General features: G+C 42.7%; 3 protein-coding genes across 4 annotated transcripts; 2 read left to right on the forward strand and 1 right to left on the reverse strand.

Moving 5' to 3' along the window:
* Window positions 1-6,048: 6,048 nt before the first annotated feature.
* On the forward strand, window positions 6,049-82,360 carry LOC134401376 (cadherin-6). The gene is made up of 11 exons (XM_063130257.1): window positions 6,049-6,402; window positions 42,564-42,858; window positions 46,154-46,273; window positions 48,614-48,781; window positions 53,056-53,243; window positions 57,766-58,019; window positions 70,975-71,111; window positions 75,619-75,740; window positions 76,283-76,400; window positions 76,874-77,125; window positions 81,280-82,360. The coding sequence occupies exons 1-11, from the start codon at window positions 6,175-6,177 to the stop codon at window positions 81,768-81,770; spliced, it is 2,373 nt and encodes a 790-aa protein (XP_062986327.1). The 5' UTR covers window positions 6,049-6,174; the 3' UTR covers window positions 81,771-82,360.
* A 35,151-nt stretch (window positions 82,361-117,511) lies between these two features.
* On the reverse strand, window positions 117,512-222,890 carry DROSHA (drosha ribonuclease III). Its single transcript, XM_063130261.1, has 32 exons — window positions 222,817-222,890; window positions 219,466-220,326; window positions 217,684-217,776; window positions 216,512-216,737; window positions 214,686-214,827; window positions 213,143-213,294; window positions 210,649-210,729; window positions 207,707-207,793; window positions 207,516-207,602; window positions 202,358-202,429; window positions 196,667-196,748; window positions 192,913-192,984; window positions 189,994-190,163; window positions 184,950-185,074; window positions 182,370-182,469; window positions 179,702-179,809; window positions 175,414-175,521; window positions 171,282-171,420; window positions 170,544-170,604; window positions 167,037-167,096; window positions 161,233-161,332; window positions 153,342-153,444; window positions 144,799-144,869; window positions 144,208-144,252; window positions 140,497-140,654; window positions 138,111-138,216; window positions 133,331-133,472; window positions 129,464-129,546; window positions 127,607-127,710; window positions 124,947-125,039; window positions 123,772-123,818; window positions 117,512-117,932 (listed from the first exon to the last, which is right to left on the reverse strand). Exons 2-32 carry the CDS (start codon window positions 220,320-220,322, stop codon window positions 117,802-117,804), a joined length of 4,005 nt encoding a protein of 1,334 aa, XP_062986331.1. The 5' UTR covers window positions 220,323-220,326; window positions 222,817-222,890; the 3' UTR covers window positions 117,512-117,801.
* A 159-nt stretch (window positions 222,891-223,049) lies between these two features.
* Window positions 223,050-239,963, forward strand: C7H5orf22 (chromosome 7 C5orf22 homolog). 2 transcript variants are annotated; one of them, XM_063130258.1, is made up of 9 exons: window positions 223,052-223,523; window positions 225,173-225,318; window positions 226,902-227,051; window positions 230,762-231,230; window positions 233,820-233,882; window positions 235,130-235,251; window positions 235,838-235,904; window positions 236,787-236,926; window positions 238,641-239,963. In XM_063130258.1, exons 1-9 carry the CDS (start codon window positions 223,440-223,442, stop codon window positions 238,795-238,797), a joined length of 1,398 nt encoding a protein of 465 aa, XP_062986328.1. In that variant the 5' UTR covers window positions 223,052-223,439; the 3' UTR covers window positions 238,798-239,963. The 2 variants fall into 2 exon arrangements, with proteins under 2 accessions (XP_062986329.1, XP_062986328.1); XM_063130259.1 differs by lacking the exon at window positions 226,902-227,051 and having other exon boundaries at window positions 223,050-223,523.
* The last annotated feature ends 48,395 nt before the right edge of the window (window positions 239,964-288,358 follow it).

Below are 288,358 nucleotides of genomic sequence, written 5' to 3' on the forward strand. Positions count from 1 at the left end.
AGCTGATAGAAGGCACTCTTGGACCTCCAGCAACAGTGATGGATCTAAGAGTATTCCCAAACTATGAACCTCGTCTTTCAGAGGGAGTGCAACCCCACCTCTTCACCCCTTTCTTCCAGCAGGGAGCATCTGCTGGGTCTCACTGTCTTCCATGAATAGAAGAAGTCCTTCCATTCACAGAATGGGCTATCTGGATCCAACCCATATAGAGCACTCAAAGGCCCTATATAAATACTATTAGGGGTGTGGACTCCAATCTATCCCTGAGGGGGCCGTCAGAGGTCTGTCGGAAGTCCAATCTTGCAGAGCAGATATTGGCCATTTTCAAAACTGCAGTGCAGAGCAAAGGTCAATCAGAGCTCCAAAGGTATCTGAAGCATCCAAAGGTTTTTTAGGTTCTGAACAGTTTTTGATGGAGTAACTGAACACTTTTCCATATTAGGAATATGCTGACGGGGGAGGGAGTAGTTTTAAGATTGACATCTGTGGCTAACCAATAGCCACAGTCTTCTCTGTGTCCCCCAGTGCTTAGGGGGAGGGATTGAAAATGATATAACCCATTTTTAAATGATTTAACTCATTCCTTTGCTAGCTTGTGGAGCTGTATGAAGGAAGCAGGAGAGAAAGAGTCCAAGCTCCACTCCCCATATGCACTTCATCTTCTCTCAAGAGAGCAAAACTTTCAGAAACTAACCTCCTACAAAAATCGAAGTCCCCCATGTGTGTCAACTTGGTACTTTATACCATATGTTTAGATTATGGGAGCTAGAATGAAACTACAACCAATTTTCTTCACTTCTTGAAAAATTGACGTTGGCTGAAAGGAAGGATTTAGGAAAAAATACTCACAGTATGAAAAAAATAAAACCATTCCATGTAAATGAGTTGTCCTAGGAAGTATTGATGACTGGCAGGCAGTGAAGATCCATACAGTCTCACAAGCCAATATTAGGATATGGAAAAGAATCTTGTGCCAAAGGCTGATCTGTGTAGTGCAAGTATGGATGCAACTCAGCAGGGTGTAAAGTCAAGAGAAGAAGGGACAAGAGAGAAGTTTGCTGTTGTTAATACTAGTATCTCCTGTTTTGAAAGCAGGAGTCAAGTTTATATAAATTTTAAAAATAAAGATATTATATTTATGTTTGTTCTTGTCTGACCTCACACAGGGAGAGCACCCCCTCCATTTCACCCTATTAGAGCAAACAGTCAGGGAACATAGCAGATTTCTTTAGTAAACTGAAGATGCACAACTGTGCATCAGCAAAGTAAAGGATAAAAGGTCCTGCATGGTTTTGGATGTGTGTGTCTGTGCATATGGGGGTGATGGTTTGAGGGGGAATATTTTTTAAATTCCTAAAAATAAAGGGATGAAGGGAACTGTTTCCAACTTGGCATGGCTAAATCCCTACTTAAGAGCTACCAGGTTGCCAAGTTTCATCTCTTTATCTTTAAAAAAGACAATTTCTAAAAATAATAATTTTAAAACCTTTTTTTAAAAAAAAATCCTAAAACTCAAGGGATGAAGGGATCCACTTCAAACTTGGCATAGCTAAATTCTTACTTAAGAGATCTCACGGTGCCAAGTTTCATCTCTTTATCTTTATAAGTGACAGATCTGTAAGCATTTTGGCTTCCCATAGGCTATAATAGGGTGGTTATCCGAAAATGGAATGGTTCTCCGACAGGAAATCCAACAGGGTGGAGTGAGGAAGCTGCTCCAGAAATCGGAGCAGAGAACCGCCTCATCAAAGCGCCACTCTGATTTTAGGAGCGGAGCATACCTGCTCCTCACATCCCTTAAATACTAAATATTATCAAGGATAATTGGTGCTCATTTCCTCATGTTAAAAGAACTCTCCGCTGTGGCACCCCGGTTGTGGAATGAGCTCCCCAGAGAGGTCTGCCTGGCTCCTACACTGTACTCCTTTCGTCGCCAGCTGAAGACCTTTTTATTCACTCAGTATTTTAACACTTAATTTTAACTTAAATTTAAATTATACTGTTTTAACTCTGTATCTTAACCTTATATCAATTTTGCTGCGTGGTTTTATCCTGGTTGTGCTTTTTATATTGTATTTTGTATTTGTGTTTTTAACTTGTTGGTTGTTTTATGATGGTTTTAATTTTTGTGAACCGCCCAGAGAGCTTCGGCTATTGGGCGGTATAAAAATGTAATAATAATAATAATAATAATAATAATAATAATAAAAATAATAGAGGAAGGAGAACAGGGAAAAGGTTGGAAGCAACATGCAGAGATGCTTCATGTTGGTGAGTTTGCTTGAGGGTATTGTTGTCCCGGTCTTCCTTTTGACAAGCATAATTCAGTAGCCGCCATTGTTAAGTGCACATGTTCAGTCAATTCCATTGCTCCAGCAGATCATATGAGATTTATGGATTAATTTTATCCTCAGGCAGACTACATGCCATTTCCAACCCCCACCCAATTATAGCATTATTGTGTTTCTTTCTTTTTTTTATGAAAGTCTCATTAGTGTGAAAAAAGAGTTTAATACATTCATTCTGTATGCTTCAGAATGAGGGATAGCTTCTGCATGTCAGAATTAAAATGTGTCCTTTGCATTTCTTCCTGTTAAGCATGAATTTAACATGACAGACGATGACACGAAAAAGAGGTTAGGCCTTTATATTGTGACACGCTTCGTATTTTACATTCTTTTTCTCTTCCCCCTGCCTCCCTCTGCCCCAATCACTGTTGTCTGATAGAGCTTAGTTATGGTTTGTTTTGCATAGTTTTTGGTGGGATTCACATACTATAAGCAAACAAAACATAATTGATGAGTAGCTCAATGTATTATTAAGGTAAATTCCGATGTGATATTAAAAGAGGACTCACAGGAAATTCTTCAGCATGAGCTTGACTTAGGGTGACCATATGAAAAGGGGGACAGGGGCTCCTGTACCTTTAACAGTTGCATAGAAAAGGAAATTTCAGCAGGTGTCGTTTGTATGCATGCAGCACCTGCTGAAATGCCCTCTTCATCACAACAGTTAAAGCTGCAGGAGCCCTGCCCTCTTTTGTATCTGGTCAGTCTAGTTTAGGTCCTGCAGCTTTAACTGTTGTGATGAAGAGAGAATTTCATCAGGTGCTGCATGCATACAAATGTCACCTGCTGAAATTACCTTTTCTATGCAACTGTTAAAGGTACAGGAGCCCTTCCCTCCTTTTCATATGGTCACCCTAGGAATGAGAGGCAGATGAACATGCAGGTTGCAATGGTGAAGCGGAGGGGCAAGTCCCAGGAGCTCTTGTCAGTGAGCCCCTCCTCCAGTGTAGCCTCAGCAGGAGTCCAAACAAGCCTACTCTTGACACCAGAAAGCATTGCATGAAAAGAATTCTGTTTATCATTCACTCATCACCTTGTTTACCAACCCTTTGAAAAGCTGCAAAACCTGTCTAGCAATGGTGGGAAGGTGGTTTTGCTTTTGCGCACAGCTGGCTTCTGCTGCAAAGTTGCCAAATAATTCTGGTTTGTTTTTAAGAGCTCAACCCTGGAGAAGCATAGGTATATTTGAATGGACACAGGTGATAAGGTCACTTCCAAAATGTCCCCACCGCATTACGTGTTCCATCTGTCTTATTCCTAAGAAAAGATGCAGATTAAAGATGCATAAAAATAGACTGACGTTTGTGGACCAGACTGACCTTTTCCACCATCAGAACCATTGTATGTATAAAGCCCCAAAGAACTTGACCAGGGTACCTGTGAGAGGATCTCCCCTATCAACCTGCCTGGTCACTGAGGTCATCAGAGGGTATGGTCCTGGTGGTTCCATATGGACCTATCACCGAATTGGAGTCTATCCATAGCAGAGACTTCAGTGTGGTGGCCACCCTTTCTATAGAGCTCCATGTCACTGGAGGTCAGGCAAGCACCAACACTGTGTTGTTTCTGGCATGTCCTGAAAACGTCTTTATTCCAGAAAGCTTTCCTTAACTGACCAGCTTTTTTTTTTGGTATTCTGTTTTTAAAATTAACCATTTTAAATATGGTGTTTTATTCCTTTTATCTCTGCACCATTTTATCTTTTATTGGTCACCACTCCAGAATCTGTTTAAATGTAGAGCAGTATAAAAATGCTGAAAAATAAATAAGTAAGCATGCTAGAGACTGCAAGAATGTATGAAAGCCATTTGTAGCTCCTACATTATGTAGATCATTGTCTGTTTCAAGTCTTTCATTGTTTGGGTCAATAGTTAATGTATTTTACAGCATGTCTGTGTGTGTGTGTGTGTGTGTATGATTCCCAAATCTTTGACCAATGGTTTCCATCAATGAAATGCTGTCTTTCATTATGACACTGCATTTGATACGCAAGTATACTCCATTGAGATTTCAGATTTGGCATCCAAACACAAGTTTTCTCTGTCCTATCATTTGTGAATTAAAGGTAATTGTTAGTGATTGCTAAATTTAGTTACAGAGAGGTTAACCAAGGGCCTTGCTAGACGAGGCCTTAGTGCGCTGTGAGGCCCAGTTTCCCTGCTGTGCATCCAGACGATGCACAGGGGAATCCGGGGTCAAGGCGCACTGAAGCCGCCTTTAACGCGCCATAAGCGAAGTTGCTTATGGTGCGCCTTTTCCGCAGCCCCAGCCTGAGGCCGGGGCTGCGGAACATCTAGCAAGGTCCGTGGCTTTTTGTGGCTACTCGCTTACTTGCGAGTAGCTGGGGAAAGCCACTGACTGGGCACAGCGCTCAGCGCTGTGCCCATTGGGCTGGGGGGATCCGGGGGGGGAGATGGGGGGGAGGCCGGACCGGCAGGAGAGGGGGGAGGGCGACCCAGGGGATAGCGAGGGAGGGCGGAGGGCGACACAGGGGACGGCGAGGAAGGGCGGAGGGCGACACAGGGGACGGCGAGGGAGGGCGGAGGGCGACACAGGGGACGGCGAGGGAGGGCGGAGGGTGACACAGGGGACGGCGAGGAAGGGCGGAGGGCAACACAGGGGATGGCGAGGGAGGGCGGAGGAGGGCGGAGGGCGACACAGGGGACGGCGAGGGAGGGCGGAGGGCGACACGGGACGGCGAGGGAGGGCGGAGGGTGACATAGGGGACAGGGACAGGGAGGGAGGGCGGGGAAAGAGTGGGCAGGAGGCATGGGAGGGGATCAGGAGCGATTGGGGGGGCTTAATTAAAAGAAAACCCACCTACCTTGTCCGGAGTCTTCAGGGCGCAAGTGGCCCATTTAAAAAAAAAAAAAAATGGCCGACACTACAGAGCTTCCGCAGTCCCTGCGCATCGGCCGTCTAGGAGGCAGGGCGGCGCGCACTAAAGTTAGCGCGCTGTCACCCCGCCTCCCTGCCGGCTCATCCGGCAGGGTCTAGCAAGGCCCCAAGGCAAAATGGGATTTCCCAAGTACAGCTGACGGGAAGCAAAAGAAATGGTTCAGTCCCAGTTATGTGCTAATGAGCCATTCAAGGGAACTAAGTCAAATGGATATTTTTACTTTAAAGTCCCCAAGAAGAAGGGAGCAATGTCTGGAAAAGGGGGCTATCCCCATAAAAAAATACTAGGGGTTTCCAAGTAGTTCCCAGTGTCATCAATCAGTTCAAACAGAAAGGCAAACAACTTCCTGTGGTACATTGATTAGGACTTGCACCACCTCATCATAAATGCCTAAACCATAAATGTACAAAATTTCTGTAAAGTAGCATTTATGTCCTTTGGTCCCTAATTATTACCACAGGTTAAAATATCCAAATTGAAAACAACCATTTTATTCTTGATATAATAAATGGAATCGCCATGAGCATAGTCAAAGGAATAATCAAGTTGCTCAAATGGGTATTTTTCAAGTAAGTGAGATAAAAAGCTAAATAAATAGTGCTTATTCCTCCTACTCAAAAGAGATATTGCGTACAGTTTATGTAAAGGACTACTTGGAACATTTAAGAACTGAGAGCCTCACAGAATTCCTTTTGTGGCAATTACGGCTACCTTTCTGTCATATTTGCTATTATACTGAATGCTAAGTAGCCCTGTAAACGCTTGATAAATTGTCTTCTTCTTTTTTTCATTTCAGAGATCTGTAGAGACCTAAGCAAAGAACATTAAGGAACAAAAGCGGAATGAGACCAGCTCCAGCACAGAAAACCAGTTTGCATTAAGGTGAAGAAAGGAATCACCGCTTTGGACTTGTTTTGTACTGCCACAATGAGGACTTATCATTGCTTCTGGCTCCTCTTCTGGGCTTCTCATCCCCACCAAAGTTCTTCCACACCATTATCCAAAAGAACTAGTGGTTTTGCAGAAAGCCCAATGGTTTTGGATCTATCTAGAAGCAACAAGAAAGACTTTCATCGTTCCAAAAGAAGCTGGATGTGGAATCAATTCTTTCTCTTAGAGGAATACACAGGCTCTGACTATCAATATGTTGGCAAGGTAAGATTTTTTATTATGAGTCCCACTTATTTCTAGAGCTTTCGGAAGCCTCTCACAATGGACAAATCAACAAGGCTTGCCATGTCGTGCCAGGCCATTACAAGGGCTGCCTCTTAGCAAAGTCTCCTGATAAATAGTTTCTGTGGGAGAATTGCAAAATGTGGTCCAGCAAATAAGCAAACGGTGCAGGAAATGGCAGAAAAAGTGATCTGATTTACGTAACAACAGCCATACAAGTTTAGGGTACAATCTGCAATGAGAACTTGTTTGCCTTTAAGAAGAAAATCCAATTATTTGCATTATGACATGCCGCCATGTTGTTGAACCTGCAACACAGGAAATTAAAATGTGTCCCTTAATTTCAGGATGGGTACATTGATGTATACCATTTAAAGAAGGCATTTTAACAGAATATACTGCTCAGTGCTACGGAGATTTATTAACTTTAAAAGATTCCTCCCCTCCTCCCATAAATGAGTCAGCAAATGTATTTAAGGTGGTAATCATGAAATTGCAGGCTTGCTTGTAAATCCAGAAAATGGTGGGGTATTGCTTTGTCACAAAATGCCATAGATTGCTGGATGATTGCATATACTGACATGATTTGGGACTTGGGCCATCATGTTCTCTAGTAGGATTTTATTTTTGTTCAACTCCCTTTGCTAGGGTGACCATATGAAAAGGAGGACAGGGCTCCTGTATCGTTAACAGTCATTTGTATATATGGATAACCTGGTGAAATCCCCTCTTTATCACAACAGTTAAAGCTGCAGGAGCTATACTAGAATGACCAGATTTAAAAGACCGCAGGGCACCTGCAGCTTTAACTGTTGTGTTGAAGGGGAAATTTCACTAGGTTCCCCATATGTACAAATGACACCTGCTAAAATTTCGTTTTCAATATAACTATTAAAGATACAGGAGCTCTGTCCTCTTTTTCATATGGCCACCCTACCTTTGCTTCATTTCAAGAGCTGTTGTTTGTGAGTCTTGAAGTCCTGCAGAAATCTTGAGTAACACCTGATGTTGTGAATAGCTTATTATCCCTTCTTGCTAAACCAGGAGTGTTGAACCTCTTTCAGTCCAAGGGTCAAATTTCAGAGAAGCTCTCTGGAGCTGCTTTCCAGTGGTGGGCGGGCCCAAAGGTGAAAGGCGCATGGCCCAAAACACCAGCGTATCTTGTTACCACCAGTAACTGAGCCTCATTAGGAGAAGCATTTCAACCTGCCATAATGGGCAAAAATCACACACAAGAGGCCAAGAAACTCCAAACAATTGGTGGCTGTGGAAAGGAAATGGGACCGGTGGTGGCACAACCCTCTGGAAGACCCCAGAAGTCCAGATTGGGATCACAAGCAGGCTGGATGTAGCCCACAGACCTGAGGTTCAACACCCCCAGTGTTAGACCATGCTGTATGTGTTTCAGACAATTCCTTCATCCAAAAAGTGGTAAGAGCTAGAAAAGACCTTTGAAACTGACCCCTCTCTCTAGCTGCTTTCGCTTGTACTAGATTCACCTTAGGTGAGTACAAATCACTTCCAAGCAATGAGGCAAGCAATCTTTAGATAAAGTGGTTCTGTTTTCTTTTATGTCATGAATGACTAATCTATAGACATCAAAGTTCTATTATTACCATGGTGTAACTGGTTATACAGTTATTATTTTCAGTAAGCCATCTCATCCACTTAGAGGTGGGCTACCAACATTTTTAAGAAATAGCATTGGTGTGTATATATAGTAATTCACTACTGCTAAAACCAGGGGGAGAAACACGATTAAAAAAAAAAAATCATTCATTTATTTAGTTGCGGTCAAAGACTAGAAATACAAAATATGAAATTGAAACTGGCAAATACAAATATCCATACAAATATTAAAGAATATGCAAACATAGAATTGGGGATCAATACTTATTTCAAAGACAGTATCTATTACTATCATCTAATGTTAGAGTGAATTACAATGGAATTAATCATTTGATTCCTAATAGAATATTCCTGGGCGCAAAATTGTGCCACCTTAAGAGTGAGTTCACTGGTAGAGCCTGAGAGAAGAAGGGAGGAATAAAACTTGTAAGATCTACCTGGACATTTTGTTAAAATTGGAGCAATGTAATGGGAATGAATATCCTTATAATATAGACAATATAGTGAGAAATGTTCAACTGTTTCAGCCGTGCCCAATTAGCATGGCTAATTTGAGAGTAAGGGATTCATAAATATTTCCCTTCCAAAAGAGCTGATGGTAAAAAATTGAAATGAGCCAGAGTAAAAACTCTGCAGTATTTCAAGAGCATAAAGATAGTCTGCAGGAGCAAAGTTTGATGAAAACTAATATAAAACCTTTCCAAGTTTAAAACTATAGTAAAAAACCAGAGTACAAACCAGCAGCTGTGTAAGGATCTAGAATACCATAACAGATTTATAACAATAAGAACTGAAGAACTTAAAGTGCCTGGGAGAATAAAAAGGTCTTCAGCTGATGCTGAAAAGTCCACAATGTAGGCTTCAGGTGAGCCTCACTGGGAAGGGCATTCTAAAACTGGGCCACCACCATTGAAAAGGCCTTTTTCATAATAGCCACCTGCCTCACTTCATTTGGCAGGGCATTTGGAGGAGGGCCTCTGAGATTGATCTTAGGATCCAGGCAAGTATATATGGGAGAAGATGGTCCTTCAGGTAACCTGGCCTCAAGCTGTTTAGATCTTTGAATTTACAGGGCAAGTTACAAAAAGTGTGCTATGAAGGATGCATGCATATGCCCTCTCTGCTCTTTACAGAATGCTCGTCACCATTCTCAGACTAGCAAGGAGTACCAACATTGGCAAGCAATATGATGATATTTATCTATTTATTTTGTAAAACTAATTAACTTTGTAAGCTTACATTTCAAGGCTGATTTTCACTATTATGAAGTCACACTTTCACAAATGGCGGTCTGATCCTAAACACATATGAAACTACATACCATTTAAATCAGTGGGATTTTCTGCCATGTAAGACCCAGATATTGAATCCACACATACTTCTATTTTCTCCTGGGAGAAAAAAAAATACATGCACTGTTTCCATCCACTAAAGCTTTACCAAGAGATGGTATACTTGCATGAGTTTTTAAGACTTGTACAGTTACTATTATGCTTGTCTTGACCGCTCTGAAGATAGTGTTTGTGTGTGCAGTGATTAGCTGTGAGCCATTGGGGATCTCCCCTTGCGAACATAGATCTGCTCCCTCCATTGGAATGAATGGAAAAGCCAGTGTGGACATGTGCTCAGCATGCACATGGCAATACCCCTGTGTGGTTTTGGATTATGGTGACCATGAGATTATTGCGAAAGCCATCACAGCAGATAGCATATTGATTCTCATATCTGAGGTACGTGAACTTGATAAAAACAATAGCTTTTATTTTCGCTTGGGAGTATAATAAAGCGAACTGTAATTCTATCCGCCGATGGAAAGATCAGGGAAGTGTTGCTCAACGCAATGTAATCTACAGAATTTATATTATGTCAACTTCTGTAATGTGTCTTGGACCTTCTTGACCCCTGGATCCAAGGTCTCCCTTTATCCCCTGCCCCACTCCCAAAAACAATTGGAAGGGCCTTTTTGGACTCTGGCAGCTATAACAGGTTAATCACAGTTTACAGAACAAAGGTGGTCCCCAAATCCAACCAAAATGTCTTCTCCAATATTTTTTAGGGAGCTTGAATTACTTCTGTATTTGTTCTTTAATATTTTTAATATTTAATAGAAGTGACCACTGGATTCCCACCACCACCCACCCACCCCAATACAAAGGTATGGTGGAGAAAAGTGAAATTTAGGTGTGAATGGTGTCTTCACGCCTTTAATCTTGAATACATAGGGCCTTTACGGCCGCCATTTATGCAACTTGGGAAATATGCAATTTCCAAAGCCAACAATGGAGGCTCTGGAAATTGTGTATTTTCCAAGTTGCATAAATGGCAGCTGTGAAGGCCCCATTTATGCAAGATTAAAGGTGTGAATGCTCTGGTGGTTTAACAGGCATACGATGGAGTCGAACGCAGTAAGCCCATCTATCCCTAGTGGAAATATCTCAGATATAATAGAGAGGGGAGGTGGTGGAGGGTCCTAGGTTGGCAAGTTTTTGCTTCATATGAAACTAATAAAAGCTTTTTATTTATTTATTTATTTATTTATTTATTGCATTTTTATACCGCCCAGTAGCTGAAGCTCTCTGGGTGGTTCACAAAAATTAAAACCGTTCAAAGTATAAAACAAACTGTATAAAAGCATGATATGAAATACCATATAAACGCACAACCAGGATTAAATCAGCAGCAGTGCAGAAAAACAAATTTAAAACACAAATTTAAAACAGCAAAGTTAAAATTAAGTTTATAGACAGTTAAAATGCTGAGAGATAAGGTCTTCACCTGCCGTCTGAAAGAATGTAGTGTAGGTGCAGGAAGAGAGCCTGTCTTCAGAGAAGGCTTTTGGAGTGAGTGAAATGTAATAGGCACCACCACCATAATTGTGGAAGTACAGCATTGTGAATTCTAACAAAAAGGCAATATTCGTTCTGAGACTGTAACATTTGGAGGAAAACAATACAGAGAAAGAATGTAGTGATCACTTTGGATCCAACACCGCTTGTTCTATCTGAGCAGTCCTTACTTCAGCCTGACCTCTTAGACTCTGCGGAACAAAACATTTTCAATCTCAGGGGTGTCTTCTTGACCTGTGGTGCGCATTGTGTGATCTCTCTCTACAGGGCTTTGACTGTTTCCCTCAGTGTAGATGGTCACTGCTCATGCTTGCCAGTCAGCTGCTCAACCGTGGATGGATTTGACATGCAGATGAACAGCTGAGAAAGTCAGAGTCAAGTGATGGAAGCGCTGCTTAACTACTGCGTTCTGAAACTGTGCTCCTTACCAGATTACAACTGTGTTTACCTGAATGGCCTAGTTCACATAAAGACTACAGTTCCCATCAGCACCAGCTAGTATTGCCAATATTCAGGGATTATGGGAGTTTGAGAGCACCAGATTGCCTATCTAGAACAGTTGCAGAATGTGAAGTTAGAATTTACATATGGTTACGTTATGTTGGTCTGCATGGGAGAGGTCATATATTAAATGTTTTAGGGCTGAGGTGAAATATCATCCCTAACATGGCAGCCCTTTTCACAGCCTGCAAAGAGGGACTGCCATTTTACTAATTCCTTGTGGGGGAACTCTACAAATATGACCAAAGTTTGTCCATTGTGTCAGGCAGTGGCGGCCACACCCTGCCTTCCTGCTTAGGCTGACCGTATGAAAAGGTCCTGTATCTTTAACAGTTGTATTGAAAAGGGAATTTCAGCAGGTGTCCTTTGTATATATGGAGAACCTGGTGAAATTCCCTCTTCATCACAACAGTTAAAGCTGCAGGTGCCCTTCCCTTTTTTAAATCTGGTCACTCTAGTATAGCTCCTGCACCTTTAACTGTTGTGATGAAGAGGGAATTTCACCGGGTTCTCCAAATATACAAATGACACCTGCTGAAATTCCCTTTTCTATGCAACTGTTAAAGATACAGGAGCCCTGTCCTCCTTTTCATATGGTCACCCTATTCCTGCTCCGTATTGTAAGCTGCTGGAAAGATGGCGAATGTTACTCCATTGTTGAGGCAACGTCACCCAATTGCCTTGCAGTCTGGGAAGTGTTGGCTGACTTGCTTCTTCCATGGTTGTGACTAAGGCCAGATCTACATCTTGTGTCAAATTATTACGATCCCATCAGGGTAACACTATATCCCTCTTGCACATTTATATCTTGTAGGACACGTGTGTTACAGCGTTTTGGATAATGTGGAATAAAAGGCAGGAAATAGCAGTATGAAAGCAGTATATGTGCCCAACAGTTATCCGTGCACTTCTATACCCCTATAAAGCAGTAGTGTAGAACTAGCCTAACTGTGGAAGAAGCAAATGAAAGGTACATGGGGTGGGTGGGGAAGGTGTTTAGGGGTCATTGTTTTTTTGGTCAGCAAGGCCAACTCCATGTTTGATTTGGCCCTCGACAAAATGTACTATGGTACCCATCCACCCCCAACTAGTCAAGAGCACCCCCTAGTGGGATTGCCTGACAGTGACGGGCAGCTCTGATGAATGTCCAGGAATTGTGGGAAATTAAAATGTCAGACCCCCACTGGGATGGAATGATGGAGCAATGCAAAGTCAGAGGCATTATAGGAATTTAAATCGTAGCTCTGTGCCAACAGCAGGTATCAATAGCAGGCCGTGCTGGGACTCTGATAGCTGCCCAAGCATGCCAAGTGCAGATGCCAGCCTTGATTATTAGTGTAATACAGCACTAAAATGCATACAATTTAGATCATGATTGTTCTGTTTCGGTAAGGAATGGTTTGTTTCATGATTTCAGGTGCCAGCAGACATTCATTTTATGTCTTGTAGCCATGCTTGACGCAGCAGAGAAGAGGATTCGTTGTTGTTTTGCATTCTGCTTATCTTACATTTACACCTTGTGAACTTGTTTATCCCTCACTTTACCTCAACACGTGAGTGTGTGTGTGTGTGTGTGTGTGTGTGTGTGTGTGTGTGTGTGTGTGTATTGTTACATATCCCTACCTCCCTTGCGGTGACATGCTTACCTGGGTTTGCTTTGCTTTGCTTTGGTAACTATTCCATGATTGTTTAATTTCTTTTCAAATATAGTTGTTGAGCATAAGTGGAGGAAATCAGTTTGGAATTCCAAGCAAATTCACTTTCCCATATCAGATTCCCTGAGTGAGCTCAAAAGGTGCCTCCTCTGCCTCACAGGGTGGTTTCCCTGCCTCACTGCCCCACCATCTACTTCTCTCCTTTAGTCATTTTTATGGCTTAACATCATCCTTAACTGGGTGGGGGAAGGTATGCCATCTACGCACCCTGGTTCTGATGGGTTCCACATTCCTGGGAGGTTTCTGCTGTGTCTTTGCCATCACTTGCTCTGAAGAGACATTTCCCTGGCCATGGAGCCAATAGTAATTTGCTTAACAAAAGAGACTACTATTCACACGCATACACACACAATGTTCATTGCTTGCATCTGATGAAGTAAAACTCTTGGAACAGCCATACTATAAATCAGGAAACAAGCTACACTTCCAAGGAGAGCTTCGGCTGTGGGGCGGTATATAAATGTAATAAATAAGTAAATTAAGGACACACTAACTACAAGTGCTGTTAGCCAGAGCTGAATGCAGCACTGCTCCTGCCTTCATATCCTTTGGCCTTGCCTCTTGTTTTTCCCCTTCTCCTCCCTCATCTGCGGTGTAGTGGTTAGAGTGTTGGACTGGGAGTTGGGAGATCCAGGTTCTAGTCTCCACTTGGCCATGGAAGCTCACTGGCCGACTTTGGGCCTGTCACAGACTCTCAGCCTAAGTTACCTCACAAGGTGGTTGTTGTGAGGATAAAATGGTGAGGAGGAGGATTATGTATGCCACCTTGGGTTCCTTAAGGAGGAAAAAGGACTGAATATAAATGAAATCAATCAATCTATCAATCTTGAAAGCAGGCATGAGGTTGAGAATAGAGAAGGAAGCCCTCAAGATTCATGTACTGGCTGTGTGATTAAGAAAGCCTTTCCTCTCTCACTGGGCTGCTTGTTTCATGCTCTGCATATTTTATCTGGGTAATTGCAATTCATCTCCACAGTGGTGAGTTGCATGTGTGGTTCCTACGCCAAGATTTTAGACTTGGGGCCCAGTCCTAGGCTAAGGTGACCATATGAAAAGGAGGACGGGGCTCCTGTATCTTTAACAGTTGTATTGAAAAGGGAATTTCAGCAGGTGTCATTTGTATGCATATCACACCTGGTGAAATTTCCTCTTCATCACAACAGTTAAAGCTACAGGAACTATACTGCAGCTATACTGTGACCAGTTTTAAAAGAGGGCAGGGCACCTGCAGCTTTAACTGTTGTGATGAAGAGGAAATTTCATTAGGTTCTCCATATATACAAATAACAATTGCTGAAATTCCCTTTTCAATACAACTGTTAAAGATACAGGAGCCCTGTCCTCCTTTTCATATGGTCACCCTATCCTAGGCATGTTTGCTCAGAAATGTGCCCCATGGAATTCATAAATGTCAGCTGTCAGAATATTTATTTATTTATTTATTTATTACATTTCTATACAGCCCAATAGCCGAAGCTCTCTGGGCGGTTCACAAAAATTAAAATCATAGCAAGACAATCAACAGGTTAAAAGCACAAATACACAATACAATATAATACACAATACAATACAAATACACAATATGCAATATCACCATGCACTTTTATGATGTGCAGCTGAATGTTTGAACTGCCTCCATTGATGGGCATTTCTGTTGAGCTGGCATGTGTGATACAATAGTTTGAACTATGGAGTTCAAACTGTGATGGCTCATTCTAACAGTTTTTCCACATGAGGCATTTATCGTGCACTTGTGATTCCTCTCTCGTGGTTGCTTACGTTTTCTTTAGGTGCCGATGTGATGCTCTGCTTCTTCTTTTTTAGAGCATTTTTCTGGTTGTTTTTAGAACAGAGAAAATGAGGTATTATTTTTGAAAGCAGTGTTTCTACTTGTGTACTTGCACTACCTTTATAGCAAAGTGCCACCTAGAGGTTATGTAGCAGAAAAGCACAATCACACTTTTAGATAGAGTGATTAACAGCCTCCGGTAGAAATGTTCTAACATGCAGATAACCACTCATTGTAATGAGCGTGCATATAAGATTTTGTCCCTCAATTTGTGTCTTTGTGACGCAGAGTACAATTCTGCACTTTAAGAATTTTCCACCTATGACTTACCGTGTTAGCTTGGATATGTAGATTTTTCTTAGGATCTGCAAAAACAGAAAGCAAAGCTCTAGTTGTGCACACAGTTCTTTTTCCCTTTGGAACATTGGCCTAATTTCTAAGGTACTTCACCATTTCCAACATATTATTACAATTCATAGCTCTATCCACCTTCATGCCATAAACTACTAGTGATGTCTTTCCCAACCAGGTACTCTGGCAGACTGGGGGGTGATGGAAATTGTAGTCCAATTCATCTGTAGGACATCATGGTGTGGAAGACTGTACTGAGGAATGACTCTTAGCTGAAATACATATAATAGGATATAAGACTGAGCTGGTAGGACAGAGCAAGGAAATGTGATAGGCCCTGGAGTTATGTTTGAAGTTATTTATTTAAGTGTGAATGGCACTTGATTTTGCAAAGTGTGGAATGGACACATGGTGTATAAATGTCATTGATTCCATGGCCATGAGCACTTCACAACTGGCTGTCCATGTGTTCTTGGGTGTCAGAGTGCCTCACATCCTCATAATTGAACAATTAGCCATGAGGCATGAAAGACCAACACATTGGAAGTGGCTTAAGCATTAGAAGGAGAGGGCAGGATGCAAATGTCTCATTGATTAGAGCAGAGTCTACACAAATCAGTTTTTAATACATATACTAAACAGTGGAGCCAGCCATGACAGTGAGCTTATATAGACAATGTTTGTGCTTGGTCTCACCTAAGAGGCTATTTAGTCTATGTTGCCCAGGGCTAGCTCCAGGTTTGAGGGAGACCTCAGCAAAGTGCCCTCTGGCCCCTTCATGGGATTGGCAGGATCCAATCCCTTTGGTAAAGATCACCTTGATGGCTTTTTAATGAATAAGGTGGTGTAGAATCATAAAATCATGGAATCATAGAATTGTTGAGTTGGAAGGGACCACAAGGATTATCTAGTCCAATCCTTTGCAATGTGCAGGAAAGCCAATTAAACCATCCACGAGAGGTCAATGTATGCAAAACCTAGTTGTTCTCATTCTCACACCAATCAGATAGCTTTTTCTTGTCACTATATATTGGCACAATTACAGCCCTCTTCCAATGTCCTCTGTCATCGAAGCTTTTCTCTCTAATCCTAGTTGTTTGAAAATCAGAGGTGTTGACTTACTGTTAAAATTAAGGCACTTGGAACATGTTTAGGGACACCTTTTATTGGCTCTTGAAACTTCTGAAGAAAACGATTCAGAAAGTCTTAGGATGCAATCCTATGCATATTTAGAGAGAACAAAGTCCCACCACTCCCAATGTTCCCCAGTCAGTATGGGTAGTGGAGTGGTAGAACATGGTTCTTCCTAAACATGCATAGGATTGCGCCCTTAACTTCTGAAAACTACAATGCTGGTGCACATGCTAAGGCATGAAGGTCACATTCTACTCTTTGGAAATTATTTGGTTGGCTGTGATTACTTGCTGGCTCTAATGAAGCCACACATTGTAGTAGCAAGAACCTCCCTTTACCCAGAAAACCAAGACTGGATGGTCTTCTGTACAGTAGATTGAGTAGTTCATTAGAGAAAGGGGGCATGTGGTAGGATCTCTCTCTTGGATTGGGCTGCCCCTACAGGTGTCTTTGGGTAGTGTTGTCAGCATCAGGTTGTCACCTGTGTAGGGGAGTCCTTCAGTCCTGTGAGGTAGCATAGTGAGGCATTTGTTAGTGTGTGTTTCTAGTAGGGTGGGTGGAGATCAGAATGATAGGAGAAAGAGTAGGGATAGGGTGGAAAGGAATAGCATCTGGTTGGTTGTGGGAAATGATCAGAAGGCCTCAAGTCATGTGCCAAGTGCTTCTCCAATGAGGCTTGAAAAACATAATTGAAGAAGGGATCAGAAATTGCTCTCTCTGTGAACCATGATAAATGGAGTTTGCCTTAGAATTGGGGTCTAAGAATTCTACTGGCTTCGGGAAGGCATTTTGATAGATGTTGAAATGGTTTAGATGATTTATTTTCATTCCCAGAGACAAGTGACTTGGCTCCCTTGCTTGAGCCATATGGATTGTTTTACTGAATGGTTTGCTTAATTCAGCAGTGACCCCTTTGCATATGTCATCCTGCCTTCTGTCTGGATGATGGCATTTGTCTGGCATGAAGGAGGACGTTATGCTAGATTTGTCTGCAAGGGTTTGCTCTGTATACACACGGAGAACAATTCCAGGCCTTGTGCACTTTAATCACTTTCCACCTATGACTTACTATGTGACCCTGGGCATGTAGATTTCTCTTGGGGCCAAAAGCAGAAAAAAGGGCAGGAGGGTGGGTTTAAAGGCATGGTATGATTCTCGTGCATTTCCCATTTGCTGCTTGTGGCACAATTCTCTAATTGTGTTACCTCCATCCCTTGGGCTACCAGGACACCTTCATGTCCACACATTCACAGGAGTGTTGCGATTATCCACTGTCAAGTGCCACAGGGCATAGAACCACCCTTCTAGTTCAAAGATGCATTTTGGAAAGTGGCATCAGGTATTAAAATATATGGTTTGAGTTGGATCCAGAGTAGCATTCATTCATTCATTCCATGGTGGCTTACATGGTCCTCTCCTCTCCATTTTACCCTCACCACAACCCTGTGAGGGGTTAGGCTGAGGGTCAGTGACTGCCCCAAAGTCACCCAGTGAGTTTCATGGCCAAGTGGGAACTAGAACCCAGATTTCCAGAGTCCCATTCCAACACTCTAACCACTACACCACACTCCCTTTGGGTGGAGTTCCACTTACGTTGAAGAAAGGGTGTGGAGGCAATCTTTACAATTCCTTGTTCCCCCTGGTGTGGGGAAAACTGGTCTGGAGGGCTAGGAGACCGTCCGGAGCAGCATTGGAAGTGACACAGGGGGAATCGGTGAAGATCACCTCCCTCCCTCTTCCTCCCACAGAGAGCCCTTGAATCCCAGTTCCTCCTCTGAATGGTGCCTTCTCTGACCTGGATGTAACCCTTTGTTTCTTCAGATGCAGATTTCCTATCCCAATAAAACAGAGTCTGGCAGTGCTGGAATCACAAGCATAAAGACAAGCGACTGGTGTACACAGAGCTTGTCTCGTTAATATGGTAGCCCCCTTGTCTCGATGTGCTCAACAAGCCCACCGTTCAAAACTGCAGAACCACAGAACTATATAACTGCGAGGGGAAATAGAAACCAAAGGCACAGTTACAACATGGGGGATACTTGGCTCAGCAATACTACAAACGAGAAGGATCTTGGAATTGTTGTAGATCACAAGCTGAGTATGAGCCAACAGTGTGATATGGCTGCAAGAAAGGCCAATGCTATTTTGGGCTGCATTAATAGAAGTATAGCTTCCAAATCACATGAGGTACTGGTTCCTCTCTATTCGGCCCTGGTTAGGCCTCATCTAGAGTATTGCGTCCAGTTCTGGGCTCCACAATTCAAGAAGGACGCAGACAAGCTGGAGCGTGTTCAGAGGAGGGCAACCAGGATGATCAGGGGTCTGGAAACAAAGCCTTATGAAGAGAGACTGAAAGAACTGGGCATGTTTAGCCTGGAGAAGAGAAGATTGAGGGGAGACATGATAGCACTCTTCAAATACTTAAAAGGTTGTCACACAGAGGAGGGCCAGGATCTCTTCTTGATCCTCCCAGAGTGCAGGACACAGAATAACGGGCTCAAGTTAAAGGAAGCCAGATTCCGGCTGGACATCAGGAAAAACTTCCTGACTGTTAGAGCAGTACGACAATGGAATCAGTTGCCTGGTGAGGTTGTGGCCTCTCCCACACTAGAGGCATTCAAGAGGCAGCTGGACAACCATCTGTCAGGGATGCTTTAGGGTGGATTCCTGCATTGAGCAGGGGGTTGGACTCGATGGCCTTGTAGGCCCCTTCCAACTCTGCTATTCTATGATACTATGAAAGGTCAGGTCTCCAACCTCCTGCACTCAGACAGGATCGCCTTCTCCGTCCAAACCCGATCAGCTCATTAGTTCAGCAATGCCTGGCGCATTGAAAGGTGATAACATGTGTTTTCTCTGTGCCGGGACCCTCAGCCAATCAAACTCAAAACAAACCTGTTTGAAACAGTCATCCCCAAAAGCTACGCATTCTGGTCTTAGCATGCAGGATAATAAGTATGTGATAAAAAAAAAATATAGCATGTAATGTGCTAAAAAAAATACGTAACGGGCAATGTGGTGTTTAGGTATGTGCTAAAAAATATAGCATGTAATGCGTTTTTTAGGTATGTGCTAAAAACATACAGTCAGACTTATAATCAGTATCAGGGGGAAGCTTATACATCAGCGCGAACTGGTGTTTCTAAGATCACCCCTTTCTCTCCCACCCCCCATATAAGTGAACGACTCCCATTCACTCCTACGAGGAAAAGCAGAAATGTTGCACAAAACATGTCCCCTACCTATGACACTCTGTTGGCACTGAGAGGGGATCAGTATGGAGGAGCCGACCTACCGGACCTAGTGACAAGCATTTTGCTATAACGTAGTATTTGTCCGGGGGGGGGGGATTAGTTGCAGCAGAGCTAGGTTTAGCAACTGATTGTTTCTCTGTTCTTGGCTCCCTTTCCTCTCTCCATCTGCCCACAAACACAGACACACACACCATCTTTTTGATTCACAGGCCTCCTTGCTTATGCTTTGGCAGTGTTTAGCTTTCTTCCTAGGTGGCAAGGAACTCAGGTTCTATTATTTCTATCATTTATATTCTATTCTCCATTATTTGACTTCCCTGACCTACCCTTTGTTCTCATTCTGGAACTTATATACTCACTCGACTTCTTGTATCCCTCCCTCGCTCCCCCCCCCCAACCCGGGCCTCAGATCACTGACATTGAAGCGAGTTCACTGCACTGTCAATCCATCATAATAACAATGCGGAGGTAACTTTTGAAATGACAGGCAGCTGAAATGTTAGTGGCTATGGGGAGGGTGAGGTTGGGTGTGGGGGGAGGCTGTAAAAACAACATGAACATTTCATATTGGTCCAGTTGTAGCAAGACAATCAAATATGGAGCCTCAGAAAGAGACGAGGGACGTAGAAACAGAAGTTGCAAGATGCATCAAACTCAACTCCTCAAATTAGGTACACATCTCCTTAATATTGATCTGCTTCTTTGGGGGCCCCTAGGCAACCTAGGAGGGTTCATTAAACCAACCATCATTCGGTAACAAGCATCTTGTTACACCATCTCTCTCTCTTTCCTCTCCTCTCCTCTCCTCTCCTGTCAGGCCTTCATATAAAGTCCCTGCAAATGTAATCAGGTCTGATAGAATTCCAAGTTTACGATAACAAACAAACAAGCAAACCCCCAACCCAATCCAAAATCCTACGCCAAGAAACCTCAAATTCGGCAGATGTAATGAAATGTGTGAAATTTAATACATAGAGTTCCTATAAAGCCCCAGACTCTGTGTTTTAATAAGCCACATTTATCAAAATCAAATGCACGTTAGGTGCTATACGTTCTGCATTATTCACATTCTGAGCATTGTTTAGCTCTTTAACAACAGCTAAGGGAAAGATGTATGTCATGGGGTATTTATTATTGATCCATATTAACAAACTATTACAGCCCCCAAGGGATAAATCCATGCAATGAAGGAGAAGATTATCCCATAAGAACCAGATTTTTATTTTTATTTTTTTTAAATGAAACAGTTGAGAAGTTAGCAATCAGCTCTGATTTAACACTGGTTGCTGGCAACTACATGCATGAAACAACTACACAGCTGCCAGCATGTTACAGATGAAAATGTAGATGCTCTTGGGTGCTTGAAATATCCTTTTCCTAATATCAAAGATCACTGGCTGAGCCCAATCCACCCCCCCCCCCACCACCCCACATATATACTGCAGAAAGCGCTTCTCTGCTTGCTACCTGCTATATTCATGTCTTCTGCAATTGCCTGCTCTTTGCTGGCTTCTGAAGTAAGAAGTGTCAATAAACTGATCATAGTACTTCCCAAAATAAATAAATAAATAAATAAATAAATAAATAAATAAAATAACCCACTTTTAATAGAATTCTTAATCTCACAAATGATCTGGTTGTGCCCATTATTGAATAGCTGCAACTCCAAACACCTTTAGGGTACATGCTGCCTGGGGTATGCTGGGAGTTGTAGGACTTTTTCTGTTTAAAAATGTATAGGAGTTCAGTCTTAGTTACTGTTAAGGGAGAGGGCTGCAAAGAAATGTTGGCACTTCTTGTTTATGTGAGTACACTAGAACAGAAGGTAGATTGGGATCTAAGAACATAAGAAGAGCCCTGCTGGATCAGACCAAGGGTCCATCTAGTCCAGCATTCTGTTCACACAATGGCCAACCAGCTGCCCACAGGAAACCCAGAAGCAGAACATGATCTACTGACAGATCTCTGAGTGATTTGTAGTAGATCATCAAAGCTTTCGGACTTTGAATATTTTTGCAATAGCAAATAAAATTGCCGAAGGAGAAGCAGCAGCAGAAGCAGCAGCAGCAGCAAACCAGACTTTTTCCATGATTGCCTTTGGGCTAATCACTTACCTCTGTGCCTCAGGTGTTCTTTACTGGTAAAATAGAAGTATTAATTGGTTGCCTTTGACCAGGAGCTTTGCGTTAGAATCTCTGATCTGTAGCATATATTGGATCCTGGGGTGCAGCTGGCAATTGGGGCTCTCTGTTGAAATGCCGTTTTGCATATGGCTCCACCTTCCTGAGCCACTGCTTCGCACCTAGTTCCATTTGGTGGACCTTAGTAGTAAACAACAATAACAACAACAAAGAACTCAGTAGATCCTACGAAACTCCAGTCTGTCCAAGCCTGCACTACAGAAAAGATACACCTTCTCACCACCACATACACATACACCACATACCCTGAAGTTTAACTTTCAGAGACCTGAGATGGGGGCAAGAAAACTAAAGAACTGTAGAACATATTATGTGAATTAAACCTTTCTCTTTCTTAAGCATTCCCCCACCCCCAAACTCTCACTACAAGCAAAATAGGCAGAATGATTTGTCAGGAACATGTAACAGTAAACTGGGATGGTCTGTCATGAATTGGGCAGTTGGAGTGAATGTCAACAGAGGCCCAAGGTATTATTCCTCATATGCCTTAAAACAAAGACATATCCAGCCTGCATATGGAGCCTGGATGAGCATTGTGAATGAACACTATCTGCGTCCTAAGTGTGCACAGCACATTCATTAGGGTGTGCACCCAGGGAATTATTTTTTATTTTTAAGATCTGGATTGGAGCAGTGGGGGGAAAGTGCATATTTCCCTCCACCATGCTAATGGCAGCCACTATTAGCATGGCAGCGGGAAATACGTTCTTTCCGGAGGTTCCAAAGATATTAGGGTGTGCCTGGGCACACCCAGCACACCCTATACACAAGCCTACGTCATCTACTTTAGCCTTCTGGCAGTACAATTCTTACTATTCATCATATATATTCATAGCAAACTCAATTCTCCATGTGCTAATCTTTATATACCTAAAATGGCACCATTCATACAAAAGAGGGAAATACCAGCAACTCAGGGGAATCTCAAGATTTGCAGAAAAAAAATCTTTAGAGGGGGAAGCAAAGAGGGGGCAAGTGAGGGCAGAGCATGCCCAGTGGCCACAAAATGCTGACTGACTGTTGGGGTGGGTGGGATGGAAAACCAGGGGCTAGAGAATAGTATATCCCAGAAGAGGGCATGGCTGGTTGGCTGGAACCCTGAACAGGATCACTCTGGGCCTTGCAACATTTTGTTGTAGGTCCCGCTTGTATATTTCTGTGGAATTTCAGAACCATAACATGCTTTACATTTCAGCCACTTAACTGTCCTTAGAATGACATGGGCTTGGAAAAGTTCTCAAGTCTCATGCTTAGGGAAGTTCATTGACAACTCTCCTTGCAAAATTGATAACAGAGTTTGAGTCTTGTAATCCTTACTGGACCTGGCTTTTGGAACTCTGAATGGGTGCAGTTATTGGCAGGACTGGAGGAACGGTGATGTAAGAAGCCCTCTCCCTAGCCCTCTTGCTGCCTCATTGGGCCGACAGTGGCGAGAGTGGAATACTCAGTTTTAGGATACCTTCTGTGGTCAGGTGACCTGTGTACCTTGCTCAGTCTGCTGTCCAAGTGCTGTTGATGAGCAACTTCAAGTCCCATCTTTTCCTTCTGATGGTCCTTTATCTTTAAAAGGGGATCCAGACTGGATAGCCCTTCAAATAGAGGACACCTTGAAAATAAAGGACTGCCCTCTGTAAAAGAGGACGTATTGTCACCCTAGAATTCGATACGTTACCATTTTTGAATGTTAGGGACATTATATTTTTCAGTACTTTCCCAAATAAAAAGTTCCCAGCATGTAGTAAGCTAGCATATCTGAGGGCTAAATTAAACATTTTCCATATATGTGCTAATTGACATGTAAGGAGAACATTACATGGGGGCACATTAAAAAAAATGCCGCCACCGCTGCCACCACCACATCAGCAATAAAATGCAAAGTGTGTATTTGTTTGCATGTGGGGAGGAGCGAGGAGACAGCCGAGACGTCCTGTTAGGTTACTGTGTGCCCATGTCTGTGTGCGTGTACATTTGCCCACACACTTTCTGAGTAACTTTGCATTAGGAAGGTAATATTTCTCAGTTGCCTTGGACTTGGGTTCTGCTCGCTCGCTCTTTTCTTCCCCATGCCTCTCCTCCTTTCTTTTCCTCCATATACAAGTAACATGCATGTCTACATGATTGCCAGTATCAAGTGTTCAGCCTTCCGGTAGGTCACCTTTGTCAATAAGAAAAAGATGAGAGTTTGCTTTCAAGCACATCCGTCAGGGAGTAGTAAGATTCTGCTACCTGCTGCTGAAAGAACCTGATGTTTTATTCATCCACTTCCTAGTGAAAACATTTGTGGATTTTTAGGCCAGTGGTTGGTTTTCATTCATCCTTGAGAGTGTGTCCCACCCCCTTGAGATGACAGATGCTCACTGGGTTCAATATGCTGTGCTGTAGAGAACATGAAGATTCTCATGTATATAGGACTGTTCTCCATTGAGAGGCGCTGTGCATTCATTGGACTTCAGCAGGTGGCCCAACTTAGCTAGGCCCATCTCCATACCAGAGATTTCCAGTATTTGCTAACTTCGTGAACATACAGTATGGACGAAGGCAAAACCACAGTGAAGCAATTGGAAGAGTTCCGTCTTTACCAGACCTACCCCCAACCCTGCAAAATATCAGTTTTAAAAATGCAGATTTTGAACAACCGAAGAAACACACACACAAACACACACACACAAAAACAGGTCTAAAGAAAGGAAAAGAAAAACAATGGCAGCATTGGAATCTAAGGCTTTAGCTAGACCAGGCGAAATCCTGGGGCGAACCCTAGGATCATCCCTGTGCATCCACATGACGCACAGGGGATCCTGGGAACAGGGAGGGATGATCCCTCCCTTGCCCCGGGATCTTGCTCTCCCCTTTGGGCCCGCTATGTCCGCGGTCCCGGGCTGAGCCCAAGACCACAGAATGTGTGGCTCGTTGCCATGGAGCCGGGCTCATCGGGGGTAGGGTGGGGGGAGCGGGGAAATTAAATTATTTTTTTAAAAAAAGGACTTACCTTTGTGCACAACGGTTTGTGCGCTCCTGTTTCTTTAAAAATAATTTTAAAATGGTGGGCGCGACGCCTCTCTTCCTGAGGTCGTTGCGCCTCACGTGTAAACGGAGGAGGGATCTCGCGTTAACCACAACGCAAGTTCTTCCCTCCTCCGTCGCGGACTATAAGGTAGGTCTAGCTAAGGCCTAAGAGTGTCAATGGACACAAAAATGGGACAAGAAAATTCACGTTGTTCCGCCCATTCTGGACTCATTTTGTTTGGGAAAAGAAGAGAGCAGCACAATCTGTATTTGCACTGATAGAGCAAGAGGGTCCATTATATAACTCTGCCGATACACATAGGGATACAGTCAAGTCATTACCAAAAATATTTGGGTGGAGGTACCCCAGCCAACACTTAATTTCAGTGAAATACTCCATTATAACTGCTATCCTTTTTTGGTGGGGGGGGTGCAATGCTGGTGCAAACAACAACTAAAATAGCTTTTTTTTTTTCATGAAACGGTGCCCTCAAATGCAGCAAAAAAGCTTTCTTTTAAAGTAAGCAGTCAAATCTAACTATGCAAATAGACCTCTTATACTGTCCCCAGAAATTGGTATTCAGAAGCAGGCTGCCTCTGAGTCTTGTGGTCTGTCTTGGTGGCCACCACATCTTGAGTAAGCAAATTTCGTCATTTAACTATGTGCTGTATGAAGAAGCACTTCCTTTTGTCCTTCCTGAATCTGCCACCATTCATCTTTATTGGACGGCCCTGGGTTCTAGTATTATGAAAGAGGAAGAAAAACATAGATCTATCAGACTTTTGCTACACCATGCATAATTGTATAAACCTCAATCAAAAACTCCTTACTCACCCCTTTTTTTAAAGAGCACCACCCACCCACATCTACTCCTGAAGAATCTGACTTGTACGCCATGTAAGATGGTTCAGTTGTGATGCTAATTTTTCAATGATGGGAACATTTTTTCTGTTTCCCAAAAGAAAATGACTTGTGTGCTTTTTATGGCTTTCAAGTCTGCAGAGGTTTGGATTTTCATTCCTGATCACTGAAGTGTATACATTGGATAATAAAATAATTTTTAAACTCTCTTCTTTTACCACTCCCTCAGATATATGTAGAATACACAGCATTCATAACGCCATTGGTTTTTGTTGTTGTCATTGCTTTTTCCAATTCCTCTGGGGTGGTAAAGCATTGCCTCAGAAATTGGTACATGAATTTCAAACAGCAGGGTTCTTCATTTCTACTGTGTGGCATCTAGGGAGTGCAAACAGAGAATTGCCTTACAACATTATTTGAGGGTTGTTTAACTCTCACACAACCACTGCCACACAGGTTTGGACAATACAAAAACCATGGCAACCCCCTCCTGGAAGTTGAATATTCAGAATCGCCACTGGTACACATTGCAACCCACCATGACCATCGTGGGGTGCAAAGATTGTTCAAACCCAGTGACTTCTTAACCAACCTGAACAACCCAATGACAAACCATGGGTTCTCAAGAGAAAAATAAGCCATCCTGCATGGTTAACAAACCACCCTGTGGAAAATGTCCTGGGTTCAAACAACACACTAACTAACGGTTCAACAAACAAAACACAGTCCAACAACAACTCACACTCAGCCACTGAGTGTGGGTTAGTGTATTGTGTGTGAACCCATCTAGTGTGTGCTACCAATCTCTTGAACCTGGCTTCCTAAACCTGGTGCCCATCAGATATTTTAGACTACAACTTTAGTCAGCACCATCCAGAATGGCTAGTGGTCAGGGACTGTGGGAGATGTGTCCCAAAACTTTTGGAGGGCATTAGGTTGGGGAAGGCCATCTTAAACCATTTCTTGTAGTTAAAATAAATATGGATGGTGACTGGCTACCATGTGGAACTTATTTTCTCTAATGTTTATCAAAGTCATTTTTATGAATTCTACTTTGCCATGTTTCTCCAGAAATGGTAGCTACATATCTTGGGCCTTATTAGCTAGACCTAAGGATTATCCCAGGCAAATGGAGGGGTCGTCCGTGCTTGCTCCTGGGATCCCCTGTGTGTCATTTGGATGCACAGGGATGATCCCGGGACAATCCTGGGATATAGGCCTGGTCTAGCCATGGCCTTGCTCTTCCACCGTCTTGTTTCTCATTTTTTTCTGGAATGTACTGTAACAATTTTTTTTAGTAGCTCTGTGCTTGCTCATATAGCAGAACAGAATATTTCATTTCCTACTTACCTCCCACTCCCCCACCCCTGCCACTTTAGGCTCATCTACACCAAGCAGGATATTCCACTATGAAAGTGGTATGAGAGTGGTATATAAAAGGCAGGATCTACACTATTGTTTTATAGTGATACTGAAGTGCACTGACAACTGTTGGGGCTCACGACAGATCTACACCAAGCAGGCTGTAACACTATGAAAGTGGTATGAAAGCGGTATATGGTATGTGTCATGGGCCCCAACAGTTGTCAGTGCACTTCAATACCACTATAAAGCAGTAGTGCGGCTCCTGCCTTTTATATACCACTTTCATAGTGGAATATCCTGCTTGGTGTAGATGAGCCCAATGCTGTTTTCCTTCTTAGGAAAATTATAAATTGTGAACCCCCCAGAGAGCTTCGGGTATTGGGCGGTATAAAAATGTAATAAATAAATAAAGCAAGCAAGGGTGCCATTTCAGATTTTGGGATGCGGGAGATAAAGGGGTGTGTGACAAGGTTCTCAGCAATGGTTTTTTGGGGGAAAAAACTTGAATGTTTAAAATGTGGTCAGGAACTGTGGGAGATGTGTCCCAAAGCTTTTGGAGGGCATTAGGTTGGGGAAGGCCATCTTAAACCATTTCTTGTAGTTAAAATAAATATGGATGGTGACTGGCTACCATGTGGAACTTATTTTCTACAAGTTTAAATGGCGCACAGAATGCTGAGAATTTGCCATGCTAACTTTTTATTCCATATAATAACCATGAACATGTTATTTTAAAAAACCAACAGGTTAAAAAGGGCCAGTCCATCTTTTAAAAGCTTTTTAAAAAGTTATAGCATGCATAGCTAGTATATCAAACTATATCCTGTGCATGTTTACTTAGAAGCAGATCCCATTGTGCTAAATGAGACTGAGCCCTTAGCTAGACCTAAGGTTTATCCCAGGATCATCCCGGGGTCATCCCTGTTCATGTAAATGGAACACAGGGGATCCCGGGAGCAGGCAGCGATGACCCCAGGACGATCCCGGGATAAACCTTAGGTCTAGCTAAAGCCTGACTTGCTAGTGAATGTGTTTTAGGATTGCTTGCCAGTGAGTGTGTACAACCAACGAGTTGTGCAGAAATGTAGAATAATTGTGCACTGAGTGCCTAGATGCAGGCTTTTCATTTTTGTGGCAGGTTTTTGCCCATTTTAAAAAGAGGAATGTTCCTTAGAAATCTGAAAATACGTATGAAGTTTTGCAGACAGACTGCACGTTGGCTCTTGTTCATACCACCCTATGTTGCAAAGCCCCCTTATAGAGGGAGCTTCTGTGATGTAGTTCAAGGTGTTCACTCTTGCTGCCTGTAGCCCAGCTTCATAAATTAGAGGGAAAACATTGATTTCTGGCTAGGGAGATTAATGGAAGGAAAGTCTTGCTGGCAGCTGCATAGTCCCATTGAGAAGCCTTTATAAAAGGATATATTAATATGAAAGAAAAACTAGATGTAAGCTGGCACTAGGATTTCATTTGTGTTTTAGTCTGTAAGATTTTCTCAGTATTTTTTGTGTGTGATCCACCGGCTTGAATCACTTCCTATCCACGAAGCAGACTGCTTGCTACTACTCTATAAATCTCAGATTCAAAATGAGCTTATTACTTGGAAAAATAACGGTGCAAATGATGTCAGCATCTGCCATGTGTAAACCAGTATTTTAATCTGACAGCTAGTCACCTACCTCCTATTTAGTATTTCAAGCCGTTTGCCGTATGTTCTGTATCTTGTTAGTGGTGAATCACCAATCTGATGACTGCAGAAACAGGAAAACAGCTGCATTGCATCCTGAGCACAAATAAGCTATATATCTTGACAGGTGATATATAGGTTCATGACAATTTGAAGATGGTTGGCTGGTATGTAGACTCCCGAAACTGGCAAATCCTCTTTCAATGTTCATGACTGTGGTCCCCAATGGATGGATGGATGACACTGGATGTTGTTACTGTGCAAAATGTACTAGTTCTGATCTTCCCATGGGCATCTGGTTGGCCATTGTGGGAACAGAATGCTCGTAGGCCTTTGGTGTGATGCTCTTCTTATAGATTTATCTTCTCCACTGGAGATTGTATGTGAAATGTTCCATATATTTGAAAGGCTTTTACAAGAACAACCTCTTTTCTCCTTGCTCCATCTTAACCAGGATAATATCTTCCTTTTGTCTCAGGTTTGGTAACACTTCCCCTCTTTCCTTTCTCAAAACTTTTCTAACATCTTCCTTAGAAGCAGGCATTATTCAGATTTTCTGGGAAGGTGGCGGGTCACCATCAGCAGGATTTTTCGATGGCTAATTTTTGGAGACTTGCCTTCAAACTTGGATGGCAAGAAAATGGTACATCACTAGCACCATGCAAATGTTCCAATATTTTGAGCCAGTTTGCAGAACCTTTGAGTCACAGTGGAACATCACTTTTGAAGCCAAGTTTGATATCTGCCTATAGTGAATGGGTCCAGGCTTTGGAATAATGGAAGAGGCCAAAGAGTTCTGTGAATGGATGCATGGAGGGAACTGGTTCTGGGGAACATCAGCAGATACTTGAAACCTAGAGCAACAGGCCTTTTTATTCACTCAGTATTTTAACACTTAATTTTAACTTAAATTTAAATTTTACTGTTTTAACTCTGTATTTTAATCTTATATCAATTTTGCTGCGTGGTTTTATCCTGGTTGCGCTTTTTATACTGCATTTCGTAATTGTGCTTTTAACCTGTTGGTTGTTTTATTGTGGTTTTAGTTTTTGTGAACCGCCCAGAGAGCTTCAGCTATTGGGCGGTATAAAAATGTAATAAATAAATAAATAAATAAATAAAATTTTAAAATCAATATTAAATGAAGTTTATTTGTTCCACCATTCAGTCTCTTGTTGCATCACTATATGAAGTTTGCAGCAGCAAATATTGCAGATTCTGCCATGGGTCCAAATTACAGTTGGGCACACAGTAACTCAAAAAAATTTTTTGGAAGGTTTCAAACATCATGGCTAGTTACCCCTGGGCAGGATCTACACTACTGCTTTTAAACGGTGTATAACAGTAGTGACAACTGTTGGGGCCCAGGACACACTGCATATACAGTTTCAAACCATTTTCAAAGGGTCATATCCTGCTTGGTGTAGATCCGGCCCTGTTTTCGGTATGGGAGTCCAATATGATGTGTTTCCCCCTGGAATCTGCAAAATATAGCAAAAAGCAAACTAACAAGAAATGCACCCTCCCATGCTTTCTGAATTCATCACCCAACCACTAAATTTGGTGGATATATAATTATGTTTTAACCATCCTCACTAACCATGCACTGCAAAAGGGTTAGCGGCCTTAACCATGTCGTATGAAGAACCCCACAGAGTTTTGTTGAATGGGTATTGCTGTTATAATAATTCCCAGGATGTCAGAAAGGAATGCATCTCTCTTCTCCCATGTCCCACTCCATATCTCTCTGTACCTCCCATTAGATCTAGTTTGGTCCACAGAATTTGTCCACAAATTCTGACATCCTGGGAATTATTATAACAGCAATACCCATTCAACAAAACTCTGTGGGGCTCTTTATACGACATGGTTAAGGCTGCTAACCCTTTTGCAGTGCATGGTTAGTGAGGATGGTTAAAACATAATTATATAGCCACCATGGTTAAGAAAAATGCTGTTCAGATGACACACTAAGGCCATAGCTAGACCTAAGGTTTATCCCTGGATCATCCAGGGGTCAAACCCGCTCATCAAGGTGACACACAGGAGATCCAGTGCTCAGGCAGGGGTGAACCCTGGATGATCCCAGGATAAACCTTAGGTCTAGCCATCATCGTTAATTCAGGACTTAGCTAGACCTACGGTTTATTCTGGGATCTTCCTGGGGTCGTCCCTGCCTGCTCCCGGGATATCCTGTGTGTTATTTACATGAACTGGGATGATCCCAGGATAAACCTTAGGTCTAGCTAAGGCCTCAGTGTGCTTAACCATCATGGCTTAGCGTGTCATCTGAACAAGGCTTGTGAGTGACTGTGATATCACTGATAACATAAAACAATATTTTTTAAAAATGTGTATTTATTGCTTTTCATAATATAGCTGATTACAAATTTCCATGTATAACACTACAAAAGAAAGAAAAACAAAATAAAAAAATCAAAATAAGGATAGTGTAGCACATCTGATTAAACTCAGATACTCATTATTTCTAGAAAATACACCCAAAATAACTATGTGTATGAATATATATTAATGGCTCCTTTCCAGCACTCTATTAACTTACTGTAATTACTCTTGTGTCTCTGATACACTGCCAATTTTACGCCATAAAAATAATCAAGCAAAATGAGTTTAGCAATTATCAAATCCACATTAACAAAATGTTCCTTTTGCTGTTTTTCTTGTGAGCAAATGGAAAATAGAAGCTTTGAAGAGACATGTTTCAGGTATTCCATACGTGGATTCATTTTTCTCTAGCTTCCTAGAACGGCCTGGATCTTTGTAGGATCTCATAAAACCTTCTGGGCTTCCTTAAAACTGCAGTTCTGTCTGCTCACTTGGGGTTTTATCTGGCCTTGAACTGAATTTGAATGTGAGGCATGAGAGTTCCTCCTTAGAAGCAGGAAGGCCATGTGTGTCTATTTATCCTCCATTTAAAGAATTGTCCAGTCCTTTCTACACCTAAGGATTATTCCAGGAAAATGGAGGGCTGATCCCTGCCTGCTCCCAGGATCCCCTGTGTGTCATTTGGATGCACAGGGATGATCCTGGGACGATCCCGGGGAAAAGGCAGGTGTAGAAATGGCACAAGTCTGGTTTAAAGATAAAAGAACCATAAGAAGGGTGAACCTTGTTGAAGTTGTCCATCAACAGTGACGGTCAGCCGTCACTGTCTCTCCCATTGGGTTGAGATGTATGCTATTTCTTGAAATAACTATGGTTATTTATTACTTTGCATTGATATGTTTAGTAACATATCAAAATTATTTATAGAACTATAAATAAAACATGCCTAATTGCATGTATGCAATTTTAATGCAAATCGGCATCATCTTCTACCCTCTTGTTTGGTGACAGGCAAGTGGCTATCTTGCCTGGAAGTGAATGTGAAGTAGCATGTATGAAGAGCAACTGCTGATGAGTGCTGACCTGCCAAGCAGGGAGGATGGATAGCTATAGGGAAACTGGGAATGGAATTGCACCCTGCTCTGCTCCCTGCACACAGGGATTGTTCTCCTAGTCAATGTAGCTTTCTCAATTGATTTACAGACATGGGAAATGCAAACAGATCAATTTAAGCCTCCCTTCTGAAAGAAATAGTGTACTTCAGTGAAAGCTCATTGACAGATCTCATTGCTTGCATGTAACTAAGTTTGAAATCCTGTACACACTTAGCTGGAGGGAAGCCACATTGAACTCAGTGGGGCTTTCTTCTGAGTAGACATGCACAGAAGTCTCCAACCATGATATTGATGCTGGTAGGAGTTTTCAGGTGGTAGGGCTACCACAGGGGAATTGCACCGATAATGGTTTCCTAATGTTTCGAATAAATAAATAAATAAATGATTGCTTTTAAAGATTTCTATAACCCATTCTACACCCACCCACCACCCACCCCCAGGGCAGCTTACAAATTCCAACCTGATATGTTTATTTCCTATAATTTAGAAGCAAAATCTACAGGGGTGGAATATATGGACAGCTAAAATTATGCTCTGAAATTCATTTTTAGTGACCCCCTGCCACTTTAGCAACGCCTAAAAGTAGGTTTAGGAATACATCAATAGATTCTTGCATTTCAAAATAGTTGCCTGAGACATTTAGAGGAGAAACAAATGGGGAAATGGCTGGATAATTTTTATTTGGTAGAGAATCATTAAAAGTGAGTCAGATAATTAAACTTAACAATGGTATGTAAGTGAAATTAGTAAAAATGTGCTTAGTGCAACATAAAAAGCTTTTATTTGAAGTTCATCTTCTCACTGCCATCTCTATTGAATGAATTATTTCTCAAAGGAGTCTCCATTAAACCTAGGAAGTTAAACAAATTAATTCACTGTAAAGACTATGGTACGATATGTCATATAGTATTGTATTCTCCTGTGTGTTTTTAAATAATAATGCTAGCTCTGTGACTAAGTGGGGTTTTGAACCTGGGTCTCCGTGTCCCTAGTTGAATATTCTAACCATTCCATCAGACTTCCCTGCCAGATGTTTTAGACTAGGACTATCATCCATGACCATTAACGATGCTGCTGGGCCTGATGGGAGTTGTAGTCTAAAGAACACAGCATTGGGAAACACTTCACTACACCATACTGTCGCTATAGTATGCTCAAGTGCAGTGGTAACAGTCATGTCTTGCTCTACTACAGCTTATTTCATAGGATCCATGTGTGAGGCTATCATGATCTAAGAATGGAAATGGAAAATGTCAGTCCTAGGGAGAAATTCAAGATGGACTAAAAAGAGTTCGGATTTCTAAGACTCCAAACTGCCAAATCCCTGTGGAGCAGCCTCCCCAGGGCACGTGGAGTCCATGGACTTCTGGATTTATTTATTTATTTTTAGTTTCCTGAAATTTGCACAAATTTATTCCCAGGAAAGTATGCAAATTTCTGCTGAGACATATGCCATGCTGGGAAATATACATGGGGGAAAGTCGAATGGAATGGGGGACAATGTGGTGTAGTGGCTAAGGTGTTGGACTAGGAGTGAGGGGATCTGGGTTCTAGTCCCCACTCGGCCATGGAAACCCACTGGGTGACTTTGGGCTAGTCACGGAGTCTCAGCCCAACCCACCTCACAGGGTTGTTGTTGTGAGGATAACATGGAGGGGAGGAGGATTGTGTATGCCGCCTTGGCTTCCTTGGAGGAAAAAAAGGCGGGATATAAATGTAATAAATAAATAAATACTATCATAAATTATAGAAATTGTTGAGAACTTTCTTATGGAATTATTTGCATAAAATTCAAATCTGTGCGTGAATGGATGCTGGAACGAATGATACTGCACAATCTATGAAACACAGAAGGAACGGATTTTACCCAAACTGTACATCCCTAGTCAGCACATTAGGCAGGCTACTGAGTCAACAATAGGCACTGTTGCCTTTTTCTCCATTGGTCCTTCCAGACAGGGGCTCCTAGCAGTACCAGTCAGAAGACATTGTGCAGTTATTCTGACTCAACAGGTTTTTTGAGGTAAGAAAAAAGACAGAAGAAGCAGTGGGGAAACATGGGGGGTGTTACTAATGGAAGATGTTGTTGACTTGGTCCCTTGTAAAATTCCATGAATGAGGTAGGGCGATGGCAAAATAAAAGCCTCATTGGGAGGAGGGGCGGGGAGGGGGTAAGCAGAACAGAGCTCTAAATGTTATGCGTTAGACATAGCAGGAAGAGAAGGAGGTGGATTGCAGCATCACGACTCTGAATTAACTTTGGGTAATGCTTTGTGAGGGTTAAAATTGAGTATTGCAGCCGTTGACATTATCTCGCCAGCACCACCATGCGCCCACCCTAGATTTGCATGGCACTGGTTAAACTTTATTTCAGGAAGCCTAAAGAAGTACCTGAATAAAGACTGAACGTATTTTCATTTCGACGTTGTTTTCGTCTTTTGTTTTGGAAATACTTTGATCCTATTATTCAGTAGCGCATTTGGCATGAGGTCAAGGTGCCTAAAAGGAAAGGGTTGATTAGGCTTTGCTTGAATAGCAGCAATGACAACAACTGAGTATGTATGAAGTAGAGAGACAGAGTCAAGGACAAATGCAGAGCAAGGGATCTAAAACAACAGCATTGTTCCCTCACAGGCTAAGTTACAAACATCCTTGTCATGGGCGTTTTCTTTTCCTTCTGGGAGTTTACTGTAAATTATTTGATATTTAAAATGGAAAATATTATGGAAAATTGGGAAGTTTAATTCCCTTTGTGTCCTAATTCAGCCTATAGTTTTCCATAAGCTGGCGCCTCCAGATATGTTAGGACTACAATTTCCATCACCCTCAACAAACACAGCCAATGGAGGTGATAGGGGTTGTAGTCCACCACATCTGGTGCCAGCTGGGGATGGCTGATGGCTGTGATTTGAAAGCCAATCAGCTTTCTATATCTACATGCACATTTTTACCACACTTTCCACATACATTCATCACATTTGTATGCTACTATTCTTCTGTGGAACTTGGGGCAGTGTGTATTGGGTTATTCCACCTTATCCCCACAAACAACCCTGTAAGGCATGGGTGGGCAACTTTTGGTCCTCCAGATGTTTTGGCTTACGAAGCCCCATCAGCTCTAGCCAACATAGCCAGTGGTGGGGGATGATAGGAGTGGTGGGCCGGAACATCTGGACGGGCACAAGTTGCCCGTCCCTATAATGAGAGAGAGTCATTGGAGCTCAATTTGCTTTGCAATGGACTAGAATCAAAATTCTGGTTTCCCTGTTCACCCTGGATTATGGCTGATCAACTGTGAGAGGACATAGAGCAGTTATTGTTGAGGATTTCCCTGAAACTGGATTGTGAAGGCATAAGGCCTTTGTAGCTGTTCCAAATGAGAGACTTCAGAAGAAATTGATAACACCACCAGTTATGAGTAATTGAAGCCAGCCCAGCCCAAGACACTTTGCTACTTGAAGCAAAGGACAAGATGGTGGTTCCTTCCACTCCACTTACAGAACAAAACCAAATCAGTCTTATTCAATAGTAGTGATGGGACAGTGTCCTCCAACATACCTGGGGGCAGCAGGGTAGCACAGAGGGGAATTGCTGGAGGTCTCAGAAGGAATGGCATTGGAACATTTGCCACCTGAGGCAACTGCCTCACTCTACCTCACTAATGGTAGAGCCACCCCCACCAGAAACACATGAGAGGAATGTCACCCCCATGTGGTGAATGTGATCTCCCTCTGTTGTGTCAGGGCTTTTCCCCCACATGGGAAAGTAGGCATTTTGGTCAACATCCAACACCGCCTTGAATTTTTGCCTTCCTCATTTCATGGTTTTTCTTTTAGGGCAGACTGGAAGCTCTGGCTGTGTTGTTGGGTTCAAAGCCATTGCTTTAGCAGATGGTTGCTAGGTCACATGAGTCACTGATTCAGTCGTGAACTCTGAAATGGAAGCGACAAAGTGGCATGTGTAATTGGGTTGGCAGATTCAACAGAGGGTGGGGCTGAATGCTTTGCTTATGGTTTGTGTATTGTAGCATCAAGTAATAACATGCATGTGTGAGTGAACAACATGCATGTTATTACTTGCATGTTACCTTACACGGCTTGGGACCACAATACCTGATGGAACGCCTCTCCCGGCGTGAATATACCCGGTCACTACATTCAACATCTAAGGTCCTCCTCTGGGTGTCTACTCTGAGAGAGGCTCGGAGTGTGGCAACAAGGGACAGGGCCTTTTTGGTGGTGGCCCCCAAACTATGGAACGATCTCCCTGACAAGGCTCGCCTGGCGCCAATGCTGCTATCTTTCCAGCGCCAGGTTAAGACTTTCCTCTTTGCTAAGGGATATGGCGGCACATCTTAATCACCCACATGTTTAGTTTTTTAATGGTTTTTAAAGCTTTGTATGTATGTTCTGTGTTTTAGAATTTTAAATTTTGTATACTAGTTTTTATCTTAATTTTAGAATTTCTGTAAACCGCCCAGAGAGCCCTGGCTATGGGGGCGGTATATAAGTGTAATAAATAAATAAATAAAATAAACACAGATTCAACCAGAACTCTGGCTGTGATTAGATGTCACCTTCCCAATCCAACAAACCATGAGTCATCAGACTAGAAATGAACAAAACGATTGAGCGCTCCCCTTTGCCTTTCTTTGTCCCCGAAAGACTGAGAATTCTGTTCAGTTTTGGTACTCGATTGAAACAAGTTCCAAGGGTCAGACTAATTTATTTTAAGTGCACGATTATTATTATTTTGATTATTTTTTTGTTCAAGGTTGGTAGATCTCAGAATTCTAGTAAAAAAAACAAAGCCCACCCTTGTTCTAAGTACTCCCTACAAACCAAGACTGCAAACCACACCTTGATCCTGGTTTACAATCCTGGTTTGTAAGGAGCATTTAACACACACACACCATTGATAACCCTCCATAGCAAGCTGGAAATGCTGGGTTTTGTAGAACTTATTTCTGCCCAAACATACATAGGATTGTGCCTTTAAAGATTCAGGTTCATCAAGGGTTTTTGTAAAACTGGGGGGGTACTATTGACTCCCTGATACTTTAGTGATATTATGAAATTTGCCTGTGTGCCAGACTCACAAGAAATGAAAAGAATAGGTTTTAATCTAAGCATCTGTAAAGGAAAATAATAATTAAAGAACTGAACACCTTGCAAGGTTGCATCTTATGTGCATGGTTTTCCAGTTTTCTCACTCCAGTATGGGTAGAATTGACTCTAAAAAGTTGTGGCAATAAAGACATCAGTGTTTTGCTAGATTTAGGGGGTGGAGTGGGGGCTCATTCAAGCACCACATGGCAATTCAAACCTTCTCATGGTTGAGGAATTCCTGGAACAAGCAGTTGTGGAAAGCTTTTTTTAAAAAATTAATTAATCTTTTTATTGTGATTTTTACCAAACAAAACAAATCATGAAGGGGGGGGAGGGGGAGACAATCAACAACATGCAAAAAATATCAATGTGCCATTAAATATAGCCTTCTTTAAAAAGACAGGAAATTATGCATAAGCGTCAAGAAAAGCAAACCAATTGTCCATATATTTATCCATTTGTGAGTAGTGCCGATATATCAACTGTTCAGATGTAGATACTGTTATCCATTGAATTATGGAAGTAAGCATTTGACCTTGCAATGTTTTAATATCAGTCTTTTGGCTGTCAAAAGGGTTCAGAAAATCCATTTGCGCCGACCATAAGTTAAGCTCCAAGAAACAGGTAAATCGTTTAAGAGGACATGTACATCTTTCAGAATCAAGGAGTGCTCCAGTACAAAGTTTATCCCAAAAAGAGGAAGCTATTGGGCATTGCCAAAACATGGATAAAAGACGTCTTTGGTACATCACATCACATCTCCAACAATTATGCGAATTAGGCAAACCTTTATTAAAAAGACGTTGTGGAGTCCAATAAATCTGAAACAAGATTTTTTTCTGAATAAGGCATAGCCTAAGATCCATAGATACTTCAGATACTGACACTAAAACAACAATCCATTGATTAGGCAAACTGGGGCAGTCCAATTCTCTATTCCATTCCTGCCTCAAACCCTGAGTGTCATATTTGCTTACTAATAACATGTATTTCTATACATATTTCATAGGTCAATATGACTGATCAGCCACTATAAGTGTTTCCAATTAGAATGGAGACTTTGAAGCTGCAAAAGCAGCTGGACCAAACCTAGATTTCCACAAGTGTTGCAACTGCAAGTATTGCCATTCATCCATAGCAGGTAAATCATATTTAGCATGCAAATCAGAAAATGACAGAGACTCATTGTCTGGACCCAATAGTTGATCCAGGGTAACAAAAATCAACATTTTCTTTCCAGTTTTTAAATCTGGATTTCCCCATAAAGTCAACTGAGCATGTAATTGATGTGCTATTATACACCACACCTCTCTTACAGCCAGAATTGTGGGAGGGGATTTGTCCATTCTAGTACGCCAAGAACCTAATGTCATCCATTCGGAAAGAAGATTCCAAAATTGATCAGGATGGAAAATCTAATCGGACTGGAAAAGTACAAAATTTATTACTGGTCAACAAATAGTCCTGTTGGTATAAAGCAAGGTCTGGAAAGTCAAATCTACCTTCTTTAGTTGGAAGCTGCATCCATTTCAGTGATATACATGGTAGAGGGGAAACAGAGCACTGATTTTTTGAAAATATTTCCCAGGTATAAGTAAAGGTGTCCCACATATAACATAATCTGAGTGTGATATTAACTTTAACCCACAAATTCAACTTTAATGTTGTGGAAGGCTGAGAAAAAGGTTTATGAATTCTTTTAAATACTAGCAGGGAACAATTGACCCCAACTATCCCTGGAGGATTAAACTGGATTTTCAACACAGAAATCCTGGTAAACTGTAATTTAACAAATTAGGAACTCTTATCTAAAGTTCAGCATGCAAGCAGAGGAGGGAGTTTTTGACTTTACTCATCCCAGGGCCTCTTCCACACATAGCCTTCGGGACGCCCTGAAGGCGCCTTGGGGCATCCCGAAATCGATAATGTGTACCCTACCTTAATCGTTCCAAGAAGAGCTCGGCAGAAGCCGGCGGCGGCTTCTTCCGCCAAGCTCTCCGACCCGGGTGGGCCCAGGTGGCTCTTTCGCCGGGAAAAGGAGGCCGGCGGGTAGGTGGGCGGCAGCTGATTCCCCGGCGAAGGCGCCGGGGAAGGCAACTCTTCATCCCGTCCCCGCGAGGGGCGATGCGCGGCCTCCTCCTCCTCCTCCGCCTCTTCTTGGAACGGTTTAGGTAGGGTACACATTATCGATTTCGGGACGCCCCAAGGCGCCTTCAGGGCGTCCCGAAGGCTATGTGTGGAAGAGGCCTGATCTAACGAAGGATGGTTTTTTGGGATAGAGAATGGGATGTCTGAACTGGGCCAATATGTTTCTATTATCAAATGGAAACAAACAAAAATACAATATTTTTCAGTGAAAATAATTTGGACAAGGGTCATTAAGTCATCAATCATTGGGCTTGTTCAGACAACATGCTAAACCATGGTTAGCTGCTAACCCTTTTACAGCAAATGATTAGTGAGTGTGTTTAAACTGTGGTTATGTAGCCACCATGGTTAGGAATGGATCATGCAACATGCTAAGCCATAATGTTTAGTTCAAAATGCTTAACCACCATGGCTTAGCATGTTACCTAAACAGTGAGAGCTCAATAGCATACAAACCTGCAAGAATCAGCCCACAATTCAATTAACCTATAATAGGGTGCCTTGTACAAAAAGATAATCACACAGTGAAGAATAGGAAAGTAGGGTGTGTGTGTTTTTGAAGAGTATTTTTATGCAGACATTCTTTCTTCAGAAACTGTCACTTTCCCCCAAATGTGATGCAAAATTAAATCTTGGGAGGTTCTTGATCTTGTCACTACATCTTTGCAATAATGACAAAGACACTCTGCAGGTTTTACTTTGGCATATATTAAAAATAACTTGTTTGTTTCAACCTGCAGTGAAGCTGTATTTTTTAAGTTGAATGTGAAGATGGAGCATTTTTGTCCTTATTTAAAGCGCACACAGTGAATTACTTTGGCATTCTGTATACCTTTTCCCCAAACTGTTCAACAGCATGCATACTTCCTCCCATATAGCATTTTTGTTTGCTTTAGAGGATCTTTCATTTTCTAGAATATGGGTGAGGAAACCAGGGCTAGATCTACATTACTGATTTATAGCCGTATTGAATTGCACTGATAACTGTTGGGGTACATTACACATTCCATTCAACACTTTCATAGAGTTATTTCTCACTTTTTATTCATATTTTCCATAATACCACAACAAATGTCATTGTGTGTTCTACGAGCAACAAGGATATAGCATTACCATGATGGGATTGTAATGATTTGATACAAGGTGTAGATCTCGCCCAGGGTCATGCTATGGGTTTTGCCAACCTTCTAGCTTTGCGCGGCCATGTAGTCCTCCTTTTTGGTTTCCAAAATATAGTCACCCTAGTCTTTAGAGCAAAATGTTTTTGCATCTCATTTTGGTCAAATGGCGCCAAGGCTCAAACATGTTTAAAGGCGCAATCTTAGGCATGTTTGAACAGAAAAACATCCTACAACTTAGTAGGATTTTTTTTCTGTCTAAACATGCATAGGATACACCCATAGTTCTTAAGAATCTGTTTCCAAAGCTGGATCCATGGGTTCTGGAGGAAATCATCTAGTCTTAATAACCCAATGAACGTATTGTCAGAGAACAAGAAATGACCCCAGAGCAGAAAACCTTCTGCATCCAAAACAAGGGCCTGTATAATTTCAGTCATGCCTTTTTCATAGGAAAAACCTTCAGAACTGGGAAGAGGTGAATCAACCACCACTTGGGGGTCAATCTCTATTTTCTTAGGATAAGAAGTTGGGATTATGAAAAGCCAATCAGGGAACACAACCCCCAAAATGAGACTCCCATGTTCCAGGCTAGCAAAGGTTGATCCTCCCAGAGTGCAGGACACGGAATAATGGGCTCAAGTTACAGGAAGCCAGATTCCGGCTGGACATTAGGAAAAACTTCCTGACTGTTAGAGCAGTACGACAATGGAACCAGTTACCTAGGGAGGTTGTGGGCACTAGAGGCCTTCAAGAGGCAGCTGAACAGCCATCTGTCAGGTGTGCTTTAGGGTGGATTCCTGCATTGAGCAGGGAGTTGGACTCAATGGCCTTGTAAATCCCTTCCAACTCTACAATTCTATGATTCAAATTAAGCAGTCGTAATGTTGAACTGCTCACCCAGGGTGGAAAAAATTAATAAAGTACATCTCTGAGGCTAATATGGGAAGGAATTTAGACATCCCCCTAGAAAGTTTTAGGTTTTTTCAGGGTGCTTAATGGTAAATTTCAAGCAAAGTTCCATTCTATCTAGTTCAGCACTAGTAACTAGGCAGAATGGAAATGGGGAGGTAGGTAGACTGTTTTTGTCTAGATGACCTACATACACATTAAACTAGACATGAACTGACATTAAGTGTGTCTTTGCTCTTAACATGCTGGCTTATAAAAAAAAAGCAAATTGAATCAGTGGGGGGCAGCAATAATTCTCAGGGTCACAACAGGTGATGAGGGGAGTTTAACCTTTACACTCCATGCTTCAGTCCCAAAGAAAATCCCTCCTTTGAACCTGGTATTTGCATTAGGAAGAAATCCATCTTCCCCAGTTAGCACCAATCTGGGATTTTCTCCCAATGGAAAAACCAGCAATGGGGAACTTCCTCTTAATGCAAATGCCAGAGGAGGGATTTTCCCCAGGACCACAGCAAAGGAGAAATAGGTTAAATTCCTTCTCCATGCCTCCTGTGCTCCTGATGATTATCACTAACATGCACATCGCAAGTGCTATTTGCATTTTTAAAAAACATTGTGCTAAATGCAAAGCCGTATTTAAGGTATGCGTTTCGTTTGGCCCAAAGACAAACTGGTTGTGCTGGCTCCCAAAATGGAGATTTGCCCTTTTAAAATGGAAGGCAGTAAAATCAAGCTGGCCAAACCTTTGGCAGCCATGGCTGGTGCAGTCCAAGTTCGTGCTAAGCCCTCTTTTTACAGCAATCTCCTTTTCAAAACTAAACAAACAAACAAACAAAATGCATGCTTTGCCTTAATGAGATTTGGCTAGCTGGGAATAGCTTATGATGGGAAAGGATCTAGAGGGGATTGAGATGAACAGCACAGTAAATAAACTCGCTGGGATGTTCTAGCTAGTGAATGCTGCTTAAACATGAATCACAGTTGACAGATATTCAGCTTCAGGAATGACTTCCCAATTATTTATCCCTTTGTTTAAAATTCTTATTTTTCTCACAGCTTCACTCTGACCAGGACAAAGGAGATGGTTCACTTAAATACATCCTTTCTGGAGATGGGGCAGGAGACCTCTTCATTATCAATGAAAACACTGGAGATATACAGGCCACAAGGAGGCTAGACAGGGAAGAAAAGCCTGTTTACACTCTTCGCGCTCAAGCTGTCAACAAAAGGACTGGAGTACCGGTGGAGCCGGAGTCAGAGTTCATCATAAAGATTCACGACATCAATGACAATGAGCCACTGTTTACAAAGGACATTTACAATGCCAGTGTCCCAGAAATGTCTGATGTAGGTAAGTATCACTTCAGTGAAAAATGCAGAGATCAGATTTTACTAGCTGATCAAGAGACAATTCTAGACTCAATCCAGTGACGACTTCCTCATGTGCCAAAGTGGGCAGGAATCTATTGAGCGTGCATTCTTGACTTGCCATGAAAATATGAGAATAGAGAGCTGGTGGGTCAACACAGGTGATCATGTCCCAAATGGTAATTCTCACAGTGCACTTGAAATGATGTGGAAAGCTGGTTGTTCATAACATCCCACCCCGTGATGAGGAGGATTCTACCATGCAAGAAACAGAGGAAGGGGGACAGTACTAGTGCCTCCCACACCACCTTAGAAAAGTGCTACCGGTTACCAGCTCCCCTCATATTAACATGCAAGCCATGTTTATGTCAATGTAGAAGTCAACATCTACAAACCAATGCAGATGTCAACAAAGTGATGGATCCAGATTTAATAATATGTAGAAGAGAGTCAATGAAATCAATGAGATTTAGATTAGTCATGACTAACTTAAGTCCCATTGATTTCAATGCATCTACTCTAACTAAATCTGCATCCAATGCCAAGTATTCAGCCATTCTTTGGAGATACGCTCTTTTATGAGGATTGCTTTGCTGGATTATATGAAGGTTCATCTAGTACAGCATTGTATTTCTAATAATGACTAATCAAATGCTTCCTGAAGATCCTGAGCAACAGCAAAAAAATGATGCTAACCTGCCATGTCATTCAGATCTGGGATACTTCCACCATCTTTAGAGATGGCATGTGGTTATCTTGGCTAATAGCTATGGATAGACCTAAATTCTCCATGAATTTGGGTAATCCTTTTCAAAGCCCACTTTGACTAGTACCTATTACATTGTGTGCTATAAGAACAATCATGCTCCATAAAAAAATCCTTTGTTGTCTTAAGAAGGGGAACAACATTTGCATTAGGGGAGATTTACACATTTTTGTTGGTTTTAAACTATTCAGTAACAAGAAGGAAGAAAAGAAATGGTTGTTGGGAAGAGGCATGCTTATCAATATTCTTCTCAGACATTAACATTAGCCATATTTTTTTGCTCACTTGCATTGCAAGTTTTGTATAAACCCATGCCACCATTTCCCTTTTTCTTCCCAATATTTTCCCCACAAATGAAAGTTCAGTGGCACTTAACCTATTAGTACTACTACTACTACTACTACTACATTTATATCCTGCTTTTTCCCCTTCTGCATGGGATCCAAAGCAGCTTATGGGGTCCCCTTCCTCTCAATTTTATCCTCACAACAGCCCTGAGAGGTAGGTTAGGCTGAGAGTCAGTGACTGGCCCAAAGTCACCCAGTGAGCTTCATGGCTGGGTGTTGGTGTTGGTGGTGGTATAGAACCCAGATTGCTCAAGTGCCAATTCAACACTCTAACCACTACATCACTGGGTCTTTAAATGTGCTGATGGTGAACAGGTAAAACATCTCCTTATCTCTTAGGCAGTCCTGAGTGTGCGCAGCACTTGTACACTAGCATTGCCACTGACCAGGATATGTAGTGCTGGCAAGCCGATATCTATCTATTTAGATATAGATAGATAGATAGATAGATAGATAGATAGATAGATAGATAGACAGACAGATAGATAGATACTAGCTGCTGTCCAAATGATAAAGACCCCAAAGTGGGCTATGCATCTTCACCCAATTGGCTTCCTCTGGAAATGTAACCTTTTGTCCCCACCATAGTCCTGATTGGAATCCCCCCCCCCCATGTCTGCTATTCATAATGCAAGAAAAGTTCCCATTGGAACCAGTGGGAGCTCTCTTCCCATTGTGGATAGAAGTCATGGGGGCAGAATTCCAACTGGGACCACAGCAGGTCTCCCCCATTCATTCTGTGGTCCCTATTCAGCTGTCCCCCGGGAATTTGTGAAGGCAAAGTCAACTATGCATGGGCAAAAATCATAGCAAACTTCACATCTATAATGTAGGGGAGAATACTGGGGACAGTTGTCACCCCCATTTTTCAGGAGAAGGGATGGGAGGACAAGTGATTCTCAGACAGTTCAGGGGAGCTTGAAAATCACTTCAAAGCTTATTTTAGCTTGTTCCCATTTTTTGTTTTACACCTGTTTTGGGGGTTCCTTCAAATGGGAAATGCATGGGAATTCTGTGTGTATATTTCCAAAGTGTGCATTTCCCCACCCCCTGTTGACTAAAGTGTGAAACTGTATATTTTTGGGGAAATGCACATTTCAAAGTGTGTATTTTTAAGCAAGTTTTGAATGTGATTGCAAATTCGAGAATTTGCAAATATTTCTCCAAGACAAGTGCGCCTTGCTTGCGTTCACATTCAGGATTGACAATGGAACCAATTCCCTAGGGAGGTCGTGGGCTCTCCCACACTAGAGGCCTTCAAGATGCAGCTGGACAGTCATCTGCCAGGGATGCTTTAAGGTGGACATTGAGCTCACCCCAAAAGACCCCTGAAATGGTATCTCTGTTGGAAGCTCCAGGTTCTGAGCACATGTAGCTGGCCAGAAGCAAGCATGATCATTTAAAACAGTGGTTCCCAAAGTGGGCGGTGGGATTGCATAGGGTGGCGTTGAGAGGCAAGGGGGCAGCAGGGGGGCACTAAGAGGCAAAGGGGTGGCAGGGGGGCGCTCAAGGTGGTCTTTTCCGTACCAGGAGTTTTGGTTACAGAAGGAAATTTCTGATTGCTATCCTGCACTATGGAGAGTGGTTCAGAAGCTCCTGGTTGCATTTCCAACATCATATTTGGTGGAATGTGGTTTTAGTGTGGTCTGCCTACTTCTCTCCAAGCAAAGAAATCGACTCCAGATTACTAAATGTGGTGATTTAAGACTCATGTTAAGTGACTTTAAACCAGACATTGGGAAACTGGTATCACTTCATCAAGCCCATCCATCACATTAAGAATTTACAGAATAGTGAGGTACTCTACCCTAGTTACTAAATGAGATATCTAATATTCTTGCTAAACGACTATCAGACTTTGAAAAGATGATATCACTGGATCAAGTTCATCAATTATGTTTAATTGAATAAACTAAACAAATGTAATTGGATTTTGAATAAATATTCAATTAATTGTTACTGTTTTGAATTTTATTATTTTCTTCCATAGTGGGTTGTTGAAGACCACTGTTCTGATAATGATTTTTATAGTGTAGGGTAGGGGGCACTGGGCATGAGTCTGTGGAACCAAAGGGGTGGTTACCTGAAAAAGTTTGGGAACCACTGATTTAAAATGATGTCCTTTGGCAGAGCAGCTTATATTTTTCTACATTTTATGTTTGCAGGTACATTTGTGGTTCAAGTCACAGCGACGGATGCCGATGACCCTACGTATGGGAACAGTGCTAGAGTTGTCTACAGCATTCTCCAGGGGCAGCCATATTTCTCCGTCGAGTCTGAGTCAGGTCAGGGGACCTTAATCTGTCATTCTCTGACAACTTCTATAATTTAAAATGACGTGCTAAGTCGAGCTAGGACATATTAGGCAAATTCTTCAAGGAAATTCCATTTGACTCGGTGCAGACTTTGAGAGGCCCGATAGAGCGATACATCTGTAAATGTGACACATTATTTTAATCTTCATATCTGAACCTAATCAGCAGAACATAGCCTAGATGCAAAGCCCTGTTCCAGTCCATTTAGACAAACAAACACTGGGTATATTTAGGACACTGGCATTAAAAGCAATGCTCAGTTCAGTCATTTGGCTTTGATGGGTGAAAAGGAAAGGGATGATATCAAAGTAATTGGAATCAGGGATGGCATTTTTGCTTCTTTTATGGCTTATACAAGAAGCTGACTTGAAAATGAATTCAGTAACCCTGTATCTAACATCATGGATCGCTCATAGGATGCAATAGGTAATTTACTCCTCTGCTGCACACCCACTACTTCGCACCTGGCCCTGATTTGTGCACCTCAGGATTCTCTCAAAAAAAGCCAAGTAGATCCCACAAACCAAAGTCAGTACTCACCCATCCCCTCTGACATAGAAGGTAAGACTTTCCCAAGCCTCTTAAAGCTATGAAACCTTTGGTCTACTTCTGACTGCATTTTTGTTCTTAAGAGGGGCCGAGGGGATTCACAAACAGCTTAAAGTTTCCATCCCAGGTATAGGTTGATGCTTTCAGCCTTCTCTAAAGAGATGCCCTACAGATGTTTTAGAGTACAACTCCTATTATCCCTGACCCTGGTGGTTGGGATTGATGGGAGCTATAGTCCAAAACATCTGGAGAGCATAAGGGCTCCCTTGACAAGGAATGGGGAGAAACACTAAACCTTCTTTATTGTTGTCACCCTAAACACTAGGAAGTTAGTAGAGCACATCCTTGCATGCAGACAGTCCCAGCTAGCTCAGAATTTTGGTAGTTGCTGTTCAACACATCTGAAAGGACCCAGGTTGGGAAGGCTGGTGTGACCGAGCCTTGTGAACCTGGTTTTCATAACCTTGTGAACCTTGACACTTTGTGTCAAATCATTACAATCCCATCAGTAATGCTTTATCCCTCTTGCGTATTTTATACGTCGTAGAACACACACTGACATTTGTTGCGGTCTTTTGGATAATGTGGAATAAAAAGCAGGAAATAACATTATGAAAGCAGTGTATGGAATGTGAGATGTTCCCCAACAGTTATCAGTCCACTATTGCTGTAAGCAGCAGTGTAGACAAATGGGACCTGCAGCAAAACAGTACGGTGGAAATGGTCCACATTCAGGATTTCAGCCACTCCGTCCCATTCTTCCACCCCATTTTTCTATGTCTCCACTCCCCCCACTCCCCAGTCAGTATTCTATGGCCATTAAGCATGTACAGTCTTCATTGGGGTGTTTGGGAGCATCCCCCCACCCTTTTCGTTTAGGGTTGTTTTCTATAGATTTTTGTTCTTCTGCAAATTTGGGGGTTGATATCTCTCGCTTGTGTGTAGATGGTGCTGTTTTGGCTACATGAGCAATAGCACTGACAACGTAATCATGATAAACAGAAGGAAAGAGGAATGGGTCCCAAATGCCTGAAAAGGCACCAAATGCCTAAGGAAAGCCATTAGGAGTTCGTTATTTCTGCCGGTCACGATACGTGTGTGTGTGTGTGTGTTGCTTTTACTTCTTCCACCACTGTTTGTAATTTTAAATAAATAGAAAGAATGCTTGGGTACTTGCTAAATTGCTTTCAATTTCATTCCAAATTCATAGTAGCGTAATATCTTTATAAGGCCAACCAAAATATGCAAACTCTCAAGATCTCCTCATTAGGCAACATGTTATAAAATGCAGGTGGGGGTATAAGGGAAAAGAAGGGGAAAATATTGACTTGATGGTGATGTTGCATTGTTTTGAAGTAAGAGAATAATGCATTACCATCTAAAGAAGGGAGGTGAGGGGAATACCAAGACCATGGCCAAATCTACACCAAGCACTTTAAAAATGGTTTGAAAACGGTATAAGTAATGTGTCCTGGGCCTGAACAGTTGTCAAAACCATTGTAAACTGCTATAAGAAGTAGTGTAGATCCTGCCCATGATGCCCAGAATCTAAAATTACCTAGCTGTACCACTGAAGAATAGTATCCCGCTCAGCCTACTGCTAGATGTTTCCATCCTTAAAGAGGGCATCTGGAAGAAAGTCCTGCCCATTGATGTCAGACCCATACAGAAAGAGAGATGCTGGATTCCAGACACTGCATGTAAGTATTTCCAACAAAACATCAGTATCTTCCATTGTGTCTTTAATTCTCTCATTCACAGGCATCATCAAAACAGCTCTGCTGAACATGGATCGAGAAAACAGAGAGCAGTACCAAGTGGTCATACAAGCCAAGGACATGGGAGGACAGATGGGTGGATTATCAGGAACCACAACAGTGAACATCACTCTGATTGATGTCAATGACAACCCACCTCACTTCCCTCAGAGTATGGGAATCTTTTATCATTTGGCCTCATTTAGTAAAGGCGCTGATCAGTTCTGCAATCAAATTATGTGAACCTTACAAGCACATAGCTCAATAGCAATTTCTGACTCCTTTCTTTTCAGTAGTTAAGGAGTACCCTGTGGGTACCCTATTAGAACTATGGAAGATTTGTCGGCTATCTCTGATCCTGGGCTGAAAGATTGTTGTTTTGCTATGTACCGTGGAAACTACACACCACAACCTCAAAAGGCTCTTGCCTGTAGAAAGCTTGAACATTAGGAAGAGGATTATGCTAGGACCCCTCTCCCTGATATATTAGGGCCAGGGGGAAGGATTAAACCTCCCACCCAACCCCAATTCCCCCCTAAAATTCCACACACATTTCAGGGGGGGGGGGATAAAATGGACACCACAGAGGTCAAACCCATGGTGGAGGTGGGAGGTAAAATTTTAGTTGAGAAAATAGGTGGAGGGAAGGCTTAATCCTTTCCTCCTGTAGTGTGCTGGTCCTGATCCAGGTGAAGGCTGTACACAGTTACACTGGAGAAAAGAAAAATATCCATTTCAGCTACACTTCTGTAGCCTGGCCCTCATTTTTCCATAGTTGTTGGGGACTGTACCAACCAAGTGCTTTTCTCTCCAAGGAAAATAATTCTGGACACATAACTAATGTCACATTTTATATATTTTAAGATGTGATTGGGGATTTCTTCCAATTGAAAAATAATGCAATAATATAGGGCAAACCTTGGCCTATAGGGCAGACCTTGGCCTGTGGGTATGGCAAGAAGAAACCCCCATTGACATGAGTAGGCCGTAATGTGAGATGCAGCTCCGTGACCCAAAAAGAATTACCCATCTCTAGCCACAGGCCTCTGACATACTCCGAGACAATGACACAGAAACTCAATGACCAAACGGTCCCCCAAGACAATATCTTTGGGCCATTTGCAGCTCGTTAACAAGAAAGTCCCAGCAACATCTCTCACGCAGCCAGACAGCAGATTGGAAAAGCTCTCATTCTGGGCAGATGGTCTCTTCTTCGCTCTCTCTTTGTGGTGTAGGGGACCTGCTGGGAATGTCAGCTTTGCAGGGCCAGGTGATGTACCAATAACTCCTTAGTCCAGGTCACTGCTTGCAGAAGAGCCCCAGCTCAATCCCTGGCATCTCCAGGTAAGGCTGGGAAACTCTGGAGATCCTCTGCCAGTCAATATAGACATTGCTGAGCTAAGTGGGCTCACAGTATAACACAGCCTCCTATTGTGAAATCCATACTACTGTAGTACCTTTATTAGATCCACCAAAAGTTCACAAATGTTGTGCAAGCTTTCGAGATCACCACATCTCTTCATCAGGAAAGATGTTACAAAAAACAGGTTTGGGGCCAGGGGGCAGGCAGGGATACCTGCACAGCCCAACTGTGCTTTAGGGAATGAGCAAAAAAGTGCTACTGCAGTTTTGGGAACAGCTACTATGTGCTTAAACTGGCTTAAACACAGCAAGGGAAAATGGATACCACCCTGCTCAGGCGGGAGGACTGCAGCAGGACAGGGAGTGGAGGGATAGTTTAAATCACACACCGTGGTTTAATAGGCTTTGTATGGAGGAGCATCGTGGACTATTTAAAAAATAAGCTTCTGTGCGAATCTTATTAAACCATCATGGATTAAAGTGACAGCCGAACTCACCTACTATTTATGTACTACCTAAAGGCGAAGGAAATGCCTGATTATAGGCTACCAAAACTATGTTTTGATGAACAACTAGGCCCAAATAGCTTGAAAGAGAGATGTGAAGCATTGTCCGAGGATCACTTTTGAGACATTAAGTACTATTGATTTTGGAGGGGTCTAAAAATTGATCAAGGGTAAAGTGTTCAACAAAGACTACAATTGGGATATGGAAAGTCAAGCAAACGCCAGGTTTTCCTTGTGGTATAGGCATAGAAAAATAAATCATACTCTGCAGCAGTATTTACATGATCTTACATTTCCTTTACTAAGAAAGGCCTTCACCAAGCTGCATTTTCAAACTATCTCTACTGCTTGTTTGGAAGGCAGGTTTCTTAAAGTCCCAGGGCACCAACATTTCTATGTCTGTAGCCAGCACCTGGTGGAGAATATTCATCATTATTTGTTGTACTGCCCAGAGAGAGAGGGTTTTTTAACCCTGTTTTCTTTCTCTATCCTGAGATGTCAGATCTTGCAAAAATTTGTAGGTTTTTAGCTGACTAGAACAAATATCTTATGTACCAAGTTTCATTATTTGCAATAGCTGCTTTTAAAATTAGACAGAATTATGTGTGTGTGTGTGTGTGTACACACACACACATAACATAAGAGCCCTGATGGATCAGACCAAGGGTCCATCTAGTCCAGCACTCTGTTCACACAGTGGCCAACCAGCTGTCAACCAGGAGTCAACAAACAGTACACAAGTGCTACAGCAACCTCCCCATACATGTTCCCCAGCATACTGCCTCCAATACTGGAGGTACCATATAGCCAACCAGGACTAGTAGCCACTGAAAGCTTTCTTCTCCAGGAATGTATCCAACCCCCTTTAAAGCCATCCAAATCAGTGGCCATCATTATATCTTCAATATTGTTTGATTGATTCCCTATTGTGGATTTGTTTGGGGTTTTCTCTTTTTTTCCTCTCCTGGTTTGCTATCACCTTTGGTTTTAAGCAAATAAAGATTGAACATAGAACGGGTAAGTGCTTGCACTTACAGCAGCCTCCTCCAACTTGGGCCCTTTCTACACCATCATTTTTTGGACGGATCATCATGGGATCATCCCTGTGTGTCCAAATGATGCACAGGGGATCCGGGATCAAGGAGGGATGATCCCTCCATTTCCCTGAGATAACTGAGACCTGTTATCCCAGTATTACATGTGGTCCCGGGATGACTCCGAGGACCGCAGGCGGTGTGGGTGCCCATCCCGGCTTCTTCCCTCTTCCCTGTGAGTAGTGGGGGTCATCAAAGGGAAGGAGCCGGGACAGGGGCAGTCCAGGGCCATCAGGGTGGGTTGGGGAGCAGGGTCGGGCTTCTTCTTTTTTAACCCTATTAATTTTCGCTGGATCGCGAGTGCTCTTCAGCTTTGTCGCTTTTAAAATGAAGAGAGATTGAAACAACTGGGCATGTTTAGCCTGGAGAACAGAAGATTGAGGGGAGACATGATAGCACTCTTCAAATACTTGAAAGGTTGTCACACAGAGGAGGGCCAGTATCTCTTCTTGATCCTCCCAGAGTGCAGGACACAGAATAACGGGCTCGAGTTAAAGGAAGCCAGATTCCAGCTGGACATCAGGAAAAACGTCCTGACAGTTAGAGCAGTATGACAATGGAATCAGTTACCTAGGGAGGTTGTGGGCTCTCCCACACTAGAGGCATTCAAGAGGCAGCTGGACAACCATCTGTCAGGGATGCTTTAGGGTGGATTCCTGCATTGAGCAGGGGGTTGGACTCGATGGCCTTGTAGGCCCCTTCCAACTCTACTATTCTATGATTCTATGACTCCTGTGACATCATGAAGCCCGTTTAGATTGAGGGCGACGATCCCGGAAGCTGGTAAGTCCGGGATCGCCCCCTCTCCCTCCCTCTACACCCGTAGGTGTACAAAGGGCTTTGGTCTCTCCAGATGTTTTAGACTGCAACTCCCACCATTCCTGATCATTATCCATGCTGGCTGGGGCTGATGGGAGTCAAAACATTTAAAGGGCACCAGGTTGAGGACAGTTGCTTTATAGGCACTTATTATTATTATTATTATTATTATTATTATTATTATTATTTATATAGCACCATCAATGTACATGAAGGTCTTATTTTGTGATGTGAAACATCACAATTTATTTTTCGAAGTGAAACTTGTCGCGATCTCCTGCTGTGTGCAGGAAAAGTGGCATGATAAAAATGCCCATCGAATGGGCCATGTGATCCTTGTTTACTTCCTCTTTCTTTTCCATGAAGAAAGAGGAAGTATCGAATGACAGAAGTGGGGGTTGGGGAGAAGTGACAGTAGGGAACCATGATTTCCCCCCTGCCTGATTATGCTGTAAGTGTCCAGGAGCCAAAAAGGCCCACAGACAGCTAGACTGAAGGAGCAGCAATCTAGTCGTAACTCTAAACAGTATAGATACTGATAGAATAGGTGTAGTAAGAAAATCTGTACATGACTGGAGGGTGGGTTTTATTTTATTTTTGCAGGGGGGGGGCAAGCCCAAATAATTCTGAATGCCTGACTAAAGTGTCCATCTTTTTACTCACAGGTACCTACCAGTTCAAAATTCCAGAGTCCACACCACCTGATTCACCAGTCGGCCGGATAAAGGCCAGCGACGCCGATATAGGTCCAAATGCAGAGATGGAATACAGCATCATTGAAGGGGATGGCTCAGAAATGTTTGGTGTAATCACAGATAAGGAGACACAAGAAGGCATCGTAACAGTAAGAAAGGTGCATATTTTAAGATGCCTCATTGTCCCGCTTTGCATTGCAAACGTTATGGAATTGAACATGACAGAATGCTGGAAACACATATGTGAAAACATATTGGGATACTGTTCTTTCCATTGAATGAAATTAAGATTTCTGTTAGTGTGCATTCTCTCTCCCTCCTTCTTTCCCTGCCCCTTCTCTTCTCTCTCCTCCTCTCTTGTTCTTTTGTTGTTGTTTTTTTTTTTTTTTGAGAGCGGTAGCTTATTAGATCATAGGTGGGAATCATCTAATTATATGACACCTTTTGTTGTCGGAAAGAGTTAGGCTAATCTCATTTACAAGCAACCGATCTGGCAAGCTTGATAAGGTTACAGATATCAGCCCGCATCACTTCAAGCCAAGTCAGCGCGAAAGAGACATTGTGTAGATTTTCAAACACACACTTTTGCCTGTAGATATCAATATGACACCTGTCATGGCTTGTTCGTACAGACATGCCTCATAGGACTCAATCGCGATATCAGTTGTGGGGGATTGGTTGGTTCATGTCTGGTTCTGAAAATAACCCTTCAGCCAGGTTTCATACAACACAAGGAATAAAAATTGATTGGGGGGTGGCAGCTTTAAGGCCTTGTCATATTTCTTCTGTCCCCTCAGGTTTGCATGATGTAGTCAAATCTAATTGCAACTACCTCACCCACAGCTCCTCCATTTGCCCCCAGCAGTAGGGAGATCCAGGGGTAGCCCTTACAGGGTCTGTTTCTTTGTGAGGGGAGAGCACTGGAAGCAGTCTCTGTTTGTTGAGCATGGGGAAGAGAAACTTCACTTCATCAGAAAGCACATGCCTTCCACTTGGAACCCTTCTCCCTTCCCCCAAGGCTGCTCCGCCAATCCAACTAGTAAGGCCAATGTCTTTTTTTCCACTGACTGCATTGCAACTACCCGTTACTTCTCCAGCCCCCAGCCAAGCATGTGGGTTGTGTCAGGACTCAGCAGACCCCCTCAACGCTCACAGTGAGAAATCGTAGAAGACGGCAAAAGCCATCGAGGCAAACATAATCTTGGCTAGTTATTCTAGAAATATCAACCGACCCATCCGTGCTCGTTAAGGAGCCATCAAGTCAAACAAACGGTGGTTATCTCTTCCCTTGACACAATGCAATAACATTCCCACTGTACTGTTTCATTGAAGGTCACCCTTGATTGCTTTTGACTTCACTTAATGTCCTTGGTGCATTTCCAGTGGAGAATAACCTCTCTCTTTTTTTTTTAACCATATGGCTTCCTCACACATACACAAATGTGGCCCGTTTATCTGGTTGATGCTTTTAGGGAAAAGGAAAGACAATTCAAACTGAGCAATTTGTGTTCGCATTTGCAAGGACATGTTATTTTGTGGTAGGAACTGTGTGGGGAAGTGTTCATTTCAGAATGACGGGAATGTGGCTCTGAACCTGAACCTTTCCCTTAATACATCCTGACGTAAGTCAGGGGGTGTCTGAAATTTTCTGTTGACATCAATAATGATAAAGCCATTAACAACTTCTAAAAGGTGAAGGATTGTATGTATGTCTGTCAGCATCACATTCTCTCAGCAAGGCTCTTCTTCCTATTCTGGACATTCAAGATTTCAGTAACTGATAATATTAAGATTATGGGTATATGCACTTGCAACTACCTTCTTAGTTGAAGCCTTCATAGTAAGGTTGGGGCAAGTTACTCAAAATGGAGCTGCTTGAATATGAGAGCACTCTTGCTTGATTCAGAGCAGACCCAATTGCAGGCAAACATAGCTTTTTCCTTGAGTTGACTTTGGGCCTAACTTGCACAGAGTCACAGACATACACACACCCTCCTTATCCCCTCCAAAATAAAAACAAAAACATCTTTTCCTGAAGAAGATGGAGGGGTAGAAGATAAAGGAGAGCTCCCCTCAAAAAAAATCCTTTAAAACAAAAAAAAAAAAAGATTGTTTCTTTCCTCTCAAAACAGTACAATTAACCCATACAAAGGGCCTTTTCCTCAGGGGCAACTTGAAAAAGAAGCTTTTTCTTCATAGGGATCATGACTGAGGTGTTCTCTAAATTAGCTATTTATTTTCTGGCCGCTCATGGAAATTTCTGGGTCAATTTAATGATGCTGTAATCAAACAAGAGATCTCATGTAGTTTCCCACCCCCACCCCCACTTTATTCCATTTTAAAATACATCACAAGTAAGATGGAATAAACCCTTAATGCCATGAAATCAGCAGCGTGTAAAGCTGGCATTGCATTGTGGACCTGCTGAGGCAGAGAGGAAGGAATGGAGGGAGAAGAGGGTAAAATGCTTCCCTGCAACAAAGGGAAACAGATCTGATCCCCATGTGTCTACTCAGAAGTAAGTCCCATTGTGTTAAATGGGGCTTGCTCCCAAGTAAGTGTGATGAGGGTCATAAACTTACAGCAAAATCTTACTTTTACTCAGTCATAAGTTCTATCTTTCCTGTGGGCTGTGAGGAAACAGCCAACAAGTATCCCCCCTTCCTTTGCACACATTCCAGGGAGGGAGGGAGACGCTCCCTTGGTTCAACTGTGTCTGCCTTTTTAAGGCACCCCAGGAAACAGCAGTAGGACCTTCCCTTGCCCCTCTTTTTCCATGTAATCCAATTCATATCAATTCATGTCAATCCCACCAAAGAAAAAGGAAGCACAACAGTTCAGGATAAACAATGGGATTTTCCTTAATGTAGAGAAGTTTTATACGTTAAAAAAAAAGTGTCCCTGAGGGCCAAAACTTAAATATGTGTCTAGCAGCTATGTCTTTTTAAAATTATTTTTTACTCTAGAGTAGGCTCAGAAGGCTCAGTTCAGATCAGAAGTCTATTCCTTGGGGTAGGGAGCTTTTAAGATCCAGATTGGGGCCTTCACACCTACTCTGGAGTAAAAATAAAGAAAACATGTAGCTACTAGACCCAGATGTAAGGTAATGGCCCTCAAAAATCAATGAAGAAAAAGTTTTATTTATTTATTACATTTATTAAATGCCTTGTAAAATAAATTTCTCTAGGCATTTTGCAACCACCACCACAATACAATCTACTATTATTACTATTTTAAAAAAAAACACTAATGAACATATCAACACAGGATAAAATAAAATATCAGGTATAAGCAGTAAAACCACACTGCAGGGACTAGAATAACAAAACACAGAAACAAAAAAATATGTAAAGAAAATACTTTAAAAGTTTTTAAAATAATAATAATAATTATGGCCTGAGAGAACAGAAAAATCTTAGTCTGATGCCAGAAAGATAGCAGTGTGTATACCAGGTGAGCTCCCCTTGGGAGAGCATTCCAGAGCCACAAACGAAAAGGCCCTCTCTCTTTTTGCCTCCCTCTGGGCATCAGAACGAGGGGGCACTTCAAGAAGGACTTCTATGAATGACCCTAAAGTATGGATAGCTACATATGGCAGGAGGTGTTCCATAAAGTACTGAGGTCCCAAGCCATATAGGGCTTTATAAATCAAGGCCAGCACTTTGAATTGGGGCTGGAAACAAATTGGAAGCCAGTGCAAGCAAGAGAGGACCAGTGTAATGTGATAATGGCACCTGGTCCCACTCAGAAGGCTCTTTTAATATCTGTGAAAGCACTCCAATTTACAGTTTTTTACCGAATGTGTTTCAAGTGTGACCACTCTTCAACAGAGCCAAAATTCGTTCTCTCTCCAGAATTTGGAGTGTCTCAGGCAAGGGTCATGCTCTTCGAGAATGCTAGGGATTGAGCTAGAGGCCTTGATCCATCCAAAGCACATGCTCTTCCACCATGTTATGGGCCTTCCCACCTTGCAACTTCCCCTTGCCCCCATGTTCATGTTATCTCAGAGCAAGAAGGTTTGAAAACACATGTTTGTGACAGTCATGTGAAAATCCCCATTATAGTTCAGGATTGCACACTTCCCAGCTATTAGGAAGACCTATCCAAACATCAAAAGGTTTCATCTGAAATAAGATGCAGGAGCGTTGAGGAGGAATGTGATTGTTCATGGCTGCTGGTTTTTATGTGCTTTGTTACTGCATTCATCGGAGAGACTTCACATACATATTTGTTGTTTTGTATCCTTGTATGAGTACTAGTAGTGGGACTTCTACCAAAAAAGTTATGATATGCTCCATTAATAGCAGTGGTACTTTTGGTACACCACTCTATATTCATACCTTTAGCCAGATGAGACTGGTGCAGTCCTGGACTGCACACCAGTCAATTGAGAGTGAAATGTGAAGGGATGTTAAGAAGATGCCATTAAAACCCTCTGGAGCTTCAATCAAAACAAGCATATCCTGTGTATGTTTACTCAGACATACAGCCCACTGCATTCAGTTGGAGTTGACTCCCTAGAAAGAGTGCTAATTCTGCATACACATGCATAGGATTGTGCTGTAAATGTTTGTTTTGAATCATACAACACGGACTAGCTCAATGCCTCTTTAAATGTCAGGTCTCCTTGGATAAGCCTTCACAGTTTTCTGTTTAACATATCCCACTTTCTCTTCCTAGGCTTTGGATTTTGAGAAGAAGAGACAGTTTACTCTGAGAGTGGAAGCTAGCAATCCTCACGTGGATCCCAGATTCCTCTATCTTGGGCCTTTCAAAGACACTACGACCATCAGAATTCAGGTGGAGGATGTCGACGAACCCCCAGTGTTTAGCAAACCAGCCTATGTACTCGAAGCAAAGGAAAATGTCCAGATAAACACTGTCATAGGAAGTGTGACTGCCCGGGACCCTGACAGTGCAAGAAACCCTATAAAGTAAGCCTATAGACTATTTCAGTTGTTATTATTACCTCTGAAGTTATCGTGGTTTTAAAAATGTCAGTGACTGTTAAGAATGACATAGATGTATAGCTACATTTCTGTGTTTTATCGCTAGACCTACCCTGTGATTTAATTCTGATTCTTTTAGCTTAGAGTACCTAAAGCTTTGGCTGGATGCAATCATAATGACAACCATAAAGGGGATATTTCCAATCTATTTTTCTTTTGAAATGTAAATTTAGAAACAGCTTATTGGAGTGTAAATCAGGATCTATCAGTGAGACATTCCTTACGAACTGAAGGAAGGAAGGCAAGTTGTAAACAAGGGGTGGAATCCAGAGAGCGCTTGTCAATGGTTATGTCCCACTGAAATTAACAGGACAGAAGCAGATAGTTAACCTTGTCCAGAAGTACAAGTCCCTGTACTTTCATTTCAATGCGGATGAGCAGGACAAAGTAGACACCTTCAGAATGCAAGTCTTTTTTCTTTCTCTTGTTGCACATATTGGGTATGTCTACACCATACAGTGTAGAGGGAGGGAGGTCGGACGATCCCGGACTTATCAGCTTCCGGGATCATCCCAGGGTGTCTACATGTGGCACGTGACATCCCAGGAGGAAGGGGACGTTGCACCCACTATATATATATATATATATATATATATATATATATATATATATATTGAAAAAGAGCACAAGAGTGCTCCACCGAAAAAGTGAGTTTTATATATATATATATATATATAATCCCGCTCCCACCCCTGATGGGCACAGAACTCCTGAAGAGCTCCATGCCCCATGCCCGTTTACTCACAAGGAGCTGGGATGGTGGCCCATACCTCCCGTGGTCTCAGGATCATCCTGAGACCATGGGAAAGATCGGGATAGAAGTGTAGGGTGAGATCCCGGGGAAAGGGAGAGATCGTCCCTCCCTGCTCCCAGGATCCCCTGTGTGTCATGTGAATGCACAGGGATGTTCCCGGGCAACCCCCGGGATATCACCCCATCTAGCCATGCCCACTGTGAACCAAGCTGTACTGGTCTCGAGGCCTTCACCTGCAGTGTGGCCATGACAGGCTCGCCACTACTACTATACGCACACAAAGAGACATGCCCTTAGGCATGCCCTCCTGCAGGGGTGGGCAAGGTGGTCCTTGGCCTAATTTCATGCAGCCCTCAGCATAATTTCAAAAGTACTCTGCATGGGGTTAGTTCAGACATCTAGCAAGAACTATCTGTCCTTTCCCTTGCAGCCTGTTGGGCAGGAAAGAAGTGGGAGAGAAAAACGTTGGAGCAGAAAGAGAAAAGGCCTACCCACTTTTGGCTCTAACCCTGCCTACTGGTGTCATGATCAGGTCTGTTCCCCTTAGTGTGGGCGAAGGAATTTCAGGCTACCAATCGGAGACATTCAGATGGCTCAGAGTGGAAGGAGTGAAGGTCGAGGGCAAGTACTGCAAGTAGAAAGATGCGGGAGGAGAGAGGCAATGGTGAATACTGGAAGGGAAGGACAAGGATGGGTGCAGTAACTGATCACATAAATCCGGTGTTCGCCCAGCCAAAGGCTTGGGCAGGAAGCCAGCTATTGCAAGGGGAGGAGCAGAATGAAGACACCCCTCGTGGTGCAAAACATAGGCCATGTGAGGTAGGGTGAAGCTGTGCCTATAAAAGGCAACCCACCCGAGGCATCAGCCTCTTTAAAATTCGGCTCCCACCCTTCTTCTAGTATGGGATCAGCCAGTCGCTCCCTTTGGAGGGGAGGCTGAGTAGGAATTTTTTCCATTCTTGATGGTTTTGCCTACTTCATACTGGAACTCTTACGTGAGAGGGTAAGTAATGAGGTTGATTCGTGGCAGGAATGTGCGGGAATTGGCTATATTGGATAGGGACGGCGAGCACTCTGGCACCTTTTGGTGATTGGCATAGCTGGAGGACCTGCTCCTCGGGGGCTATGCGGCTCCCGTGCCAGGATATGGTATGCCTTTGGAGACCCTCCTATCTTCACCTACTCGCTGTCGTTATGGCAGTGGGCAAGAGTGTCATAGGGTGGTCTCCCCACACTTACAAAGTGTCACATAAGTAAGGAGCTGGATTTCCCGACCCCTTGCTTTGGAGAGTGGCTCGCCCATAAGCCAGGCAAGTGGCCTGAGAGAAGGACTTAATTCCCGCACTTTCACATGCAGATCCAGAGAGGGATGAATCTATCTAATTATTAATAAAGAGGCCCTAGTTTAATCCAAGCTCTTGTGTCCGTGTCTTTATTCTATGCTTCCGCTTCCTCTCGCAAAAACTAGCCCCTCCGGGCATGCGCCCTGGAAGTAAAGGAAGATTTGGGGAATAATGTAAATGAGTGGGGAGAAAGCAAGCAGGACCATGCTACCACTCAAACTGCCTGCCTACGGTAGAATGTGAGCCTAAAGGGCCTTTCTGGTGCAATGTCTTCTAACATCTTCCAAGAACTGTGAGGACAGATTAGGGCTGCATCGTCTTGACAGTGATTCCCTCACACACACCATCACAAGTGTAAATGCTAACTCTAACTTTCCCTCTCAGCTCGGGGGAGGATGCAATTAGACCGTTATATGTACTACTTGTCACTTACTTGTCAGGCTCCCCTGACAGTTAGAAATAAAACCTTCAGACACTTGATGTTACGTTGAAAACCCTCAATTTCCCCCCCCCACTTGACTGTAGCTTTAAAAAGAAAAAGAAAACCTAAGCACAGAGCACTGTCAGTTTGAAAGCCCTTTGATCTCCCATTAAAGAATCCTTCATAATGTCATTATGAAAATGCTTAGTGAGAAAAAAAAATATATTCACACATACATCCCTTAGTGCCCCACAAATCTTCCCGACTTGCAGTTGCATTAAACACGAGGATGCTGTATTTAAGAAAGCAATTAGGAAGAGCTCTCCAAGGAGCGGGTTTTGTAAAAAAAAAAAAAAAAAAAATCTGCCTTTGGCACAAGCAGATTGAGTGACACATACATTTGTCAATAGAGTAACATTTTAGCTGCTGATTCCCCTTGTCTGCCTGACTGCTGAATGACATTTCAGATGAATAAATGCATTCGGTTCATACAGTGGTGTACAAGTATCACAATATTAGAATTGACAGTTTCCAGTCCTGACTCCAATGAGGCTCCCTCCCGTTAAGACCCCATGGTGGCAAAGAACCTTTGACCCAAGAGTCATACAGCAGGGGTACATTTTGAAGTTCAGGCACTCCTCATGATGGTCCCCATAGCCACACTCTGAGGAATGAACAAAAATGGAGGCAGCACTGTTGATCCATATCAACAAATCAGTTCTAGCCATTTTCATCTCCACCAGGAGCAGGACTTCTGTAAAACTATTTTGCATTACAATAAAGGTAGCTCACAACAATATATTGTTGTTGAGAAAATCCATTTTCCCTGAGCTACTGTGAAGTTAGCAGCTAAGATCAAGCACACATCCTGGTGGGTGGGGTGGCAGATGATGTCGCTGTGGCTACTAATCAAAAAGTCATGGTGCTTCAGCCCTGTGAGCCCTGGTCCCACTACAACACTTTTCAAGAGGCCCTGCCCACATATCACTGCATGGCTCAAATGCAGGCCCTCTGCTTTTCCTCCTCCCACATTTGTCATATGGAAAGTCTGCATAGGAAGAGGAATACAGCACCAAAGTGGCACTGCTGTACCTCTTTGCAAAAGAGGTGCATGCTAGGCATGATGGTCCAACCGGTGCCTGAATGAACTCTTGGATACAGTGACCCTCTATGTAATGCATATGCATGGGTGCGTTCACAAGCCCAGGGACAAAACAGAACCCTGTGGGACAGCACAGTATATAAATGCCAAGGAGTCAAACAGTAGTCTCCCAAAAGCAGCTTCTGAAATTGGCCATTCATCTAGGAATGGAGCCATTGCAACTCAATGCCTCCGAATCCCAGTCCAACCAGCTTATCCAGAAGAATAGCATGATCGAGCATATTGAAAGCCACTGAGAGGTCTAGGAGAACCAACATGGTCACGTTCTGCCTGTCTTACTCCTGGCACAGGTCATCCATCTGGGCAACCAAAACAGTCTCAATTCCAAAACCAGGCTTGAACCCCAGTTCGCATCATCCAAGAGAACTTGGAGTTCTGCAGCAACCATCTACCTAGCCCAAGAAATAATTATTGGGAACTGGCTGATAATTACTAATATCTTCTGAGTAAGGCTCTATTGAGTGCCATTTTTTTGGGCACAAAAGTGGGGTATAAATCAAATAAATAAATATTGCATTAATAACTTAATATATTTCAAATTCAGAGTCCTGTCCAGCCCAACATTTTCTGTGCAGGGCACTCTCAGATAAGTGCACTTATGCCAATAGTACCAAAATAACTAGAAAAGAACAAGAAACTGGACACTACTCAATACCATCTGGTAGGATTTGTGAATGTACGGTTTGTGATGGCCCACAATGAATTCTGGGGTTTATACCACCAGTTCCTTCTTCTTTTCCACCTGTCTTTGTTATTATTGGCATGGGGTGGCATGCTTGACATTGCCCTGCACATAGAGAAAGCTTTGGAACAGACAGAACTCAGTGCCATCTTATAGAGCAGAGGAGGGCAACTGCAGGAGGGCCATTGGTGCCGCCCAGCCCCCCCCCCCCAGTGGCCTAGACCCCCTTGCAGACACAGAATGTGTGTGTGAGCATGTGTGTGTGCATGCCGCCCACCCCTGTTGTAGGGAAATCTTTGCTGGACATGTAGATATATGATTTGAAGTACAGAGTCGCATCCCTTATTCTTTCCTACGTATTTTAGCTAGTATTGGCATAGTGTGCCATGCCTGACAGCATCGTGCACAAACAGAAAGCTTTGGTCCAGATAGGACTCAATGCCATCTTGTAGAGGACACTTTTGCGGATGAATAGGTGTGTGACTGTGGGTGTTTAGAGCTTATTGGGGAGAAAACAGCACCAGTTCCTCATTCATTTCTTCCTCTTTGTGATATTATTAGTGTGGTGCACCATGCTTGGCAGTGCCCTGTGCACTGGGCCAGAGAGGACCAAATACCATCTTGTAGGGGACATTCTGCTGGACTGTTGGAGTATTGTGTTGCTCCCAGCCCCAGGTCCTTATTAATGTGTGTTGCAGAAAAATGACCCTTGGTTGAAGAGAATGTTTGTTTATCTTGAAGGGATTAAACAACCATCTTCCAGTCATGGAGATATGTGATATGGGGTAGCCCTAAGTTTCATTTCGAGAGCAGTTTCATTAAAGCATTAGACCCTTATTCAGTTTCCTGACTGAGCTCTCTTTCGACATTTCATTCACATAAGCAACTAGGAACCAACTTCAGCATTGTTATGGAAATGAACAAGTGGGCCTTTTTGACTTCCTGATGAATGTGTAATTTGAGAATCTCTTCAAAAGCATAAGCAAGGACAAGAGGACAACTACTTGCAAATAAATGCATTTCTGTTGCTGGAACTTACTGGCCTGGTGCTTGCATAGGTAGCACCCTTTTCCTTGCCCACTCTCAGTATTTATGCATAGAGCCTCCATGGCATCTACATGTTTTTATTAACCTTCCAGCTTGTCAATTTCCCAGGATTTGAAGGGAATAAAGTCCCAAAATCTGACATACATGCACCAGTAATTTCATTAAAGAAATGTAAAAATGAGTTTGATGTTGTCGACTTAATTCTTAATAGGCTATGATCCATAAGTCAAAGTCACCACCAATTCAACGTAATTAGCAGCCCTTGATCAAAAGAAAACCAGGATTATTTAAACAGAATTAAAGCAATGACAGGGTAGCCTATTAAAAGCATCCTTCTAGGTCAGGGTTAACGATATAATTAGAATATACTTTCAACTATTGTAACCTTGTCGTGTATTCTTTCTTTTTTTCCAGAGTAGGAAAAATAATATACAATTAATGTTTTGCCAAGCTGCAGTATTTCCGATTAGTGCTGTGTTAGGTTAACTGCCTCCTCTGCAAATGATCTTATGTGTAGAGTGTTTTCTGAGAAGTTACGTTCCATGAGATGGAAATGTGCCATAGAAAACAGGGGCAAATTGAATTACAATTCTAAGTTGGTTCACAAGCAAGATGAGGAATAAGCTTTCTTCTTTACTTCTCTTCAGAACTGGAATGAAGGACTGTGCCTAAGCCCCTATTGCATCTCCAGAAACTTGCCAGCCTAGCTTACATGTTATATCAGCCTCCGTCCATATGTTCTGGACAACAACTCCCAGAATTCCTGACCATTAGCCATGCTGGCAGGTGCTGATGGGAGCTGGAGTCCAAAACACCTGGAGTATACCAGGTTGGGGAAGGTTGCTGTTATGTTAGCGATGTGATCAGCAACGATATTTTTTTTAAAAAAAGAATCAATACCAGGCATAGTGGGAGGGGGGCATTTTGATCAGCAGCACTACAGCACATGGGCAGGATTAAACATTCCCTCCCCAGCTGTGATCTTAGTAAAAAAACATTCACCATCACCCATTGTCGCAATTAACTTCAGGGGGGAAATTCCCATTCTCACCAATGGGTGTTCCCTCCTCCCCACTTAATGCTAATTACTAAGATCACAGCTCGGGAGGGAAGGCTTAAATTTTTCCTCCCTGCCCACTGCAGTGCTGACCGTAATCCTCTCCCGCCATGCCTCGTATTGAATTTTTTAAAAACCAAAGTGTTGTTAATTAATTTGTTGATCTAGCATGTGGTTGTGCTCTAAGCCCAAGGCTTAACACATACATACACCTATTTTTGTCTAGACATAGATTTGTCTGATCTGTTGGTAGGGAGCAAAACTACTGTAGAGAATCCATGAGACCCTTGTCCTTGGAGAGACAAAATGGCTATCTGTTAGATTGTGAGGTCAGGGTGATTTCTGCTCCCCAACCCCTAACCCCAGCTCTGTGATAGTTGCTACCTCTAGGAGCTGTGAAGCTTCTAGAGAATTCATTCATTATCCCATCATCATCATCATCATCATCATCATCATCATCATCAATATTTATATACCATTCAATTATCTAACACAGATTCCAGAGCAGTGAACATAGGTATAAACAGTAAAAGAAAGAAAATTTAAAAAGCCAATTAAAAACATCCAATTTAAAAACAAAGAGACCAGAAAAACAGTGGCTGGTCAGTTGATAAAGCCTTCTCGAAACAGAGGCCAGATCTAGATCAAGCATAGTGTTATATCCTGCTTGGTGTAGATCTGGCCAGAGTTGTTTTCAGGAGGTGCCAGAAGCAGCCTAGTGTTGGTGCCTGTCTGACCTCCATGGGCAGAGAGTTCCATAGAGAAGGGGCCACTGCACTAAAGGCTCTTCTCCTGGGGGATTCCAGTCGGGCCACAGGTCCACGTGGTACCACCAGGGGCATGCCCTCCAATGTCCTCTACTTTTGCAGAGAAGATGGCTCCCATCAAACTTAAGATGAGAGTCTGAACACTGCTTTCCACCCACCCACTGCTAGGTATGGGCTGTGAACTGTGAGCCTGCCCTTTTTCCTCCTGTGCTTCACTTTCATCCTAACAGAGTCTATGGTCTGGCTAGGGCACTCTCTGTTCTCCACACACACACACCCTAACATGATCAAGTGCTTCCACAACAGCTAAAATGAACAGTTCTCATCAGACTGTAAATTAAGAATCAAACGTAAACAGGTTTTCTCTGTTGCTTCCAAGAACCATGTCACAGACACTGTGCTAAATCCGTGACATTTGGATTCCTGGATATTAGGCTCCTCTTTGAGAACCTTACACCACTAATCCTTGGTTCACTGAGCATCTGAAAGATGCTTGCTTAAATCTTGTTAAATAACTTGCCAACTCCAAACTAAGGCTCTAACTGCCAACTTCCAGTATGTCTGAGATATTAATTGTTGCCCCAGCTTGAGGTCCTGGGGTTTTTGTTTTTATTTTTTGCAACTCACATAATTTCCTGAGAATTTCTGCTAGCACACAGCCTTTGAAGTTGACAGATACAAACCCGAAAAGTTCCAGGGCTGATAAAAGGTAACAGGAAGAAGTTATTATGCTTTTTTGAGTGCGAGGAAAGAAATATAAAGCTAACATTTCCATGATCTTTAATTCACTTTAAACCTTTCATCGGGAAGGCTTGACTGCTGACCTTTCAACAGATGGAAATGGAAATTGTATCTGATGAAACGATCCTATGATCATGCCGTCAGATGCAACAGGACCAGTGCGACAGGACTTTCCCCCTCTCTCTTTCCCCCTGTAGCCCTCTGCGCTATCCAAAAATCTGCTGCTGAGGGTTTCCCAGTGCAATTTTTCCCCCTCCTGGTTCCGCTGCCGGAGCTGCTTCTATCAGCAGGACGACATCATTGGACCCAACCCATTGAGAACAGATGCTGAAGTGATGCTGGCTATGCGTCGCACCACTTAAAAACCTTTAGTTAGAAGGAACTCTTCACATCTGAAAACGTTTGAATGGGCTACATGCCAGACCATCACTGTGCAGTGTTTGAAGGCCAACAATCCCTTGCTCAAGCAGAGGCTACAATGCTGTGTACTCCCTACACACTTAAACATTACTCAGACTGTGTGGGAGACCTATGTAGGTAAGAGCTTTACAGTGATATTGCATGGTGCCGGCATCACACCAAAATCAGCCCTGAACCATAGAGTTGTGACTTGGGTCTACCTGCCCCAGCATTGGCATGAGAGGACAAGTCATCTCCTTGGAACAGTACAAGCACCCAAGCATTTGTGTAACAATGAGAATCACTTCTCCAGTTCTAGTTTTCCTTCCTCCTTCCTCAGTTTAGCTGTGCTGTAAAGGAGGCCTTTCAGGATGGTCCAGCCAGGGGGAGAAGTCCCCTATAGGCATAGCCTACTAGCCCCTTTCATCCCTTTCTATATCCTGCATTTTATTACCAGCCTTATTTATTTATTTATTTATTTATTTATTACATTTATATACAGCCCCATAGCTGAAGCTCTCTGGGCAGTTTACCTTGCCGAAATATTCTAAATCCTGCAACAACAAAAAGCAAATGTAACTTTTCAGTTCTGGGTAGGTGATACTCAGAATAATTTGTCTGCTCTTGGGTAAAAATTATTTAATAAAGAGTTCAGTGGATACCTTATTTATTCAGTTGGGAAATGCAATGAAAGAAAGAGCCAGAGTGAATACATCTGTTCAAGCTGTCTGACTACAGAAACACTGTGAGATGAGGGCATATCAATTTATGGGAATTTGATTCGAAGTGAAACCTCCCAATCGGGTTCTGGATTTTCAAAGTGCCGTTCATCTCAAACAAGCAAGAGGTCAGTGGAGGCTGGTGGCTCCTATGTCAGTGGGACGGTGAATCCACTTTTGGTTTTGGTCAGAACTACCTTGGAGCTCTGACTGGTTCTGGCTGAAACCCCGGAGCGGATTCACCACCCCACCACCATTGGAGTAACCAACCCCCACTGAAGGAGTTCACGTGCTGTATAGAATCATAGAGTTGGAGGGAATCTTTTAAGTCATATAGCGAAACTTATTCTAGGAAATCCAGAGCTAGAGCATCCCCAGCACAGATGGCTGTCCTCCAGCCAGGGAGAACCCACCACCCCTCTAGGGCAGGGGTAAGCAATGTGTTCCCAGACACCTTTCATGGTGCCCTACCCTTCTCACAATTTTTTTTTTAAAAAAATAACACATTTTCTCACAGGCAGCTGAAAAGTAAGAGCCTACCATTGCTGTCATCTTCATTTCCCATTAAAGCTACTGAGCTACATGACGGGGCTCAGAGACATTCTTAGGGAATGAAACAGCTGGCTTTTGTGACTAGCCAACCCACCCTTTGCAGCCATTTTGTAGTGGTGCCCACAACAGTTTCTCAAATGGCCAAATGGGCCCATGGGTCCAAAAAGTTGCCTACACCTTTTCTAGGGAATTGGTCCCATTGTCAAACTGCTGTCACCTTTAAGAAGTTTCTCCTAACATTTAACCACAATCTACTCTCCTGTAATGGGGGCGTGGGCGTGTCTATACACCCTGTATATCCTGTGGTGGCTGCACAGTGGTGCTGTATATTTTATACAACACAGCTGCCAACTCGCACCCACCACAGGCTATCCCCCTGAAACAGCACACTTAAAAAGTGTCATGACTTTTTCATTTACTCTGAGGTCACCACCATCTGACAGTGGTTAGCTCACTTCACATCAAGGCTGGGGGCTGATTGAGGCCCACGGTTGGTCAGGGGGATGTGCAGGAAGGTCAGGTAGAGGGCAGGGGGCGGAAAGCCCACGATCCCTCCTGCCATGGGGATTTGCCACTCCCACCCTGCAGCTGGGATGCCGTGGGTTTTTGAAGGAAGGAACAGCAAAGCAATGCCATCAAGATACCTCCTTAATCCAATTTAGACCTCAAGGATTTGTAGAAAACCATAAAATCTTGATTTCTGTATTACAGAGGGATCTTGATTTCTGCACTACAGAGAGATAAAAAGGGAGATAGTCCAACCATGCTTAAGTACAGATTTCCAAAATGCCAGCAAATTGAGTGGGTTTGCCCTTTAAAATGTCAAGGTACATATTTATGTGATACTTAGCATAGAAATTGTAAATCAGCCTAAGGTATTTAGGCTGTGACTTTCCCTCTTTCTCTCACCCACTTTTAAAACAATAGTATACTTGGCTATTAAGGGTAATGTTTTGACTTTGTGAGCACAATAATTCCAGGTAAAACACAATAATTCATTAATGTCATCAGTAAAAATAAATAATAAAATGCAGCATCACTTTCTTTAAAGAACCATCATTATAACTTACGTTATTGATCATCCTAAAAGATTTGCCTACACGTAGGGGAGGGGAAACTGTAGCTCCAACTCCAATCAGCCCCAGCCAGAGTGGCTAGTAGTGGGGTTGATGGGAGTTCTCCTAACGTTCAACAACATCTGAAAGGCCACAGTTTCTCTGCCCTGGACTACAGCAAAAGGTGTTGTTTACTAGGTTTTCAGAAAGCCAACAAGGATAAGCTCAGGAGGGCTGCACTACGTAACAGGTTCAACAATGGCGAACCACAAAAACAGACAGTGGCCTGAGGTGCTTCTTGAAATGAGAGCCGTCTGAGAGAGGCTTTCCCAGTAGAATTCATTGGGCCAGAGTCATTGTGGGGAATGGCACTCTTTTATCCTGGCGGCTTCGGATATATTCATACCAGAAGCAAAACATTAAAATGACGCATTCTCCTGCATTTTTTTCTTTTTTAAAATGCAAGAAAGCAGTGCTTGCTCTGTAATTTGCTGCCCGAAGCTACTGCTTTACTTTGCTTCATAGTAAGGCTGACCCTGGGGATTCAAGGCTTTATGGGTCATATAGAGACAATGGCCCATTTTCTCATTCAAGGCTCACACAGACACAGATGCCAGTTGATTTCTGTAAACTTGAGGATGGACAGCTGAACGTGTGAACCGCCTCCACATTGTGACTCAGGTGGTATGGAGATCTACCTCTGGTGTTAGATTGGTGATGGCTCATTCACATTCACACTGGTTGCCACAAAGTTACAGTCATCACATTTTATTTATTTAATGTATTTCATTTTTATACCGCCCCATCGCTGAAGCTCTCAAAAATTAAAACCATAAGGTACAGCGTAAAATATAAAATATGGAAGCTGAAACCCATAATAAAAAGCTACAATAAAAGTACAATCAAACCAAGCAGAAATGCAGAGATTTAAAATACAGATTTAAAATAGCAGAGTGAAAAGACTAGGATGGCAAAATGCTAAAATAAAAAGGTCTTCAGCTGACACCTGAACCTCTCTAGGGAGCTCATTCCACAACAGAAAAGGCCCTTCTAATCATGATTAGGGTGGCCACATGTGCAAAAAAGGAGGGCATGGATTTTCATAAAATTTGCATATGCCAATACTTTGGAAACAATTACTATGATTTCTATATCACCATAGTATAGAAGACTGTGATCAAGTCACTTGGGTGCCTGCATGCTCAGTCTGCTGTCTAGGTGATAAGAACTAGATGGATGGACAATTCCAAGGACTCCTATACTCCCTTCTTAGGGTTCTTTATATTTGAACCAGACAACCCTTCAAATAGAGGACTGTCCTCAAATAGAGGACTGTCCTTTGTAAAGCAGAGCCTCCTGTGGCGCAGAGTGGTAAGTGCAGCCGAAACTCTCCCCACTGCCTGAGTTAGATCCTAGTGGAAGCTGGTTCTCAGGCAGCCGGCTCAGGTCAACTCAGCCTTCCATCCTTCCGAGGTCAGTAAAATGAGTACCCAGCTAGCTGGGGGAAAGGTAACTGCGACTGGGGAAGGCAATGGCAAACCATCCCACTACAAAGTCTGCCAAGAAAACATCAGCGAAAGCAGGCGTCCCTCTAGGAGTCAGCAATGACTCAAGTGCTTGCACGAGAGGTTCCTTTCCTTCTTTTCCCTCTGTAAAGCAGGGCACATGCCCACCCTATATGTGATTGACATGCTTTTTTTTTCAGACTTTCCAACATACTCTTACTCAGAATATCAGGGTTGAATATGTTTTGTCTGATTGCTCCCTTAGAACAGAACTGCCTACCTCTAGTATTACCAAATGTCTATGTAACGGTGTGATATTCCAATAGGGCATATATGCATAAAATCCAATGTCCATGGACCCAGATAGCACAGTTAATTCCTGGACTTTATTTGAGAAATCAACCATGTGATCTGGCCCTAAACAAGCTGGTTTATACAAACATATGTCCAAATACAAAATCTTACCCCCACTAAGATCTGGTGACGTTGGAGACGGGGAGATTTTCAACAAAGTATATCAGGATGCTGGAATTTTGTAGTACTGCCAACACAGCAAATTCAGTTTGTTTTATTTACTGATTTTTTCCTATCTAGTCTTAGAAAACGCTATAAAAAGTTTAAAATTGTGAAATTGAACTGGCTTTCATCTCTAAATGACTTGTCTTTCTCTTTTTAGGTATTCGGTAGATCGCCATACTGATATGGACAGAATATTCAACATTGATTCTGGAAACGGTTCAATATTTACTTCCAAACCTCTCGACCGGGAAACGTTATTGTGGCACAACATTACAGTAATAGCTGCAGAGATCAGTAAGTTGTGCATGAACACCATTGCTGTGAATGCAGCCTTCCAGCTGAGACAGTCTGAAAGGAAGTCAGTCTCCATGCTTTGGTTGCTTGCTGTTATTCAAGGAAGTAAACCTGAAAAAAGTTTTTATATTCCCCCCCCCTCTCCCCCCCCCCAATGCTATGAAAAGGCAAGTTTGTGCCTCAACAGAAAGAAAATTAACCCACTACTCATTTCAGATCAAATAGACCGGAGAAATCCTCCTAGCCATTAATTAATTGGGACAGGAATTGCTGATTTGTGAAACGCTGCATAGATTGTATATATTACAAAAAGTACGTACATAATATTGGAGTCGGGGGATGAAAAATGAAGCCCGTCTTGAAAGACCATCATCTAAAAGTCACTTACTTCTGTTAATTTTATTAGGGCCAAATTTAATTAGGAAACCTGCAGCCCAGCACATCTCTCCTAAATCTATTTATACAAAAGCTATTATTGATGGGAGATGCTGGAGCCCTGGCCTCCTTTCCATATGGTCCCTAGATAGGTGTGAAATGACCCTTTGCAGTTACTAGTTTAGTTAATCAAATAACTATGCAGCTAGTGATAACTGCAGCATCTGAGCAAACGAACAAATGCATGTTAGACAGCCTTTTTTATTGTATCCCCTTTTCTATATGAGCCTGCCATAGAACACTTTTTTAAAAAATCTCCTGCTCTTAAGGGCACACCCTGGTAACAAATGTAGACCAGTTTGGGCTGCAGCCTGTGCACACTTACTTTGGAATAAATGTTATTGCATAAGCCCCATCAGTAAGACTTTCTTCCAAGGATTAATGTATGGGATTGCACAGATGGTTGTTAACTCCCTCAAATGACCAAGATTGTATGAGTCTTTCTACAGGAGACATTTGTTGTGCACGTGTGATTCCTCACTCAAGATAGTTTGCAGATGGCTTACACAACATTGTCATCTTCCAGGGCCTGTCCTGTTGTTTACAACCATTTCAGCATATATATTTTTCTAAAGAGGAATGTCTGGTATATTCCTGAATGGCGGCATGAAACCCTTGCGTATTTGTGCAATTCCGCTATACCATAGCACCACCTAGTGATTGTGTAATGGAACATATAAAAAGGCAGAAAAAGAAAACCCCTGGGGATAAAAAATGTGTGAAGGAGCCAATCTTAATCCAACAAAGAACCTGGAAGCAGAAACTTCAGTAAAGTGTGAACCACCCAGGGAGCTTCAGCTATCGGGCGTTATAAAAATGCAATAAATAAATAAAATAAAATTAAAATAAAGTGGCGGGTTAAAAGCCTCATTTAGAAATGCCCTTCAGCTATCGCATTTAAAGTTGTGTATCTAAGAACTGGTAAATTGTAGCATATATGGAACATTTAAACAGCTACATGTATTCGTGTAATACAGATACTTCTATCATTTTGTTGCATTTGACCCTGGCACTTACCACAATGACATTATTTAATGCCTTGGATGGTGTAAACATTTAGAGCGCCATCAGATGAGTGCCTTATTGCATGCTCGTTACTAGGAACTCACAGATTTTTGTGGGTCAATCTCACAACTTCGTCTGCCTCCTGCACTCCTCCCGCCCCTTCTAGCCTTCTTCGCGTGACAAAAAGCCCCCAGTAAATCTGACTTATTTTTAAAGAGGGAAGTTGCCGCTATCTCCTGCTGTGTGCACAAGCAGCAGCGGGATCAGAATGGCCCTCTAAATGGGCCACATGCAGGTTGTTTACTTCCTCTTTTGAAAGAGTATTTATTTATATATTTATTTATTGCATTTCTGTACCACCCAATAGCTGAAGAGTAAGCAATAAGGGACAAACACATGGGTGGAGAAGTGACGTTAAGGAAACGCGGTTTTCCCCCGTGTGAGGACGCTGTTAGATAGGGTCCTCTTTGCAGTTCAGTAAGAGAAACTCAATGCCAGAGCTCTGTGTACTCCATTCTGGAAACAAAACAAAAATTGCTCCCAGCCTATCTCCTTCCTAAGCACGTAAACGAGCCCTCACAAGTCTCGCCTCAGACCTACGAGCTCCGCTCAGCTCCGTGCCTTTCCCTTCCCCTCCTTTTTTTTGGTCTGTTTCCAGTCCCTCTCCTTTCGCCGATATAAATATGTGGATCTCCGCATATAGAATTTATTGTTTTGCTTGTCCCTTCTCCGTGGCGGATGTGAGAATGTGCGCAGCAGCAAGTACACTAAATATATATATATATATATATATATATATACATATATATACATACACACATCGCTGCACTGTGATGCTCGTTTACTAATTTGAATCTGCTAAAAATCGGCTTAAAATTTAATAAGAAGCATATTCCGCTGTCATATAGATGAGGGTGCAGCCTCAAGAAACAGAAAGAGAGGGGACTTGAGAGTGGGAAAAGAGCTTTTCTCCTGAGGCTCATAGCCGTGTGGTGGAGTGAGGGGTTTTATTGGGATTGTGGCTGGGGAGGAGAGGGTTAAACCTCTCTTCTCTGCTGTGGTCCCAATGAAAATGGGGTGGGTGGGGGTGGGCAGTCCTATTGCAAAGAACTGGCCTACTTTCTAAGGACATATTTAGTGTCACTTGTAGTTTGGCCTTCACTGAGGTGGTCGAAGTTTTCCTTTACCCTCCCTTTCATTTTATGTCGTTTCGAATAGCACATTTAGAGTCCTGTCAAGTTTGCTCCTCACACAAAGACAAAAGTTAAAGTAAAGCCTATACAATAATAAGCCTATGAATAAGTGGGGGGAGGGGGTGTAGCAGAGAATATCGAGAAGGAAGTAGAAGAGAGAAAATAGGAGTTTTTAATCATTTGTTAAAACAGGACAAACGAGGTCAGCATTTTCTCTAAGCATGTTAGTGTAGTCATTGTTACATTCTTATCCATGCTTCTTCCAAGATACTCAGGGCAGGGAGCATGGCTGTCTCCCTGACCCCTTCATCCTAAAAACCCTATAAGTTGGACTGGGAGTCGGGAGAGCCATGTTTTAGACCCTACTCGGCAATGGAAGCTCACTGGGCGTCTTTGGGCCAGTCACAGACTCTCAGCCCAACCTACCTCACAGGGTTGTTTTTGTGAGGATGAAAATGGAGAGGGGAATTATGTACGCCACCTTGCACTATATAAATAACTTTATAAGCAGTTACCATGTGGAGCTCTGCCATCATGTGAGGCTCCACGCCATGAAATGTGATGGCTGATCTCCATGCAAGTAAATGTTTCTATATTGTATGGGAAACAACTCACCAAAGGAAGACTGTTTCCTGGTTATCGGAATGTGTCTTCGTGACAAATGTACAACTGATGTCACATGTGGACAACTCTCATTTATTATTATTTATTACATTTGTATACCATCCCGTAGCCGAGGCTCTCTGGGCGGTTTACATAATTATTACATTTACCCCACGCACCCACCCTATGACCTACTCAAGAGCCCAAAGAAGTCAGTGACAGAATCAAAGATAGAATTCAGGCTTTCCATTGTGCAGTTCTCTTTCAGCTGAGAGCTCTCAAGTTTTGAATGATGAATTTTCTTAAGCCTGAAAGCTGTGAAAGGTGAAACAGAAACTGCACTGCAGAAAGCACTTCAAAAGCCAAGATCAAGAGAAATTTAAGAGTTCAGTCCTTGGTTTGATAGATGCTACATAAATAACTAAGAAAGGTGTGTTTACATTATGCATTGAGAAAAAGGAGCTGTCTGCTCCATATAGTAACACCATTTCCTTTCCTCCCCCCCCACCTTTTTTTTTTTTTGGAGAGGAATCAGGTGGCAATTGATTATAGCCCAAAGTTTAGGAATTTATTCATTGAAGGAAAAAGGCCTTGGTAGAAAGGGAGGGAGACGTGATAAAGATCAATGAAGTGTAAAGCTTGCATAAGTCTATGGGAAACTGGTGTTCCTGATAGCTATTACCCAACAATAGATTGTGTGAGGGAGAGACTATTGTGTGTTTCTAAGCAAGTGTCTCCTATTGACTTTTTAGTACTAATAGGAGACTGTGCGAGAGTGACAGATCAACATTTCAAATGTAAAAAATTCTATGGAGTTTTGGGCAGTCTTCTTAGATAAATTCCTGGAGGAGAACGCTATCAATGGCTACTAGTCTTGATAGCTATGTACTACCTCCAGTAGCAGAGGCTGTAAGTCTTTGCACATCAGTTGTTGGGTAAAATGGTTGGGAGGGTACTATTTTACCCATGTCCTGCTTTTGGGTTCCAGCTGTGTGAACAGAGTGCCTGGACTAGATGGGCCCTTGGTCTGATCCAGCATGGCTCTTCTTATGTTCTTATGTTGGTATGAATAAGTGGGAGAGAGAATCAGATGTGAACATTCAGATTAATGTTACTGTAGAGTTTCTACCTTCATTTTCGTGAGTGTTGCAATTCTATGTGTCTGATTATGCCTGAAAATACTTTAACTCACACAAATCATTGTACATGCTAATCGTGTTACACTCAATGTTAAAAGGCTTTCCCTGGCTGTCTCTTTTCTCTCATTGCAGACAACCCAAAGGAAAGCAGTCGTATCCCGGTGTTTATTAAAGTCCTGGATGTCAATGACAATGCCCCAGAGTTTGCCATGTTTTACGAGACCTTCGTCTGTGAAAACGCAAAGGCTGAGCAGGTCTGCAGTTTGTGCTGCTTCATAAGAACATATATATATATATATATATATATATATATATATATATATATAATTATATAATTATACTGTATTTTCTTTCAGTGACAAGCATTAGGCATCTGTGTTGTGCAGAACAACTGGTACCTTGCATTGTAGGAACTGCCAATAATGCTAAGTGAAATCCAACCATGTCTACATTGCACCATTCTGGCATTCACTTAGTAGCCGATGTGTCACTGCATTTGACAGACTTCACTGTGGCTGCTGTTTGCACTTTAGTTTGCCACCTCCATTCGTTCCTTTTCTTTTTTAAAAAAGGAGTCCTGCACTTGTTCTATATAGTGCTTCTCTTGATGCATCAGTTGCAGGTCTACATAAATGGTCTGCAGCCCGAATTTGCACTGCTCAGTCCGCTGGCACATGACTACTAACTGATTGCTCCAACATTACTTATTCTGAATAGTAAGGGATGAACAAAGTCTTGGCATCAAAGAGTCTGAATGCCACACTGATGATACCATAATCCTGTTGTCAATTTTTAGCTCATACAGACCCTAAGTGCCGTTGACAAAGACGATGCTTTTGGTGGACACAAATTTTCATTCTCATTGGCCCCTGAAGTAGCCAGCAGCTCCAATTTCACCCTTCAGGACAACCAAGGTATATTCATTTATCAGTGTTATTCTCCTTCCATCTATCTCCTTGGGTTTGGGCATTCAGAACAGTGATGCAGCTACTCTGGATCTCAGGGCCAAAGTCCAGGGGTCCCTCAAATGACCACCCAGGGAGTGGCAGGTGATGAGGGCAGCAGAAGCAAACTCTTATTTTATTCCTGTGGTCACAATGGCACTATGATCGAATTGAATTTAAAATGCAAAACTGCACATTCAGAATACTTATTCATTTCAAATCAGGATTGGCCAAAAATGTTCTTGTTATTTTTCTAATGTATCATGAATGTAAAGTGTGAGATGGCTATTGGAGGAAGGAAGAGGAATATTAGTTGTGTGTTTCACACATGGCCATATAAAGGGGACCCCCAAAAGACCATTAAGTCCAGGGTCTAAAAATACCTAACTGCACTACTGTTTCAGAAGGAACATACCCCTTATGATATTGGTGCATCTTTCCAGATAACACAGCCGGGATCTTCACAAGGAGAAGCAGATATAACAGACATGAAATGAACATGTACCTCCTACCCGTGGTAATATCGGACAACGAATATCCGATTCAGAGCAGTACAGAGACGGTGACAATTCGAGTGTGTGCCTGTGACCAGAGAGGCAAAATGCTCTCCTGTAACGCTGAAGCCCTGATCCACCCTACCGGCCTTAGCACAGGAGCTCTGGTTGCAATTCTCCTCTGCATCATTATATTGCTAGGTAAAGGACTCGCATTAATTGGTGTTTGTGGTGGGTGGGGGGAAGGGAACAGTTCCCAGCAAATGGGTGGAACATGTATGTATGTATGTACATGTGTTACACATAAATGTAATGAGCAAGATCTAATAATGGTGGTATCCATTGTCATAAGTGGAATTAACCATATAAGTTTTGCACCGATAGCCTTCACATTTTTTTGTCTGTACTATCATCAATATTTTGGGCATCAGCCAGTGGTGACAGATGCCCGGAACGTCGACAATTGTACAGACAGTACAACCACCTCAGCTCCACTCATCTGCCTCATTCACTTAGAATCAGAGCCCACTGCAAGCAACCACCCTTCCACCCATGCAAAGCGCCAACCAGCGCACAGAACCTTTGCCACATCTCCACTAAATCTGTACTGCACAAAAACAAAAACATACACTCACTAAGTGCACTAATGCAGGACCACTAAACCTCTGTATACCAGTTGCTGGGGAAGATGGATGGGAAAGTGCTATTGCCCTCATGTTCTACTTGAGGACTTTCCATAGGCAGCTAGGTGGCCAGTGTGTGAACAGCATGCTGGGCTAGACAGGCCTTGGTCTGATTCATCATGGTTTTTCTTCTGCTCTTCTGTTCCTAACATGACCACACTCTGCAGGTACACACTGACACAACTCTATACTGTCACACTTATGGTCCATATAATTCAAAGTTCACCAGCCAGGACATTGTGGGCTTGTTAACTCCTCAACCCCAGTAAAAGAGTTCCAGCTACTCGGGTGATTCATTTACACCAGCAACTGATATCCTGTTTCTAATCACGGCAGACACGTCACTGCCCAGTGAGATGAGGGGTCTCTTCTCTTTTTCTCACCCACCCTGGCAATAGCTGCTTATGCTCTGTCAGAAGATATTATTAAAGGTGCCCTAGGTTAGGAGGTCAGCTTGCTGGACTGTGCAGGAAGCTGCCGTCGCTAATGTCAAATCTGAAACTACAATTATTTGACTCCCAGGCCCAGTGTTGAAGTAGAAGAAAAGTGTAGCATACAATGGTTTTCAATTAATGGCGGCTATATCATTATCTTTTTGTTTTTTCAATCTGCTTTTAAATTTGGCATATGCAATCTCAACACTGTGAAACAAATAATAATAATAATAATAATAATAATAATAATAATAATAATAATAATAATATATTTATTTATTTATTACCCGCCTCTCCCTTTGGATTGAGGTACGGGGGCGGGTGGGGGTGGAAATGAACTACAATTTCCATTTTAATAGTAACAACAGCATATAATTTTGGGGTGGCTTCTTTTATTTGTTTGTTTCTGGTCATATGATAGATTTCACTTTCAGCCTGAGAAAGCCTAATTTGGTTTTTTTTTTTTTGCAAAGTCCCAGATAATGGCAAGAATTGCTGAGGGAAGGGAGAAAACAACTTGCACTCAGCTTTACATTTATTTTAACATTTCGTTGAGCATTAAGAGGGCTTATTTTACAAGTTCACGGTAAAAAAAAAAGCTGTGTATCAAGAACACAGTTATATTTACAGCTGAGTCACTGGGTGATTTGCATAAATCCAATCTGAATATTCATTTCTTTTAGTGAAATTTCATTTGTATTAACATTAGAGGACCAAAATAAATACATAAATAAATAATCAGCTTTGGGGTTTTGAGCTGGATGACGCCTGGCACAAACATTTAGCAAAAGACAATTTTAGGGTTCGATGGAGAGTTTGTAATGAATGCATTTTAGTGGGGTGGGGAACCCACAGTACAGTGCTTAAAGTGTTGCTTGGTCAAAAGAAGGGACTAACTCCAGGGTGAGCTCCTGAGGGTGGAGGCATCAGGGATTTGCCATGGCCCAATGATGGAGAATGGGCCTACTGCACAAACAGCATCCCCACATTCATATTGCGCTAAACATTCCAGCAGCCATGTAGAGAGTTAGGGGAGGGGCCGTAGCTCAGTGGTAAACCACCCCCTGACACCTCCAATTAAAAATATCAGATTGCAGCTGATGGGAAAGACCTCTACTAGAAAGCCATTGACCTTGTTCAGATGACATGCCAAGTGGTTAAGCAACAAGCCATAGTGGTTAAGCATTTTGAGCTAAACATTATGGCTTAGCATGTCGTGTGAATCATGGCTTAGCACATTATGTGAACCATTCCTAACTATGGTGGCTTCATAACCATGGGTTAAACATGCTCATTTGCTGCAAAATTGTTAGCAGCTTAGCTATGACTAGCATATTGTCTAAACAGGCCCAATGTCAATCAAAGTGGACAATACTTGATTGACAGATAGTCTCCACTCGTATAAGACAATTCCTAATGTTCCTTGACTTGAAATTTGCATTTTCTTCAAGGCTAAAGAGAGGGATGAGGGCAATGAAGGTACCTTGCTTCAGGACCCCCCAAAACTTGGAGCCAATATTGATGAAATCCTTAATATTTCCTGCAGTGGGAATCCAAAATTACGATCAATTTGCGGGTTGCATGTCCTCATTCTGAATATTGGAGAAATCCGAAATGGAATCAAATCAGTTCAGATTTCTATGAATGTAACCCACAGAATCTGCAGTGGACCAATTTTTCTTAAGTCACAATGATTCTGCAGACTTGTGGACCATTTTTTTTTAATTCCAGAATTTTACACAAATTTAGAAAAATAAGTAAAATTAAGAAATACCAGCCAAAAATGCGCATTTCCCCCATAGGGAAGCATGAAAATGCATATTTGTGCATTGCGGGGGAGGGGTGCATTTTCACAAGTGCAAATTTGAACAAATACAAATTTATGCAAATTCAGGAAACTGGGGGAAATCCACTTACGTCAAAGAGCGCACAATGGAACGAAAGGCACCTGACCATCTGCCAAATGCAGATGGAATGGATTTTACAAAATCTGTACAACCCCAGTCCCAATAAAAGAAAAAAAATTAGAGTTACCATTCCTGTCTGTGTTAAGATGTTTTTTGTGAAGAACTGGGATAAGGGGAACAACCAGAGGTTCAGCCTGAGAACAGAGCTAAGCATTTGATTTTATACCTGGGAATTGAAGTGTGGTGAGAATTCTTTGTTAAGAGATCCCTAGTGTTTCAAACAAAACTACACTGCCCCGGGGTTCCCAAGAAAATGGAATGGCTGTGGTCTACATGTGCCTTGAAAACATACAAAAAAGGGGCAGCATAGCTTTGAGTTGCTTTGCCAGTTGCATGTACTGCCGCCTTATTTCCATCTGCATCCTCATAAGTGCTCACCTGAGCCCCCGGGAAATGGTTGAATACTTCTTTTGAAGCAAATCCTCACTTGAAACCACTAGTTGTGTGTGACTGAAAATGGATCAGGGTTTATTTTGAGGTTGGGCAACTGGTAGCCTGGGGGTCAAATGCGGCCTCGAAAGGGTCCTGTCTGTCCCCTTCACCTCTCGTGCCCACCATTGCTCGCACCTTTCTGAAGGACTAGTGAGATGCGGAAGAGGGATGCAAGGGGCGACAGGGAAAATATTGAGAAATGTTCCTCATTTTTTCTCAAGGAAATAAAAAAGAGAAGAGAAAGCCAACTGTTCTTTTTCTCCTTCTTCCTTAAATAATACTGCTAACATGGCATTTCACCTTGAAAAAATGCTATGCGCTTTCCTTTGAGAACAAATTCCAAAGCATTTCAGGAGTTCAGCATTAGTCATTTGATGAGACTGGCTTCTTCTTTTCCTTTTTGTTTGCTTTGAAACTACATTTGTGATTTCTAAAAGAGAGTTTCCTTGCCTCACAAAGTAAAAGAAACCAAAATCTTTTTTTTTTAACTGAGGATAATAATAATAATAATAATAATAATAATAATAATAATAATAATAATAATAATAATAATAACAACAACAATTGGGCTTCATCTTCCTTGTAGCTTGAAATCCCTTTTCCTCCCAGTATTTATTATATTTATATCTCCCACAGTGATCACAGTAGGATTGGCTCCAGTATGACAATGTGGGCTTGGAGTGTGCAATTAGGCAGGACTTCCTGTAAAAGATAAGGGTCAAGCGGTACAGATTTCATCTTTGATTTGTTTTGTTCTAATTGGGTTGAAAACTAATTCCCCCCTCCCGTCTTCCCTCCCCCCCTCCACCCGCCAATGTTGCTTTATTTTTTCTTTTCAGTTACAGTGGTGCTGTTTGCAGCCCTGAGACGGCAGCGGAAGAAAGAGCCTTTGATCATTTCCAAAGAGGACATCCGAGACAACATTGTCAGTTACAACGATGAGGGTGGTGGAGAGGAAGACACCCAAGCATTTGATATTGGCACCCTGCGGAACCCCGAAGCCATAGAAGACAATAAATTGCGCCGAGACATTGTGCCGGAAACGCTTTTCATGCCGCGCCGGACTCCAGTGGTACGAGATAACACTGACGTCAGAGATTTCATTAGCCAAAGGTTAAAGGAGAACGATACGGATCCAACAGCGCCCCCTTATGACTCGTTAGCAACATATGCGTACGAAGGCAACGGCTCTGTGGCCGAATCCCTCAGCTCCTTGGAGTCAGTGACCACAGATGGAGACCAGGACTATGATTACCTCAGCGACTGGGGACCTCGGTTTAAAAAGTTGGCCGATATGTATGGCGGAGCGGACAGCGATAAAGACTCTTAATATGTTGCCTTTTTTTTTCATTTCCAAGAAACAGCATTGAAATGTGTGACATTGCTACTTCTTTCTATTTATCCACAGTTCTCTGAAAGGGTTCTCTACTCTACCAGTTCAAATTGTTTCCGTGACTGCAGTCTTTGTGGATCTAATGTCATTTCCCACCCCTACATATAATTTGAGCTTCCAAGAGGCAAATAATGAGGAAAAACAAACTTTGTTATTATTATTTTTTTTTTGTAGTGCATCCTGTTTACCTAGGCAGTTAAACAGACACAATGGCAAGGAAATTGAGGGACAACAGAAACGGAATAATAGTTTTAACTCGTTCTGCTTATCTTGTAAATTGGATTATCTTACTGTTATAGTTCACCAAATAATCTTACTGTATTTTAATTATTCAGCTCAGACGTGTTTTCTGCAGATTATGTATTGAAATACCCCCATTGTAAGGAAGTATTGTGGTTTAGCATAACTATTATCATAAAAGGAGTGGGGTATAGCTCTTTTTAAAGCCACAATCTGCCTACAAGGAACTAAGATATTTTAAACGTTCTACTGGCCATTCAAGCGCTAGTGTTAATCTTGAATTGGTCACTTCCCTCAAAGCATTAAACCATGCTAGTGGTTGACAATCAAGAGTTGGAGGGATGGAGAAGTGTTGGTGTATGTCTGTGTGTGTGCAGGATGGGTGGGGATGTCTGTAGCAATGCACGACGAATGATACAGTGTTTAAGATATTGTGTTCCTGAAAAGCATTCTACCAGGCAACAAAATATTTTGAGAAAGAGGCATACACAGAGGGTTGGATCTAGATTTGGTCATACTCCCATTTAAATCAATGGTTTACATAAGTTTCTGGTTTACATAAGTCCCATTGATTTCAATGGATATACTCTAAGTGTGACTGCATCTGGATCCAACCCATCCTATAAAGAGGGGGTCTTCCATGCTATCCAGCACTTCAGGTGGGAGTTCACATTGAGCATAAGGTGCATTGAAGATGGATTTCCATGGAGGTGTAGTCCAAGAATATGTCAAATGATACGAAGGGTCAAAAACCAAAACAAAAACACTGCTTAAGATGAAAGACAGAGCGACAAACCAAAAGAGAGGGAGTAATGACCAAGTTCTGATACCATTGGTTGGAACTCAGTTAAGTGAATAAATAGGTTGTACTAAGATTATTAGGAACAGCTTCAAACAATATGAAATACTTGAACACGTTTTTATAAAGCTCTACCAGAATGGCTTTTTGACCCTTTCATCCACCTGGTATGTATGACCAACCAGACTGACAGGGAGTCCCGTCTGACCTCCTCAGGAGCTCTCTTTTTTATTTAATGGCAGCATTTTAAATGATTTTTTTTAATATATATATATATGTTGTCCTTTTTACATTACAGTAGATGCCGCCTTATGATAATTATATAGTTTCATATGTTTTATGGCTTACGCTTTTTGATTATATAGTTAATATTAGGTTACTTGATATACATAGGCCAGAGATGTGTCTAAATTAACTGGATAAATCACCTTCCTAATGGTAAATCTGCTCTTCCAGCCCTGTAGGTTCTGGTTAAAGTCTTGGTTGTTGCCATGATACTTGGTGAAACAAACAACAATAGCGGTCTCACTTTTGTGGTTTCTAAAAGAGTTCCAATAAGGGCCAGATCTTGCATTACGGACCCCTCTGGGAAATTTGCAAGGAACCTCAGACTGCTGTAGGAACAGATCCATTGCTAGTTGTTCTCGTGGAAGTACAAAACTATTATCATAGAAAGTCAGATTAAGTCAGAGTGATCCTATGCATGTCTACTCAGAAGTAAGTCCCACTGAGTTCAAATGAGGCTTATTCCCAAGCATACATAGGATTGCAGCCTAAATGTTACTAAGAATTTAAGCCATGAATCCACTTACTTGTCACTTTGATTGCCAGAACCAGTAGTTAGATCTCTCCTATTATAACTACACATGCCAGGATGGTGATCATAAAAAGTCTGCATTTAGAACTTTCTTTAAAATAATAATAATAATAATAATAATAATAATAATAATAATAATAATAATAATAATAATTCTTTGTTTGCCAAATTTGCCATTTCTCTTCCAAAGGGCAGAAGAGCAGTTCCGATGTTACATTACTATAGTAGCATCTTAAAGCTGGGAATACAAAATAAGTTGAAAAAGGCTACCATAACTCTGGCCATAACCATGTTCAGCTGTGGTTAACGCTAACTCCATGCGGAATGCTTGCAGGCAACACTTTTAACCCTTTTGTGGTTAGGTTTTCCTTAACCACACGCTAACCCCAAAGTGGTTAGTGGAGCACCTGATTCCTCCAACTGATCCACCCTGTATCCCAGCAGCCCTAGCGCTAAGAGCCCTGGCAGTTACGACCGTCATTTTAGAGCAGGCACCAATGAAATCAGCAATTACATGCATGCATCACCGCATTTAGTGAGCAGTTGCTTTGCTTTCTGCATCGCCATGCCTGTTATAACAGTCATCACAGGGGAGGCGGAAGCCTTCCTGGACGGCTTCGCTAGCTGTGTCATCAGGCAGTGCCGCCACAGTAATCAGAACCTGAGGGGTGTAATGGTAGGGTGACCATATGAAAAGGAGGACAGGACTCCTGTATCTTTAACAGCTGTGTTGAAAAGGGAATTTCAGCAGGTGTCATTTGGATATATGGGGAACCTGGGGAAATTTCCTCTTCATCACAACAGTTAAAGCTGCAGGAGCCCTGCCCTCTTTTAAATCTGGTCACTCTAGTATAGCTCCTGCAGCTTTAACTGTTGTGATGAAGAGGGAATTTCCCCAGGTTCTCCATATATACAAATGACACCTGCAGAAATTCCCTTTTCAATACAACTGTTAAAGATACAGGAGCCCTGTCCTCCTTTTCATATGGTCACCCTAGTGTAATGGTGCTTCAATGAGGTAGGAGAAACGGTTGCTTCGTATGGGGAAATTGCAAGTGGGGATTTAAAAAGCTCTACTGTAAGCACGCTCTGCTAAGAAGAGCAAAAATCACTCCAAAAAACAAATGCGAAACACAAAACGGCAGCCGCAGTCCAGAGCAGCCATAGAGGCCACTGGCTAGAGCAGCCCCGCCTAGTTAGGCAACTCAGTACTGGAAGCTCTATGCCTTAACCCCTTAACCATGGCACCTTAACCACAGACACATGTCAGACAACACTTTTAGCCATGGTTAGTGCTGCTAACCATATTGCACAATATGGTTAGTGAGCCTAACCACAATGTGGTTAACGGGGAAGATGGTTAGGGAAAACATGTCCGACAACACCGTTAACCATGGTTAAGCATTCTGTTAACCATTTTGTGGTTAAGCAGCATGGCTTAGTGTGTTGTCTGAATGGGGCCTGTGAGTCTTTTATCATGGCAAAGAAGTCAGAAGGAAAGTGTAGGGCATTTATTTTCTAGAAGTTTCAAAACAGATCTGGTAGATCTATGTGTAACAGTAGCAGCTGATAATTCCAGCCATTCTAGTTTGATGTAGACCAACTTCCTTCAGCCTGGTGCCCTCCAGAAGTTTTGGACTATATCTCTCAGAATTCTTGATCATTAACCATGCTGCCTGGGGCTGATGGGAAATATCTGGAGGGCACCAGGTTGGAGAAGGCTGATGTAGACTCATGTCTTTGACTGAGTTCCCCGTCCCCCATTTTGTATCTGGAGATGGACAATTGCCCCTACCTCAAAGGACCGAGGGCATTTGGAGAGAAAGATTGTGTACACACTTGCTACTTTGAGATTTTCAAAGACGATAGTAGGGTAAAAGAAATGTGTGGGTACATCTCACACTATGAGAAGTGAAACCCCTCCAACGTCACTTATTGGTCTCTTTAAATACTACTGTCACTCTCCAGATCTTCAAACATAAGTACAGGAATCTCAGAACATCAGAACCAACCCACAGCCAGGTCAGTAGCTGCCTCTTACAACAAAAAAATCTTCAAGATGCAGAAGTAATTAGCTAGATTCTATTTCAGATATTTTGCACATCTTGTCATCTGTAATTTGTAGTAGGTCACTTGCACAAAATATCGTGCTACAAAAATAACTCAACCAAACTGAAAGTTTAGTGACACTTTATGAAAGGCAAAGGGCTGAAGTATCATCAGTACAGTATTTTTTAAAAATAAAAATGATTTCGGTGCTACTGTTGAAATGAAACAAACTTACTAACAGCAAATAGTGTTTATTCTTTGTTTCATTTTAAAAATATATGAAGAGGCTCATATGAAGACCAGTCCAAAAGGCTGGTTTGCCCTGAACCATGAGCAAGAGTAAATCACCGCTGAAAATGCTAAAAGGTTTTTGCATTTTTCAACTCAGAAGGCACATCCAAATTCCCATTGCCCTGCCAAGATGCTAAGTTGACCTAGACTTGGGGGGATTTGACAAGCAATTTTTATCAGTTGAGTAAGAGAGGGGTTATCTGAGTGAGGCTATGGGCCTGTTCAGACAACACGCTAAGCCATGATTCGGCCACTAACCCTTTTGCAGCAAATAGTGAGTGAGTGTGTTTAAATTGTGGTTATGTAGTCACCATGGTTGGGAATGGTTCACATGACACCATAATGTTTAGTTCAAAAATGCTTAACCACTGTGGCTTAGTGTGTCTATGTCAAGGGCTTGATACAATGTAAATACCGTTGATGCATCGGGGCTGGCAACCTATGACCTACAACTCCCATCAGCCCCAGCCCGAATAGCCAATGGTGAGGGATCATTAGAGTTATAGGCCAACACATCTGGAGGGCCAGAAGTTGCCCACCCCTAGCTTAAGATGTAAATCTGACATGATCATGCCACAAGCAGCAAGTAAGGAGCAGCCAAATAGTAAGGACTGGGCAAAATTCAGTGCAGATGCAGGCTCACAGAAATTACCAGCAACAAATCGGAGACGTTAGACAAAAGCAAGCAGGGTAGGACCCAGCCATGATTCCTGATAGCTTCTGAAGTGGAAATGTGTGGGGAAATAATGTGTGAACCTAGTGATCACCTTTCATCAACCCATTTGAAAACAGAATTCGCCTTCATTCGGTGGGGTCACCATCTTGAGTATTATATAGGCTATAGAAGCTGGCGTGCCTTAAGCCGCACCGTGCCAAATCAGCCACAGAAGCTTAAGGCATTGAGTGGATTGTATAAACAAGCGTTGATTGTACTTTTCTCCTGATATAGCAAATTCACTTGGATGGCTTAAGTTGATTTAGCTAGGATTAGCTGCGCTAATTCTGTGACACTTTGACGGCTTAAGTAGAAGGACTCTCCTACCACCCTCGAATCAGTGACACTAAGTAGCAGGCAATTCCAGCTCGAACTTTGCATTTTATTGACAAAGTGTTTTGCCTTGTCAATAAAATGACAGTAAGCCACCCACAGCTTGCGCATAAATATTATATAAACTATTTAACATACTAGCATCAAAATTAAGATGCCAAACTGAATAAAAAATGAATTATGCGATTCTCCAGAGGCTGACACGTTATGCATTAATCACCTGAAGTTTGCTGTTATCTGTGCAATTTACGAGTATGGATTTTTTCCACAAATAGGACTCTTTTGGCATCAGTTCATACTTGGTTGATATATGACTAGGGCCTTTATATTTTTATCCACAGTACATCATAAAATGCAACTAAAAGCAAAACTCAGTCTGGAAACACTCCATGTTTAAGTGCCAGGATAAAATGATAAGAAAAGAAGGGGGGAATGCAACACTCTATTATTACACTAGGTTTGTTGGAATAGTAGAAGAAAGTGTGGCTAGATGAATCGATGTTAAACTAAGTGTGTGGAAAGACTAGGGCTGTAATCCTGTTCACACTTAGGGTCAAACTACATGTTGGAGATTTTAAAATAAAGGCCATGGCTAGACAAGGCCTATATCCCGGGATTGTCCCGGGATCATCCCTGTGCAACCAAGGACACACAGGGGATCCCGACAGCAGGCAGGGACGACCCCTCCATTTGCCTGGGATAATCCTTAGGTCTAGCTAAGGCCAAAGTCTCCATTGGATGCAATGGAGGCTCCCCCTCCATTTTTAAAGCCTTGTGGTGTGGGTGTGGGTGTGTAATTCTGGGAAGCAAATGAGTTGGGGAGAAAGTTCTAATCTTCCATTGTGTACCAGTCCCAACTGAAATTGGGGGCTTGTGCACTTGGTTTTTAAATAACAGAGACGATAATAGGCTCATCTACATGCAAGACAATTAATGTAACATGCAGTTTGACCTCTCCTGGGAGTAAGCGCCACTGAACACAATGGTACTTACTTCTCTGTACACACGTGTAGGATTGTACAGACCCTCAGTGATAGCCCATGGTGAGGAAATATGAATTGCAGCCACATACGATTAGCACCTAGAATCCCTGCTCTTTTTAATGGTCGTGGCTGATCCTTGTCCTGCTAACTCGGGGGGGGGGGGGGAGAGATTGCATTAATTTGCTCAGCTGTTAGGATGAATCCACCCAAGGCATCTTCTTTTGGACTATGATCCTCAGCATCATTACTTGGAATCTTTGGGAAAGGCTTCTAAGCAAATGTGCTGAGGATTGTAGCATTTGATTTCTTTCTGAGAATATAGAAGGCCCCTTGATTATAGATACCAATGCAGTTCATTATACATACACTAAAATGGAAAAGGCGATGGGATTGTTATGTGTCCTGCACGTAAACGGATGTTCCTTATTTTGAGGGATTGGCCCACTTTCCAGATCTCATATAGCATACTTATTTCAGGGGCAGGGCAACACCGTAAGACAACTGCACAACTCATGGCACAGAGGTCTCATGAGTGCCCCCACCCAGGCTGCCCTGACCCCCCACCCCCAAATTCCTTCCCTTTTCCTTGCTGGTATCAACAGTGAAGAAAGAACATTCTGTATTAGGATTGCTGGAGTGGTGGGTAAGAGAGAAGGCTCTCCACTCCTTCCCCCACAAAATCCTCATACAGACCACTCTTTCTCCATCACTCCTGATAGTAAGGGAAAAGAGGTCTGTATTGGGATTGCTGGGATGTATATGTGCGCGCATGCAGGCCCTGGCTCCTGTGCTGGCATCATATGTAGCCCTCAGGACTGAAAACGTCTGCTCCTGCCAAAAGAGAGAGAGAATGGACCTGCAGACAGGCCCTAGTATTGAATTGTATGCAATGTGATTTTCCCATCACTTGCTAACTAATGGACTGCTGAGATCTCAAGACATGTCCTTACATTATGAGAGAGGGGAAAAACCACATATTGATTAAATGGAGCTGCTAATGATAAGCAATATGGAAATAGCCAAGCAGCGATGATGAGATCTGTGTGTAAATGAACATGGGGAAAGCAAAGACTGAAAACCATGTTTGATGCCTTCAGCTACTTGAAGGCTTTCTAACGAGGGGAATGCAGTAGCTAGCTTAATTATTAGAAGTGAATGAAGCAAGTTGTTATTTTTATGTCATTGATTTCTAGCATTCCCTGTACTGGCAGTTTAATTCAGAGACTGCGGAGACAATCTTCAATGCACCAACACTTTGCAATACTACACTGAAGGTCTCCTCCGACATTCATCATTTATCAAAAGCTCTCCTTACAGCAAAGAGGCTGAAGTCAGAGAGGCACTCTTGTTATCCATGGGTGTTTAATAAACACTCTTGGGGATGAAGAAATGTTGAGGGGGTAAACTGTAAACATACTTTTAAAAGATCTAATCTAAAAGGCTAGACACAGATGTGGCAAGTAGGGTTGCCACCTTCTTTCGTTTTTTTGTTTACTGATCAATATCTTTAACTGTTCCTGTGTCTTTAACAGCAGCTTGATCTTCCGACATTAGGAATTGATCATTTTCATCCGAGCTCAGTGAAAAGCTTCATCTGCCAACTTCTCAAAATCAAGCTTGAGAAGCAGGCCGGGTTGGTGTTTTTCTCTGGTCAGTTGGCAACCGAAATCTTTGCAGACGTGCCACTGAGTTGTGTTTTGAATTAGAATTTTGTGAACTTATACATTTTGTGCATCAAAGAGTGGTTGCAAAATGGCATTTCCCTTTCTTCCCAGATGTAGTGGATTTGACAAGTGAGGCTCAGAAGGCCCAACAGGTATTGCGAGAACCCTTTAGCCTCTCTGGGCACTTGGCCTTTGCTACAAGACTGCACTATTGATGTAAATACATCCGGATACACTTTGTATAAGCGTTTAGTTTTCTAAGACCTATTAGTTTAGTGTTTATTAAAAATGTATAGGATTATTATTAGGCATTCAGGTAAAGACATTTAAAATAAAATGTTCTTTTTAAAGAAAAAACAACGCAGCAAACATGAAATTATTTTGACTCTGACAAAACTTTTAAAAAAGAAACTATTTGATTATTTTATTTCCTGCGGAAGTTACATTCCCTCCTCCCCCTGTTTTCATGGCCTTATAATAAATGCTGTGTGCATCTTAACCATATACTATGGGGGCTATGTCAATTTGGCAAATGCCTGTTGTGATTTGCAATTTTTAAACCCTTTAAAATAAATGCCTCTCTCTCTTTTGCGGGTGGGTATTGATTTCTTTTAATTAAACGAAGAGACCCAGGCATAAATTAGGGTAGATGCCATCATTTGGCAAGACTGAGTAGCTGTTCTTTCTGTGTGGCTGTTTGCAGTTGCATTTCTTTGCTTTTTGCAGAGAGAGGGAAACATTGAAGACAGAATGGGAACACTGGCCAATTAGCATGGAGAAACGTTTGCTTTTAACACAGCTGTAACCCAGCCAGGATGGGACCCTGCTGTCCCTGCAATTTTCATGGTGTAGAACTTCTCCAGCAATGAATGCAAGGCTTAATTTGTGCCAAGTCTCATCACCGGCATCTATTTTCAATGTTAGGTCTCAACCTTGGAACATGTGAAGGGCAAGTTACAATGTCCCTGAGCATGTGCAGAAAGTATTTCCTGCCAGCAGTGCTGAATCATCCAGGATTAGGAGGAAGGTCTTCCAGATCAGGAGTGGATGTTCCCAGACAAATCCTTTGCCCTGGCAATTGCTTTTGCTATAACCTCAGCTGTGAATGGGCAGATCTGCTTCTTTTCATTCACCCCCTATCATCAGGCAGTCATTGAGCTGCTGAGATCCTTGTGAACGTTTTCGTAGTGGCCACCCATGAACCATGAGTCAATAGGCCTTTCTCCACAGAGATATCAGATAGCAAGTTAAAGCATTAGAGCTGTACTCCTATGCTCATTTAACGGTATGCTCCTTTCAACACAGAGGGACATGCTTTTGACACATAGGATTGTGCAGCAAGATGCCCTAATGCTGGAATGATTTCCTTAATTCACCCTGGCTGAGGTCTTCATCTGCCATGATGTTGATCACTTTCTACAACCTATTTGCCTGTTATATTTCTTGTTCAGTGTAATGTTTCCCCTTTCATTTATTTGAGCAGTAATTTATCTCTCACATAAACACATGCACACACATAACACACACACACACACATATATATATACACACACAAACACACAAAGTGAATTTACCTTTTTTGAAAATCAATTTTTGTAACAAGTTATTTATATGATACTACTAAATAAACTGGTTTTTTTTCTAACCCGCTTTTCAAAAAATTATTTCGACAAAAACTTGGATATCTATGCAACAAATGTTAAAACAAGATTGACATATCATTCTTGACTATTGGCCATGCTGGCCAGGGCTGATGGATGTTGTAGTCCAAAACATCTGGAGGGCCCCAGATTGGGAAAGGCTGCTATAGTTTTACCAAAAAACTCAATTGAGTGTATGGCTATCTAGCTTAAGGGGTAATGTTTGATTCTCAAGTGCACTAGATTCTCAGAGTCCCTTGTTAAGTTCTACGTAACAAGATAGATAGGTTGCAATGAACAGGATTGTTAGCCCCTTAGACCTTAAGACACTTGGGTCACCAAATGCCAGGTTAGCACCACACCCAAAGACTGCTTTCAAGGGCACACCTTTCTCCGATATGAAATAGTGATTGCGTTCAGCCCAGCGGGGAAAGTAAAAAAAAGACCTCCTTGACAATGCTGTGGGGGCAAACAAGACCTCCTCCAGGTTTGAGGGGTCTGTGAGCAAAGTGTCCTCTGGTTGGCCCCCAGTCATGGGCTCCCCTGGTACTGGTGGCCATTTTAATTTCTCACAATGCACAGGGGATTCTGCATCAGATGTACTGTGGGAAATTAAAATGTCTGCCTGCTATTGCTGCCTCCAGGAATGGGAGACCCAGATGTGCATCAATATCTGAGTCCTGTGCTGCAACTTTGTCATCTTCTCTACCTATAAAGCGGAAAGTATGTGTGTGTCACGTATGTCCTGAAATGTTTACCGACTTCCACATATGGCACTGCCTTAATGCTATTCACCCAGACAGGTCTTCATGTACATGGATCAGGAAAAAAAATCTAAAACATGAATTTTAGGGTTTAAAGTATTTTTAAAGAATTTAATAAAAAACCTAGGTTTACACCTACAATTCCCAGCATGCCTTGGGTGGAACTCCCAGCATGCCTTGGGTGTTAGGCCAGACTTACTTTGGCAGCCATTGTGATTCCTTACCTCAGTTTCAAGCAGTCAACCCAATTCCACATAAAAAGAAACCCATATAAATGGGCTGAATCCATTTGCGGTGCCTCCTCCCACCTGCTATGTGTGGTTTTAAAATCATAACTAGATAAAACAGCATGTCTTTGAGAGGCCAAACTCTGGACATGCTCAAAGGCACCCTGTCCTGATATCGGTTTTCTCATAAACTGAGGGAAGCACATGCACAGCCTTCACCCTTAAGAGGGAGGGAGAGAGGGAAGTAGGGAAGGGAAGCACTCTGTGCATGCCCAGAAACAGGCTTGACAAAGGGGGGCAAGTGCCTGGCCCAGTCCCAGCCCTTCAGTATAGGCTTCTGATGGAGCACTTCATGGGTGAGAAATTTGGGCTGAGGCAGTCCCAGCAGGACTTGGCCAGAGTTGTGCATGTCCACTGACAGCCGCTTACCTCCCCTCCTTGGCGATGCTACTCCTGGTTGCTCTGTCAAGGAGCAGCATCAGCCATGAGAGGAGGAAAATGCCTGTCAGAGGACTTGGGCACCTGAGGGCTGCCAAAGGCATGCTGGGAGGTGTAGTACTGGCATCACAATCGCTTAGTCCTAACTCGGTCCCCACTAACTGACTTTCCCCAACTGCCACTAACCCCACCTACCATTCCATTCTAGCCTCAGCTGTCAGTCATTCCTCCATTCACTCTTCTGTTTCAATAGCCTTGGGTGGGAGGGAAGATTTATCAGGCTGTGGCAGCCTTCATCTGGAAGTGGCTTGCCATCCTGAGCCTGAAAGGAGAGTGACTGGGTTGGCTGCCTCAGTTACTAGGCCCTGTCGGGAGCAGAAGAGAAGGAGGTCACAGCTCTGGGCAAAAGGCATGGTGGGAGTTGCAGTTTTGTTTTCTGTGGGGACAAGGAAAATCATGATGACAGCTTCAAGACGGCCCTGGCCAGGCATTGGTGCGGAGGGGGGGGGGACAGAGAGAGAGAGAGAGAAAAGAAACTAATTTAATTTGTTTTAAAGTTACCTCACAGACCTAGGACAGGCCTACCTTGCAGGGCTGTCATGAGGGTAAGAGAGGGGGAGGAAAATAAATTTAATTCATTTAAAGATTAACTCATAGGCCTAGCACTGGCGTGCTACTTTAAGATGGTGGATCAACTTCCCTACTATATGTTATTTAGATATCTGGGCAATGCTGGGTATATTTTGAAAACATAATTTTAGGTTTGCATTTCTTTTAGCTGGTAGAAAGGGTGTTGTGTGCCCTAGCTGCACCACTGTGTGGGTCCGAGGTGCTAATGGCAGGTCTGGTGTTAAAGCTGCTGCTCAGCCACTGTGTGGCTGCCTTTTACAAAGATGTCTAGTCCCAAGGGCTCAGCAATAAATAAGTCCTGCTGTGCTCACAAACATACTCCACCTATCATGACACTATCTAACATTTAGCTAGCCAACAATAGAACAAAGACCTCCTGAGTAAGAAATTGCACTCTTGAGTCTCCATAAATAGCTGAGACGATTTATTTATTTATTTGGTTCAGGTTCAAGAGTACATCATACATAATCAAGCTGAAACTTTGATTAGTTCAGGGCTTTCCTAGCTGTTTCCATATTTATGCATCCTAATTAACAAATGAATTAATAGTTTCCCCCCAAATGCTTTCCTAAACATTTGTTTCTTCTTGGATCACTCAACAAGACTGCTATCTCTGAGAGGGTCAATAGGTAATACGGTTCATCTCTCAAGGCACAACTCAAGGTATTTGATTTGTCGTTTGCAGGCTTCACGTTTCCCTCGCTTACTCCACACTGTCACCAGTGGAACCAACATAATGGGCTTGTGCATATGATCAAACAACCCACTGTGGCTTATTTAAGCCATGGTGGGCTGCAGCATGTGCTGGTTGCCATTTCAATATTGAAGCTTTGGCCACAGCTTGCTGTGTCATCTGAAATTGACGGGGGTAAGTTGTGTGAGGGTGAAACCCTCACACAACCCACCCCCAACCGGGGGCGGCCAGCATCATATGATGGAGTCTGCAGCCCAAAACCATCAATGAACTCTTACAAGCTGCAGCAATTGTGCTAACTCAGGGTGACTTCAGATGGGTGTTTTCTCCTGCGATATACCACCTCTTCCCATTCTGGAATCTTTTCAGGATTTAAACGGGGTCTTTACATAGCCAGTTTTTCTTTTTATGCATAACACTATATGCCGTTTTCAGGGTGGGCAGAGCCTGGCAGAATGTTATTGGTTGTCCACCCCTGAGGCATAGCCCGTCCCCTCTCTTGGCGTGAAAGGAGAAGTTCAGAAGTCTGCATCACTGGAGATGCGCAACCCCTCCATGCAAGTCAGTTATGTCCCTGGGCCTGGCTTGACGAGGGGTTTGCCCCGGGGTGGAACTCATCTATACAGTATGATGCAGCCACTATCACGGAGCCCTCCTGAGGCATTCCCCCGAAGCCCTGCTTTAAAAAGGTTGGGCACTTACCCCAGCTTTTCAAGTCGGCAAGGGGCAGACCCGTGTCTTCTGTCTATCCCCCTCCTCTGGCTTTGCACCGGAGGTGTGTCCCCAGCCGCTGGCAAACACTGATTGTGTCACCACCAGCAGTGACAGGGGGAGGGGGCAGTGCAGCAAGCCAAATGGCCTCTGGGCCGTCTATGCGCCTCCGTGGGCCCACGGAGCAGCGCAGTTAAAGAAAACTAAAACAAAAACAAAACACAAAGTGGAGCCAAGTGTGATGGCCCTGGACAGGTGAGAGGGGACGGCCAAGGAAGTCGACTGACCACTGGGCTGCCTCCACACCTCTGCGCAAAACCGTAAAAAAAACCAAAACAATGGATGGGGCATTGGCACACCTGTTACTTACAACCCCCTCCCACTCTAATTTGGCCACCTCTCCGCCTCATAGAATCATAGAATCATAGAATAGCAGAGTTGGAAGGGGCCTACAAGGCCATCGAGTCCAACCCCCTGCTCAATGCAGGAATCCACCCTAAAGCATCCCTGACAGATGGTTGTCCAGCTGCCTCTTGAATGCCTCTAGTGTGGGAGAGCCCACAACCTCCCTAGGTAGCTGATTCCACCGTCGCACTGCTCTAACAGTCAGGAAGTTTTTCCTGATGTCCAGCCGGAATCTGGCTTCCTTTAACTTGAGCCCGTTATTCCGTGTCCTGCACTCTGGGAGGATCGAGAAGAGATCCTGGCCCTCCTCTGTGTGACAACCTTTTAAGTATTTGAAGAGTGCTATCATGTCTCCCCTCCATCTTCTCTTCTCCAGGCTAAACATGCCCAGTTCTTTCAGTCTCTCTCCATAGGGCTTTGTTTCTAGACCTCTGATCATCCTGGTTGCCCTCCTCTGAACACGCTCCAGCTTGTCTGTGTCCTTCTTGAATTGTGGAGCCCAGAACTGGACGCCCTCCTCTGGGGAGAGCCAAGATCAGCCCCATCCTCCCAGGAAAGCAAGGTAAAGGGGTAAACTGAGGAAGGATGCTCCAAGCTGCAGTGACGCCCATCCGGTGGTGTGGCAGAGTGGCTCCTCCCTCCCCTCCTGTCACAACCTCCACATTCTGTCCTTCTTCCGGGGACAAGCCTTGAGGGCTTTTGGCGCCAATGTGCCGCCGTCAAGATGAGGGCCCTGTAAAAGCAACAGTAATATTTTTCTCATTTCTGAATACACTGGGAGAGGGGATTGTGTTGAAGGGGGTTACACTTCTCTCCTGTGTATGTGCACGAGGACTTAATAGAAAGGGCTAAACGTGTTCCGGGAGACACATGCAAAGCAGCCCCCGTCTCATTGTTAAGCGCTGATTCTTCGCAAATTCAGAAGCCTGCATGTTCAGAACTCTGCCTCTTCAGAGGCCCACCTCCCCCAACCCCACATACAAATCAGAATTGTCCCTGTAAGAGCGTCTTTGCAGCTATGACTAGGCTTCCCAGCCGTGCAATTTCCCTGCCATCTGAAAATGCTTGAAAAGCAACAGTAATATTTTTTCTCGTTTGAGTAGAGGAATTAAATGGAAATGGGTTGCATGTGCTCGCGTCCATTGCAACCACCATCCCCTCCCCCTTGCCCATCTGCTTGGACGTTCCTGAAATACGGAGCCGAGCAAAAGCGGAGAGGCAGAGGTGCATGAGGAGACCCTCCCAACTGATCCTCGTCAGCACTGACGTCAATGCTACACTGCCCTACACCTGCCCCCACAAAGTAGGACACAGCGCGATGGAAGGATTATATGGGGAAACACTGGCGGATTCATTGCATGGCCGCAAAAAATACCGTATTTTCCCCATAGCAAAATAACATGCGAAAAGGGTGGGGGGGGGAGAGACATAAGACAACAACTGCATGGTGACAGCATCATGTAAAGTTTGCAGGAAAACCAGTGACCAGACCATAATGATTGCATGAAAAACGCCTGTCTGAAGACGCTCTCGGTCACTGTTTCCTGTCGAATATTGTCAGCAGCTACAAGTTTCAACTGTGAAAAACCAGCCAAGGTAGGGTTACCAGTGTTTCTACTGCGGTGTCTAGCAGGAGCTCTAATTGCAGCAATTAGCAGAACACGCTACTAGCTGTAGGCCAAGCAACCATTAACGGCACAGCAGGAGGGGTTGGCTGAAAATGGTGGCAAGCCTACATTCTAATTCAGCTTTTGGGATTTGTACGTAGTTGTTGTCTCAGCTGTTGCTACTTTTCCTGATAAGAGATGATGGGCCTGTTCAGACGACACTGCAGGCTCTGTGGTTAGAGAAACCACAAGCCATGCTGGCACACGCAAGACTTTAAGTCACAGTTAGAGCCGCAAACCCTGCTGCAGACGGTCTGACTGTGGTTAGTGAGTGAGCAGGGTTTAGCAAAACGCATCGCACAAGTCACCTTAAACCCTGTGGCTTAACCAAAAGCCTTAACCAGTGGGGTTTAAGGAGTCTTCTGAACAGGTCCTATGCGTGTAGAAATACAGGAGGGGCAGAAATGCAACAGATGCCGTTTTTCCTGCCAAGAAAATACTGTGATGTGAAAAACACAAACGTTGAATGTCTGCCTGTTACTTTGGAGGAAGCTGACAGCCCTAGTTAAAAAATGTGGGTCACATCTCCACATCTCTCACACACAGGGCCAAAACAGACATTACTTTAAATATGTGCCTAGCAGCTACCTCTCTCTCTCATTTTTATTTTTACTGTAGAGTAGTTGCAGGGCCACAATCTGGATTGGGTCCCTAGCATATGAGGTAGGGGACTTTTAAGATCTCAACCAGTAACTAGTCTGTATCTGGACTAGAGTAAAAAAATATATATTATTTTTTCTTTTAAAAAATGATAGAGCTGCAGCTAAGGGTGGGCAACTCCCATCATCCTTAATGGGAACTACTGCTAGTGCAATGGGAAACTAGTGGTTACTGAAGCAATCAAAAACAAGAGGATGACCTGGAATGGTGCAGGTCAGCAGAGCTCACAGAAGGGAGCTCATTTCCAGGGTCCCTTAGGAAGCGCTACTTCTTCCTCTTCTGCTTATGGTGGTTCCACAGTATTAGATACTGCCAAAGTTATTTCTAATGATGGTGAGCCTCTACTGAATAAAATATTACCATCACCATTCCATAAATGACTTGCAGTTCTAAAATACATTATGTTTCCATGAGTTTCTTTCAGGAAGAGGCCCATGGGCTTTAGACTGTTCTTAGAAGGGTTGTTTTGAACATGGTCGATATATGTGTGTTTACGTGCGAGCATACATACACACACACTAAACATTCACATAAGAGCCATGCTGGATCAGACCAAGGGTCCATCTAGCCCAGCACTAGTCCAACTAACTGCTATCCAGGGCCCCAAAATCATGGCACTGTGCAACAGCACACTCCCACCCATGTTCCCTAGAAACTGGGGTATATAGGTTAACTGCCTGTGATACTAAAGGTAGTACATAGCCATCAGGACTAGTAGCCATTAATGGCCTTCTGCTCCAAGAATTTATTATATCCACCCCTACCATCACTACATCTTGTGGTAGTGAATTCCATTGTTTAACTTGCTTTTATCTGTCCTGAATTTCCCACCAATCAACTTCATGGGATGACCCCAGTTTCTAGTATTATGGAAGAGGGAGAAAAATGTTTCCCTATCCACGTTCTCCACACCATGAATAATTTTGTACTCCTCCATCATGTCTCCCCTTACCCTCCTCTCTCTCTCTCTCTCTCTCTCTCTCTCTCTCTCTCTCTCTCTCTGGTGTTGTGACCAGAACTGTACGGATGTAATTAAATAGTTAAAAAATATGTAATTTTCCACTAACAAAGCAAACTAAAACAACCTTGCGAGGGTGCCAGTCTAAAGTGAAGGGATGGCTGGGATGATGTCACCTTGTCTCCTTAAGCTGTTTTGTTACTCAAAGTCTCATTCGTTCTTCACTAGCTGCTTCTGTACTTGCATTGGGAGAAAGTAACAACTTGGGTGCAGAAGGGGATGACTTTAAACAGAAAATAGCCAGCATAGAAAGGCTTAAGTAGAAATTTCTCTCTTGAACATTCATGAGGGTGATTTTTTTTATTATTTAGAAAAGGAAGAAGAGAAAGTGAAGTTTCAACCTAAACAGCATTTTAGCATTGCCAAAATACCAAACCTTTTCCATACTGAATGATCAAGACACAATAGACACATTTCCCCCTTCAACTTCTATGAACTTAAAGAAAGTCAAGAATATTTGTTATTCATACCCTTCAAAGATTTTTGTTGTTGTTGTTAAAAGAAGGGGGTGAATAGAAGCTCCTCTTTATATTATAGCATAAATTCATACACAGACCTCTGCATACACAGAAAAGTAGTCATAATAAACCTAGTGGAATTGTGTGTGTGTGTGTGTTGTGTTGAAATACTCTGAACTTTAAAATATGCACACTTTCAGAGAAAGCTTATGAGAGGACCCTTCTAGCTGAAACACGGAGAAAAGAATTCCTGCCTCCGTTTCTTTTTCTTAAGAAAAAGGGGGAAAGAATGAAACAATGGCCTTGTGGAGCTCAATCTTTAAAGATTTCTGATGAGATTTATATGGCAGAAAGAGCTCTCAGAGGCAAATCAATATAACTAAGCAGAGTGCTCTGTTACAATCACAGACGCTAATCAAGAAAAACAGTTGCCTCTTCACGGGCCTGTCATTTTCTTTTACTGTTGGGCAAGGTGGCTAAGGCTTTCAACATGACATTGAAAATGATACACAAAGGGCTCATTCAGAAAACACCTTAAACCATGGCTTTAACCATGGTGAATAAGGCTTTTTGCTTTATTCATACTGGTTAAAGCTGTGGTTTAAGAAGTCTTCTGAAGACAGCCTGGCTTTCTGGCTTAACCACTGTGGTTAAAGCCATGGTTTAAGGTAGGGTGACCATATGACCGGATTTGCCCGGATTTGTCCGGGTTTTTGGTGACAAATCCGGGAGGGGGAAGGGAAATCCGGATTTTTTACAATTTTGATGGAATATGACATTATGGTAAATAGCCATAGCAGAAAAAATGGCATACCAATTTAAATTAGCTAAAGACAAAGTCAAAACATCTTGACTTTTATCAAACATGGCAGGATTTTATTCTATATACAGATCAGGGACATGCACAGTAGTATATGCCAAACCTTTCACCACATATATTTTGGTCTGTAAAGCAAATGCAAATATGAATAGAGGTTAAATTAACTTGATTTAAATTCAATGTATTTTATTTTTATTTACTTTTTTATTTTATTTTTCATTCTTTGGGTTGATTTTGTTTTGGAAAATCAATAAAATTATTTTCTTAAAAACAAAAGATCCAGACGTTGTGTATCTCTGCTGATTTGAATAAGGAGTTCAAGTAAAGCTCAGGGCAAAACTGCACTTTATGAGGAGGAGAAAACAGCCAGTAGGAGGAGGTACTTAATAGTGGCGTGCAAAGTGGGTCTTCTCCACCTCAAAATTTGAGCCAGAACTCCATTGAGGCAATTCTCTGCCCTGATTTTGGAGCAGCTCCCCTTACTCTGCCCCCTCGGATTATCTGTCAGAGAACCACCCATTTCCATTGACTGCTCTAGTCAATGGAAATTAAGCAAGTGCTTATAGCTCCCTCATTTTAAAAGATAAAGAGATTAATATTGGCACGCTGATAGCTCATGATGCGGGCTTTAGCCATGCCAAGGTTGAATCAGATAAGTTCAAGCCATAATTTTTTAGATTTTTTAAAAGAAGTTTGTGGTTTTAAAATCATTATTTTTAAAAACCGCTGTCATTTTTAAAGTTAAAGAGATGAAAATTGGCACAAAGGTACTTTTTAAGGAGGGCTTTAGACATGCCCAATTTGTATCAGATCCATTCATGCCTTGATTTTTAAAGGAATTTTTAAAGTTCCCCCCCTCAAACCATTATCCCCCTTAAACACACACGTTAATCCACCCCTGCACATTTATGGAGGGAGCTTTTATCCTTTACTCTGCTGATGCAGAGCTCTACTGCTGCTGGTGGAAGTTTCTACACCAGGCTTCTCCAACCTCATGCCCTCCAGATCTATTGGACAGAGCTCCCCCACCCCACCAAAACAGCCCAGCCAACCAACAGGAATAATAGTTTAACTGAAATAAAGAGCCTACCTGTGCCTGACTCAGGTGTAGAAGCTTTCTCACTCACAAATGCCAACCAGCCGAGCAGTAATTTCACACTGTGGAAATGTGGATGATTGACTTCTATGAGTCTGAGCAGAAATGAACTGCTCAGAGAGCTTCGGCTATTGGGCAGTATAGAAATGCAATAAATAAATAATTAATAAATGTGCTCCCTCTCTCCCCCCCCCCATGGCCAGAATCAGCAGCCAGTTAGTGTTTCCCTCTCCCCCCAAACACTGTGATTGGAGGAGAACATGGTCACAGACAGCACTGTGGCAATTCCTAATTGGTTAGACACAGATGTCAATATCAAAGCTACCTCTCACCCCGACTCAGTGTCTTTTAAATATGGAGTTAGTCAATTGACATAAACACACACACACACACACACACACAAAGAGAGAGAGAGAGAGAGAGAGAGAGAGAGAGAGAGAGAGAGAGAGAGAGAGAGCATTGACGCCTGAAAAACATATATTTCCGGAGACTTTAGAAGCTCCGATTGAGCATGTCTCCACTCTTACATTATTTGATGGGTTTGGAAGCGGCCAATCTCTGCTCTGGAAGATCAAATGCTTCACGGATGTTCACTGTTACTAGATAATTCCAGGGCGGAGTGCACACACCTAGTACTTACTCCTTCCTACACCCACCAATTCTCCACTTTTTCCCCAGCTGGGTTCTAAAAATAGAAGTAATCCTGGATGAGGGAAAAACAACTTTAGTAGGCACAGGTGCAGTTAAAGCCTCTTTTTGCTCCCTGTCAACTCTCACCTACACATGCTAGATTGGTCAAGTGAGGACCGTCGTCTGTTTGAAGGTGTCCTCTCTTTGAAGGGCTGACTTGGCCAATTCCAGTATAAGGATGATAAGAACTCCCATTAACAACACCTGAACAGCGGACTGGACAGGCCAACACACTGTTTACCTAGTCACAAACTTTCATACTATGGTGAGATTAACTTTATTTCTCTTTAAATTATTTTGTTTGTTGTTTATTCGTTCAGTCGTTTCTGACTCTTCATGACTTCATGGACCAGCCCACGCCAGAGCTGTCTGTCGGCCGTTGCCACCCTTAGCTCCCCCAAGGTCAAGTCTGTCACCTACAGAATATCATCCATCCATCTTGCCCTTGGTTGGCCCCTCTTCCTTTTGCCTTCCACTTTCCCTAGCATCAGCCTCTTCTCCAGGGTATCCTGTCTTCTCATTATGTGGCCAAAGTACTTCAGTTTTGCCTTTACTACCATTCCCATAAGTGAGCAGTCTGGCTTTATTTCCTGGAGTATGGACTGGTTTGATCTTCTTGCAGTCCAAGGCACTCTCAGAATTTTCCTCCAACACCACAGTTCAAAAGCATCTATCTTCCTTCGCTCAGCTTTCCTTATGGTCCAAAGCCTATGCAAATTGGTGTCCTCTTTTTTGCTGATGAATTCCCTTTTTTGGTGGTTATTAAGTGGCCACCTGTTGAATGTCTACCACACTTTCACTCGGCTACCATTCATTTCAACAGGAGTTCTGCGGAAGACTTTCTTGGTGGATTGTGCCCCATAAGGCCTATCCACCCAAGATTGATACAAATAACTATTTTACAACATATCTGCATCTGACGTGCAGTAAGATTCTCCTTACCTCTTAACAGCACTTGCACACATTTAGGTTACCAAATAGTTACACATCCACTGTGGCAAATCTTTGCATGGCAAATGGTCATATGGATACAGCTTCTGTTCTCTTTCCATTACAACACAAATAAAACTGGTTCTCACATAAAACCCAGACATTAACACCAAACTGACAACCAACTTACTGCAAATTCATAGACACCTGTTATTACACATCTGCTACCGACGTTTGGCTTTAAAATATATATTTAAAATGTATAAACCATCCTTCATCCACAAGGGATCCCAGAGTGGTGTACACAACATTAAATACAAACAAATCACTATGAGAACCATACAATGACATATTAAAAGACAAATTAAATGACCACTTTTCAATCAAAAAGACAAACAAAAACAATCAATTCAATTTTAAAATAAATTAAATTCAGAGAAAAATAATGATTAAATTCTCAATAAATAAATAAATTAAAATACTTGGGCAAACAAAAAAAGTTTTAATTTGGCTCTGAAAAGTAAACAAAGTTGGCAGCTATCATATCACTTTTTAGTGGGCGTTCCAAAGTTAGGGCATCAACACAAAGAAGTCCCTCTCCTTAAATGCACAGTGCATGTCTCCCACTGATAGTATTTAGAGAAAGGCCTCCTCTGAAAGACAGGATAGTAAAAATTCTTCTTAGCACTTGGTAGGATGGCACATGTAGTCAAGCTACCCCATAGGGAAAGACACCAATGTGCTTTGGGCTGTTTCTACACCTGCCTTTTTTCCTGGGATCATCCCTGTGCATGCAAATGACACACAGGGGATCCCGGGAGCAGGCAGGGATGATCCCTCCATTTTCCTGGGATAATCCTTAGGTGTAGAAAGGGCCTTGGTTATCTGTTATCTCTTCCCCAATAATCTCAAAGTCCATTCCTTGCCCCACTCGATGAACTGATAAAACAAAACTTAGCTTGCTGAATATAACAAAATCCCCTATGCCAAAAGGGCATGGAAAAAAAGGTTGAGTGGGAGAAACTAGGGTGACCAACTGTCAGGATTTGCCCAGATTTGTCCTGGTTTTTGTTCTTTCCATGGTGTCAGGGGGGATTTTCTATAATTTTCAATAATGTCCTGGAATGACACACCTTCCTCTTTAAGGCTGCCATTAGCATGGCAGGAGGGAATGACATGCTTTCTTGAGGCACATCATTCCCCCACCCCGAGCTCCAATTGAGGTCTTAAAGGGGAAAGTGGGTCATTCGTGGACATTATAGAAAAGGCCCCAATTGGAGTGGATGGTGGTGGTGCAGAATGAAATCCTTTCCCCTCCTCCACTCCAATCGGGTTCTTTAAGGTGGCAGGGGAATAATGTACTTTCTGCAGGACTCAGAAAGCTGCTTCCCCACACACACATTAGGTGTCCTCTTTTTTGGTTTCCCAAATATGGTCACCCTAGAGAAACACAACTGATTTGAAATAAGCTTAGATGTCAACATAATTGTGGAAAGCTGCCATCGTAGTCCTAGGATGCATGTTTATGCTAACATTATGCATTGATAGGAATAATGTATTACAGGAGAAAAAAATCAGAGAGCTAAAAAGTTTTGTAATATGAAAAAGGGAAGAGTCACGAGGGGTGTGATCATAGCTTGGAAACTTCTTCAAGGTAACATTATAAAGGGGAGAAGAAAACATTCAAAACCTCTGAGGAGCAAGAGAGAAGAAGCAAAGGCTTTGAAGCTAGGGAAGGAAAGGTTTAGGCTAAATGCAAGCATAAAGCTAAGAATAATTAGAGCTCTGGAACAGATTCAGAGGTAGCAGAGGCACAATGAAAGCAAATATCAACAAGTGCAGGCTCATTAGTTAGATGATAACAGGAATGATGGAATGAATAGTGCTATAAAATCCAGATGTTCTGACAAATCTATAGTGGACATACCCATAGTTGTTTTCTTCTTATCTAACCTGAGACTTTTCAGGGGAATGCAGGGTACATAAGAAGAGCTATGCTGGATCAGAGCAAAGGACTATCTAGTCCAGCATTTGAAGGAAAGGTAGGACAGTGGTTTGGACAAACTCTTGGGACACCACATTCCAGTGTTGAATGTGGGTGAATGTAAAAGGGTTGGGACCAAAGTCAAAAGGTTGGGGCCCAACATTCCCCAAACCGCACAGGCTATTTTAGTTTAAAGCTCTGGCTTCCAGAAATTCAGCCTTAGGACAACCATTTCAACCTTTTAGAATGGGGAAAGAATTGCGGAAAGGCTGGAAAACCACTAAACCATTGATGGTTGAGTAAAGGAGGTGCAGCCAGAGGAAGGGAGCAAGGTCATCTGGGAACCCCAGATTGGAACCCCAGGAGGACCAGATTTGGGCCCCAGGCCTGAGTTTTTGCATCCCTGGCATAAGCCTCTCTTTTCCAGTGGCTGTAGTCAGTTGTGGTGTCCCTACAAAGGCCGCTAGTCCCAGCCGCACACAACAACATGAAGAACGCATGTAGTGCATTTCAGTTATTGGAATTAATCATATTTTCGTAATCTTTACAGCAGCCCTGTAAGGTAGGCAAGTACTCTTATTCTCTTATTGCTGTTTGGAATGGAGGGGGAAGAGCAGCTGAGAATAATGGCTTGCCTCAGGGCACCTGATGAGCTAGTGGTGAAGGATTTGACTTCTTGGCTCACCACCACACAAACTCCTTTTAACTGTTGCACTAGACTGGCCTTTCTGAACCTGGTGCCTTCCAGATGTGTTGACACAGTGCACATGGAGGGGACACTTAGAGCTTCTCTACATGAGCAATTTATTGCATGCTCATGATTGGCCACTCACGGAAGTTTGCGGATCCTTGCGGACACTGTCAACCCACAAGATGTCTCCCGCACTTTCTCCCGGTAATCCTGTTTTTTAATAAATAAATAAATAAATGGAGAAAACGTAATATTTAATTATCCTGGGATTTCCCCAGTGTGTAAAGTCATCATAGCAGCTATAATTATGTCACTAAATGGCACTGTTTCATTTAATAGAATAACATTGCCCAAAGGGGAAGTTTTAAATTTAAAATCACGGCCCGATCCACACCAAGCAGGATATAACACTTTGAAAATGGTATATGTAATATATCCTGGGCAGGATCTACACTACTGCTTTATAACAGTTTATAACAGTTTTGACAACTGTTTTGGCCCAGGACACATTCCATTTATAGAGGTTCGTCAGATGAGAGTTTTATTGCATGCTCGCTACTATCCACTTACAGATGTCCTTAGAAGATGTGTGATAACACCGTTTTCAAACCATTTTCAAAGTGTTATATCTTGCTCCGTGTAGATCTGACCCTGGGCCCAAACAGTTGTCAAAACCATAAGCAGTAGTGTAGATCCTGCCATCGTCACCATTAGTTACCTAGGGTGACCATATGAAAAGGAGGACAGGGCTCCTGTATCTTTAACAGTTGTATTGAAAAGGGAAGTTCAGCAGGTGTCATTTGGGTATATGGAGAACCTGGTGAAATTCCCTCTTCATCACAACAGTTAAAGCTGCAGGAGCTATACTAGAGTAACCAGATTTAAAAGAGGGCAGCTTTAACTGTTGTGATGAAGAGGGAATATCACCAAGTTCTCCACATATACAAATGACACCTGCTTAACTTCCCTTTTCAATACAACTGTTAAAGATACAGGAGCCCTGTCCTCCTTTTCATATGGTCACCCTAAGTTGCCATCTAAAGAAGCCCGTAGTGAAAAAGAAAGCCTGGTAAGGATGTGTGTTTTTCCTTAAGCCTTCCTTCCCATATCACAATGCCCCTTACCCCAATTCACCCCAAATGAAGTGCCACAGGCTTTTTAAAAGCCTCCATTGCTTCATAGGGACAATTTTCAAGAGGGAGGTTGCAGCAAGTGAGGGTGAGGATTAGCCCTTCTGTCTCTCCCTATATGGCACCAATGGAGGCTTCTTCTTTTCTAAAAAGGCTAATTTCTGCATATGGGGTGTGGGGATGTGGGCAAAATGGGGAGGCTGCGTGACAGATGGGGAGGCTAACAGGTAAGAGTTTTCCCACCCTTGGTATAAATAGAGTGGTAGTCTCATATTTGTGGTAAGCACTCAGGTGGACCTTATAAGCCAGATAGTGATTAAATGTCAACCGTGGCTGTAACAATTTGAGAGCCCAACATTTCTCCTTCAATACAGGCCTCCAAAGTTAGAAAATACAAGCTCTGTATTAGCTTCTGGCACAGACTCTCCCTTGATTTCCATATATTTTGTATGCCTTTTAAACCAATATTTTCAGATACTTATTTTTATATGTAGGTAGGCTGTTTATTGAGTCTATTTATAGGATTGCCACTCCAACCAGAATTTTACTGACTTGAACAGAATTTGATCTGTCTGGAAAATTGCCAAAACAGGAGCCAGAAAAAGATTGTGTTCTGTTTCCTTCTTATTTCTCTATTTGCAATTAGATGTATTCAGGAAAAATAAAAATAAAAGATGGCTCCCTTTAGAGAAGGAATACACTGCACAAGCTCAAAGACATATTTGTCGCCCTATTCCCCCCAATAGTTTGTCTCTATTTGTATTTCATTTTGAGTACTGTGTCCAGTTCTGGAAACCATACTTTAAAAGGATAGAGACAATTTGGAACGAATTCAGAGGAGGGCAACTGAAATCATCAGGGGTATGAAGAACAAGTCCAGTGAGGAATGGGTGAAGGAACTGGGCATGTTTACCTGGAAAAGTCTGAGACGGGGACGGGGGGATGAGACATGACAGCGTTCTTCAAATCCCTGAGGAGCTATCACATAGAAGAGTTGCTCTCTGCTGACCCAGAGAGCAGGAATAGATCTCATGGGTTGAAGTTACAGTATTTATTTATTTATTACACTTATATACCGCTCCCATAGCCAGGTCTCTCTGGGCTGTTTACAGAAATTCTAAAATTGAGGTAAAAACAAGTATACAAAATTTAAAACTCTAAAACACAGAACATACACACATAAAGCATTAAAAACCGATTAAAAACTAAACATGTGGGTAATTAGGATGTGCTGCCATATGCCTGGGCAAAGAGGAAAGTCTTAAACTGGCGCCGGAAAGATAGCAACGTTGGTGCCAGGCGAGCCTCATCAGGGAGATCATTCCACAGTCTGGGGGCCACCACTGAAAAGGCCCTATCCCTTGTTGCCACACTCCAAGCCTCTCTCGGAGTAGGCACCCGGAGGTTGCATTTGATTTGAACATTAGAACAAACATCTTGATGGTAAAAGCAGTTTGACAATGGAACCCATTCCCTAGGAGGGGGGTGGTCTCTCCCTCACTGGAGATCTTCAGGTTGGATAACCCCTTTTCGGATGCTAAAGCTTCTGGATTTCCTGCATTAAGCAGGGTGTTGGACCAGATAGCCTACATGGCACCTTATAACTCATATGATTCTCAGATATACTGTCGTGTGTGTGTGTGTGTGTGTGTGCATGCACTTGTGTGTAAGCGGGCTTCCTGTCAGAAGAGAAAGGCTCTCTGTAGATGTACAGAACCATTTTGCCCTTAGTTTATTTAAAAGAGCAGCAGCAACAACAACCTTTTCAGATGCACTCATTAGTCTGCTTCCAGATTATTGCTTTCATGACAAGTGGCATTTTACCTTACAGCGTTTAGATTTTGTTTAAAGAACTAAACAAAATCACAAGCCCAAGAAATAAGACTTTAAGAAAAGTGATATATTCTTTTCTTACCTACAACTGAATGGTGTGAAGCTTTGGGTTCTAGCCCACCTTGTCAATCAAATGATAAAGGGCAGGTTGGTCAACAAAACTTATCTCTACAGACCTGAACTAGTGAAGAAAACCTCCTCAGCTTCCTAAGCAGCAAGTCCCAAAAGGCCAAAGAGCCTAGCCTTTACCACAAACCAACATATTCACTACAAAGGTCAGTGTCATTAAATACAACACACAAACCAATCACAAAAAGACAAGCTTGCCCAGGAGGCGAAGAATTCTTGTAAATGCCTGTTTGGACCTTTCCTTTCCCTCCTTCACTCCCTGGTATGTCGATGTTTTGTACCAAACAAGATGGCCAGTGAAAATATTACAACCACCTAATACGTATGCAGAGGAAGAAGAGAACAAGCAACATTTATTCCTTGCCATAAACTAAGATGTCTATAAACTGAGGTCAGTTTGAACTTTGCACACAGTCTGGACATATTGATTATAAATGTTGTGAGGTGTGGGAGCACAACATGGACTCAGAAACCCTCCAACCCAACACACAGAAACTTTAATATGTCTGTGTGCTTAAATTTGTGCTTCTCTCCTGTGGCACCCTGGCTGTGGAATGAGCTTATAAGGAGGTTCGCCTGGCATCTACACTGTATTCTTTCAGACGCCAGGGGAATACCTTTTTATTCTCTCAGCATTTTAACAGCCTATAAATTTAATTTTAACTTTGCTGTTTTGAATTTGTATTTCTGCAGTGCTGCTGATTTTATCCTGGTTGTGCTTTTATATTGTATTTTATACCATGTTTTTATACTGTTTGTTTTATGCTTTGAATGGTTGTAATTTTTGTGAACCGCCCAGGGAGCTTCAGCTATTGGGTGGTATAAAAATGCAATAAATAAAATAAATAAATTATGACACATCAGCAGGCTCTACTCACTGGATTTGTCTACTACCGCTTCTGTGCCCAGTCATGTGTTATAACCTTCATGCCAGGTCTGGATGAACCAGCCTATAATCTGCACCACAATATCAAGGCATAGATGTACAGTAGCTCAAAAGCAATCTATGATCTATGTATGTTTGCTGACTCCTGGAGCCCGCCGCACGTCCTTGCTGTGGCTGCTTGTTCACCCGTCTTCTTCATGCATGGGAGCAATAAGTACAAGGAGCAGCAGCAGCAACCTCTGCTTGCCTTGCCATGTCCTTCTGAAGGAGAGGGCAAGAAAATAAACAGTGGCCACAGAGACAAGGAGGTGGGCCCACACAAAGAGGAGAGTCCCATCGAGGGCATCATGCCAAAGGATCACCCAACACCTGGGCTTTGCCTTCACAGTGCCGTGTTGCTGCTAAAACCCATGCTTGCACTGCTGCGGGGTGGCAGCGGCTAATCCCAATGGCAGGAGGCAGTACGGGCTTTCCAGCGGCTATTTGGTTCACCCCCTGCCTTCTGCCTAGCTTCCAGCAACCAATCAAGGGTCGCCTTCACATGGCCGTGGTGACTTCACTTTGAAGAAAAAAGTCGGGTTAAGTCCCCGACTTTTTAAAAGCACAGCTTCATGTAAAACACCTGCGGTGGCTGCAAGTCACCAGGGCGTCATCTACACTATTCATTACACTGTTGTTTAAGTGCATTGTTGCGTCCTTCCTTGCTACGTTAGGAAATGCAACTTGAGCCCAGTCAACCGAAATACCTTTTCTTCTAATGTTTTACCCTAGCACACTCTTCTTTAGAACGTTCTTCATTATGCTGATACCGTCTCTGAAGTAAACCTCCTTCTTCCTGTGACTCTGAGCTTTGCTAGACCTGCCGGGATGGCAGGGAGGCGGGGCGACGCGTAGGGACGAGGGAAGCCCTGCAGCGTTTTAAAGGGGCCACGTGCACCCCAAAAGATAAGCGTTTTTTTAAAAAATTAAGCCTCTGTCCCCTCTTTCACCGCCCTCCCTCCCCCTCCCCCTCGTCGCGTTGTGCCAGCTCTCCCTCCCCTCATCTAGCAAAGCCCTCACTTGTGCGCCTCTGCCTTTGGCCGTTTGCATAGCCATTCACACATATCCCCCCCCCTCTCTCTCTCTCACACACACACAGGATCACTGGGGAGAGGCTTTAACCTCCCCACTCCAGCGATCTCAACACAGCCAAAATCACTGTTCCCAGACTGCTTGGGATCGCTGGGGGAGCAAGATTAAAGCCTCCCCAACACACAACACTCCCACTTCAGCCAAAATTGCTGTTCACAGGAAGCAAAGACCGTGGTCACGAGACATGACTTTGAAACACGGTGTTGAAAACAACGAAAGGTTGGGGCACATTGTTAGTATTAAAACGATTTTAATGGAAAGTGGAACGGTTTTAAAAGTCAGAAGAAACGTAACAACAACAGCATCACGTGACTGCTGACGTCATCTCTGCCAACTTGTTACGTTTCATCTAGACAAGTGTAGATTGTCTCTGCGTCATTCCTTCGATTCTAAGACACACTTCCCCCCCCATATAAACATCTCTAAAAATGGGCTGCGTCTAAGAATCGCGGGTGCGTTTATTATTTCTTAAAATCAGTGCTTTTTTTCCTGTTGGTGGTACTGAAATTAGTGTGCGTCTTACAATCGATGGTGTCTTAGAATTGAAGAAATGCTGTAATCAACATAGCCCCACTGTACAGCCACCACAGAGCTTAGATGTATAGAGAGCCCCCTGGACACGGATGCTAAAGGACACCTTTTAATCAAGAACTCAGTTGTGAACATTTTAGATCATCTCCACACTCTACATGGCAACCGTGTTTACTACATGTATATTTATTATTTATCTATTTATTTAATTATTAATTACATTTCTATACCGCCCAATAGCCGGAGCTCTCTGAGCGGTTCACAAAAATTAAAAACATTCAAAGTATAAAACAACAGTATAAAACCATAATATAAAATACAATATAAAAGCTCACCCAGATCAAAACAGCAGCAATGCAAAATTACAAATTTTAAACACCAAGTTAAAATTTATTTATAGACTGTTAAAATGCTGGGAGAATAAAAAGGTCTTCACCCGGCGTCTAAAGGCATATAATGTAGGTGCCAAGCGAATCAGTGTAACACTGGTGTCCCGCCAGAGTTGCAGCCCTATGTTATGGAGGCGTTGGATGAATCACATTTCACCATTATAACCAGAAATTGGGTCCACCATTTTGCAACTGAGAGCCAGCCAGCAACGAGGGAGTGGTGAAGCTGGAAGTAGCCACACTATAGGATATCGTTCCATATTCATATTGCCTAAATAATGCACCTTTTCCCTACAACTGCAATTTACATTATAACTGAATGCTATTTTGTCATTGGAAATTAGAGGCATGGTGGACCTGTTCCAGATTAGGATTGGGGGGGCAAAGACTTAAAGCTTATCTACCCCCACCCCCAGTGCTAGAGTCCTAATCTGTGTAGTAATGTGTAGTCTCACTTTGTGAGGTCACATTTCATAACTAAAGGAATGCCCTTGAAGCCTTTCATAATAAAATTTGTCTAAAAACAGCGAAGAACTGGCAGCATTCTAGCAGCAGTTGCTGCCATAGACTTTCATGGGGCAGGAAAACCTTCATATCATTTGAACTGCTGCTCAGAATTTCACCATAGCAATGAAAAGCATACCTTTCAACAAGCCAGAATATCACACACCAGTAATTTTCACCAAAATATGAAAGAAACATATGATCGGTTGAGCCGCTGCTTGGAGAAATATGTCAATTTCCAGCACTTTTTAACTTGCTATACTTAACAGCAGTTGTTATTGGATTGGTAGATGCAACGTTTCAAGTGATTAGCTTAACAGGTGTCATTTTTATAAGTAGTAGACTGTTGAGGCTTACAATGTGGAACTTAACTAACTCATCTTAACTAAAGGTGCACTCCTGTGCCTCTTTAAAATACACACACATTATGAGGACAAGACACCATTCATGCCACTACTAATTGCGGAATGGCTTTTAAAAAGGAAATAGCAGGTGTAGACGGGCCTGATCCGGATTGGACCTGTGACATGAAGGTAGAAGAGTGGCTTTCTCCATTTCACTCCTGTTGTGATCCTGATCTGGATACCTTTCTTGCACTTACTATTTTCATTGTGGGATGGGAGTGGGGAGAGAGAACTTCCATTGGCATGAACGGGAGCTTTTATTCCAATGCAAAGATTTATTGATTTTAAAAATTTATATCCCACCCTTTGGCCGGAAAGGCTCCCAGACCAGCTTACAAGATAAATTGCATGGCAGTCCCTGACCTCAGGCTTACAACTGAATAGTATACATGTGTGCTGGATCTGGACTGGGACCACAACGGGAGACAAAATGTTAAAGTCCCCCTACCCCATATGCAATATATATTTATTTATCCGTTTGGGTATTTTGTTTTATTATGCCTGGAGCCAAAAGCGTCCTCTGGATGTAACATACAGTTTATATAGGTCTGGATTTAGATTGGGATCACGGGTTACAGAGAGGCATCAATGCACAATTATCCTTAAGGGGGAAAAGATGTGACGAGTATATAAAAACAACAACCCAAACCAAGATATTTCAGTAGGAAAAACAAAGCTCCCATAGAATTACAAAATACATACAGATAACGGGGCCAATGATCACCTTAACTATGGCAGCGTGAAATTCACATGAGGGGTTGTTATTTAGCTAGTTGTGAGGACTAGCTAAATGCCTGTCATTATGATGGAGAGGTGCAAAAGACACCTAGGGAGCACACTGCATCTCTGTGCTCTTCATTTGGAAACCAGTCCACGTCCCACAGTAGTAAGTGGGAACCATTCACCTTTACAGAGAAAATAAAGGGGTTGATGGAGATAAATCTGCCCCATGCTTGTTGGGATCCATTTCTTGGGAGACATTTTTTCCAGCCCATTTATGCAGTGCCAGAGAACTTAATGGGAGCAATTGCAAACCTTATCTGCCGAGCCTGACCTAAGATTGCATTTCTTAGTCCAACAGCCAGTCCTGCCATACAGCAGAGTAAAGTGACCTGCTTTAGATGGCACCATGGTTGTGGTCATGGTGGGAAAATATGGTGCAGCAAGACCTTTGAACGCATTGGCCCCAGCAATAAGGGGAATCGTACTTTGAACTTCACTTCAGGCTGCAAAAGGTTTTGGGATAGAGCTTCTTGATTACACTAGAGAACAAGTTACTGTCTGACTATACAGACAGAACAAGCCTGGATGTGAAAACCTAGGATCCATCTTTTATATATGATCATTACATTAGGCTGTCATAAGAAATCTCCCCTCCCCCGCCCCGCAAAGTGGTAACTAGAAAAATAAGAATTTTTGAGGATATTGTCATGTGCGAGTTTATTCCATAGAGATATTTCATAAGATTATTTGATTGGGACAGTGATGGTGAGCAAGGGGACACGGTCAATGCTATTCCTCCACCTCAACAAAGGCGGAGCAAATGTATCCAAAAGCCTTTTCCCCCAACAAGATAGGAACAATGGGAAAAGCCCAAAGCGACACAATTTCCAACGCAGCACTGGATGAAAGCATCTGCAATGGCAATATGACCCAGCTCTTCAAGGACTAAAACAGAAGTCCTTTTAGCTCACTCTAATAGGATCAAAATCATGTTGGCCCTCCACCCCTTATAATTATGACAAAGTCTAGGGGTTCATGGTAACAATTGAAAATCTTTATCGCCCAAGAACAGATGGCTGATAAGGCACTTTTGGCTGACCTGTCCAATGAAGTCACAGAAACTCCTTATCTTCCAGAACTTTAATTGGCTTTCCCAGCAACTGCATAATTGGATATTGAATAACATTAGCATTTTTAATATCCACTGAACTCAAAATGGCTTTTTGCCACTTTATATTCCTATACAAACTTTGTTATGACAAGCTGAGTTATAGTTGTGGCTGACATAATCAATGAAAACTGCCTTGGAGAATTTATTTTCCTTCCCACCTGGAGCCAAGGCCTGCTAGACAGTATTCCAAAACAGGAAGCAAGGAGAGGTCACATTACTAATTCTAAAAGCCACCCTGGAGCACTAAGCCTCCCCCTCCTTCCCACAGAATCACAAGCATAATCTGTATGCGTCTTGCTCCCAGCAAACAAAAGCCAAGGATGGGATGGCAAGTTTGATGAGCAAACCAACGATCAAAGGGAGACGACACCCCGAAATTTTACCTTGCATATAAAACCCTTTTTGATATCAGCCGGCGGCGGTTTAATTAGCAGTTCAGTTGGAGGATAAAGGATAACGAGATGAATCTGTGACAAGATGGGAGAGATCTCAGTCCCTCTTGCCATCTACCACATTGTTATGGAAATTTCTCTTGTTTCAACGATAACAAAAGTCACAGCCTTACCTTGCAGCCAACCATTGTTCAAATCTTGCAAGAGAAGACATTTCCGAGAAGAAATAATGGCAAAAGCAAAAAAGCATTCAGGGCGACATCTTTCAATGAGCAGGGCGCTGGGACTAAATAAGAATGTAACCTAATTCTAGAGGAGGGATGACCAAAGTGGGACTAAATCTGAACCCCACTGAACCTTTGACTCCTCCAACTGCCAATCAAGGGGGGAAAAGGGACTGTGAAGGGAGTGCGAACGGGAATAATGGATTTGCAAGCAGGTTCTAATGCAGCTGGTACCTTGACTTTGTACAGCCTCCCCAGATGGCCTTTCAGAAAAACTAGATCTGGGTTCTAGGGATGAGTGTCAGCCTCCTTTCCCTCATCATAAGAAGCCAATGGATACTGGATTCAACTAGAGTATCCCGAAAACAAAAAAGGCTTGAGATGAAACATCCCTGTACATTTTTGCCAAATTAAAACAGCAAAAATGTACATGATAGGAAGTAGGGATGTGGACTGGATTTGGCTGAAGCCTGAGCTGAACTGGGCCCTTTTGGACTGTTTTTTTGGTATTTCCTGAGGCAAAATGGGCTTCCCTTTGAAGGGACCAGGACAGGACCCTAACTGATCAGCAGATACATAGAACCACATAGGCTATCATTTTTAAAATATTAATATGCATATAGGCAATTGAGCAAGAACCAAGGTTGAATTGTTTCATTCCATCGTTTGCAAACTATTTTCTATGGAATCTTGGACCAATAGTTACTGCAGGATTTTCTTCCAAAGCCAGCAAGCTTCACTATGAAAAAAAAAATCTTTAAACCAGTTTTCAGTCATTTTAACTTAGCTCCTGCACCTATCCTTCTAAAACTTTGTGGGTTCCTGACGCAGTCGCCTTAATGCTGTCATTTTCATATGTATAGTCCACAAGGAACATTGTGGGATAAGTGCACCCTTTTTTTGGATACTCTTGAAATGCAAAGGCTGCTTTTGAACAAATAGCCCTTGACCTATTCATCTGAAACATGGCAGACTCAGTCCCCATCAGTAGGGGCAAATACTCCTGCAAATTTTGTTCAATTCTGTCAATGGCAATTATACCATTTTTATTGTTGGTTTTGTTGCTGCTTTTATACTGTTTTAGTATTTGATGTTTTATGTGTGTGTTGTTGTTTTTTAAAAAAACTTGTGGTTTCAGTTTTTATAAACAACACCCATAATTTTATATTGAGGGGTAGTGTAAAAACCTGAGAAACAGATAAAAGACAACACATATCTGGATACTATCACTTTAGACTGCAGATATGGATTATATGAGGCTCCGTGAAAACCCATTCTACCACACAGAAAACTGGGTTGACATTTTCATCGAGCTGTCCACCACGACTCCAAGATCTCTTTCTTGGTCGGTCTCCACCAGCTCAGATCCCATCAGGTTATACTTGAAGTTTTTGCCCCAACATGCATCACCTTAGTAGTCAAGTGCTAAGTCATCTGAAGGTGACACTTTCCTCCCAAACCTATGAACTAAGTATCTAAGTATGAAGGAAGCATACCTAAGCATCATACACACCTTGCTTCTCTTCCTCTTTGCCATGTGTGTGTGTGTGTGTGTGACAGAGAGTCAAGACATACAATTGCAATAGCAATGTACTGTGTTTGCCCAGCACTATGGAAACTGATGTCCTTAGTGCTCAAACTCATAGAATCGTAGAATAGCAGAGTTGGAAGGGGCCTACAAGCCCATCGAGTCCAACCTCCTGCTCAATGCAGGAAGCCACCCTAAAGCATCCCTGACAGATGGTTGTCCAGCTGCCTCTTGAATGCCTCTAGTGTGGGAGAGCCCACAACCTCCCTAGGTAACTGATTCCATTGTCGTACTGCTCTAACAGTCAGGAAGTTTTCCTGATGTCCAGCTGGAATCTGGCTTCCTTTAACTCTTCTGAGAAGAAGCCTGAAAGAACCAGGACAAGGTCCCAAGAATAATATTCTCAGTGGAATGCCAAGTGGAAGTGGCAAACTGCACAGATGACTGAGGATAAGAACGAATAAAGTTCCGAAATGATCAGCAGATATAGGCCCCGTTCAGACAACACGCTAAACCATGCTGTTTAACCACAAAATGGTCCGTTAACCATTTTGTGGTTAAGCAACACGGTTTAGCGTGTTGTCTGAACGGGGCAAATGTTAACTATACACAGAGCCACATCGGCCATCATTTTATTGAAAAATTAACTATGCATACACCATTGTTGAATTATTTCACTGCATGGTTTGCAAACTACTTTCTTTCTATGGATTTATGTAGCCAATAACCCCACTAATCTTGGGCCAATAGTTACCTCCAGGTTTTCTGTTTCCAATACTTATCTGCAGGATGCATTTAAAAATATAGGCCCATGAACAATTTTGGCACCCAAACAGCTTAAGTTTGGGGCTATAAATTCTATGGTTTGGGCCTAATTTGTTAGCAAGAGGGCTCAAAATGGCTGGATACTCACAATATATCAACATACTAAGCTGAAGCATCTTGCAGAAAATGGCTGACAGAGGTTGCAAAGTGTAGATAACATGGATTAAACATTGCTTCCCCCCGCCAGATTTTGTTTATGGATTTTTTATTATTATTTTGGTTCATCTTTTGTGAATTTTACCCACAAATTTTCCTCATTTATCCTTGTGTCTGGTATTATATAGTACTCCACCATATCTCTATTGAGTTAAAATATTGGAGACAATCTCTCTCTTCGCCCCCCAACCAAGCACAGACTAACCCATCTTTTCCTGTCTGTAGCACAACACAGGTCGAAAACGGTGGAGGGTATTTCATGTCAACCTTATCATTTCTTCTGTTAAACAATACAATTAACACAAATCTTACATATTCTGAAATAAAACACTTTATTGTTCCACAAACGCAAGCTAAAAAAGAAAAGCACAATTCTTCGGGAACAAAATTAAAAGGAATTATTTTTAAAGCCTTATGAATAAAACTTTGTAGCTAAACATGGAATAAAACACAACCTTAAAAGAACAACAATTAAAACTGAACATGATTCAATGAGCAGACTTCATTCATTCGTTTACATGAAACTAGGCTAGGTCTCCATAGGCCATGATCAAAGTTATTAAGTAAGCAAATATGCCATTGCTTCCATGCCCTCCACTTATTTCCTTATGTCTTCCGTCTCCTCCACGTCTCTCTCTTGATGCTCTCTTTCCCACCTCATTTCTTTGAGCTCTTGTCTGTACTTCCGTTCAATGAACCGTTTCTGATGGGCCATCTGAGGGAAGTTATCTGAGACAAGAAAAACGTTTCATGTGTTAACTAAAGGCCAGCCAGTGGCACAAAGCGATGTTCCAAGTGTTACTATTTTATTACACAATATAAGGAGCACTTCATTTCATTGTTTATTACATCTGTGTCTCAATGTAGATTGAGTTATCCCTTCCAATCTCATTCTAAGACCTGCTACAACAATTTTCAACAGGTATTCGGAACATCTCAGAATGAAGACATTATGCTGATGTTGCAGTGACTTTATAGCAGAGGTGGGCAACCTTGAAAGGTCCACAGGACATTATCACCCCTCACAGTCCACAGAGTGATCTAATAAAAGATATTTAAGAAACAGATGTTTGATGGGGGAGGTGTCCGTAGCTGCTACACTGTGCCTTTTGGACACCATTATTCCCCTTAAAAAATGTTTAAATGTTTTCTGGGTTCCCCCAAATTTGGTGGGACAGTGGTGAGGATTGCACCAGGGTGTGTTGCAGGACCGTATGCAGCCCACAGACAAGCAGAAATGGTGGGACAAATATTTCAGCTTGGCGGGCAAGACACAGATATTACAAGTTGCTTACAGTTCCCATGTAGGTATATACGAAGAATGAAAGGACCAAACAAAAAGTACTATTGATTACTGAAAGACTAAGCAAAAATAATTATATTATTTGAAAAGACATATAAACCAAATTGTCAGCACCAGAAAAGTCTAACTAAAATTACTGGGCCCAGATCAACTAAACTTAGTTATCTTTTAAGTTCCACTGAAATAAACAGGGTTTATGCTAGCTGCGACTAATATTTCCTACTGATATAAACAGGACATGAGTAAGTTCAGTTACATTGATGGAAGCAGCCTGAATTTAATTGTATTTTGTTATTTTATGTAAGTTGCCTTGTGGATTCCTTCTTGGCTGAAAGGTATGTTACCTTGGGGTCAAAGGCTATTGACTGATTTCTATCAATCAGTAGAAACAGAGAGGGTCTTTGTTATTGTTGGTTTAAAGAAGCTATAATTTGGCCCTGTCTATTTATTTCTCCGCTTGAATATATTACATGAAGTACTTGTACAGCAGTTTGTGAGCCCCTACCGTGAAACACTGCAGTGAGAGTGGGAGAGAATATGGTGGAAAATCTGTGACATATCACATATCAGTGAACTATGCTAGGAAGGTCTCGGTAGCTTGAGAGGCTATCATTTTTCATCAAGGACAAGAAGAGCTCCATCTGGAGCTAATCAAGATAATTTTCCCTATTACCACCATAATAGGCATCAGAGAGAGGAGGGGAGGGGAAGCTGTGAGGCTCTTAAAAACCAATAAACCCAATCTAGAAGCCAAAGACAGTTAATATAAGCACAGCCAAAGTGGTGCAAAATAAGGTATACAAACACATCATCAACAGTGGTGATGCCAGGTGGAAGGTCACAGATGAAAGCCTTGCCTGTGTTGGATTTGGTGCCAGAAGACAAATTGCTATTTGTGATTGACTAGCTAGTGCTGATGCTGAAACAGCTGGTGTCCTTGGGAAAAATGCGGCTTTATGGCAAAGCATAGGAAGCACAGCTGATGCAAGAGGGTTAGGAGGAGCCTTGAGCGAAGGGCTCAGACCCCTTCTGAGCTCAAGGCCATCTCAATAAGTAAATAGCCCCTCCAAAACTGTGCACGAGTCCTTGCAGGGGAGAAACGACGACTGAAGAAAAGGAGACAGTGCTGAGAAGCCCTCTAAAAATCTGTCAGAAGTCTCACCTCAAAGCGTGGAAGATGTTTTCAGCAACTTAGACAGCGTTCCCCAACCTGGTGACCTTTAGATGTTTTGGCCTGCACTTCCCATCAGCCCCAATTGGCATGGCCAACAGTCGGTAGTCCAATACATCTGGAGGGGCCCACATTAGGGAATGCTGAGGCTTTGAGTGTCTCTACGCTAAGGGAAATCGTGTTGTTTATCCGGGGCTTTTCTGCCTCCTGGTTCTTTGGCGCAATTGCATTACCCGGGAGGAGAGAGGCGACAAGAGGTTTGAATTGAATTTTCCCCTTCTGTTCAGTTCCTTTGAGTTCTACTGAGACAGCAACATCTAGCGACAGAAGATCCTGCTGTTTCCCGGCTATTACCCCTTTAAAAGTGTTTCTTTTTATCTCAGGATTTCTAGAGAATTCCGCAGGTGACGTCCTGGTTGTTGACGACATCATGAAATTGACCCGAAAACTTCCCTGAGTGGCTAATTATTTAGAGGAGCCATTTATTTTCATGAACAAAGGCACTTCCGCAGAAACTATGAAAAGTACTGTTCACTGGCACTTGATGTCAAAGAGGAAGTTCCCTTGTGGAAGCTGAAGTTTAATCAACTCTCCCTAATTGTGTTTATCACTTGCACACCTTGGGCAGTCCTCACAATTTCTGGATTGTCCAATACATTGTAGACTTGCCTTAGTGGCTATTTTATTGTTTCCCTCTATGTAACTTAAATATCAGCCGAGAATCTCAGGCTTGGCTCTGAGAGTGCAGGCAGAGGAAGGAACCAAGGAGTATTTTATTTATTTATTAAAACATTTGTCTCTCGTCCTATAGCACTAGAATATGGGCCAGGGAAGTGGAGTTCGATATCAGGACTCCATATTCATATTTCGACCTAACTCAGAACAAGTACAAAAATGGGCACCTCTCAAGTGCAGATATTTGAAATGCAGATATTTTCAAAAAGAATAGCAGAAAATTATTCCTTTAAAGACAGGCCTGAAGATTACTGGCTGTTTGGCTGATGTAAGCAGATGAGCTCAACTCAGGGAGATGAAGCAAGGCAACTTCTGCCAGAGGTTTCAATGAGATGGAGAATTATCTGGGGTTGTAACATAAAGATTTAAGTTCCTGTTTGGTAGCAGCTTGTGGGTTTTGCAATCAATCCCACAAGGTGAGCACTTTGGCCCCCTTCTAACAGAGCACCGACTTTATTTTAATCACCATGCCTCGATCATGAATGTCAGTGGGATGACTCGTGTGCCTGAATTTAAGCACGGGCTTAAGTGCTTCGCTGGACCAAGGCCAGGGAGTTTGGCGCTTTACTTGACTGAGTCCTCGACACCTGGGTCTGAAATATTGCAAATGCTTCCATGGGATTACGTTTGTGCGTGTGATTTTTTTTTATATTTTAAAGGGAGAAAGCTAAACATAAAAGCAATATAGAATGAAAACTTGTCAAGTTTTAGCTGAACCTTTAAGTAGAAAGACGTATGAAACTGTTTTACCTTTGCCCTCTGCAGATGCTCAAGGGCAGCCTCCAGCGCCCACCAGAGGTGCTAGACCGCAACTCCCATCATCCCCAGCCAGCATGGCCAACAGCCATGCTGACTGGGGTGTGATGGGAGTTGTAGTATAACACATCTGAGGTTGGGGATGGCTGATCAAGGCTATATGCAGGATGAGGGGATCAGGGTTGAGTTTGCTCACTATTGCCCCGTCCCCTGCCCCTCCCCAATTGACACTGAGCCTGTCTAGGCCAGGGGCGTTGAACCTCTTTCAGCCCGAGGGCCAAATTCTATTTTTGAGAAACTCTCGGGGGCCACATTCCAATGGTGGGGCAGGGCCGAAGTAAAAAATACCAGCCCATTTTAGCTTAAAGCTCTGATTGCCTGGAACTGAGCTTAGGAGAGCCACTCCAGCCTTTCAGAATAGGGGAAAACCTGCACAAACCCAGTGACAGCACCAAATGATTGATGGTTGTGGGAAGGGGTGTGTCCCACTGGGCAGCCTTGGAGCACCGGATTGGGAGCCCAGGAGGGTTGAATTTGACCCTCGGTTCTGCACCCCTGGTGTAAGGCCTACAAGCTCAATGCATGCAGGCCTGAACCAGATCACTTGTATACAGTGGTTTTGTGGTGCTTGGATTGTTTTCCTCAGACCTACACGAGTTGGGTTCTGACCCTATAGAAATGTGGCATCCTAGATTGCATAGGGGCGTTGTGTGAGTGTGTCTGTGCATCAGGGCATACATCCAAGGGAGGAAGGAGCACGATCCCGTTACCAGGCATAGTTTTCCAATATCTGTACATATCACAGAGGGAAAGCAACTCCTTTTTCTAGATCTTTTAAAAAAATGTTCACAAAGAGCTTTGTATACAGTTTTCATATCATAGATGGTGGACATTTTCCTGTACTCATTCCATTTGGCAAAGTAAAGCAGCCTTCCCCAGTCATCAGATGTTGGTTTGCTTATAATATTTTTAACCAACCCAATAACAAATGTTCCCTGCGAAGATTATGAACAGCTTAAAGAATAAAATCCAGTGCAAATAGTTTTGCAATACAACTGTCATCATCCATGACCATTGGCCATTCTAGCTGTGGTTGATGGGAGTTGAAATCCAAAGGCTGATGTCAACCCCATCAACCTGGGGAAGGTGGAAATAAAGAATGGGATAAAGAAATTCCTGCGCCGTGTCTTGAGATTCACATAAAAAGCAAATCTACATTTCAGTTTGTCATGCTGTTTTGAGGTTTGGTTATAATCAGAGGGCAATTTTGTTTTGCTCCTAAAAAAATCATTTTCATTTCACATGGTACCACTTATTAATACTTACTTTTAACCAGGGAAATCTTGTCATTGTGGACTAATAATGTAGCGATTTAAAAACCCGCTAGGCCATTTAAAAATAAACCATGATCAAAGAAGGTTTTACAGAGTTCTAAGCCAACCTATTCCAGCAAGTGTAGAAACAGAAGCAGACGTTTGTCAACTAAATATTTTACACAGAGTCACTTCAGACATTCTGCATGGGATGAGATTGGGATTGTGTGTCTCTTCTCTTCACATCAGGGGAAAAGGTAACAAGTGAACTGGGAGATTCTATGTATAAACAGGACCTTTCTGACTCTATAAATATGGAGAGGAGGAGGATTATGTACGTCGCCTTAGGTTCCTTGGAGGAGAAAAGATGGGATATAAATGCAAATAAATAAACAAACACAGAACTTCTGACATATTCCACATTGCAGGAGTAGGGAGGCCCAGAAGTTAAATAAATGCAGGGTCTTTTGGTTCATTTCTTTTCTACCTGAGGTAGAGGAACACAGGAACCGGAGGCATGCACTTGATTACACCCTAGGCAGAATTTTGAGGTAGAGTACTGTTTGAACAGGACCACATGCCTGAATAATACAGGGACCAAGACCAATGCTGCAATCCCATACAGACTTTCTTACCTGGAAATAAGCCTATAAAATCTAGGGGGACTTACTTCCAAATAAACGTACAATGGGTTTTGCTGCAAAAGTCTAGGACCATTATGCCTTAGAGATTACTGAATGCAAAGTGGTGTGTTACAGAAGCCAGTTCTAGGTTTATTTTTTGTTTATTTTTATTTATTGCATTTGTATATCGCCCCACACCCCTAGTCGAAGCTCTCTGGGCAGTTCAAATAAGATAAAAACACTTAAAAACAATATACAAAAATTAAAAACCACAAAACATACAATATACACATATATTTAAAACCACTATAACAACTTAAAAAATCTGGGAGCCTAAAAAACAAACCCAGGCTCATTACATATTGCTAAAATACTCTAAGGGTGCAATCCTATGCATGTTTAGGCAGGGGAGAAAAATCCTACAACTCCCAGAAGCCCCCAAGTCAGCATGGGTGCACGGAGAGTGCTGGGAGTTGCAGGACTTTATTTTGTCAAACTGTGCATAGGGTTGCGCATCCTAAAAGGAATAAGAAGGGGGTGGGGTGGAGAATGTTGGTGCATTTGCCCACCTTATGGGTTCTTTTCTGTCTCTATCATACACAATGCCTGAACCCTGCTCTCCACCCCCATGAAATAATCTGCAATGGTTTCCAAGAAACCCACTTACATTTTTCCAGGGCATCCATTGCTGCACACATCTCAGCTTGTTGAATGCTGTTAAAAAAAAGGGGGGGGGGAGAAAAAAGAAGAAGTAATCATGGCAAATGTATTTATGGGGTAAACGACAGCTTCCCAGAAGCATCCACTCTGATTGCTCTGTTGAGACCAATTCTGCAGATAATCACTGGGCAGTTGTTCCCATAAAAACCCTTTGCACATACAGCCCCCTTCCAGCAGAATTGTTTTAAAACTTAGATCGATACTATTAAGCTATCCCCCCTTTCATAATTCTTTAGAGAATTATTTTAATGAAAAGATTAACACACAAGCAACCTCCCCGCGCTACCACTCCTTTACAATGCAAGAAAATGGATGGCAAGATTACAGCACACTCCCCCCCCCTAATATTTTTATTAGGAATTATTTTTTATCTTATTCTTAAAAGCAGTAAGGGCAGTGCAAGGAGATAATCAATGAAGAGTGGGAAGCCCTTTACGTCTTATTTATCATGCAGTTGGCACTTTCAGTGTACAATCTTTAGGATGCTTTGCTTGTTCATCTTCACAACAAATATATGAAGTAGATTTCCCATTGTTATTTTCCCCATGAAATGGAAAGCCAGACTGGAAGAGACTGTCCAAAGGTTACTCGAAAAGACCCTGGCTGAACTAGAATTTGAATCCAGACCTTGCACATCAAGGACTCTACTGACAGAGCTGTTGAGATTGAGCTGTTGAGATTGAATGGCTTCACATAACATGGCAACCCGGAGTATGGGTTGCGGCTGAATTGTGGGTTGTTGTTGAACCCCAAACAGGTTCAGCACCTTGGACAGCTCTTTTAGAGGTCTGGCTGGTTTTGACTGAAACTCAGAATAGAATCACAGCACCACCAAAATTGTTTATTTTAAAAAAAACTTTGTAAGCCCCCTAGGGTATGCTGTATATAGGTGGGATATAAATTGAATAAATAACAACAACAAGAACAACAACAACAACACATTGAAAATCAGCTGTGTGTGTGTGTGTGTTTATTTCCTTTGCTTCCTTGATCCCAGGAGAGGGGTACAGGTAAGCAGTAGGAATTCTATCATTCACTTTCTTTAGGTGCCCCTTTGTAACTCCAAGCTATTGTTTGGCCACCCGAGTCAAATACAGACAGATTTTCTAAAATTCGCCATACCTTGGTCCTTTACCACATCCTATCCTTTCACCTTTGAAATAAACAGCTACAGTGTACGTCCTGGCATGTGAAGGTCCAACTGTTTGCAGAGTCCTAAATCACGAGAGAAAGACACACACTTTTGAAAATGGATTTACCAAGACCTCTTAACATAAACACCACCATGTTTACAAAGATTATTGCAGGACTGCAGACGGATAGAGCTTTTATGGATTATTTTACAAGTCATTGCCAACATGTCATTGGTTTAAAAGTGAAGTATTTATGTATGCTTGCTGTAGAATTGTATGCATTCACACTTTTTGGCAAACTCGGACCTTCGGGATAGAAATAGAAGGTGCTATGAAAAATGCTGTCACTCTAAATGGCAAATACTGCAAATTGCTCCATCAGTAACAGAAAGTTACTGGATCTGTCACTAACCAGGCAGCTTTTCCATTTGATGAAGAGTTTGATATAAATCTGCAACCATTTTAAGATGAGACGCAATTTCTTAGACAAACAATAAATTTGTTCCTCCTTTCCATCCATCCCTCCTATCTATCTCCACTATTGCACTGGGGAATTAGTTCCAGTATTAGTATCGGCAACAAGATATGAAATTGCTTTAAAGCTACAGTACTAAACTCACTTCCACGGGTGTAAATGAGTACAGTCACTTATCACTGAAGTAAACGAGGCTTACTTCTGAGGGATGGTGGATAGGTTTACGTGGTTCAACTATAACTAAAGCGATAACATATGCGTAAGCCAACCAAAAAGCCCATCCCAAATTACATATCGTTTTCTATGCACACTTCATCCACCCAGACAATGGCAAGGAGAGGAAATTGAAACAAGATAATTGCTAGATAATTTGCATGTAAGGAACATATTGTTGAGCAACACTAATTTACTATTCACCTTTGCGAGTTCCCAAATTTCTGCCCCCAAGAAACAGAAACCAGGACAAGGTGATGCAGGTGAAGAGGTGGGACTACTATTTGGATAGGAACAGACTGATTATCAATGGCTGGGCTCACTAGAGGCACGCAATAGTTTAGCCCAGTTAGAGGCTAAACTATTCCGGGTTCCAGTCAGGGCTCTAAAGGAGCTGTCCACGATATGAAGCACCTTGGATAGGGCCTTTAGAGTTCTGACTGGTTCTGATTGAAACCTGGAGCGGATTCATTACACCACTGACATCGGAGTCACCAGCCCCAATGGTGAACAGTTACTGCTGATACCTAGGGGAAAAGCTGAAGTACTGTACTTGGGGGCAGTGTTGCAGGGAAGGCAAAACCCGCTTTGCACACCAACACAGGGTGTGCCAGGCCTCACTGACAAGGATCCTGCTGGAAAGGTGTCTGTTCAATGTGCCTCTGAAAATGGGTTCTTGGAAGCATAGGATCCCTTCCTCTCTACACACTAACACATTAGAGCAACAAATACATGCACCACCTGTCATATGGACGGCCATTTTGTTCTATTCCCCTTATGGTTGAGTTCAAGCATGGCGGAAACGGAGAACCGCTTTGGAAGGGGACATCTATACTGCCTTCCGCCTCTACCCCAGCCTGTGCTTGCAGCCCAGAGAGCTGAACTCCCCCCTCCTCTGCTCTCCTTTACCTGCTCTAGAACGTTCTATTGCCTGCTGCTACTTGTGACATTCTGCAAAAGGAGTGCAGAACCACTTTCAGTCCAAGGGCCAAATTTGATTTTGGTGAAGTTGTCGGGGAGAGGGGGGAATAATGTGGTATAACGGCTAGAGTGCCGAACTGCGAGTCAGGAGTGTCGGACTGGGAGTCAGGAGATCTGGGTTCTAGTCCCCACTCGGCCATGGAAACCCACTGGGTGACTGCGCCAGTCACAGACTCTCAGCCCAACCCACCTCACAGGGTTGTTGGAGAGGTGGAGGATTATGTACGCCGCCTTGGGTTCCTTGCAGGAAAAGAGGCGGGGCATAAATGTAATAAATAAAATAAAATAAATAATCCAGAAATGGGTGTGTCTGAAGGCAAAAGGGGTGGGGCCCCCCAAAATAAAAATACCCGCATCTTTTAGCTTAAACCTCTTCTTGCCTTAGGGGAGGCATTTCAACTTTTAGAATGGTGCAAACATTGTGCAAAAGCTGGGAACCAGCAAGTAATTGGTGGTTGGGAGAAGCAGGCGTGGCCTTCTGGGTAGGAGGGCCAGATTTGGGCCCGAGGTTCTATACCCCTGTTCTGCACAATGCCTCTCACATAAAAAGAGTACCTCCACCACCAATGCCAAATGATTTGGGGAATCCCCATTGCACATGCAGAAGTGCTTGGGGTGAGTTCAAGCAGAAATTTGCACCCCCTAACAGGAGGCACTGAAATTATTTTGTGTGTGAGTAAATTGCCCATATTTGTAAGGCTCAAACTAACAACGCTTTCCTGTATTTAAAGCCCTCACTTCTTCCATACGTAGCAACTCTCCAGACTACATTGGCAGTGGTTTAAACAGAGCTGGAGATCCAAATATGGAAGACTGAGCTTGGTTGGAGAAGCGCAAACTAATTTCTTCTTTAAACAAAGGGTAAAGTCATGTGGAAATAAGAGACCCCCCAAAAAGTGCCAAATGTAGAGCTGAAAGTGAGAGGCTGGCTCACAAAGCAAAGATCAGTTTACACAAGGAAGAAAAGACGGTGTCTTTACTTATACAGAGGAATGTCTGGCTCCTTCCCTTCTGTTCGGAGAGTTAAGCAGCACTGCTGGAGCTGGGACTTTGGATCATTCCAGTCCTGGTTTAAGATGAATTCCTAGGATGACAAAATATATATCTATATTTATATATAGATACAGAGAGACAAACAGCAACAGGCTTAAATCAGGGAAGGAGAGACAGGTTGGAAACAGGGGACTACTTCAGACTTAAAACAGGAATCTTGATACAAGATTGTTTTTAAAAGTTTATGAATGTAGAAGAGAAATGGAACAGAACATAAGAGCCCTGCTGGATCAGACCAAGGATCCATCTAGTCCAGCACTCTATTCACAGTGTCCAACCAGGTGTCGACCAGGGATCCACGAACAGGAGACAAGTACAACAGCACCCTCACACCCATGTCTCCAGTGATTGCTGTATATAGGCTTACTGCCTTGGATACTGGAGATAGCACCCAACCATCAGGGCTAGTAGCCATTGATAGCCCTCACCTCCAGGAATTTATCCAGCCCCTTTTAAAGCCATCCAAATTGGTGGCCATCATTACATCTTGTGGTAGTGAATTCCATAGTTTAACTATGCACTGTGTGAAGAAGTACTTCCTTTTATCTGTCCTGAATCTCCCACCCATCAGCAAAATGGGATGACTCCGGTTTCTAGTATTATGGTAGATGGAGAAAAATTCTCCACATCATGCATAATTTTGTACACCTCTGTCATGTCTCCACTTACCTTCCTTTCCCCCGCAACCATTTATTTATTTATTTATTTATTTATTTATTACATTTCTATACCGCCCACTAGCCAGAGCTCTCTGAGCGGTTCACAAAAATTAAAAACATTCAAAGTATAAAACAACAGTATAAAACCATACTATAAAATACAATATAAAAGCTCAACCAGATAAAAACAGCAGCAATGCAAAATTACAAATTTAAAACAACAAGTTAAAATTTATTTATAGACTGTTAAAATGCTGGGAGAATAAAAAGGTCTTCACATGGCGTCTAAAGACATATAATGTAGGTGCCAAGCGAACCTCCTTAGGGAGCTCATTCCACAGCCGGGGTGCCACAGCAGAGAAGGCCCTCCTCCTGGTAGCCACCTGCCTCACTTCCTTTGGCAGGGGCTCGCGGAGAAGGACCCCTGAGGATGACCTTAGGGTCCGGGCAGGTACATATGGGAGGAGGTGTTCCTTCAGATAGTCTGGCCCCAAGCCGTTTAGGGCTTTAAATGTTAATACCAGCACTTTGAAATGGGCTCGGACCTGGACTGGCAGCCAATGAAGCTGGAAAAGGACTGGCGTGATGTGGTCTCGTTGGCCAGTCCCTGTTAGTAAACGTGCTGCCCTGTTTTGTACCATTTGAAGTTTCCGGACCGTTTTCAAAGGCAGCCCCACATATACCGCATTGCAGTAATCCAAACGGGAGGTTATCAGAGCATGGATAACTGTAGCTAGGCTATCTCTGTCCAGATAAGGGCACAGTAAGCTAAACATTCCCGGTTATTGTAACCTTCTCCCACAGGGGAGTGGCTCCAGCCCCTTGATCATTTTAGTTGCTCTTCTCTGCACTCCCCCCACCCCTTTCAGTTCTACAATAACTTTTTTAAGGTGTGGTGACCAGAACTGTACTCAGTAGCCTTCCCCAATGTGGTGACCTTCAGATGTTTTGGACTGCAACACACTGGTTGGGAATTATGGGTGTTGTAGTCCAACACATCTAGAGGGCACGAGGATGGAGAAGTTATACTCATCAAAGGTCTGAAATCAGCTGGGGGTGCCATACTAAGTGCCTGCTGTATGCCAAACCCAGATTTGTTGCTGTGTAATGTGTGAAGCGGCTTACCTTCAGTCGTGGGAAAAAGCAGACGTTCATGAAGGTGTGGACATATTCTAGATCCTTATCTATGTACAGAGCAGCAATAAAGGCTGGGGGAAAAGAAATAACAAGCATCAAATATGTAAAGGGTAATGTTCTTATCCACTGGTTTTTTTTAAAAAAAAACGAGTTAACACTTCCAGAGAATCCCTATAAGCATGGTGCTCTCAAGGTCTCTCATAGCAAACTTCCCTGACTCAAGAAACGAGGCGGCTGAGCTGCCATGGTGCATATCAAGGCCGAAAAGCAAGAAAGACAGATGGCTTGGCTAGTGGCGTATTCACCATCTTGGGAATCGAGAAAGACAGAATGAAGGGGAAAGGAAGCAGGGCTGCGAGGGCCCACAGCAGGCATAGAGGGCGCCTGAAAGACAGAACGCCTCAGACAGCAAAAGGGGAAATTAAAAACAGCCACAGCAGCAGCAGCAGAGGGCTGGGCCACTGATATCTGATCTGTCAAGTAATGCAGATGGAAAGGAATTCACTCTCCGCAATCATATTTATTGGGGCCGTGCAGAGGGAGGGATGGGTCTGCCTACCACTTCTCAGCCCAATCAAGACATACATAAAAGAGGTGTGACCTTGTGCTCCTTCTAGCAACTTCCACACTGTCGCGATTCCAAGCCCTCCCACTGAGATGTGACACAATGAAGAGGCGGGTTGTGCAATCCACAGAGCTTTATTCAGTAAACAGACGTCTCTCCATACCTGAAGGGAGTGTGAAAGCCAGGAGCTACCCTCTAAGCTAAATTAGCCTAACAAAGCAAGGCAGTTGCCTATCAACTCAATGGCCAGTTTCTCTGCAGTGCTCAACAGACTTTGACTGAACACCTCTCTCAGGGCGGGTCTTGAAGGTGAAGCCACTGCTGAAACCTTGCAGACGGCCCCCACCTCCTCTCAACTCTGCTCGCTTGACCCTGCGGCAGACTCTGGGGTCTGTCAGCCCCAACAGAGACTGAGTTCCCAGGTGTGGGGAGTGGGAGAAGGAGGGTGATCTGCTGAGCCTGGACACCCTGTCCAATAAGCTCACGGGAAGATTTCTCCTGGATTCCTGAAGGGTCTTGGAGAATTTCCTCCCCCACTTCCTGGTGTACATCTGCTGCTGCGTCTTCAGCCTCTGTATCCGACTGAGGTTGCAAAACTCAGTCCCTCACACTGGGGAGAATGAGCTGATCCTGACACACACCTATGCAGGTAAGATGTGCATTTGGAGATGTGTGCTGGTAACAGTAGCACAATATGACACAGGACAATCTGATGCCAACACGGAACCCTGGGATATCTCAATAGCACATTCCACAACCCTATAGTCCCCATCTAATGTGAGGATAGTTACGGGCACCACCAGCAGGGAATGAAGACTCACCAGTTGGTCTAGCTACAGGGCTGGGGAACGTGTGGCCTTCCAGATGTTGTTGGACTGTAGCTCTCATCAGCTCTAGCCACCAAAGCCAATGGTTAGGGATGGTGGAAATTGCAGTCCAACAACATCTGGAGCATCACACATTCCCCATACCTGGTGCAGTACATGAACATTGAGAGACAGATCCTGTGTCCTGGCTGTAACCTTTCTCTGAAAATCGAATCACTGAAAATGTCAACATCTACACAAATTAATAAAGAAAAGCATTCTGAAGAGCCGGGGAGAAAGCCAGACCTTCCAATCCTGTGGTTTAGCCAGCAGACTATAACTTTGTAGAAATAAATCACAGCAAAGTATATAGTCTCAATGCTTTGGATATAAATCACCATTGTTTGTGAACAACTTCCATTTACTAAAAGGATTTGGCAAGAGACACTGGGCCTGCTCAGCTCACAAAATGTATTAAAATGCTCTGGATAGAGATTAACTTCCTTGGCCTGATATTTATTGCCACTTCACTTTGCACTGGAAGGAGAACTTTAAAAAACACACAATACCTTACAATTAACTGAAAGGCGGCTTGCACTTCACTATGTGGGTTCACATTACAGTGCCTTTGGAAACAATACCATTTATGAAATTGTAAATTGATTATATTTCAAATGAATTAAGGAAGCCTATTTTCCCCCTGCATTTCTTTAGTCACATAGGGGTATCTAAAAGTAGGTAACACCTCCCTGAATAATGTTTGCTTTCCTGCCTAAGTCATTACAATCCAGAATAGATGTAATGTTCCCAATCCCTTGAGATCAGAAGTAGGCTGCAGGTTCTCCTCCCCAATCCTTCCCCTCTTGGGTGAAAACTCATGCCTTGCCCTTCTCCAATACCTTCCCTGCTAAGGTTAAAGCTTCCATCTGCACCAGCGTTAATGCTAAACAGGACTTTCATCATAAAAAAGATTTGAAAGTTGGGTTTGATGTGAGTTTGTAAATCCTGGTTAAGAAGGAATCCTGATTAGCATTAACCAAGGTTAAAGTTGATGCAGACATAATACTTAAACATGGTTAAGAACTTCAGGAGGATTGCAGCCTCTGTTTGTGATCACGCGGGCTATCAACCATTAGCTGATCACAGAATCATAGAATAGCAGAGTTGGAAGGGGCCTACAAGGCCATCGAGTCCAACCCCCTGCTCAATGCAGGAATCTGTTGATCAACGAAATGACTAAACTTAAAGAACCACATGCAACCACAAACACACAACTCAAAACACCTTTTTGAGAAAGTGAAAGATGTGCAATAGAGTTTAAAAACAAATCTTATCATTCACTGTGAGAAGGAAGAAGAAAAGCCATTCTTTGATATTTTCTTTTTAATTTGGTAAGGAAAGAACAAAACGGACCAGAACCAAAATAGCTATAAAAAAAACTTGCTCCAAAAATAAGCAAGTATATACATCTTCTTAGATAGTGTGGCAGAGCACACAAGTGTACTGGACAGAGCTGGGCTCAAATCATCATAATATACATTTATATGGTACATTGTGTTTAATATTTGTTGTTAGCTGACCTGGGCTCTTTGTGAGGAAGGGTGGGATATAAATGAAATAAGTCAATAAATAAAATAAGAAGAAGGCTGTTGAATCAGACCACAGGCCTATTTAGGCCAGCATCCCATGCCCTGCAGTGGCTAACAAGATGCCTGTGGGAAGGCCACAAGCAGAACCTTCTCCCGCTGCTGTCCCCTAGCAACTGGTATTGAGAGGCATATTGGAAGTAATACAGAGCCATCATGATAACCAGCAGCAACTGATAGCCTTTAACCTCCATGAATTTGTCTAATCCCCCTTTAAAGCTGTCCAAGTTGGCAGAAATCACGACATGCTGAGCAAGTGAGCAACCCTTTAACTTTGTGTTGTGTGACCAAGTATTTCCTTTTGTCCCTCCCAAATCTCCCGTCGTTCAGCTTCATGGGATGACCTCAGGTTCTAGTACTGTGTCTAAGAAAGAGAGAAACCTCGCCCAATCCACTTTCTCCACACCAAGCATTATTTTATAAATCCCCACTCAGGTTCCAAGTTCAATAGTGACACTGAGCTAGTCACTCTCACTCATCTTAAACTACACCACAGGATTATGGTGAGATTAAAAACGGGGTAATACCAGAGCTCTTTGGAGGAGCTCCGTATTTATACACAAATAAATGCCAATCTAACCTTGGTACCCTAAATAACACATTCATCATGAACAAAACAAGTCGTATAAGTCATCACCTTGAACATCTTATACATCCTCAATGATACCATGAATCCATTAGATCTGGTCCTTTTTACCCAGGGATGACCACAGCAGAACTGGAGCTCATCTTTAGTTGCACGAAAGACTCTCATGCCTCGACAATCTGACTTTCGCAACTTTATTTAAAACATCAAGTCATCTCAAAGGGGAAAGACACTTATGGCGTTGTCACTCACATTCCAAAAGATCCGCTAGTGTCTTTGTCCGCAAAGCCACCGGCCGCTTGGTCTTGTCGTTCGTAATGGCAAACTCCTGCATGCCCAGTTCTTCTGCCACTTTGGCCTGCGTCCGGTTGTTGACCAGGGAGCTCCGCAGCAACTACCAACACAAGAGAGCCCTCAACCAGGTAAACATCTCTAGAATGCCCAAGAGTAATACTAGCTCTAGTCTGAGTGTGGACCCTTTCTCGCTAGCCACTGCTTGACCAAACAGAAATGAAGTAATCTTTGCTAGGTTTTGCCTGGCCCAGGTTGCTATTCATAGTAACCACTTAAAGGCTGTGGTTTTCAAACGTCTTCCCTTTCTGAGAAAGCCCCATGAATCTACCCCAGAACCCCTGCATCTTGGATTATTGGGCAAATTCTAGGGGGCACATGCATGACCTGCAGGGCACTCTCCAGTCCTATTAGGCCCTACCATCCCCCTACCTGAAGTGACCACGGACCTTGGGACACATCCTATGATCTCCTTATATATTTCGGGGTAAAGATGGAAAGCTTGGCTACTATTTGTGATTTTGTTATCGAGGTACCTTTAAAAAGCCTATGAGGCATTCTTGGAACACAGCCTGAGTTAAAATTTGGATAGTGGGAAAGACAGCAAGCAAGATTTTGATTCAGAAGCCTGGAACACTGTTGCCAGAGTGTGAATGAATATTTTTGGTAGTTAAATCAAGGAGGGGCTTCCTCGAAGATTATTACAAGCAGAAGCAGGACATCTACTCTGGCTGTTTGCTAATCTCACATGTGACCCATGCTGCATGACTCCATGCCATCACCACCTGCTCCTAAGGTGATCGGATGATTTTGAGATTGCGCATGTTATGGGTGATCTACATGATGAACAACTCTATGCCTGATTTGTAGGAAGACTCACTCAGCTCTACTGAGGTGAAGCAGCAGAATTCTTCCGCACACCCCTCTGTGTCATGCTCCTGCCAATCAAATGATTGGTTTCAAAGAGGAATAGGAAGTGAGGGCTATGTGCCGTTCTAGTCTTTGCTTAGGTCTTGCCTCCAGAATCTTGCACTTATAAGAGCAGAAGGCAGGATTACCATTCATGACTTGCTGCAATCCAAATTCAGGAAGTCAGGATAGTTGGGACGTTATAAGAGGAACCGAGGGAGGCACAGGGGAGGAAATAATGATGAATATGGAAAAGAGTAGGGAGAACAGTGACACCCCATATGGATAGCACTTGGTGCACAGGTGAGGGACTTGCTTTCCCTCTATTCTGAGACACTAGGAAGCAGGGGCCTAGGAGAGGCTTCTAGAAAGGGATGAACATCCCTTTCTAGAAAGACAGAATATCCCTAGAAAGACAGAACATCCATGCTCCCCCTCCCCTCTTTCTTTTAGATTAGCTACAGTTTAGCATGCCATCCAAATCTTAAAACTGTGGGTAATTTGAACTATGGTTAGTGGAAACAAGCCAGGTTCATAAACCACGGTTTGAAGTTAACTATGGTTAGTGGAAACAAGCTAAGATTAACCACAGTTTGTCAGGTTTGATAAACCATACTTAATAAAAAGATTCCGAACTCCTCCTTGCCATCGTTCCACAAAAGGAAGAGAAAAGGGAGCCCAAGGCTCATTCTTGCAATGCTAAAACGATGGTTTAGTATTATATCTGTAACAGTCTACAGTGGGCTCAACATTTACTCTGCATACAAAACAGAGAGAGCTACTTAAGATCAGATAAAAACTAGTAACTTGCTAATGATGGCAATGACTATGGTACTGCTTATATATAATCCTCTCCAATAATCAAAAGGATGTTGCATTCTGTTGTAGATTCATTACTCTCATTCCGGATCTTTGAATGTTATTATGGCTTTGGCCAATTTAACATAAATAGACTTGACAACATATAATCCTCTCATACTGGACGAAACAAGTTGGTCCCCAAAGTGTCCATTGCGAGAGTGCTAATTTTTTAAAATGCAGTCATCTGTGGCAACTGAGAATTAAGGACTGTGAGACTCAAGAACCGGTTGACAGGAAGAGGGAGCCAAGTGCTTTAATTAACAGCAGCAACTTTCCAAAAGAACAAGCATGTAACTTATTGTTGGGACAACTTCTGCCATGAATCAGTGACTCGGAAAGCAGAACTTAGCTGCACGTTGAAATTTGCATAGGATGCGAAGGCTGGATGAATAGCCGAGGAGGAGAAACTTCTGCAAAAGATTGAAAGATATGGGCGGTGGCTGGGAGAACACAATAATACTGTGAAATGGAAGGTAATGTGCGTATGCAACATAAAAGCTTTTCTTTTTTAAAAAAGATTCTTTCTGTTTGATTAGATGAAAGAGAGCTCAGAGAGGGGCAGCCCGGTTGATAAGAAATTTAACATATAATATTTATTCAACAGAAAATGGAACGGAGATATGCCCAAATTATACTTAATAGAAGGTGTTGGGCAAAAGCTAGCTCAAGGGCATCAAGGTAAAAAAGGAGAAATATATATATTCAGTGTTCATAACATAGTCTTTGTTAAACATTAAAACGCTCTACCTCTTCAACTACAGGTTCAAAGAGCCCACAGCTCTTTGAACCTAGAGCTCAGGTGCTGGTGGAATGAAATCGGTTAAAAAGAGCAGGGGGCTTGGGGTGGGGGGTGATGGACACCATAGGGGTGTGAGACAGTGGCTTGTAGGTCAAAGCTGGACCTCCGTCCTGCCACAGAAAACTTTGTTGTCACCTTGAAGAGAAAAGTGGTGAGAGCTGCATTATTATTATTATTATTTATTTATATAGCACCATCAGTGTACATGGTGCTGTACAGAGTAAAACAGTAAATAGCAAGACCCTGCCGCATAGGCTTACAATCTAAGGCTTTTTGCTTTATTCACTGCGGTTAAAGCCATGGTTTAAGGTGTCTTCTGAACAGGGCCAATAGGAGACAGGGCAAGAAGAGGAAGGGGCTGCCAGAGATGCGAGGAGAGACGTGAGAAATCTCAGCCGCTACTGGTGCTTACTGTCTCGGCCTCTGAAGGGAGTAGGAACGGGGATGCAGAAAGGGGAAGGGAGAGCCAGGAAGACGGGATTGTTAAATGGCCAAGGCTCGGACGACATTTGTGTTGTTAAAGGAGCGGGATCAAGGGGCAGAGAAGGAGGGAGAGAAGAGTGAAGAGACGGGAACTAACTTTGCCGAGGTGCCCCAGACCAACCTGCCTCCCCCTCCCCTCTTCCCCTCTACCTGAGAACAGATGGAAATCCACCTCTGTGGCACAGGCAGTTTCCACACCTCTGTGTGACCAGCAGAGCCTTCGGCCCTTGCGAGGAACGCTCTTCTCCTGCTGCGGGGTGTGCGTGTGCTTTCCAAAAGAAACATCCCAACAGTCCCCCTCACTTTGGTGCCCGCATCACAACAATGGCCCCGTTCAGACAACACGCCATAAACCATGCTGCTCAACCACAAAATGGCCAACGGAAGGCATTTAGGTTAATTCATTCCATTCACCATTTTGTGGTCAAGCAGCATGGTTCAGTGTGTTGTCTGAACGGGGCCACCGCTGCTTCCCGAAAGCCGTCAGTGGCCTTGAAAGCACAGCTGGCAAAGGCTTTCTCGTTTTCCATTTGGCTAATATAGGCACAGATAGGGAGGAAGAGAGTGGTAAGTGGTCTTCTAGCCTTAGGGTGGGGGATGCATGGCCCCAACGGTCATCAGCCACAGAGCCAATACTGAAGGATGTTGGGAGATGCGGTCCAATGACGTCTGGAGGGCCGCACCATCCCCAACCATGGTCTAGCGAACGCAGTCAGCCAGTATCATAATTTAGATAGATAAAAGTAGATTTCCTTGGTCCTGTTGCGTTGTAGTACAGGGGTTGGAAAAATGCAGCCCAAGCTGCCAAATGCAGCAGCGGCAGGATGGAGGGAATCGGTGGTTTTATTGCTGAAAAGGTCAAATATAGCTTTTCCTTAAGCTAAATTTGGCCCTTTTTGCATACCATCAAATCTCGTGCAGCAGCAGCAGACAGACAATTTTTCTCCCCCGGCACCCTGCGGAGTGAAACCCGGGGCAAGGGGAGAAGGCCCCAGACCCCCAGTTGCTCTAGTATAACCAAGAAACTGAGCTCAAGGCAAGGCTATTTAGCTAAGGAAGGCTTGATTCTAAAGGCCTCCCATTAAGTTCTATGGGTCAAAGTAAACATGCTGCAACGCACATACAGACACAGCTGAGTGGTCTGGGGCCACCTGATGCTGCAGCATTGCTGAAGCTCAGCAGGTGCAGACTTGATCAGCCCCTTGAATGGGAGAACACTGGAACAAGGTAAGAGCAAGGAAAAATATAATAAGTAAATATTATTTAAAAAGAAAGACAATCTGCTATTAGCTTTGAACGCCGACAACAAAAAACCCCTCAGCATTCCACATTAATGGTATCTCCCTCCCTCAATTGCTTTCACATGCCAGCAAATGAACAAGTACTACCTTTAGTTTTAAGAGGAACAAGTTAATCACGGTGGTTATTAAAGCTATTGATCTGTTTTAAAGAAGAGATGACATCAGGCTCAGACTCCATGAATCAAATATTCTCGATCGTGGCAGGATTCGCATCTTCAAATTAACAGCACATTATTAAGAGCTTGCAGTGGACTGAGGTTGCTGGTATTAATTAAGCCCAGACTAATTCACTAGCTGTTTCTACGGGGCTTTTCGTCTCCCCGCCCAACTCTCCCACATTTCTGCTTCTGGAAAGAGTGATGGATGAGGGTGGGTGGGTGGGTCTCACCGTCAGGTGACCTTCATGATGATCTGGGAAATGTATGAATAAGTACTCCGTGGCCACCAGCTGCATTATGGAATCACCCAAGAACTCCATCCTCTGATTGTGGCCCCTGAGGCAAGAAGAGGCAGACAGCAACAAAGTTACCAAACAGAAGAACAACCCTGCCTGGGTTAAAAAAAGAAAGAAGCAACGTTAAACTGGAGTTTGACATTGGTTTAGAACAGTGGTTCTCAACCTTCCTAATGCTGCAACCCTTTAATACAGTTCCTCATGTTGTGGTGACCCCCAACCATAAAGTTATTTTCGTTCTTCGCTACACGATCCATTGTCATGGGATGGTTTGCTAATGAAAATAATACATAACAATAGCTTTAATAATACAAAAGATGATACATGACATAGTTCAGTCAATACAGTTTCCTAAGATCATTGGAAATATGTGTTTTCCGATGGTCTTAGGCGACCCCTGTGAAAGGATCGTTCGACCCCCAAAGGGGTCCTGACCCACAGGTTGAGAACCGCTGGTTTAGAATATCTGTACTACCGTATATTTCTGTTGGCTTTTTAAATTGAAATGTTTGCGCACATTTGCTTTGTGATTGTTTTACAGAAGGGAGCACGCCAAAAGTTTGTCTTCACAGATTTAGCTGACATAGGAGATGGGCTCCCACACACTCCCTCATGCGTGCATTGAAATCACGTGTGAGGGAGTTGTGGGATTGCACCCACGGGCTAGCCACATATTTGACAGCCGTTTGAAAGCATCCTACTTGCGTATCACTCCACGAGAGTGAGAAGACTAGACTAATCTTTCCTCACTACTTAAGTACACTACTTAAGCACGCTAGTACTTATGAGTGGCTAGTGGGGCTGGGTTGGCAATGGGTAGACCATGCAACCCCATGTCCAATGTGAGGGGATTCGTGTGTACTCCCTAGTGTTATTCCCAAGAAACGCTGGGAATTTTAGCCCTTTGATGGAGTTTATGACCTCTATAACAGAATTCTCATAATCTCACAAAATTAAAATCCCCACGCTTTGCTGGTGGGAGCCACAGCAGTCATACTGGTTTAAAGTTTAACACTGTTAAGTAACAATGTAGGTCAGCTTCACATATGTGCTTATCACTTGATCCCTCTCAACTTGATTTTTGTCCCTGGCAGCGAATGTGTGAACTGACACCTGTGAGAAGTCCTGGATCTCAGGCTGTATGAAAGGTGATAGGAAAGTCTTGGCTGTGATATAATAGGCAGAATCCAACAGGGCGCTTACATCTCCGCTGACTCTTGCATCCTGCAGATTCTGCTGTGCAAGTGGTGGGTCCCACCGGTTCCATGGCGTAAGTGGGACCCAACATGTGCAGAACAGAGTTTTAGTGCTTCCCAGAGGAAGGCCTGAAATGAATGGAAATACTTATTTCTCGATTTCAATAGGTTGGTCGAGCTCCCTTATGCGAACTCCACAAACCTGGCCTGTTCCAGAAATGAACATTTTCACTCAGTTCCAGTTGTCTTGGAAATGCCTGGATAAACAGCTGAAGCACTGTAGTGGGTCCTTGTTTGGATGTAATGCTAACCCATAGTTTACTGTTACATGTCTGAGCCATCTCCCCCCTCTCCTCCCCTCTTCCGGAGCATCTGCTTCTGTTTTCAACTAACCACCATTCGTCACTTTGCCTGAAGTAGGAACTCTGGTTAGATTTAACTATGGTTTATCTGAACAGGCCAGGATGGTATGACCTTGGCTTAGTTTCAACTATGGTTTGAATGCAGATGGAAATTTGAAAGAGACAATTGCCACAAATACTAGTTGTGTTGAGCCCACCCCTAAAGTAATTTGATAAATTCTAGCCTAACCCACTGTGATGATGGGCATGTAGTGAAGATTGTTCTGGAAATACTGCAATGGTTTAGCCTTCTTGAGTCCCTCAGGTGGAACTACAAGGATGGGAGTTCCTTAAATTTCATGCATTACAACTGTTAACAGAAAGCCAAATACACACCTCGTACGGATACGCTTCAGTTCTCCAGCCCTATTAGGCTATCATTCAGATCCCTAAACTATTTATTCACTTTACTCTGGGCTTGATAGTAAAGGGTTATTTGGAAAATATTGTTCCCAATTTCATCTACACTTTGTGAAATCAGAGCAGGCCTTAGTCTCCTGAACTTCCTTTTCACTTCTCACCTGCACCCTCAACCACAAGCAGATGGTAATGCCAAAACTGGGAGGTCCTGCATTTACATAATCTTCCTTGGCCCTAGACACTGAAACGTCTTATGGAGGTTGGAGCATGCAAGCCTGAGGCCCATGCCTGATCTCCCTGCATGCAGAGGAACAACCCCTCAGCCTGTCTGATAGGAAAGAGGATCATTAAAAAAAATCTCACAGAGTCAGGTGGTTAAATCCCACTGTTCTCAAGGTAAAAGCCCGGGCCAGAAGTCGAACATGAGTAAAAAGGACTCCAATGGCCCCCTCAAACTCCGTCAATTTCTGAAGAACAGGAGACGTCTCAATCAGCTGTCGGTCAGTATGGGATTCTTGCAGCTGTAAATAAATATGAACAATGAAGATAGCAAGTTACCATGAACTCCAGAAGAAAGATTTATGACCCAATTTAGAAAGCTCAAGCTGGAAACAACAACAATATTGATAAGTACTTTGTACATTACTGAAGCGTTGTGAGACTAAAACACAACAAAGCAGATTTTTGTGGCTACCGTGTTGTCTGAATAAAGCCTGAATTGAGCCTGAATCCATTTTTAAGGTAGAAAGAGCGTGGCTAATTCTGAAGTTAGAAAGGTAATCTCCACTAAAACTGGAAGTTTCAAGATCACAAGGCCTTTTCACATACTTTATAAGCATATAGTGATGTCATTTAATTTAAGAGTACTTTGTCAAATGAATATTAAAAGTGACCAGATGTAAACACACAGAAGGTTTCATTTGAAAGGAGCTTGACTCACACAGAGAGCATCTGCGCGCTAGTATTATATTGCTCAGTATCATAAATTTGTGTATATTCACGGGGCGGCTGCTGCGGTTTTCCAGACGCGAGACTGACCGGAATTCCACTGGACTCCCCCTCCCAGTCACTGCCCCCCTCCACTCGCCTTCCCGCCAACCTGTGGGACTTACCTGAGGCCTCTGCACGCACCAGCGAGCCGCACAGACTCCTCTACACTAAATCTCCTTTACAACACTAAATCTACAGCAGCTCAGAGAGGAGGCCGGGCAGCTTGGTGGCGCATCTGGAGGTCTGAGGTAAGTCTCATGGGCGGGTGAAGGGCAGCGGTTGGGCCAAATCAGCCCAAAATGATTCGGCTGCTTCAGCAATGATGTTTCAAAACCAGCTGCATCAGCTGTGTTTATCGTGTTGCTTAGCAATGCAACCAAAATTCTTCTCATAGCTCACAACCTCTAGCGTGCCATGCATTGCCATAGCGTAGACAGAGATATGCATACTGGATATGGGCGGATTCAGCAATCTATAAACACATAACCGTTTCTAGACAATGCAAAAATGCTTTTTGGGAAAGAGGAGAGGCTCTTTTTGGGTGTGGCATCCCAACTTTGGAACATCCTTCACAGGGGAAGGTTTTCCTGCTGCTGTTTGTTATCTTGCTGACACCTTTTTATTCTCCCAGGCCTTTAAGACCTTTGAAGCCACTTTAAAGTTTTTATTAGCTCTACTGATTGATTATACCTTTTGTTTGTTTAGTAATTTTTATTCACTGACTGTATTGCTCTTATTTTTTTATTGCATAGCTGCGCTGAAAACATTTGTATGCTGAAGATTTGTGGCATAACAAACAAACAAACAATGTGTTGGTTTGCTTTTAAAAACTCTTATTTTAAAAGGTCTTGATTTTATTTCACCATCAACTCTTCATTCTATTTTTTTTTATTTAGTCTTTTCAAATTAAATTATTTTAGCTGGAAGCTAATAGGAATGCTAGCTAAATTGGTGAAGTTAAGATTCTCATACTGTGGTTTGTGTTGAAGCATAAATAGTGCTATTTTCCCAAGGGTTTATTTTAGTTTTGTTGAAAACCAGCTTCTCTATGGGCAGCTCCTGAGTACAGGATCCTGAGCTGGAGGTCTTTAACGAAAGTGTTAGGTATTGGGAATGCTCCATATATAAACAAATGGATTTGCAACCTTTATGACCCATTAGATGTTTTCAGTTCACAACATTGATAGAACACTGAGGAACTTTCACAAAGAGAAGAAAAACAACCAGTTCCGCAATTTGGAATTGTGGAATGAATCATTTATCTAATCATTAGTGGAAAATAGGTTATAGGATTTCTATCTCATTCAACCTTACAAAAACTGAATAAGTATTCAAGTTCGTAACACTACCGGAGATAATACCACTTCATTGCTTACAGATTTTCCAGTAATGGATGACTCCATTAACGTATGTGGTTTCTGAGGACTTCGGGGGAAAAGTGTCTTTTATTTATTTAAATTTATATGTTGCCTTATTTACTAAAAAGCCATCAAGGTGGGGCACAATAACTTAAAACAAGTACAAACGAGAGCATTAAGAATAGCAAAACATTAAAAGAACTATGTAATTTAAAAGGAATACGCTAAAAAGGTGTAACTTCACACCCTTTCTAAAAGCCAAGAAAATGGTGGCCAATTGGGGAAGCACATCCCCCAGTTTGAGAGCAACACAGGAGAAAGCCTTTTCAATGTGTACCCGAGAAAACAGCCTCCTCAGGCACTGTTGTCCTCAAGATAATCTCTCATGCAGAGTTTCATAACTGTACAGGTTCATGGACAGGCAGTCCCTTTGATAGCCAGGTCCTAAGCCATTTAGGGCTTCAAAGGTTAAAACCAACACCTTGAATTCCACCCAGATAAGGAATTAGTGACAAGTTCGTGTATTTTAAGATAGGGGTAATAAGGTCCCGATAGAGTGCATTGGTTATCAGCCATATTTTACACCAACTGAAGTTTTTGGACACTCTTCAGGAGTAGCCCCACATACAGCTCATTGTAACAGCCTAAGCATGATGTAACCAAGGATTGGATGACTGTTGCCAAGTCAGTCCAATTCAGGAAGGGTCACAGCTGACACAACAAGCGTGATCGTGCAAACACACATCTTGACACCGCTGTCACTTCCAGGGACAGCAAACACCAAGGAGTGCTCCTGGGCTGCAGACTGGATCCTTCAGGAGAAGAGTAACCCCTTCCAGATCAGGCTGAATTCTAATCTATGAGTCAAGCTTTTATCACCCTCATCTAGCTCATTATGAAACCCAAGGGTTTTGGCTGCTTCTTGGTGCTAGGTGATAAAGACCAATAGAGTTGGATATCATCAGCATGTTGGTGGCACCTTACTCCAAAGCTCTGAATGACTTCTCTTAATTGTTTCATATAAACATTAAACATGGGGGACAAAATAGAACCCTGAGAGACATCACAGGTCAATGGCCGTGGAATCTAACAGTAATTCTCCAGCAACGTCTTTTGGACGTGGCCTGAGAGAAAGGACTAGAACCACTGCAAAATGAGAGCCAGTGTGGCGTAGTGGCTAAAGTGTTGGACTGGGAGTTGGGAGTTCCGGGTTCTAGTCCCCACTCAGCCATGGAAATCCATTGGGTGATTTTGGGCCAGTCACAGACTCTCAGCCCAACCTACCTCACAGGGCTGTTGTGAGGATAAAATGGAGAGGAGGATTATGTACGCCGCCTTGGGTTCCTTGGAGGAAAAAAAGGTGGGATATAAATGCAAAAATAAATAAATAAATAAATAAAAAACCAAGGCCCACCCCACTAGGCGACCCAGAAGGTCACGGTCAATAGTACTGAAAGCTGCTGAGAGGACCCTGGAGACTAAACTGGGCCATAGTTGTGATGATTTTCTTCATACCATGGAATTCAAAGAGCAGGAGGGAGCAGAAAGTGTCCTTGACACTTATTAGGTTCAAAAATTCACAAAGACCATTTGTATGTTGAACGTTCAAAGGTGTCAGCACGGCTGAATGCCAATAAAAGGCATCCTTGGGAACAAAAAATAAATAAAGTAATAAAACAACAACAACCGCACTCTGAAATTCGTTAGTGAAAAGGGAGACACTTACTTGGAGAGGGTGTAGTGGATAATGAAGCCATACTTCCCGCAGGTCCTGCAAACATCGAGAGACGCTTTTAAGGCTCAAGGGAGTCGTTTAACAAATTCCACATTGCTAAATAAAATGTCATTCTGCGAAATGCTGAAATGGTTTCAGATGCTGACTCTGCTTATTGCAAATTCAATAGTGCTGGCAAACTAATTTTTAAAAAGCAGGTATTCTCTGCGCAAACTGCCTGTAGTGCTTCCATTTAGCTCACGTCAATTAGGCAGAGGAAGAACACACACAGTTCTTGAACTACATAACGGGCTTACAGTTCTTTGCTGAAAAGTTGTGTGACTAAAAGGAGAGAAATCCCAGCCAACAGTCCATCTAGAAAAAGGGGGGAAATAAGGAAGAAAGAAGAAGAAAGAAAAGAGGCCATACAAATCGACCAATGGAGGCAACGTAATGTGATATTATACATGTTTGCATAAAAGAGAATAAAGAGACGAGCGTATCAGGGATGGGCTGTAGGCAGCTGAGGATGGGAAGATGCAAAGCTGTGAGCCCTGGCAGAGGCTGCTGCAAGGCACAGCCAGGCCACGGATGAAGTCATACCTTGTCGTTAAAGAGCAGGCGTCCAAAGAGGAGTTTGGCTTCTTCAAGACTTCCCTCCAGGTAAACCGCTCCTGCATGACAGAAGTTGCCATAGGAAAGACAGTTAGGAGTGCTGGATTGCCCAGGAACGCAAATGGCAAACCCGAGGCTGGAAATGATGAGAAAGTGTGTTTCCGCCTCACTTATTTGGATATTCAGGAAGAGTTGGGCGAGAGAATAAGGTTTTCAATGTACGGGGCTAAGAATTCCATTTGAGGGGAAACACAATCCAGTCCACAAGAGACATCAAGATCCTACAGAACAGCCTCCGCTGCCCCCCCGAAATTGGAATATGGCATTTGGACCCTTCCTTGACTGTTTTCATGCTCCGAGTTACTTGAGAGCACTGAAAGGGTCAAAAATTGGCTTGAAAACAAGCTAATTTGGACCCTTTTGGATATAATTTCCCCCCACCCCTAGCGCCGGGGAGGAGTGTTTGCAGCCTGGGTGATGGGTTGGGGTCCAGGGGTGGAAAATGGATGGATTGATACCCATCCCTGATGGATTCATGTTTAGTCTTTGGGAAACTGGCAGTGAAGGAGGTTCCATAACATTCCTGGGCAGCACATTTTTCTACCCAATGCTTCTTACAGTTAGAAAATATATACAGTCTCTATCCTAACCTTAATGTGTTTCGCTGCAATGAGCCTCTTTGATTTTTAGGGACGCCTGAGGGGACCTAGTACAGGATTCTTCCCCCTCTTCTTTATAGAAAACATTTGAATGCTGCTATCAACTCCCTGATGAAAACTCTGTCTCCTCTAAGCAAAACATTTCCCCACATTTCCACCTTAAATGAAGGGGCTCATGACTTATTAAAGCAGCCCTGGGTACAAACTAGGGCTGTGCTCCACTCCGCTCTGGATCAGGGGAGCTGTGGATCGAGGCGAAGCGGTTCGCCTCCATCCGAAGCTCCGAACACAAGTAAGGGGGGAGGGGGTTCACCTGGCGCCGCCAGTGCGATGGCGCCAGTGCCAGGTAAGGGGGCAGGGGAGCTGACCTGTCTCCGTTGCGGTCTGGCTCCAGCTTCAACTGAGGGCCAGGCCTTAGGCCGGAAGAGCAGGCCACGGTTTGAGCCCTGGCCCTCAGTTGAAGCCTGCGCCAGACCACGATGGAGACAGGTAAGTGGGGGAGGAGGGGGCCTTACCTGGCTCTGCCGCAGTCCGTGGCAGAGCCAGGTAAGGGGGCAGGGAGAGGGGGGCTTATTCGGCCCCCATTTTGCCCCCCTTTACCTGCCTCCGCCATCCGCTGCGGAGGCAAGTAAGTAGCAAAAGGGGGTTGCAAATCTCAATCCGCCCCTCCGGATCTCGCTCCGTGGAGCGGGTCGGATCGGGCTGATCCGAAAGTTGCGGATCAGCCCGATCCGAAAGTTGCGGATCAGCCCGATCCGAAAGTTGCGGATCAGCCCGATCCGAAAGTTGCGGATCAGCCCGATCCGAAAGTTGCGGATCAGCCCGATCCGAAAGTTGCGGATCAGCCCGATCCGAAAGTTGCGGATCGGGCCACGAAGCCGTTTGGGGAGTCCGTGCACAGCCCTAGTACAAACCTACGGAGATGGCCCTTCTTTGCTCACATCACATGGAGCGTGGAGAATCTTCTTCGAGGTACAGCCAGTGGTCTACCGATTCTGCACACTGCCCAGCTGTGCTATAGCTCTGCCCCTGCCCTGGGAACCAACTGGCTGAGTAAGGGCGGCTTCTCAGTGCGAGCCCTTGAGAGTGGACTTCAGAGGGAACCTATTCCCTCTGGTCTGTTCCTAGGTTATAAATAAGGGTCTTGACACACAGCTTCAACCCAGGCCTTGCCTTCACAGCGCTGAATTGCCGCCACTTTGCCGCTAAACCCACAGGTTTGCTGCTGTAGGGTGGTGGCGCGTAATCCAGATTGCAGGAGGAAGCACGGGGTTTTCTGGGGGTCATCCTGATACTGGAGCCCACCCCCTGCCCTCTTCCCGGCTTCCAGAGACCAATCAGCGATTACCATTCGCCCCAGACCTCCCCCGGCTCGACAGCGGAGTGAGGTAACATGGCGGAGAGTGCGTGGTGACCTCACTCTGAAGAAATATTCGCCACGTCATGTATTTGCCCCGCAGTGGCTGTGGGTCAGTGGCTGCGTTGTATAAGTGACGCAGCACCGATTCGCAGCCACCTCAGGGCTTTGAAGACATCTAGACACACACACCCTCCAGTGCCCGCCCCACTTCTCACTGAGCATCACACAGCAAACACTAAATCAAGGGCTCATAACGTAAAGAATTTCTGGTTGAGTAATCACCTGCATTGGGGCACATGAAGGAAGACTCAGCTGGAGCTGGTAGGAGCACTTGCTCTTCCTTGTGCTGGCTGAATCTCCCACCAACCACAACTCCGATCGGAGATAACAGAAGGGATCATCTCCAGGGGGCAGGACTTGGAGGCCAAGCCTGGTCCTTCAGAGGAATCCCTTGAGCTACGCAGGCTGGATTGGGGAGCCTGGCAGGCTGGGCTTCCGCACAAGGCCACTATCCCACTGTTAAGCAATCCACAGCAAGTACCAAACACAACGTGGGCCCCTCTTTACCCTGCATTGTGTATCTCCCACATAACCTGATGCAATGCAGAGGACAAAAGACTTCCATGCAAAACGACTTCATGGGCCAGTTATTGGCCTATGCCCAATGATGCTTTCGTCGCCAGCTGAAGACCTTTTTATTCGCTCAGCATTTTAACACTTAATTTTAACTTAAATTTAAATTTTACTGTTTTAACTCTGTATTTTAATCTTATATTAATTTTGCTGCGTGGTTTTATCCTGGTTGTGCTTTTTATACTGTATTTTGTAATTGTGCTTTTAACCTGTTGATTGTCTTACTATGATTTTAATTTTTGTGAACCGCCCAGAGAGCTTCAGCTATTGGGCGGTATAAAAATGTAATAAATAAATAAATAAACAAATAAATAAAATAAACAGCAAGGCTATTAGAAAAATTAGCCCACACATCACCTCATCCAAAAAGCTGAAGCATTTGAACTATACAGCAGATCCATTTCTTTTGCTGGTGTCCTCCCCACACCACACTTTCCCTTTTTTAACATGCAACATCAAAGCACTAGTGAAGAGCAAAGCTGAGTTTAAAAATGACTGCTTTTCTCCTTTATCTTGATCTGATGAAATACAATATAGCCCAAGGCAGAAACCATAGAGCTGTTACCTTGTTAAAAAAAAAAAAAAGTTGGAATATATTTTCTGAGGCGAGGCAAAAAACATGAGAGAAAATGTCAGGATATTCCATCATGTGAAGCCTGATCCAATGTGGGTTTCCTCTTTCTCCTTTGTTACTGTCAATTCTATCTACATGGGGTGGCGGGGGGGAGGGGGCACATGCTCTGCATGCAGAAGGTCCCAGGTTCGATCTCCAGCATCTCCAGATAGGGCTGGAAAAATTCCTGCCTGAATCCCCGGAGAGCTGCTGCCAGTCAGTGTCGACAGTACTGGGCTAGATGGACCAAGGGCCTGACTCAGTATAAGGAGGCTTCCTATGTTCCTATGTACATAATCCCATGCTCGCACCGCATAGTCCCTTAGGGAAGGGAAGAAGTTAGATGAATAGGCAGATCGCAAGAGGTTCAAGAGTGAGCAGAAAGCAGATCTGCGATGTGCAGCGACATCATTCGGTGATTTGCAGTAGACTGGAAAGGATTTACAACTCGCAAATGTTTCAGAATAGCAGCGACAAGATGGTTTCCCACTCCCCTGCTCTAAATTATACTGCTTAAATGAAAGAAGCTTGGGATAACGAGGAGTAGACCCTTGTGCGGAGTTTTGTGTGGTGTCTGTTCAGTTCTGGGACTCGAAACACATTCTTGGGCCTCCGAATTCTCTAATTCTAGGTGTATGACTTTTGCACCAGGCTATGGTTGGTGGATTTTGGGATTCTGGTTAAAAACAAAATAGATCTAGAAAGCTTGAAGTCTGGCCGCTACTGACCTAGAGCATGAACTAATCACGGAGAGAGCAAGACAAAGACTAGTAGCCTGGGATGAGGTGAAAGCCATTGCATTTACAGAAACCAAACTGCTGCTACCTCTATCGTTTGTAGCTAGAAAGTGCGAATCAGACATCCTTGTGCCTTTTTGATATCTTCGTACCCAGGAGCACATTGAAGAACTTATCCACTGCTGCCCTCTTTCTCATCATCAGATACACCGTGCCTTTTTCCTGGCCTAGGATTTACTAGGCTTCTGGGTGGTTTCATCTGGACCAAGGAATCATTTATCAACTCATCTTTGCCATTTTGTTTTTCCTTCGGTTTCCATTCCCCTGATCCCCACCTGCTCTTCTTCATTCTGACTAATTTGGAATGACATTTTCATCCTTGGTGGGTGGGGGTGGTTCTTCTTCTTCTTCTTCTTCTTCTTCTTCTTCTTCTTCTTGCTGGTGATCATCTTGGCCCTGCTTCTTGACAACACTGCTATGCTAATCTAGTTCCCATTTCTCGTGCAGCAGCTTTCATTTTTTGGTGCTTTATTAAACTGTCGTTCTGTAGTTAATAAAGCTGTTGTACTTAATGACCTTGCTATCTCTTATCGTTTTTCTTGTGTTGCTCTTATTGAAACATGGATTTTCCCATTAGATGTTGTTACTCCCGCTGCTCTTTCAGCTGGATCCGTTTCTTTTCCCCAATCCCCTCAGCCAACTGGTGTGTGGGGAGGGGGGGGATATGTGATTCTTGTAGGGGTGCTTTTTTCCTTTCCATTTGTCAATTTCATCTTATGCTTTTCTGAATATGACAGAATTAGAATTTTTCCTTTTCATCTCTGCTTGTCTGTCATTTGTTGTCCATGGGGTCTATTTCTTCTTCTCTGCGCAATATTGAATCCTGGCTCTATTTTTTCTTTTCCTCTTCATTCCCAGTTGTTATAATAGGAGACTTTAATATCTACCTTGACTTCAATGCTCAATCTCATGTCCGATAGTTTATTTCACTTCTTACCTCTTTTTATTAGTTTGTTTCTTCAAATTCTACTGTAGCTCTCTTCCACTCACAGAATTATACTGAAATTGCTCTCAGCCTTATTTTTAACACTTTTTTCTTTATAGGATAGGAGTGGGAAATCTTTTTCAGTGCAAGGGCCAAATTCCAATCTGGAAAAGATCTTGGGTACTGCATACCATCTATGGGCGTGGGGGGGAGTATGTGATTCTTAAACATTTTAAAGCTACTGAGAAATAAGCAGAACAAGCCTCAGAAGTAAACAGGACTGAATCACTGAGCAGCACTTTCAATTAGCATCTCAAATACCAAGGACAGTATCTGTGTCATTCCGTTAGTGCAAAGGTACATTGTGTTAGTGGAAACGAGCTTCTGAACTGTGTGATTCCAACAAAGTTACGTTTGCGCAAGCATGGTTGCACAAGCAGTTCTATATAACTCTTGCACAACCTGTTGTGCCTTCCACTTACCCATTACCAGTACCTGGGTACGGTAATGGACTGTATGAGCGTTAACAAACTGAGACTCAATCCAGACAAGATGGAGGTACTGTTAGTGGGTGGTTCATCTGTCCGGCGAGGTGATGTTTGCCCTGTCCTGGACGGGGTTGCACTCTCCCTAAAGGATCGGGTCCATAGTATGGGGGTGCTCTTGGATCCAGAACTGTCACTTGAGGCACAGGTGAACTCAGTGGCAAAGAGCACCTTTTATCAGCTTAGGCTGATATACCAACTACGCCCTTATCTGGACAGAGATAGCCTAGCTACAGTTATCCATGCTGTGATAACCTCTCGTTTGGATTACTGCAATGCATTATACGTGGGGCTGCCTTTGAAAACGGTCCAGAAACTTCAACTGGTACAAAACAGGGTAGCACCATTACTAACAGGGACTGGCCGACGATAGCACATCACACCAGTCCTTTTCCAGCTTCATTGGCTGCCAGTCCAGGTCTGGGCCCGATTCAAAGTGCTGGTATTAACATTTAAAGCCCTAAACGGCTTGGGACCAGGCTATCTGAAGGAATGCCTCCTCCCATATGTACCTGCCCGGACCCTAAGGTCATCCTCAGGGGTCCTTCTCCGCGAGCTCCTGCCAAAGGAAGTGAGGTAGGTGGCTACCAGGAGGAGGGCCTTCTCTGCCGGCTGTGGAACGAGCTCCCTAAGGAGGTTCGCTTGGCACCTACATTATACGCCTTTAGACGCCAGGTGAAGACCTTTTTATTCTCCCAGCATTTTAACAGTCTATAAATAAATTTTAACTTGGTGTTTTAAATTTGTAATTTTGCATTGCTGCTGTTTTTATCTGGTTGAGCTTTTATATTGTATTTTATATTATGGTTTTATACTGTTGTTTTATACTTTGAACGGTTTTAATTTCTGTGAACCACCCAGAGAGCTCTAGCTATTGGGCGGTATAGAAATGCAATAAATAAATAAATAAATAAATAAATTGGTTGCACAAGCACAATGGGCAGCCTCTTGCGTGACGAAAAGATTCAGCAGAGCTCTGCTAGCACTATTTTGGCTTGTGGAATGTCACTGTTGGACACTGCCCCAAGCTCCAGCATATATCTTCAGAGGTAAGCATGAGTAGCATGAGTCTACTTAGGAGAAAGAAAGTCATGCTCCATCTGATGCCCACAAGTACCCCAAACCCTGCTTTACAGTGCAAAGCTATATATGCCTACTCTGAAGAAAGCTCAATTGTGTTCAATGGGACTTATTCCCAGGTAAGTGCGTATAAGATTGTAGCTGTATCCTCCTCCTTGTTCTTTATGGTCTCGTAGTATTTTATTCCTCGTCAAACCCAAAACCTTTTCTGTTATTTCTCATCTGCATATTTTTTTCTCTTGTAGTTACATATGTTTAGAATACCACACATCTGAATATCAGTTTTCGTCTTTAAATAGCTTTTGAAAACACGCTTGTTATTCTCTGGCCATTTCCTATTAGTTGATTCTCTTCCATTTGCCCCTTCCTATTGTGTTCCTTTTCCTTCCCTATTTTCTGTGGCCATAAGACTCTAAGCCTGCGGACAGGACCTATTTAATTTTTTTGCATTGTATAGCACTGTGTTTTGATAGCATTTTAGAAATAAAACTATTACTGTTAGTCAGAATAATAGAGCTTAAACAAAGCTCAGTGGAGTTTATATCCAAGTAAGTAAGCATAGGATTGTAGTTCTGAAGTCTCACCAGGGTAATTTAGCTTAACATGATTCAATGGGCCTGATCAGACAACACACTAAGCCATGGTTAGGCTGTTAACCCTTTTGCAGCAAATGGTTAGTGAGTGTGTTTAAACCATGTTTATGTAGCCACCATGGTTAGGAATGGTTCACATGACACACTAAGCCATAATGTTCAGCTCAAAATGCTTAACCATCATGGTTTAGTGTGTTGTCTGAATAAGGCCAATGTGTTATTATGCAAGAGAAGCACATGGAAAGGAAAACTCGTGGTATCCAGCATCAAGAAATATTTTTGTGAGCTGCCGTGATAGCCTTTTTTGGCTGAATGGTGGGATAAAAATGCTTAAATAAATAAATAAATAAATATAGCCACCATGGTTAGGAATGGTTCACATGACATGCTAAGCCAAAATGTTTAGCTCAAAATGCTTAACCACCATGGCTTAGCATGTCATCTGAACAGGGTCAATGAAATGTCTTTAGTGGGGCCAACCCCCACTTAAATTCTGTTCCATTTAGTTACATGATGGAGACCGACTGGCCTCCTTCTGACCCTCAAAATTGTTGACTAAGAAGAGAAACAGAGGTGAGCTAGTCAACATTCTGGCCTGCTTTGGATTATGTTTCCGGGCTTCATAAACCATGCTTTCTTATTATCCTGGTTTGTTAACTGACATTAAACCAGAGTTTCCCAGTTTGGATGTAACTGGGACCTCTGCCTTAATACTAGCTGGAAATGAAGTTCCAAAGCTGGTGCATGAGGGAAGAAGGTGAGAGAGGAATGCTGAGCCCTAACATTCGTTCCTGGCTTCATAAACCATGATGTTGTTAAACCAGAGTTCCCAATTATGTCCAAACTGGGAAACTCTGGCATAATGTCAGTTACCAAACTAGGATAACAAGACAGGATCTGATCTTGGAGTATGAAAGGAAGAGAGAGGGAGGAGCCCTCGGGCCCAATGCTCATTCCTTGTCCTATTGCCTCTGAACATGAACATAAAAATGTAAGAAGAGCCACGTTGAATCAGACTAAGGGTCCATTTAGTCCAGCATTTTGATCACACAGTGCCAACCAGCTGCCCACGGGAAAACCACAAGTAGGACGTGAGTGCAACAGCACCCTCCCACCCACATTCCCCAGCGACTAGTGTACATAGGCATATTGCTTCTAATACTGGAGGCTCCATTTAGCCACCATGGGTAATCACCTTATTCTCCATGAATTTGTCTAATAGCAGTCACCAGTTTATGGCAGTGAGTTCCATTAGCAGAAACGCATCTCAATAGGGCAACTGTATGCAACACGAACAACAAAGAAGCCACAGGACAGAGATCTTACCTATCAATGCTTCAAAGCAGTTGGCCATCGCGTGGCGCAAATCTGATTCTCGGCAAAGGTCAGGCCCATGAGCATAAAGCATAAATCGATCTAGCTCCAGCTTCTACAAAAGATCAAGACAGTTTTTGTAAAATAAAGGATGCCCCAAAGTGCAGACCATGTACTCACTATGGAGAATCACAGGAACAACCATGACGAGGGATACGTGCATATTAGGGCAGCCATGAGCAGCTTGTTCAGCACTCAAGGTCAAACTATAAACACATCATGAGCCAAAGAGCCATAGCTAATTGACCTATTTACTTGCATATAATTATTATAATTTGCATGACATTTTGATGAATGTAGTGGATGCTAAACTACAGTCAGTGGAAATGTTGCATTAAGCCCACAGTACTCATATTCCAAAAATGTTATTCTCAGGAGGAAGCATTAGGTTCAACTCTTTAAAACAGCTTTAGATATGGGCACCGGAAACAGGAGTTGAAATACAATTAAGTATATTATAAACTTGCCTCCTTGGTTCAGTTCTCTTAATCTCTATGCAGAAAGAGATACAGTATGTGGGTGGGGAAACCCAGAACGCTCAGTCCCATCCCATCCTAACCCCCATTCCCAGCACGCTCACCCCATTCTCAGACCTTCCTGTAATCCATGCCTCAAACATCGCATACAAATCGGTGGCAATGTATATATACAGCCGAACATGTGTAGGACTCATCTACACAACTGTTCACACATATGCCAATTTTGATGGGTGAGGATGTACATACAACATTAGGTACCGTTTTTGGGGAGACCTCCTGAGAGCAAGAGCCGATTGGTCTACTGCTGATATTATCTGTTTTCTCTTGGAAATTATAGCAAAGCCATTATGATCAAGGTTGCAACGTTTCCTGCAGCAGCCCAAAAAATCCGCTGGAATTCTCTAGAGAAGCCAGACGTAGATTGCAGAGGGGACCACCTGCTATACCCTTTTGTTAGCGATGCTACCAGGATCTGTATCATTTTCTCGCCCGTGTTAAATTTTAACCTTTTCCCTAGTTTTGTTGTTTTATATTCATTTCCTTTGTTTGAGTTTTTGTAAGACTTTAGGCTGTCACATAATCTTGCCTTACTGTTGTGTTTGTAACAGGCGTTGTGCCATAGACAAACCAATTCGAATTCAATTCAAACCAGAATGCAACATGCAAAAGACAGGCAAGTCTAGGGTGAGCTGATGCATGTCTGATTCCTCGATCTGTGCAGATAACCCTGCAAAGGGCTTTCAAAAGCTTTGTTGTTCAATGTTTAAATCAAAATTCTCTCACTTAACAGAAAGAAACAAGAAGGGATCTCGGATCTATTCTCAAGTTAACGTTTACGGCTTTGTTCTTAAAGCCCATTTCAATAGGTATGCATCACATTTAACTTGAGAATGGTTAAATCTATGTCTGTCTATTTCAGGGCCAAGACACACATCTGGAAGAAAAAAGGAAGAAAGAAACATACGTGCACACAGAGGCTGGTTCCACTGAATACATGATTTGGCACTAAAAAGAATGTGCATTCATCCGTTCTCGAGTTCAGACTGACATTCATCTTTTAAACAACTATTTTTTGCTGTTAGATTTCTATTTATTGAACAATTTCCCACTGTGATTTAGACTCGAGTCAGTGAAAAGAAACAGGAGACCCATCCCTGGAAAAAATGTGAGAGAAGGAAACCAGACTCCTAGGACCAGGGTGAACATGAAGCTGGGTACTGTGGCATTACTCACAATTGGGTATCCTGTATGCGTCTGTCTTAGTATGTCTGGTGAGTATGGAACGTTAGAGCTGAGTGAGTGTGATTTTTGACTTAATAGGTAGGGTGGGGGAAAGAGTATATAAAGAGTGACTGAAGAGAAGAGTGAGTTTATGTTAAGTTTTTGTTAGGTTGGTTATGTTGTTGTTAAGAGTAGAGATTAGAATTGTTTGTAGAGTGAGAGGAGATTAATTGCTAGGGATTTAAGATTGATAGGGGGAGAGAGAGAGAGGTGGTTGGTGTGTGTGTGTGGAGTTTAGATTAAGCAAGATTGGAAGCATTATATTTTCATTTAAAGCTTTTAACATGACAATAAACTTCTTATTATTTTGTTAGCTACCAATTACCATGTGTCAGCTTGGCATTGTTTACCTGCCTCACAGTTATCAAACACCCTCACCAGAATATACCCACAGTACATTTAAAAACAGATCTTATATTAAACCTGTTTCCTTCATAGATAGCGGAAAGGTTTTATTTAACCCTCCCTTAGGTTTTCAAGTGGTAGTGCTTAGCCTGAGAAGGGTTTATGCAGCAGGCCTAGTATAAGTGTAACATCGCAGGTACCTTCAAAACCGTGGCTTACAAATTGAGAGCCAACGTTTTGATACCATGCTCCCTCCCTTCTTTAGAGCAGTTTCCATATTTGTTTCCAGTACTGGCTATGGTTTTGTACTGTATGTACACCATCACTAATTTTAACCATGGTTCCCTTGTAAACCCATGGTTGCAGCCATGTTTCTAAGTGGATTTGCATACCGTGTTTATGACAGAATCTGGTTTACACTGACAATGGCTTTCACATGTGAAATAACAAATCGTGGTGGCACAAGAGACACAAAATCACTGAGGAGACAGAAGGGAGCAGGGGTTCACTGAGGCTAGTTCCTGATATGCAAACCACGTTATGCAGGAAGCCAAAAGTACTATATGGGTTAGGGGATGAAATTTAGTACACTGTTGGTTAAGGAGAAGCAGGCAGCAAACTGAAAGAATGTCATCACATTGTATGTGTGTGTTTTTTGCTTAAGAGGAAGAAGAAGTAATGGAAGATGGAAAAACAGAACATACAATCAAACAGAAGGATTAGAAAAATGAGGAAATAAGCAAAACTTAAACAACACCCTACTGCTTCTCTGAATAGGTCCTAATGATTTTATTTCCCTCTACGCTAACAGCACACAGCAAATACCTCGAAGAGCAAGAAAGATTGGTATATGTTACTCCACAGCTCCATCTAGCGTTTCCTTTGCTTCCAAACACAGGCTATTCGACATGAAGCTGTCTGCTCATCTCCTTCAAGATTTAAATCAGAGGCATTATGTAACACATGCTAATTCTGGGGTGGAAATATATTCCCGAATTATTAGACTTCCCCTTTTATACATTGATCTATAAATGTAGATGAATGTATTTCATATACATTTGTTTTCAATAGCTTTTGGTATTTTAGCTCGATTTACTGTTCTTATTACTATGATTATTCTCTTATTTCTGTTTTGTGCACCCCTTTCCCCCTTCATGTGTTTTAATGTGATTTTAGGTTGTAAGCCTCTAGGCAGGGTATATTTATTTGTATATTTTGTACAGCACCAAGTACATTGTTGGTGCTATATAAATCAATCAATCATCATCATCATCTTACTCGGCAGAAAGTCACTGAAGGTAAAGCATGTGAGGAGAAACACCTATACATTTTCCAGAAGGTTTCCTGTGTGCATCAGAAAGGTTCATTCTGGTCCTGTGTAGGTTTGTACTGACTAATCTCTCATTTATTTCTTCCGCCATTCCCCTGGAGTATCTTTAATGGGTAAGAGTAGAGAACTGTAACATTAGAGATCCATGTTCTTAAAAAACCCCAAAAAAACTCATTTCATATTTGAGAAACAACACTGAACTGTCAACGAGGTATTTGTTGAAAGCCTACTAACCGCACAGCATAAAGAAAATCACCTATTCAGTTCTACCGCAATTATAGACGGAGAAAAGCTATCTCAACGAATCAACATCAGGTTGCATTTAAGCTTCCTAAGTATTCGTTTTGGCCTTATATCATCATGTTATCACCCCCTCCTACTTTTCTGAGGGGGGATTGTACTGGGGCAGACACATTAAGAAGGTTCGGTGTAAACAGGACAAAAGAAGACAGCAGCACCAGAATACTGCTCCCGACACATTTCAAGAAAACCTCTTTTTCTGGTATGGGTCCAGTATCGGAGGCAGTAAGCTTGTATACGTCAGTTGCTGAGGAACATAGGCGGGAGGGTGCTGTTGCACCCGTGTCCTGCTTGTGGGTTCCTGGTCAACAGCTGGTTTGCCACTGTATGAATAGAGTGCTGGGCTAGGTGGACCTTTGGGTCTGATCTAGCATGGCTCTTCTTATGTTCAATAGATTCAGTGTGTGTGTTAATGATCCATTTGCTTTAATGGATGACTATTTTGTTGTATGAAATGGCAGGCATGGTGAGAACAATCCAGTTGTGATCGAAGTGTGTGGGAAGCGTTAACCGCCCCACTCCACCCCCGGTCCCAACCTAGATTGGGCTCTTTGCATAGTTAAAGCAATGGTATTCCCCGTAGTAACCTATGGCTGCGAGAGCTGGACCAAAAGGAAAGCTGAGCGAAGGAAGATAGATGCTTTTGAACTGTGGTGTTGGAGGAAAATGCAGAGAGTGCCGTGGACTGCAAGAAGATCAAACCAGTCCATACTCCAGGAAATAAAGCCAGACTGCTCACTTGAGGGAATGGTATTAAAGGCAAAACTGAAGTACTTTGGCCACATAATGAGAAGACAGGATACCCTGGAGAAGAGGCTGATGCTAGGGAAAGTGGAAGGCAAAAGGAAGAGGGGCCGACCAAGGGCAAGATGGATGGATGATATTCTGGAGGTGACAGACTTGACCTTGGGGGAGCTAGGGGTGGCAACGGCCGACAGAAAGCTCTGGCGTGGGCTCGTCTATGAAGTCACGAAGAGTCGGAAGCGACTGAACGAATAAACAACAACAATTTTTAAAAAAAGATGTAGCTGCTTGCTATGTCTTTAAAATAATGTACGCTTTGGCCCTGATTTGGGAGGGTCACAGTGATGTGGTTATTTCCCATGCCATCACCTGACTGCAGGAAACACTGGCGCAGAAGTAAACAGAATGGTTCCTGTTTTCCTATCTTTCCGGAACACTTTAAGACCAAACCACAGAAACACGAATCTTTCCACAAAATAAAACATAGGGTCTGAATTTGGCCCACGTCAATCTTGAGGAATAATCAACTTGGAGTGACAATGAGAAAGTATGGTAAGAGAGCCACAAAGTTAGCTTCCCAGTTTCTTTGAAAATCTAGAAAGATAACCCTGCCTCCTCCTAGCAAAGCGAAAGCGACAATAGAAGGTAAACTTAGAAGAAAAATGTGCAAATGCCTGTATTTTTACCAGCAATTCACTGAGGTGCGTTGGCTCGGATGGCCAGAGTGAACCCTAAATTTGGGAGAATATGAAACACTACTGCCTTGAGAGCTTTTTGTAGCTGAGTTGGGGGCGGGGGGGGGGGATAAATCTGAAGAAGACAAATACAGATGACCAGACAGGGAGAAAATGCAAACCTCCCCGCTTTATATTAATGGCTTGCAAGACATTCACAGAGTTACAGCCCTAACATGAACGTTTGCTGGGCTTTGTTGGGATGAAGAACAGTGATGTGTGGGCAGAAGGTGTCGTGGGATAATTAAAATGGAGGGAAACAGACTTTGAGGACCCCAAGAAATATAAGGGGAAATCAATGAATGATGTATCTTTGGGAGCTTCAGTGGCAGTGGTTAAAGGAAAGTAAATTGAAAGATCAATCGTAAGCCCTCTGGGTAGTAAGCAAGTCACTACTATGTTTTTAGTAGCATCCAGCATCCAGTAAATCTTTCAGTAGTTTAAATATAAGGAAGGCTTTGGTTTATGGTTGTATCCAAAAGTAGTGCTGGTGGGAATAATGTTTAAATATACAAAATCATGGGTTATAGACAGAGACCAAGGTTCTAAGTGTGTCCATGCATGCATGGGAGAGGGATGCCATTTTTTACTAATCTATTTATTTTGGATTGCAGCTCCTTGTACTGAATCCAATACCACAAAGGACCATCCCCACACCTTTTGGACTAAATTTCTGGAGGATAGTGATGGGCTACAAAAGCCCTGGTGCCTGCATTGCCTTTTGGATCCTGGTCAGAATTGTCAGGGTTTGTGATATATTTATATCTAAACAAACTGGACAATTCTGACCAGGATCCAAAAGGGAACGCATGCAGCAGGACAATGTGTGTGTGTATGTGGTCTCATGCAATGGTATTTCTGGTCCTCTCCTACCCTCTTCTGCAGCCCAAATCTGCTCTGGAGGGTCCCTCAACCCGCTGGAGTACTTTTTGGGGACAGGCAGGGGTGGGGGGAATCCATTCCATTACTGGTGTCTGTGACATTGGTGAACAGACACCATTATTTAGAAGGTGAAGCTTTTCCTAAAGTGGAGATAAAGTAATGGAAAGGTTTAACTTGCTAACTGGCGAGTAACTCTGTAGAAGATTGTTAATTGGACGATTGTTGACACAGGGGAGGAGTAAAGGTTCAAAAAATGTAATGTGAACATCCACTGAACCAAGAAACGTGCTTGATGTATAAAGCCAGCAAACTGGCCAGCTTATTACATATAATCTGTTCAAGGAGCAAGTATACTTTCAAAGGAGGGGCAGATGGGTCCCCCCACCATCAAAGACAAATAGTAATTACAAAAGCTGCCTTTCAGTTTTAGTAAATGAACAGGAACTTTCATATGCTTCTTCTGAAGTCTAAAATGTTAGACATCATCACCAATAGGGCAGTTGCGCTGTTGCTGAAACCCATTATGACGTTTCTGACCTTCTCAATTTGATCTACTTAGAAGAGGTCTTGCATTCCAACATTTTGCTATTACAGTGTTTTACAAAGGTCTTTAACGATATTATTTACTCTTATGAGTCTGTGATAAAAGAAGTAGTCTTAAACCTTTTCATGGGCTGACACTTTCATTTTCAATCACTTTACATTTTAACCATACATGCCCATTTTTCCCACCAAACCTCCCCAATCTGGTGCCCTCCAGACGTTTTGGATGACAACTCCCATTAGCACCACGGCCAATAGTTAGGGATTATGGGAGTTGCAGTCCACAACGTCTGGAGGGCACCAGACTGGGGAAGGCTGTTCTTTCTCTGTCGCTCCTCTCATTTTTTTCTTAAAAGCATCTCTAAACAAACAAAATGCAGCAGCTTACGTTAAACAAGGGGGCAACTGAGTTAAAAAAGCGAAATTGCCAAATGAAGACGAACTGATTACATGATTTTCCAGAATTCTCATAATATTAAACAGATTGAGAATAAACAATACGGTCTTTTGATTCTCTATACCTATCAGCTCCCCTCCTCTTTCATCGCTGTTGTTAGTACTAATTTACAAATTTATAATAATGGAAGTTATGCTTCTTCAGTAAGATGGTGAAAAGGGGCATACATAACATGAATTGCACACACAGAGAACACTTAATTGTATTGTGAAGCTTAACTTGTAGGAGTTGTCCCTACCCAGTGCCTGTTTACACTTCCCTGTGCCTGTTTGCATTCTCCTTCCCTCCTTATTGTTTTCTACAACTTTATTAGATTGTAAGCCTATGCGGCAGGGTCTTGCTATTTACTGTGTAATCTGTACAGCACCATGTACATTGATGGTGCTATATAAATAAATAAATAAATAAATAAATAATAATAATAATAATAATAATAATAATAATAATAATACTAAATGCCTTCTGTAAGTTCCTAATGATACAGCTAAAATCCAGCAAATATCCATCACCATCAGAGAGCCTCTTCTGGTACTTGCAAGGCCTCTTTTGAGCCTGAGAGGCACCAACTTGGGTGCTGCTTCTGAAAAAGAGCAAACCCAGAAGCTCTACTAGATATGAGGTGCTTTCAACGTGGCCATAGCAAACATACAGGTGTGGGTTGCCCAGCTTCACCGATGCATCGATTTGTCAAGCAGCCCGATGTCATAGCTAATTCAAATTGAGATAGAATAAAAATAATTGAGCATACCTTAGCCAGCATGGCAAGATGTTGGTTTTGAACAATGGCAGTGCGGTAGGTCGCTAACCCTCCTTCCTCTAAGCTTGGAAAGAGATAGTACAAATGGACACTGGGAGAAAAAGAAACGATAAAAACCAACTTAAAATCCAAATGTTCTCAATTGCCGATACATTTAACAGTGCTTTCACCAACATTGTGGCGCACCCAAATTTGCTGATGTGCAATATTGATGGCATCCATTTCAGAACGCTGCTAGTCTGACTGTTTCACATGATACCAGAGCAACGGAAGAACCCATTTTCAGTGGTTTCTTCCCACACAGCTCTGGAAAACTTTGGATGTAGGAATCATGTGAGAGGGATCCGCGAGGCCAATGATGTGATCCCACCTCAAGGGAATGCTCTCCTCTCTTCCGTGTGAACTCTGCATGGGAAGAAACCCATTGTGTCTTTGGCGCCACCCATGTGCGTCCTCGTCCAAGTATTGCTAGAGCAGTGTGAGAAGAAACCACAGGGAAGTGGCTCCCATAGTACTGCAGTAAAATAAGAATCAAGAAACAATCAAGTTTCCTCTTGATTGTTTCTTGAATCTTACTTTATGGCTTTGTTTTATGTTTTTAGGATGCAGAACAAAAAAAAGTACTCAGGTGAAACTTATTCTGCCTCCTAAAAACTTGAAACAAATACGACTTGACTAAGCAACGTCGAGACGAAGGAAATAAGGCAGTATTATTCCGAAAGGCTTAAAGAGCTGATTCCATCACTGCATCCCTCAGTTCCTCTGATGAGCTCAATAGGTACTTAATTTAATTTATTTCTTTATTATTAAAACATGTGTATTCCGCCCTAAATCATTGGGATCACAGGGTGACTAACAGATAAAATCAATTCAAACTGTATAAAACAATAAATAATGTACACAGCTAAACACATGAAACCATTAGCAAGCTAAACACAGTAAAAAAAATTTAAAAGCAACAAAAACAATTTAAACTATGTATAGCTTTAGGCAAATTTAGCCCTCAAATGCTTTGATAAAAAGCCACGTTTTAACTTGGCACTGAAATGAAGCCGGCATTGGCGCCAGTGGCATCTCCAAGGGGAGGGCATTCCATCACCCGGGTGCCACATAACATATGTTTCGAGTTGGTGGGACTCAAGAGGGGGTTCCTCTAACAGATTTCAAATCCACAACATCCCTGCGAAGTAGCCTTAAGTAGCTTCTTCAAAAAATAAAGACAACCAGTCAAAGAAGAAGTGAAAAACATCACTTTAGTTCAATAAGCTAAGGATGCTCATCATTTATCCTACTTGGAAAGTCTTTCCTTGAGCGTGATTGTCCAAGTCCTTTTGCAAGTTAACCCTCTAAGTGCAGAATTCATGTTTGGACAGACCAACGTCCTACAGCATGGCTGGCTGGGGAATTCTGGGAGTTGTAGGATTCCCCCCCCCCCATCTAATCTGGCACAGAATTGCACCTTAATTAGATTGCACTAGAGCAGGCCTAGGGAAAGTGTGGTCTCCCAGATGGTGTTGCACTGCAACTGCCATCAGCCCCTGCCAATATAGCCAATGCTGAGAAATGATGAGAGTTGCACAGTCCAACAGCATCTGAAGGGCCACACATTCCTCAGCCCTGAACCAGAGAACAGCAAGAATAGTGCTTCTCCTTTTACTGGCCTGCCCATGACGGAGTGGTCTTCTATAGGTATCTTGGTTACATTATGCATCAACAAGGGAGACAGACTTCATGGTTGTGGCACCACAACTATGGATACACAACTGTCAGGGTTTCCCAGTCCCTCAGGCAAGCATACATTCTGGCAAACTGACCCGGGACACCCAAATCAGTGAGACTTCTTTATTGCAGGAAATCCCATGGTAAAAGCTTAATGGTTACACACTCCAGAAATCATATAGCTGATGGGCAATAGCTCTAGGCTCCAATAAATTTCAGAACAGTCAAAAGCTAATCACTACTGCTGCGAGGAGACACCATTAATGTGGTCTCCCCGTTGTCATCTCCATGGTTCTGAACACAAGCAGAGGTCAATCCATACACGGGTTCCAAACCCAGACAAGGGAGGGGGGTGATTCCTGACAACAACCCACAGGGGCACAACTGTTGCCAACAGTACCCGAATTGTTCTCAGCATCAGCTCAAAAGCTTTTTGTTTACCCCAACATTTTAATTGGCTGATTTTGACGGTTATATTGCATTGGCTGTCTTCTTTTTGATGATGTGGTTTGGGTGTCTTCATCATTTGAATTCGATTCGCCATGGTATTTGTATGGATGAAGGGCAGTTTAAAAATGTTCCAAATAAAAACAAAGTTTGAAGGGATTAATTAATTTAAATGCAGAACTTCATAATCATATCCTAGCTACACTTCCTTGAAAGTGAGCTGCACAGAATTTGGCCTGGCTGCAATCATCTGTACAATTACTTGGGAGTGTGTTCCACCCACTGAACTTAGGGTGAGCTGAAGCATGCTTTCACAGAAGTCAGTCCAACTGAGGTCAATTGAACCCACTCCTAGGTAAATGTCCAAAGGACAGCAGCTTTACTTGATCCTCCTTTGGAGTAAACTTGCAAAAACTGTAGCCTTTAGACCGCCAGAACTGTCACTGTGAAGTTTCAATGCAATTCACACAAATTACATCCGGAAAAGTTATATGTTCACGGTGCCAATTTTCAAGCCTCAAAAGATTGCATGTAAAAATGTACCGCGGAGGTTTACTGTAAATATAAATACTAAAAGAGCTTATTTTTGAGCATTAAAATAAATCTGCTGTCCTTCAATACCTGTTATTTTAGGGGATAAAAGCCCACATATATTTTAATGCAAACAAAACAAAGCAAGAAGTAGCTATTGGAAGGCATTGGAGCTATTTTTCTTTTCTTTATCTGCAACATCTTAACAGTTTTAGGGCCTCTCTTTTAAATAACTGACTACTTTTCCCATTACAAGTGGACACAGCTAAGATCTGAAAATGGCTTTTAAATTTGCCACCCTAGATTTTTGGGTTTTTTTGATATTGCCTTCTGTCACAAATGACACTTATCAACAAAATGGCTGCAGTTTTCAGTGGGCTATAAAAAGTCAATTTGACGTTATTTTTGTCATTTTTCAATACTTTTGAGACAAGCCCAAGGAGAAAAAATTGGAACTATCTTCTATTAACTGAGAATATTTTAGTGATTTATATATTTTTTTTAAAAAAATAATTGTGGCTGCATTCTACCAAAAGGAAGGCAGAACGCCAAGTGTGCCTTTATGAAGTCAGGATTAATGAATAATAACCCCACACTTGGGAGAAGGGAGAACATTTTCGAAGTTTACTTGTAAACACACATCTCGCTGGAGAATATAGGAGAAAAGATCAAGGAGTTCCATCACAAGATGACACATTCTAAAATGATGTATTCCTTTTATTTGCCGCTTATAAACTTTGAAGCGTCTGGTCCTCGACTAGCTGCACTCCAGAGCAGTTATGAGCAACTTTAAATTACATCTGACGGGATAGAGACATAAGCTTTTCATCTTGCAATATTACACTTTAGGGCCTCGGCATGGCAGGAGACTTCAAAAGCATACGTGGACATACAGCTTCCAAGCCACAGCAAGGATGTGGGGTTCGCAAACAAACAAAAAAATCTCTTCCTTTGGAAATCTTCACTAAAAGCTTATACAGAGGAAACAAATTAACAGCAGCAACGGACTAATTAATGAACACATTGGAGACGGTAGTAGAGCTTGTTTTGATTATAGTAGATTCTAAGAGGCCAGAACCAGACATTTTAAAGGAAAATTGGCTGCCGCTGAAAGGAAGAACCCCGTGTCTCCTTTTCTATCTCTTCTGTGGTAACATCTACTATTACAAAACACATAATGGCTCGATTCAGACAACACGTTTCTCTACACAGTAGGAAAATTCCACTCAATGGTTGAGTTTGTAGGGGGTACTCACCACACAACATGTTCTACCTCCACTGTTGTGTGACTGTGGGCTACCGTGGAGTTGAGTAAAAGGCAACGTTTGACTGACAGTTCCTCCGCCCTTTCTCTTCCCCCGGTCCTCCACACAACACCAGCAACACATTAGGGGAAGCTGTTCCTAAAGGATATCGTCCTCTAACATCTTGCCTGTAGAATCAACCTAGTAAGCTTGATACAGATTATCACGGAGAGCTGCAAAATGCACTTGACTCTGCTTAGAAGCCTTGTTTAGAATGATGTTGGAAGTTTCATGTGTTTGAATTTACGCCCGCGTAAGCTTTGGCATTTAGTATTATTATGCTAATACTTTGGAGTAAAAAGATTTAAAAAATTTTTTTTACTTGGTTATAGGAGAAACCTGACTATATACACAGTAGACAAATAATCAGTGGTTGCCAACATACTGACCCTGATCCTGTTCAAACGACATGCTAAGTCACAGAGATTAAGCATTTTGAGCTAAACATTATGGCTTAACATGTCATGTGAACCATTCCTAACCACAGCGGCTACATAACCACAGTTTATGCGCACTCACTAACCACTTGCTGCAAAAGAGTTAGCGGCCTAACCATGGCTTAACACGTTGTCTGAACAAGCCCAATATAGGTTGAGAGAATCTCTGAACTAGGGCATAATCCACAGCCTTAAACATACTGATTTGAAGATTTGATTATGTTTGGTGCTTTACTGCTATCTTGATTGCGCTGTAATGCTATTTAAATGTCTTTTTAAAAAAAAGGGGGGGGAAGAATAATAATCGTATTGTCTATTTGAACAACAACAAAACCAATCAATTTGGTTTTTAAAAAAACAGAGTGACTTTCGGCATGTCGTTCTCTAAGGGTCTCCACCCCCCATCTCCAAAACAAGAATGAGAGTGATCCAGCTCACAGGGATATTAGGGGAATGAAAGAAATACAAATTTCAACATTTCTCCTTGACACGTTGGAACTGCTGCATAACTCTGTGTGTGCACGTATTCGTTTAAAAGGGCAGAGATCTTTTGTGCTTCCTTTCCAAACAACGACAAAATAAAACCAGAATTAATTGGCAGAATACGCCTTCGACCATCTGATAGCCCTAAAGAAGCTGGAATGTGTTTTTTTTAAAAAAAACAAACAAACAAAACAAGCAAGGTCTGATTTGAAGCAGAATACGTATTAGGTGTGAGCTCCTTCTTCTCACATCAGTCCGTTGGTTTCTGTTCATCACTCTGCTGCTAAGATCATCTTCTTGGCTCGCCACTCTGACCATGTTACTCCACTTCTGAAATCTCTTCATTGGCTTCCAATTCACTTCAGAATCCAATATAAACTTCTCCTGTTGACCTACAAAGCTTTTCACTGTCTAGCTCCTTCCTATCTTTCCTCTCTCATCTCACACTATTGCCCTGCTCGTGCTCTTCGCTCCTCTGATGCCATGTCTCTCACCTGCCCAAGGGTCTCTACTTCCCTTGCTCGGCTTCGTCCATTTTCTTCGGCTGCCCCTTATGCCTGGAACGCTCTTCCAGAACATTTGAGAACTACAAGTTCAATCGCAGCTTTTAAAGCTCAGCTAAAAACTTTTCTTTTTCCTAAAGCTTTTAAAACTTGATTTTGTTCTGACTTTTATACTGTTAGTTTTACTCTACCCTGTGCCTGTTTGGTGCATTCTCTTCCCCTTCCTATTGTTTTATTATGATTTTATTAGAATGTAAGCCTATGCGGCAAGGTTTTGCTATTTTATTGTTTTACTCTGTACAGCACCATGTACATTGATGGCGCTATATAAATAAATAATAATAATAATAAATAATAATAATAATACATACCTAGTTAAAAATTCAACCACGGCATCTCCCAAAAATTCCAAACGTTCATTGTGGTTAATCCTGCAAACAAAAAACAAAGCTGGTTAGGAGTGACCCCTATGCATATGAGCAAGTAGCAAAGGAGAAACCACCACCCGTCAATCCTTCAGGCAACAAGCAGAAAGAGTTTGGCTCCTGCTGCTTTTCGACTTTAACACTGCGTCCTTTGATGCACAACAGTGGATATTTGGGTTTCTTCTACGCTACACAAAACCCACAGGCAGTCTGCAAGGTAATAAGGCTGATCATAATTTGGTGTCAACTTATTAACAAAAGGAAAAGATAACGACGTGCAATGGCATGCTGAGCCCAGCTTTTCCGTGTGCTGCCATTACCACCGCTGATTTAAAAGGGATGCCTCCTCCTAAGCCATCTAAAGACACTTGGCACTGTGCCTGCAAGAAGAAAAGAAAGATCTCACAGGAAGTTTACATTCTCTGTTTCATGCAGCATTTTTAACCATTTTTTCTGTATTCTTCTTCTGCATGGATACCTAAGGGGGAAGGTCAGAACTTAATAGTAGAGGGCATACTTTGCATACAAACATTTAGAGCTTCAATCCCTGTCGTTTCCAGGTAGGTCTGGGAAAGGCTCCTGCCTGAAACCCCAGAGGGCTGCTGCCAGTCAGTGTGGACAATTCTGAGCTAGATGGAACAATGGTCTGGTTTGAAGAAGGTAGCTTCCTACTTTCCTATGTAGGCATGTGGACACTCGCTGAACATGTCTTGCTGGAATGAAGAAAGGTGTGCTTGCTTTTGGGAACGGAAAGAAACAGTTAAGTTAAAACACACCCACAGAACAATGATTATGGCTTAGAAGGTGGGGAAAAAGGCCCTGAGACCAAACTTGTATTCCGGGATCCATAAATCGCCACTGGTGATCAGAAATTTCATTATGGGGAACAGCAAGAAAAGCTTCTGGCATATTCTGCTACAGAAATGGCAATAAAATGGTACTAAAGTAGGTTTTCTGTTGAGATGCAGCATCAGTGACATGGGAAGGAGGAGAGCGGATGTTACAAACACATACACCCCCTGTGTACTGCTCCTCTACTGTCATACCCCCTTGTTGACTAGCAGGTGTGTTTCCCTGCAAAGCAGGAAACAAGAAAACTGAAACCTGCTAGCTACTAGAAACCATGGCTGGCTATCAAGCTCAGACAAAATTAGTGAAGCCCAAGCTAGTTATATGAAAAACAAACCAATTAAAGCTTTTAGCCCTTACGTCGGCAAAGATAGGCTTGAAAGAGGGTGGGCAATATTTTCTTCCACCCCAGAAGCCAGGGATGCGCAAAAATAGATTACTACTGGGAAGGGACTTCGAGGCTCTGTATAGGTTGTTGTTCTGCCCTATAAGTACCAACAGCAGAACAAATTCAGCAATTTGCATAATATTGATGGCTGCAGGATTCATACTATCCTAGAGCAGTCTGAGCACAGCCTTTTTTTTTTTTAAAGTGTGGAGTCCAGATAGTGCTCTATATTCAAACCACATACAAATCATTTTAAAACCTCGTAATAGCTATACAACAGCTCTCTTTACACTTTAGAGACATGTTCCCACACCCTTTTTCTTGAAGGACATACATGTGCTATACATACCTAGCAGAGAGACCCATCAACTACTTATGGTCTGTGTGTAGAACTAATGAGCTGTCCAGAATTATAGGTGCTCTGATACATAGAGAGAGGGAACCATCCCCACAGAATTCCCCACCCACCAAATGCTATGCCTGACATTTCTGGAAATCTAAACATGTCTTTCACATGACAGTTATACCATCTAGTTTGGAGGGACCCTGGGACCTGCCAAGGCCAAGGCCAAGAACACGCGCAAAACTTTGGGAAAAACTTACATGGCGAGCTCAAGGCTATGTTTGTTGCAAAGTTGTTTGATGCAATTTAACATAGCTTTCTGCCCCATTCCCACCTGAACAAATAAACCCATTGCCTTGCAAATGGAGGGCAGGGCGGGGGGGGGGGGGATCCCAATCAGAAGGCCTATCGCTCCTAATAGTGAACTCGGGTGTGGTGTGCAGACAGGATTGCAGCCAATACAAGGCCACTGAGATACAAACAGGAGGCAATAGCAGGCTTGAGGGACCCCAGCATTTACAAAACTATAGAAAAATATTTAGAGGGGGGAAAGAGGAAGGGAGAGAGAAAAACCAAAACATCCTGATGAAGACGCTCAGTGGCCATGGAACGCAGTCTGATGCCAGTGGCCGTGGAATGTGGTCGGGGGAGGTGGAATGGAATGGAGTACGTTGAAAGAGGGCATGGCTGGCTGGCTAGAACCCTGAATAGAAGGGCTCTGCACTGCCACATTTTCTTGCTTGTGTTATACAAGTACAAAATCTCTCCTTATAGAAAGGCAGAAGCAGAATGGCAAACACAAAGCTCAGAGGTTCAGCTTTCCCAAACAAATGAATTAAGAACAGGAGAATGAATAATTGATTAGAATGCATTGTTCTTTTCCGCTGGGAGGAGGGGTTAGGTTCTCTCCCCACCCACCACCACATACAGTTTTACATAAAAACAACAACAGAAGTTGTAATTTGTATTACACTGCTGTAATTATGCAATGTCTCAAGATAAACCCCAAGACCGGTACAGAATCTCTAACGCCCAGGCCTCTACATGAGCGACGGCACGAGGCAAGCGAAGAGGCAACATCTGTCCCGCTTATCCTACCAGCAGCACAGACATGTAGTCAACCTCCGCTCATGGCCACAGCTCAGGGGCAAAGCGCATACAGAAGGCTCCATGTTCAGCTCCTGACATCTCCAGTTAAAGGGAACTCAGGCAGCAGAGCAGGGCTGGGAAAGGCCTTTGCCAAATCCGGATAAAGTAGAACTCTTGCTTTCAGAAAGCCACCCTGCAACTTCTCATTTGCCTTGTTTTCTGGCACCATACCTGGAGCTGCATCCTTTGGGAAGTTTACACGGGTACGCTTCAGACCCGTTACTGCATAATATTTCCCCCTGGGCCCGGTGATACATTAATCCCTCTGATGCTATCCCCGTTCCTAAATATTGTAATATCAGATATGGGTTTCATGGTAGCTGCATGAATAAGCACGGATCTACTGATAAGAGAAAGAATGACTATCAGGGCAAATGAAAGGAAGAAATATATAGTGCAAATACAGTGTAAAGAAAAGGAGAGAGAGAGAGAGAGAGAGAGAGATGCATTTGTTGTAGGGGATCCAGGTTTCTTTTTTCAAGGTAGTGTTTCTGTTACAGGAGGTGCTGGTTCTGATTTGCAAGCCATGATTTACAGGGAGACAGATTTACTTTTGTACCTGGGAAGTTATGTTCTCCCAGTATTCACACAGGGATAGCTTGTTCCATTGCAATCCTAAGTACTCTCTGGACCAAAGAATCCATGCAAGCACGACATGATTGCAAGACCACCACCCTGCAATAACTCCCACCACACCGCTAAGAAATTAAGGTCATTTCTGTACCTGGAGGGAGCTGGGTCATCTTGTCCAAGACGTGACATAATATTGATCAAGGTGTTTATGCCTGCGAAATACAAACAATGTAATTTCCCCACGCTTTCTGGTTTTCTGTATTCTCCAAACATCTGTCCTGTCCCCACCCCACAGGTACAAGATGCCCTACTTTGGAAACTCTTCTTTAAGGTGTCTGTCCATATACGTGAGTGTAGCCCCAGAGGTCTTGAATTTCAATAATCCAAATGGGAGAAAGATGGTGACGTGGTAAACTTGGCCATAAGAGGTGCTTCTCCCTCACTGTTCCCACACAGTGGCACCGGCCAGCCCTCCCTCATTCCTGTCCTTGCCAACACTTTATTCTAGGTTAGGTTGTCCCTTCCCGCACCACTCACATAGTGTCAGTAACTCATGATCATCCTAACCAATAAACTATTCTCTAGTAGTTCCCCTCTGGCCATTTACTCATAGGCACTGGTACCTTCTCCCTCAAATTCTCTTTCACAAAGTAGATTACAAGCTATATTTTAATGGTAGGGAAGACACCAATGGGCGAGTAGGGAAAGAGAAGATAAACACATACCCTGCACCATGGTAAAATACTATTATGAAGTGGCCCGAAGCAAATACTTTGCCTATTCACTTTATCAGCTCTTTGTAAAATAGATCTAACATTCAGGTCAAGAAAAAGCAGTGTGTGAAGTTATTAAAAATGGCGACCAGAAGGAGAATACAAGTGCCATGTACCTTTTTTCCTCATATGCATATGATGGACTTTCCTATCTCCATATTTGGGTTGTCGGATTCCACAATTTGATAAGGAATTTCTTGCGTGATCTGGGTTCATCCCAAAGTTTAAATGATGGCTTGGATGAGTCATGGCAAGCTAAGACGCAGAATCCAGAAGTTAACACACACACACACACACACACCAAACAAATCCAAAAACATTTGTTACTCATTCAAACGCTGTAAAATTTTCACAATGAAAACTGCATGAAATCTCTAAACCAAACAACATTCTAAGCCAAGCAAAACACTGAAATAGGGGACTTCAGTACCCAATGTTTTTAACTGATAAAATATGTTCAGAATGTCCAGCTGTTGAGGTTCAGTTATAGAGTGCCGATAAGCCTGCTTTGTAACTAAGTCCACTAATACTACTAGCCCACAACATTTTCACTATTCTATGTTCCGACACATCCCTCTGTAAATCACTGAAAAGGAAAATAACACCCTCTTATTGCAAAATGTGCTATCTGGCTGTCTGAAAGAGAATCTTACTCACCCCAGGACTATTTAGGTTACACAGATATTTGTGGCACAATTATATACTCCCCATAATATACTCTTTACATACTCTGAAACAGCTGACTTAAGCAATATAAAAATTCATGTGATAATCTAACTGCTGTAGGTTTATTTGGTTCTAGAATAATTATGTAAAAACATGTCCTTGCTCTTTAACAGCATCTTACATACTGTCTGATACCTTTGTTTCATTATCACAAGAATATCAAGATGCCCTACAACAATAAACAGATCTATAACACTTCAGCTATCTCCATATTAGATACTTCAAATGGTTTAAAATGGTTGGGGGGAAGTATTGACATCTTTTGAAAGGTTTTTTCTTTCTTTCTTTAACTCCTAGGTATTTGTCTAAGCCTCTCATACCCTTCAGGATATAAATCAGATAAACAAACGTTTGGAAAAGTAATAATACAACAAGGCAGAAGGCAGCAGTTGGAAAAATGGAAAAATGCTAATCAGCACACAACTGCTAAAAGGTTACATGATATCAAAGCAACTGGCGTAGTAAACAAACATCTATATAAATTTATCATAAGTGAGCAAACATTTGATATAACAATAATCAAACATAAGTAGTTAACGAAACTCGCAGCTCCTGGAGATTCGCTTTTTTTGGCTGGAGATCCAAGTCAATCCTTTTTCGGAGGACTTAAAAGTCGTTTTGAAATATGAGGAATAAAACCCAACAAATCCTCCTCTTTCCCCACCCATAAACAACATTTAGCTGCTGTGATATTCTGACTTTGATGAAGCCGTTTATTTATTTCATTTATTTATTTATTACATGATTTAATAAATAATGTAATAAATGAAACAGGTAGAAATAAAACCGGAGACCTGTAGCTTAACCTCTCAGTTATCACTTTGTTATCGTAAACTACTTGAGTTTGGTACTGTTAACAATTTGTTCAGTTTCATTAACTACTTATATTTGATTATTGTTGTATCAAATGTTTGTTCACTTATGATAAATTTATATAAAAGTTTGTTTACCACCCCAGTTGCTTTGGTATCATTTAACATTTTAGCGGTTGTGTGCTGATAAGCATTTTTCCCATTATGTGGAAAAGTAAGTAAAACATTTGTTTCTGCTCTCTGCTGTTTTCATGACCACTACAGCCATTGTTTTACAGCAGGGATGGCCTTCTGGCAGCCTTAGGGCCAGATTTGTTGCATGAAGCATATTTACCTGGCTTTTGGTATCTGTACCATATCTCTATGGTAAAATATTTGCTCACACAAGGAAAAGAAATGTTTTCAAGTTGTATGACTCGGATCTGGTTCTCACATAACGCTAACCCATGGTTTATTTAACCAATGGTTTGCTGCCCTACCCAAGGTTGGTCTGACAGGTGGCTTGTTTTCTGAATCCCCGAGTTGTTTGTTTCCCTTCTCTTTCACCTGCTGTCTCCCTGTATGCCAAATGTCCTTGTGGCACTGTAATACTAGCATGTAGAGCAGCTGAGTGTTGTTTTTATAAACACTCCTGTCCACTACCTCTGCAGCCTGGAGAAACAACCCACAGTTTTGGGTTCACATGTAATGACAAGCCATGGTTTAAACAACCCAGAGTCCTCAATCAAAAAACAAACTATGGTTAACAAACAATGGTTTGTCAGTGTGGCTGGGACTGCACATCATGACAACTCCAAATTCAAAAACGTGTGGGTTAAATAAACCATGGGTTAATGTTACGTGCAAACCAGGTCAGAGAAAGATCCTGTACTTGTACATCTTTGTTTTTCATTTTATATGCAACATCTAAGACCTTTTTATTCTCTCAGCATTTTAACACTTAATTTTAACTTAAATTTAAATTTTACTGTTCTAACTCTGTATTTTAATCTTATATCAATTTTGCTGCATGGTTTTATCCTGGTTGTGCATTTTATACTGTATTTTGTATTTGTGTTTTTAACCTGTTGGTTGTTTTATTATGGTTTTAATTTTTGTGAACCACACAGAAAGCTTCAGCTATTGGGCGGTATAAAAATGTAATAAATAAATAAATAAATAAACAAAATGTCAATGCATTTTTAACTATTTCAAATTAAATTTCCATGTTAAAAAATGTAAATGCAATACATTTTCTACATTAACCGTATATTACAATGTACATTCAAAAATGGGGAAAAATATAGAACTGTTTAAAAATGTAAATCTATGCTTGAGTGCTTGTGCTTCATAACTGTGAAGTTATTATGGCTAAATGGCAGCAACATTACTAGGGAGACTAGCCACCCGCATGAAATTCAGTTTGTGCAACAAAATACACTTCCAGCTGTCTTGAGAATTCATTGTTTTTTGAGAATACAGAAGCTGGCCATCCATGGTTTACAGAGAAGAAGCTATCAATCCGAGCAACAGCTCCTTGGATATCTGATAATGACTGGAATTAGGTACTTCTCTTTAGTAGCAGCTAGTACTTTCCTAAAAGGCTGTGGTGCCTTTGGGCTTGCTGGGGACAATTCCATGTCACAGACATCCAGTCATGCACATATTCCCCAAACCACCACACTTTGGCCCATAAGCAGTTTCAATAAAGCAACTTGCTTTATTTAGGGACTTTACAATGCAGGGTCTTGGATTCATTTCACCCTCTTTAGTCCTCTTTTAGGACAGGGGTGCAGAACCTTTCCAGTGCCAAGGGTGTCCGCTGGAGTGGCAGGGGCCGCACTTATTCATGCACACACATATGCGGACTCACATACAACGCTCCTCACACACATCCCCGCAGCCAGATCTTGGTCTTGCAAAAACAGTGACAAAGTACTGAAGACCCTTCCCTGCCCAAGTCACCCCAGCAAGAGCGCACGTACACACACACACACACACAGAGGAATGCTCTAGGAACCGGCTCTATGGTTCCTGCCACAGAGCAGGAACTTCATTCCTAGGGTATCCAAGTCAGTAGGCAGGAACGTTCAACTACTGTTCCCTGGGATGCTTTAGGAATGGGGCAGAAACCATAGAGCTTGTTCTCAGAGTGGTTCCCCCCCACTCCCCCCGTCCCAGTTTTTCGGCAGCAGCAGACGCTGTCGGTTTGGGGGGCACCAGACAAGGATTGTGGGGGCTGTCTGCAGCTTGTTGCACCCACGTTTTAGAGCTCACCATAACTTTGGCCCTGAAGGCCCTTTGAAATACACATGTGTATTTCCTGCCTCTCCATGGCTCTTTTGTCCTCACAACTCCCAGCAGGAATTCTTGGTCTCCAGTTCACCAACTTTTGCCCAACCAAATGTCTCTCCCTGCTCTAATTTATTTATTTATTTATTTATTACATTTCTATACCGCCCAATAGCCGGAGCTCTCTGGGCGGTTCACAAGCCCACCAAGGTCCACCACCGCCCCCATGTGATTCAAAGGCTTGCTGTTCCAGGTGCCTTTCCTGAATCCATAACCAGCTGCCTCTTTTAATTCCCACCTCCAGCCCTGAGTACCTCGGCTCTGTTGCCCACAGGATGACACAAACATATCAGTATGTCTACCCCCTTAATCTTTTGTTTCACTATGACTCAAGTCAGGAAGCATATCAAAATATAGGGGCTTTTTAGCATTTTCTTACCTGCAACAAACAGCGGTCTTTAAAAGTATAGCCTATCAATTTATCCAAATGCATCAGACACTGATGGTAGCGGATGTGGTGAGTTAGGACAGGAAGCATCATGGCATGCTAGGGAAAGAACCACCATTATTCAATTTTACAGAGCTTTTAGTGCAGTTGTCCGTCTACACATACTACTGCACATTTGTAACACACAGTTCAGGCATTCACGATGCTCCACATACATTGTCATCACAGAAGTCCTGATTAAAAAAGAAAAAGCCTTGAAAGACAGCCTAGCTCTATTATCCCTTTAATGCAGACTGAGGATAAGGCTGAGAGAATGGTGGCTTGTCTAAAGACACCTAGTGAATTTATGGCTTAAGGGCCAATTTGAACAGGGGGGCAGGATCACATCCTACATCCTTAGCTACTTAAATTGCTCCCAAAGTAACCATTAATCTTCAGAGCAATCCCGTAAGATATACCATCCTCCCCCTTCACCCAATTTATATATATAAATAAATGGGGTCTTACATATAAATAGTAGCGCATATGACTTGCCTAAGGCATTCAGTGAATCCATGGCTTAACTGGGATTACAAGCCAAATCTCCCCAGTGTCGCTCCAGCCTTCCTATAAGTGGACCCTAATGGCTCAGATTATGAAAACCATTCACTGGCGGGACATGGGGCAAAGGGGATTTACTTTTAAATCACATTCCCCAATATTTTACTGCATAGTGTGAAATCCAGTTAGGAAAACCCCAGCCCAATTGTCTTCAGGGAGTCAAGACAGCTTGCTTCATTCAGTTTATCCCAGGAGGTTTCTCTGGCCATTAAAAAATCTTGCATTTCTTCATGAGACTGTCATGGCTTTCCCATCGTATCTAACGTAGTAGCTTAGGCTGAAATCCTACACACACTTAACTCAGAGGAAGTTCCATTGAATTCAATGGGATTTACTACTGAGGAGGCAAGTACAAGATTGCTCTGGTAATATCTAAAGGCATACTGCAGCCCCTAATATGTTTTGGAAATAGTGTTTTAGGCTGCAGTCCTATAAAGATTTACTGGGAATAAATTTATTGAACACAATAGAACTTATTTCTGACAAGACCTGCATAATATTTCCCTGTTAGCAATTTGCCAATGCCCCCACCTTTTTCTTCTGTGTGGGAGATAAAGAGTTGTCAAAAAAATAGTCCAGTACCATATCCAAGCGATAGTGGGTAAGTGTGTGTGTGTGTGTGTGTGTGTGTGTGTATTTGTGTGAGATTTGAAGTGATGGTGGTAGGGGAAGAAAAGTACCAAATGCATGATCAAATCTTGATTGATGCAAACTATTAACTGATTTCACAATTATATACAGGTGATTCATTTAACCACTATTAATAAGGATTAAGAACTGCTTCATATTCCATTAGGCAAATTAGGAGATATTAATAAAATACTAATAAAACATAGCACCCACCTTGTGAAAGTATGTGCATATAGACAAGAAAAATCAAACACCAGCCTAGTAGAAGTATGCACAAGAATGAGTGATTCATTTCCGCTGCTAAGGTTAAAGAGAAGATCATGCATATACCAGACCCATCCGAGTCTTCTGGACTATTGTGCCAAGCTATTTCAAATGAAAAAGGCTTCAACCTATCCAACTACCCATGCAAAGTTTCCATCTGGATAACTCTAGGGGATCAATCCAGTCATATTGCAGGCACAGTGCCTGCAGGCAGAAGATACTGATAGTAGATGTAGATTTTGGGGGACATAAAGGTCTCCACCCACCCACCCCGATATGCCCTACTGCAGTGAAGATTTGTAGGTGGGAGAGGGGGACAAAACTGGACTCCGCAAGTCCCTATCAAGATCCTCCATGTACGGATTGTGCCCCAGAAACCTTGTTAGCAATATCAGGACATAGGATGATTTAAAATCGATAGGTTGAAACTACTCTAATACTGAAGCCGTCTATTCTACTGGGCTTTAGAGAAAAATAGCAAACCAGTAATTTTAAACCACTCTGCATTAAACGTGCCTACAGCGCTGATATGCACTCATTCAATTTTACCACTCTTTACTGCGGTCGAAAACACAATGCTGAAAAACACCAGTAGCAGGCTTTCATATATTTTTTAAAGATGCTCTCCTTTTGACCTCTCTTTGGGGATGGTATATATATATATATTTCAAAGACAATTGATTCTTCAATATACCATACCCCTTGCTCTTTGGCGCTTTGCTGCCCTTCCACAATAAAAAAAAAAACAAGGACTTCTTACTAGATAAACTGCAAAGGCTTTAAAGGCCATGAACAATTCTGTTTTGTAAGTGCTAAAAGACAGAAATATGCAGTTCGGCTTGGATTCTCCATTTGTACGCTTATTCTATAAACACAAAAGCAAGGAGGGAAAACATCTAGGGAGGGGGGAAATACCACTTATATGAAAATTTCAGCTTATTTGTCTCAATCTCAAAACAAGCAAAGAATCAGGAAGTAACGAGGAGGGATAAAATGAGGTGCTCTAATAATCCCTCTTATTGAATCGCGGGCTGGAAGAAAATGCAAACCGACAACCTGATCGCAACAACCAGAGAAGTGTGAAATCCAGAAGACAATGATATCCTGATCTGTGTGTTTGTCTGGGAAGGGCGGATCAGGTCAGTTTTGCATTGAAATACATGAAGATTGAATTCCTCAAGCGTTCCTAGTTCAGAGACACCTTCGCAGCTGCCTTTCTTGCCTCCCCTCAACCCCTCCCACCCCAGGTACTGATCCAGAGGAAAGGCTGCTGTTACCATAAAGGGGGAGCTGCCCCATCTGCCCTGCCCCATCTCCCCGGTTGGAGAACTCCATAAGGCCTGGTACTGCAGCTTGGGATGCTCTGCTTCAGGGAGGAGTCTGCCGTTCCATCAAGGCTGAGCTACATCATCGGCTCTGCCCCTGCCTGGAGACCTCATAAGGTGTTGGGGGGTAACTTCAGCTGTCCTTTGGCACTGTTGCCATTTGGTTTTGCTTTGGAGCAAGAAGATACCGAAATAGGGTAGTTGTGTTTTTAGATCGTTGGTTGTTTTGTTGTGTTCTTCATGGTTTTAATTTTTGTGAACCGGCCAGAGAGCTTCGGCTATTGGGCGGTATAAAAATGTAATGAATGAACGAATGAATAAATAAATAAATAAATAGATGCATTCGGGCTTTCCGTCTTTTCATTTTGAGTAGTCATTTTGACTACTACTACTGGAACAGGGAGGTCTGAGCATATAACACTGACTCTGGCCCGCTTGCATTGGCTGCCTATATATTTTCGAGCCCAATTCAAGGTGCTGGTTTTAACCTATAAAGCTCTACATGGCTTGGGACCGCAATACCTGATGGAACGCCTCTCCCGACATGAACCTACCTGTACACTGCGCTCAACATCTAAGGTCCTCCTCCGAGTGCCTACTCTGAGGGAAGCTCGGAGGATGGCAACAAGGGAGAGGGCCTTTTCAGTGGTGGCCCCCCAACTGTGGAATGATCTCCCCGATGAGGCTCGCCTGGCGCCAAAATTGTTATCTTTCAGGCGCCAGGTCAAGACTTTTCTCTTCTCCCAGGCATTTAACGGCATTGAACAATGCTAAGTTTGTTTTTTTAATGGATCCCAGAACTGTTGTTTTAAATGGATGCTGTTTTTTTTGTACTGTTGTTTTTATGTCTCTGATGGTTTTTAAATTTTGTATACTTTTAATGTTTACGGTTTTTAGCTTTTGTGAACCGCCCAGAGAGCTTCGGCTGTGGGGCGGTATATAAATGTAATAAATAAATAAATAAATAAATATTGTTGTTTGAAACTTGTATTTCGTTATACTGTTTATTATTTATTTATTACATTTATATACCACCAAGCTCTCTGGGCGGTTTACAAAAGTTAAAAACAGTGAACATTAGAAAGTATACAAAATTTAAAACCGTTATTTGAATTGTTGTGTTTTTATACTTCCGTGAATGTTGTATTTATGTACTTTTGTGAGCTGCTTTGGGGACCTTTTTGGTGGAAAGGCGGTATAGAAATAAAGTGTAACATGGAATAACATCCTACCCCGTGTTACTTCCAAGGAGAACTAAGAAGGGCAAGAACTAATGTCAAGACAAAATTTGAGGGAGAGTTGCTGGTGGGCCTCTTGGACTTTGAGAAGCTGACAACCCACTCAAACGGCTTTCTCCCACACAGGCATCCTAACCCATCCATAAATGGTTTTGAACAGCCATAAATGAACAAAATGTACTTTTTGCATTTACTAGGAATACTGAAGGGTATCGAACTCACCTGGCAGACGTCAGAACGAATGCCGGTTTTCCAGAAACCTTGGCTGCTCAGTTCAACAGTCACTTCCCGCCTCATGGTGTTTTTCTGCCTGATTTTCTGCAGGGCTTCCTTTGGGGAGGGAAAAATACACCCATCATTTTGCTAAGCAATCTAAATCTCTCTTAAGTGCATATTGAAAATAATTCATAAAGGAGTCTTGGGAAAACTTGCTGTCTGGTATTTCAGGGCAAAACACATAGTAAAATCAGGGGGTGGGGGAACCTGTCAGAATAAAAGTCAGTAGTAGCAATGCAACTCAAGACAGGGGGAAATTTTGTTCAATTCCCATTTTAAGGCAAACTTACCTAATTTCATGCTTTTGAACCACTGTGCAAACTGAAACTCAAGGCTCTTTCACACTTCTCCAAATTTTGCAGTGGAGTTTTCCAATCAAAAAGTGTGCACAAAAATGCACTTACTAAGGAAAACAATGTTCAAAATTGTTTGCAGGAAATGTGTGCAGTAGGCAGAAATGCATATATTAGGAGAAACGTGCAATAAAAAAGTGAATTTTCATAAGAACTTTTTTTTAAAAAAATCTCAACATTCAGGATAATCCAAACTTCAAACTGTAGGAATTCTCAAAGTTCTAAATGAACCAAAAATGATCACTTAAAATAAAGGGGGGGGGGAGACTGAGAGAAAACAAAATGGACAGAGTTGTCCATCCCTACATACAACCCTTGCGCAGAATCACATAGCAGACAGAACACACAGCACTGGTCTCTCTAGTGCCCAAGGCCAGGCCAGCCCATGTTCAAATGTGGGGGACCAGAAAATGCTGCTGAAGACCCACAGGAGCTGGGATGGGAAGCATCAAAATGGAACATCTCACTCCAGAAGGAAACTACCCAGAGTCTTGTGGCATCACAAAAACTGCAGTTCACTTCAGTCCACTGTATCTCCTAATGCAGGTCAGAACCCATGATGGACCCTGGCTGCTTTGGAACCTGATCCAGCACTCTCCCCATCATCCTCTTTTTGACATCCTTACAACAACCCTGTAAAGTAGATCTTTATTTTCACCATATTGCAGAAAGGAAGGTGAGAGACAGAGAGCGGTCACCAAGCACACCCATGGCAGAGGCGTGATTTGAACCAGAGGCATTTTCATGAGAAAACTAATCAGCCCAGGCAATAAAATCTGGAAACAAGAAAACTACACCACAGTAAGTGATAAATGTCAAGGCAGCTCTTTCTCCTTTCGCCACAAAATGTAATCACCGCCAGCCCTATCTGCTATAATTTTAACAATAACTCATCCATTATTCCCAAGAGAGAGAGAGAGAGAGAGGGGCTTTTTTTTAATAAAAAGTTTTCAACTTCGATTTGTTCCCCACTGCAGCAGTGAAAGGTGTCAGTAAAGTTGAAGACAGTCAGCTTGCGGAGAAAAAGCACTGCTCTTCAAATTGATAGCACAGGATTTTTAGTACATGGCACATTTACATACAAAGCGAAGCTCAAAGATGATTTTGTGGACTTAGGATGAGACACTATGAACGAGGGACAGACAACCTGGTGCTTTCTAGATGTTTTCGACTACAACTCCCATCAGCCCACCAGCATGGCAAATGGTTATGAATTATGGGAGGTGTAGTCCTAAACATCTGAAGGGCATCAGGTCGCCTACTCAGCTATAAATATTAATATGGGAGCAAGTCTGGTTGAGTATGGTGGGATTTACTTCTCAGTAAACATCTAAATGAGAGGTGGGGAATGTGTGGCCTGCCAAATGTTGATGGACTCCAATTCCCATCAGTTCCAGCCAGGATGGCCAATGTTTAGGGATGATGGGAGCTGGAGCCTAGCAACACTTGGCAGGACACATGTTCCCAACCTATCATCTACAGCAGGAGAGGGAAACTACTTTTCGTCCCGGGGCCAGATTACTCTCCTGCCCGCAGACCAAGCCAGGGGGGCAGATGGCATCAAAGGGCGGAGCCTCATCCCAATATATTCCCCCATATTTTTCTCTCCATGCAGAGAGAGGCATGGAACTCCATGTAGAACAGGGGTCTTGAACTTCTTTGAGTCTGAAGGTAAAATTCCATTTGAAGTCTGCTTCTGAGGAGTGGGGAACCCTCTGGAGCAGATTTGGGGGAACAGGAGGAGGCTGCAGAAAGAGGACAGGAGAGAAACATCCCATTGTGCAAACAGAAACCCTACTGTGTCAGGTTAAGCTCCACCAAGATCTGGATTCTTCGCAATAGGTCAGGCTTCCCTCAGGATGTTTTGGATTCCCAGAATTCCTGCCCACTGGCCTTGCTGGCTAGGGCTGATGAGAGTTGAAGTCCAAAACAGATGGAGAGCACCAGGTTTGGGAAAGCTACTCTAGGAAATCCACCAAAAATTGGTCATTGGCCCATTGTTTCATTACGGTCTACCTTCAGCACTTACCTCTTTGAATCTTTGGTCTCAAAAAAGAATGCTACATCTCTGAAAATCTACTGTAATTAACATGGCAATATTTCCCAACACCACCAACACCAACACCTCCACCTCATCTGTCTTCTTCATGCTTTTTAAGGTTCAATATTTGAGTTTATTAGTGCTGACAACCGAAGGCAGCAGCACAAACAAAACATTACATTCAAGGACAGAAATTAGAACAGGTTCAACAGCAACTTACTTCTCTCTGCACCAGTTTCTGTTTATCTGCCTGTTTCACTTTGGGACTGTTAGCCAGCAGGTGCCGCAGTTTCACATAACTCTTCCACAGTTTTTGGTACCTGAGAAGAAAAGCGGGGTGGGGTGGATGGGGAGGAGAAGATAAAAACAACAACCGCAGTCCAATAATTAAAATCTCAGTGCATGACCCGTTCTGTTTAGTAAGACAGTCGGTCCAGTAATTCTCAATTCCTATTCGAAGCCTCTTCACATCTCTGTCACTTGAGGCTCAGGCGGCCTTGGTGGCACGAAGTGCTTTCTACCAACTCCGGTTGGTGGCCCAGCTACACCCCTATCTGGACAGAGTCGTCCATACTCTGGTAACTTCCAAATTAGATTACTGCAATGCCCTCTACGTGAGACTCTTCTCTTGATATCACCTTGGAAGAGAAGATAAATTGTTTATCTGAGATAGGATATGAAAATTTGCCAGTGGAGACCAGCAAGGCAGGAGTTGTTGATCATCTTTCAGCCTGGGGTCAAATTTGATTTTAGAAAAGCTATCCGAGGCCGAATACCAGTGGCGGGAAGACCAAAGGCAGAAAAAGAGAGGTCAAAAATACCAGCCTATTGTAGTTTAAAGTTCTTACTGCTAGTAACTAGGACTTATTAGAGGCATTTCAATCAGGAGAGGGACAGGAGAAGTGCAACCCTGTTGATTCTCTTGGACCTCTCAGCAGCTTTTGATACCATCGACCATGGTGTCCTTCTGATAGGTTGCCTGGGCTGGGAGTTGGAGGCACTGTGTTGCAGTGGTTCTGCTCCTACTCAGATGTCCAATGCCAGAAGGTGATGTTGGGGGATTATTGCTCTGTGCCATGGCATCTAGGCCATGGGGTTCCACAGGGCTCTATTTTATCCCCTATGCTGTTCAACATTTTACATGAAACCGCTGGGAGAGGTTAGCTGGAGATGTGGGCTGAGGTGTCATCAATATGTGGATGACATCCAGCTCTACATTTTCTTTTCATCAAACCCAGGTGAGGTAGTGGCTGTTCTGAATCAGTGCCAGGGCACAGTAATGGACTGGATGAGGCCAACAAACTGAGACTCAATCCAGACAAGATGGAGGTACTTTTAGTGGGTGGTTCATCTGTCCAGCTAGCTGATGTTCAACATGTTGCACTCCCCCTAAAGGATAAGGTTTGTAGTTTGGGGGTGCTCTTGGATCCAGAACTGTCACTTGAGGCACAGGTGGACTCAGTGGCAAGGAGCACCTTTTATCAGCTTAGGCTAATGTACCAACTGCACACTTATCTGGACACAGATAACCTAGCAACCATTATCCATGCTCTGATAACCTCTCGTTTGGATTACTGCAATGTGTTATACATGGGGCTGCCTTTGAAAACAGTCAGTCCTTTTCCAGCTTCACTGGCTGCCAGTCCAGGTCTGGGCCTGATTCAAAGTGCTGGTATTAATATTCAAAGCCTTAAACAGGTTGGGGCCAGGTTATCTGAAGGATCGTGTCCTCCCATATGGACCTGTCCAGACTCTAAGGTCATCTTCAGAGGTCCTTCTCCATGAGCCCCTGCCAAAGGAAGTGAAACAGTTGGCTACCAGGAGGAGGGCCTTCTCTGCTCTGGCACCCCGGCTGTGGAATGAGCTCCTAAGAGAAGTTCGCTTCGCACCTACGTTATACTCTTTTCAACGCCAGGTGAGTCCTTTTTATTTTCCCAGTATTTTAACAGTTTATCATCTTAGTCTTTTAATTTTGCATTTTACATCTATTTAAATCTCTGCATTGCTGCTCGGTTTTATCCTGCCTGTGGTTTTATATTGTACTTTTATATTGTGTTTTTATACTGTTGTTTGTTTTATACTTTGAGAACTGTACTTCATGGTTTTAATTTTTTGTGAACCGTCCAGAGAGCTTCGGCTTTTGGGCAGTATAGAAATGCAATAAATAAACGAATAGACGCTTGAAGATGACCTGGGGTTTCCTGCTGGGCACAGATTTCTCCCCAGAAAATCGGTTTTGCTGTTTTCCAATTCTAAATGATTAATATTTAAGGGAACTAAGTCACAGAAGTCAATCGGAGGGCGGGGAGAGGCAGGGGGGACCAGCACTGGTACAATTACAGTTGTCTTAAATGGTTTATGGATCTATTATTTATTTATTTATTTACTACATTTCTATACCGCCCAATAGCCGGAGCTCTCTGGGCGGTTCACAAAAATTAAAAACATTCAAAGTATAAAACAAGAGTATAAAACCAAATTATAATATAATTTGGATTACAATTTTAGTATTTTTAAAAATAAATGTAACAGGCGTTAATACGTAATAACTACTATAATAAAAAAGTTGAATTTTAGCATTTGCAGTACCAATGGAAAAACCTGCAAAAAATAGTTTGCACTTCAACTGTAGACAAAATGGAAATGCTTTCAAAATCCTCCATCTATGCGCTGAAGCCAAAGCACTAAAAAAAAAAAAAGTGCATTTATTATCACTTTAACAGCAGCACGTATTTCCTGTCATTCAACGGTAAGGCTGGTAGGATTATGTTTAACCTCAGGCTTGACAATAATAGCTTACTGCGGGTCTCCAGCGTAACTGAGTTGAGCAGGTCGAATCCCAAAGTGGACAATGATGGGGAAAGTAATCACATCAGGGTTGAACTGCTCACGATCCAACTGATCAATACGAACCGAGCTGGGTTTCTAGAGCAAGAGGAGAGAAGAGATCAACGCACTGAATGAAATTAACACTGGCTCTATCCAAGGTATCGCTGGCTGTATTGGTGCAGGTATGCACAACGAACGGGAAGAGCTAGTGTTGAACATAGCAGGGCACACTCTAGCTTTCATTGGCCAAATATATTATTATTATTATTATTATTATTATTATTATTATTATTAATGTGCTGCTTTTTAATAATGTATTAGTTTTATATGTTTTAATCAATTATATGTATTTTATAGGGTTTTGCATTTGTGTTGTAACCCGCCTCGTTCCAGAGGGAGAGGCGAGTAGCAAATTAATAATAATAACAACAACAACAATAATAATAATAAAAGAATAGCCCTATTCAGGCATTCTAAATCTTTCTTACACCAACACATCAAGAGGGTGAGCAAGAACAAACATACTAGCTCTGCCCCCCACCCCCACCCCATCCTTGGCTAGATCTACACTACTGCTATGTAGCGGTGCTGAAGTGCACTGATAACTGTTGGAACACATTACGCATCCCACTTTCATAGTATACAATATCCCAAATACTGCAACAGTTCAGATGACATGCTAAGCCACAGTAGTTAAGCATTTTCAGCCAAACTATGGACCTGTTCAGACAACACGCTAAGCCATGGTTAGTTCGCTAAACCTTTTGCAGCAAATGATTGGTGAGTACGTTTAAACTATGGTTATGTAGCCCCAATGGTTGGGAATGGTTCACACAACACATTAAGTCATGGTTCACATGACAGGATAAGCCTTAATGCTTAGCGCAAAATGCTTAACCACCATGGCTTAGTGTGTTGTCTGAACAGGGTCATCATGGCTTACTGTGACTTGTGAACCATTCCTAACCATGGTGGACACATAACCACAGTTTAAACAAGCTTACTAACTATTTGCTGCAAAAGGGTTAGAGGCCTAACCATGGCTTAGCATATTGTCTAAACAGGTCAATTGTGTGTCCTACGAGGTATAAATGCGCAAGAGGGATACAGCGTTATCATGATAGGATTGTAATGACTGGACACAAGGTGTAGATCCGGTGATGGTGCTATATAAATAAATAATAATAATAATAATAATAATTTGTGTTCAGGGACAACCAATGCAGCAGAGAGCCTTGTGAATCTGTGCTGCTGCTCCACGTAATGTAGAGCCCTAGAAAATCAGGGTTCTTCATCAGATCAGGTTCACAAGGCCTCCTGCTGAAGAAGTTCTCCCTGAAGCTAAAGAGGGCAACAAGAAAGGCAGGGGAATGGAAGAACTACCGTGGGCAGCCCTGCTCTCCCTTCTCACGTATTACTATAAGTAAGATATACTTGGGACCGCAATACCTGATGGAACGCCTCTCCCGACATGAACCTACCCATACACTGCGCTCAACATCTAAGGTCCTCCTCCGAGTGTCTACTCCAAGGGAGAGGGCCTTTTCGGTGGTGCCCCCCCCCCCCGACTGGAATGATCTCCCCAATGAGGCTCGCCTGGCGCCAACGTTATTATCTTTTAGGCACCAGGTCAAGACTTTCCTCTTCTCCAAGGCATTTAACACCATTTAACAACACTAAGTTTGCTTTTTAAGGACCCCCAGAACTGTTGTTTTTAAATGGATGCCGTTGTTTTTATACTGTTGTTCTTATGTTTTAAATTTTGTATACTTTTAATGTTTACTGTTTTTAACTTTTGTAAAACGCCCAGAGAGCTTCGGCTATGGGGCGGTATATAAATGTAACAAATAAATAAATAAATAAATTTAGAACACATGAATATGACAAATCTGAAACCCACTTCAAACTGTGGCTTAAAATTCCTGCTAAAAAGAGAACTATGGATGAAGGTGGTAAAAGCAATGTCCCTGAGTCTGGCTCCTGTTTTTTTTAAAATGGAGTTCACAGATATCTCTATGGGTCCATGTTCAACTAACAGGGAAATGACGGTGGGATCACCACACCCACACCCCACTTCTGACCAAACTGTTTCTGCTACAAACTTCTCATGAGGTAAAAGTAAGTAAGAAACAAGAGGAAAACTAATGTCAGCTAATGTTTTTCCCTGTTAACTTTATGGAAGTGTTTCAAGCGAGTAAGCATTGTTAAGGATTTGTTAAAGATGAAAGGAGGAACATAAATGGGCAAATAAAATCAATAAAGGATGTCGCACCGAGTTCTATTTTGCAGTGGCTTTTTCTAGAGTGACATCATCATCAAAGAAAGAGGTAGACAGAAGCACGGCATTAACCACGAAGGTGTTTTGAGACCAACTTTTTGTTTAAATAATGTAGAGCTGTTCTAAAAGCAGTTTACAAGGTTATACACTATAAGACATTCCTTCTCTGTCTGTAGCTTATTTAGCTTTCACATTGACAAAGAAACAGAAAACACAAACAATCTCCTTCTGTTATTTGTTCCTGGTGGAAATTAAAATAAGTGCTATTGTCACTGAAGGAATTCAATAGGGAGTGGGGGAAGCTCTGGCTAATTTCTTCCTTCCTCCATCAAGTCTCACCTTAAAAATAAGCTGTATTCTCTCTCTCTCTCTCTCTCTCTCTCTCTCATACACACACACACAATGAGAATGAGAAAGAGACCAAGGAAACAGCTCTTCATAACCATCTTTTCCTCTTTAGCCATTATCATCGAGTGCTTTATTGCCAAGTTCGACAAGCATGAAGTGAAACTTTCAATGCCTACACCCACGGAAGGTGTCAGAAGCCATTTCGGTCAATCCAAAGAAGGATGTCTTTATTGTGCATCATACAATACACATGAAGAACTCAAGAGGATGAAACTAGCAGAACTGCATGTACACCACTCTGAATGACTTGGATGTCTGTTGGGGGGCAGATGGGGGGGGGAGAAATGTGCATATGTGGGGTGGATGGGATGTTGGGTGGAATAATGTGGACAACTTCATTATTATGATTGCTAATGAAGGCTGAGACAAAGCAGCCAAAAAACTAATGGCACTTAATGACATCTCAGTTAAGCCAACATAACTAGAATCACAGAATCATAGAATAGTAGAGTTGGAAGGGGCCTAAAAGGCCATCGAGTCCAACCCCCTGCTCAATACAGGAATCAACCTTAAAGCATCTTTGACAGATGGCTGTCTAGCTGCCTCTTGAATGCCTCTAGTGAGGGAGAGCACACAACCTCCCTCCATTTGTTTGGTTGTGAAAGCAGGTTTGAAGGACTGACACCATGCTGATCACAACAATTAAGGGTCATTTCCACCCACTCGTCACCCAGATTCTCTTGTGGGAAGGATCTGTGTGCTTGGCCCCACTACACGTTTCCTGGTTTTGGTCCAATTTGGCTCTGCTTTCTCTTACTACCGTGGACTCAACCTAAAATTAATCTCAAGCTTGGTTAATATAAGAAATCCCACACTGTCCTTTACTTCTGTTCCAGGCCTTACAATGGCCCCATTCAGAAGACACCTTAAACCATGGCTTTAACCACGGTGGTTAAGCCAGAAAGCCAGGCTGTGTTCAGAAGACACCTTAAACCATAGTGAATAAAGCAAAAAGCCTTATTCACCATGGTTAAAGCCATGGTTTAAGGTGTCTTCTGAACGGGACCAGTGGACCCCTGTGTGTTCAACTGATGTTTGAAAAAGATCTGAATTGGTCCTTCACCCCAGCACATGTTCTACAAACCAAGATGGATTTGCAGTAAGCATGTTCTAACCCAGCTTTCCCCAAGATGGTGACTTCCAGATGCCTTGAATTAGAACTCTCATCATATCCAGCCATCAGGTCCACGGAAAGATGGGAGTTGTAGTCCAACAGATCAGAAGACCACTAGGTCGGGGAATGCTGGTTTAACCTAACCACCAGGGCAATCCTACTTAACTCCTGCAGAGTTCCAGTAACCATATATAAGACTGCAGTCTACCTCAGCAAAACACACCTTCCATTCCACAATAACATTATAATGAACCACAGATTAAAGTTTATCATCATATCCAGCAACTTCTTTTTTTCTCCCTCACCCCTCCCCAACACAATTTGCTCAGGATTTGCCTTAACATCCACTATTTTTTTTAAAAAAGTCCTGGTGAATCTAAAAGATTGCCCAGTACATTGCGACTTTTTAATTGGTCCCAATAAACTTATTGTGCTACTGTTGATGTTTGGATTCCCCCTCCCCACACACATCTCTCATCAGAACAGCCATCTGCATATAGTGGGGTCAGGCTCCTAAAATGTTACTGCAACAGCACATGAGGAAACCAAGTGGAAATGGCTCCCACATTGCTATGATAATGTATGGAGCGGCCCCAGTAAGAAGCACAATGGACTCAAGGTCTTGGAGAACTCTTTACTCGCTCCCATTTCCAGTTACCCCCATCAGGTGAGGGGAGACAGGTGGCTACTGGGGCAAGGGCCTTTTTGGTGGTGGCATCCCAGTTATGGAATACCCTCCCCAAAGAGGCTCACCTGGTACTTTTCTGTTCAGTGCTAGCTGAAAACCTTTTTTAAAAAAAATCCAAGGTTTTTAAATTGTGAATTTTTGAATCCAATGCGTTAAACCCAATGTTAGTAGGCCCACTGAAATGAACAAGACGAACATTAGATACAACCATTACATTTTAAATCTGTTTCATAATTTCAGTGCCGTCTTAGTCTCTGTGTACACCCCATGCTGTTTTCCCCACCGCGGCTACAATCCTTATGTTGGGGTTTGCTTACTGTTTTCACTTGTTCTGGGATTATTATTGTATTTTAATGCTTGCTCGCTTGCTTGCAAGATGCCCAGAGATCACAGCTATTGGGAGGCAGACAAGAGCTGTTAATAAAAAATAAATACGTAGAACCAAAATTCCAATTGCAGCTGGGGATTTGTACGCAGCATAACAAAACTCAACACTATCTTGTATTTTGAGAAAACATCTCCAGTACCATGCCGGGGCTGGTAACTATCATCCCTTTGCATTCCTCTGCATACTTCTGCCACTCAAGCTCTTCCCACTGCAACATGTTGGCAATCTCCTCTTCTGGCACCAGTGGCTTATTGCATCGCAACAAGTACAGCAGGATCTGATGCATAGAGAGCACTTCCTTCCCACCATCTTAAAAAGGAAAAAGTAGACTGAATCACACAAATGGCGGTCACAAAACATTGCTGAAGGGCAGCAGATCACGGAAACAAACAACTGAGTCCACCAGGACGTTTCAGAATGTGGTGGGGATCCCATGGAGTCTCTGAGATCTTTCAAACTAAGGCTTCCAAGTGACCTTTACAGAGCCACAAGCCCACCAGAGACCCTGCATGCTCTTACAAGACACTGCACCGAGGCTGCCAAGAATTTGAATCACCCAAGAGGGCTGTTCCACTGCCCGACATTACTATGGCCTGGTTCAGACATCACAGGAAGTCAGACTTGCCTAGAATTCTGGCTTATCGTAAAGGAGCATGTGTGCTGGTGCGTGCCGTTTGATTGCACCTGTGTGGCTCCTCCCGCCAGTGGGAGTGGCTAAAGAAACCAAGGAACTCTCATCTGTGGTTTATTTACTGCAGGTAAACAGCGCTCTGTAGTGCTCAGTGGAACATAAAGGATCTAAATTTAGCTTGTTTGAAAGCTAGAGTTTGGGCCTTTTAGCAAACAAATGATATTTGTCCATTTTAGTGCTCTGTAGATGCTACGGAGAGCCACTGTGTTTTGTTTTAATTTAGGGCATGGTGAGGGCCACACTGGGGGTCAGCATGGCCACATGTAGCTCATCCCTCGTTTACTGTAACATCTGAACCAGGATCTTTGATGTCTCTTAACAAGCCAGAATCATAAGCCAAGAACAAACCACTAGCTTATGATTCTGGCTTGTTAAGAGAGGAACAAGCCAAGATCTTGATCTGGACATAACAGCGAACAAGCCACAGACCAAGGTCCCCTGTTTTGTTTAGGTGCTGGTGGTGGTGGCGGCAGGAGGACCCAAGCAGGAGCGATTGAGCAAGGTGAACCTACACACTTGCTTGTTCATGGTAAAAGCTTACTGTGATATGTGAACCCAGCCTATACGTTTGGTCTCGATTAGTTCACACTTCTTATCTGTGCAACGAACAGATATGGATAAGCTTGACTCAGATTTGAGGAATACCCAGAGTGATATTGCTTTAAAACTTAAAACGTGCAACAAAAATAAACATGCGCAGGCAGCATTTTCACGTAAACTTAAAATTCTGACTCCAAGGCTGGTGGAATAATTGGTGACACCGTAACTACAAATTAAGTCATCCTCACTCAGTTCACAAACTCAAGGGTCCAGGAGTTACTATAGAATCGGGCTGTGTTGTTAAATCACACAGTTAAATTTTAAATGTACTTCAATTTTTAAAACAAACAAACAAAACAAAACAAAAACTTGATTTATTCAAATATTTTACGCGGCCTTCTGGACCAAGACCACTCAAGACGGCAAACAAATACAAGTATATGTATATTATAAGCCACTAATATATTATAATAAAACCTTACAATAAAAAAATACACTAAAATATAATTCAACCAGTAGAAAGGCCATTTCCAGAGACACATAATAATAAAAAATAGGTCTTCCAATTTTATTTTATTTTAAATGGAGGCTTCAAACTATGGCACTGGTAGGAAAATTTAAAATGGGAGAAAAACAAAAACCCAAGGAAGGACCATTTAATCTACTGTTATTTGAAGATGCCAATTCAATACCAGAAGAGCTTGTATTGCAGAAACTTTTAAAAAATTTTATTAGAAAAATACACTTTTCATTTGCACATCATTGCTATGAATGGAAAACCTAAACACAATTTGTAGGAAGTACAATTCAGAATGATTTCATCCAAACTTCCATTTCAGTTCCTCAGTCATGGGCCATTAATCTCTGAGAGCAAACAATAACCGTTTCTAGTCATTGCATTCCTCAGTCTAAAACCCCCCTCCATGAACCTATTTCATATTTAGTTGGCACTTTCCAATACTTGGGTGGGTTCTCTTTGAGAGTGAGCATAATAGCGATACAGGATCAAGTTATAGCAACCAAGAACTACTGAAAATACATCATAAAAGGCAACAACATAACAGCAGTTTTATGTAGGAAATGTCATCAATTCCAAGAAACAATAGCCCATGTAATAGGAAGATGTAAAATTCTGTCAAGAATGGACTATACGGACAGACACAATACAGCTGCAAAAATAATTCGCCAACAAATGGCTATTAAATTCAACCTTATCAATCAACCTACACCATACTATACATACTCACCTGAAACAATCTTGGAAAATGCAGATCGTAAAATATACTGGGACAGAACAATTCACATGGACAAGACAATACCTTGCAACCAACCAGACTTAACAGTTATAGACAAAAAAGAAAAACACACGTACTTCATTGACACAGCAATAACTAATGACAAAAATGTTGTAGAAAAGTAAGAGGAAAAGAGAAAGAAAATATACACCACTAGCCATGGAAGTTAAAGAATTATGGAAACAGGAAAAGGTCACAATTATCCTTTTAGTCACATCAGTCATTGGCAGCACATGAAAAAGCTATACAGAAAACCTTCAGAAACTGGGTCTACCAACATACATCCATACCAATATCCAGAAAGCAGACATACTTAAACATGCTCACTTGTCAGGGAATTCCTGAATCATTAAAGACAGCATGACCTGGCAAAGCCCATCATGTACGTCTAGAAAAACTGCCATGAACGACAAAAGAGACAATAATAATAATAAACCCTCAACTGCAGTCTGAATCAGTACAATCCAGACATAGGTTTTTGCCATCTCAGGCCAAAGCCTAGCTGTCATATCACTACACAATAAAGACTTACCTGGAAGAAACCTTACAAAACGTGGCATGAAATGAAATCGAGGACAGGAAGTATCGTTTTCTGTTGAAGGACCTTAAATAAGAAAATTAATAGCAATTTAAAAGACTATTAATATATTTCACATGAGTCTACGGGCAGTATCCTATTTGGCGTGAGTACATAAATTATGTTGTGTTTTGGTCTACAACCCCCATTAGGCCTAGCCAATATAGCCAATGGTGAGGGATCATGGGAGTTGTAGGCCAAACTATCTGGAGGGCAGCAAAATGCCCACCCCTGAATTAGCATCAGGGGGGTCTGCATAGTGTCTGCTGCCAATGAAACCTAGCAGAGGTCACAATGTAATTTATGTTAGTATTTGTACCAAATATGATACCACCCTATATCTGCATCATTGGTACACTAATAAAGCAAAAAAGGATTATATAGAGCTAAATGTATTCCAGGATTGAACTGCAGAAGAAAAGAACTTGGAATTTGGCAAATAATTTTGCATTGGAAGGAACACAGGATCTGGTGATGCATTTTTTTTAAAAAGAGCTAATTCCCTCCCAGCCCTTATGGCAGGGTGGGAAACTTGTCATCCTCCAGATCTTGTTGGACTACAGCTTGCATCATCCCTGATCATTGGCCATGCTGGCTAGGACCGAAAGGAACTGGACTCCCAACAACATCTGCAGGGCCACAGGTGTCTTATGGTTAAAGAGGGGTTTGAAAGCATGTGGGCCATGCGCTAGGAATTCTCAAAAGCCAATGCATGGCTGAGCAAGATTTCCAGAGACCATGATACGGGTTCTGTCGCATGACTAGCTGAACACACATTCAGTTCAGTCCTGGTGTCATCCAAGAATAGGATGGCTCTGTTCAAATTAGCCTTTCAGTTTGCGTTGCGGGTGGGGAACAACAAGCAAAATGCCATCATCATTAATTCTAGGGAACATATTTGTTAACAAAGTAGAAGCACACAAAATAGAATCTCATCAGCCTTTCCTAAACGACAAATAAAGCATCTGTTTAAAATAAGTCTTCAGGGTCAAATCAGACACCATGAGAAGCTGACATGCCTCCTCCGCGCAACGTTGTTCTGAATCAGTCTTTGGGTTTTTTTTCTTCAAGGCTCATTTGGGGGGTAGGGTGGGGAGAGAGACGCCAGCATGGATTCCTAGATTTTTACTGTGACACAATCCGAGTAAAATTTCCAAACGAAATGACAGCTTGCCACCTGTGACTGGTTACATGACACTTATACAATTTATTGTGTTGTAGTACAGCCACATGCTCATTCCGTCTGTAAGCTCCGTGGTGCTAATGTTTTTGTCTAGCACTACTAACAACTGACAGTGCGCACCATATGTGCCTCATCGCTTTGTAATAATTAAAATTGGGGAGGAAGCAAGGTCTGACACCTCGCCCTAAACAAGATGATGAAAACCAAGTGGGATCTTCCACTGTTGCAGCATGGAATGCATACTGTTCAATATTCCAGCCAGCCCGGCCTTCTCTCAGGTTACTCCATTCCATCCCCAGACCCCCTGCAACAGACACTCAGGATTCTGTGGCCACTGAGCATGCTGGGCTTTAGGCTTTGCTTTGTAGTCCTCAAGATTTTTTTCTACTTTGGCAAACTTTGAGTTTCCTTGAGCACGTGGAAGACTCCGTCTAATTTCTCAGTAGTCCCGTTTTGCTACGTAGCCGTCATTACTCGGAACTGAGTTCCGTAATAGTACATATAATGATTATCAAAGGGAGGGGGCGGTTTGTGTGATTGCGTGCCCAGGTTAAAAGTAAGAACACGTTCATATGCAGGAAACAAACTTATAAACAAACTGCCCTGGCATCGATTCTAGTACAGTATATGTTTCGGTTGGTCCTAATAAGGGTGTGGATCTGGGTGTGTGTTATGCTATGTATGTATGCATGTATGTTATTTATTTATTTACAAGATTTATATACTGCTCTACATCCAGCAAGATTTCCGAGCAGTAAACAATATAAAAGACAAAAGAAGCAAATACAAAATTAAAATCGCTTGTAATCAGATTATATCAATAAAACCATGGCTGGTCAATCAAGGAAGGCTTGTTTAAATGAAAATGTCTTCAGAAGGTGTAAAAAACAAAATACATTGGTACTTTCCTGACATCAACAGGTAGGGTGTTCCAGAGAGTACACTGAAGGCTCTGCTCTGAGCAGACTCCAAACAGGCCACAAGTCCATGTGGGACCACCAGGAGGGCCTCATCTCATGACCTCAGGGACCAGGCAGGCTAGCACAAGAGGAGGTGTTCTCTCAAATATCCTGGTCCCAGGTTGTTTAGGGCTTTAAGCTCCAATAACAAAGCCTTAAATCAGGCCCTGTGGCAAATAGGCAGACGATGTGGTTCCATCAGCAAAAATGTTACATGCTGAAAAGGACAACTCCTCACAACGGCCAAGTGCTACATTCTGCACTAGCTGCAGTTTCCAGATCAACCTTAAGGTCAGCCCCACACAGAGCATGTTGAGGTTACTAGCGCCTGAACCAGTAACCTGTGTGGCCCAGTTCAGACAACACACTAAGCCATGATGCTTAAGCATTTTGAACTAACCATGGCGGCTTAGCATGTCATGTGAACAGCGCTTTTCCTAACTCTGGTGGCTACATAACCACAGTTTAACCGCGCTCACCAACCACTTGCTGCAAAAGGGTTAGCAGCCCTAACCATGGCTTAGTGTGTCGACTGAACAGGCCCTGTAGGTATTAACAGACACACTACAGTAATGAAGTGCTGGCCTGGTTAATGTGTGGCGCCTTTTCTAAGTCTTGCAACCAAGACACTTCTGCCTATAACTGAGGAGCCCACCCCACCCCTGCCCCATATCCTAAATGTCAGGCTGCGTGTGGGGCAGTGCAGAGAGGACTCTTCCTCCAATCTCACTTGCCTTTACAAGTCTATCATCGCTTTGTGCAACTAGCTATGGAGAGGACATAATCACACTTTTTGGAGGGCATCTTCTGCCCTATGCATGGACCAGCTGTGGAAAGACCAAATACCTTATTAACAAATCATACTTGCGGTTTCACAGTCCAGCATTTGCTCTAAAGAAAAGGAGAAAGGGAGATGCATATCTCCTAACTTCTAAGACCTGTTTCAGCCTGCCCGCACTTTAAGATCAGAAAGAGAGGCCCTTCTCTATTAGATTGTAAGCCTATGCGGCAGGGTCTTGCTGTTTACTGTTTTACTCTGTACAGCACCATGTACATTGATGGTGCTATATAAATAAATAATAATAATAATAATAATTCTCATTTGTCCATCTGTGAGGGCAATTAGGTGGGTGTCCACACAGGAGAGAGCCTTCTCTGTGTTGGCCCCAAACCTCTGGACCTTCCTTGCAGGCTTTCAATAAGGCCTTAAAACATTTTATTTTACCATGGCCTTCCCATGATGAACATTGTTATTGCTGCTATTGTTATTATTGCTGCTATTGTTGTTTCTGCTGGTTTTATTGTTGGTTTTGTTTTAATTGCTGTTTTATTGATTTTAATATTTTAAATATTTTATTGCTTTTTAATATTTTATGTATTTTATTTCATTTTTATACCGCCCAATAGCCGAAGCTCTCTATTTTATTGTTGTAAGCCGCCTTGTGAGGGCTTCTGCCCTGAAAGGCGGCCAAGAAACGTTTTAAATAAATAAATAAGACTACACCACCGATCGCAGCTCCTTGGTACATGTCCAGTACAAATTCAGAACGTGCAGGTAAATTGTTACCTATCAAATTCCAGTCGTAGAGTTCGAGAATGTCTTTGAACAGATAGGAAGAGAACAACTCCAGCCCTCTTACACAAAAATTCTGGAAAAGAGAAAGCAGTCATTGCAACACCCTACAAAATCACAAATGTACAAACAACATCTCAAGACCACAACAATAATTAAGTGCTAGGGCTTCATGCATTCTGCAGTACTACACAACTGGGTCATGAGCACAGAATCCAGCATTTTGATCTCAGTTTCCAGGTTTTGTGTTTGTTTGTTTGTTTTGAACACAAAACATATCATCTGGGACAATATGCTCATAAGCGCATGAGCAATTTCTGGTGGATTTTGAGAAGGTGGAGATGAATGGCGTTTCCAGCAGTAAGCTTCAGCATCTTACATAAGTCTGTGTTCATCCCATGACCAGCAGAAGTAGAATAAAAGATGCTAAACAAACAACTGCTCGTACATTTACTTACCTACAGAAGTGACTTGGGCAAACTACATGTGATGTTATTCCCACATTTCTCGTTCATTGGGCAGTATCCAAAGGTGCTTTTGCACTAGCTATCATAATGGAAGCTAGTGCTGCATATAGCAACTGGAAAATAGCCCAAACTAGCCTTTCTGGAACAGTCGTGAAAGGTTCTGGAGAACTCTTTTGCCTCCCAGAACCAGTGATTTGGGATTGGAAACATTCAGCAGAAAGAAAGAAAGAAACTTCCACTGGCACATTTTATTGAGGAAAAAGTTGCATTTTCAGAAATGCAGTTTCATTATTATTATTTATTATTATTATTTTTATTTATAAAGCGCCATCAATGTACATGGTGCTGTACAGAGTAAAACAATAAAATAGCAAAACCCTGCCGCATAGGCTTACATTCTAATAAAATCATAATAAAACAATAGGAAGGGGAAGAGAATGCACCAAACAGGCACAGGGTAGAGTAAAACTAACAGTATGAAAGTCAGAACAAAATCAAGTTTTAAAAGCTTTAGGAAAAAGAAAAGTTTTTAGCTGAGCTTTAAAAGCTGCGATTGAACTTGTAGTTCTCAAATGTTCTGGAAGAGCGTTCCAGGCGTAAGGGGCAGCAGAAGAAAATGGACGAAGCCGAGCAAGGGAAGTAGAGACCCTTGGGCACGTGAGAAACATGGCATCAGAGGAGCGAAGAGCACGAGCGGGGCAATAGTGTGAGATGAGAGGGGAAAGATAGGAAGGAGCTAGACAGTGAAAAGCTTTGTAGGTCAACAGAAGTTTATATTGGATTCTGAAGTGAATTGGAAGCGAATGAAGAGATTTCAGAAGTGGAGTAACATGGTCAGAGCAGCGAGCCAAGAAGATGATCTTAGCAGCAGAGTGATGAACAGAAACCAATGAACTGATGTGAGAAGAAGGAAGGCCAGTGAGAAGAAGGTTGCAGTAGTCCAACCGAGAAATAACCAGTGCATGAACAAGAGTCTTGGCAGAAGAGACAGACAAAAATGATCGAATCATCAAATTAATTCTAATTCTGGGGTTGCTGTAGGAAGCACCGAATTCCCTTTCTGCTAGCAGTTGCTCCCTCTAATGCAACCTGATGAGCTCTGGTGGACTGGCACCACTGGATACTGCCCATAAAAAAACTGTGTAGGACGGGATGAGCTGGATCAGGACAAGGACAAGGAGTGGGGAGAGGGTTGTAACCCTTCACCTCCCGCTGCAGTCCCGATCCAGATCAGCCCCTGGGGAGAGACTGTAACTCATGGAAGAGACAGTAGCTTAATGGTAGAGCACACACAGAAGGTCCAAGGTTCAAGTCCCAACCGTGGCTCACCTCTTCCCTCCGCTACCTTCGCTCTTGTTCCCGGGCAGCTGAACGCCTTTGGCGTAAGACCAGGGACCGGGCAGACTTTGTCCATTACAAATTTGTACTCTCCTCTTTCTCTTCTGCCATCTCACTGGCCAAACAGCAGTACTACTCAATGCTGATCCAATCAAATGCTAGGCATCCTCAGCGGCTCTTTGCGTCCTTCAATTCTCTTCTGAAGCCTAATCCGCCATCTCTCCCCGCCTCTCTGTCTGCTAATAACTTTGCCTCTTTTTTCAATGCTAAAATCCAAACTATCCGCTCTGATCTGGCCAGCTCTGCTCCTCTTCCAGTTCCTGTTCCTCATCTGTCAGCTCCTCCTGCAAATTTCTCTGCGTTTTCTTCGGTCTCTGCGGATGAACTGTCTACAATACTGCGCTCTTCGAAGCCTTCCACTTGTTCTCGTGATCCGATTCCTTCTCGCGTCTTTATTAATCTTATTCCTGCTATCCTCCCTTCCTTGCTACATATTATTAATCTTTCTCTGTCCTCTGGTTCATTTCCTTCTGCTTTTAAACATGCTACAGTCTCTCCCATTCTCAAGAAACCTACTCTTGATAGGCTATCTCTATCTAACTACCGACCTGTCTCTTTGTTGCCATTTGTTTCAAAGATCCTGGAGCGTGCGGTCTACTCTCGCTGTCTTGACTTTCTTTCTAGTAACTCTGCTTTGGATCCATTTCAATCTGGATTCCGTCCTCTGCATTCCACCGAAACAGCCCTTACTAAGATCACCAATGATCTCCTTACTGCCAAGTCTAAAGGCCATTATTCCGTTCTTATTCTCCTTGATCTAACTGCAGCCTTTGACACGGTTGATCATGATCTTCTCTTAGATTCCCTTCATGACCTTGGATTTTGTGGCTCTGTCTATAACTGGTTTGCCTCCTATCTAGCGGGTCGCTCTTTCAGCGTGTTGGCTAATGGCAGCTCGTCTTCCTCCTTTCCCCTTTCAGTAGGGGTTCCGCAAGGCTCGGTGCTTGGCCCGTTGTTGTTTTCCTTATACATGTTGCCCTTGGGCAAGCTTATTCAATCTCATGGCCTCCAATATCATCTGTACGCCGATGATACACAACTATATCTGTCATCTCCGGAACTTTCTCCTGATGTTCACGATCGTATCTCGGCATGTCTTTCAGATATCTCAGCTTGGCTGCTTCATCGTCGCTTGAAGCTTAACATGGCAAAGACTGAATTGCTTGTTTTTCCTCCTAAACCTTCTCCTCATCTCTCATTCTCTCTTACTGTCAATGATGTTACGCTTACTCCGGTCAAGGAAGCTCGTAGCCTTGGCTTTATCTTCGACTCCTCGCTCTCCTTTATTCCTCATATTGAGGCAGTAGCTAAATCTTGTCGATTTTTCCTGTATAATATTGCCAGGATTCGATCATTTTTGTCTGTCTCTTCTGCCAAGACGCTTGTTCATGCACTGGTTATTTCACGGTTGGACTACTGCAACCTTCTTCTCTCTGGCCTTCCTTCTTCTCACATCAGTCCGTTGGTTTCTGTTCACCACTCTGCCGCAAAGATCATCTTCTTGGCTCGCCGCTCCGACCATGTTACTCCGCTTCTGAAATCTCTTCATTGGCTTCCAATTCACTTCAGAATCCAATATAAACTTCTCCTGTTAACCTTCAAAGCTTTTCACGGTCTAGCTCCTTCCTATCTCTCCTCTCTCATCTCACACTATTGCCCCGCTCGTGCTCTTCGCTCCTCTGATGCCATGTTTCTCGCCTGCCCAAGGGCCTCTACTTCCCTTGCTCGGCTTCGTCCATTTTCGTCTGCTGCCCCTTACGCCTGGAACGCTCTTCCAGAACATTTGAGAACTACAAGTTCAACCACAGCTTTTAAAGCTCAACTAAAAACTTTTCTTTTTCCTAAAGCTTTTAAAACTTGATGTTGTGTAGACTTCTACTGTTACTTTCTACTGTTAGTTTTTCCCTACCCTGTGCCTGCTTACCCTACCCTGTACCTGTTTGCATTCTCTTCCCCTCCTTATTGTTTTACTATGATTTTATTAGATTGTAAGCCTATGCGGCAGGGTCTTGCTATTTACTGTTTTACTCTGTACAGCACCATGTACATTGATGGTGCTATATAAATAAATAAATAAATAAATAATAATAATAATAATAATAATAATAACATCTCCAGGTACGGCTGGAAAAAAAACCTGCCTGAAATCCTGTAGAGCTGATGCTGCCAGTCAGTGTCGACAATACTGGGCTAGATGGACCAAGGGACTGACTCAGTATAAGGCAGCTTTCTAAGCTCCATGCCTGTTATTTGCCTTGTGTGTGCAGGGTGTGTGTGTGTGTGTGTAGTTCTCATTTGCTCCAATGCAAATAGCGGATGTCAGTTCCAGCAGCTGGGAGACAAACAACACAAGCTGCAGCGAGCCCAAAGTCTTTCACTTGCATAAGAGAAGAGGAAAAGATGATATATGCAGGAAGGAAGGCCTCCCTCATCATTCTCTTCGCCCGGCACGTTCTAGCTAAAAAGTGATAAATTACCAGCGATGCTGAAACCGGGCTCTTCCTCCAAGCACACAAATCAGTACATCAGAAGTTGGGGATGATTGTCCTCCTTATGAACAACCAGGGCAAAATAACAACAACAACAAATATATCGATGCCCTGGTTTGGAAAGAAGCCATTCTAATCAAACTGTATATTCTCCTTCCAGCTGAGCCAGGCGTGTTGCTCAAAAGCACAAATATAAAGCAATGCAGCACTGGAAGATTACAGGCACACACCCAAATAAGACATATATGCTGGTGCATATATGGAAGGCAATCTGGAGGCCTCCAAATGCTTTGAACTACAATTCCCAGCAGCCCCAACCAGTGTGGTTCATGGTGAGGGGTTCTGGGAATTGTAATCCAAAAGATCTGATAGGAATGGTCCAATTTATACTGAGTTGGACCATCCATCTAGCCCAGTATTGCCAACACTGACTGGCAGCGGCTCTCCAGGGTTTCAGGCAGGAGTTTTTCCTGCCCTACCTGGAGATGCTGAAGATCGAACCTGATGCTCTACCACTGAGCTACAGCCCCTCCCCAAGGGCACCGTGTTGCCTAAGCGGTGTAGGCACTAAATGGCTGAATCCCCCAGAATCCTCAGGGGAAAGAAGCGACAGAGCACATGGTTTAAGGAGTGGCTGTATATCGAACCGTGGCCTGCCACACTCTGTGCTGACTGGGTGACTGCTATACTTAAACTAGAGTTCCCACTTGCCTTGGGTGCAGGCCTAGGAACCCATTCAAGAGGGGGAAAGGCAGACGGGAGAAGAATTTGCATGGGAAAAAGCAGCAGGCAGGAGAAAGCTCCTTCAACTCCCGCCTTCCACTTTTCCACCTCTGAATGTGTCCTTCTTGAGACATTGGAGAGCTCAATGGGGCTTGGTCTGCTGCACACTGCTACATCTATAGACTAAATTAGAAATTCTACTCCCCTTTATTTATAATCAATAGGAAATATGCTTTCGTTTATTAAATTATAGCCCTGTGCTAATTATGTCCAGGAGATGGGAGAATGCAAATCGCCACTCCAGCTCAAGGATACCGTTGTGCAGTTTTGGCAAACTGGCACTTACTTGTTCCCCTGCACGATATTCACTTAAAACACAAAGCTAAAGTTAGAGGCTTGCTTTCATGGGGCCATTTGCTTAATGCGTTTTATACCTTCCATTATTCTATTTCTATATTGATATTCCAAGATGGTACACCTTTAATCACAAGCGCTCATCCAGCCATACAACCCATCCTTTCTCAGAATATGCATGAACCAAAAATTTAAAACATCCTGATGCATCGCAAAGTAAACAGATGTCTTGAATAATCACTCCCATAACTTACTTCGGGCATCATCTCCTCAATGAAATGAATAGTATAATCGATGTTAAATCTGATTACTTTGCACAGAGGAATCTGGAGAGAAAGGAAGAAACACGGAACAGAGGTTCAGTTTTAAGAGCAATGCAATCAGCACCCTTTACAGTATTTCCCTGTTTGCTACGGATCAAAAACAAAGGCGATGTAAATGTGAAAACCTTCCGATGGCCAACTGGTAAATTTGTAAGACGAGGAGTATATGACATGATCAGAAACTGCCATCTACTGGGGATTTGTGGCATAAGGACACCAAGCACAGATCTTAGGAAAAGCAATATTTCAATGGAAACAGGAGAAGGCTATCAATGGCTACTAGTTCTGATGGCTATGTGGTACCTCCAGTATCAGAGGCAGTAAGCCTATATATACCTGTATATATCTATATATACACGGGCAGGAGGATGCTATTGCAGCCATGTCCTGCTTTTGGGTTCTGGTCGACAGCTGGTTGGCCACTGTGGGAACAGAGTGCTGGATTAGATGGACCCTTGGTCTGGACCAGCATGGTATTTCTTATGTTCTTACAAGGTATGTTCAAGAAAACAACTGAAGCCTTTTGCAAGTCAAGAATGTGCAATTGTTAAGCGCAGCTATAGAATAAAAATCTATTAACAACACTGGTGAGCTGAAGGAAACACTATTTTCTGGCAAGTAATAACAACAGTAGTAATAAATAATGATAATTTATGTAACCCTTACAGCGTAACCCTTACAGCGCTCAGAAAGCTTCACTCCAGTATTCTCATCCCAAAGTTACAGATCCCATATGACAACTTACCTAACGGTCATTCCGTAAGACTTTGGCTTAACTAAGATTTGAACAGGGAATTGGAACTCTCAGCACATGTTCTTAAAACACAACACAACACTAGCTCTCATTATTTCTTGGGAAGTTAGCAGTACCCTGACCACTGTACAAGACAGGCTACAGCTTTCCAGGATGAAGGTGCTTTCGTCAAGAACTGAGATACTAGCCCCTTGCAAGCCTGAATCACATGAAGAGGGAAATCATGTGATTATCAGAATCGGAGCAACACTGTCATGCCAACAGGTGGATGTCTAATGGGAGGGGCTAGCAGTGTGATCACATGATTAATCACAGAATGCTGGGCTAGACAGACCTTTGGTCCTATCCTGTGTGGCTCTGTAAGGACAGGCAGTCATCCTTGAGGTGTTCACCCTCCCAGAGAGAGCTGAATATAAGCCCCACTCTTGGTTCATCCTCAGCAGTGGTGAACACCTCACCAGGCCAAACCAGCACTGCATAAACGGAATGTCAGCTCTGGAACATGACCCAGAATCCCCTGAAATGTACCGGGTTTCATTGGTGGATTAACTGGTATAATGGTATAAGAACGGGTTTTATTAGAGGGGTCAATGCAGAGATTTTATTATATTAGGTAGCGTGCAAGAATTACTAATTGTGACAATATCACAATGCTTGCCATGTTGTAGCTGCATCAATGTTTATATGTGTTTGCTGTGTTGAATAGAACCCAGGTAAGGTAGGGTTAATTATAAGGTAGAGAGTGAGTGAGTGAAAGGTGAGAGGGGCTTGTGTGTGTGCACGTGAGTTTATAAAAGGGGAGAGCAGACAGTTAAGTCAGAGAGAAAGGGCCGTAGGGATTGGTGAAACTACATCTAGTTAGAAGGGGTAGAGTAGGCAGGGTAAGAACTGAATGATTAATTATAAGGCATAACATTTCTTGTATTAGATAAAATTTACTTTGTTTTTAAAATATAAAATCCCATGTGTTGTTCATCATTCTGTGCTACCAAGAGTGTACATATTTCCTGGGTACTTCTCCTGTGTGGGTAAAGGGAACCAATTGGGCATACTGGTTGTCTCTTATACTTGGTGCATATAGGGGCTCAATCTTGTGGGTCAGCGAGGATAGCTGACCCAAAGCGGAGGCAGATGGACCTGAGGACGGGTTACATCATACTACTAATAAATAAATATATAATGTAGATTATGCCTGGAATGCATTGCCTCAGTGGTTGTCAAACCTTCTGCCTTCAACCCGTTCTTATACCAGTTAATCCACCAATGAAACCCGGTATGTTGCAGGGAATTCTGGGTCATGTTCCAGAGCTGACATTCCGTTTATGCAGTGCTGGTTCAGCCTGATGAGGTGTTCACCACTGCTGAGGGTAAACCAAGAGTAGGGCTTACATTCAGCCCTCTCTGGGAGGGTGAACACCTCAAGGATGACTTCCTGTCCTTACAGAGCTTCTCACTGAGAACACCCTGACAGGATACTGGAGAACTGCTTTGTGCCTCAGAACCGGTGATGTGAGATGGAAAACATTCTGCAGGAAAAAGCGCCACTAGCATATTTAACTTCGTAAAATATTACGCTTTTAGAAATGCAGTTTCATAAGATGAATGAGCAAATACAAGAAGTGGACACAGTTCATCAAATTGCGTAACTGGAACACATACGATACCAGCTAAATCTAAAATCAATGTTGTAATTCACTTTTTGCAGGTGACTATCCCTAGGAGAGGGGGTGAGAACTCTGTGGCCCTCTGGATGTGGTTGCTCTCCAAGTCTCACTGCCCAGTCAGCAGGGCCAATGGTCAGGGATGATGGGAGTTGTTGTCCACAACATCTGGAGCTCCAAAGGTTCTTCACCCCTGCCTAGGACATATATTTATACTCAGACCTTTCTAGGCCTACTAAAATTACAGCACAGTATGTACCACTGAGTTCAATGGGGCTTTCTCCCAGATAAATGGGTAGAGTGGGCATTTGTAAGTTTATAATGTTCATTACCTCCCCCAACAACTCTTTATAATCTAAATACTGTTAAGGGAAGTATATGCTACTGAGCTGTCAGGTCTTAGAAGGTTTACAAGTATCCTAATAAAAGAGCGATTTCTGAGTGAAGCTTTGAATTTGTTTGAATTCAACATTTAAATCACTCTAAGTGCACCTTATTGATTCCTCCTCCACCCCCAATCAAATATTTCAATTCAATAACTTTTGGCTAATCCTGGAAAAACATTATTTACACACCGTATAAACAGAACATGACATATTTATTTAGTAAACAAAAACTTTTAAAAGGAAGTCAATAAACACACTAAATCAAATCTACACCCATTTAGGGTACCAATTCAAGGTTTTCCACAACCCCCTACATTACGGTGTAGAACCTCTCTTGGAAACTGCAGTCTGCAAAGCATCTATCATTTGCAGAAACCCCCAGTTTCACCCAGTCAAATCCAGTACTTTGATTCTGCTGGCACAAGCCATTCTGCAACTCATTATGACTTCCTGTTGCTTGCGCTAATTGTGCTAGTTGTACTATCAGGTAGCACAAGCTGAATCATGCCAACTAGCTCAGGGGTTGGTAGCCTCAGGCCCATGGGCCAATCTGACCCTTTCGGGATTCCCCAGATGGCCCAGTCCACTTCCCCTAGCCCCACCTCCTTTCCTCTGACTGCTGAGTGGCTTCCCGGGTTTTGCACATTTCCCCCCATTCTGGTAACTAGCCTAACATTGAGTACAACCCATATTACTATCACCTGAGGGATCTGTGGGCCGGCTCACTGACCTGTGAGCATACGAACAGATATTTATTATTGCATTTATATCCTGCCTTTTTTCCTGCAAGGAACCCAAGGCAGCATACATAATCCTCCTCCTCTCCACTTCATCCTCACAACAACAACCCTGTGAGGTGGGTTGGGCTGAGAGTCTGTGACTGGCCCAAAGTCACCCAGTGGGTTTCCATGTCCAAGTGGGGACTAGAACCTGGATCTCCCGATTCCCAGTCCAGCACTCTAGCCATTACACCACACTGGCTCTCACTAGTTGCCTTTTACTGTGGCACATTACTATTGGTCCATCTAGCCAGGCAATGGCCCTTCATGGTCCTAGGAAGAAGCCTCTTCTACAGCCCTGATACATGAAATCCCTTAATTCAGAGGCCCCCAGACTTTCTAGACCCATGAGATGATTTGGGAATTTGAGAAACTGCTGTGGCCACCACCACAAAATGCCTGGATCGCCGCTCTGGCATCTACCTGTCATGTCTACGGATGTTCACCTGTCTTATTCAACAAAAACTTTTGTTTTGTGTTCATTGGACACCGCAATGATTCTTTCATAAGGGCTTGTCTAATTCAGTTAATTGCTGGCAGTGCAATGCAGCTAATGCTTCTTTTAAACATATGTTTTGGCAGTGTCCAATTGGTGCTTCTTTTGCAGGGGTGGGGAAAGGTTATTACACAGATAAATTTTGTGCTGGAACAGCCTTTGATATTCACTGATGTACATGCTCTTTGAAATTATTTCCCTCTTTAATGGAAATTAGCAAAGGTTCAGATTAAATGGATTTCTGTGCCCTTTTGACAACTAAAAGACTGATATTACAACATTGGAAGGATAAACACTGGCCACCTATAATGCAACGGATTGAAGAATCCGTTTTCGGTATTTGAAGGGGTGACATATTGATGCCACCTTGAAATGAGTATTTACTTGAGTATTTGGTCTGCTATGTGCAATTAGGTGGCTACTAGGAGGAGGGCTTCCTCCGTTTTGGCACCCCGGTTGTGGAATGAGCTCCCCAGAGAGGTCCGCCTGGCGCCTACACTGTACTCTTTTCGTCGCCAGCTGAAGACCTTTTTATTCTCTCAGTATTTTAATACTTAATTTTAACATAAATTTAAATTTTACTGTTCTAACTCTGCATTTTAATCTTATATCAATTTTGCTGCGTGGTTTTATCCAGGTTGTGCTTTTTATATTGTATTTTGTATTTGTGCTTTTAACCTGTTGGTTGTTTTATTATGGTTTTAATTTTTGTGAACCCCCCAGAGAGCTTCGGCTATTGGGCGGTATAAAAATGTAATAATAAATAAATAAATAAATTGCTAGAAATAAATCAATGTAAGTATATTAAAAATGGGAAAAAATAAAAATATTTTTTTAAAAATTGGGTGCCTCCGGCCACCATATTGAGGACCCTTTAGCAGGTTCCATTGGAGGTCCCCACCAGCACCATGGCGCACACAGATGGCAGGCACTTAACCCTGGTACCTTCTGCAAGTGGGGTGGACCCACCTACTTTGCAGAAAACTACCCTGCTACAAAGAAAGCTTACTTACATTGGTGAGTGGAGCATGTGCAAACATGGAAAATCCTTCAAAGATGTATTCGTGGTCATCGTATTCTATTACAGTTGGTCTGTCTGTCTAAAGAAATAAGGTTAAAAACTTGAGTGTTTGTACCATTAGGCTTCAAATGAAAATGGAGGTAGGTCTATTTGGCTGCCACTGTTCCGTTACTAAGTACTTACTAGGAAGTTTGTAGGAGGTGACACTGTAATGCGGTAGTGGAACAATCTTCCGGCATTGTTGGTCATGGGCCGACAAGGTTTGATAGGCTTTAAGGAGAGAAAGAAATCAACACAGGTGATTAGGTGAGGTTAATGCCAGTACGAGGAGGTAGAGTGAAATTCTACTTGTTCTAAGGAGGACTGTACAGGAGAGTGATACAATTAAACAAGTAGAAGCAGTAAAATTAAGCCCCAATCTTTACAAGAAGCAGAAGGAAGCATAGGCTGTACCACTGCAAAGTGTGTGTGTGTGTGATTTTGAATACTTCCCTATTATTACTACTAATAATAAACCCTCCTTGCAAGTTTAAACAGCTACACACTAGCGTATTAGATAGACCAATTCCAGCCCAACTCGCTCCCTGCTATGTCAGTTTTCATCATGCAGGGACGATTCAAAACACTGCGATTTCCACCTCTCCCCCACAGCCTGTGCAAAATGATTCAGACCATTCTATTCCCTCAGCACTCGACCTCGTCATTCTGATGCATGTATATAGAATGGGCCAAACCCAAACTATCTGCTTATAGAACATGGACGGGCAACTTCAAGAGGTCTGGAGGTCTTTTCACACACACACCAGACACCTCACCCCCACAAACTGCACCTCCCGCCCTGATGGCACCCAAACGTATTACGCTCAAAATGGCGTCCAGAGTGACGAGCATGGAAACAGTTAACATTAGCTTGCTTTCAAGGGTCCAAAAGGCTTCAAAATGGCCATTTAGAGTTGTTGTTTTTAATTTAGTTTTACTTTTTATAATTCTGTGGGGGCTCTATATTGAGCAGCTCTGCTGTTGAATATTCCGGACAGGCACATGCTTGAATGTCTGCCTGGGAGGGGAAGGTATCTTAGAAAAGCAAGAAGGGAGAACTGATGATCTTCCACCTGTAAGATAGCCCTACAAATACGCCAGGGTTCCATGGTGCCTTCTGAACTACAACTTCCATAAGTCCCAGTCAGGATAGCTGATGATCAGGAATTCTGGGAGTTGTAGTCCAAAAAGTCTGGAGGACACCAAGCTGGGGAAGGCTGAAATATTCCTTTCTGTAAGGAATGGTACTGAATAAAAATTACAGCTAGGTAGGTTGTGTAAGCAGACTTGAGTGTGCTTGTGACATCATTTGACAGTAGACCAGCCTTTCCCAACCTGGACTGCCATCAGCCCCAGCCACTATGGCCAATGGTCAGAAATGCCTGGAATTACAGTCCATTAGATCTGGAGGGCACCGGACTGGGGAAGGCGGCAGTAAACCAAACCAAACCCAGCACATATCTGCTTTACATAATGACGAAAGGGATCACAAAAGACAACAGCTAAACACAAGCGGAATGAGCGAACGTAGGATAAGGGAAGAGATGGCCTAGGGAGGAAAACCGGTATTGAGGAAGCAGGAGTTAGAGCAGGCCCCACCCTCTGGAAAACCCTCCCTCGTGCGGTTCGGGAGGCAGAAAATGTAGCATCCTTTAAACGCCTCCTAAAAACCTACCCTTTCATACAGGCTGTCCCTGGACTGTAATTTATCTGATTTTACATTGCATTCTTAAACTTTTAACATTTTAAATTTATTGTATACTGATTGTATTTTATGATTTTAATTGTGCACTGTCCAGAGAGCAGAACCAGGGAGTTTGGGGGCTGGTGTTTAGTTACCACATGCTCATTCATCCATCTTCCTTTCCAACCAGAGCTCCTGTGCCTTAAGGAGTCAAAAATTACCCATCTTATTCGAACAATAACATTTCCTTCATATTGACACAGCTTGCTGTCAGGCCTATGCTGAGGCAATTTACCTGTTCTGCTGCTATGGACAAGGGGCGGCGGGGTGGTGGTGGTGGTGAGAGATTACTCATTTTCTGTTCTTTTATTTCAAACAGCGCCTTTATTAAGTCAAGCTTAGCAGAAATCTAACACTCATCTACTGATATAAGCAGCTTTTTTATTTCAGAGAAATAACCCCAAATGAACAAGCCCACAAGAGTTTGCGCTGATGCATTGAACCTCTTTCAGCCGAGGGCCAAATTCTTTCGAGGGGCCACATTCTAGTAGTGGGTGGGGCTGAAGCAAAAGCGGTGGACCAAAATATTTTTTAAAAAATACTGGCATATTTTAACTTAAAGGTCTTGCTGCAGCCGCTGAACTTTAGGAGAGGTATTTCAACCTTTTTAGAATTGGGAAAACAAAAGCCACGAAACCACCAAACCATCGCTGGTGTGGGGAAAAAGGGAATAGGGCATATGGGAAACTCTGGAGGGCTGCGTTGGGACCTCAGGAAGCCCAGATTTGGTCTTCAGACTTGACATTCTACATCCTTGCACTAAAGCATCTTTGTTAAATTTTGTGTTAGGGAAAAAGGACCACCTAAGAAGGGTTGCAAGATACTCCAAATATTCCAGAATGTCCTATAGGATCCGAGCCTCGTGTGGCGCAGAGCGGTAAAGCAGCAGTTTCTGCAGCTGAAACTCTCCCCACGGCCTGAGTTCGATCCCAGCGGAAGCTGGTTTCAGGCAGCCAACTCGGGTCGACTCAGCCTTCCATCCTCCCGAGGTCGGTAAAATGAATACCCAGTTAGCTGGGGGAAAGGTAATAATGGCCGGGGAAGGCAACGGCAAACCACCCCGCTATAAGGCCTGCCAAGAAAACGTTAGCGAAAGCTGGCGTCCCTCCAAGAGTCAGTAATGACTCAGTGCTTGCACGAGAGGTTCCTTTCCTTCCTTTTTTCCTATAGGATCCACACCCATTTCCACCTATTTCATGCTTTCATAATGGATACTTCTAATGGAACATAATGGATATTTCATTTAAATTTCATCCAACAGGCCTACTCCAAGCAAGTGATGCCAATAAATGGGGTATTTATTTATTTATTTCATGCAACGGTGACATTCATACACAGTTACCTCTTCCCCGGGGTAGATCCCATGTCTTATTCCTGTTCGTCTGGCTTTTGCACTGCACTTGCATAGGGGACCGTCATTCATCTGTCAAAAATTTATAAGAGTTTAACCAGTTAAGAAAGGAAGAGAGATTTTAAGTTTAGCGCATGAAAGTTCATCCCTTTAAACAGTTAAATCTCATGCGCAAATCAAAGCTAGTTCAAATATTTATTTGTATGTCACCCAGAGAATTCCAGTTACTGGGTGGTTTACAAATGTTAAGGAACAAACAAATAAATATTAAAGAAAGAAAGAAAGAAAGAAAGAAAGAAAGAAAGAAAGAAAGAAAGAGCAGTTAGGGGAAAGGGTGTGGGGCCATCTGGGGAATTCCAGAGAACCAGTCTGGGATGACCAGCCGGCCAGATTGGGCCTGCAGGCCTAAGGTTTGGCACCCCTGAGCTACAGTAACCAGGATCTTACTAATCATACAAAGCTTTGTGTTACGTCCAAACCCAGAATCCTAGCTTGACTCTCCTCTTAACAAGCCAGGATATAGAAGCCAAGATTTGCAATTGGCTTCCAGATTCTGGCTTGTTAGAAGAACAATACAGGAAGCAGCAGTTGGAAAGTATCAAACAAAAATGATGCACATGGCACACAACTGCTAGGCGTATAACATTTAATGTTACGTCACATATCCAAAAATATAAAAAGTGTGTGTGTGTGTGTGTGTGTGTGTGTGTGTGTGTATATGATAAAAGCCATCCTTTCACCCCCGTTCTTCAATCTGTTATATGCCTAGCACTGAGTGGTGTGGAAAGCAATCCTATGGCCCTGGACAGTGTCTGGGGATTGGGGGGGAGGGAAAGGATTTTTGGGATTGCTGGATCCAAGGGTGGAGACAGCGCTCTGACCTAGAGGTCCGAGCTCCTTACCCCCTCGCAGAGAGAATCATGCCGGCTGCCTCTACAAGCTTGCAAACACGAGCTCGGAGAGGAGAGAAAGGGGACATAAAGGTGGGCGGGAAGGAGAGGAAAGGCAACTGAGGAAGCAGGGATATGACCTATCCCCAGCTTTTATCAGCCTCCTTTCCTTCCCCTCCCCAACGCTTCAGCTAGACAAGCCAAAATGGCAACAAGGGGGAGGGCCTTTTCTGTGGTGGCCCACCAGGTCAAGGCTTTTCTTTTCTCCCAGGCCTTTAACAGCATATGTTGAGTTTTAACTGACTCTAGAACTAGCTTTGGCCTGGCTGAGTGTTTAAAAATAGTTTTAAATGTTAGCTGTTTTTATGTTTTTAAATTTTGTATATTGATTTTTAATGTCCAGTCTTTTAATCTTTGTAAACTGCCCAGAGAACTTCGGCTATGGGGCGGTATATAAATGTTGATAATAATAATAATAATAATAATAATAATAATGTCATAGAATCATAGAATAGCAGAGTTGGAAGGGGCACACAAGGCCATCGAGTCCAACCCCCTGCTCAATGCAGGAATCCACCCTAAAGCATACCTGACAGTGTAAGTCTCCGAATTCAGAAGGTTACGAATACCCAGGGCAGATCCGATAGGATTGTGCCCTTAATTATAGCAGCCGTGTACTCTTTAGAATTTCTTGGTTGCTTGTATACAATCATTTTGTTTTTACGGGTAAGTCCACAAAAAGGGCATGAAGGCAACAGTGGTCTTCTGCTCTTTGACCACCCCCATCCTCATCTTTCCAGCAGCTGGCATTTAGGAGGTACACTGCCCCTGAACTTGGAAGCTCTATTTATTACAAACAAAACCCCACCTAGCGTAGCAATCCCTGACATACCCTGCAGCGGTGTGTGCCACAATTGGTCACGACTAAGGGCCAGACTAAACCAATCTTGGAGATGGAGATGTGTGAGACGTTTTCTTTTGCTAAGACTAGCCACAGCTCCACCGATCAATTTAGACCACAGCTGCAGCAGAAGCTTTTAACCCCTTCCCATATGCTGATTCTCCGACCCAGAACTGTTAGCCATGGAGAGGAAAATATACAGGCACTCATATAGCGCCTGTATGTTTCCCCCACTGTGGCTAATAACAGCTCTGAGGCAGCAGTCTCCATTAGGGGATCAGCTCCCCACAGCCCCAATCAAAACCGCATCAGGTTGGTCTAAAGGCCTAATTCTCACCAAAATGGTAACCTGTATCTGGGCAGTACTACTTTAGCCTGCACCGGGGGTGGGGGGGAATTATATGTCTAAACATAAACCTCTCACATGAGAGACAAGGCTTCTTCCTGACATCTAGTTTTCTATATGCAGGGGTTTTTGTAGTATGGAGTATTCAGTCATACGAACCTGCACCTACTGTCTAAAGTAGTCCTGCCCAGACACAGGATTGCACCTTCATGAAAACTAGGCCTTAAACCCACTGAAACCAATAAAATCAGTCCCCATTAATTTAAGTCCCACTGCTTTGGACTCAGTAGGTCACAAGCTGTACAGGCCTGGGGCAAATGTCTTGGCTCACTTCCTCGCATGCCGTACCTGCCCAGGGTCATTGTACCACAGCTCCTCGTGCAGACGATCCGGGTGTGCCTTCTTGCGCTTAATTTCCGCAATGACGTCAAAGACCTCCGAATCCGAACTGCTGGAGCAGCTGTCGTCTTCCGAGTCGCACTCGGATTCACTGGAGCTCCCTAAGTTTCCAGGATGCCGACAAAATGGGACGTTAGGAAAACTACCCAGTCATTCCTCCCGCACACACCAATAAGGCCATATATTGGCCAAATGCTAAACCTGTTTATTCATTTATTTCTTCCTTTAGTAAAAATATTTATATATTTTGGGGAAAAAACACATTTGAATTCCTCCCCACACAAAAAATCATTTGAAAAAGTCCCTAAGTAGTTTACAAAAGAACCAAAACTAAACAAAACAAGGGGGGGGGGGAGAATTCACTCTCTCTCTCACACACACACTAATAGCATGAGGTTTGTACAATGATAACTCATGATGAAAGCCATTTTCAATAAATGCCTAAAACGCGCCAGCGTTGAGGCCTGACATAACTTAGAGGGGAGATCATTGCAGAGAAGGCCCATCTTGATATTGTCGCCAAACGGAAATCCGTAGGCCACGGTGGAGACAAACGCCTGACATTCCCATCCAGAGGCAGGAGAAAATGGGTTCCAGACAGAAAGTGGGAGGTGCCTTTTTGGACAGCCCCCAGGTCACCCTTATTTGGAACAAATGTGCCTTCTAGGAGCTGGAGCAGAGAACACTCCAGAAACAGGGCCAGCGCACAGCAAAGTGTAAGGAGAATAGCGCATTCCTGGTTCCCCTTCATGTGAGCACCTCAGGAGTACAGAGTCACCGGCAGGGTAACTCACCCTTTGCACGAGCCGACAGATAGGAATGGCTAAAAGTGCCTTACATATTGTAGCACAGAGCAATCAAAATGGAGAAGGCGTGGAGAAAAGGGGTTTGTGTTGTAGTGTTTTATGGTTGTTGTTTTTTAAAAAATCCACTGTGTTCACAGAAATAGAGGTGGCTGTATATACAGTTCCCACATGGACCCCTGGGTGAGACAATCAAAATCCAAACTAAAGTTGTAGATCTCCAATACATACTAATACCAAAGTAAGCTTACTCATAATCAATGATTGGTCTGTTTGTGACTGCAGCCACACGCCTACAGCAAGTGTAGGGAACCTGCAGTGCTCATTTTAGTTTCTTATGGCCTGGAGAGGTGAGGTGGCAGAGAGCTAAGGTGGCATGGAAACGGGACATAAGGAATGCCATGCTGGATCAGACCAAGGGTCCATCTAGTTCAGCACTCTGTTCACACAATGGACAACCAGCTGTCAACCAGGGATCAACAAAGCAGGACATGGCACAGCAGCACCCTCCCACCCATGTTCCCCAGCAACTGGTACATATGTGTAAGAGTAGATGGGGGAGCAGGACTCAGTTGGTGGCCGAATTGAAAGCCTTCAGGGGGGCAGATTTGGCCTCCAGTTGCCTATTCCTGCCATAAAATAGCAAGCTCTTTTCTCGTAGGTGTAGCCTTTATCAATACGGCACTTACCAACATCTTCGTCCAGTTTAGTCTTGGGCGGTTCCCATGGTGGCCTGGCAGCTTTGGCCTTAGCTTGACGCTTTCCCAATTCTTCTTCAAATTTTTCATATAAATCTCTGAGTCGGCTTGTTCCAACCACAGTGGAATCTCCCTTGCAAGTACAACCAAAAAAGAAAAGACAGGAAAAGAAGTTAAGGATAATCTGAAAGGATAAGAACCTTCTGACAACATCTAGCTCAAGTCACTCCAACCCTTATCCCCAAAACAGTCTCCCCCCGCCCCTGTCAAAAACTCCTAGGGAGCTAGCAAGTCAGTGAGAAGGGTTTTCGGGTGCAACCTTATACACCTTTGCTTGGGAGTAAGCACCACTGAATTCAATAGACTTAGTTCTGAGTTGACATGTTTAGGATTGCCTGGCATGGTTGCTTTGCATGTTTTAACAGAGGGGAGAAAATTAAGGTGGATTTTTTAAAAAAATTATAAAAACAGATTTCAAACTATGTAAATCTGATTTTTCAACATGTAATTCTGATTTTTATTTTTAACGTCAGTGTGTGTATGTGCGTATGGCGGCGATTTTAACTGTCTCCTGAAAAACCATCTTCCAAAGAGTATCGGACGGAACATAAGCATGTTAAATCTCTTTAACAACCTCATCATCTCTTAAAAACTGAATTTATGAGACTCTAGCACACACCAGAGGCAAAAAATATATCAAGCATTAAAAAATAGCCCAAGCATTAAATATAGGAAATAGTCATATATATTTATGACTCTGTCTACAAATACTTTCGGGTCATGGAGAAAAACACTTCTGCCGTGTAACTAACAGCATAACTCTATACAAGTCTACTCAAAACTAAGTCCCACTGAATCCAATGGGACCTATCCCTAGGTAAGTGGATATAGGATTACAACCTAACAGCAGCCCTTGTGCTAGTTTCAACATGGTGAGGTCTGAACCGGGGTGGGTGGAGCCAGCATGCCCGGGGATGCAGGGGGCAGGGCCAGCACGACTTTCACTCTCTACACACTTCAAGCCCTAACGCATCTGTCTGAATGGGACTTATATCCATTCATGAAAAGAAGCAACAGCAGCTAAACTTGAATCCTAAGGTAAAGGAAAGTCTCCTGCCCTCTCTGCAGTTATCTGCGCACCCCAAAAAACTTGTCCAGACAGTCATGGGGTGGGGTGCTCCTGAATATAGCTGCACTTCTGGGAGGAATCACCAGAAGTCCAGTTAATCTGGGGCAATTCTCCCCCTCCTGCAGCAGCGCCTCACACCCCACCCGTCCCATGCCACATTGTTCAAGAGAGCACCCTTTAGTGCTCCAGAAAGGCTTTTCAGGCGGAGCAAGTAGCTGCAGAAGAAGCAGGCAGCTTTCCTTCCCTGAGCTTCCTTAACGACGTAATCCTCTGCCTACTTAAGACAAAAAAAGTCCTACAACTCCCATCATGCCCCAGTCAATCATGCTGGCTGGTGGCTGCTGGGAGTTCTGGGACTTTTCTCTGTCTGAACATGGATTGCTCCTTAAATTAAGGAGCCAAGCCAAAGATGAGAGTCAGTGTGTGGTGTAGGGGTTAGAGTGTTGGACTGGGACTCGGGACACAGGGGTTCTAGGCCCCACTCGGACATGGAAGCTCACTGGGTGACTTTAGGCCAGTCACCGATTCACAACTTAACCCACCTCACAAGGCTGTTGTGAGGATACAACGGAGAGGAGAAGGATTTTGTGCACTGCCGTGGACTCCTTGGAGGAAAGGCGGGACATAAATGTAACAAATAAATAAATAAGCACGCAAGCCACTAGCTGCCAGAATTCAAAATACGTACTACTTGATCCATCGGATCGCTTGAATAGTAGCTTTCTGAATGGGTGCAACGAACCCAAACAGGCTTCAACAGGTCCTCATCGTCTTCCTCATTCTTCTCAATGGCAGCCTCTTCTGGCTCCTTGTCCTTGATGGAGGTGTAACTCTTTTCTCTACTGGCATTTTCTGACCACCTCTCCCTGTCATCTTCCCAGCGAGGTCTCTTTCGGTCTTGGCTGGGAGATCGGCTACATAAGAAGGGAAGGGAAGAGAAGTCCACCTTCTGTGGCAGAAATGGGCCCAATTCACACATGCACGGATGAGGGTGAATAACGTGAGGCTCAAGCCAGACAAGACAGAGGTCCTATCAGTCAGGAGAAATGCCAATCCTGGACTGGAAACGCAACCTTGTCTAGAGGGAGCAGCGCTCCCTCTGAAAGGTCAGATACACAGCTTGGGAGTGCTCTTGGATCCAACACCACTCCTGGATGGTCAGGTGGCAGGGGTGGCTTCAGCTGGAGGTCCACTCTTGGAGAATTGGACACAATAGTCCATACCTTAATCACCTCACGTTTGTAATGTGTTCTACGTGGGGCTGCCCTTGAGAAGTGTTCAGAAACTACAGTTAGTGCAAAAAGGCAGCACCAAGACCGTTATCTGGGCTGCATTTTATAGGCTGTATCACACCAGCCTTGAAACAACTTCAAGGGTTTCTGATTTGTTTTCAAGCCCAATTCAAGGGGCTGGTTCTTATCTACAAATCCCTAAACAGCACAGGGCTAGGATATATGGTAGGCTGTCTCTTCCAATATAAATCTGCCCAGAACATTTGTTCTTCATCTGAGGCCCTGTTATGTGTTCTGTTTCCTGCAGACGAGAGGTTGGTGGGGACCCATAATGGGGCATCATCATCATGGCCCAGAAACTATACTGGCTCTGACAATCTTACCAGAAACTCCCTTCTATTGTATGCCATTTCTCAGGTCAAAAGGTACTTTCTGATGTGTTGAACTCCAACTCCTAGTATTCCAAGCTAACATGGCCATACTGGCTTGGAACACTGGAGTTGCAGACCAACACAACTGGGGGATGCCAGGTTGGTGAAGTCTAGTCTGATAAAATCATCTCATGAAGACAAAAAACAAAAAAAACATGGCTCCCCAATAGTTCTCAGAGCCAAGTTTCCCACCTTACCTTCCTGTTCTCTTGTGATCTTTTCTATAGGACCTCTCTGTAGATGGTGATCGACGGCTATCACGGTGCCTGTGTCTTTCCCTCTGTCGGTCCCTTCAAGAGTTTAAAATTGTGTTATAATAACATAAATAACAGAATGAAATTTAATAGGGATAAATGCCAAGTTCTAGACCTAGGAAAAAGAAACCAAATGCACAGTTACAAGATGGGGGATACTTGGCTCAGCAAAATTAGGAATTGTTGTAGATCACAAGCTGAACATGAGCCAACAGCGTGATGGAGCTGAAAAGAAAAAGCAAATGCTATTTGGGGCTGCATTAATAGAAGCATAGCTTCCAAATCATGTGAGGTACTGGTTCCCCTCTATTTGGCACTGGATAGGCCTCAACTTGAGTATTGTATCCAGTTCTGGGCACCATACTTCAAGAAGGATGCAGACAAACTGGAGCATGTTCAGAGGAGGGCAATGAGGATGAACAATGGTCTGGAAACAAAGCCCTATGAGGAGAGACTGAAAGAACTGGGCATGTTTAGCCTGGAGAAGAGAAGATTGAGGGGACTTGATAGCACTCTTCAGGTACTTGAAAGGTTGTCACACAGAGGAGGGCCAGGATCACTTCTAGATCATCCCAGAGTGCAGGACACGGAATAACGGGCTCAAGTTACAGGAAGCCAGATTCCAGCTGGACATCAGGAAAGACTTCCTGACTGTTAGAGCAGTATGACAATGGAACCTAGGGAGGTTGTGGGCTCTCCCAAACTGGAGGCATTCAAAAGGCAGCTGGACAGCCATCTTTCAGGTATGCTTTAAGGTGGTCTGCTGATGCCTGGGATTTGTTTTGGTTCTGGGGTATCTGGGCGCATGCATAGAGCCATAACAACCCTCGGTTTCTAGCTCCAAGCTGGAGACACAAGGCAGAGACACAAGGCCTTCCATCTGCATCCAATCAATGCTCAAAGGATGGTGAGGCAGAACAAGACGACGTGCTCCCACATTTGCCTTCCAGATTGGGGTGGGAGACAGAGGCATGCAGGATTGCCTCTGCACTCAGTGGGTGTTTGCAGCACCCATTTTTGTGTAGGGACCAAGCAATCCAACACTCCTCTTTCTTCCCGTTTCAAGCTGAAAACTGTAGCTCTTCCTATGCCACAAGCCCCAAAAATCAAATCCAGCTATCCCTTGTTTCCTACCCAACAAACCTACCACTGCAATAAGTCATGCACAGGTCAAGAGCCTACCCCAAAACGTCAAAGCAGACTTAACCCTTCTTCTAACCCACCTGAAAAAGTTTTTATAATGATAAAACAGAATGAAAGAACTGGGCATGTTTAGCCTGGAGAAGAGAAAATTGAGGGGAGACATGATAGCACTCTTCAAATACTGGAAAGGTTGTCACACAGAGGAGGGCCAGGATCTCTTCTTGATCCTCCCAGAGTGCAGGACACGGAATAATGGGCTCAAGTTACAGGAAGCCAGATTCTGGCTGGACATCAGGAAAAACTTCCTGACTGTTAGAGCAGTACGACAATGGAATCAGTTACCTAAGGAGGTCGTGGGCTCTCCCACACTAGAGGCCTTCAAGAGGCAGCTGGATAGCCATCAGTCAGGTATGCTTTAAGGTGGATTCCTGCATTGAGCAGGGAGTTGGACTCGATGGCCTTATAGGCCCCTTCCAACTCTACTATTGTATGATTCTATAATTCAAACCCCCAATGTACGTCACCCCGAGCTAACTTGGAGGAAGGACAGGGTATCACGATGGCAGAGTCAAAGCCACTTACCTGTACCATTCGTAACTTCTGTGACGGGGCGGCGTCCGTCCTCTGACATAATCCGACCGGTGCCGGCTATTCTCTTGCCGCCGGCGGTCTGGGCTCCTCCCTCGATCTCGCCGATCGGCGTGACTGGCAGATTGGTGCCGATCCCCGTGAGAGTTCTCCCGGTGCCGATGCTGGTCATAGTGCTTGGTCCTCTCCGGAGACCTCCGTTCAGGTTGGGGCTTTTCTACCTGATACTGACTCGGGTGGCGGAAACTACTGCTGTTGTTGTTGTTACTGCTGCTGGCACCGGCGCCACTCTGGTAAGAGTTGGCATTGTGCTGGTAACTACTGAAATTAGGAGGGGGGAACGCCTGCTGGGAGTAGGCCGGAGAGTACACAGGCTGGTAATTAACCTGTTGAGGCATTATCGGTGGCGGCACGGGATGTGGCATGGATGGCGGCGGCATCATATAAGGGAACGTGTTTTGCCCGGTCGTGTTTGCTGTAACAGGGGGGTTCCCGGGATTTGGGACAGGGGGCGGAGCTGGGGGGAAGCAAGGTGGGAGTGGGAAAGTTGGCCTCACCTGATGACCTGCGAAAGGCGGCCTCAGAGGACACTGGGCAACAGTACTCTGTGGCGATGGGGGAATGGGTGGCGGATACGGGACAAAATCCGGCCTAGGAGTTACATAACTAGTAGCAGGAGGGCTCGCATAGTTAGATGGTGTCGACGTTTGCTGGTCATATTGGTATTGTACCGACGGCTGCTGGGGATGAAGCTGTCTCAAGTTCTGGGGGCGAAAGGTTTGCGTCGAAGCTCTGACCGCAGCTCCTCCTCGGCCCCGGGGACACCCACGCCCAGAGTGGAAAGACATCATGCATCTTTAAGGAAAGGAAAGAAAATGCTATACACCACAAATGGCTTATTATCCTCTCAGCACATCCTGGGTATGCCTTTTATTTCGAATTCATACAGGCAAGCGCCAGCAATGGTTTTGAGGCAAACGTTTCTCACAGTAACAGTTTACACTTTACGTGCCAATCACTTTTGCCTCGGTGACGCCTGGGTCATATACTGAAAACTAGGGTCAGATCAGTGCCAAGGGATGAGAAATTTTCAGGTCAAGAATCACACCCCAGGACGGAGGGGAAAAGTGGGGTATCATCAAACATAAGTGAGCAAAATAAAAACAAAAGAGAGGCACATCTCAATAACAACAAGAACAACAATAGTGCAGAATGCCCAGCCTGTTTCTTGTGGCTCTGACAACCTTCCTCAGAGGCACAAGAATTCAATTCAATGGGTGTCTTACTGGAGGTGCCTCGATATTGCCTTACTTGGAACATTCAAATAAATTAAATTCTTGTGCCCCTGAGGAAGGTCTTCATCCAAATGCTTTGGGAATTTAATTAAAGTTTTGTATATCTCTTTTTTTCCAGCACCATTTTTGAAGCTCTCATTTTTTGCTCCCAAATCACATCTGAGCCGTCAACTTGCAAGGTGGCTTTAGGCAAGGCATTATTTTTTTCAATGCTAGCCAGCAGCCATGTCTGGGAGACAAAGGTTTTATTTATTTATTTCTATACTGCCTAATAGCCGGAGCTCTGTGGGCGGTTTGCAACAATTAAAACCACAAAACAGAGCATAAAATACAGTATAAGATTTAAAAGTACAGTATAAAAGTAAAACCAAAATAAAACCTAGCAGCTGTGCAGGTTTGTATCTGGTCACTCAAGTATAGCGCCTGCAGCTTTAACTGTTGTGATGAAGAGGGAAATTTACCAGGTGCTGCATGCATCAAATGACACCTGCTGAAATTCCCTTTTCTATACAACTATTAAAGATACAGGAGTCCTGTTCTCCTTTCCATATGGTCACTCTAGATAAGCAGAAGTCTTTGAGAGGAAATAGAAAAACACAGGGGATACAATCCTGTACCCATTAAACTCAATGGGATGTACTTCTAAGTAGACATATATAAGATTGCACTGTTAGACTAAGCAGACTTAAGATTGCATTATAAATACTGTATAAACATACAATGGGTAAACAGCTCATAGACCAGTCTTTAGCTATGGTCAGTTCAAATATTAAAGGCATATGCTTAAATTTAACTTTCAATTCTGTATTTGTGTGTATATAACCTGAAGAACTCCAAGAAGAACCCCAAAGACACACACACACACACACACACACGCACAAATAAAATAAAAGCATATGTATCTAAAATCCCACTGAATGTAACAGGAATATTTACAGAAAAGTACTAGCGCTGTCTAGATTAGGGCTAGGCAGCCCAGTACCCTCTAGATGTTTTGGACTACAACTCCTATAATCCTTGACTATTGGTTATGCTGGCCGGGATTGATGGGAATTGTGACCCAAAATATCTGTTGGGTTGCCTACCCTGCCCTAGGTAATTATTTGCATCATCAAGGCATAGTTTAAAGAAAAGAAAAACCATTTGAGAGTACCATCTATAGCAGAAAGCGTACAAAGAATTTCTCCTGTTTTGGGGGTGGGGGCAAAAGAATATAATTTAAAATGCATGACGATTCATGAAATCTTGTAAAACTGTGTGTGTGTGTGTGTGTGTGTGGAGGGGGGGGGGTCTGCAATCAATCTTCCAAACCCAGTTCTAAAGCTAAAACTCTGCATCTTTTGGGCCTACACATGAACAAAAGTGCAACAATTGGGGAGAAGGTGGGTTTTGCAGCCAGATCCTCATGGAAGAGAAGGCTATCAATGACTACTAGTCCCGATGGCTATATGCTACCTCCAGTATCAGAGGCAGTGTGGCTATGTACACTAGTTGCCGGGGAACATGACTTGGAAGGTGCTGTTGCATTCATGTTAGGTGTCTGGCCACTGTGTAAACGGAATGCTGGATGAGATGGCTCTTGGTTTGATTCAGCATAGCTCTTCTTGTGTTCAATCAGCACTTAGCTGCAACCCCAAGTAAGCCTCTCTGAATATTGACTTCCACGCAGACATGCCCTGGATTGTGCTGCACGTCCCACATGGGGCTTACTCCCAAGTCAGCGTTCAGTGTTCAACTTTGAAAGAGAAACAGAACCTCCGTGTTGTTTGCTGTGCACGTCTGAATGAGCTTTCAACACCTGGAGAGGAGGACCATAAAGTGATGAAAAATCGAATCGTTGAAGATTAGCGAGCCTATTCCCAAACTAATCAAGAGGATGTTTTTCTTCTTCTAAGGAAAGAATAAGAGGGGAAAGTAACGGATCTCTCGAGAAATGCGATAGAGCACTTCTTTCCAAGTACACCGAGGGAGTAGTTGGGAGATGGCCACCAAGATCCGACAGCTACACATACCTATTGCAATCCTTCGGAGAATAAAGCGTTGGTCTTACCTGGATCGGTCCCCTGCCCGACTCTAGGATCCAGACGCCGGCTGAGATGGAGAAATGTGTGTGTTGTTTGAAATGGGGAGAGGCACACACGCGCACCGGAAGAGAAGGCTGGGAGGAGGAGCGTGCAACACGGCGATTCGGAAGTTGTGCAGCGTGAACGAGAGCGAGCAAAGGGGGATAATATGGGATCAGCTCCGTCGGGCTGAGATGCGCGCAGCGTCGCAAGTCGGGAACAGCATTCCGGAGCGTGCCAGCCAGCCGACCTTCCCGCGCGCGTTGCTTCGGAGCTGCGATGCAAAGGGAACGGTCGCCACCGCTCCTCCTCCTCCTCCTTCCTTTCCCACCATGCCCGGGTGTGTCACGTCTAGACGCGTCCCCCGCTCCCTTTGGAACGTTGCCGGCGCCGGCGTTCGGGCCTTGGAACGTTGCTGGCGCCGGCGTTCGGGCCTTGGAACGTTGCGTCGCCCGGCGTTCGGGCCTTGGAACGTTGCCGGCGCCGGCGTTCGGGCCTTGGAACGTTGCGTCGCCCTGCCTTCGATACCCCCAGAGCGGCGGAGAGTTCCGCGGTCGGCGTTGGGATCTTGCGCGCCTTTGAGCGATCCGCGGCGCTTAAGCCGGTCGAAATGAGCGACTCCAGCGGCAGCGCGGTCAGCCCGCTCCGTTCCTACCCAACGTTGCCCGTCTGGGTCGTGGAAGACCATCACGACGTAAGTTAAACGCTGATCAGCAAAAGTGGATCCATGGGGCTGTAGTCCTACTTAGAGTAGACTAGAAAACCCGAAGAGGTTAAGGGGATGGATTTCAACAAAATTTCATAGTAAAATAACATGAAATAAACCATCAAGACTATAAGAGCACTTACAATATACAAATACATTGCACATTTAAAAATACCGTTTAAAAAAGTGCTTCACAAGCTTGATCAGTCAGCCCCTGCTTTGCAGTTATTTCTCTGACTGTGGATCAGCCGAGGTATGTCAACCTAGCACTATAAATAGATTCATTAGTGCACTAATTGACCACAGGAATTCCTTTCTCCTTACCTGTGGCAGTCGTAAATGTTTTGTTTTTATATATATATATTGTAGTGACTGGCCATTGAAGAAGGCTTCCGAGTCGAAACGCGTCTGGCCAAGCCAATCAAGCTTGTGAAGCACTTTTTTTACTGTATTTTTAAATGTGTAATGTACTGTGTATTGTAAGTGCTCTATAGTCTTGATGGTTTATTTCATCTTATTTTACTATAAAATTTTGTTGAAATCTATCCCCTTAACCTCTTTGGTTTTCTAGTATACTGTATGATTAAGGCCAACACCTGTTTTTTGTGCAAGTGTGCTACTTAAGAGTAGAACCAGTGAAATCAATGGGGCTTAAGCTAGCCTAACACTGGATACAGCCCGTTGCCTTTAAGCTAATGTTTCAATCTTATGCGCACTCGGGCTGCTTGCTTCTGAGTAAACATAGTTTCAAAGCTATGTTACTTGAAATGTGTTGTAGTCACTATGTTTTTTTCATTTTTATTCTAGAGTAGATTCAGGGAGCTGGTCTGGATCTTAAAAGCCCACTTGCCCTCTACACTACGGTCCTAATCCAGATTGGGCCCTAGTGCCTACTTTTGAGTAAAATTGGGGCAAAAAAAAAAAAAAGATTTAGCTGCTGGGCACACATTTAAAGTAATGTTGGTTTTGGCCCATGGGGTTTCACAGTAGTAATCCTAAGCATGCGCTCAACCAGTTCAGTGATACTTAGAGATATGCTTGAAGAAGACTTTAGCTTTATTTGGAAGGAATAGAACTTCTGGGGATTTGCCTTTTGAGTAATAATGTATAAGAAGCAGATGCAAGTATGATTGTGAGGAAACTAGGGTGACCATATGGAAAGGAGGACATGGTTCCTGTATCTTTAACAGTTGTATAGAGAAGGGAAATTCAGCAGGTGTTTTTTGTGTGCACGCAGCACCTGGTGAAATTCCCTCTTCATCACAACAGTTAAAGCTGCCTTCTTTTGTATCTGGTCACTGTAGTATAGCTCCTGCAGCTTTAACTGTTGTGATGAAGAGGGGATTTCACCAGGTGCTACATGCATACAAATCACACCTGCTGAAATTCCCCTTTCAATACAACTGTTAAAGATACAGGAGCCCAGTCCTCATTTCCGTATGGTCGCCCTAGAGAAAACTAAATGAGTCAAGCAGTATTTCCATCTAATCTTGCTTCCCAGTAACAGCCCCTGCTTTCTGGTGTCTGCCCCTGCATGCCTGATGGACTACAACTTGTGGATGTTTTATCAATAATTGTACTGCATTGACTTTACTTGCTTTGCCCCCGTTGAAATGCTTGTATTCCCGTCGTTTTAGGTTCTTCCTTTCATTTACCGAGCCATTGGTTCAAAGCACCTTCCGACCAGTAACATCAGCTTTCTCCATTTGGATTCCCACCCTGATCTTCTCATACCAGTGAACATGCCTGCAGATACCGTGTTCGACAAAGACGCTCTGTTTGGGTAGGTGCCTGTGAACCACTGAGGGATTTTAATATATTCAGTGATATGTAAATACCACAAGTAACTAAATAAAACAATCTCTTGTCAGTGTTGTTAATGAGAAGCCCTTGAACGCCAGCGTTTGCTGCCACTTTTTTGTGGATTGTGCCAAATCGGCTTGCCAAATCACTTGAAATTATTTATTTTTAAAAAAGAAATCTGGTTAAAAAAATGACACCCCCCCCCAAAAAAAATATATTTAGAATGTAATTCTATGCATGTTTACACAGAAAAAAGTCCTACAACTCCCAGCGTCCCCCAACACGAATGGCTGGCTTGGGAATGCTGGGAGCTGTAGAAGGGTTTCTTATGTCTAAACACGCACAGAATTGCACCCTAAACTTAGTGTGGATTTTCATTTGCCTTTAGCAGGATAGGCCTGTCAGTGGGTGGTCCATTGAAATGGCCAGTAAGGGACATCTGAAATATACAGATACTCAGAAGCCCACACCAAGAAGATTATTATTTACTCTGGTCTAAGGACAGAACTACACTTCATTCCCTCTCTTTCTGTCGTTCCTGAATGAGCGCCATTGCTTATGCAGTCAAAATGATTCCATCCACACCCAGTATCTGAAGACTCAGAAGAAGCTGAAGTTTGCATGAGTACAAAAAAATCTTTAGGCAAACGAAAAACTTTAAGTGGGAGTCACAAATGGAAACTCAGTGAGTAGTGAGTCTTTGTGGTAGCCGTGAAACAAGTGATTATTGGAAGTGGGGTGGGGGAGAGGGGACTGAAAACTGGGTGGGAGGGGGATTGGAATGGAGTATATTGGAAGAGGGTGGCTGTATGGTGTGGTGTAGTGGCTAAGATGTTGGACTGGGAGTCGGGAGATCCGGGTTCTAGTCCCCACTCGGCCATGGAAACCCACTGGGTGTCTTTGGGCCAGTCACATACTCTCAACCCAACCTACCTCACAGGGTTGTTGTGAGGATAACATGGAGAGGAGGAGGATTATGTATGCCGCCTTGGGTTCCTTGGAGGAAAAAAGGCGGGATATAAATATAATAAATAATAATAATAAACAGGAGCAGTTGCCTTGTATACTAAATGCAAGCTCATTCTCTTGAGTTTAAATCCTTATGTAGCTAAAATTGCACCATCCATACACGAAAGGGTGGTTTTGGCAGGCTTGGAGGAACCCAGAGGTTTGTAGAAGTACAAAAATGTTTTAGAAAAATATTCCCCTAAGGAGGAAGGGGGACCTGAAACAGCCCAGTAATGTGGTCAGTGGCCAGAGAGTGCTGGTTGATTGTTGGAGGGAGGAAACATGGAAAGGGGGAAGGCGAAGGAATGGAATATCATAGCAGGGCATGGGTTGCTGGAACCCTGAACAAGAGCATTCCGCAGTGTAACATTTTGTTGCAGTCTGCCTTGTTGCACGTATTTCCATTAACTCTTTTTACAGACCGTTTTATTTTACAAACGCAGCTCGAGTAAAGCAAAAGACAAGCCTCAGTTATGTGATTGGCATAACATGCCATTGGGCTCTAACTGACACCTGGCATTCTCAAACATTTTGATCCGTATTTTCCCTTTACAGTGAGCTAAGTATTGAAAACTGGATCATGCCTGCTGTTTACGCTGGTCATTTTTCACAAGTGATATGGCTGCATCCAGCTTGGGCTCAACAAATTGAAGAAGGCAGCCATCATTTTTTAGTGGGTAAAGACATCTCCACTACTACAATAAGGTAACTACGGTATGTGCGATTCTAGTAGTGTTCAAAGAGATAGATTTGGTGTATACCTGTGTGCTTCTGTCTTAATGGTTTCCCATGAATGCATCGTGATTAGACTGATAGCACGTTTCTTTCACAGAATGCACATTCCTGTATAGCATTTTTGTAGCCCAATCCTATGACTGGGTTTACACCATCAAACAACCTGGTGCACATCATCAAACAAGCCATTACGTGTGAACTGGGTCATTCAGCGTGATTTAATTCCCCCCCCCAAACTATTTCAAGGTAAATGTGTGTGTGGTATTAGGACAAAACATTAACATGGGGTACTTTTTTTAGCTTTGTTTACCAAATACAAGTAAAATAAATATGCTAAATTAAATCTCTCTAGGGCAAGGGTTGGCAACTTGTAGCCCTACAGATGTTTTGGCCTACAATTCCCATCAGCTCTAGCTGGCATATATTTATTTATTTATTTATTTATTACATTTTTATACCGCCCAATAGCCGAAGCTCTCTGGGCGGTTCACATATACAAAGGTGAGGGATGATGGCATCAGAACATTTTTCAGGACAAATGGAAAATCTTCCTGTACAAATCACTCAATGCAAATTAACCTATTCTGCATTGAAAACTGTTCCAGAAAATATTCCAGTTCCAATTTCTCTAGAAAACCCACATTTCTGCAGAGTGTTCCTGGGTTATTAATGAAAAGCAGAAGTGGCAAGCAGGTGGGAGGCAGCGTGCTCGCTCACCCTGGTGTGCCCCCCACCAGTTCCTGGGTTAAACGACTGAGAAATTGGTTTCTGCTTGTGAACCGGGTCTATATATGTTTACTGAGTTGAATGGGGTTTACTCCCATGTATGCAACTAGTGTCCAATCGATGTCTGCATGTATGTTTCCTTGTGTGAGCAAATAGAGCAAAAGATAGCTGTATTTCAACACATGTTCCTCCCCCTCTGTTGTGATTTGCAACCAAGGTTTAATCTACACTTACAGCGCTTTTGCAACAGAGGAGAGATAATTGCGAGGTTTCCCACTTCCGCGATCGTCGCTCACGGGGCACATGCGAGGGAGATTTCCCACAAGTAAAGGAGAGCTGTTGCAGGAGGACGTGTGCCCCGTGATGGTGGTTCCACATGTGTATCGGGAGAAGTGGGTGGGAGTGGACAGATGGGTACGGGGCCACAGAATTTTTTTAAATACCTCCTGCGAGATGCGCACCAGTGCAGACACACAGCAATGTGTGTGTGTGGGGGGGGATAGGTACTGTGTCGCAAATGCGCTCTGCGCATTGATATGTTTGTGTAAAAAGCAAAAGAAATAAACACTCGGCGATGAAACTCGCCGATGCCCATGCACACTCCCCTGACAGCGGCTTGACTGTTCACTGTGTAAGGAGATCGCGTTTTCGGATTGCAGTGAGAGAGCCGGAAAAGCTGCTACAAATCCAGTCAGCAGTATTCCGGGAAAACTGAGTGGTTGACTCGAGATCACCGCAGGAGTAGGTGAAGGTCATGTGGTCCAGTAGGGATGACTTCGATGTAATCCTGAATAATCCTGAATAAACGGCTGGTGTGGACACGGCCCAAGTGGGCTGAAAGCAAATTAGTAACAGAGAGCAAGTCACTCCAGCAGCAGTATAATATAGCACACACAAAAAATAATAATTAGCAAGCCAAACGAATAGAATTGGCAGCTTAATAAAATCCAGTAGGTCACAATGGGCGTATCTAATGGCGTCAGTCCGCAAACTCAAATAACGCTGGCAGAGTTCTGCTGAATCTTTCTGTTATGCAAGCGTTGCCCATTCTGCTTGCACCAGCTGTTGTACAACGGGTTGGACAAGAGTTAACCGCAGCCAGCAGCGCATAGGTTGTGCAAGTGGGATGTGCAGCAGCGTGTGCGCAAACATGGCTTTGGTTGGATAGTTTGGAGCCTAGTTTCTGGTAGCAAAACATTGTTTCTGCTAACGGAATAACACAGTTGGATACTGCCCAATGTTCCTAACTAAAATAAAGGAAAATGAAATGTTTTTTTTGTGTGTGTTTTGTTTTGTTTTGCACCAAAAGCAGAGGAGGGCAGACTTCACGCTTGTCAAATCGTTTCTTGGTTTACCAGGACTCAAGATTCGCCAGCCAGAGCCAGGGGCAAAAGCCGTATGCTTGGAAAGGAAAAACAGGGTGCCTCTGATCCAATTCTGAACCTAGGAATTGCTTTTCAGTAGTAGAACTAAACTAACCTCACAGTCCTTTCAGCCAAAAATGCACTCCTGTTTACCCCTAAGCTTTCTTCATTTTAACAGCATAATTTTGGTGGCAAAGTTCATTTTGTCAATATGGTTAAACAGCTGAGAGTCAGAAACTCTTTCTAACACTATTGCAAATCACCCAGAGTTCTGTGAGTAGATACTGAACTAGCTTCTGGCCTAAAGCAAGGGTAGAGAGAAGGTAGATCTGGATCTACTAGCCCATCTCAGGGTGATTTGCAGTAGGTTAGCAAGGATTTCTAACTCACGGCTTTCTTACAGTAGCAGAAAGTAATGACACCGCCACCACTCAGTTCAAACTGTTGAAATGAAGAAAGCTTGGGGTAGCCACGAGTTGATTTGTGTGTGGAAGTTTCCGCTCAGTTTTGGCACTCAAAACAAATACCTGGGCTCAGAAGTCTTTAATTCTAAGTGGATGACTTTCCTACTGGGCTCTGGTTCGTGGATTTTAGGACTCTAGCGAGAAAAACCCACACAAGATGATCCCACAAGGCTGAGAACTTTTAGGCCAGTGATGAGCAGGCAACAGCATTGGTGCGAAGTAAACATTCCTGAGGAAAGTATTTCAAAGAGAAGGAGCTCTTCGTAGCTACTCATTATCTGCTCTTTTAAAATGTAATGTTAAGGATGTTTTTATTCCTTTTACCTCATTTGTTCACCGCTAAGAAATCCTCAGATAGGGAGCGATATAGATATAGGTTTTATATTGCTTTTTAGTGTATTGATAAGTTTCCTTGCTTTACTTGGTAAAAGCAAACAAACCGCAGGGTAGATAGCAAGCTGTAATAATGAACGAGGTTGTATGTCATTGCACCAAGGCCGTGAAATGTAGACATCTGAAATTTGACTGACCATTTCCTTAGGGGGCAATAGGGGTGGACCATTGCAGAGGCCATGCCTAGAGGTGCTAGCAGGCATGGCCTCTCAGATGTGGTGGGCACAATGTGTCCAACTCTCAGAGCTGTGTTGATTTGCTTGAGGCCATTGCTGTAGCAAACTAAGGGGTGCAAAGCTGGTCCGTTCACCGGTAATATTAATTATAAATAAATAACTACAGTAAGGAATAATTAATTTCAAGCTCTGCTTCTGGGCTTTCCGGGGGGCATCTTCCCTGGCTACTGTTGGAAAGAGCATGCCAAACAAGATGGGCCCTTGATCTGTTCTAGCAAGGTGTTTCTTGTATTCTTGCCTCCTTACTTGAAATTTCCCCAACCTGGTGCCTTTTCCAAATGTGTTGGACTACAACTCCCATCCTCCCCCAGTCAGCCATGCTGGGAGAATTGCATTCCAACATATCTGGAGAGCCCCACGTTGAGAAGGCTGTGCTACGTAAAGAGAGCTTTGGCTATTGGGCGATATAAAAATGCAGTAAATAAATAAATAAATGCAAAGAATTATTATTATTATTATTATTATTATTATTATTATTATTATTATTTTATTTTCAGGGTTACAAGCACTGACAATTACTTTCTTTCCGACGGCCTTTACGTCCCTGCCGGTCAGCTAGAGAACGAGAAGTCCCTACATCTAACTGTCTGCCTTGTGAATCCCTCCGAAGCCTCTGACAACGGGGAGGAAAGGCGAGCTCTGCCTTCTGCTAAGAAGCTCAAGTTGAGCGGGGTTGAAGGAGCACCCACTGCTGTGGCCTCTTCGTCAAAGGCCGCTGGTGCCCTCCTCTCCTGCAACTGCGAGGATGCGCAGACCAAAGGCTTAGAAAAGGCAGTCCCTGTGTATGAGAAGCCAGACAGCTTCCAGGCGCCCTCTGGGTCCTGCGCCTTTGGGAACCACACGTGCCAGACGACCGAGCTTGTCAAAGACGTTCTCCAAGTGTTGCAAAAGGGGGCTGCTTACGTTTTAGATATTGACTTAGATTTCTTTTCGGTAAAGAATCCTTTCAAGGAAATATACACTCAGGTAACCATCGGGCTGCATTTGCGGTTTAGTCGAACAATCGCGTAATTCAATTGATTTTTTAAAAACATTTAAATCTATTTACAAGGTCCCCTCCCCAAAAAATAGACATCAGATGTTTAATTATTTTAATACAAGTACTTAAAAAGCCATAGGTGCCGATTTAAGTGTGGCAACAACAACAAAAATTGCTGATGTGCAGCCAGTTTTCAGCAGAAAACTCCTACAAAATACTGCAGTGGCCAGTTTTAGCTTGCTTCCATTTCTGCAGGGAGGTTACAGTAGGAGTCTGGCCCATGGGTGGAGGGGGCGGGCAGGTGTGTGTGAAAATGGTCCCCGACACCACCACCCCCGAATTTCCCCACACCTTACCTAGACAGTGCCTGCGTGACACAGCACGCATCATTTATTCAAGGCTTTGATACCCTGGTCTTCATAAATATTTATCCTAAGGCAGCTTGCAATGTAAATTAAAACAAAAAGCAAGAATGATAGAATGTATAATAAAACAATTAAAGCCAATAAAACCACATAATCAAATCTCCATTAAAACAGCGGAGCAAGGAGGAAGCAACTTCCTTTCTGATGTTGAAAATATTAAATTCCTTCCAGTACGTAAACATCATCTCAGCCTTGCTGTTTAACAATTTGTTTATTCATATGCTCAGTTATGCAGATGTAATCAAAACTCAAATAATTAAGTTTTTTTTTTTTTTAAAGGGCAGGGAGATTACAGCTTTAGTAACAGAGTGAGATAAAGGCTCATTTCACACAACACTTTTCTCTATGCACTGTGAAAACTCCACTCAATGGTGGAGTTTTTTGGAAGTACTCACCACACAACTGGCTGGTTCAGAAAACACGCTAAACCATGCCGCTTAAAGCGGCATGGTTTAGCGTGTTGTCTGAACCAGGCCATAACACTCCAACTCCACCGTTGTGTGAATGTGGGCTTCCATGGAGTAGAGTAAATCTCAATGTAGTGTTTGATCGACAGTTCCTCTGCCCTCTCTCCTCCCCCAGTCCTCATGGTGCTATCCCATCAGCTGTTACTGTGAAAAACCAATCCTGACAGCTCTCCTAGAGGCAGCCTGTAGCCCGTGGGGAAACTCCACTCAAAGCAGCAAGAAGCTCCATAGAGCCCTCCACACAACACAATGGTTGTGCAGAAATTCTCCTCTGCACAGAGTGGATATTCAGGGTGGAGTGTTTTTCCCCCCCTCCAGGCAACATATTTCTCAATGGTGGTGTAACAACTCCACCGTGGAGTTTTAAAACCACCGTTGAGAAATGTGTTGTCTGAACTGAGCAAAAGTGATTCTGTTGTTCTCTTATATGTCACAAGCGGGACTTTGAGTGAAAAGTTTCAGTGACCCTGTTCAGACGACACGCTAAACCATGTTGGTTAAGCATTTTGAGCTAAACAGTATGGCTTGGCATGTTGTATGAACCATAACTTAACATGTCATGTGAACCATTCCTAATCATGGCTATGTAACTATAGTTTAAATATGCTCTCTAACCATTCACTGCAACAGGGTTAGCAGCCTAACCATGGCTTAGCATGTTGTCTGAACAGGCCCATTGTGGAATACCCTTGTTCAAGGTTCCAGTGAGCCACGCCCCTGTCCCTTGTGTGTGGATTTTTGGCTGCACAAGGAATTACAGCTGGGGAATTGCATTTCCTATTGGTATATATGCTATGTTTGTAAGTTCAAAGCATGGTTTTGGTTCTAAACTAGGATGAACCTTCGACTGGTGTGGCGTCTAAAGTCAGCTGATGTGGTATTGAACAAGAGAGTCACTTTAGGCGGCACTCCCTCTGTCTTTGTTCAGAAGAGAAGAGAAACAAACTGCAGATCTGCTGAGCCTTATTTGGGCATTTTGCTTCCATATGAGTGTGATCTCATAGAGGAAGAGACACATCTGTTGACCCTGCTATGGCATCTTTGTTGGCTGCATTCCCACGTTAAGGGGGTATGTTTCTAGAGGGGAGCCTGCCCTCTTCGCATAGGCATCCCCCATGGTCTGGAACCTGGCTTGATCAGAGCTCCAGATCCGCGAGGTGTCTAATCACAGATGTTTCCCTCGAATCTGTGGATAATGTGGGCGGAGCCAAGAGGGCCAGCAATGATGGGGCATGGTCTGCGGTTGTAGCCTTGGTCTGGCTCTGCCCACAATTGGAGAATAAAGCCCAATACGGCTCTACTGTATTACTGGTGAACTGGCAGTTAAGATATGAGGAAGGGGAGAGGCCAGGACGACAGTGGGATTGGAGTTTTCATAGCTAGAGCTCTGATTTGTGTTGCGTGTGGAGATCTATACTTCAGTGTATATCAAGAAAGCCAAGATGGCTGCACTGTCGTATATTGTGGTCTTGATGTATAGGAACTGGGAAGGGAATGTGAGTGCGAGCGAGAGTATACACTTGCTTAGGCATTTGTGATTCTTTTCGGGCTACAAGTCTGAATTTCCATTCCAAAAGAATGTAACATGAATAAGTCCTAAAGAAGGCTGTGCTGACACTTAAAGGCATAGCTGCCATGCTTCAGTTGCGGGTGCTTTAAATATTTCCCCCTTTCTTTAAAATAGGAGGAATACAAGATCTTACAAGAACTGTACAGTTTTAAGAAGCCTAACAGCAATTCATCAGAGGTACGTTGTTCTTATTCTGCACTGGAGAATGAGGAAGGTAGGTTAATCTTGTTTACCTTGGAAGGTTTATGGGTATTGGGGAGGGGAGGGGAGGAGTGTGAGGGGGAAATTGTGAAAAACACTTAAGCTGGTCTGCAATTATGCCAGGCTGATTACTCTGAAGCAGTGCCATGGAAATGGTTTCTTTGCAAAACATGTTTATTCACTTTGCTTGGTGCTTTACCAGGAGTGTGAATTTAATTGGACATAGGCATCTTTTCTCCCAAATAATTTTGGCTTTATGGTATTTTTATATTGGTGATGTCAGTGTTATAATCATCTGTTTTGAGAGGGCTACAAAAATAGGAGCACCTCCAAATAATTTAACTTTTTCAGCAGAGAAAGCAGTTGTGCCTCTCTTCCTCCGGTCGGTGACAATGATGGCTTGGCTGGTCAAAGATGGTCATGTGTTTAATAGGGAAATCTTTCATATGAAGATGTCTAGATTGTGGCCAGTAGGTGTGATGCAGCAGAGATCACCTACTGTGCCCTTGAAGTCAATGGAATTATGGAGCTTAAACATATGCTTCACAGCCCAGGACTTCACATATACTTTGGTGCGGTTGATTTTCTTCGGCTCACTCCCTTTAGATTGAGCTATTGTTAAGCATGGGGTTAAGCAGGGCTGGTGTTGACACACAGTATTTTCAGGCAGATTCCAGGGTCTCAATGCTCTGGGGTGAGGTGGAAGGGCATTGCTGATGCCTCTCTCTCTCTCTCTCTCTCTCTCTCTCTCTCTCTCTCTCTCTCTCTCTCTGAATTTCGTTTATTATTACCATGCCTTTCCTTCAAGGAGTCCAAAGCAGCATACACCATCCTCCTCCTGTTCATTTTATCCTGACCACAACCCTTTGAAGTAGGTTAAGCTGAGAGTCAGTGACTGGCCCAAAGTCACTCAGCTAGGTTGAACGTTGGTGACTGGCCCGAAATAACCCAGTAAACTTCATGGCCGAGTGGGGACTAGAACCCAGGTTTCCCTAGTCCAACATCCGAACCACTATACCACAGTGGCTCTTCCCAGTGCCACAGAAATGGAGTCCTTCCAGGGCACGGTTGGGGTGTAGGGGGAATGACCTCCACCACAAAATCACGGCAACTCCTGTGTTTGGGCCCACAGGGTGACATTTGCGCAGCCACGTTGCTGGCCTTCAAGTTAAGTCTCCCATTAGCTGCTGTTGTCTAACTTTTTTCTGCTTTAATATTGAAAGGAAGACTTGCTAGACTGCGTTGAGAATCGCATCCACCAGCTCGAAGATCTAGAAGCAGCTTTTGCCGACTTGTGTGACGATGACACCGAAGAGAATCTGAAAAGATGGGCTTCAAATCCCGGGTAACTGCATGGAGCACAATGCCTGAGCCGGGCTGTTGTAAACAGTTAGGGAAGTGATGCTGGGAGGTTACGTAGACAGTGGAGGACTTGCTGGTTGTGTTATGGAGGAAGAAGATAGGCTTGACCGGCTGATACATCCCAGCACAAATGGAAGTAAGTTCCACACGTGCATCAGCATTATGGAGTGAGTGCCTGCACCAGAAAAGCCCTGCACTTGCCATCCTCAAAAAATGCAGTAGTTCTTCAGTGGCGGCAATTCACACAGAATCAGCTGCAAGTCATCCATTGGTGCATATGCATGTATGAATTATCCCTAAGCCACAATTCTTCACCAACTTAAATTATAAACTTGTACTCATGTAAAAAGACGTAGATCTTGAAACTGTGAAATCTGCCTGGATTTTCTGAAAGCATTCTGCCATACTTGTCCAGATTTAGAAAAAGGGCAGCGGGAAACCCTCACAATTTGCAGTATGGGATCCTGGCTAGTGTGTTTCACGGTTCTTAGCCTTGTTCATAGCATTTTCATGGAATTGTTTCATTTGAGATTAAGTGCAGATTTTTATGTCCGTGTTTTTAATCACAGGATGAAGTCTCTTGTTCAACTTGTGCATAGTTTAAAAAATCGAATGGGAACCCCTGACTATGAGATGGTAAACCTATTTATTTTATACAATTTCTAGGCCATCCATTTGCCATATAAAACTTGAACCATGTGATACTGGTGGCATTTGGATGTCACAGTAAACCATGGTTTAGTATAACAGAAATGAGCGGCGCCTCCCCTTGGCCTTGTGCTCACTCCCCTCTCTTTGTCCAGCACAGCCATGAGGAGATCGAAATTCATAGTTTTTTGGAAAAGATTTCAATTAACCACAGTTGAGTATTGCATCCAAAACCTGGTTAATCTTAACTGTGGTTTGTTTGAAACAAGCCAGCTTTATAAATCATAGTTTGAAGTTAACGTGTTTCAGACAAACCATTGTGTTTGTAAGTATGTGTGTGTGTGTGTTTTCATACAGACCTTATTTAACCATAGTTCGTGGGTTTGGACAGAAGGACAAACCACCATTTAATCAGAAATGGAAACAAAAACTTCCATATTCTTCTTCATGGCTACAGGGCGGAGGGACAGGAATACATCCATGCCCATCACAATAAACCAGTGGAGGCCGGTGATTCTTATCTCAGTGGGGCAGTGAATCCACTCTGAGTTTCAGTTGAAATTCTAAAGGAGTTATCCAGAGTGCTGAATCCTATCCCTAAATTACTTCAGCACCTTGGACAGCTCTAGAGTGCAGTAAATCATGACTTATTTTGTCATTGAATGTGGCCATTGTGCAAGCAACTTGGATTCTTTTTGAGGCCTGATACTGGCAAACCAGTATGCCCTGTCTAAACTTATGAAGCAGAACCCTAATCCCCAAAGTTAATTAAGTATTTTTTTTCATTTTCTTTACTCTTACTGTGGTTTCTTTACGTTCTGGTTCCTGAGTAGGGTAGTGGTAACCCGCTCTCTGTCTTCCATGCTTCAGGTCCATCAAGCTGGCCTTACATGCGATTACTCGGAAATTCCTCACCACGTTAGCACCGAACAAGAGATAGAGGGTCTCGTACAGTCTGTCAAAGATGTTTTGAGAAGCTTGCCGAAGCCGACTCTTGTGACAATAGCCCGGTAAGCCTTCGTATGGACGTATTATACTGTGCAGCATGGTAGGCTGCAGCTATAGTGGTGCAAGTCACATTGAACCCTGTTTCTGCACACTTTGGGGTTAAGTATGCCCACATTAGAATCAAAGGCTTGATTCAGACATGATAAGGTGGTTTGCAAAATCCTAGTTTAGTGCAGTCTTCCCCAACCTGATCCCCTCCAGATGTTTTTGACTAGAACTTCCAGTAATCCTGACTTTTGACTGCAGCTGATGGGGCTAATGGAAGTTGAAGAGCAAAACATCTGGTGGGCACCAGGTTGGGGGAGGCTGGTTTATGTGAGCCTCAGGCTTGTGCACTCCCCTTCTGCCCTCCTGTTAGGAAGAACAAACCAGGATCTGAAACCGGAGTTTGAATATGGCTTGGTCTCCCTAACCATAGTTTAAACATAACTGTAAATCAAAAACAGAAGTTTTAGATCTTGTGGATGTGAAATGGGGAGAGGGGGGAGCTTGTTCCAGTAACAGAAACCATGGTTTCCCATTAAGTCTGAACAAAGCCAAAATATTCAAATGTTCCAGCTGACCAGACCTGATTTTTCTTGGAAAGGGGCATCTTTAAATAACATACATAAAGAAGGGGGCATTTTTGTTTTTGTTTTTTTAAAAAGGTCATTTGGGTTGTAATTTTTCTTAATTTGTAGAAGGTTTCTTGTATCCTTTGTAAAATAACAATATTGGAAACATGGAAACTTCTGTGTAGGAGGTTCCAAGCTGAAGACATAAAGAAATGGAACATAAATCACATCCAAATTTACTGCACTTAACATTTAAGTAGATGAAAATGTACTAAATAATGAGATACTAATGTTATATCATCTTGAGCATTTCTGTCTTGTCTTTTTCTAAAAGAAATATTCAAGGTGACAACCAAAAACATATAACATTTAAAACAATTAGTAGATAAAAATGGAAAAGATGAACAAAATCAAGATGCAGGCTGCAATCCTATACCTATCTACCTGGGAGTAAACCCCAGTTAATACAGTGGAACTTACTCCCACTGGATTCAATGGAGTAAGCCCCCCTGAATAACCATATATAGGATTGATTGTGCTGTCAAATAATCTTGTTTTGAAAATGGCCATCTTTCGCTGGGCTCTATCCAACTCTGTCATTCCCAAACAAATGACGTTGAGCTAGCGGAAACTAGGTTCTGAACTATGCGCAAGGGGAAGATCCAACTAAAGTTTTGTTTGCGCAAGCAGTTTTGCATTATGCTTGTGCAACCTGTTGCAGCCTAATGCATATAACTCTTGTTGAAATGGTTTCACACTCCGCTTACTCAACCGCAATGTTCAAATTCAGCAGGGCTCCACCAGTGCTTCTTTGAATTTGGGGAATGACACCATTGGACACTGTCATTTTCTGCAGAAATTATTTGTTGTTCAGCTATGCTAGCAGAATTGTCTAGCTGTTCGTACATCCAGTTTTTCATTTCTCGGGTAATGTGTCAAACGGTATAGATAAATTCAGATGTTCCACCAAGTTGAACGAAACTTAGTCCTAGGAAAGTATGTTTTAGGGTTATAGTCCAGTTATTTGGGGGAGGAACGAACGTACATGCAAAAGCTGAAAAAAGAGAGAAGTAGGCTGAACCACTGACATTATTATACCAGTGATCACCTTATAGAATTGTTCCTTGCAACAAACTTAAAGATGTCCCATCATTGTTTGCAGGTCTAGCTTGGATGACTACTGTCCTGCAGAGCAAGTTGAGCTCATACAAGAAAAGGTCTTGAATGTGCTGCGCTCGACATATGGGACGTTGGATGTTCACTTAGAGTACTTGGAAAATGCGTGTCCCACCGGAACGGATTCTTCCACCACGATCTGATCAATGCAGCTGTAGTCGTAGATGCCAAAGTGTGATGTGGCGAAAGTGCTTTTTCTCTCTCTCTGCAGAATGGCATCCTTATAGAATCAAAGGCTTTCTGTGAGGCTGGACTGTGTTTTTTTCGCTCAGTGACACTCGCCACCTAGACTCCTTTTTCTTTTCTTTTTCTAAAGAGAAGCGTTCTGTTGCTGTTGTTACTTTTTTATTCCTTATAGATTTGCTTATAAGAAGATGAAAAAAATGCCCAGGAAATCGCTCTTCCTGTATTTCTGCAGGTGTCTTTCTACAAACAAACATTTGAGGAAGAGATCTCAGCTTTTACTCTAGCATCATTGGGTTGATTTCTTAGTTCATTCTTGAAAATCTTGCTAGAAGATTTGCATTTTGCTTTCAAACATTGACTATCCTGGCTGTGTCCTTTGTTCCTTCTATACATCATCATCATCATCATTTAAAAATCACATTTGTATCCCACCAACAGGGTGGCCTTCAAGGGGTTGTCCCATTTTTACTCTTCCACCAAGACCCCAGTGGTGTAAGTTAGGTTGAAATATTATGACTCTTCCCAATCTAAGTTTAGCATTGTACCCACTAGAGCACACTGGGTTATATCTTGAGTTTTTTAAGGTGCCTGACAGCATGTGTGTGTGTGTGTGTGTGTGTGTGTGTGTGTGTGCGCGCACACAGAGAGTATGGGGGGATTTTTTTTTCCTGGAACCCTGAGCATTCTTGCCAAGAAGCAAGCCCCTAATAAACTTAGTGCAGTGTACTTCCGCATAAATCTATTTGGGACTGGGCTGCATAGCAAAGATTGCGAGGGTGTACTTTTAAAACTTTGCTTTGTTTGTGACTAAGATGTATGATTTTATTGTTGAAGCGTAGAAGTTAAGATCAGGCAAATGCCTGTTTTAAAAAAATGGTTACTACCCCTGTGTCTTTAAAAGTGTGGCCCCTCCTCACTGGGGCCTCCAATGGGGGTGGGGAAAAGTGTGGCACGGAAAGCTTTATTTCCTGCGTTCATAGAGATAAGTGGCAGGAAAGTCCCACCCCCTCGATAATTGTGAGTTGCAGGCTCCCATAAAAAGCACAAAGTGGGTGGTGTTTTTTGTTTCTGTTCTTTAAGAGAACTGGCAACTCTACAATAAAGTCCCGGACGTTTCTTGTGATTCTGATTTTTATGCTTCTGAAACATCGGGAGCGTATTTCTTTTATGGTTGAGCAACTCTCCTAATATTTGATCCCTAGATTGCCATTGGTCATCTTATGAATCTTAGATCAAAGCAATAAACTATCACAGAGAGAGAGAGAAAGCAGATAAAGATATTTAGCATCTCTAAGGTACTATGGAAAATTCACAGCACTTAGCTTGGGGATCACTTACCTGGCAGGCCATCTCCATTACAGATGGGCAACTGAGGCGTAGAAAGGAATGGCTTGTTTAAGGTTGCTTGGTGAATCCATGGCTCAGATGAATCCTGAATGGAGAACTTTCTGGTTTATATTTTTAGCTGCCATGTTACTTTAGATCTTCCACTGTGCTATTGAAGCAAAGGTAGAGTCTTCCATCCAAAGACAGAGTGCTCCAGTTTAGGATACTCCCAAATTCAGGCCCCCATTAAGATCAAATGACCCAGTAATATTGTTTTCCTTGTATGGGATAAATGGAGATCCCAGTTAACTACTGGCCTTTCACCCTTGACCCCACTACAATTTGACTGCACTGTTAGGTTGGAGAATGATGCTCGAAATATTAATAAATGAGAACTGCTGAACATGAACACAGCTAAAACTTAACTGGGAAGGGGGGTATTATCCCCCTGCCTGTCTTACATCAAACATAACAGTTGAAAACTCTTTCACCATAGCAGTATTTCAAACTTCAACATTTCTTCAAAGAATCTGATGTCCGGAGACAAATCTTCCGGTATCTAATTCATTTTGAGCAGGTAGCTACCTCTTTTACAGCAACCTCAAAAGATCCAGGATTTATCAGACTGTGCCAGTATCATATGTGCTCCTCCAGCATATGGGGAAGGAATTTAGGAGTGAAAGTAGGATGAGCTAACCGGTATAAAATACCTGCTAGTTCGGGTGGTCATGTGTCTTATGTTATAGGGGCAGTTTGAAGAGCTGTCCAGTCCAGATGCAGTACAGCACCATGTACATTGATGGTGCTATATAAATAAGTAATAATAATAATAATAATAACATCATGTGAGCACACTTGTACTTGTGCAACGGCACTTCCCTTTGTTCTCTGCTCTGGAGGGTCCTTCAACCCTTCAGATCAGATTAGGAAGGGGGTCCTTCTGCATGGTGGGGATTCTTTTATTCCAGTGCTTTCCACTTTGCTGGCCAACGGACAGTGTTGAATACAGCCCAAAGTGTGCAGCTAGCAAAGTTCTTCTCCCAGTCCAGTTTCAGCGGTTAAAGAGAGAATTTTTTCACTGCTGGAAATTCCTACGAAAGTCTTCCATTATTTACCATAGTGAGTATATTGAATATGTAACCACAGATTAGACTGGTTAAATATGTCCAAAGTTGTAAAACGGAACTATTGGAGAACCTTGCCATCCGCACCCTGCTTTCTTCAGCTGCTTAATACACAACTAACTGTCCTCTGGAGTAGTTTTATTCACCTATCTTACAGTTGCGCATGAGTTACATGCTGTAGTGTTTATTTTTAAAATTCATTTAAAATGATTTTTAGGCCTCCTTTAAGTCAGCTTTCTCCAATCTTGTGCCCTCCAGATATTTTAAATCGCAACTCCCATCAGCCCCAGCCAACATAACCAATGGACAGGAATGCTGGGAGTTGTGGTCCAAAAAACCTGGAAGGCACTATGTTGAGAGAGGCTGGTTTTAAATGCTGGGTCGCTAAGGCCTTTTTTTAAATGTATGAGGGATATCTGCTTCCTGTAGCATTGGTCTATTGTTATTGTTTTATATGACCATGGAGGGAATATGGCTCTCGACTGAAAAAAGAAATAGATCTCTCCCTCTCCTTTGCCTGTTTCTTTAAGCACTATAAAAATTCAACATAACCTGTGAACAGAAATGCCAGTGAACTTCCTCTAAATGCTCCCCTCCCCCCCTCACCACTGAGGCTACTCCTTCCCTCTACATAGGTTGGGACTACACCTGTATAGGGATGAAGGAAGTATATCAGGGTTTGGTTTTAGTTTTTTTAAATAAAGAAAAACTCTGAATCTGTACATTTCAGAATGATTAACTGCAATTCTTTATCTGTTCACTAGGTGGGCCACTTTCCACAGAGTTTATTGATTTGTCTCCTCTCTTAGGAAGCAATGAGCGGCTCTGAGAACAAGGAACTTAGTTATAACTGCCTCATGTTCTGATTTAAAAGAGATTTTTGAGAGCTGGTTAAAGCATGAATGGGATTATCATCTTGCCCTGTTGTACATTTTTGCCTGCAGAGAGCACTTACTTGCTGTTAATGTAAAATTGGGCTTACGCAACACAGGTCCTATGGAATTAAACACAGCTGTCCCCCCCTCATATATAAGACCTGCCAATTGCTTGGTGAACCTGTTTTTTGCTGCCTTCTGGGGAACTGCAAAAACAGGAGGCTTGTCAAGCACCTGGCTGGCCATAGTACATAACTGATAGGCTACCTATGGTTTGCCGGGACAGGTACTGTGGCCCAACAAGGGTGGAGTTGAAGGTAGGCATGGTTGGGATTCTGCCGAGGGCCCAAATCTCAGCAGGGGCTCCCTGACAAGAGCCCCTTAGACTTGCTCCTCTTCATTGAAACTGGCTATGTATTTGTTTCTTTTTATGACAGCCCCTAATTTGAACAGTCACAATCTGTAAGGTGTTTCAAAGAATACAGAAATGCCTACAGCATTTATCTTCCATTTCTGAGCTTCAGGACAGAGTGTCAGGCATTACATAGTAAAAACAGCAGTATTCAAACAGAAGAGGAACGCACTAGTTGACTGAGCGGTGGAGGCGGTTCATGAGGCTTGCAGAAGTACAAAAAAAACTTTACAGGGGAAAAACACCCAAGCGGGAGACTCCAAAACCAGCCCCATAAGGACTCAATGGTGCAGGAGGATGAGAGACTGAGAAGAAAATTACTGACAATGGGGTTGGATGACAAATGAAATGAAGAGGATGGAAAGAGAGGAAGCAATACACAGAGATAAAAAGCGTGCAGAGAAAACCCTCTTACTGGCCCGGTTGACAAATAATGGGAAGTCACTGTGGGTGAATTTCTTGCAGGACTTCTTGCAGTGATGGCCACCATTTTGAATATTGGGGGCATACCAAAGCTTCTCATATAAGAACCCAGTAAGGGTGGGTTATTGGGGTAGTTGACAGGCCACTCACAATACTAAAACCCCATTGGTTCTGGTAGCGTGCAAAGTACTTGACAACCACCTGTTTTTGCACTTTTGGCCAGGCATCAAAATCAGGAGCTTTATTCATACCTTAGCGGACCATCATACATGACTCCTGGGCTGCATTTAGGCCTGGAGTTGGCTGACCACTCATAAGTGTGTAGAAGAGGATCTTTTGTCAGGCACAGCTTGTCCTGCAATGGCAGAGCTGCTGAAAGTCTTAGTACTTTATTTAAAATATTTCTTGGCCACCTTTCACAGCAGAAGCCCTCCCAAAGTGGCTTACAGCAATAAAATGCATAAAACCAGTTAAAATATTAAAAATAAACACAATAAAATAGCAATAAAAGCAGCAATTATTCCCATGGCAATGGCAACAACATAGTCATATATATCGTCAGAAAGTGATATGCTCTCAAGTCCTTCCTAAAATCCTGCAAGGATGGAGCATGGCAGACCTCCAATGGCAGCTTGTTCCAAAAATTCCTTCTATGATCAGAAGTTACTGAAATTCTACCCAACTTTGTTTCTGGTTGCCATAGCAAGGACAGCAGCAGTGGTGGGGCCACATTGCAGTGTATCTTGAAATGGATTCACTTTTCCTTGCGTGGAACCAAAGTTATTTTGGCATAAACATGTGAGAGAACATTTAAGATCTCAAAAGACTAAAGTGGCAAACCTGCAGATTCTGCTTGAAGTGTGCATAGCACAAAGTATACCTCCACTTGAGCTGTTGCACCTGCCTGAAGTTACCGACTGACCAGAACTAAAGTAGCCTGATGCGCACAAATCAATTGGTGCGACTATTCACAGCTTAGAGATAAGCATGGTCACCATACCACGTCTGCACATCAAACTGCTGTTAAAAGGAATTGTGCACAAGGCACACAACTATAGTATAACAAAGTCAAAGATGGGGTGAACAGTTATAACAAACAGAAAGTATTTATAACGAACAAAAATACTGTAACAAAAGCAATCTTAACAGATAACATGAAAGTTATAAACAAATGCAATGTTGTACAATTGTAATAATCTACAATGTTGAGACACTAATAAGTCTCTAAAGTTTTAAACCTATAAACAATACACTGTAATATAGTTACAATAGGAATCCACACTGCTGAGACACAAAATAGTCTCTTTAGTGTTTTTAAACCTTTATAGCTACGATAAGAATCCACAATCTTAAGACACAAAATAGTCTCTTCAGTGTTTTTAAACCTTTTAACAGCCTTCCGGTTTAAAAATCCTGTTTTCGTGTGATGCTTCGTCAGAGACACTGAAAAGAAATAGTAAAAGATAAACATCCCCCCAAAACAAATTGAAAATCCCATCATAATATTGTTGGTGCAAGAAATACTCAGTTTGGTGTAAGAAATTTTGACTCACCAGCATCTATAGGGCTAATGCCATGGAGAAAAGGGGAGAGTTCAAACCTCCATTCCATGTATAATCACTGTAAAAAAAGTATATATATTCTTGGATGTCGACTTTAAACAATATTTTCATCATTAAAGGAATAGAGAAACTCCAACCTTGAAAACCCGGCCAAACGCCTCAAGCAGAACATTCTTAATAGCAGCTGGTGGCTGTTAATTCATTCAGAGGCTTTTTTATCAGTGAAAAGCTGATAAGTAATTGGCAACCAGCCATGGTTAACCAAAATAAACCGAATAGTCTATATTGATATTGAGTCCATTAGGCTGTATTGAATTTAAATGTAAAATCCATTCCGCCTCTTTTTTAAGAAGTAGATTATTATAATCACACCAATTATGTTGGTGAGTAAATCCTGTCGATCACCAAAAATTTGAAATCATATTTATGTGAATAATCAATGAAATGCTGAACCAATAGTGCTTCCAAAATATTATGTTTCAGTTTGGAGCAGTGTGTGACAATCCTTGTCCAAATACTGCATATCGTTTTGCCAACGTAAATTAAGTTGCATGGGCAAATGATAACGTAAATAACATGTTTTGTAGAACAGTTTAAAAAATGCCGTAGCTGAAAAATCCGGTTATCCAAGGGATGTTGGAATTCCTTTGTTTGCAGGTTTAGAGTACAGACAGTATATCCCCCATATCTGAAATGACCTTGAATGTTATTGAAAGGGTTGGGTGTTTTTTTTTTTTTTTTTTTTTTGAGGGTCAATATCTGAGTGTGTAAGTTGATCACGACAGCTTCTTTTCTTTAATCCTATTTCAGGTGTAGCAATGCATCCTGGAAGGTGGCTCCCTATATGCCAAAGTTTCCTTATTGATCTTAGGATAGCGTAGGATAGTGACGAATGATCAAAAGAGCAGATAATTCTATTAATCGAGGGACTTGGAGATCTAGATAATAAATTGGTGGCAGTAAAAATGAAGAATGAGGTCCCTTTTCTGGATACAATGGTCTATCGTCAGTCTAATCGCTTATCTTTGAAAATGTATATAAAATCTGATAGAAATTGCCTTCTCTATTATTCATCCTTTCATCCTCCACATTTATGTAGGAATTTACCTGTTGGGCAACTTCTTTGTTTTAAAAGGAACTCCTTGGAACATTCAATTTTCTTCACCAAAAAAGCAGATTCCACTACCTATTATTGAGCAGGGGGTATCCACTTTCTGTTACTACAAAAGTTGAAAGACGGGTGGATGCTACTCCAAGATCAGATTTATTATCTGGATCTCCAAGACCCTCGATTGACAGAATTATCTTCTCTTTTGATCACTCGCCACTATCCTGTGCTATCCTAAGATCAATAAGGAAGCACTGGCATATAGTGAGCCACCTTCCAGGATGCATCGCTACACCTGAAACAGGATTAAAGAAAAGAAGCCGTCGTGATCAACTTACACACTCAGATATTGACTCTCCAAAAAAACCTTTCAATAATATTCAATAACCTTTGGCTGTACCTTGTTTATATAAAATAATATGCCTTCTCTATTTATGCTTGTTAAAAGGAATAGCTACATTAGTCTACTGAAAAGTGGGCCACACTAACGTACACCCAGGATGGCCAGATCTGCATCCATTTCATCCTCCAAAGGACTAAAGTGGTTAGCATCCATAGATTAGGCATACAATTTGTGAAAAGCAAACCCTATATTAATGTTAGCAAGAACTTGCAGCATTTGATTCAGTTATAATTCCTCCCCACCTACACACAGACTTTCTATTTTGGTACATGGTTAGGTGAATAATGGTAGCTCAGTTGCTTTTTCAGTAATGGGTTCTGAAACAATAAAAGCTTTTCGATCCCATAATTGAATTCTATCTAGGCTTTATACTCAGTTGAACTTTGCATTCATTGTAATTCAAACCAAAATAGATCTCTCCCTCTCCTTTGCCTGTTTCCTTAAGCACTATAAAAATTCAACATAACCTGTGAACAGAAATGCCAGTGAACTTCCTCTAAAGGTTCATCCTTGCCCCTCACAAGATCTGGCCATAGCAAGGAAAGAGTCCCCTTTAGCTACAGTCCTCACTAGTGATGTCAGCGAAATCTGCTACAGAATCAAATGAATTCAGATTTCTATGAATCCAACATGGTTTCCAAAGCATATTAGACATTCCTGAGTCACAGATTCTGTGGACTTGTGAACCATTTTTTTTTTAAAAAAAAATATTTTCCAGAATTTTATGGAAATTTAGATGAGAAAAATATGTAAAATTTAAAAAAACACCAGCCAAAAAAGGAACTCCCCCTCCCCATAGGGTAAAACATAAAAATGTACATGGGGGTGTGGTTTGAAGAGATTTGCGCATTTTTCAAGTCCAGTAAATTGAAAAAAATGTGATTTTGTGGACTTGCAGACTGTTGTTCTTAATTTTCCAAAATTTTACACAAATTTAGTCATAGAAAAATACATTATTATTTTTTTTAAAAAAATGATTCCAAAAAATTCACCCATTTGCTAAAGCACAAAGATCCACATTTGGAGGGGTTTTGTACATTTTTGCAAGGGGAAATGATTCCACCAATGAGTGGACATAGAATGATAGACACCTTACAGTCCATAAAACACAGATAGAAGTGATTTTACAAAATCCGTACATACTTAGTCCTCACTCCCACTATCCTGGCATGTCCACAGGGAGAAGAAATGTGAAACTGTTGCCTATGCACAGTGGTGCAGTTATGCCAGGGTTCACTTTTCAATTAGCAAGGATGCTGATACCATCGGCCACCCACCCAGAATTCCCTGTTCCCTCTGAGTTTAGCTGCAATCCTCACAGTTCACGGAGATAATGGATTTTCCAAGCAACAATATACTATTGTAAGCTATCTCTGTTGTAATGTACCATATTTCAGAGTGGTATGGTTCTTGAATGGTCAACTAAGACCCATTAACTTTAGAAAAGGTCTGCTCCTGATGGACATGAAAACTGCTAGGACTGGTTTGTTGATATGGATCAACACAGCTGCCTGCATTTTTGGCTTCTCCTTGGGGGCATGGCTACAGGGAATGTCATGATGAGTGCCTGCACTTCAAAATTGACTACTATGCCACTGCATACACGTATCCAGTCCAAAGTATGTAAGCTAAAATTGTGTGTTGATTTTCCCGCATAAAGTTGGATTCTGGATTGTTTTCCTTCGGTGCACCAATTGCAAAACAATGTGACTTTTTTCTCACACGCTCTCATACAGTCAATAGAAGACTTTCTGACCTCACTGGCTTATCAGTTCTTTGCTGTTTGTTTTAGTATCTTGTAAGCTTGTTGGCTTTGCCGAAAAGGCTACCAATAAAGCTTTCCCAGGCAGGGCTCACAGGATTGTGGTGGTTGCAGTTTTGCAACAATATTGTCTTCCAATTAAAAAGTCCGGAATGGTAGGATTTATTGTATATATCCCACTCTCCTTCAAAAAGAAACCGGCACAGCTTGCAACATAAAATAAAATTACGTTATAACGGAGAAAGTGCTATTATTATTTTATTATTTCTATACCACCCCATAGCCGAAGTTCTCTGGGCAGTTGACAGCAATTCTTAAAAATACAAAAATACATCATAATGAACATAGTCTAAAAAAAAATTAACATAGAAAAATTAAAACAATGTAAACAGCTAAAAACAATCTAAACAAATAAATAAAATACACTCAAAAAGTTACTGCTGAAATACGGTTTTTGTTAGTGAAGTCCTTTTGTGTGCATTGTGTAACCATTATTATGATTATGAGTTGTGATTTTAACTCATCCAGTGCATTATCCCTATTTAGGTGCTAAGCATATCCCCATAATGTCGAACTCTCCCGCCCCTCCACCTTCTCTAATGCAGTGGTAGGCAAACACCAGACTGCCCCTGGCCATTTCTTGGCGGCCTCACAAGGCGTACAACACTAAAATACATAAAATGCTTTCCTTGGTGCACACCGAGACATTCTACCCCCAATTTTTATTTTAAAATTATTTTAATATTTTCTTAATGGCAGCTGGGATTGCTTCAAAGTGAGGTGAGAGCCTCTAGCTGCTGCTATCTTAATTTTCCATGAATGCCTCTGAGTAGGTTACTTGGGCCACAGCTAGACCTAAGGTTTATCCTGGGATCATCCAGGGTTCGCCCCTGCCTGAGCACTGGATCTCCTGTGTGTCACCTAGATGAATAGGTTTGACCCCTGGACGATCCAGGGATAAACCTTAGGTCTAGCTATGGCCTTGTTTATTCATGACTAGCCATTCCCATCCATGGCAGCCATTTTACGGTTGTGTCCAGTTTCTCAGATTTCCAACCCCGTTAGGCTTAATGGGTCATTGCAAATTGTGCTCTGTACTGTGAGAAACATGTTCTGAATACATTAACAGTTTATTCTGATGTACAGATATATGTCACTATATAATTCCACACACTTTCAATTAGTCGCTTAAAAAACAAAAACAAAAAAACCTGGGCTGAGCAATGCTGAGGCTACAACCTAGCCAATTAAGAGGGTAAAGATGATTTCTGTATAAATAAGCTCTATTGAACTATGTGCATGCATCAACACGATTAGACACACCATGATAAGAAAAAATGACTATCTTCTGTGAGGGATTTGTACCATCATGTTGTAAGTTGGTACTCATTTTTACCCTCCTAATTGGCTAGGTTGTTGCCTCAGCGCTCAGCACACTTATTTAATAATAATAATAAAAATATTTGGAAATACTGTCAAACGTCTTATACCCACTTCCTTAGGAGTTAGTTCAACTGAATGCAATAGGACTTACTTCTGAGTAGACATGTATAGGATTGTGCTGTAAGGAGACAACGGGTTGTGAGTAAAGAGAACTGTGGAGGAGAGAACAGCAGTTTTCTGCCCACATATAAGTTTGAACCCCACACCACTTTGTGAAGGACAGCTGTCACCTCCCCAATGAGCATTTCTTACTATAGATTCATAGCATATTCCCTGCCACACAAATATCTACTCCAGAACTTCTAATTCGTCTCCCTTTCAGCAGTGTATCCTTTTGACAACTATGCTCCTTTGCATTGGAAAGCTTTCCTTAAAATGTTCATTTCCTCTCTCCACCCCTAAACCGCAGTATAATTTATGATTTGACTCATCAGCCAGGGCTGCACCCTGAAATACGTGAAGCAAAAATAAAGGAAACTATCTCTGACTTTTGTGGGTGAGGGAGTGTAACGCCCCCTAATCCCCACTAGAGTCCTGATCTAGATTTTGCCTCCTGTGTTTACACTAGAATCAAAAAGATGCAACTGCTTGCTATGTCTTGAACATCATGTCTGCTTTGGCATTCCTCAATGGAGCTTAGTTTTGATTAGACATGCATAGGATTGCATGATTAATCTCTAATTCCCTCCACCCTGCAAAAAGAACCCAGCATGGGACACCTATAAAGCTTGCTGGGTCTGTTTTGAATAAAACATGTTTAGGGGTTTTATGGCAAGACATTCTTATAAAATAAACGAAGAAAGAAAGAAAAATCAAAGGTATGAAAATTTTTACCCTAGTCCTTAAGGTTTTAAAATACCGTGACTTTATATTTTTAACAAGTCTGCTTCTATCACTGCCCTTTCTTTGGAGGAGTATTTCACTATATTGCACCTGACAAATAATACAAACTTCTGGACAACCATTCCAAGCACTCTGTAAAAGCATATGTTTCTATTAGGGATGTTGGGTGTTTTTTTTGGGGGGGGATTTTGATGGGTTTTACTACACTCAGCCCCCCCCCCCCCATTTATTTTGGTTCCTGCTGTGGTGCCTGAATTGCTCTGTAGCAAATTGGGCCAGTTTGTGGATTTTCTGGGATTTTTTTTTTTTTTGAGCAATTTGCTCAAATTATGGCCACATTTAAAAAACCTACGCAAGTTATGGTCAAATTCATGTAATTTGTGCAAATTCTATCATAATTTCATAGAATCATAGAATAGTTGAGTTGGAAGGGGCCTAAAAGGCCATCGAGTCCAACCCCCTGCTCAATGCAGGAATCCACCCTACAGCATACTTGACAGATTTTTGTCCAGCTGCCTCTTGAATGCCTCTAGTGTGGGAGAGCCCACAACCTCCCTAGGTAACTGATTCCATTGTTATACTGCTCTAACAGTCAGGAAGTTTTTCCTTATGTCCAGCCAGAATCTGACTTCTTGCAACTTGAGCCCGTTATTCCGTGTCCTGCTCTCTGGTATGATCGAGAAGGGATCCTGGCCCTCCTCTGTGTGACAACCTTTCAAGTATTTGAAGAGTGCTATCATGTCTCCCCTCAATCTTCTCTTCTCCAGGCTAAACATGCCCAGTTCTTTCAGTCTCTCTTCATAGGGCTTTGTTCCAGACCCTGATCATCCTGGTTGCCCTCCTCTGAACACAATCCAGCTTGTCTGCATCCTTCTTGAAGTGTGGTGCCCAGAACTGGGACGCAATACTCTAGATGAGGCCTAACCAGGGCCGAATAGAGAGGAACCAGTACCTCATACAATTTGGAAGTTATAGTTCTATTAATGCAGCCCAAAATAACATTTGCCTTTCTTGCAGCCACATCGTACTGTTGGCTCATATTCAGCTTGCGATCTACAACAATTCCAAGATCCTTCTTGTTTGTAGTATTGCTGAGCCAAGTATCCCCCATCTTGTAACTGTGCATTTGGTTTCTATTCCCTAGATGTAGAACTTGGCATTTATCCCTATTAAATTTCATTCTGTTGTTTTAAGCCCAGCACTCCAGCCTATCAAGATTACTTTGAAGTTTGTTTCTGTCTCCCAGGGTATTAGCTATCCCACCCAATTTTGTGTCATCTGCAAATTTGATCAGCGTTCCCTGCACCTCCTCATCCAAATCATTAATTAAAATGTTGAAGAGCACTGGGCCCAGGACTGAGCCCTGCGGTACCCCACTCGTTGCCTCTCCCCAGTTTGAGAAGATTCCATTGATAAGCACTCTTTGAGTCTGATTCTGTAGCCAACTGTGAATCTACCTAATAGTTGTTCCATCTAGCCCCCTTTTAGCTAGTTTGTTAATCAGAATATCATGGGGCACTTTGTCAAAAGCTTTGATGAAGTCAAGATATATGACGTCCACAGCATTCCCACAGTCTGCAAGGGAGGTTACCCGATCAAAAAAATGAGATCAAATTAGTCTGACAGGATTTGTTTCTGACAAATCCATGCTGGCTTCTAGTAATCACTGCATTGTTTTCAAGGTGCTTACAGATTGACTTCTTTATGATCTGCTCCAAAATTTTCCCAGGGATGGATGTCAGACTGACTGGTCTGTAGTTCCCAGGTTCCTCCTTTTTACCCTTTTTGAAGATAGGGACAACGTTAGCCCTCCTCCAGTCGTCCAACACCTCACCCGTCTTCCATGATTTCGCAAAGATAATCGACAGCGGTTCTGAGAGTTCTTCCGCTAGCTCCTTCATTACTCTAGGATGCAGTTCATCGGGCCCTGGAGATTTGAACTCATTCAAAGAAAGTAGGTGTTCCTTGACCATTTGTTTATCAATCTCAAACTGCATTCCTGCCCCCTCAACTTGTGCTTCACTTTTTCCAGGGACATCATAAACCCGCTTTTGGGAGAAGACTGAGGCAAAGTAGGAATTGAGCACTTCAGCCTTTTCTTTGTCATCTGTTATCAATTTGCCATCCTCATTAAGCAGTTGAATCACCATTTCTTACCTCTGTCTTTTACTACTCACATATCTGAAGAAGGCCTTTTTATGGCTTTTAGCATCCCTCGCTAATCTCAGCTTATTCTCAGCTTTAGCCTTCCTGACGCCATTTGGGCAAATTGCTTGGAAATTTGTGCAAATCATGGAACTCCCCCCCCCCCAAATTATCCCCATAGTTTGGGGAACAGCCTGCAACTCAGCTTGCAGATGCAAAAGGAGTCGTACACATCACAGAACTCCATTGAGCCAAAAATCCTTTCGGCGCCTCCTGAAGACATCTTTATTCCAAGAAGCCTTTCTTTAACATGCAGCCTTGGATTTCTGTGTTGTTGTTGTTGTTGTTGTTGTTTTGCTTCTTTTTAAATTTTGTTTTAACTGTTTTATTCTGTTTTTATTTTCATTTTACCTTGTACACCGCTCCGAAATTTTTCAATGGGGAGCGGTATATAAATATTCTAAATAAATAAATTAATAAATAAATAAATAAATAAAGGACTGGATTTCCCAGTGACAGATATCCCTACTTTCTGTAGATACTTAAATGCTGTCCGTTGTAATGATGACCCCCAGTGATCTGGTTTGCATGATCACAAGGTGGTTAGAAAGCCATTGTGCCAGTTGCAGGCTACCCAATTTAAATAATTATCTCACCGGGCTTGTCATGTTGCCTAAACCCAGCGAGGGTGAATAGTTAGGGTTGTAAACAAAGTCTCCATCCATGAACCTGAAGCTCCTGAATCTATTAAGCCTGGGCTTGTACTCCACTCCTTGCCTCAGGTGCTTTAAAGAGCAAGTGAGACTGAGGATTTAGGTATCACCACTCCTCCCAGCACTAGGGCACCAGTTAAGGCTGGAAGGGCAAGTTTCCTGGAACAGACAAACATTCAGGGTTGGATGAGCAGACATTTGCAAAATGACCTCTCTTCCCACAATAAACGCAAACCTCCAGTTCTACAGCATTCCTTCTCCTCCTGGGTCAATCCAGGTCTAAGGACTTCAGGTTGCATAGTCTCTTTCTCAGGTGAAGGTGAAACTACCATGCTAGATGAAGGTTGGGGTCAAGGAGGCTGTGGGAGGGAACTTTTTGCATGTGAAGCAGGTGTCCAGCCATTGAAACATGGCGGGCTAGAAAAGGGAGGAGCTGCATTTTTCAAATTGAATGGACATCTTTTCAATGAAGTCGCTGCATTTTAAATTCCAGATGTGGGCAATTACCAAAACAAAAAAAAGTGTCACTTGTGAAAATTATAGTTGCTCAATAGAAATTAGGAGAGTGGTGTCTTTGTTTATCCAATGACATTGAAAACTCAATCTTCTATTTTTACCAGCTTGGCTTCTGCATATTTAATAGCAGGTGGATACACAGTTGTTGAGCCTGTGATGCTTTTTTCTGGTATAGTGATAAGGAACACTAAAGGGTTAGGCTATTAAGTGTGCCAGCCTATTATTATTATTATTATTATTATTATTATTATTATTATTATTATTATTATTATTCATTTATATACCACCCCAGAGCCGAAACTCTCTGGGCGGTTTAAAGATGCAAGAGGAGGAGCTCCAGTAAAAGGCTGGCAACCCTACCTAAACATTTCCTTGACTGTACGTAAAGAGAAATCCCTTCAGCTTGTTGGATTTGGCTGCCCAAGAACAGAGAGCTAAGTAGAGTGCATAAACCGAAATAGTTTTTTAAAAAGTGGTCCAGTTTAAGGGCAGTTAATGTAAGTGGTGCCTATTCAATAGCTGGGACCTTGTTTGTCCCAGAGTAAACTCCCAAAGTATTGTACTTCAGGCCTCCAGTGAAAAGTGTTGTTGTTGTTTTGTTTCAAATATAGAACTGCTTCTTCTAGTCTTTCAAATACTGTCTTGACAGTTGATAGGTATTCTTGATTGTGTTTGCCTGTGATGAGGATGACTCTGCAGCTGCTTTAGGACATGATCCTATACATGTTTAGATGGGGGGGGGGAGTTCTACAACTCCCATTATTAGCCAGGCCTTTTTTCAGTCTACAGGGGGAGATTATGTCCTCTTCTACCATTCTCTCCATTCAGTGTCAGTTTTCTCTTAGAGGGCAAATCTTTCCCAGTGCAAGTACTTAATTTCATTCTCGTCTTAGCCAATGGACTGCTTTCTAACATTGGTAGTCTCTTTATGGACCACTAAAGTAGAAGCCCCTGTATCTATTTCCAGGCGTACAGATGAGTTGTACAGTTACTTTAAGGCCCCGCGTTTTCTTCCATTCCACAGTATAAAGTGTGCACCTCTTCGCTGGACTCCTCTCCTTCTTCCTCCTGCTCCCATGGTGATCTCGGCTCCACCTCTCAATTTTCCAGGAATATCCCTGACTGCTTTTGACATGTTTTTTCTGGCTCTCTCGTTTCCATTGTGAAGAATATTTGTGGTGTGCCCCACTCTTTGCAAGGTCTTTTTATCTGGTCAAGAGAGCAGGGTCAAGAGAAGAGGGAATTTCACCAGGTTCTCCATATACACAAATGACACCTGCTGAAATTCCCTTTTCAATACAACTGTTAAAGATACAGGAGCCCTGTCCTCCTTTCCATATGGTTACCCTAATAGATCACAACGTTTGAGAACAGTTTCAAGAAACACCAATTCCCCATGCACTATAAAAAATAGTTCAAATGATTTAGCTTTCCTGAAGTTTACCAATCATGCTCCTATATGTTACAAAAGCATATAGGAGTGTGATCTTGCTCCATAACAGTTTACAAGTGAACTGGGCTGAATCCATCTTTCTGACCTCAGGAGGGCTGTATTATAAGGCAACAATGATATACTAATGGTTATATTAATAATTTGTGCACACAGTTGTTCCAATACTTAACTGAGGTTCATTCTGCTTGTTTGTGAACCCCCTGGTGCTACTGAGTTTACAATGCCCATGGTACCTGAGAATTCATTTAAACAAGATGAAAATCAGATTCATGTGGGCCCATAGCTGACTTTGGAGTAGCATCTGCTTTGAATAAATTTGGAAGTAAACTTATTCCCTAGCAAAAAACAAATGAAGCAAGAATAAAAATAAACACGATTCAGTCTTTTGACAAACAAATGGTTCATTAGCTTGTTCACAAAACTAACCATTCTTTAGTTCACAGTAGCTGGGTTTGCACAAACTATGGGTTTTAAGGTGCTTTAGATGCTGCTCCCACCACGCATTGTGCTGGGTTCAGACGACACGATAACTCATGCCTCATCATAGGTAATTAGGCAAATGGCAGGTATGCAAGTGGCACAAACGGGGAGGGGAAGAAGCCATAGTGGCTATTTTTCTCCTAGCGGTCATGCAAACCCGGTCACTGTGTGCCCATGTAGGGATGGCCCTATCATTAGGCAAAGTGTCAGTACTGAAGAAAGATTCAGCAGCTAGTCCAGTTGGCTTTTGTATATAGAATGGGAGGGGTGTGCTATCTTGCCCTTTGCCACAGGCAGTGAAATATCTTGGGCCAGCCCTATGCACAGGTGCAAGTTCTACGTGACACAGGACATAAGACTGAGCTTCCAACTAGGGCAGTTCCCTGGCCTTACACATTCTATATGTCTTACTTCCACACCATCCCTACTCATAGGGGAGTCACTCAAATTGGCCTTAAGAGATGAGAAGTGCTCATTTTCATAATTAAATGTAAACAGTATTATTTGAACCGAAGCTCTGTCTTGTGAGTTTCTGAAGCATGAATCTGAAATGAGGCCCAGGATAACTAAGGTAGTCATTAGCAATTGTTCCTTTATTGTATCATTTCAGGCGTGTTGCTGTAGACTGCGAAGGAGCAAGAGAAACAAGATACCTTACCTTCCACACACACAGGTATGTGGTAATAATCTGACTATGTGAATCCAGCCAATGAACCATATTCAACTGTAACACAAAGGAGGTCAAACATGTAACGTGGGTGGACAACAGGATGACAACAAGAGCAAGAAGAGACTGTTTTCTGTTGCCTAGTAACTAAAGTGAAGTGTTTGAGAGGCCTCACTTTAGCTAGCATATTACAATGTATTTTACATCTTTCCTTGCCTCTTTAGTGCCGTTTACAGGTGGGTCATGCTCTAAGCCGGGTTGGCAGGGCAAACAGTCCAGATCCTCTCAGTGAATTTCAGTAAGGTATCACAAAGCAGAAGTGTAGTGAGGTCAGTCCGTAGCCTGTTGCCAAGGGGTCGTGGAGCCAAGCGACAAAGCAGTCAGGGAGTGTCCAGAAAAACAGTATCAGGAACATTGCCAAAGGTCTAGGAATCAGAGTCATGATGCAGCAGGTCAAGAAGCCAAGGAAACGGATGGTTTGCCTTCAGCGAGGTATGCCTGGGCCTGGTCTGATTTATAGCCAGCTGTTAATTAGCACAGTTGGGTCATCCAGGCCGTGTGTGGTACTAAAGTGCTCTCTCCTGCTGTGATTGGCTTTTCTTCCTTCGCTGTTCCAGCCATTTGCTTTTTCTCCACTGCACAGGCTGAATTACATCCAGCTCCTGCAACTCAGGCATCTCTGGCATGTAGCCCGATGTGCCAGGCTGCCTCCTGCACTTGCAAAACCTCTGAAACGCTGTTGGTCAGGGCCTCCGCCCCTCCCTGTGCCTCTGGCTGCGACACAATGAGCTAGCTCTCTTCTTCTTCCTCAGAGGACTCTTCTTCGAGGTGAGGCATGATATCTTTCAAAAAAGATACTTTGGGTGAAACCAGGACCGGCCCTACCATTAGGGAGAGTGAAGCAGTCACATCAGGCTGCAGATCCTGGGAGGTGTCAACAAGGTATTGGAGGAAAGACCACTCAATCTGCTCTGTCCTCCCCTCCTGAATTAGCCTGCTGCCTTCAGGTGCAGTGAAGAATGATGTCCTATCATTAATGTTGAAGACAGATCATCTGCCAGTCCAATTGGCTTTTGTATATGAAATGGGAAGTGGTGCCATCTTGTTCTTCCACTCAAGAAGCAAAATGCTTTAGCTGTCTCTGGGTCAAGCAGAAATTCAAACTTGAAATGTGGAATGGTATCTGGAATGAGTTCATCCACTTTCATCCATATTTATCAATCTTCAGGGGATATATTGCAAGATGCATTGCATTGTGTTATATATTTTTCACACCCACCTTGAAAATGGGTGTAAATTGGGGTTTGAATTTGAAGTGTAGAATGGTGTCCTGAATTAGGAATGTGCACTGACCACTGTAAGGTTGACTTACAGTGGACACCACATTGGTGATTTGGAAAGCAGTCCAATTTTGCTTAGGCTACTTTGGAGTCTGCCCATATTGATTTATTTCTGAATCAAAACCTCACTTTGGGAAATTTAAAGTGAAATCAACAAACAGATGTAGGTTCTTTGCCTTTTGACAGAATTTGATGAAATGTATAGGTATAGTCACCCCTACTAAGGGAATGAACCCTCTCTCTCTCTCTCTCTCTCTCTCTCTCTCTCTCTCTGTGTGTGTGTGTGTGTGTTTGTGTATGAAAGAGCAGGCTTACATTTGGGGGGAGGTTCAAAATAATATTAGCTTACTCCCTTTTCGGGGAGCAGGTTATATGAAAATGAAAATACTAGGGGATATATGAGATATGTGTAGGGGAGGGGGTTGTACTAGGTAGCTTTAAGTTTGATTGGGGGAGGGCTAAAAAAAGGATTCATGCACACCCTCACTAGCATTTTCTACATTTTTTTGTTCATTCCACTATGGCTGTGATAATACAACCTCAGCAATATGGCCGCTGCATCTATCTGGGCTGTCATTTGGAGTGATGGATCCAGAAGCACCCCCAAGCTGCGAACACAGTCTTTCAGGGGGAGTGTAACCCCATCCAGAACTGGTTGACACACCTCCAAACCCAGGTTGTGGCCTTTGATAGCAAGCACCTCTGTCTTGTCTGGATTAAGCTTCAGTTTGTTTTTCCTCATCCAGCCCAGTACTGCCTCCAAGTATTCGTTCAGAGGAGTCACACTGGCTGTGTTCAGAAGACACCTTAAACCATGGCTTTTTACAGTGAATAAGGCAAAAAGCCTTATTCACCATGCTTAAACCTGTGGTTTAAGGTGTCTTCTGAACACAGCCACTATCCTTAGATGATGCTGTTGTCAAAGGCATAGATAAATATATTTGGGTGTCATTGTAGCGGCAGGAAGTCTTTTATATTTGCTTTGTATGGTGCATCCAATAATGAGACTTCCAAACACTACGTAGACTTCTCTCATGAACCAGCAATTACTATATTTGAAATGAGAATCCTACCACCAACAACACAGGTCCTGCAGGCATGCAAAGCAAGCACATGGTTTATATTCAAATTCAGTTTTAGTGTGCAACCAACCCAACAGAGATGAAAGCTTCCTAATGGGCACTTGATGCTAATAACATGACATGATAGCAATTTTCTCTTGAGAATTTTTTTGACCTAATTAGTTGTGGTTGCACTCTACATGTAGTCCAACCTGTGGCTGCACAAAGTAGGATTGGAAGTACCCACTAATTTGTATAAATTGCCATGGTCTGACTTGCAGGTAATTCAGAGATTAATTGGCCCTAATAACGGTGACTGGATCAAGCCTACTAACAGAAGAGATTATTCATTATATATTCTTCTGTGAATTGTACGCTGGTCCCAGGAAAAGATTTCTTGCACCTTTGTTGGGAAGAATCTTGAATAAAATTGTGGTTGTGTAAACTGTTTCAAAGATATGGATCTGGATGTAGCCAATGAAGTAGCTTCATTTGCTATGGCTGCTAAAAAGATTAGAACAAAGGTCCTAAAAACTGTTGATGCAAGCTGTGCAGATCATGATAAATGGATCTGACTGGCTTGTTCAACCTTTTTTTTACGTATGTCTTTCTTTTCTGGTAAAATTGTAAGAACCTATAGTTTTATGTAGGCATGTGCTCCGCTCCGATTAGAACCGGAGAATCAGAAGCGAATTGGCCTGCTCCGCCTTGCCCAGAGGTGGAGTAGAAGCGGACAGCGGACCCCTAGAAGCAAGGCGAAGAGAAGCACCCATTTTCGGAGCGATCCTCTTTCCATGGACCGATCCGATCGCCATTTTGAAACATTTCGCCCATAGGATTGCATTGCGGAAAAGAAAAGGGGATAATTGTGTTGTTTTGGAAGCTATCTTTCTGAAAATTCTTGTGCTTACAGAGTCATGGCTGGGGGTCATTTTGAGCCTACTCTCAGCTCTCTGCATGCTGCGGTTCGCTTGCTAGAATTTTTTAAAAAGTAGGGTAAAGGCAGGAAAAAGATTACCTTTTCAAAGGGCTGAGGGGCAGAGTCAGCTCCCAGTCATGATCACATGATCCCAAAGTTGGAGGAGGGGATAGGCAAAACGGGTAACTTGGGATTCTGGGAACTTCTCTTTCTTAGTCTGAACGGACTTTTCCCAGTGTTTTTTTTAAAACAGTAGCCCCACCAAATGCACAAACACAACCTGAAATCATATACTAAGCCAATAATAAGAGATAGAAAAAACACAGCACTGCTACCCACCCTAACTTTGGGGAACAACTGAAAACATGTGGTGCAAGGGGATGAGCTCCCCTAGGGCATGTGGACATGCCCTGTGCACTCTCCTGTACTTGGAGGGCCATCAGAGCCTTCCAAAGAGTCACCCAGTGAAGCAATGCCTATCATGAGTTGAAGTGATTGTTTGCTTCTTAAAGACTGGTACCTAGACAAGACCAGTCAAATTGGCAGATGCTTCCCCCTTTGGGCACGTCCACCCCCCCTCTTACTGGTAAAAGACAGATATAGCCTTTTAAAAAAAGTTCTTCTTGTTGTTTATTCAGCAACACTGCTGCTTTTAATTCCACCCCTCCTTTGTTTGTTTATTTATTTATTTATTCCATTTTATATGCATTACTGGCTTATCCTTGGCTCACTTCCTTATGCCCCAGAAATGTCTGCTGCCTGCCTGCCTTCCCTCTCTCCTCCCCTGCCCGCCTCGCAGGGATGTTGTGTGTCTGGCTTTGACTCAGGGGAGAAGTCCTTCCTGCGCTCAATTAGACTTTTGAAAGTTCCAAATCCATTTTTCAAGTGTGGAAGAAGATTCATATTTAGGTTCTTCTCTATTCCCCAATTCATGGCATCTTGGGATTTCCTTTGAAATGGCCCCATTGAGCTGTCTGCAGGTTTAAGCTCTGCCAAAAATCAGGGGATGATGGGATTGCCTTGTACCTTGGCATGATTGTGGGTCTAGATGGCATCTGTGAGTGTGCCCACTTCCCTTTTTTTATCTGTCCAAATGTCAGAGAACAGTCCACGTCTGCAAATGGGGTGCCCAATTTTCATAAATTCCCCAAAAATCAGGGGATAATGGGACTGCCTTGAGTCTTGGCATGCATGTGTATCCCTGGATAAGCTATCATGGTGGTGAGTTTGAGTTTTTTAACGTGCAAATTGACAGAGCTATTGAAAGAAGTGTGAATGGGGTGCCCGATTTTCATAAATTCCCCAAAAATCAGGGGATGATGGGACTGCCTTGAGTCTTGGCATGCATATGTATCCCTGGATAAGCTATCATGGTGGTGAGTTTGAGGTTTCTAACGTGCAAATTGACGGAGCTATCAAAAGGGGTGTGAATGGGGTGCCCGATTTTCATAAATTCCCCAAAAATCAGGGGATGATGGGATTGCCTTGATTCTTGGTGTGCATGTGTATACCCCCATGAGGTATCATGGTGCCAAACTTGAGGTTTCTAACTTTCACAGAAAAAAAGTTGTATACTTTTTTAACTTAATGCAAGCCTATGGGGGGGGAAGCGGAGCTCCGATCCGGATCCGGAGCTCCGCAGCGGAGCGGAGCGAACACAGGCGGAGCGGGGGCGGAGCGAAGTGGCCCGATCCACAAATCGCGGATCTGGAAGAGAAGCAGAGTGGGGGTCCGTGCACACCCCTAGTTTTATGCAATACAATTGACTGACTGACTGAGACTACTAATGAAGTTGTGTCTAATCGTGACTGATGACATTTATTCTTTCTTGTTGGAAGCTCCATGATCAAAATATTTTGCATCAAATGATGCTCCACCTCCTAGCCAATGCTGTCAAATTTATTTGTATGGAATGCAGACAATGTCATTGTATAAAGCTGACAACCTAACAATACCCCAAACAGAAACAGAGTATATATTGAACAGCAGCACTTTGTGCATATAAAAACGGTAATTTGTAAATTACTGGTTTTTCAACAGAATTTATTTTGGGAGGGGTGTTTGTATTTGAAGTTAGAGTATCTTTTAGCCTACTTTACTTGAACAACGAGTATGGATTTTTTTGAATACAATTTATAATTTAATGTACATCCATAACAATAATTTTTTAAAGTGAGGATAGGGCACCATTTGGATTTTCTGCCCCAAGGGCCAAATTATCTAGTCCAACCCTGTAACAAATCATGTTACAAAAGTTGATGGTACAGAAAGTGCATCGCCATCTCATCTAAATCCTCTCACATCCTATCGTCTTCAACAAATGGCATGAGAGAAAAGGTATGGGTGTGGGGTTTCATTGGAACTTATTTAACATGTGAAGGTTCAAACCCACAATGTTCTGGGTGAAGCAGGGAGAGATGGAGAGTTCACTTCAGACGACTCCCTGTTTGATACTTTAATTGACAGTGAAGAATTTAAAAGCACAGGTGAAAAAGGCTATAATTGATTGCCAGTAGATGGGTATTTTCTGGCAGAGGTTTCTATGCAAGAAGAAGAAGTTTATTTATGTTATTTAATCATTTATATCCTATCTTTCCCATACTCACACTCAATTATGTAAGAGGCTGTCCTGTGGTAAATATATTTCAGGAATGGACCATATGCAGGTGAGGTACTGAATTTGTGAATCTCTTAGTAACTATTTTTCCCCTTCCAGAGCAATTGGCCACAGGAGGGAGGCAATTTTAATTGGGAAACTGTGGCTGATGCAAGTCAGAAAGGTTAATATCCCCTCCACGCTCTGAGTAAATCCAAGCCCTCCATAGCTGCATTTCAGTTTGTTAAAAATGTGTACTTTTGCCTTATTTAATCTCCCAATCAGACCCTTTTTATAATTGTAAAGTAAATATATTATTACAGATTATTCAGCACTAACTGGAAAAAAAATGGCCAAAAGGAAATTTTTAATTTCATGTATTTTAAATATTTATTATATGCTTTTATATGTTTTATTGGTCTGTTGGTCTGTAATAAAAGGAATTGAAATTGATTGGCCAAAACCTGCAGGAGCTTCTGCAAACGCCAGCCAAGTGCACAGCCAACTTTGCCCTTTCCCCTTGCAGGGAATGAGGAGCAGGACTTCCTTTTGCTTCTAGGACAGAACTTTAAGGAGGCTTCATGCAATCATACTCTGTTTTAATTCCATGTATTTTAAATGTTTTCATATGTTTTATTGGTCTCTTGACTGTAATAAAAAGAATTGACCTTCTTCTTCTTCTTCTTCTTCTTCTTCTTCCGCTGCCAGGATTACAAACATTGATTTTTCTAAGGCATGGGTTATGTTTGAACTCCATGCATCCCCTAGAAGCCCTTATATTCAGAGTGGCCAGTGTGAACTCAGCAGGGAAACAGATAACTACTTAAACCTGCCTGTAAGGAAGAAAAACTGTCCATGTAGTGTTACGAGCACTGGCAAAAAGGTAAAGCAATTAAAAAAAACTACCCCCCCCCAAAAAAAAACCCCGCCCCAAACCCCATTCAGACTTGATGTCAATAAAGACAGGCTGTGAAATATTAATTTCAGTTTGCCTGTTGCCACATGTCCTCCGTTCCCACACATACAAGAACTCACATGCATACATGTGTCAAGGCAGACATGGGAATGAACAGACTTTTGCATTCGTTGTGGTGTGCACACAGCAGATTGATGCACTATATTTCAACCATTGGGAAGCAGTTACTTCAGAAGTGAGAGGAGATAAGGAATTTGGCTCAAAGAACTGTTCAAACCCAAAGTTACAGACTTTATTTTTCAACACTCACACGTACACACGTTATGAAAGAGAAACCAAGCTTGGTTAGTATACCAAACCCCAGGCAAATGGATCAGTCTACTAGTTCTAACAGGCCTGACATAGAGACAGAGAAAGACGGAGATTAGAGCCAGATCTACACCAATCAGGATATGACACTTTGAAAGCAGTTTGAAAACAGTATATTAAATGTGTCATGGGCCCCAACAGTTGTCAACAAACAAGGCAGGATCTACAAAACTGTTATAAAACAGTAGTGTAGATCCTGCCTTAGATAGTGGGAGGCAGTGCTATGGAATTAGGGTGACCATATGGAAAGAAGGACAGGGCTCCTGTATCTTTAACAGCTATATCAAAAAGGGAATTTCAGCGGGTGTCATTTGTATATATATGAAGAACCTGGTGAAATTCCCTCTTCATCACAACAGTTAAAGCTGCATGATCCCTACTCTCTTGACCAGATGCAAAAGAGGGCAGGGCTCCTACAGCTTTAAATGATGTGATGAACAGGGAATTTCACCAGGTTCTTCATATATACAAATGACACTTGCTGAAATTCCCTTTCCAATACAACTGTTAAAGATACACGAGCCCTGTCCTCCTTTCCATATGGCCACCCTAGGTTTCTGGTTGGAACCTTCTTGCTTGTTGCAATCTGCTGGAGAAGACTTCTTCAAGGTTTCTTCTTTGCATGAAGTAAAATCTATTAAGGCTTGGGACAGGGCATTCTCTGTTGTGGCACCACAATTTTGGAAACAGACCCCTAGGAGGTCCCCGCTATGCCTCTTCATTACTAACCTTTAGTTACAAAACTAAAACTTTTTTTAAAAAAAACCACTGGTGCCTTTTAAATAGTTTTAATTTCTACATTGTTCTCTTCAGATTATATTGATATTTCTTGTTTATTGCTTGGGTTTCTAATATTGATTATTCAGTACCTTCAGTGTTGCTTTTCACAGAAAGGTGACCAATAAGTAACTATTTAGATGCAAGCGGTAAAGGCCAAGCTACATATTTTTGGCTGGCAGCTGTAAATATTGACTATGCTGTTTGCATTTCCCATAGGTTTTCATGGCTAACAGCCATAGTTTCAGAAGAGCCAAAATTCTCTGGGCAGTGTACAATAGGCTATAAATATATTACAAAACTAACAGCGAAGTGTAACTCCATTCCAGCACATAAAACCAAGTTAACATCATTAACAGAATAAAGTGCTAAAACATTCTATCATCATCATCATCTCCATACTGCGCCACAGCCAAAGCTCTCTGGGCTGTTTACAACAATTAAGAAAATACAACAGCTTTACAAAATACAACATAATATAAACAATTAAAAAAAACCCACAAAAGTTAAAACAACATAAACAGCTAAAAGCAATTTAAATAAATAATATACTCCCTAAGAGCAGGCATAGATGTACCATCATATACCATTAGATGCCTGGGAGTAAAGGGTGGTCTTTACCAGGTGCCGAAAAAATGCCACGGTTGGAGCCAGGCGGGTTTCATTGGGGAGCTCATTCCATGTTACATGTTCTTAAGAGATTTTAGGAAAATGATCCCTTTTTCAATCCATTTCTCACATATTTTTCAAAATACAAACATAAGAAGAGCCATGCTGGATCAGACCAAGGGTCCATCTCATCCAACACTTCTGTTCACACAGGGGCCAACCAGCTTTTGCTCAGGAACCCACAAGCAGGACATGAGTGCAACAGAACACACACACACCCATGTTCCCCAGCAACTGGTGTACATAGACATACTGCCTCTGATACTGGAGGTAGCACATAACCATCTGGACTAGTCTAACCCCCTTTTAAAACCATCCAAATTAGTGGACATCACTGCATCTTGTAGAAGGGAATTCCATAGTTTAACTTATACAATGTGTGAAGAAGTACTTCCTTTTATCTGTCCTGAATCTTCCACCATTCAGCTTCATGGGATGAACCTGGCTTCTAGAATTAAGAAGGAGTATTATGAGAACTACCACAAATAAATATATCACTTTGTACTAAATTGTTACCATTGAAAATACAAAGGCAGCAGTTCTGTGCAACTAGTCACACACAGACACATTCTATGGGAATAAATGGAAAAGGGTGGCCATGTGTCCCATCCTCCCCTGAAGACAGTCCTCTGTTTGATGCGCCATCTTGTCCAATGCTGGTTTGCAGTTAGAGAACCATCTGCAGTTAGCACCTTGACAACTAGGGGTGTGCACGGACCCCCCGCTCCGCCCCGCGGGCCGATCCGAAAATTTTGGGTCGGCCCGCTCCACTCCGCGCTGCTCCACCCATACTCCGCTCCTCTTCGCCGCAGAGCTCCGGCTCCGAATCGGAGCTCCGCAGTGGAGGGGAGTGGCGCCAGGTAAGGCCGGGAGAGGAGGGCGGGAGGTTTACCGGGCCCTGCCGCCATCGCTGCCCGTGTGGCAATGGCGGCAGAGCCCGGTAAGGGACCAAGGGGGAGGGGGGCCCGTGTGGCGACGGCGGCAGAGCCCGGTAAGGGACCAAGGGAGGAGGGCGGCCCAGACTTCCTGGTTGAACCACGGGCTCAATTGAAGACACCGACGGACCGCGGACGGAGGCAGATAAGGGAGAGGAGGGCAGGGCCGGTAAACCCCACTTACCTTTCCGGCGGAGCTCCGGATCGAGGCGAAGGATCCGCCTTCACCTCGATCCTCTTCACCACGTTCCGCCGGCCCCCCAATCCTCTTCGCCTCTGCCTTAAGGGCAGGCGAAGCCCCCTGCTCCACTTCTAATTCGCTGGTCCGATTAGATGCGGAGCACATCCCTATTGACAACTGACTGAACAGGCAAGCACACAGGCCGCAGTCTTCCACGCTATGGTGAGATGTACTATGGGCACATCTACACCAGCCCTATATCCCAGGATCTCTGATGGTCTGTTGATTGTAACAATAAAAATTTGATGGGGTATCCCGGGATCCTCCCGGGATCATTCCTGTGCATCCAAATGCCACACAGGGGATCCCAGGCACAGGCAGGGACGATCCTCCCATTTTCCTGGGATAACCCTTAGGTGTAGAAAGGGCCTGTGTTTCTATTTAAGTTACAATAATTATTTCTAAATTTGTATCTAAATTAGCCCAAGAACATTTTATGCACATCTCCATCTCCTTTTGCCCTCTTTTTTGGTGATTCGTGAGTGGCCACCCTATAAATCATACTGGCAGTTAATGGACAGTAGGATTCACTCTTTTCATAGCTTTTTGATGCATGAAAATAGTGTTAGTCATTTTGGAAGGGCTGAAATGTACTTTATTGTACAGGACATTCTAATTTCAGTGCAAATAGGTCGAGGTGATCTGACACAGTCCTCCCCACCCCCTGTTCTTCAGCTTTTGGCACAATATGACTACCTGAATGCAGCAAAATCTTGAAAAGTTTTCATTCTGATACAGAAATTAAAAAACACAAACAAACTTAGGTGCTATTACTTTAACTAAAACCTTCATTGATTTTCTGTAAATGTGTTCAAAACAAAACTCCTTCAGAGTTTTGCAGGAATCAGATCTCGTTACTTTCTTGGGAAGGCTGGATTCCAATCTGTGATACAGCGCTGGGCATCATACCCTTTGCTCCATTTAATAGAAACTCCTGCAGCACTTAATATGTCTGCCCTGGGAGTCAGGGAAGAAGGGACAGGGAATCATTGCTCCTCATGGGCCAGTGGCAGAAATTGGCTGTATTTTACCCAGCCTGCCCATAATACAGTTGAGGTGGAGCTTGCGCATGCTTGAGAACTTAATAATGGTCTGAACCTTTCCTTCATGCTGTCTGTCATAGAGATCTAACCTCCACATTGATTACTGGGACAGCTTTTTCGTCATTGGGGAAGAAATTGCTGTGTGAGCCAGAAGAAATAGGGGGAGACAGGAAGACCTTGGAACATGCCTAGAATGGCTGCTGAGGAAGCTGAGACCTGCCTTAATTTTCTTATCCTCCACTTTTATTGGCTGTTGTGTCACACAAAATATATTTGTGGGCCTCCCTTCTCCATTAAATGCAGGGTTTTGACCCTGCACCTTGGACGAGGTGAAGGTTTTGGCCACCTACTAGGTGCTTGGGAGTGGGTGGGACCCCCACTGTACCTCTTCCTACACCCAAGTGCCCAGGTGTGTTCGTTTGGCTCTGTGCCTTCCTTTGTAATATGCAGTATGGTCTGTCATCCACAATGCCTTGCATCAGGGCTGGCATCATGAAATTGGCATTCTCAATCACCTGGTGACGCTCAATCCTCCTGCCCATGCTGCATGTCCCCTCCATTATTGCTGCCTCTGCTGTTGCAGTGACAGGGCCAAGGAGAAGGATTGACATTCTCTATTCAGCTTTCCCTCTCCTTCTGGATAGCGACATGAGTTGGGCCCAGAGGGAGAGGGAGGTGGTGGCCCAATCAGGGGAGTGGCCTGCACTGTGGTCCTCTCGAATTGGGACCTGCTCTAGGATGGTCATGATTCCTATTTTACTAGCACAGTCCTCTACTTAAAGGGCAGCCAGAAGACTCTTCTCTGTTTGAAGGCATCCTCTTTTTGAAAAGCTGTCCTATCCAATTCCACTTTAAAGATAAAGAACTGCACATAAGTTACGTTGCAGTTAAAATGCACACAGTTAAACTATGGAATTTGCTACAAGACATAGTGATGGCCACCAATTTGGATGGCTATAAAATTCCTGGAGGAAATGGCTATCGATGGCTACTAGTCCTGATGGCTATATGCTACCTCTTGTAAACTGATTGGCCACTGTCCAGAATCCAGCATACCTCTTCTATTCTGACCATTGCCCATCAACAGTTAGCAGCCAGGTCAACTGGTCATTGTTTTTTAAATTTAAATTATAATAATTATTTCCAAATTTGCATGCATAAATGTTATGCAGATTTGTGCCCTGTTTGGTTCTCCTTTTTTGGTGATGCATTTTCTCTTTTTGGGAGATTCATAAGTGGCCACCCTATAAGAAATGCCACTATGGAAAAACCTTAGGCTGTAGTCAGCTGTTTGTCCTTCCTCATAAGCAGGGCAATGTCTGCTGAGGAGTGGGGTGGAGCAGGTAGGAATGACCAGTAGATGTGGGAATCAAGCACAGTATGAACCTATGGGCCCCAGTTTAGGCTACAGATTTCAAAAAATCTTCTTCACAGCAGTTCTCCAAGGCAAATGAAGAAAAAATGTGAGACCTAACTACTGACATTATCTAAAGTGTCCCCACCTCCCGCTTCAAACTACATAATGCGGCTTGACCCACTCAGTCTAGTCTGGTCTGGCTCTTGATATAGAAGAATATTTAGATAAAAGTCTTGTTATACAAATGGTAACTAGTTAACTATAATGAGTGGCATAGTTGAAAACGCATTTATGTTTCAAGCTAGACCTGTGTTCACCTGGTTCCTCGTGTATTAGAGTGAGAATAGCTTTTACAGAGTGAAATGTGCTCTTCTTGATACCTGCTCTAGCAAATTAACCCTTCCCTCCCCCTTGGAGTGTTAAATGATTATGGTTTGCTGTTTGCTGAGCTTATATATAAGTGAAAGAACACACACACACACACAGAGAAAGACAGACAGATATATATATCTATATATAGATATATATAGATATATATAGATATATATATTCTTATACATTTTGCCATAAAAAGGGAAAAAGAATAACACTGAGATACCAAAAAAGTATTGGAGCAGCTTAAAGATGAACAAATTTATTAAGTCTTAAGCTTTCTTAAAGGAGATCTACACTACTGCTTTAAAGTGGTATTGAAGTGCACTGATAACCATTGGGACACATTACATACACTGCTTTCATAGTATTATTTCATGTTTTTTATTCCACATTATCCAAAATGCCACAACAAATGTCATTTTGTATCCCATGAGATATGAATGCACAAGAAGGATATAGTGTTATTATTTATTACATTTATATCCTGCCTTTTTCCTCCAAGGAACCCAAGGCAGCATACATAATCCTTCTCTCCATTTTATCCTCACAACAACAACGCTGTGAGGTTGGTTGGGCTGAGAGTCTGTGACTGGCACAAATTACCCTACCCAGTGCCTGTTTACCCTACCCTGTGCCTGTTTGCTTTCTCTTCCCCTCCTTATTGTTTTATTATGGTTTTATTAGAATGTAAGCCTATGCGGCAGGGTCTTGCTATTTACTGTTTTACTCTGTACAGGACCATGTACATTGATGGTGCTATATAAATAAATAAATTAATAATAATAATAATAATAATAATAATTTCACCCAGTGGGTTTCCATGGCCAAGTGGGGACTAGAACCTGGATCTCCTGACTCTCAGTCCAACACCCTAGCCACTTTACCACACTGGCTCTCATGATGAGATTGTAATGATTTGATACTAGGTGTAGATCTGGCCTTAGACAACAGTCTACTTCATCAGATGCATGAAATATTATATCAAGTTACAAGCACATAAAATATTAGAAGTTTGCACCAACCCACAGCTTCAACTCAAAGCCCAATTTGGCTCCAATCAAGCCAGAGTCTGCCCATTTCAACTTGGTACCAAACCCAAGTTGAGGATAGAAAATATGAAGCTTCAAAGAAAGTCCAAAAAAGGCTATATATTTTTCTCTTGGTCAGAAGATAATGATAGCTGCAGGCATAACCACAATTTAGGAAGGGATTATGCATGCCAAATGTCAGAACAATAGGTACTGGCAACTTTGTGCTATGTTCACATGTACATTAAAAGGGAACTGCCTCTAACTTTTGTATTTCATGGCATAATTGTATGGAGCTTGCCAAATTTCAGAATAATAGTGGCAGGGGTTTTGTGTAAGAGTAACTTTTACATTTTGAGGGTCTCCAAATGTAGATGTCCTTACACCCACATGTTCTTTTGTGGACCATTGTTCTGATGACAGACAGTGGCCACTCACAAATCAGTTCTTGGGTGATAACACAGACAACCTTGCATTGGTGAGATGATTATCACATGTTTTGTTGTTGTTGTTTATTCGTTCAGTCGCTTCTGACTCTTTGTGACTTCATAGACCAGCCCACGCCAGAGCTTTCTGTCAGCTGTCGCCACCCCTAGCTCCCCCAGGGTCAAGTCTGATTTAAAAAAAAAAAACACCCTCTGCCCCTGTTCAAGCAATAGATGACAGAGTTGTACCACTGATCTTAAGAATGGCCAGCTTAAGATCAGTGACAGCATGTCCTAGAAGGCTGAAGTGTCTCCCCATTGGTTTTTGAATATTGCCATTTCTGAAAGTTAGATATGTGCCCATTTATTCTTTTGCATATGGGCAGGCCAGATTGTCCTCTGTAGAATGTAGGGACACCACCTCTATGCAGCATTGAAAAGGGAGGAAAGTTATGCAAGAAAGCTGTTGTCCTAAATCAGGAAGATTGAAAACTGGCGGGAACTCTTGATGGCTGAGCCCAACCAATGTTTACTGAGGGGCATGTGAAATTGATTGGTGCCTCCATTATTTTGAAGGGGTATAGCCAAAGAGCACAGTGAACGTAACTTTATAGATCAATACAAATCTCATTTTCAGCAAAATAATAACCTGAAAATGACCTTTGTAAAATATTGGCACTATAGCCAATTTGTTGGGGTGGGTCGGTGTGGAGTTTATTTCCTACATGGTTTAGGAACACACAAATTAAATTGGGTTGGATACAGAGGCAGGTTCTCCAGTGAAAAACTATGTTTTACAACATACCTGAAATTCTGATGCCAAGGCAACCATTTCAAGATTACTCCAAGTAAAATTGGATTAGATTATACCAACTAAGGCAATCAATTTGCATAATCCATTCTTTCCTTCCTGCAGACCTTGGGTTGCTACGACATAACAAACCCTTACACTAGGCCCTTCGCAAAACCCTTCTCAAGCCATGCACCACCACTTGAAAACCTGAGGGAGGGTTAATTAAAATGTTTCCCCAAGCTATGAGGGAAACAGGTTTAATACTGGATCTGCTCTAAATATACTGTGGCTATAATATGGGGTGGGTGTTTAATAACTGTAAGGCAGGTAAATCATGCCAAGCTGACATGTGGCATTTGGTAGCTAACAAAATAATAATAAGTTTATAGTTATTTAAAGACTTTAAATAAAAATAGAATACTTTCAATCCTGCCTAATCTAAACTCTACACACCTACCACCTCTCTCTCTTTACAACAATCCTAAATCCCTAGAATCTAAACTCTTCTTACTTTACAAATAAAAACCACAAGAAAACAAACCCTAAAAACCCTCCTCTCCACAAACTCCCAACACACTCCTTATATTCTCCTCTTTCCCCCCTACCTATGACATCATAAACCACACCCACTCAGTTCTAATATTCTCTACTTACCAGACATACTAATCCAGAGATAATCAATTGTGTGGTAGCACCACAGTTACCTTGCCTGAGAATGTTCTGCTTCAACCAGGACTGTACACACTGTTCTGCTCATAATATGTATGACAATGGACAACCCTAGAGCTTCTGTATTACTTCATGATTCTCTTTGATTTTGTGACTTTGCTGTTTTAAACCACCTGTTTTCAATCTTTCATCCCATGGCCAGCTGAGGTTGTTGATTTCATGTCTCCAGTAAATGTTAATGTATTTCTCCTAGACTATTAATGCTGTTTTGTTAGGGGGTTATTACTGTCTTGAGAGGTAAAATGCTTGTAGCATTTTTATGAAACCAAAGAACATGCTGTGCACTTTTCCGAGGTGAGTTAGAAATGCCGGCTGAAACTCTGAGAACTCTGATATATGTATTTAGCTTCCTACCAAGTCTGTTAGTCAGTTAGCAGGAAGAGGCAATTGCCATGCAAAAGGCACAGTGTTTAGCATTCCAGTTATTTGCTTTCTAGTTGATTCTGAGAAGTGTAGCACCAGTGGTTTATGTTTAAGTTCTACTGAAAAGGTAGTGGGTTAGGTCAGATACAAACTTCTACCTGCATGTCTGCCATGATCAAACAATTGGAGCTTCAGCAAGAAGCAGTGCTGGCCCAAGACATTTTGCTGCCTGAGGTGAATTGCAAGATGGCCTCCTCTCCATTCCACATAGAGAAGACCACTGGACAATCATTTCATTTTTTCATTTTTCATTTTCATTTATTGCATTTTTATACCGCCCAATAGCCGAAGCTCTCTGGGCGGTTTACAAAAATTAAAAACTACAACAATATTTAACAATGTACAAAACAATATCACAATATTCAAAATATACTAAACACGCATGTACAGCAAAACAAACCAGGTAAAGGAAAAAAAGCCTTCAGCTCCAGCCTTGCTTTAATGTCTCCAGGTGGGGGGGAGGGGAGCAGGTGGAATAGCTCACCCTTGATGGTCCAGCATTTCTCCCCCAGAAGCAGCACTCCCCAGCCTTCAGCTCCTGCCTTGCTTTAAAATCTCCAGGTGGAGGGGGGAGGGAGGGGAGCAGGTGGAATAGCTCACCCTTGATGGTCCAGCATTTCTCCCCCAGAAGCAGCACTCCCCAGCCTTCAGCTCCTGCCTTGCTTTAAAGTCTCCAGGTGGAGGGGGGAGGGAGGGGAGCAGGTGGAATAGCTCACCCTTGATGGTCCAGCATTTCTCCCCCAGAAGCAGCACAATCAAATCTTATTTCAACACTGGCGATTGGTTGTCATCCTCCACCACAACTGAGGACAGCAAGCTAGTTTAAGGGGAGAAGGGCAGACCATGCAGCACCTACAGAGCTCTGTCTTCCAACAAAGGGGACCAGCCAGGGAGGTCAAGAGGAATGGGTGGAGCGGGCTGCCACTATTGTTTCATCCTACAGCCCCCATCGACTCTAGCCAGCATAGCCAATGGTGAAGGGTAATGGGAGTTGTAGGTCAAAACATCTGAAGGTCCACAAGTTGCACCTCCCCCTGTGGCAGCCACCTCACCCTGCCTAATGACACCATAAGGGCTTTTGAATTAATGTGCTAGTATTTCTAATTCATTAATAATGAGGATGAGAAAAAGTATATTTTTCCCAGCCTTGTCTTTTTGATTCTTAAGAAACTAGACCTGAGGCTGTTTTTTGTGAACTGCCCAGAAACTTTCAGCTATTGGGTGGTATAAAAATGTAATAAATAAATAAATAAGATGGGGGCAACTGGTAAATTGGATAAATTCCTGAAGTAGAAGGTTATCAATGGCTACAAGTCCTGATGGCTATGTGCTACCTCCAGTATCAGAGGCAGTAAGCCTAAGTAGTACAAGTATGACCATCCATCAAACTCCTAAGCCCCGCCCCCTGACAGGTGCCCCTCCCCTTTTAGACCGGAAGTCCCGCCTTAGACGGAAGTCCCGCCTCCGGAAGTCCCTCCTCCGGAAAGAGTGGTCACCTGACATGGATCACATGACCCCAGCGGGGTCATGTGACCCCTCTAGGGTTGCGTCAGACCCCCCTCGACCAATAGGAAGGGGTTTTAGAGCCCTAACCCTTACGGGATTGGAGAAATCCCCCCTAGATTGATATCTCGATGTTGATTGGTCCAAAGGGGGTCATGTGACCCCTCTAGGATTGCGGAAGGCCGGGCTCGACCAATAGGAAGGGGTTTTAGAGCCCTAACCCTTACGGGATTGGAGAAATCCCCCCTAGATTGATATCTCGATGTTGATTGGTCCAAAGGGGGTCATGTGACCCCTCTAGGATTGCGGAAGGCCGGGCTCGCCCAATAGGAAGGGGTTTTAGAGCCCTAACCCTTACGGGATTGGAGAAATCCCCCCTAGATTGATATCTCGATGCTGATTGGTCCAAAGGGGGTCATGTGACCCCTCACGGAAAGCGGAAGGCCGGCCTCGACCAATAGGATGAGGTTTTAGAGGGTGCATGTGGTCCTGTAAGGCCAACCCCCTCGCTCTAGACGCGTATAGAAGGGAGCCCCCCATTTTGCCTGCCCAGACACGTTTTTCCTGCATAGAGAAGATGGCGAATCCAACCCCAGCCAGCGGATCTTCAACAGTGCCTCTACAGACCCCCCTGAGGAATCAAAACAGAAAGATGAATAAGATGGCGAATCCAACCTCCGCCAGTGGCTCTTCACCAGTTCCTCCACAGACACCCTTGAGGAATCAAAACAGAAAAATGAATAAAGCCTCACGTAAACGGTATATCAGCTCTAGTTCTGAAGATGATGTTTTCCTCCCATGTAAACGTCTAGACATGGAACAAACGGATCAGCCTGAGACACTCCAAATGTGGCACAGCGTCTTAGAAGTAATTTCTGCAGAGAACCTTGAGGTAATCAAAAATCAATCTATCCGTCTCTGTGCAATACTTACCTGTGGTATAAAGGCCCTCATACATGTTCTATTTATAGGCATCCGCTGTGAAAACACCCAACACAGAAAGTTCAGAGGTCCCCCCAGTTTCGGCCTTGATAAATATGTCTTCAAATGGAAATGCTGAAATAGAGGTGTGTGATTAATTCTATAATTTTAGACTGAAAACTCTGATGTGTATCTTTAATATACTAACCACCATCTTATAATTATTTTTTCAGGATTTTAATCTTACAGCTGGTCAAACAGGACCCGTCCACATGTGTGAGATTCTCGGGCTGCAAGCTAGTGAAATAGCTTATACCTCTCCACGAATGAGACGCAAAGCTATGGATATGCTAGTGCGATCTACAGTTTTTGCAATTTTGAGACATTGTTTAAACCAGTACCTGCATGAAACCTGCATGGGGTGTACTTTGAAGGCGCCTGGGCAATCTGCACACGAGTGTCTAGTCTGGCCCAAAAGTGTCATATCTAGAAAATTGCGAATTGTATGTGGGAAAATCAGTTTTAAAAGCATATTACATGTTGTCATTCTAATCGGTTACAGTTTAAACTGTCTTGTTCTCACACCAAAGCACGTTGATCAAATTTTGATATTAATTACAAAAATTGGGAGGTCACACAACGCCTTGAAAACATTAAATACACTCCTGAAACCAGTACATGAACCGTTTTTAAACCGTGTCGTACATGTTATTCAGAAAAGAAAATATCAATACTTCATGCAGTAGGTATAATAAAAGTGATTTATTTTTTAAAAAAACATTAGTGTTTGCCTGTTTTGTAAAAAGAAAAATCATAAGTTGATCCATGCAGGGGCATTGCGTTGCCTTTGCTTTTTAGCACTTCTGTGAGAAAGGATAGGTGTGTGAACTGTTGTTGTTGTAAGGCTCTTGGGGGATTTTAGCTCATCCAAAGCTTCTCTGTTAGCAGGGTTGCCCACTACTGAGGTTGGAACGTTCAGTTCAGCCAGTGCCCTCATAAAAACATCCCAGCCTTTAGGGGTGCGTTTGTTTGATAGGGCATGCGTTTGCATGGCTCCCTTAACCAAATCCATCATATTTGAACCAGATATAACATCTCCCTTGTACACAAAGGTACCTTTCTCATCCCATGAGGAAACAGCCTTGTTTTTCTTCATTTTGTTTAATAGGAGTCTTCCATGTTTTTTATATCTAGCTGGTAGGATGTCGAGTACTTCTTGGTAGACATGGTCAGAATCCCCGGGTGCATCATCCATGGGTGGCGTTGTATGTTCTATGGTCTGTGTTGTCTGCGGCAGAAATAAGTTTAGGGTTTCTTTCTCAGCCTCCCTCTGTCTCACATGTGTTAGATATTTTTGCAGCAAAGAATCATACTGTTTGGCTTTTTCATATTCAGTTAAACCCTGTCTGTTAAGAATGTTCTGCATTTCAACATCCAGAGAGTTTATTGTTGCACTCCTAATGTCCTCTTCCTTAGATTGGCCCTTTAGTTTTTCTAGTTGGTGGCTGGGGATCAAATACATCTTTTCAGCATACTCCATTAGCGACTGGTTAAAAGACCAGTGATCAGGGGGATTGCAAAACTTAGTAAGGGTCCAAGAAACCCACCAGATTGTTTCACCAGATACTTCTTCCTTCTCAGCGATATTTTCTTGTTACTCAACTTTTTAATAATGGCCCTCTTCTTTCTTAATACACGTACCTGCTGAGGAGATAGAGGTATGTTGCCTTTTAAAGTATTGAGGGCTATTTCCGCGATGGCGGCGACCAGGTCATCAGAAGCCGAACATAAAATAGCTTTTCTCTGACGCGGAGAGGCCTTAATAAGATGTTTTAAGAGAAACAGATTTCTTTTTACACGGACTGACATGTTGCCTTCCAGTCGGTCTGTACATCAATATTTAGTACAACACTAAAGGCGACGCTTTTTGTTACCCCCTGCAGTTTTTTTCATAGTGTACACTACTGGGAGGTCTGGTGGGAAAAGACCTGTTCTTAGTCTATAAGATTCAGGGGTAGTGGCATTTAAATCCACCACCAGATAACCATAAGGTTTGCTTGTAGAATCTGCAAAAGCTTCCATGAAGAATTGATTGTTTTGAGGATACATTTGACGAGCTAAAGTCGCAATTTGTAATTTATCTCTAGGGTTTTTGAACAGTACCATATATTTGGCATTTAGGCTGATGGTACGGTTGTTTTTTCCCTTGCAGAAAATATTCTGTGTGATGAAAAATACACTCAAATTCCGGTGATGTACGTACTGAGTAAAGGCCTTTTCAACTTCGCTATTATCAGACGCAGACAGCATGAGATCATCTATCACCAAAAAATTTACTTTATTGGGGGGTAACAAATCAGGATCATCAAGTTTCTCAGGCAGACCCTCCACAAAATGGATAAATGAGTATTTACACAAGAGATTTTTGTACAAAGGTTGCCAACAACCATAACACCATACAATATTTTCAGGTACCACAGAAAACACATTATGAGCATTGTCCAGCATATTTTTGATAAAAAAACTTTTCCCACAGTTGCTAGGACCGGCCAAAATAGCTGAAAAAGGATGCAGCCACCGTGTATCCATATTCAAAAACCATAAGGTAGAGTGTTAAACCCTTCAGTAATAACTCTTTTGTCGTATACCACTTTTTGAGTTTTTTTAAGAGTCTTTGATTCAAGGGACCAATTGGCTTTGTGCCTTACAATCCCTGGCTGTTGCACAACAATTTCATGAGTCGGCCCCTGGTCCCTGTCTGAGACGTATGCAAAAACCAGGTCTTTGAGACTGTCGAAATTAATTTTTTCACAATTAGCCGTGTTCAATGTGATCCCTTTGATTTTGAGAAAAGCTTTTCCTTTAGAATTTTTAAAACCATAAGATTTTGGACCTGCTGACACATACTCTGTGATAAAATCATCTGCGGGTATTTCACTTGTGAGGTCTCCTAAATAATCACCTAGGGGCGGTACCCACTCTCCAGGACGACTGACAAAAATCACAGAATCTGTGTCATGGTATAAGCACCGCTCTTGCAATCGGTCTAACACTTTGTACAGTTCAAGACGCGCATATGCCGTTGTAAATGCGGCTATAAACACGTTCTTCCTGCCTGTAACCGTGGGTCGTGTTACAGAATGTTTCCAGGACACACAGACAGCCTCGTCATCAATAACCCTGTCGAAAATCTGGCTTGCCTCAACTGGAGAACGGATCTGTAAAATCCTTATCAATGGTGTAATTTCATTTTTCATCCGTTCTTGGATTTTAGAGGTTGCTTTCTGTATGTCCGCGAGGTTCATGCATCCATTTGTTTGTCCATTATACAAGGTCAAATATTCATGTACTAGCCTAGCTGTTTGCCCATCCATGCTGCTGCAGACCAATGTTAGAAATAAGTATACATGGTGGCGGGCTTGCCCCTACATGTCTGCGTATGTATAAACTAACCGGCTTATCAAAAACCATGTTTCATGTATAGATATCCCCAGCGACAAATTAAGTGAAAAAATGGATAACAATATACGATCGGGACCACTCCAAAATCAGGATGATAAAGACTGGGGTAAGTTATTTTTTGTGTTTTAAAATATTTTAAGGTAATAACATGTAGCTGCTTCTGAAATATGGGTTGCTGTTGTTTTTACAGATGATTTCGCAATAACTAAGACCTCTTTAAAAAGGCCTGTGGTTGTGTCATCTCAGGATGCATTGAGGGGGTCAGGTAATAGTTATCTATGTGTAGGTGTGTGTGTGTGTGGTAAATACCAAATATTTTACAATACATCCTTGCATAAATGAAAACATCTTTATTATTGTTTGTTTGCTTTTAGAAAAAAACTCAACTGTTCAGGAGCCAGAGTATAAGAAAGCCACCCATAAGGCTAAACATCATGTCAAAATACAGACAGATAAAGGTACAGTCTACTATTGTTGCAGAAGATTTCGCAATAAGTAAGACTCTTTTTTAAAAAGACCAAGACAGTAGCAGCGGTGTCACAGTGTAGATAAATAAAATGTGTTAAGGATGATTGTACATAGTTAATGTAGATGTCTTTTGTTTGTTTGCTTTTAGAAAAAAACTCAACTGTTCAGGAGCCAGAGTATAAGAAAGCCACCCATAAGGCTAAACATCATGTCAAAATACAGACAGATAAAGGTACAGTCTACTATTGTTGCAGAAGATTTCGCAATAAGTAAGACTCTTTTTAAAAAGACCAAGACAGTAGCAGCGGTGTCACAGTGTAGATAAATAAAATGTGTTAAGGATGATTGTACATAGTTAATGTAGATGTCTTTTGTTTTTTCAGAGATGAAAAATACGGCTGTGAAAAGAGCTCGCTCAGAACCTGACGGTGTTGGGGGTCCAAAAACAAAAAAGCAGCGAAATGAAGACCCTCTAGTCTTACCAACTTTTGAATATCTTCGAGGGTTGACTGTCACAGAACTTGCAGCCTGGGTTGAATCAGCATTTGAAATTGCACAGCAAGGAGGTGACCTGTTGGTACAGAGAGCTATGGAACTCACCGCCCGTGGTCGTGGGGGTTCCGTCATAAATTCTCAGAATATTAAAAAACATCAAAGTTACGCGCGGCCGAACCATACATTTTTCAAACATGTGCAAGTAGGGGGTGGTCAGAGGTTTTGGAAAAGGGGGGCTCTGAGAAAGGGCTTTTACAAACGTCTGCCATATTGGAGGGCTAGGGTGTGTAAAATATTAAACAGAGCTAAAAAAACACTTGTGACACGTAAAAAGCAAATCCCCTGGTGAATATCTCCGGCTGACGTCATTGAGGATTTGTTGTATAGCATCGTATAGGGCCCTAACAGCCTGGGAAAATGAAGTTATACGGTCTAGATTAACAAATCTGAATTCTTCCCCTATGTGTAGGGCCCTGTACTGGCCCCTCTCGTACTCCCAACGCCTCACACGCTCTGCATATACCTGTGGTTGTTCCTCTGAACCCTCTGAGTCCTGGATGGGTTGGGACACCCCTAACGTATCGCTGTCTGCTTCACAAGAGGGTGTGGGGGGTAGGGAGTGATATATCTCTGAAGACTCAGCCTCTGGATCTGTTTCAGAAATTGGTGGTGAGGTTTGTCTTTGCTTTTTACGTGTCACAAGTGTTTTTTTAGCTCTGTTTAATATTTTACACACCCTAGCCCTCCAATATGGCAGACGTTTGTAAAAGCCCTTTCTCAGAGCCCCCCTTTTCCAAAACCTCTGACCACCCCCTACTTGCACATGTTTGAAAAATGTATGGTTCGGCCGCGCGTAACTTTGATGTTTTTTAATATTCTGAGAATTTATGACGGAACCCCCACGACCACGGGCGGTGAGTTCCATAGCTCTCTGTACCAACAGGTCACCTCCTTGCTGTGCAATTTCAAATGCTGATTCAACCCAGGCTGCAAGTTCTGTGACAGTCAACCCTCGAAGATATTCAAAAGTTGGTAAGACTAGAGGGTCTTCATTTCGCTGCTTTTTTGTTTTTGGACCCCCAACACCGTCAGGTTCTGAGCGAGCTCTTTTCACAGCCGTATTTTTCATCTCTGAAAAAACAAAAGACATCTACATTAACTATGTACAATCATCCTTAACACATTTTATTTATCTACACTGTGACACCGCTGCTACTGTCTTGGTCTTTTTAAAAAGAGTCTTACTTATTGCGAAATCTTCTGCAACAATAGTAGACTGTACCTTTATCTGTCTGTATTTTGACATGATGTTTAGCCTTATGGGTGGCTTTCTTATACTCTGGCTCCTGAACAGTTGAGTTTTTTTCTAAAAGCAAACAAACAAAAGACATCTACATTAACTATGTACAATCATCCTTAACACATTTTATTTATCTACACTGTGACACCGCTGCTACTGTCTTGGTCTTTTTAAAAAAGAGTCTTACTTATTGCGAAATCTTCTGCAACAATAGTAGACTGTACCTTTATCTGTCTGTATTTTGACATGATGTTTAGCCTTATGGGTGGCTTTCTTATACTCTGGCTCCTGAACAGTTGAGTTTTTTTCTAAAAGCAAACAAACAATAATAAAGATGTTTTCATTTATGCAAGGATGTATTGTAAAATATTTGGTATTTACCACACACACACACACCTACACATAGATAACTATTACCTGACCCCCTCAATGCATCCTGAGATGACACAACCACAGGCCTTTTTAAAGAGGTCTTAGTTATTGCGAAATCATCTGTAAAAACAACAGCAACCCATATTTCAGAAGCAGCTACATGTTATTACCTTAAAATATTTTAAAACACAAAAAATAACTTACCCCAGTCTTTATCATCCTGATTTTGGAGTGGTCCCGATCGTATATTGTTATCCATTTTTTCACTTAATTTGTCGCTGGGGATATCTATACATGAAACATGGTTTTTGATAAGCCGGTTAGTTTATACATACGCAGACATGTAGGGGCAAGCCCGCCACCATGTATACTTATTTCTAACATTGGTCTGCAGCAGCATGGATGGGCAAACAGCTAGGCTAGTACATGAATATTTGACCTTGTATAATGGACAAACAAATGGATGCATGAACCTCGCGGACATACAGAAAGCAACCTCTAAAATCCAAGAACGGATGAAAAATGAAATTACACCATTGATAAGGATTTTACAGATCCGTTCTCCAGTTGAGGCAAGCCAGATTTTCGACAGGGTTATTGATGACGAGGCTGTCTGTGTGTCCTGGAAACATTCTGTAACACGACCCACGGTTACAGGCAGGAAGAACGTGTTTATAGCCGCATTTACAACGGCATATGCGCGTCTTGAACTGTACAAAGTGTTAGACCGATTGCAAGAGCGGTGCTTATACCATGACACAGATTCTGTGATTTTTGTCAGTCGTCCTGGAGAGTGGGTACCGCCCCTAGGTGATTATTTAGGAGACCTCACAAGTGAAATACCCGCAGATGATTTTATCACAGAGTATGTGTCAGCAGGTCCAAAATCTTATGGTTTTAAAAATTCTAAAGGAAAAGCTTTTCTCAAAATCAAAGGGATCACATTGAACACGGCTAATTGTGAAAAAATTAATTTCGACAGTCTCAAAGACCTGGTTTTTGCATACGTCTCAGACAGGGACCAGGGGCCGACTCATGAAATTGTTGTGCAACAGCCAGGGATTGTAAGGCACAAAGCCAATTGGTCCCTTGAATCAAAGACTCTTAAAAAAACTCAAAAAGTGGTATACGACAAAAGAGTTATTACTGAAGGGTTTAACACTCTACCTTATGGTTTTTGAATATGGATACACGGTGGCTGCATCCTTTTTCAGCTATTTTGGCCGGTCCTAGCAACTGTGGGAAAAGTTTTTTTATCAAAAATATGCTGGACAATGCTCATAATGTGTTTTCTGTGGTACCTGAAAATATTGTATGGTGTTATGGTTGTTGGCAACCTTTGTACAAAAATCTCTTGTGTAAATACTCATTTATCCATTTTGTGGAGGGTCTGCCTGAGAAACTTGATGATCCTGATTTGTTACCCCCCAATAAAGTAAATTTTTTGGTGATAGATGATCTCATGCTGTCTGCGTCTGATAATAGCGAAGTTGAAAAGGCCTTTACTCAGTACGTACATCACCGGAATTTGAGTGTATTTTTCATCACACAGAATATTTTCTGCAAGGGAAAAAACAACCGTACCATCAGCCTAAATGCCAAATATATGGTACTGTTCAAAAACCCTAGAGATAAATTACAAATTGCGACTTTAGCTCGTCAAATGTATCCTCAAAACAATCAATTCTTCATGGAAGCTTTTGCAGATTCTACAAGCAAACCTTATGGTTATCTGGTGGTGGATTTAAATGCCACTACCCCTGAATCTTATAGACTAAGAACAGGTCTTTTCCCACCAGACCTCCCAGTAGTGTACACTATGAAAAAAACTGCAGGGGGTAACAAAAAGCGTCGCCTTTAGTGTTGTACTAAATATTGATGTACAGACCGACTGGAAGGCAACATGTCAGTCCGTGTAAAAAGAAATCTGTTTCTCTTAAAACATCTTATTAAGGCCTCTCCGCGTCAGAGAAAAGCTATTTTATGTTCGGCTTCTGATGACCTGGTCGCCGCCATCGCGGAAATAGCCCTCAATACTTTAAAAGGCAACATACCTCTATCTCCTCAGCAGGTACGTGTATTAAGAAAGAAGAGGGCCATTATTAAAAAGTTGAGTAACAAGAAAATATCGCTGAGAAGGAAGAAGTATCTGGTGAAACAATCTGGTGGGTTTCTTGGACCCTTACTAAGTTTTGCAATCCCCCTGATCACTGGTCTTTTAACCAGTCGCTAATGGAGTATGCTGAAAAGATGTATTTGATCCCCAGCCACCAACTAGAAAAACTAAAGGGCCAATCTAAGGAAGAGGACATTAGGAGTGCAACAATAAACTCTCTGGATGTTGAAATGCAGAACATTCTTAACAGACAGGGTTTAACTGAATATGAAAAAGCCAAACAGTATGATTCTTTGCTGCAAAAATATCTAACACATGTGAGACAGAGGGAGGCTGAGAAAGAAACCCTAAACTTATTTCTGCCGCAGACAACACAGACCATAGAACATACAACGCCACCCATGGATGATGCACCCGGGGATTCTGACCATGTCTACCAAGAAGTACTCGACATCCTACCAGCTAGATATAAAAAACATGGAAGACTCCTATTAAACAAAATGAAGAAAAACAAGGCTGTTTCCTCATGGGATGAGAAAGGTACCTTTGTGTACAAGGGAGATGTTATATCTGGTTCAAATATGATGGATTTGGTTAAGGGAGCCATGCAAACGCATGCCCTATCAAACAAACGCACCCCTAAAGGCTGGGATGTTTTTATGAGGGCACTGGCTGAACTGAACGTTCCAACCTCAGTAGTGGGCAACCCTGCTAACAGAGAAGCTTTGGATGAGCTAAAATCCCCCAAGAGCCTTACAACAACAACAGTTCACACACCTATCCTTTCTCACAGAAGTGCTAAAAAGCAAAGGCAACGCAATGCCCCTGCATGGATCAACTTATGATTTTTCTTTTTACAAAACAGGCAAACACTAATGTTTTTTTAAAAAATAAATCACTTTTATTATACCTACTGCATGAAGTATTGATATTTTCTTTTCTGAATAACATGTACGACACGGTTTAAAAACGGTTCATGTACTGGTTTCAGGAGTGTATTTAATGTTTTCAAGGCGTTGTGTGACCTCCCAATTTTTGTAATTAATATCAAAATTTGATCAACGTGCTTTGGTGTGAGAACAAGACAGTTTAAACTGTAACCGATTAGAATGACAACATGTAATATGCTTTTAAAACTGATTTTCCCACATACAATTCGCAATTTTCTAGATATGACACTTTTGGGCCAGACTAGACACTCGTGTGCAGATTGCCCAGGCGCCTTCAAAGTACACCCCATGCAGGTTTCATGCAGGTACTGGTTTAAACAATGTCTCAAAATTGCAAAAACTGTAGATCGCACTAGCATATCCATAGCTTTGCGTCTCATTCGTGGAGAGGTATAAGCTATTTCACTAGCTTGCAGCCCGAGAATCTCACACATGTGGACGGGTCCTGTTTGACCAGCTGTAAGATTAAAATCCTGAAAAAATAATTATAAGATGGTGGTTAGTATATTAAAGATACACATCAGAGTTTTCAGTCTAAAATTATAGAATTAATCACACACCTCTATTTCAGCATTTCCATTTGAAGACATATTTATCAAGGCCGAAACTGGGGGGACCTCTGAACTTTCTGTGTTGGGTGTTTTCACAGCGGATGCCTATAAATAGAACATGTATGAGGGCCTTTATACCACAGGTAAGTATTGCACAGAGACGGATAGATTGATTTTTGATTACCTCAAGGTTCTCTGCAGAAATTACTTCTAAGACGCTGTGCCACATTTGGAGTGTCTCAGGCTGATCCGTTTGTTCCATGTCTAGACGTTTACATGGGAGGAAAACATCATCTTCAGAACTAGAGCTGATATACCGTTTACGTGAGGCTTTATTCATTTTTCTGTTTTGATTCCTCAAGGGTGTCTGTGGAGGAACTGGTGAAGAGCCACTGGCGGAGGTTGGATTCGCCATCTTATTCATCTTTCTGTTTTGATTCCTCAGGGGGGTCTGTAGAGGCACTGTTGAAGATCCGCTGGCTGGGGTTGGATTCGCCATCTTCTCTATGCAGGAAAAACGTGTCTGGGCAGGCAAAATGGGGGGCTCCCTTCTATACGCGTCTAGAGCGAGGGGGTTGGCCTTACAGGACCACATGCACCCTCTAAAACCTCATCCTATTGGTCGAGGCCGGCCTTCCGCTTTCCGTGAGGGGTCACATGACCCCCTTTGGACCAATCAGCATCGAGATATCAATCTAGGGGGGATTTCTCCAATCCCGTAAGGGTTAGGGCTCTAAAACCCCTTCCTATTGGGCGAGCCCGGCCTTCCGCAATCCTAGAGGGGTCACATGACCCCCTTTGGACCAATCAACATCGAGATATCAATCTAGGGGGGATTTCTCCAATCCCGTAAGGGTTAGGGCTCTAAAACCCCTTCCTATTGGTCGAGCCCGGCCTTCCGCAATCCTAGAGGGGTCACATGACCCCCTTTGGACCAATCAACATCGAGATATCAATCTAGGGGGGATTTCTCCAATCCCGTAAGGGTTAGGGCTCTAAAACCCCTTCCTATTGGTCGAGGGGGGTCTGACGCAACCCTAGAGGGGTCACATGACCCCGCTGGGGTCATGTGATCCATGTCAGGTGACCACTCTTTCCGGAGGAGGGACTTCCGGAGGCGGGACTTCCGTCTAAGGCGGGACTTCCGGTCTAAAAGGGGAGGGGCACCTGTCAGGGGGCGGGGCTTAGGAGTTTGATGGATGGTCATACTTGTACTACTAGCCTATATTCACCAGTTGCAGGAGAACATGGGTGGGAAGGTGCTGTTGCACCATGTCCTGCTTGTGGGTCCCTGGTTGGCCCCTGTGTGAACAGAGCGCTGGACTAGATAGAACCTTGGTCTGTTCCAGCATGGCTCTTCTTATGTTCTTATGTTGGCTACTAGTCACGATGGCTCTATACTACTTCCAGTATCGGAGGCAGTATGTCTCTGTATAGCATTTGCTGGGGATCACATGTGGGAGGGTGTTATTATACTCATATCCTGCTAGTGGGCTTCCCACAGGCAGCTGGTGAACAGAACTTTGTGAACAGGACACTGGACTAGATAGACCTTTGGTCTGATTCAGGATGGCTCTTCTGAAGTTCTTATATTTACATCAGGTTGTCAGGAATTATGCATGCACTGATAATGCCTGGAGTCAGTAGTTTGGATGGGTGCTGAACTGATGTGTCAAGATTGCATGCATAGTGGCAGAGGGCCCAGTCTAAAGAGATGCTAAGTGCATACAACTCTGCTCCGATACCTGTTTTCTTGCCTGCCTGTGCCTTGTTTAAACCAGCTCTAAGGGCAAAACTACTCACACAATTTGTCCTTCCATAGTTGTTTCTTCTTCAACATGTAGCCTGCATGGGGGTGGGGGCAAGTTGGATCAAAACTGTGGTGTGGGGAAAGGGAATGATAACCCTTTGCTTCTGCTGCAATCCCCACCTCCTATTCATAAAGAAATACTATCAGTATTAAAAAGGGGCATATACATACCGAAGGGTGTAGAGGGAGGGAGGGGGGAGGATCGCGGATTTACTTCCTTCCGCAATTCTCCCCCAGTATCTTGACAGCTGTGCGATGTCCCAGAAGGGAAGGGACATTGCTGCCACCATTCTTTTTCTGGAATGGAGACTAAACGCAATTGCACTCCAGTGCATGTAAGTTAAACAAACAAACAAACAAACAAACAAACAAACAGAAACCCCATATTTTAGCCCCATAAATTTGTACCAGCAACACTTTAGCCTTACATACATTAATGATTGGCAAGAGAGAACCGGGTTGTCTATAACTTATGAGCCTGTTCAAGGGTTTTGCACAAACTGTTGCCTTTAACTCACTTCTTTTTAACTGCGGTGCCCTTGATCCTGTGGAAGTGAAAGTTAATCCAAGATAGATAAAGGAATCCACCTGGTCAATTTCATAAGAGTTCAAAAACCACTTGTATTGCTGCTTTTTCTTGCCAAAGATCAGGACTTTTGATTTCTTGCAGTTAATCACTAGGTCATTTTCCCTGCAGTATAAACAAAATTTTCTCAGAAGCCTTCGCAGTCCAACCTGAGTGGTGGAAACCAGAATCATGTTATCCGCATAGAGGAGAATGTTCCCTACTTTGTCCAAAACACTTGGCATATGAAACTCTTGCCTGTGTAGTGTTGAAACTATGTCGTTAATATAAAAGTTAAAGAGAAATGGCGCAAGAATGCAGAAGGGAAAAAGAATTAGAAAAATGGCTTAATAAGTAGATTTTATTAAATCTCTCAACACAAGGGATTTTATTAACTGTTAGTCTTAAATAATATATCATATAGGAACTGTATATTGTTTAAATTGTACATTTTAATTAATGCCTGTATGTTTTTAACGATGATGTGATCCTTTGAAATGGTCGGAAGACTTATTCAATAAAGTTTCATTCATTCAACAAACAAAAACCTTTAAAGTGTTTCACCCACCCCTGATAGGCACGGACTACACCCGCACAGCTCCGTTCCCATTTTAAGAGCCCCCCTACTTGCAGGGAGGAAGGGAGAAGCCAGGAGCGGGCACCACACCTCCTGCAGTCCTTGATATGGTCTTGGGACAGCAGGGAAAATCAAGATAACTGGGCAATCAATTATCCTATGAAAATGGAGGGGTCATCCCTGGTTGCCCCCGGGATCCTCTGTGCATCATTTGAACACACAGGGATGATTTAGATATAACCCCGAGGGAAAATGCTGGTGTAGACATGCCCCAGGACTTTCTTAGTGAACTTTCTTATTTGCTTCAAGATATTCATTGGTGTTTCCCCCCTTCCTGGACTTTAGTTACCATTGTGACTAAGATCTTTTTTAAATGAGCATTTTATAGCACACTCATGACTGGCCACTCACAGTCATGAGTACAGATGTTCATGGGTCATTTTGATGACTCAGTAATCCTCCTGTTCCATTTTCCAGTTTTAGTGATTTTTTTTTTAAAGGCTCAGAAAATCCAACCCGACTGAAAAATGCCGGCATTTATCAACATTTCCTGCCATGTGAAGGAGAAATTGTGCTATAAAATGCCCATTGAACTGCATTGAGGCTGTACAAGCCATGTGGTCACTGCTCTCTTCCTTGTGTAATTACAGCTCATTGCAGAAGCGGAAGAGATGCAGGAAGCAGAGTCATGCTAAGGGAATACGATTTTCCCCCATCCAAAAGAGCTCTAAAAGCACCCTTTCGGCCAAATGGAGGGAGGCATTTCCTCAGATTCCTATTTCGTAGAGATTTTCAGATTTTAGTTGTTTGATTTGCTCTTATGTTTTAACTGATGTTGTGATCCACTTTAGAAATATTTCAAATTGAATCAATAAAATGTTGGACTATTTGCATTAAATAGTCTACAGGAGTGAAAATTGAAAATGAAATGTCAATTATATATTCTGAATTATCTCCTCTGAGGTCCTCTGAAGAGGTCAGGGAAAGTTTTATCATTTTATACGCAGAACAACCCTGTGAGGTAGGTTATGCTGAGAGAAAGAGAGACGTGTTGAAGGCAATCAGAGAACTCAATAACTGAGTAGACTTGATTCTGGTCCTGATTTCCTGCATCTAAGCCCAACACTCAACCCACCATAGGGAAATTATTGGTGATTTCAATGTTTTAATGCCAAAT

This window comes from Elgaria multicarinata, chromosome 7 (genome assembly GCF_023053635.1).
Source record: "Elgaria multicarinata webbii isolate HBS135686 ecotype San Diego chromosome 7, rElgMul1.1.pri, whole genome shotgun sequence".
NCBI classification, from domain to species: Eukaryota; Metazoa; Chordata; class Lepidosauria; order Squamata; family Anguidae; genus Elgaria; species Elgaria multicarinata.

Bases quoted from the DNA above. Each gene is read 5' to 3' on its own strand.
- LOC134401376 (XM_063130257.1), top strand. From the start codon at position 6,175: ATGAGGACTTATCATTGCTTCTGGCTCCTCTTCTGGGCTTCTCATCCC. The intron at 53,244-57,765 runs GTGCATATTTTA...TTCTCTTCCTAG, and splicing joins GCATCGTAACAGTAAGAAAG to GCTTTGGATTTTGAGAAGAA. The intron at 77,126-81,279 runs GTAAAGGACTCG...TTTTCTTTTCAG, and splicing joins CTGCATCATTATATTGCTAG to TTACAGTGGTGCTGTTTGCA.
- DROSHA (XM_063130261.1), bottom strand. From the start codon at position 220,322: ATGATGTCTTTCCACTCTGGGCGTGGGTGTCCCCGGGGCCGAGGAGGA. The intron at 179,810-182,369 runs GTAAGTTGCTGT...CCCTCCCCAAAG, and splicing joins AGAAACTGGTGCAGAGAGAA to GAAGCCCTGCAGAAAATCAG. The intron at 167,097-170,543 runs GTACAGAAATGA...TTTTGTTTGCAG, and splicing joins GATGACCCAGCTCCCTCCAG to GATTAACCACAATGAACGTT.
- C7H5orf22 (XM_063130258.1), top strand. From the start codon at position 223,440: ATGAGCGACTCCAGCGGCAGCGCGGTCAGCCCGCTCCGTTCCTACCCA. The intron at 235,252-235,837 runs GTAACTGCATGG...TTTTAATCACAG, and splicing joins AGATGGGCTTCAAATCCCGG to GATGAAGTCTCTTGTTCAAC. The intron at 235,905-236,786 runs GTAAACCTATTT...TCCATGCTTCAG, and splicing joins GAACCCCTGACTATGAGATG to GTCCATCAAGCTGGCCTTAC.